At 38.1% G+C, this 260633-nt stretch overlaps 3 protein-coding genes, 1 long non-coding RNA gene and 1 other non-coding gene across 11 annotated transcripts; 2 read left to right on the top strand and 3 right to left on the bottom strand.

Moving 5' to 3' along the window:
- The first annotated feature begins 3084 nt into the window (after nt 1-3084).
- Nucleotides 3085-56340, top strand: MROH8 (maestro heat like repeat family member 8). The gene is made up of 24 exons (XM_043980787.1): nt 3085-3137; nt 4247-4390; nt 5881-5908; nt 10287-10370; nt 12857-12979; nt 18536-18615; nt 19188-19332; nt 19938-20033; nt 33342-33446; nt 34873-35008; nt 36665-36780; nt 38359-38511; nt 39033-39193; nt 41047-41179; nt 42325-42515; nt 43687-43824; nt 44123-44237; nt 44509-44652; nt 45261-45425; nt 47143-47298; nt 48054-48176; nt 50476-50575; nt 51186-51251; nt 55474-56340. The coding sequence occupies exons 1-24, from the start codon at nt 3085-3087 to the stop codon at nt 55620-55622; spliced, it is 2904 nt and encodes a 967-aa protein (XP_043836722.1). The 3' UTR covers nt 55623-56340.
- Nucleotides 56341-69655: 13315 nt separating this feature from the next.
- On the top strand, nt 69656-133848 carry RBL1 (RB transcriptional corepressor like 1). Its single transcript, XM_043984333.1, has 22 exons — nt 69656-69859; nt 74899-75032; nt 87672-87872; nt 89927-89991; nt 90084-90212; nt 90350-90510; nt 92956-93005; nt 93508-93694; nt 97285-97451; nt 102102-102214; nt 102355-102458; nt 103960-104097; nt 107126-107290; nt 110994-111117; nt 113477-113737; nt 120666-120883; nt 122385-122561; nt 126837-126908; nt 130815-130902; nt 131670-131815; nt 132559-132723; nt 133314-133848. The coding sequence occupies exons 1-22, from the start codon at nt 69704-69706 to the stop codon at nt 133482-133484; spliced, it is 3192 nt and encodes a 1063-aa protein (XP_043840268.1). The 5' UTR covers nt 69656-69703; the 3' UTR covers nt 133485-133848.
- Nucleotides 133833-139565, bottom strand: LOC122741174. The gene is made up of 3 exons (XR_006354829.1): nt 139369-139565; nt 138456-138522; nt 133833-136729 (listed from the first exon to the last, which is right to left on the bottom strand). It is a non-coding gene; the product is annotated as an uncharacterized LOC122741174 (long non-coding RNA).
- LOC122745044 lies at nt 138689-138823 on the bottom strand. Its single transcript, XR_006355339.1, has one exon. It is a non-coding gene; the product is annotated as a small nucleolar RNA SNORA71 (small nucleolar RNA).
- A 12889-nt stretch (nt 139566-152454) lies between the features above and the next one.
- RALGAPB (Ral GTPase activating protein non-catalytic subunit beta) lies at nt 152455-242112 on the bottom strand. 7 transcript variants are annotated; one of them, XM_043983319.1, is made up of 32 exons: nt 241832-242112; nt 225773-225988; nt 223133-223335; nt 220415-220578; nt 216737-216923; nt 215499-215630; nt 212778-212956; nt 206421-206569; nt 206076-206292; nt 203305-203340; nt 201867-202068; nt 198199-198366; nt 196906-197020; nt 196396-196543; nt 193503-193567; nt 192370-192496; nt 191431-191439; nt 190614-190747; nt 188294-188476; nt 187138-187289; nt 185682-185869; nt 184179-184285; nt 179784-179936; nt 179352-179561; nt 172928-173086; nt 164733-164898; nt 163900-164022; nt 158822-158958; nt 158128-158236; nt 155695-155773; nt 154211-154359; nt 152455-153581 (listed from the first exon to the last, which is right to left on the bottom strand). In XM_043983319.1, the coding sequence occupies exons 2-32, from the start codon at nt 225956-225958 to the stop codon at nt 153388-153390; spliced, it is 4530 nt and encodes a 1509-aa protein (XP_043839254.1). In that variant the 5' UTR covers nt 225959-225988; nt 241832-242112; the 3' UTR covers nt 152455-153387. The 7 variants fall into 7 exon arrangements, with proteins under 7 accessions (XP_043839254.1, XP_043839256.1, XP_043839255.1 ...); XM_043983321.1 differs by having other exon boundaries at nt 190614-190735; XM_043983320.1 differs by lacking the exon at nt 191431-191439.
- Between the last annotated feature and the right edge of the window lie 18521 nt (nt 242113-260633).

Genomic DNA, 260633 nt, shown 5'->3' with positions numbered 1-260633 from the left:
TCTAACTGACCCCAGCAAGCTGATCAACTGTATTATTTCTCATGGACAGAGTATCCCTAAGTGGACCTAGGCCTACTAGGCTGCCACTACAATTTTAATATGTTTACAGACCAGTCCCAATTTCGAGTAAAGAAAATGTGCTTTTTAAAGACTTTGCTCGTGGAAGACTCTTTTTCAGACAACATTTTCCAATTTGGGGTTGAGGAAATATTGTTTCTTTATCCAGGGATCAAGCTAACTCTTTGGAGGCTTAATGAATAAAACACTGGACTTAAGGAATATGTGTACAAATTCCTTCCTCTTACACTTAACCGGCTCTGTGATCCCAAGCAAATCATTTAATCTCTTTGAGCCTCAGTTTCCCCATTTTAGCTCCAAAATGGAGATAATTGATTTCTCAGGTTTATTTTGAAGTTCAAATAAGATCATGCATATATAGTGTTTTGTAAAACTTAAAGTGCTATGTAAATGTCAGTTTTATACATATTTCTCTATATTGTTGTTGTTCAGCTGATTCAGTTGTGCCTGATTCTTCATGGCCCCATGGACTGTTTTCTTGGGAAAGATACTGGAGTGTTCTGCCATTTCCTTCTCCTGTGGGTTAAGACAAACAGAGGTTAAGTGACTTGCCAGGGTCACAGGCGCTAGTAAATGTCTGAGGTTGAATTTGAATTGAGGTGTTTTTGACTCCAGGTCCAGCACTCTATCCACTGAGCCATCTAGCTGCCTCCTATTTATCTATCTATTTATATATATAATATTCATATTTTATTTTCACCGTATTTTAATGTCTCACTCCTGGGCATTTGCAGAACTTCTTGTTTCTGAATTGAATTGTTAAATTTAACCACCCTATGTCTTGGAAATTGCATTCTTTGGTTGTTTTTGGTTTTTTGTGGGACAGTGAGGGTTATGTGACTTGCCCAGGATCACACAGCCAGTAAGTGTCAAGTTTCTGAGGCAGGATTTGAACACAAGTCCTCCTGAATCCAGGGCCAGTATTTTATCCACTCTGACACCTAGCAGCCCTGTTTTTGTTTTTTTTAATTTCTGGAAGTGATTTGTGAATTTTTTGAATTGGTATTTCATTTTATGTGTTCAGAAGTTCTGGGCAGTTTTCTCATTTTATTTCTTGCATTATGTTTTTCAGATTTTTTGACTTACCGTGTTCTTTTGGGAGACCTATAAATCCCCAGGTTGTCTCTTGGGTTGTCTTGTCTTCAAGATCAGCATGTTTTGTTTGGATAGAGAGCATAATTTATTTTAATGTTTTTTTTCTTCTCTTCTTCTAGTTTGTCCTTCATTTCTATGTGTTTGCGTTCCCAATTGATTGTTCTCTCTTTATATTTGGTGAGTCTTACCATCTCAGATTCAAATTCTATTCTGCCAGTTATTTTTGTTTTTGTCTTTGTTTTTTTTTAGTGAGGCAGTTGGGGTTAAGTGACTTGCCAGGGTCACACAGCTAGTAAGTGTTAAGTGTCTGAGGTCGGATTTGAACTCAGGTACTCCTGATTCCAGGGCCGGTGCTCTATCCACTGCGCCACCTAGCTGCCCCCTCTGCCAGTTATTTTTGCTATGCATTCCATAAATTCTGCTCTCATAATTCTTATTTCTCTTTTAAACCACTCGGGAACAGCATTTTTTTGTGGTTCCACTTTCTCCTCAGATTCCACAGGGTCTTCTTTCTCGAGTGTTGGATCATTTGCATCATTTTGCAGTATTTATTCATAGATGCCTGGACTGGTTTATTAGATTTGAAGCAAAGTTCCCAATAAGCTGTGCGAGTACACAGCTGTCCAGTGACTGAGATGTGCTGGCACACATTGAATCGTTGCTGTGCAGATGAAACTTTCTTCTAAAAACATTGCTGATCCTGAGTCGCTATTTACATGGTTGTTTTAGATTTTCTTTTCTTTCCTGAAGCTCTATGTAGTCTAATTAGTTTATCAACAGCCACTGAATTGGTTTAGTTAGGTCATGTGATTTTGGTGACTGGCAGGAATGAAATAGGAGGCCTTCCTATTTTCAGACGGTGATGTGAAGATTGACTAGAGCAATTGCTTTACTAGTCAGATAGGATCAGAAACCTGAAGTTATGCAAGATAAACAGAAAACCCCCTGATATCACCATCAGGAAAGGAAAAACATTGTACCATTTAATTAATAAAATCAGAAGTACACAGATTTTTCCATTTTCAGTAGAAATGTTATGTACATTACAAAAAAACCCAAAACTTTTAAAGGACTGCACAGGGGCTGCTAGGTGGCACAGTGGATAAAGCACCAGCCCGGGATTCAGAAGAACCTGAGTTCAAATGTGGCCTTAGACACTTGACACTTACTAGCTGTGTGACCCTGGGCAAGTCACTTAACCTCATTGCCCGGCAAAAAAATATATATATATATAATAATAATAATAATAATTAAATAAAAAATTTTAAAAAAATTAAAAAAAATAAAGGGCTGCACAACCATCAGGTCATATACAGTTTTTCTGTCCAGAACAATAGCAGGTTCATGATGCATCTATAAAAAAATAAAATAAAATAGAAGGAACCATTCATCTGGAAGCTTCTGCTTGTTTCCTTCTTATTTTAATGTTTTCCCTGTTGATTTATCTTCTTTTGTTTAAAGTCTTAGTTTTCTTCCTTAGATCTTTGGTAATTTCAGACCTTCCCCTACTTATTTTCCCCTATTAATCAATTTCTGATTCCCTCCCCTTTAATGGTGGTTTATCTGGGGGTTGGCTCTCAAAGCTTCCTAGCCCCTTCCCAGATCTGGCAATTCCTTATTCAGCAGCCTAGATCTCTGTCCCCAAGTGACTTTTGGGAGAAGAGGACACAGGAAGAAAAAGAAAATAAAGGACTACAGAGAGGGGAAGATGCAAGAAGAGATAGAAAGAACTGCCTGTGCCATTATGCCATAAGATCTGTGGCAGAAAGAATAAAATAGAAAAGATAATTAAGTGCCTTCTGTGTGCCAGGTACCATGTTAAGCACTTTACAAATATTATCTCATCTGGTAATATTAGATTTTAATACTTAAACCATAGGCCTTTTTTTTATAGAGTGTTTTAATTCACGGATGTTCAATAATGCAGGCAACAAGGACCAAGGGGTCTATAGGGAAAAAGGCAGGTTCATTTGATTGTTTTCCTATCTCAAATCAGGAGATTTGATATTGTCCAGCAAGGTACCAACTGTACAGGCTTGGGGCTTGGAAATTTCTAGAAAAGAGTAGGAAAAAATTATGTGAGACTTGAGCAGAGTGAATCTAGAATAGAAGTATTTTATTACAAGCAAACCTTGTGGATATCAGAGACCCAAAAAACAGAGGATTTTTTGACCATCAAAATTATGTACCTCATTTTCCTAACTCAGACTAATTGATCACTTCTAACCACTAGTATTGAACCCTGAATTACCTCTTCTTTAGTACAGAAATTCCTTGTTGAGACTAACACTTGACTGGAACTCTGTTAGGGTTTAGTTCCTACTTCATTTTACTTCCTTTGCATTTGCCAAATAATTATGTAAGTCTGAAAGTGAGGGAGAGAAGAGTTAAGGGAGAGATTTTGCTTATTAAATCACTCTTGCATGTGACTTGGTTACAAAATTCTTTTAGAAGCATGGTAGGAAATTGGTGAAAGAATAAGAATCTGCTTGTGGGGTAGGTAAAAAGGGTAAATAATTAGAATCATAGCTCCAGACTTAGCTTAAAGAGACTGTAGGGATCATGTCCATCCCTTTTATTTTTCAGATGAGGAAACTGAAGCCCAGAGAAATTGTGACTTGCTCAAAGTCACACAATTAATGAGAGTATTTATATAGCCCTTTAGGGTTTGCTAACTACTTTCCGATTTTTCTCTCATTTGATCCTCGCAACAATTCTGAAGGTAGGTACTATTATTATTATCCCTATTTTACAGATAAGGAAATTGAGGCAGAGATTAAGTGTCTTGCCCAGAATCAGACAGCTAGTAAGATCCCAAGGGCAAATTTGAACTCAGGTCTTCCAGGGGGCTCCAGCTCCAGAACTCTCCTATGTCACTTAACATGACCAGGTCTGATACCTCATTTGTTACATTTTTTCGCCTCTTTTCTCTGAGCCAATATGAGTAGGATTTATTATTTGGTTAGAGGAATAACTCAGACTTGCAAATCATTGATTTTTCACAAGGTGCTCAACAATTCTATCATCCCAAGGGAAAGAAATTTCTGTCTTTTAATTCTACGTTTATTCCTAGGTTCAACATTCTTGAAGAAATGGTGTCTCCCTATGGTTCTGACAGTGATTCTGGAAGTGTAGACTTACAGCTAAGCAACTTGGAAGGGAGTAAGAAAGATCCAAATAACCCTGATTTCATAGGTAAAGCTGATAAGTCTGCCAAGTAACTAACTGGGTATAAGCACTATGCTAACCACTTTAGAGGCTACAAATCTGGTCCCTGTCCTTTGGGAACTTGTAATCAAGTTAGGAAGACAAGATTGACTTTCAAGATTATAAAATTTAGAGTTCCTTAAACCTATGGATTGTAAAATTTAGAGTCAGAAGGGAATTCAGAGATCATTTAGTCTAATCTCCTTTTCTATATGAGGAGACCAAGACCCAGAAAAGTTAAGTGACTTGCTCAATGTCACTTAGATAGTAAGTGGCAGAAACAGGATTAGAACTCAGGCCTTCTGACTTCAACCCTTTGCTTTTGTGGCCCTGTTCCTAGATATAAATAAGAGAAAGGAACAATATAATACAAAATATTTAGTATCCTTGATGATCACTCTACAAGCTGGAAAGGGACTGAATCTAGCAAATCAAAGCTGTTAGTGATGTTAGTGATAGTTTTCTGTACTTAGATTTAAAAAATAAGTTGCAGAAACACAGGCTGGATAGGACATAGCTTGGTAGCAATTTGTGTGAAGAAGATTTTAATTAAATTCCCAAAACACTGATTCAATGACTTACTACTTTCTAGGTTTCTTTCACTGGGGATAAAGGTGAAATAAAACATGGTACACTGTACCCCATCTAGTAGCTACAATTGACTGCAAACTCAAAATGATTCTGTAATGTGGTGTAGCAACAAAAGAAAAATCTAATACCATCGACAGGGTTTGGATGCATTTCTGCTCTCTTTGGATGTAGTTTCTTCCTGTACTGCTTCAGATTGTGACCCATCCATGGCTCCTTTTTTGCACATTTTTCTTGTCTGTCTTTGCTTTAACTCTTCCATTTAGTAATCTCATGCAAAGGAGGCCTTCCTCCAGGTGTTTTAATATTTTGTAGATACTTGGGGCAGCTAGGTGGTGCAGTGGATAAAGCACCAGCCCTGGATTCAGGAGGACCTGAGTTCAAATGTGGCCTCAGACACTTGACACTTACTAGCTGTGTGACCTTGGGCCAAGTTACTTAACCCTCATTGCCCCAAAAAAAAAGGGGGGCAGCTAGGTGGCACAGTGGATAGAACATCAGCCCTGGAGTCGAGAGGACCTGAGTTCAAATCCAGCTTCTGACACTTACTAGCTGTGTGATCCTGGGCAAATCACTTAACCCTGAGTGCCAAGAAAAAAAAGAAAGGAAGGAAGGAAGAAAGGAAAGAAGAAAGAGAAAAGAAAAGAAAGAAAAGTTCATTTGGGGGCAATTAGGTGGCACTGTGGATAAAGCACCGGCCCTGGATTCAGGAGTACCTGACTTCAAATCCGGCCTCAGACACTTGACACTTACTAGCTGTGTGACTCTAGGCAAGTCACTTTAACCCTCATTGCCCTGGAAAAAAAAAATTGTAGCTACCAATGCAGTACAAGGGCTCTTGTCTGTTGCTCTTACTATATGATCCACCTGCCTCCCTTGCTGGTCGTATATCTCTTGGATATTATCTTTTAGCCAACTTCATGTGTACAAGTCAACATCGGTAATATGCATTAGTCTATTTACACCTGCCAGGTTTCTATTATCCCAGGTTAGTAACCAACAGTTTTAATTCTTACAGAATTATGATTTACTCTAACTCTTGGTCCTAGAGCATTCCTGAGACAAAATGGTATTTAAAAAGTGGACTTAGATGGTACGTTAGTTGGCATCAGTAGAAGTTTATTTAGTGTCTAGGGGAAAAAAGAGATTACTTTTGTATACAAGGTATCACTAATAACACAAACTAGTCAGAACTCATTTGGAATATTTTGTTGAGTTCTAGGCATCATGTCTTAGGAGTGACATTGTCATGCTGAAGCAAATCCCGAAGAGGGGGAGCCACGTGGTAAGGGGACTCAAAACCATGCCTTATGAGGATTTGTTAAAGGAATTAGAAATGTTTAGTCTGTATTAAAAAAAAAAAAGATTTACAGGGAGCATAATAGCTGTCTTGAGATATATGAAAGGCAGTTGGAAAATAAATATTAATGGGTAGAAATAAATAGGAAAGCAGATTTCAGTTCAACATAGAGCAGAATTTCCTAGGAGGGCTATAGTCCCTCCCATATTTTTAGCCACCGTCTACATGTCCTACCATCATCTCAAAGCCAACATGTTTAGAACTGAGCTCATTTTCTTATCAGCAAATCTCTATTTCCATTGATGGTACCACCCTTCTTCTAGTCAAATTCAAAACTTTGAAGTCATCCTTTTTGTTTCATTTCTTCCTCATACTCTACATCCAATTAATAGCCGATGCTTATTGATTCTACCTTCACAGTATGTTTTTAGTCTGTTCCCTCATTTCCATTTTTCTTGTTACTCCTAAAGTTCAAGCCCCCATAAGCTCTGGTAGACTCCTTACTACCGTTTCTGCCTCTAGTCTCTTCCTTCTTCAACCACAACAATCTTAATTCATTACTCTGATTAAGTCAGAAACTGTTAGGGGCCACTGAAGTCTACTGTCCTACTGTTCACAGAATCCAGCACTTTTTGCTCTACTTCTCTTCCTATTCTGTCCCTTATGTTCCAGCTAACTCTAGTTGTAGCCAGCTTAGTTTTCTGTTATCAGCATTCTCCTTCTAAGCTCTTTACCATTACTTACTCTGTACTTCCTTCTTAGGATGGCTTCCTCTATCCCATCCCTCCCCCATATCAGTGAAAATCCTTGCCTTGCCTCATCACTTCCCCCAGGGGCCATTTTATCCACAAAGCCTCTTTTTGAATGTCCAAGCTAGAAGTGACCTCTTTCCTCAGATGTATTTTGTACTTTGGATCTCTCTTTGCATTTACCGAATTTGTCTTTGTATTAGAATTATTTGTGTATGAGAGGCAGCTGGCATAATGGACGAAAGTCAGCCTCAAGGCCAGGAAGACCTAGGTTCAGGTCCTGCCTTTGACCTATAGTGTCCAACCAGAGGACACTGTACAAGTCACTTAACTGCTCAGTCATCGAGGCACCAAGACTCCGAATTTCAGAGAAGATACTGACCTGCATTGGCAGAAGGAGATTCTTTTTTTTTTTTTTTTTTTTTTTGCGGGGCAATGAGGGTTAAGTGACTTGCCCAGGGTCACACAGCTACTGTTAAGTGTCTGAGGCCAGACTTGAACTCAGGTCCTCCTGAATCCAGGGCCAGTGCTTTATCCACTATGCCACCTAGCTGCCCCCCAGAAGGAGATTCTTTAGCTGAGAGTTCCTTAAATCTATGAAATCAAAGGTCTAGTCCCTATCTCTATCCCTTCATATGGACCATGCCTTATTTCATCATCATGTAACATTCCCTTTCAAAATGGAGATCAAGGCATTTTGTCAGTTTACACTGCTAAAATAGAAGCATCCAGGTAGCATAGTGGATAGGGCGATGGACCTGGAGTCAGGAAACCTGAGTTCAAATCCCACCTCAGATACTTACTAGCTGTGACCCAGGACAAGTCACTTAACCTCTATTTACTCCAGTTTCCTCAACTATAAATTGAAGATAACAGCACCTTTCTCTCAGGGTTATTGTGAAGATCAAATGAGTTAATATTTGTAAAACACTTAGCACAGTATCTGGCACATAGTAGGCACTTAATAAATGCATATTCCCTTCCCAGTTCCCCTTACCCCCTAAAATCATAGCTTATTAGCCCCTATCAAAGTACACTTATTTTCAGTAGCCAAGCAATTGACACAGCTCAAAACAAAATCATTTATTGACATGGCCCAGCATGAACCATAACAACAAAACATTCCCCCATTAACCTAGGGTACACTTTTCCACAAATACATAGTGTTAGTAGGAAGAGTGGGCACACAAAGAGAATACCAGTAGAGAGTCAACCATGTAGAGAAGACACATGACACGGGCAAATCTTATCCCTTTTGTGCTGCAGGGCCTGTTGTCTTTTTTCTTCTCATAGTACCATGCTATTCCTGTTAGGCATGGAATCTTTGTTGGCAGTGTCAGTCTGCTGGACTCCCTGCTCCTCTCCATAGTTCTGCTTGGCTCCATCTGCACTCTCTGGGCCTGTTGTCCACTGGTTTAGTATAGGGTGAATTGTTCTGCTTCCAGGAACCATTGGGTTAAAAAGGACAGTGAAATATCTTTTTTCCCCCTCAGGACCCTAGGTGAGACTCAAGGGAAAAGGCAAAGAGCACTTTCTTCTCAAGAGTTGGCTTCTTCTTCCATAGCTGGCTCTCTTCTTGAGTATCAGAAGTGACTCCCTCCCAATTGAGAGAGCTCTTCTTATCTCTTAGAAAATATTACTTTTCTAAAGGATACCAGGGTTGTGGCTGATCCTTTAGCGAGCCAATGGCTAACTGCCCCAAAACACTATCAATTTTGATTGGAGAGCATCTTCCTAACTTTGGGGGGGGGGCAGGGCAATGAGTGTTAAGTGACTTGCCATGGGTCACACAACTAGTAAGTGTTAAGTGTCTGAGGCGGATTTGAACTCAGGTCCTCCTGAATCCAGGGCTGGTGCTTTATTCACTGTGCCACCTAGCTGCCCAAGGGAAGATTTTATGAAAGAAGTATAACTTCAGCTGAACCGTAAAAGGAAGTGCCGGATTTTACAAGATGGAAAATTCAGGATCCTATATTAGTGAATAGTAGAGGAATTCCAGGGGAAATGATAAACAAATACATGAAGGTAGGAACAAATTTGCAAACATGTCTGGTATCTGGGAGAAAATAGTAAGAAAGCTGACCTGACTAAAGCAGAGAGTTTATATGAGGAGGAAGTAGAAAATAAAGTTGAATAGATATGAAAAAAGAAATAGTAATGGGCCTATGATCACTATCACTTATCTAAGGAAAAGATAATGAAGAGGTAATTCAGCTCTTACTATAGTTCAATAATATTGAACTATATTGACCATGGAGAGACAAGGTAGAATAATGGTTAGAAGGCCAGCCTTTGAGTCAGAAGACCCTGGGATCTTAGGCAAGTCACTTGAACCCCTCATTACTCTAGGCAACTCTGTAAGATAAAAAAGTATAGACAGCTGATGGTCAGCATTAGTGGAGGGAATTTCTACATCAAGAGTTTCCTGTATGCATTGAATTCATAGGAAACCGTCCCCTTTCTTTCCCCAATGCTACCATTATGATTTTTCTGACTACTGAATATTTGGCCAAATCTATGATTTCATTGGGATAGGAAATTCTAATGAGAAAGTTTCCCCTACCAACACAGATCCACAACTATTTTGTTACTTATACTCCAAAAGAGTAAGCTGTGGATACCAAGGTTCAGTGATCTGATCAGAGTCACAAAGTTAGCGTGAATCCAAGATGGGAAATGAACCCAGGTCTTCTGCCTCTCACCATATATTTAGCCCATGTCATTACAGAAATAAAGAATTATTATAGATAAAAAGAACCTTTAACAGCATCCAATTCCATCCCTTCATTATGCAAATATGGAAACAGGTTAAATTATTTGCCGAAAGTCATTCAATATTCTACAAACATTTATTAAGCATATATAATTCATTGCACTGAAGTGCTGGGAGAGATACTGAGATAAATAAGACATGATCCTGGCACTCATTGAATTTATAACTTAGTAGTTATGATAATACATATACAGAAACAAATATAGCAGAGATCAAAATATAAGTGTATAAGAGAAGTATCTATAAAATATGAAATCAGATGGAGATTCCCCTAACTATGGAATATTGTGCACATGAGCCTTAAATAAAGACCATGCTAATCTACTCTGTTTGATTCTAATTTTAGTCTATACATATATTAATGGACTAGGACATGAGTGCCACCACTTCACAGAGGGAACTTAATACATATTTGTTGCAAGTATTCTTTTTACTATGCTATACTATTTCACCATAATACAGGAAGTTTTAACTTTCACCTTTTTTTTTTAATTAGACTCAGACATTTCTGATACCCCTGGAACTTCTCGAAAAATTGTTGCGGAAAATGTCATACATTCAGAACCTGAGGGGGGCCCAGGTACAAATATATAGAAGGCTGATAAATTCCATTCAGGACTACCTTAATGGTGATCGGAAGGCTATGAGCCAACTTCACATCATCTCTGATTGGTACTTCTACACATTCATACCCCTTTCATAGATACTTAATTTTCTAGGACCTGGTTCATGCTCATAAGCACTCACTGCCTAATTCTCTTTTAATTATATTTGTTCTTTGCTTGTTACTTTGAAGGTGATTAGCAGAGAATACAAACAAAAGTGGAATAATTCTGCTTTCCCTGTTTTTGTCCTCCTTAACATTCTCCATAAGCCTGCTCTCATTCTGAATGCACCCTTTCTGATACTTATTCTACAACCTGGCTGGAAGGGCTCCTTTATGTTTACTGTTCTTGGTGTGTGCATCCTCATAGTTTTTGTATAAGGCACTTGGGGCTTCTTGTGAGCCACTTTTCCCTTCTATGTTTCTTCCTAATTAGGATCATTTATAATTATATTATCAGAATTTGGTTTTAGAAACTCCTCATCCTTCTTGATCCATTTTCATTTTAAGAGTGTCTACTTAGACCTTCCTTTTCTCTGAATTTTTAAAAATTTGCTTTCCTGACATCTACATGCCACATCAAACCAGTCCCCCATTCTTGACTGTTACAGATTCCAAAATATTAGAGTTAATAATGGTGATTTTATCCCAGAGTTCTCATTGTTTCCAGTTTAACATTCAAATCCTTCTTGCTGGGCAAATTGAATTTAGTCAGTAGCATTTCCCCTCATTACATTATCTTCTGAGAGAACTGAAGATGATATATTTGTTTATTCTTGGGCTTATAAAATGATAAATTTCAGCACAAAAGTCTTGGGACAAAACAAAATACATATACAATACTAATTAATATAACAATATTGGATCAAATGAAATAGCAGATATTAAAACATTTGGAAAAGTTTCTTCACAGTTCTATTCGAAGATAAGGGAAGAATCTGACTAAATAAAAGATAGAGAGAGGATCACAGGAGATAAAGTTGATCATTTTGGTTGCATGAAATTAAAAATTTTTTGTACAAATGAAAACAGTGCAGCCAAAATTAAAAGGAAACTGGGTGTGTATGTGGGAAACTAAGGGAATTATAACAAATTTCTTTGATAAAGCTTAATTTCTCAAATATAGGGAACTGAGCCAAGGTTATAAAAATAAGAGTCATTCCCCAATTGATAAATGGTCAGAGGATATGGACAGGCAAGTTCCAGAAGAAATCAGAGCTATCAATAGTCAAAATGCTCTAAATCACTACTATTAGAGAAATGCAAATTAAAAGAACTCTGAGGTACCACCTCACACCTATGAGATTGACTAATATTACAGAAAAGGAAAATGACAAATATTAGAAGGCATGTAGAAAAATAGGAACACCAATACACTGTTGGTGGAGTTGTGAAATGGCCTAATCATTCTGGAGAATAATTTAGGAACTAAGCCCCAAAGGACTATAAAGCTGAGTATACCCTTTGAGCCAGCCAAACCACTCCTAAGAGATCAAAGAAAAAAGAAAGAATCTGTGTACAAAGATATTTATAGCAGCTCTTTTCATGGTGGCAAGAATTGGACATTGAGAGTTTGCCCATCCATTACAGAATGGGTGAACAAGTTGTCGTATATGACTGTGATGCAATAGTCTTGTGCTATAAGAAATAATGAGAGGGATGGGTTCAGAAAAACCTTGGAAGACATATATGTGATGCAAAGTGAGGTTAATAGAACCAGGAGAACATTTCAAACAGTTAAAATAATATTATAAAGATGATCAACTGTGAAAAACTAAGCTACTCTGATCAATGCAATAATCCAAGACAGTTCCAAGGAACTTATGATGAAAAATGCTGTCTACCTCCAGAAAACAAACTGTTGAACTCTGAGTGTAGATTGAAGCATACTTATTTATTTTACTTTTTATTTATTTTTTGCAACTTGGCTAATATGGAAATGTTTTACATGACTACATATGTATGCTGGACATCATGTTGCTTGATTTCTCAATGGGTGGGAGAGTGGCTGGAGGGAGGGAATTTGGAACTCAATATTTTTTAAAAAAGATTAAAAAGAAAGCAACCAAGAAAAAAGTGGTGTATATATATATATATATACATATACATATACACACACACACACACACACACATATATATATATATATATATGCATGTAAGGTATTAAACATGGTATAGTGAAAAGGACAGTGTGTAATGTTCCAGGTTTCTGGTCCTAGCTTTGTAAACTTCAAGCAAATCACTTATGTATGTGCATTCTTGGCATTTTGGCCCCACAAAACATAGACTACACTATGTTATCTGGGCCTTGGTTTCTACATCTGTAAAAAACAAATTAGACTTTGTTATCTCTGGATCCCTTCCAGATCTAATATTCCATGCTTTTTAAAAAAATCCTTAAATACAATGAACATTTATTAAGCACCTATCTCATATTCTTTTTTCCCCCGATGAATTCAGGGTGATCTTGAAAAGCTGACATTCTTGCGATCTTTGTCCACTCTCAGCCAAACTTTACCCTATAATGAAACCACTGAATCATTCATTCATGAGCACATCTCACAAATCTTGGATGCTATAGCTGTGAGTACTTCAGCCTTATTAAATTTTCATAAATTATCCTGGATTTATTTTTTCATTGGCAAAATGGTTATTAATGCTTTATCCTTCCTTCCCCCACCTACAAATGGAGTTTTCATGGCATAATAACTGTATATGGGCATCAGGATCTGCCTCAGGCAAAACCACGTACAAGAATTATAAAAGTATTTGATGATAAATCTATAGGTCAGATGAATTCTTAAAAAATTTTTGTTATTCTGGACTTAACAAATGTCAATTGACACAAATATTTCTGTATACATGGAACAGAAAAAAAAGAATTACGTATGAAACCTCAAATCTCTACTATGAACTTTGCTTTAAATTTGTATGTATTTATATATATATAAAACTCTAGGCAGTATAAAATTATATATTTAAACTCTAGGCAGTATAATATATATAACTCTAGGCAATATAAAAGTATAGGAACTTTATGAACAAAATTATTTTTAAAAACCTTTTTATACAAATAAAATCAGATTTAAATAATTGAAGAAATAATAATTGTTCATGGGTAGGCTGGGCCAATGTAATAAAAATGACAGTTTAACCTAAACTAATTTATATACTTAATGCCATCCCAATTAAATTAGCAAAAAAGAATTATTTTATTGAGTTAGAAAAAAAATGAAAAAAAATCATTTGGAAGAACAAAAGGTCAAGAATATCAAAGGAACCATTTTAAAAAATGTAAAGGAAGGAGGTTTAGCAAGACCAAATCTTAAACTATAAGGTAGTAATTATCAAAACTATTTGGTACTGGCTAAGAAACAGAAGGGTAGGTCAGTGGAACAGAGTAGACAAATAATTATAGCAGCAAATGACTATAGTAACCTTGTGTTTGACAAATGTAAAGACTTAAGTTTGGGGGATAAGAAGTCATTATTTGGTTCAAAAAAAAAGCTGAAAAGCATTTTGACAGAAATTGGGGATAGACCAATATCTTATACCCTTTACCAAGATAAGGTGTAGATAGATGGATACATTATCAAGATGTAAAGGGAAATATTGCAAGAAATTTTGAAGAATATGGAACATATTACTTATGACTTATCGATAGACAAATAATTTATGAATAAACAAGAGATAGAGAGCATTCAGAGGTGTAAAATGTATAATTTTTATTACTTTAAAAAGGTTTTGTACAAATAAAACTAATATAGCCAAGATCTGAAGGAAAGCAGAAAATTGAAAGAAAAAATTTTATAGACAGTTTCTCAGATAAAGGTCTCATCTCATAAAGAACTCTGTCAATCTATAAGAATACAAGTCATTCCGAGGCAGCTAGGTGTCGCAGTGGATAGAGCACTGGCCCTGGAGTCAGGAGGACCTGAGTTCAAATCCGGCCTCAGACACTTGACACTTACTAGCTGTGTGATCCTAGGCAAGTCACTTAACCCCCATTGTCCCTCACACACACAAAAAACAAACAAACAAACAAACCAAGAATACAAGTCATTCCCCAATTGATAAATGGTCAAAGGATATGAACAGGCAGTTTTTTGATGAAAAAATAAAAATAATGTGTAGTCATATGAAAAAATGCTCTAAATCATTGTTGATTAGAAAAATGCAAATTAAAACAACTTCAAGATATCATTTTACACCTATAAGGTTGGCTAAAATTATTGAAGGGGAGAGTGATAAATGTTGGTGGGGATATGGAAAAATTGAAACTTTAAAATTATTTACTGTTGGTAGAACTGTGAACTAATCCAAGTATTTTGGAGAACAATTTGGGGCTATGCCCAAAGAGTTCTAAAATTGCCTATACCCTTTGATCCAGCAATGCTACTATTATGTCAGTTTCACAAGATGATTAGGGAAAAAGAATAAGAACCTATATATTCTAAAATACAACAGCTGTATTTGTGATGGCAAATAACTGGAAATTGCTGAACAAGTTGTGTTATATAATCAAGATGTAATACTATTGTGCTACAAGAAATGATGAGCTTGATGATTTTAGAAAAACATGGAAAGATGTGTATGAAATAATTTAGGGCAAAATGAGCAGAACCAAAAGAATCTTGTATATAGTAACAGCAATATTGTTTTAAAAATAACTTCAAGCAACCAAGTCATTTTACTATTATTAAAAAGCCAAATTAACTACAAAGGACCTATGAAGGAAGATGCTGTCTGCATCCAGAGAAAGAACTGATAAATGGAAATATGTATAGTATGGCTTTACATATACACATTATCCATCTATTTATCTATCAATCTATCTAATCTAATCTATATGTCTATCTTTGTGTCTAATGGTAGCCATCTCTAGGGTGGAGAGGGAAAGAAGGAAAAAAGTTACATGATAACTTTATTATGTATTTTGTAGAAATATTTTAAATTGCTTACCTAATTTGGGGGGCCTAATCTGACTGGGGTACTTAATCTGGGACTGTTGACTGTTTGGTTATCTGACTGCTATTAACTCAATATGGGTCGTTTAAAAATTTTTCCACACTGCTCCCAAATTGATAAGCAAAAGATTAAGAAGCCTCTTATCTAAATAATCAAAGCAGAGTTTATTTATGAAATACAATTTAAACATAAAAGTACAGGAAATAAAATGTACAACCTGACTACATTCTGGCGCGTCTCTTTCCACCTGCTGCTCCTGGAACTTTTTTAGCCTCCTCCTGCGTACCAGTGGACCTTCTTCTAGCATTCCTCTTAATCTTCACTTTCTCCAACCTGTACCCTGTGCTGACCGCTTCTGTGCTCTCCACTCCCTGTTCGCCTCTGGTGTCCCTTTCTGTCTGTTCCTCTCAGGGTCTCTAGTCTCTGGAGTCCTCCTTAATCTTGTCTGCCCCTTGTTGCTGTCTAACTCCCAGGTCTATTTTAACTTCCTTCTCTCCACTCAAATCTGGGGGCTCCCTGCGCCCCCCCCCCCCACACCAAGCTAATCTGCCAGCCAGGGCAGCAGCTGGGGGGACGCTGGAGCATCCCCTGCGTGCCACACCCAGGGCTCCAGGGGCCCGTGCCCCCTGCTGTGCACCCAGGGGCCTCTGCACGGGCTATGCCAGAGGCCAGCCTGGACGAGCCCAGGATCTCTCGGATAGATCCTCTCAGGGTGGAGGGAGCTGCAGCTTTTCCCCACAGCTGTCTGACCTGGCATCTTGTATAGCCCATGGGGCTTTTTTTGCTCAGCTGAAGTAGAGGGGGAGGGGCACCAGCCCCTCACACAGGAAAAACCTTGAGGGCCTAAGGCTTTCTAATCTCAGCCCAAAGGTAGGTTCCCCAAATCAAAATAAATTTCCACAGTTTAAAAGGAAAAATAAGTTGTACATAATAGATTTTCAGTTTCATGTGTCATCCTTTTCCCCCTGTTCTTTGTTATGGAAATGCTTGTTTTATTTCTTAAGTTCAGAATTTTAAAAAAAGACTCAGTGATTAATTGGGCATGAGAAGTAAAGGAGAAAGGAGAAAAATGATTTCAAGGTTATGGTTTAGAGTGGGAGTTCTTTTTTTAAAAAATTAATTTCCCCCCCAGTTACATGTGAAAACAATTTTTTACATTCTTTAAAAAAAAAATTTTGATTTACAAAATTCTCTCCTTCCCTCTCTTATCCCCCCACCCCCTTGAGATGGCAAGCAATCTAATTATACGTATAGGTTATACGTGTGCAATCATGTAAAACATATTTCCATATTAATCAATTTGTGGAAGAAAACTCAAACCAAAAACAACTGCAACAACAAAAACCATGAACAAAATAAAGTGGAAAATAGTATGCTTCAATCAACATTCAGATTCCTTCAGTTCTTTCTCTGAAGGAGGTTAGCATTTTTCATTGTGAGTCCTTTGGGAGTGTTTTGGATCATTGTATTGCTGAAAATAGCTAAGTCACAGTTGGTCATCATACAATATTGCCGTTACTGTATACAATGTTTTCCTGGATCTGTTCACTTTGCATCAGTTCATGTAAGTCTTTGTAGGTTTTTCTAAAAGCTTCCTGCTCATCATTTCTTATAGCACCATAGCAGCAAATGACTATGGTAACCTTGTGTTTGACAGATTAAAGACTTAAGTTTGGGGGAATAAGAAGTCATTATTTGCTTAAAAAAAAGTTGGGAAAGCTAGAAACTATTTTGGCAGAAATTGGGTATAGACCAATATCTTATACCAAGAAAAGGTAAAAATGGATATATCATCTTACAGTACAGTCATATACCACAAACTATCAATAACCACCTGAAAATGTTCAAAATTATGATAGTCAAAAGAGAATTGCAAATTATAATAAACATGAATTATCACTTTATTTCTGTCAATATAGTAAAAATTAGGGGCAGCTAGGTAGCGCAGTGGATAGAGCACTGGCCCTGGAGTCAGGAGGACCTGAGTTCAAATCTGGCCTCAGACACTTGAAACTTAACTAGCTGTGTGACCCTGGGCAAATCACTTAACCCCAATTGCCTCACCACCCCCCAAATATATATATATATATATATATATATATATATATATATATAAAAGATTAGAAAAGTTGAGAAAACACATTGAGATGGAGAGATCATAGTAAAACAGGCACACTAATTAACTGTTGGTGGAGCTGTGAATTTTCGAAAACAATTTGGAATTATGCAAGCAAGATAAGTTACTGAATATCTTCTGACCTAGAGATTCCTTTATTATGACTACATACCATTTTTGACAGTAAGAAAAGGCCCACATGTAGAAAAAAATTGTAATACTAAAGCATGCAATTATTTGTGATAGAGAAAGCAAGAAACAGTATTATGTGACCCAGAATTGGGAAATGGCTTAGTAAATTATAGTACATGAATATAGTGAAATATTACTACTGCATTGTAAAGAATTGTAAATATTAAGAATTCAAGAGCTCAGAACAATTTACACAGTAGTTACAGTAAAAATAATGTCAACATGGAAAGAATCAAACTCTGATCAAATGCAAAGTCATTGTTAAAAAACAATCAAAGTTGGGGGCAGCTAGGTGGCGCAGTGGATAAAGCACTGGCCCTAGATTCAAGAGGACCTGAGTTAAAATCTGACTTCAGACACTTGACACTTATTAGCTGTGTGACCCTGGGCAAGTCACTTAACCCTCATTGCCCCACAAAAAAGAAAAAAAGAAAAAGAAAACAATCAAAGTTAAAGGACATATCCTTCTTTTCTGTTAAAAATGTATAAACTGAGGCAGCTAGGTGGTGCAGTGGATAGAGCACCGGCCCTGGAGTCAGGAGGACCTGAGTTCAAATCCGACCTCAGACACTTGACACTTACTAGCTGTGTGACCCTAGGCAAGTCACTTAACCCCAATTGCCTCACCAAAAAAAAAAAATTATAAACTAACTTTTTTATAACTTGTACTTGGGTACAAGGAGAGAGCAAAGTATGGCTTAAGTGTTTCTTGTGTCAAAACAAAATGTATCACTAAATTTGAAGATTTTGTTTAAATATCTACTCTCTATCTCTCCCTCTTTTAGCTGCTGATTTGACACTTAGTATGTCATCTAACAGGTTTGAAGATGTGATTCTCTTGGGTTGTTTCACTCTCATTTCAGATGCTCATTCAACAGGAACCACTTCACTCTCTCTTCAGTCCTGTGCGCCAGGAAGTCTTCATAGCTATCACTGACCTGAGGTGACTCAACAAAACATCTCCTTCATAGTGTGTTTTCATTTGAGATCAAAGCCATAGGCAATTGACTTGAATGGGTAATTTTAATGCCCAAGTGCTACTTATGGAAGAAAGAATAAGAAACATTCATTCATTTTATAACAGATCTTCAGTCTCATTTAAGTATCCAAATTCAAAGGAATTTGGAATTTTTAAGGACATTTAGATATTGTGGAGCTCCAACTCCACTTGGGAATATAGATCCTTTTATTATATCCCCAGCCAGTGTGCTGACTTGTTTACTACCAGTGTTGGTCATATCCAACAAACATGCCTAACAGTTAGGCACTGAGAAAATGGATGAAATGAAGCCAGGTACCATTCCAATCTATTTTCAGAAAGGCAGAGTTGAAAACCTTTAAGCCTTTTAACAGATATTTAGACTAGGATAAACCATCGCACTACTATATTTCTCCCATCAGAATAATGAACAAATTATCCCATTTTTCCACTCTGATAACTACTTATTACATTTAAATTTTACATTCTTCTACTTTTCCTACAGCTGTATCTTATTGGTATTTCTCTCTTCCTAGTTACCAGGATGTCAATTTACTGCTTGGGTCTGAAGATAGATCTGACTTGTTCAATGTTCTCATTAAAAGCATAATAGCTCTGCCCTCCATAAAGACTTTAAATATACTTCAAACAGTTATGCCAAGTGGACAATACAACACAGAGGTAATTATCTGTTTTGCCTTAATAACCTATAAAATTCTTCTGAATCTCAATGGTGACATCTTTTATATTTGATCTTTTAGAAACAACCAAATGTCATGTAGAGGCAAATTTATTAAATAAAGTTAGTGATTAAGCTAAAGAATATGTATCTTGGGGTTAAAAGTGAGGTATGGGGGGCAGCTAGGTGGCGCAGTAGATAAAGCACCAACCCTGGATTCAGGAGGACCTGAGTTCAAATCCAGCTTCAGACACTTGACACATACTAGCTGTGTGACCCTGGGCAAGTCACTTAACGCTTATTGCTCCACCCCACTCCCCCCAAAAAAGTAAGGTATGATTATAAATTAATGATGATATAACACTTTGTTTTGTTTTGTTTTGTTTTCTTGTGGGGCAATGAGGGTTAAGTGACTTGCCCAGGGTCATACAGCTTGTAAGTGTCAAGTGTCTGAGGTCATATTTGAACTCAGGTTCTCCTGAATCCAGGGCCGGTGCTCTATCCACAGTGCCACCTAGCTGCCCCCGAAATAACACTTGTATACTGGATATTCTGAAAACTAGAAACCTCTTGGGTCTGGTGTAATGCTTACCTTGTGGCTTTTCAGTCTCTCTACAGGCAGACATTTCAGGCATTCTGTGAAATGCTTCAGTGTTTGGTGATACAAGACCCACATTTAGAAAATCTTGATCGAATTTTGGAGGTAAAAAGGATTTGGGGGGAGTGGTAGAAAATTGTTCTTATTTAGTGGAAGATGAAAAGATGAAGGATAAAGGATCTTATTACTTCTCACTAGGATGGTTGGGATTTTACCAGGAGTAAAATAGTAAAGTTACTTTTATGAGTAAAGAGAAAAGATAGCTCCAGAAATGTGATTTAGAGTACTAAAAGCTTGCTCTCTCCAAAACATTTCTTATACCTATTTAATGCAGGTGTGAAATTCCATTTTTAGGGATTTTGTTTAATTAGTTTAAGGTTTTTGTCTCCAGTGCCCTCTTTTAAAATGGAAATACTCCTCAGTGGGTTATTTCACATACAAACTATCTGCATCTAATTGTCTTCTAGTTGAGAGCAGGACACTGGTAATCCAGGGCCTCTAGAAATGACCCAAACTACCTTATTCCTATCTTCTCCTACACACATACTCTACTATACCATACATACAGTAACCAAATTAGATGACTTACTCTTCCCCTTCCTGCCACTTGGAATCTGCTATCTCAACCCTCCTCCCCCACTCCCATATTTCTTGAAAGTCTAACCCACCCTTTAATACCAATATCAAATGCCACCTTTTCTAGAAATAACCCTTAGGACCCCAGACAGAAATAAACACTCTGTACCATCTATATCAAAAAATCTTTATTATAGATATTTATGCCAGTATCTTCTCTCCACTATAAACTTCTGGAGATCAGAAACCAAATTTTATTCAAATTTGTATCCCCTGCAACATTTAACAAACAGTAATATTGATCAATTGCTTGAATGAATGAAAGATGTTTTGGGAGCATGAGGGAACTCCTCAAGGAGATCACATCTGATTGGATGTCCCTGGACAGCCAGTGTGCAGCACAAGAAAGATGGTTAACTAGGAGGTAGGGACACAGAAAAAGGAGGTTAGAGTAGCCACCAAAGACAAAACGCACTTTTCATCATCAAATGAGTTCCCTTTTCATAACCCTGGCAACCAGATGTATGTAGGAAAAAAATCCCCTGCTCAAAGAGAATTTTTAGTCTTATTAAAGATAGAGGGAGAAAGGCCCATGTTTTTGCTTCTCCCTTGTGACAGCAGGGCTGTGGAGTCAGACTGGTGGCATGATATGTGTGGTGGGAGCTGGGCTTCTCCCTTGCCCCTTGAGAAACAACCAAGAGAAACACCAAGAAGAAGGTGAATGTTTTTCAAAAATCCATCCATAAAAATCTATCCAGATAGAAAATGAATGAAGAAGAGTATGATAATAGGAAATATATCACAGTAGCTTATGAGCTCAAGTCCAGATATAATGCAGAGAGAAAAAGAAACAAGGCAAATTACCCAATAGACCAGGGCTTCTTAAACTTTTTCCACTTGCTATCCCTTTTTGCAAGAGAAATTTTTATGCAACCTCAGTTATATAGGTATATAAAATAGGTATACTGTTGCCAAATTTTTCACGACCCCCAAATTCAGTTATGTGATTGTGACCTACGGTTTAAGAAGCCAGGCAATAGATGGCCTCAGACAGATAAATATTCAAATTGAGCCTGAATCTACCCTGCTTTTTTAAAAATCCATAAGACCAAACAGAAGAACATGAGAGGAATACTTTGATTTTGGTGCTGTCTCCCTTTCATAGAATCACAGCATCACAATTTAGAATTGAAAGGGATGTCAGTAGCCATCTGACCTATCCCACACCCCAAAAGGAATCCCCACGATATCTGACAAGTGTTTATTTAGCTACTGCTTGAAGACCATTAATGAATGGGAACCCCCTTCCCATTCTACTTTTGGATAGCTCTAATTGGTAGGCAGTTTTTTTCCTTATCTCAATGCTGAATTTGCTTCTTATTAACTTCTACCCATTGCTTCTACTTTTGCCCTGAGACCAGATAAAGCAAGCTGAATCCCTCTTCCACATGACCACTCTTCAAATACTTGAAAACATGTAACATATTTCCCCCTACCAATAACTTCAGGTTTCTCTTCTCTAGACTGTGGCCTATTTACAATTCTCAATTTCTTCAGCTGCTCCTGAAATGACATGGAATCAAGGCTCTTCACCATCCTGGTTGCCCTTCTTTGGGGCAACTTAACCGTGTACTTCTTACACTCTGGTGTCCACATACTCTGGATGTAGTCTAACCAAGGCTGAGGCCAGAGGGACTGTCCCATTCTTATTACTAGAAACTGTGCCTCTCATAATGGAGTCCAAGATGACTTTAGATTTTTGGCTGCCACATCACACTGCTGAGTTATCTTGAGCTTGCAGTCTACCGAAACCCCTACATCTTCCCCTTTTTTTCCAGTCAAACTGCTATTAAACTATGCCTTTTCGCTCTATTATTGTGAAGATTAATTTTGAACCCCCAATGTAAAACTTTATATTTATCTTAGTTTAATTTTATCTTACTAGATTCAGCCCAATGTTCTATTTAGCCTAAGACCTTTTTTGAATTCTGATTGCCATCCAGCGTGTTAGCTATCCTTCCCAGCTTTGTGTCATTTGCAGTTGACAAATATGCCATCTATGACTTTATCTAAGTCACTAATAAATATCTTAAGCACAAGGCTAGGCACAGATGCCTGGCGTATTCTACCATAGACCTCCAGCCAAGCTGACATTGAACAATATATGACTATTCTTTGATTTTACTTATTCAGCTCATTCTGAATCTAATTGTATTATCATGTAGTCTACATCTCCACATCTTTTCCACAAGAATAAAATTCTTTATCAGATGCATTGCTGAAATCCGAGTAAACCTTATCTACTTCATTCCCTTGAGTAACTCTTTAAAAAAGAAAATGAAGCTAGTCTCTCATCTCCCATCTCCATACTTTTGCACTAGTACCTGGAATTCATTTCCTCATCACCTCATGAAATATGTAATTTCCTTTAAGACACAGCTCAAGCACCACTTTCCTGATCCCCTCAACACACAGACATAACTTCTAATGCTCTCTCCTTCCCTAAATTCTATTTAACTACCCTGCATTTGCTTTTATTCTGTTTAATTAGTAGAGTTTTATATATATATATATATATATATATATATATATATATATATATATATATATACATTATTTTCTCCAATAGGAGAGAAGTTCTTTGAGAATGGGGGTTGTTGGGGGCAGCTAGGTGGCACAGTGGATAAAGCACCAGCCCTGGATTCAGGAGTACCTGAGTTCAAATCCGACCTCAGACACTTGACACTTACTGGCTGCGTGACCGTGGGCAAGTCACTTAATCCCCCATAGCCCCACAAAAAAAAAAATAGAACGGGGGTTGTTTCCATTTTTTGTCTTTGTATCCGCAGCACCTAACAGTGCCTAGTCTATAGTAGGTACATAATAAATGCTTGTTGATTGACTTGTTCTTGATGAAGCCACGTGGCTTCTTTGTAAGCCAACATTTCTTTAATGATCCATTCTAGAATTTTTCACAGAATTGAAAGAATTCCTTGGAAAAAAGTCAAGAAATCAAGTTCACTGGCTGATAGTTGGCAGATTCTGTACTCTTCCCTTTTTTGAAAATTTTGATATTTGCCCTACTCTATTCCTCTGATTCTTCTGTTCTCACAATTTTTCAAATATCATTGACAGTAACATAGCATTATTCCATCCACCAGTTCTTTCAGTACCTGAAGATGTAGTTCATCTGGACTCAGTGACTTAAACTCAGCAAGGACACTAGATGCACTTAAATTTAAAAAAAATTATTATGAATGTGGCAAGCATTAATAAACATGGATATTTCCCTATACAATGAAGAATGGAAAAAAGGACTGCATATAAAATTGTAAATCTCTACTACATATAGTTTGTTTTTTTTAGAGTATATTTCAAATTTAACATGTTAGTTCCAACACAGATCTTCTTGTCTGTGTCCCCTTCAGAATTTTCTTCTACTCTCATCTGTGTATTTTAAAAATAATTCTGAGGGGCAGCTAGGTGGCGCAGTGGATAGAGCACCGACCCTTGAGTCAGGAGTATCTGAGTTCAAATCCGACCTCAGACACTTGACACTTACTAGCTGTGTGACCCTGGGCAAGTCAATTAACCCCAATTGCCTCAATAATAATAAGAATAAGAATAATAATAATAAGAAGAAGAATTCTGATTCAATGACACTTTTCTTCCTTTTTTGGTTTCATTATCACTACCCTCTCTACCCTATGCCCATATCTCCTCTAACCCTCCAAATAAAAATGAGTATAATCTTTCTTTCTTTCTTTTTTTTTTAGTGAGGCAATTGGGGTTAAGTGACTTGCCCAGGGTCACACAGCTAGTAAGTGTCAAGTGTCTGAGGCCGGATCTGAACTCAGGTCCTCCTGACTCCAGGGCCGGTGCTTTATCCACTGTACCACCTAGCTGCCCCGCACCCCCCTTGAAGAGTTTTAATTCATGGATTCCTACCTACTCTTCTTCTGAATCATTGAAATTTGCTTTTGGTAATCTAGGTACATATCAGACTGTGTCTAGTTTTCCTGTCCTTCTCTATCACAAACTCTAGGAGGGAGTTGTCACTTCTCTACAATGTTCTAGCCATTCATATGATAGCAGGTAGTTCATCCATATTAGCAAGAATCAGATCCAGGATAGAGTTTTTCCTCAATTTTTTTTTCCTAGTTTTTCCTCAATTTTTTGAAGGATGAAATTATCATTAAGAGAAAATAGGAAATTATAAACTACTTTGCTAGAGAATACTAATAGATATCTTGCATGATTAAAGCTTCTTATCACTACTATATTGTACCTCTATTGTGAACTGCTCATCTTTTCTTCTTTCTACACATGTGGCCTTAGTATGCTAGCATAGTCTACTGACAAAATTACTTCTGTTCCTCTCTCCATTGATCTTTTTTTTGTTTTGTTTGGTCACACAGCTAGTAAATGTCGAGTGTCTGAGGCCGGATTGAACTCAGGTATTCCTGAATCCAAGGACGGTGCTTTATCCACTGTGCCACCTAGCTGCCCCCTTTCCATTGAGCTTTATCCAAATGCTCCCTGTGTCCAGGACCTGGATTTTTTTTTTAGTGAGGCAATTGGGGTTAAGTGACTTGCCCAGAGTCACACAGCTAGTAAGTGTTAAGTGTCTGAGGCCAGATTTGAACTCAGATACTCCTGACTCCAGGGTCAGTGCTCTATCCACTGCGCCACCTAGCTGCCCCTGAATATGCCTTCTTAATATGCAATGTCATCTCACTACTTCCCTTCTACCTCACCTACTTCTTTTGAATAAGATCTTTCCATACAGAATAATATTTCAATAACAGGTTTCATTCTGCCAAGTCTCATTGATATCTCTCCAATTAAGTTTGCCTTTTTGCATTAAGACTTCTAGTTCTTTTTACTTGTTGACTAAACTTTTTTTTTTTGTGAGGGGCAATGGGGGGTTAAGTGACTTGCCCAGGCTCACACAGCTAGTTAAGTGTCAAGTGTCTGAGACCCCATTTGAACTCAGGTCCTCCTGAATCCAGGGCTGGTGCTTTATCCACTGTGCCACCTTGCTGCTCGTTGACTAAACTTTTCACATTTTTGTATGAAGATTTGAGTCGATGGGTTTTACACTGGTCTCTGTCTTGAACTTTGTTTCCTATGGATTTCTGGGTATCTCTACTTCTGTTCTTTTCTACTTGTTATAACTATTCTTTGTGGTATTTAGTTTGGTGTATATACCTAAGGAGTTTTCATCCTTCCACATCTTTTTTTTAGTTTAGTCACTTTGATTAGATTTGCAAGATATAGAACTAATACATCCTTACCAACATCTGTTAGATGTACTGCATTTTTGGTTAAGAGTCTTATCATTCCTATTAGTTGTAGTCCAGGTATATACATTTGATTCTCAAATATCACCTTTGTCTCCAGTTCACATTCCAAATCAGTTTTTCTCTTCTGCATCACTTGCAAGTGGACACCATTGAAAAAAATATCCATCCATCTTCAGTTTCCTGTCCAAAGCTTCATATTCTTTGGCCTTACATTTTAAGGTCCTTCTGGTGTCTCATTTGTGTTGACATCAATCACCAGAAGTGTGTAGTGGTCATTTGGTTGAATCAAATTTGGGAGGCTATTTTTTATGTCTTGGATACATTCCCCAGCAAGAAAGCAGATCTCTATTGTTGTTAAAAGGTTGTCAAATGGCTGTCTTGGTATCTCTGAGCAGATAGTCACCTCCCACCACTGCTCTTCTCTTTTTCTTGTGACCTTTATCATTATTTGGAAGGTATGTCCTCCATAGAGTAGTCAGCTCCCTCCTTTTTTTCAGAAAGAACTTCGGATTTCTTTTTCCCTTTGGCATTCAGGGAGATAGTTGTCATGTGGTTTAAGATCCAGCCAAGGGGGTTTGAAGTGATCGAGTATAATCTCTCAGTCAGCTCCCAAGTGACACTTTGCTTGAACAGTTCCTTTCAGTGATGGCTAGTTCGTTTCCCCTTTTGTTTTGACTGCTGAAAGTGACTTTCTCCCCTATGTGTGTCTTAACTTACATACTTGAATACTTAAAATAACAAGATAGTAATTACTTCAATTATCTTGGCTCAGATTGCACTCCTTGGAATAATTACCTTTCTCTCATTTTTTTTTACCTCCCTGCATCCAACCAATTCAAGCTGATAGCATATATGTAAACAACAGTTTAATATGAGTAAAATGAAAAATGAAAGTATAGCAAACACACTCTGCTACTCCTTGCAAAGGGACCAGCCCCTCCAGCTTATTGTCCTTATTACCTAGGCTAAGAAGTGGTCTACTACCCTTTTCCCTACTCCCCCACCCCCATCCCATTCTTCTGTATTGGAGTACCTTAGTTTATGGAATATGGAGGAGGGGGAGGACATAGAGGAGAGTAGAGAAGCAAAACCTCTTAAAGATCACTTAGAGACTAGGCAAATACTAAGATGGACACAGCATAGCTATTTTCAGTTCTCAGCAAGTTCTGGACTATAGATGATTGTGATGGCATCTTCTCCTGCTCAGGCCACCTTGTTATCTTCTTAGATCCACCAAAAGGTCTCAAATAGGGTAAATTATAGCCATCCTCTTTTTTGGAGTATCTTCTGTAATAGGTGGTAGGCGTTTACTCCTAGATATACCACTACCATCTCCTCACTCAGGGAAGTTCCAGAATCTAAGGTGAAAACCTTACCCTCTCTGAATCACCTGGGCCTTTGGGAAATCCAGAGAGGGTGAGACAATGAAACAAAATTCATTTGGATTAAGTTTGAAATCTTGCAAAAAAACAAAAAACGAACCCTGGAATTAAAAGTTGCTAAAACAAATGCAGGAAGAAGTAATGAAGTAAATGATCAATATGGGGGAATATAATATAAATTCCAAATGAATCAAGAGAATGAATTCATAACCAACTACTTCAGTGGAAAAGAGATATTGCCACTTCAGGTTAATTGGAAAAAATAACAGGAGCAGAAATCACTGAATTATCCAAAGAATTGGAACACATGCCAAATAACTTATTTGGAAGATAGGTTAAAATTCATGAATTTTAGGGTAATATATAGTCTACTACCCAAATTGAACTTAGATTCAAGTTCAGCTTTAAATCTTATTAATGATTAATACTATCTGTGAATTCTGCTTTCACCCAGATATTCCTCAGGGCCCCTCAGGGTCTGGCTTGTTTGGACTCATCTCTGAGGAGAATCCCTGAAAGCAAAATGTTTCCAATCCACATTTCAACATAGAATATTTAAAACAATAGAGCACAGAAGGAACTGGTTCCCAGTCCATAAAACAATTCTTACTGCCTTTATTTAAAAAGGGAGTAAGAAATAGTCACCTGGTGAGGGCTGTTTATTATTACCCTTCCCTTGGAATGACTTGTTTTTATTCTCTGCTAAAGCTTTATAGTAACAGTATGTGAAACATTAAGGGAAGTTCTAGTACAGTTGAATTGATGGGGATCTCAGTGAAAGGTTTATTCTGTGTTGAGTGTTTTCTTGCTTCCCCTGGAATCTGATCACTTCGCTCACTGCTGCTTGCGTCATGATATCATGACTTTGGTAGCTTCATCTTTCTCAGCTCCCAGATTCACAACTTTGTGGCCTCTACCCAGCCCTGACAGATCATGGCAACTTCTTCAGTGTCCTAACTTGTTCTTTAGTACTTGTCTGAAGATTACCTCCAATGTCTTCAAAAGGTCTCTGGACAAGAGCGACTTTTACTTTCGTCTTTGTATCCCCAGTCTATAAGATGGGGCCTGGTACAAAGTGAGTAATTAATAAATGCTTGTCAAGTTGAATTGAGTTGCCACAAAAGGTCTTTCTTTCCCATAAACAGCTCAGCATCACTTGCTCTCTTGAAACGATTAGCAAATCTTGGAATGATTGGCAACAGCTACTCTTCTCCGCCCCCTTCTCTATAACTACTATTGCACTGCCTGGATCAAGTGTTGGAGTTCTTTGAAAAATGTTCTTTGGTGGGGCAGCTAGGTGGCGCAATGGATAGAGCACTGGCCCTGGATTCAGGAGGACCTGAGTTCTAATCCGGCCTCAGACACTTGACATTTACTAGCTGTGTGACCCTGGGCAAGTCACTTAATCCCCATTGCCTTGAAAAAAAAAAAAAAAAAAAAAAGAACTGAAAAATGTTCTGTGGGTGCTTTTTGGTTTTTACACTGCCATCACTTCCCAATATCAGAATCCCACTTCCCCCAATAGAATCCTCTCTTATGCCAAAGAAGAATTGTTAAACAAAATCAGCCAATTTTGCAAACATCTTCATAGCAGTCTATATCTATATAGTTTACACTACTTTATCAAAGGAGAGATGTGTATTCTATCATTAGTTTTCTTTTTTTTTTTTTTTTGAGATATTTTATTTTTTCCGTTACATGTAAAGATAGTTCTCAACTTTTGTTTATACATGCTTTACACTTTCAGATTTTTCTCCCTCCCTCCCTCCCCTCCCTCCCCCCCTCCCCTAGACAGCAGGTAATCTGATATAGGTTATATCTATATATATCTATACATATACATATAGATATATATACACACACACATATATATACACATAATAACATTAATCCTATTTCTGCATTAATCCTGTTACAAGAGAAAGAATCAGAGCAGTGATGCAAAACCTCAAAATAGAAAAAAAAAACACCAGCACCCAAAACAAAAGAAATAATATGGTTCAATCAGCATCTATACTCCACAGTTCTTTCTTTCTTTTTTTTTCTTGGATTTGGAGATCCTCTTCTATCATGAGTTCCCTGGAACTCTTCTGTACCATTGCATTGGTGAGAAGAATAATAGTCCATCACAGTAGGTCAACACTCAATGTTGATGATACTGTGTACAATGTTCTTCTGGTTCTGCTCATCTCACTCATCATCAGCTCACGTAAGACCCTCCAGGTTTCTCTGAACTCTTCCTGCTCATCATTTCTTACAGCACAATAGTATTCCATTGTATTCATATACCACAACTTGTCCAGCCATTCCCCAATTGATGGGCACCCCCTCAACTTCCAATTCCTTGCTACCACGTAAAGAGCAGCTATAAATATTTTTGTACATGTGGGTCCTTTCCCCCTTCCATGATTTCTTTGGGCAAAAGACCTAAAAGTGGGATTGCTGGGTCAAAGGGTATGCACAGCTTTATCGCCCTTTGGGCATAATTCCAAATTGCTCTCCAGAATGGTTGGATCAGCTCACAGCTCCACCAACAATGCATTAGTGTTCCAATTTTTCCCACAGCCTCTCCAACATTTATTATCTCCTTTTTTGTCATTTTAGCCAATCTGATAGGTGTCAGGTGGTACCTCAGAGTTGTTTTAATTTACATCTCTCTAATCATTAGAGATTTAGAGCATTTTTCATATGGGAATAGATAGCTTTGGTTTCTTCATCAGAAAACTGCCTGTTCATATCCTTTGACCATTTCCTCAATTGGGGAATGACTTGGATTCTTATAAATTTTATTTAATTCCCTATATATTTTAGAGATGAGGCCTTTATCAGAAGCACTGGCCTCAAAAAATTGTTTCCCAGCTTTCTGCCTCCCTTCTAATTTTGGATGCATTGCTTCTGTTTGTACAAAAATTTTTTAATTTAATATAATCAAAATCATCCACTTTGCATTTTATAATATACTCTATCTCATGTTTGGTCAAAAACTGTTCTCCTTTCCAAAGATCTGATAGGTACACTATTCCTTTCTCTCCTAATTTACCTATGGTATCACCTCTTATGTCTAAATCATGTATCCATTTTGACCTTATTTTAGTATAAGGTGTAAGATGTTGGTCTAAGCCTAATTTTCTGCCATACTATCTTCCAGTTTTCCCAGCAGTTTTTGTCAAATACTGAGTTCCTATCCCAGAAGCTGGAGTCTTTGGGTTTATCAAACACTACATTACTAGTGTCATTTACTACTGCATTTCCTGAGCCTAGCCTATTCCATTGATCTACCACTCTATTTTTTAGCCAGTACCAGATAGTTTTGATGACTGCCGCTTTATAGTAAAGCTCCAGGTTTGGTACCGCTAACCCACCTTCCTGTGAATTTTTTTTCATTATTTCCCTGGATATTCTTGATTTTTTGTTTTTCCAGATGAATTTTGTTATTATTTTTCTAGCTGTATAAAATAATTTTTAGGTAGCCTGATTGGTATGGCACTGAATAAGTAAATTAATTTAGGCAGTATTGTCATTTTTACTATATTAGCTCTGCCTATCCATGAGCAATTGATATCCTTCCAATTATTTAGATCTGATTTGATTTGTGTGAAGAGTGTTTGGTAGTTGTGTTCATAGAGTTCCTGGGTTTGTCTTGGCAAGTAGACTCCCAAGTATTTTATATTACCTACCGTTACTTTAAATGGAATTTCTCTTTCTATCTCTTGCTGCTGGACTTTGTTGGTCATGTATAGAAATGCTGATGATTTATGTGTATCATTAGTTTTCTAAAACCAAGAATAAATGTTTTGATCTGTTATATTTCTTTTAGAATGAAATTATCTGGGTCAACATACTTCAGGGCTACATTTAAAGCTCTTTTCATATAGTAGCACTGCTTTATGGGCACATAAAAGATTAGCTAAAGTGAGCAAAACGCAACTTGCTCTTCTAAATCAAAGGCCCCTAGTTCTTCTTTTCTTTTCTTTCTTTTCTTTTTTTTTTTCTGGTGAGGCAATTGGGGGTAAGTGACTTGCCCAGGGTCACACAGCTAGTAGTGTTAAGTGTTTGAGGCCGAATTTGAACTCAGGTCCTCCTGACTCCAGGGCCGGTGCTCTATCCACTGCTCCACCTAGCAGCCCCAAAGGCCCCTAGTTCTTACTCCTATCTGTATTTAGAGAAATAAAATTAATCTTTTCTCTACCTCAGGGCATACATAGTGTTTTCCATACTCTTCCCCTTCACTTAGCATTGTCCACTGAGGATTTTTGAGGCTGGAAGAAAATGCTCATTGCCCTTTTCCATGTGCCTTATGAATCTTGCCATTCCCTCGGGTGATTAGACCTCATGAAAGTACTAGAAACATCAGAGGGCAAGGTAGGGGTGGGTCAAACTCAACTTTTCTCTTGATGGCATATGCTTAGTTTTGCAGAATCTATAATTTTGGAAGTCAGACTGACTGGTTCTCACTAGTCATCTTGTGAAATTCATAGTATTTTCTTTTTTCTTTTTTTTTGGTGGGGAAATGAGGGTTAAGTGACTTGCCCAGGGTCACACAGCTAGTAAGTGTCAAGTGTCTGAGGCTGGATTTGAACTCAGGTTCTCCTGAATCCAGGACTGATGCTTTATCCACTGCACCACCTAGCTGCCTCCTTCATAGTATTTTCTTACACTTGAATTGCTTCATCTTGGACACTTGTAATATTCTTTCATGTGGAAGCTCTAGAACTTCATGACTCCCATTTCTGGGTGATTTAAATTTCTCGTTCTTTTATGTTGGCATCCTAAAGAATATATTGATATGCATGCTTGTGATTTCAGTACTTCTAGGCAATTTTCTTGCATGTATTTCTAGAACATAGCATTCAGATTTCTTTGTATTTTTTTCTGGAATACCAGTCATTCTCAGAATGTCTTGCTGAGCTCTGGCCTTTAGTGCTTATTTAGCTTATAGAAATCTGAAGGTCTCTTCCAGTTTTGCCTTTTACAAAAATATTCTTCTGTTGTTTTCTTTTGACATTGAACTCTTTCTTCCTGTGCCATTCCACTCACTCTACTGCTTCATTGAAACTTTCTGTTGTCTTTCCTATGTTAATCGTTCTCATGTCAGTCTTCTTGAAGTCTTCCTTCAGCAATTTTATTGCCAATTTTACAGATATCATAGCTTCCTTTATGTATCTTTTTGCTATTCAACTACCACGGCTGTTGTTGGGGTTTGCCACTTTCTAGCATTTCTAGCATGCCCCAGAAAAAGCAGTAATGCTAACCTATGCTAATGTAGCATTTAATTCTTTAAAAGAGAAGTATCAGGCAGCAAGGTGGCACAGTGGATAGAGCACCGGCCCTGGAGTCAGAAGTACCTGAGTTCAAATCTGGCCTCAGACACTTAACACTTACTAGCTGTGTGACCCTGGGCAAGTCACTTAACCCCAATTGCCCCACTTAAAAAAAAAAAGAGAAGTATCTCTTATCTACTCCTCACGATGACCCTCTGAAGTAGGTGAGGAGATTAGTATTGTCCCCATTTTATAGTAATAAAATTGAGGCACTCACAGATTTAGTGATTTACCCAGAGTGATCCTGCTAGTTAGCTTCAGATAGTTAGCTTTAGAGTTCAGGTCTTCTGACTCCTGGTTTGTGTTGTTTTTCTTATACCTCCTGTTCCAACTCTGTTGCTTAACTTCTCTCTTCAAAAAATAATATGAGGGGGCAGCTAGGTGGTGCAGTGGATAAAGCACCCACGCTAGATTCAGGAGAACCTGAGTTCAAATCCGGCCTAAAACACTTGACACTAGCTGTGTGACCCTGGGCAAGACTTAACCCTCATTGCCCTGCAAAAAAAAAAAATAATAATAATAATATGAGGGGTGGCTAGGTGGCACAGTGGATAGAGCACCGGCCCTGGAGTCAGGAGTACCTGAGTTCAAATCCAGCCTCAGACACTTAACACTTACTAGCTGTGTGACCCTGGGCAAGTCACTTAACCCCAATTGCCTCACTAAAAAAACACAAAAAACAAAACAAAAAATAATAATAATATGAGAATTACAGAAGAGTATAAGGGGGCTTCTGCCTCCTGATTCTTGTGTGAATTGAGGTAATTTGGGGAATCCCTTATATATCCCACTTAATTTAATACACTTGCTTTCCCTGTTTTCCTTCAGCACATGGAACCATGGTTACAGTCAACAAAAGACCATGAACGAGAGAGAGCTACAGTCAGCATGTCTCAAATGCTGAGATGCTTATCCAGACATCTCAACTTGCAAGTAAGCAACCCTTGAATTGGGAAGTGAAGTGGGCCAAAAACCAACCTACCTTTGAGAAAATTCACTAAATAGGATTATACTACCTTCTTTATTTTTTTCACAGAAAAGATAAACAAGCTATCCTGCATCTTTGTCATGTATATATAAAAAATATATATATGTACATACACACACATATATATATACACACATACATATATATGGGCTCATATATATTTGGGAAGGGAGCTCAAATATATATATGTATGTATATATATATATGTATATGTATATATATATATATATGTATATATATACACAGCTGCCTTCTCTACCTTTCTTTTTTTTTTTTTTGTAAGGCAATTGGGGTTAAGTGACTTGCCCAGGGTCACACAGCTAGTAAGTGTGTAAAGTGTCTGAGGCCAGATTTGAACTCAGGTCCTCCTGAATCCAGGGCTGGTGCTCTATCCACTGCGCCACCTAGCTGCCCCCCTTCTCTACCTTTCATCTTGGCTGTAGTTTAAGCATGGCAAATCTTTCTTGGGATTCTCCCATCTGATTAATCCCCTCCATTCCATGAAATTTTCAGAATTTCTTATCAAGGGAGTATTTTGGAAACAGACTAGAAGCACAGTTCAGTACTTTAGCCTCAAAGGGACTAGAATAAAATGTAGATTAAATGTTTTCTTTGAAAGAAGCTTTAGATTCTTTTTTATTAGCCACCAAAGTACTAAGTTCTCCATTTTTCTACGGCCACTCCAAAAAAGGCCCTGGATGTAAGCCTCTGTAAGGTATTGCCTTTCTGGGGGGTGGAAAGCAGTGACATGGGGAATGGCCACTAGAGATCACTGCCCCTGAAGCACACCTGATAGATAGATAAAATGGAAAGCATACTGGCTTGGGAGTTTGAGGATCTGCATTCAGATCCCAGATCTGCTGCTTACTAGTTGTGCGACGCTATGTAACTACCTAACTACTCTGGATCTCAGTTTCCTCATCTGGAAAATGGGGAGATTGGATTCCATGATCTCTAAGGTCCTTTCTAACTCTAAATCCTATGGATATTCCTAGGACCTAAATCCTGACATTCTAGGAAAGCAGGAGGTCAAACCCAGAGAATTTAGCTAAGGAGCAAGTTAGTAATATAGACCTAGATCAGCAAGCAATACCCACTTTAGCAAGAGTGATATGAATAAAGGAATGAAATGCTTATGTTAGGTCAGGAGTTCCTTGTTGTCATACTGCCTTCTGGGTGCAGGTGGCTCTGGACCCACAGCTGTTAATTATAGTCAAGCAGAGGTCAGAAGGCTGCAGACAAGACCTGCTTGTTGTTAGGACGGAGTCATGTCAATTCTGATATGAAGCTTGATAGTACAATACCAGGAGAACAAGTCTAAAGAGAGCCTGTGGTGCTAACTCGTTCATTTCTCTTTTCCCTCCTTATTAGCCTCCTCTGCAATTTCAAAAACTAGGGAACCTGGTAGCTCTAATGGCCCTTCTCTGTGGGGATCCAGTGGAGGAGGTGGCTCAAGAGGCTGCAGAGGGCACCTACTACCTGCTGCAAATCACCCTGAAACTGAAGTGTAAGAAAACGCCAAAACCCAACAGGATCTAAATGGTCTCTTCTCTCTAGGCAGGAACAAGCTACTTCTCCTCACCCTCATGCTTTCCATTGCAGAAAACTTGTTTGTTTTTTTCAACAACTAGAACAGAGTACAGATAAGTCAAACAGCCACTGGGTGGAGAGTGAGCAATTCAGCCATAGGCTGAAAAAACCTAGGCCACCAGTGTCTGTTGTCCACCTACCAAGAAGCTGGATAGTTCGGTGGGGGCAAACCTATTTATATGATAATATGTTACAGTGGAAAGAGTGCTGGATTCAATGTCAGATTACCTGTATTTGAATCCCAGCTTTGACACTGGGCACATTGTGACCCTAGGCAAAAATCACCTCACCTCTCTGAGCCTTGGTTTCTTCATTTGTAAAATGGGGAAAATAATATTTTTCTTACCTGCCTCACAAGACTGTTGTAAGGAAAGTGTTTTATATAACATAGAGGGCTCTAGAAAGATGGGTTATTGCTATTCAATTCAATAGGTCTTTATTAAGCACCTATTATTTCTATAAGCTTTTTTTGAGTCAATTGTTTCATTCTTTCTATTTGTGTATCCTAGCATCCAGCACATTGCAAGGAACATAGTAGACACTTGATAAGCCAGTTGTCATTGTCAAATGATTGTCAGGGTCTCTGCTGGCCACTGGGGATAACAAAGCAAATATCAGTCCCTACCCTTAAGGAGTTTATTTGTTTTGGGAGAAGAAAACCCACATATACCCAGAAAAGTAAATATAGATGCTATACAAGAGAAAGACAAAGTCCCTGGGCAGGGAGAAGCACTGGGGTGGGGTGGGAGGTAGGGATCCAGAAGAGCTCAGGAGATAACATTTGAGTTGTGCCTTGAAGGAAGTGAGCCCACCCAAGAGGCACGAGGGGAGAGTCTGTACAAAAGAAGAGACACAGGAAGTAGAATTTTGGGGACCATGAGCAAGTGTATCCATTTGGTTGAGACAGAGTACTTGAGAGGAAGTAAAATGTGCAATCAGTGTAATCCTACAGGCTGGAACCAGATTGTACAGAGTTTTTAAATGCCAAATGGAGTAGTTTGTATTTCATCTGAGAGGCAATAAAAGAAACACTGGCATGTATATGGTCAACAGCAGTGCAACAGGAACCAGTGTATCCTGGGGCTCTCTGCTAATCAGTGAGGTACTGACCTGGATGATTGTGTTGGCCAAACTTGTGATAAAAACAAATAGTATTCACTCTTTTCTATTTAGAGAAGGTCTCCAATTTGGAATCCCTCCTCTTCCCATTGTCATCTTATGCTTCTGCTCCAAACCTCCAAACCAACCTCCTTCTGTCCCATGCATATATATCCCTTCATCTTTCATATGAATATCTTGTTCTTTAGGATTTCCTGCTGAGATTTCTTGTTTCCTAGTCCACCAGTAATGATCAATAGCCCAATTATCTGAGGACAGTTGCCAATTTTGGCTACCCTTTAAGGGAAGCTGGCAGACAGTTGCATCTGTTTTCAGGAGAAAATAAAATCATAGTTTTAAAAACACTGTAAATTGGGCATAGAAGCGGTGATTAGTGTCACTGGACACTAATGTACAAAATCTTGAGAAAAGAAGCAAAGAGACATAGATGCAACATTTTCCTTATATTTCTCAGGTTTCACTAATGATAAGAGTCGTCCGAATTTAAAAGAAGCAATGAAAACATGTAAGGAATTCCTAGAAACGTACAGCATCAAACAGTTCTATAGCAACCCCATCAGAATTGTCCAGGTAATTGACATGATTCTGGAAGGTAGGTGCTTGGTTTTTCTCAACACCCCTTATATATCTGGCCTAGTCTACTCAGTTGGTTAGGATATGATGCTAAGGAGGCCAAGATCCCAGATTGGATCCCTGCTCGTGGATAACTTCATAGAAATGAACAGCATAACTCTTCTCCCACAGACTGCCCTAACCTCAGGCAGTTGTGTTATTTGTATTGGCAAAAGCATGGCCTGGTCACTGGGAGAGTGGATGAAAGAATGTGGAAGGAAGACAGTACAACCACAGAATCACAAAATCACTGAGTCTCAGAGATGAGAGATACTTCACAGGCCATCTAGGCCAACTTGTACCTAAGTAAAAATTATTCCTAAGCAATTCTAAATATCCAGCCTCTGCTACTGGAAAAAATAATGTTTTCTAAAAATAGATCCTACTGAAATTAGATCAAAAGTAGAACATGTTTCCTTATGAAGGTAAGTAGTTTCCCTTTGTGTGGTGCTATGTTCTATTAGGGAATAAATGCTTTGTAATTATGATGTTGAGTCCAGCCAATAGATTACAGATATTACCCTAAATAGAGTCATGATCTATTAGTTCTGCTCCTAAAATAAAAATGTATGTATTGTTGAAGGTCTTGTAAATGTTTACCTAAAAGATAATAACAGAGTTAACAGATTCTTCTTAACCGATGATCCCTGGACCTTGAAAGAATTACATGGATAGATTTCAGGGGATCTGAGAACTTGGGTGGGGAAAAAAATTACATCCTTATTTTCACTAACCTCTAACTGAAAATTAGCATTTCCTATAGTTATTTAAAAACATTATTCTGAAAAGGGTCCATAGATTTCACCAAAAAAACAAAGGGGTCCATGACACAAAAAAATTAAGAATCCGTGGTCTGGAAAGGGGTGAATTCATCAACAATGAAGTGGAAATTAAAGCAATAATTAGGAGCTATTTCCCTTTAGGGTATCAGTAATTGCACCCTGTTAAGACAGCTAGGTGTAATGGAAAGATCACTGGTCTTACAGTCAGAAGATCTAAATTTGAGTTTCAGGTCAAACATGTGATCCTGAGCAAGTCACTTCATCTCTGATCCTTAGTTTTCTCATCTTTAAAATGGGGGTAATAGTGCTTATGTACCTATTCCAAGGTCCTTGTGAGGGAAGCTTATGTAGCACTGTGGAAATCAAGATATTTTACCCTTCATTTGTATCACACTTTATGCTTTTCAAGATACTTTCAACATGTATTATCTCATTTGAGCCTCAGGGCAGATATTATTCTAGCCATGCATACCTTCAAGGTCCATGGATCCTAGGTTAAGAATCTCTGTTTTAGACCCACCTGTTATTTCCTGTTGTCTATTAGTTAGAGCCTTCATTACTCAGACTTTTAACAGTTTCTTTAACAGATGAAGAATCTGAAGTTCAGAGAGAATAAGTGATTTGCCCAACTTTGCATAGCTAAACACATGGCAGAGACAGACAGAGCTAAAGGCCCAGGCTACTGGCTCTTGGTTTGGGACTCTTTTATATTGGACCCTACTTCTGAGAGTTCATTTCTCTTAATGTATTTCAGGTCTTTGAAATTCTTCTCAGTCCAAATGAACTTACTCAGTTTATACTGACTACCTTGAATGGACTGAAAAATCTGAAACATCCCCGTACCCAACAATCAGCAGGAGAATTGCTGGTGACCCTGGTTAAAAGTGCAGAAACACGATTTGAGAAGGTGAGAGATTCATGGGAAGTAAGCTCCTGTATCAGAAGCAAGTATGAGGAACCTATCACTTACAGTGGCCTAGGTTGATTTTAAATCTTATGGTCCCATTGGAAGCTAGGTTATTAAGCCTTATCTCAGAGGATAGGGTGTAGCTGCTAAAGGGACCCTGGCCCAGAACTTTCCTCAGGCTTTATCATTGCCTAAGCTTTCTTCACTTTATTCAGTAAGTAAGCATTTATTGATCTGAGTATGTATTTACTATGTATCTAGTGAGAGAAATACAAAAGAGATCTAAGACAGGGGCCTCACTCTTCAGTAATTTAATAGCTTCATTGGGAGAAAAAAAATTAACTCACATGTTTAAGTTATAATGTATCTGCATAAAGGATAGGAAAAAGGAATATCGCATTTTTCTTTCTTGTCTGTCACCTTAGAGAGTCATTCACTTAGTTCTAGAGCACTAAAGAACAGCACTAAAATCCAGTCATATACTTTAGCAAGGTTTTAGTTGCTTACTGTTTTCATCTCAGGTATCGGACATCGTGGGAGCTATTTGCATCCGGCTGCCCATAATCAGTCAGCCTAGTGCCCGCCAACAGGCCATGAGCATTGTAAGCCTGTTCATCTCCAAGCCCAAGTATACAGATGTGGTGCTCAACCACCTTTTGTTTCATCCGATTCCATTTGACAGGTAAAGGGGTTCTCTGAGGATTTTGAGTGATGGGAGGAGTAAGGAAACTCAGATATACCTATATTCTTGGTAAATTTTTTAATACATATATGTATATATAATTATATATTAAAATATATAGTATAAAATATACATATACTGTTAAATAGTTTGTATAATGACAGTTCTGGAATTCTGCTCCTCTATATTCTCAACCATTTTCAGTATTAATCATGTTTGTGTATTGAAATGCTATTGGAGGAAAAAATACTATATTCTTATGGGAGGCAGTGTTGTGTAGTAGTGGGATTCAGGAAGACCTTTGCTCAAACCCTGCCTCATACATACCAATACTGTGAGCCTAGCAGATCACTTAATCTTTTAATACTCTAGGCTACTCTCTAAGACTATAAATTCATTAGTAGAAGGAATTTTGTCATCCATAAGTTCACTGTATTTTTTATATGAAATCATAGTTCTAGTCCTCATCCCTAACTCTATACCCTTTGGGAATGTCAAGCACATTAGAAAGCCTAAGTGACCAATCTGGGCCTAGAAAAATGTGTAATGTTTCCATGTTCACTACACAAGATAGCAGATTATGATTTTCAGCCATTTGACAATAGCAGCTGGTAAGCTGAACAGTGGAACCATTCTTTCCTCTGCTAATGGGTAGTTTCTTCTTATAGTGCAATTGGTCCTAAGCTCTATCTCTGGCCCTTTTGGCAGCTACAGCTCATATCTATTCAGTGCCCTCCCATCCCCATGGTTTTGTTTTGTTTTGTTTGTTTGTTTTTAAAGGCAATATGCCTCCTTAAGTCCTTGGAAGCTTCCCTGCTTTAGTAGATTCCTCTGTTCTCTTCCTGAAGCATTCTCAGCAAATTGACAAGTAAGCCACAGGCTAAAAAAAAAATAAAGGTACTTCCTCATGGCTTGAATTAATCCATTTTCTAAGAGCACCTCATCTGTTCTCTGTATAAATAGTTTAAGGATTCAGAGAAGCTGTCTCTTTGTAGCTACTTAATGATGAGCAGAGAGATTTCATCATTTCGTTCTAGAAATAGGATTCTTTTCCTGCCATAGTTATTTCCCCCAACCATGTAAACTTTTGGATATCTGTTCCATATTTTCCCATTAGTAGTCAGGCTTAGCATTCTAGTTGAAATATCTTAGAATTTTTTTTTCAAGGCATACACTAATTTTTGCATTAATCAAGTTTGACAAGTGAATGATACAATTTGTGAACAGTGGCGACCCAGGAAACCAAGATGCCCAAATAGCATCAGAAAAGATTATGAGGGGCAGCTAGGTGGCACAGTGGATAGAGTACCGGCCCTGGAGTCAGGAGTGCCTGAGTTCAAATGCGGCCTCAGACACTTAACACTTACTAGCTATGTGACCCTGGGCAAGTCACTTAACCCCAATTGCCTCACTAAAAAAAAAAAAAAGAAAAGATTATGAGATGACTGAATAGGTATCTCTTCCACTTCCTCCTTGGCTCTTCCCATGTCTCCCTGGCTATGATTTCCTCCACTTCTCCCACCTCCCACAACTTTTGAGTACCAACAGTTGTGGTACTCAAAAAAGAAACAAAGAAACAAAAGATCAGTCCAGGTGAAGTGGGCAAGCTCGACCTATTTGACTTACTATTAAGAAAATCTGCCAGGATCCTTTTAAGGATGAAGAGAATAACTCCATCTTTACATCTATTGAGGTAGTTTATGGGTTCTTAACAAGGTGGGTTTTTTCATATCCTAGGGAACTGAACTGAGACCAAGGATCCAAATGATGAGGTTTCCCAGCAGGCAGTATGATGGTTTGTAGCCCTTGAATCATTGTATTCCCTCTGTCTCAGTGCTTTGGGATATTTTCAGGCATTTGGCTGAGTTGTGGAGGACTCTTGATGTTGACTTGGCCAGCACAACTTGGATTCTGTGGAGACTGCTGCGGAAGCTTCAGAAGTGTCACATTGTGGATCAGGACAAGATGGAATACATAGCTGTGGCGGTAACTCATGTTATATTCTCTCACATCTTCAGTAGGGTTCTCACTATTAGAGACATGGATGTCTGGCAGGCAGGGCACAGAGATTGAGGGAGTGCTCCTTTTTATAACTCTTACCTATCTTTATATCCCATGAATTGAGCCCATTGTGCTGTACAGCATGCTTGAAGTATGTGGGGGAAAGGGGCAAGGAGAAGAGGGAGGGAGGCTGAGGGAGGAAGGTGAATGGCTTGGGAAAAGACTCAAAAATTTGTTACAGCTAACTTCTTGACCTATTGTCATTCCTAGCCTAGCTTATGCCTTGAATCCTCATACCACATGTACTGGCTTCTAGACATGTTTCCACTGATCCGCAGGAGAGAATTAATCAGTTAGTCAACAAACATTTATTAAGTTCTTACTATTTGCCTTACTATACTGAGTGCCAGGGATACAAAGAAAGGCAAAAACAGAGTCCTTGATCTTAAGAAGCTCACATTCTAATGGGGGAAGACAACATGTAAACAGCCACATATATACAAGATATACCCAGTGTAAATGGGAGGGAAAAGAAAAGGAGAAGAGGAAAAGCTAAATTCAGATACCAACGGGGGATGCTTCAAAGTTACTAAAAAGTGTTGGGATAGGTTTCAACCTTCAAAAAAAGGTGGTTAGGCGGAATGTCATTTTATTCCCTTTTCCATCTTCTCCCTTCTCCCTCTTTCCCTCAATGCCTCCTAGCTCAGCAACACTAAACTTGGACACTGATTCTTGGAGGTTCTCTGTAGTAATGTAATGCAGTAGCGAGCACTTAACTGGGAATGAAGAGACCTGGAGGTTAGACCCAAGCTGTGTCACCTTGAGCACTTCACTTCTCTATGGGCTTCAGTCTTCTCTGCAGCGAAGGGCTGGATGAGGGCATATTTCAGAATCCTCTTGGCTCTGACATTTAACAATGTTGTTATCAGTAAAGCACATTATGGGCTCAAGGGTGCCTCCCCAAGGAGCAATTCTCTCATTTCATTTATTTCTATTAATGAGGTGCTCTTATACCAGTGAGACAAGAGACTAAGGTAACATATGCTGGTATGAAGAAAAATGAAATGGGAAATCAGCATTGGGGTGGGCAGGTGTTATGCTCAGCTGTATGTCTTTTCTGTTTCCTTCAGGCAACTGATGCTCTTTATGAAGTATTTGTGGGAAATAAGCTCCGAGCAGCAATGTATCGTCTCTTCCCTCAACTCCTCATGGCCCTCCTCATTCAGATCCATCACAGCATTGGCCTTACAATGTCAGATATCACTATCCCAAATGGTGTATACAGCAGGCAAGAAGTGAATACCACCTCTACCCCTTTGAGGTACTGCCAGTTACAATATTCATGCTTATAATTAATGAGATAAAGAGAAAATAATGAGGTCATTGGACACACTCATTGACTTCTTGTAGCATTTTGTTGGTAGCTGGACCTGACCTAGAGGTACCAAGTTCTCTGCAAAAGAGTGGGACATCAAGAGTAGCATCACAGTATGTACAGCAGGTTGTCTGTGACAACCTTAGTAGGTAAAAAGAATAGCCTAGGTCTAGCAAAGTATCCTACAAACTTCCTAAGGATAACACCGAGACGTAGACAATATCACTTCAACGATACTTATTTATTTTACTTTTAACTCATGGCTTTTTATAGGGTTTTTTTTGGGGGGGCTGGGCAATGAGGGTTAAGTAACTTGCCCAAGGTCACACAGCTAGTGTCAAGTGTCTGAGGCCAGATTTGAACTCAGGTCCTCCTGAATCCAGGGCCGGTGCTCTATCCACTGCACCACCTAGCTGCCCTGACTAATGGCTTTTAACCTTTTTTATATAGGACTGGTGGGAATACCTTTGTGTATCCAAATCATTTTACCTTCTTTCAAGAAAGGTGCTGTGAGAGGAAGCAGCATAGTAATGGAAAGTTCGTGCTTGACTAAGAAAGACTCAGAAGACTTGGCTTCTAGTCTTGACTCTCCTAATTATTGGCAACGTAACCTTACTCAAGCCAATTCCCCTCTCTGGGCCTTAGTTACCTCCTCTAAAAAATCAGTGGTTGGACTAGATGATTTGTCCTGTCCTTTCCAAATCTGATTATTATTTTAAGTCTTTATTAGAAGTATAACAAGTGGGACAGTTTAACTGTTTTAGAAAGCAGTAGGTGTTGTTAATCCTTCAGGGCACCCATATCATAGTCACCAATCCACTCTTCTCCCCATACCTCCCTGAGAGAAAATGAGTTTGATTTCCAAATAATAGGAAGTAGGAGTGTAAGGTCTTTCCCAGGCAATATTACTCACTTGGGTTGCTTGAGTGTGAAAGGAATGTTAAGGGAGCTGGAATGAAGAGAATTACAAATATATATTCTCTGGTTCACAATTGTTGTTAGGACTTGTTCTCATCCCTCAGTGGTGATACCAGGGCATGGAGCTTAAATAGTATAGATGTTATTTTTCTGCGAGGAAAATGTCATATCCATTCATCCTGGTGTTGCTTCCATTTAGCTTTGCCATACAAGCTACCAAGACCCTCCTTCTAAGAACGGCATGTTGGTATGAATTTGATACCATGGAAAAGAAAAAAGGATGGAGCTTTTTGGAAGGAGAAAATTTTCATCTTGAAGGAGTATCTCTTCTTGCCAAGTAAGATATGGGTGTTTTATTATTTATCATGGTCCTTTTATTAGCCCAGCCTCCTAAAGAAAATAATGGTATGTGGCCTGTAGGAAGACCTCCACCAAGAGGGCAGGGCAAATACTGATAATTCTGAGCCACCAGATAGATATTGTAGGGATTTGGGCCACTGTCACTCTCTCTTTAGCCCTTCATCCCATTCAGAAAGTTCAGATTACCTGATGGGCCCTTGTGCAAAGGCTACAATTACCTCCTGGGCAAGCCCTATTCTTATATAGGCTTATCATACTGATCCTCTTCTTTACAGTGTTTTATTGGAAAAACATGATATACTTGCTCATAAGGTCTTATATTTGTTAATCCCTTTACTTAATCGAGGGAATGAGAAACATAGACTTACATCTGCAGCCTTCTTTGTTGAGGTAAGAATCATTCTTTAGAAGTAGATAAAGGAAAGATGGTAGACAATAAGTTCCCTCCCAGTTTATGCCCCAGAAATAATGCTGGGTGAATTCTCCACCCTATATTGGATGTTCTGGGGTGGGATGAAAAAAAATTGTCATTTCCCAGTAGAAGCTTCATGAGCTTCATACAGACTTGAAGTCTCAAAGAGTATGATCAAGGAGGGGGGGGAAATCTCTCCAGTGAATAGCAAATTTTCCAATCAATTTTTTATAATTACTCAACATGTAGCTTTTCCAGAGTCCACTGGCCAAAAGGCTTCCTAGCAGATATACCATCACTCGGTTAAAAGAATGGCTGCACCACGAAAATCAACAATTCAGAGTTCTCAGTCTGAAAGGAATAGACCACCTTCTCTGTCATCATCAAGGAAAGGTGAGAGAGAAGTCCCAGAACTGAAAATCTTTATTTAAAAATTGTGTTTATATCACTGTCACTTCCCAGTTCCCCCCAGAGAACCCTCCCTTGTAACAAAGAAGTATAGAATTACTGCTCTTAAAGCCTATATAAAGATATCCCAAACCTCTTACTAGCAGGTACAGTAAACAACTCTTAAATACTCCTAAGTGCCTCATATACCTAAAATTGTGAAACTTGTGTTCATAGTATCCTCATCATAAACTTAATCATTATAAACTCACAAAACAAATAAAACTGACACTATTCCCGCCCTCCAGGATCTTATAATTTAAGACAGAAGTCAGTAAGATGAAGATACAGAAATATATCTCATCCTGATCAGACCTGGCCATAAACAATGAATTGGGTTAGGAATAGCCTTAGGGGTTTTGAAGGATGCCCTGGTAGCCTGGTCTCTATCTTTCTTTCTCCCTACCTGGGATTGTTTCCTTTTGGGAACCAAACTACCAGACACTAAACAAGGATTGGGTAAATAACTTTTGCCAAACCAATCTGAGGTGAAATATGTATTATATTGACCTTTGCAAGTAAGGTTCTAATTGAATTCTTTTTTGGGTATGCAGGAGGAAGCTATCAAGGACATGATACCAGTCATCTTAAGCAGTTTAAGTGAAACAAATGAAAGGATTGTTTTATTGTCCATCAGTATACTCCGAAGTCTCCTTGATACCATGGACTTTACTACACTCAAAACGACCATACAGGCCCTATTCCCCCTATTTGGTGATGTAAGAAAAAGAGGGAAGGGAAGCTTTTCAAAGTGCTGGGTGCTTACAGATACACACACACACACACACGCATACACACATATATACACATACACATATATGTATGTATAAATGTTTGTGTTATGTATTGTATACACATTCTATATATATGATGATTGGAGTTGTTACTAATGCTACTTTGCTACATTTGTAAGATGTTTTATCATTTTCAGAGCATTCTCACATCCTTGTCTTTTTTTTTTTTTTTTAGTGAGGCAGTTGGGGTTAAGTGACTTGCCCAGGGTCACACAGCTAGTAAGTGTTAAGTGTCTGAGGCCGGATTTGAACTCAGGTACTCCTGACTCCAGGGCCGGTGCTTTATCCACTGCGCCACCTAGCTGCCCCATCCCTGTCTATTTTGATGCTAAAGATATACATATGACATAGTTAGGATGAGCATTATTATCTTCATTTTCCATATGAGAAAACTGAGGCACCACAAGGTCAATTGACTTGCCCATGGTCACAGAGTAAGCCATTATGCAGACCCAGGACTAGAACCTAGTTCTTCTGGCCTCTTGTCTGGTGTTCTTGCTCTACAAAAGACTGCCTTATAGAGTGGAGAAGGAGGATATATTGAAAGAAAGATTGAGTTTACTTTCAAAAACTAATCAGTAGTAGATAAAGCACCGGCCCTGGATTCAAGAGTACCTGAGTTCTAATCTGGCCTCAGACACTTAACACTTACTAGCTGTGTGACCCTGGGCAAGTCACTTAACCCCAATTGCCTCACAAGAAAAAAACAAACCTAATCAGTGAACTTGAATGTGCTAAAGTTGGGTGCTTGGCCTACAGAAAGAGAAAATCAACAGGATATATGTGTAGTGTTGTTTTTTAAACTGATTAAGTACAGAAAGAAAGGATTCATTCCATTTATCATATGCAGATATATGGTCAAACATTTCCAACTCCTGTGTGTCTTACTGATCTTACACATCCTAGATTTCCTTCCTTCTGCCAAGTAGCTGCAAGGTGATGCTTATGCAGAATTATTGAATGATTTGTCCAGGTGAACAATTTATCTGAGTTTAGTTTAATCCAACCTAATTTAGTTCAATTCAAGAAATATTAAATAACGGTTTACTAGCATATGCAGAGGACTTCACACAAAGTTTAGATAAGATAGGATCCCTGCTCTCAAGGAGCCTACTGCCCAGTAGTGGAATAAAGCATACACATAAATAATGCAAATTAACACATGACAAGTGCATTAGAGAGGTGCAAAGCAAAGTGCTATGTGAAATTTGAAGAGAAAGGTTGTTACCAATGAATGTAGGGGGCAGCATTTAGGGAAGGCTTCATAAAGGAGGTTGCATTTCAGTTGACTTATAAAGAATGGAGTAGAAATTCAGTAGAGGAACAGGAGGAAGGACATTCTAGGGATAAGGAATTATGAGTAAAGACCTAAAGAAAGGATAATGGGACCCATTTAAGGGACAGAAGGCAGATTCGTTTAGCTGGACTATAGAGTGCACAATAAGCATCATAAAATAAGGGCAACAGTTTAAAGTGACAAGATTATGGAGATCCTTGAATATAAGAGAGAAATTTCCACTTTACCTGGTAGGCAATAGAGAGCCACTGAAGATTTATGAGCAGGAGAGTGGTAATGGATTATTGCCATAATTCAAGAGGGAATACATTTCAATGAGTCTCCTTTTGGATACCTCCTTTCTAGATTAGACCAAATATTCATCTTCTAGCTGTGAACCTCTTTGGAGACTCCATTAAGAAGGTGAAACGCAAGGATAAGAAGGACATAGAAGGCCAAATTCTAGAGAGCCTGATTCCATTACTTCTCCATTTGCAGGATGAAAATGACACTGTAACTGAGGTAAGACGCTGACATTTTCTCCCGTCCATGAAAATCGTAAGAGGTCAGGCTGTCACTTTGGAAACTTGTTTTAGTTTTAAACTCTGGAACTGGATCTGTTATTTCTACATTGGTTTCTGTCCTGTTACCTCCTGCCACTAAGTTGTCAGCATCTCAAGGATTAAGGGTGAGCCTTTTTGGATGAAGAGAACTATTTGCCAAAGTAGGAAGACGGGTACAGCAGAAATCTGGGCATCAGAACTGGGAAAAGAGATGAAATGGAGCTTATTAATCAGATGGATGATAAGATAAAATGAATGTCAGAAACTCCAGCTGACATAAGATGTTGGGGTGAAATCCTCAAGGGTATTATGCATGAGAAAGGCTTTTCTGGGTCCATTGGGCTAGTAGGGAAGAGGACCATTTTGCCCAATTTTGTTGCAGGAACTGTAATTTAAACATATGCCATTTAGGGCTGGCAGGAATGGAAAATGGTAAGCATACTGCCTACTCAAAGCATATGCTTGTGCACAGTAACAAGCACGTCATAGAAGTGTGCTGAGATCAACTAGGCATTTATTTTCTGTCCAAGGCATGCATCCTAACCTAGTGTATAGCTCTTGAGAACACCAACTTTTGGTACACCTTCTTTGGGAAAAGGATCTTCACACCCAGAACTCTGATCTAGGTACTAGTGATGGCTTAAGTAGGGTTGCCAAATCTAGTGCCTGTTTATTTTATAATAGATGTTTGTTCCCAATTTCAACCCTTCACAGGAGAGCAGTAGGGTTCTTACTATATGTTGCCAATTCTTAAAGTGGAAGCTGCCACGAGAAGTGTACAATAAAGATCCTTGGCACAGCAATTCTTCTGGAATAGGAGTGGTCTGCAAATTCTTTGTAAGTGAACAGTAGTGCTGTGGTGAATTCTTTGCTGTAATGAGTTTTTTTAATGCAGGAGAATGGGAAAACAGAACATTTCCTGCTTCTCCTGTTTCATTGGTTGTTATCATTGGATCTCTGGTCTGTAGTTTCAGTGTGACTAAATTCAATTCCACCTTCCCTTTACCCCTGTCCCTAGAAAACGACTGGAACAGATTTCTAACTCTACTAGTTTATCTCAGTGGCTACACTGTTAAGCACACAACAGGTGCTCAGTTTGTTGGTTTGAATTAAATGTGATATATTAGTTTTGAAACCATCTCTAAACTGTTCTCTGGATATAACAAAGTAGATTGTCACCAGCTGACAGAAGGTACTCTAACAGCGTGGGTCACTAAGGCAGTGTGAGACCTTTCAACCTATTCAGCCTGATATGAACATCACTGTTGCTGCCGAGACCCTTCCAGTCTTGTTTCTGGGACATGTGTCTTCCTTCTACAAACTTAAGAAAGTTTCTGAGGATAGCTGTCAGATATAGGTTTGGATCCAGGATAGCCTTAAGGAAACCCACATCAGAGCCGTCAGTAGGGTAGGATAATCTGAGCTGTCCCCTATCCCAAAGGTGTACCTTTTTCCCCTTTAACATGGTGGTGGAAATGGCCTTCTCTGGGCTGCTCCTTCCCTTTAAAGTAGCTTAGAACCTTCACATTTTATTCTTTCTCTTCCTGCCCCCTAATTCTTCTGCTCCAGATATAGAAATTGATGGTCATAGTTTTGCCTAGAATTATCCTGAGGGGTCTGATCCTGGAGCTAGTTTGACCTTGGTAGGGAGTTCCTTCAACTAAGCCAGCCTCCTCCAGGGGTCCTCTAGATTCTAGCTTCTCAAACTGTGGGTCGCAACCCTATGTGGGATTGGGTAACTAAACGTGGGGGTGACAAAAAATTTAGCAACAGTAAAAGGTTATATGTATGTACTTTATATACCTATATACCCAGGATCAGATAAAAATTTCTTGGGCAAACAAGAATCATGAGTGGAAAAAATTTAAGAAGCCCTGGGCTGGAATACTGCCTAAAGTTGGCCAAGTGTAGTCTACTTAGCATAGTTAAATGCTGGAGGGAATCCACAGGGTTTGTTCAGAAGAAACAAGGGTGAGTCTTTGGCCTACTGGCTTGGGTACTTTGGTTGGATGTTATACCTTTGACCTGTTACTAAGTCAGTATGACAATGTATTAAATATAGCACATAGCCAACTTTTATAGTAATAAGTGCAAGACAGTTGGTTTGAATGTCTTATCTGGGTTTATTTGTAAGCTTCATGAAGACACTTAACATGTCTTTTATGCATTATACACTTTATATTATCTATCTCCTACTCTTTAATGTAGGTGAGTTGGTACTTTTTTCTATTTAAGTAGAATGTAACTTTTCACACATTTTTTTTATTTATATTTTAAAACTATACTTTAACTTTGGAAATGAGCTAGAAAGTAAATTTTATATAAACTCTTATAAACTCTCAGATCTATGACATAAACCCAAAGTGGCTCTAAACAAAAGAGTTTTCAGGGATACCACCTTGGGCAGAGAGGTATCCTAGGAAGAAAAGGAATTGGAGCATGAACATTATTTTGTTTAGAAGAAAAAGCAATGATAGTAATGCTCCATAAATATCAATGAAAGAAAAGGAAATGAATAGATAATAACCCTCAGGTTTTCAAAGTACAGATAAGATTTGCCTGGTTTATACTTGCATTCAAGCTATAACTAAGAAATACCAGAGGCCCTGCCTATATCTCTTCCATGGGATTGCATATGTGTAGATTAAGATCTCTTCATTTATTTATCGTCAGTCATTTGTTCATTCAACTATGGTGGCACTGTACTGGCGACTGTGAGGAATATGGAGAAGTACAAGACACAAATTCTGCCTATATTCACGAAAAGTTAAATATGAATGTCAAGTTAAGTAAATGATTGAGTGCCAAATAACTGGAATAGATAAAAAGTACTACAGGGATTCAGAGAAAGGAGAGATTGCTGTAGCCATCAAGGAAAGGCTTTGTGGTACAGCATGAAGGACTTTAGCTAGACCTACGAAGATAGGTAGAGAAAATGGAGAGCATTCACGAACAAAGATGTGGATATCTGTTATGTTGTGTTTAGGGATTTGTTATAATTTATCAAATATTGTCAAACTAACCACATACGTTACATGGTCTGTGCCCTTGGGAAGCAGTAATGAGGTTTCTAAAGATCATATCTATATTGTTGCTATTTATTATGCCTTTTCTTCCCCTCCCCTTTGCCCACCAGGAACAAAAATGTAGGGGGAAATGTAACATCATGATGCAGACCATGAAGTATACCCAAAACCGTCGAGTCCATTTAAGAAGAGCAGCGGTACTCTTTATAGGTAACTAGGAAATCATTTTGTTTTATTTCTATAGTTTAATTCAGTGATTCATTCAACAAGCATTTATTAAGTGTCCATTGAAAGCTCCTGGAAAGCAGGGACTATCTCATTTGTCTTTGTATCTCAACCCCTGCTTTCCAGGAGCTTCCATTGGGCAGGGAAGAAACTGATAAGTCAATATAAAATATATACAAAGTAATATGAGGGAGGAGGATACTGCTGATGCTGAGATCAGGAGAGGCCTCATGTAGGAGGTGGCACTTGAGCTAAGTCTTGAAGGGAACTGGGCATCCTAAGAAACAGAGATGAGGATAGAGTGTACCATCCCACTTTCCCTGTGTTTTCCATTATTCCCATCCCTGAAAATCATTTCTATGGAAAAGACTTTTGGGAGAAAGGAAACCAGGTTTCCTGTGGGTAACTATCAGACCCTAAGATGCCAGTTCTAAGAACCTGCTTATTTATCTCAAACTGCTTAGTTTCATTATCTGTAAACCATTTAGTTTTCCAAAAGAGATAAATGTTTCACCATCTATTTCCAAGAACACGAAGCCAAATAAATGATTCTTTGGGTTTTTTTTTTCTCGTTTTGTTTTTCTCCTGTATTTAGGGCTCTTAGCAAAGTACATGGACCACAGTGAACTCCGTATGAAGGGGACTGAATGGATAGAAGATGGTAGGTGATAACCCTGGAGAGTTTGAAGTTCATATGTATTTTGAAGTTGACTGAGGTGATATCTGGGAGAGCTGAACTAGATAGTAATATATAGTTGGTTTAATTTATTGCAGATCTTCTGCAAGGTAAAGCTGGGAAACTTAGATCCCCAAAGCATTAGTCTCACCATGTTTGTAGCATTTTGATGGCCTCCAGCTCAATTCAATAAACAGTTATTAAGTACTTTCTATTGCAAGTCTCCATGCTAAGTGCTGGGATTATAAAAATAGATATGCTATAAGTCCTTCTCTCGAGGGTTTACAGTCTAATAAGGGAGAAAAAGCAAATATACAAATATCTGTTATATGAGATAATGTGATCATTACAAAGGAAAAGTCCAGGCAATGTTTCATGAGAAGTTTGAAGAGGGAGAGTTCACATGCAACTGGGAGCATGGGAAAGGCTTTATGGAGAAGATTGCACCTTTGTTGGTCTTTGAAGGGAGGAACTTTAACAGATAAAAGTGTGGTGAGAATGAGAAGGGAACACATTCGAGGAACAGGGAATGGGAAAAAGTAAAGGCATGGACACAGGAGAGGAGAGGACAAGAATGGAGAATAGAGAAGGGTCCATTTTGGCTAGAACATAGTATATGTGGAGGGGAGAAGGATGACAGAACACTTAAAAGGCAAGTTAGAAACTGGACAGTGGAGCACCTTAGATGCTAGGCTCAGGAGTTTATACTTTGAAAGGCAATATGGAGTCACTGAAAGTTTTTTAGTAGAGGGGTGATGTGATCAGAACTGAGTCAGGCATATTTGTGGGAACAGAGGGATAAGCTTATGATGGCAATTCAGGATTAGGTCATTGCCATCAGAAACTACAGAAAGATTATCCTTAAGGAGCCATGATTTATTAATCAATTTAGAGTATTCAAGAGAATGGTAAAAACTGCAATATCTCATTACAGGCCATAAAGATTTAGCACCTAGCAAGAAAGGACTTGATGGCTAGAATTATACATGAGAAGTTCACTATTGTTCATGGACAGATGACAAATCCCTATACCATAAATACAGACTTCAAAATATTCTGGAGAATTCAACCAATAAACTATACTAGAATGAGACCATAAAATAAATGCTTGTTAAAAAAAAACTTTAAAAAAATTTTTGTTGATTACCTGAACATAACACTGAGCCATAAAAATTTAGGAATATTCTTTTACATATATATTACCATACCAAATCTCCAAGCTTCATGGAACCAAAATCTTTCAAAATATAGTTACCTAACAGATATATCAAAATCACATGGAAACGAAATGGAGTACATATTATCTCTGTTGCCCTGTCTGCTACTCCAGTTGTATCAAGGATGTTGTCAGTGACCCCTCAGAGGATAAACTACCATCCTAATACTTATATTTAATTACAAAATGGAGTTATTTTATCCATATGTAGAACATTAAAGAATTAATATAACAAGATAATGACTATTCCCAGGACCATTTCTATGTGACCCCTATCAAAAAGATAAGAATAAAACGGAAATAATAACAACATCTGACATTTATGTAGCACTTTAAGGTCTAAAAAGCATTTTATAAATATCTCATGAAAATCCTTCAGACAGTGATATTAAGAGTAAATTGCATTGGGGCAACTAGGTGGCGCAGTGGATAGAGCACTGGCCCTGGATTCAGAAGGACGAGTTCAAATCTGGCCTCAGACACTTAATACTTACTAGCTGTGTGACCCTGGGCAAGTCACTTAACCCCAGTTGCCTCACCAAAATAAATAAACAAACAAATAAATAAATAAAAGAGTGAATTGGGGGGATATGATGGAGGAAGCAATACCAATTAAGAGGATATAGTTATCTAAAGGAGAAGAAATGAGGCCTGGGCAGTTAGAGTAAACCCAGACAGGAATGGGCTGATTTGATTGCAAAGGTAGAATTGATAGGCATTGGTAACCAATTGGATATGGGAGGTTGAATGAAGGGTAAGAGTCAAAGATGACATTGAGGTTGCCAGTCTGAGTGACTGAACAGCAGAAATAGATGTTAGAAGGAGGGAAAGATTTTGGGGGAGACAAATTCTGTTTTATATGTGTTGAATTTGAGATACTGTTGGGATACCTAGGTGAAAATATCTAGTGGGCAGTTAGAAATATGGTGCTAGAGCTCTAGAGATGAGAATAGGTATATAATTTGAGAGGGGGGGGTCATCATTAGCATAGGTTATCACCTATTGAGGCCAAGAGAGTAGATGAAATCTCCAAAGAATCATCCACTGCTATCCATTTCAGTGATTTAAGCTGTGTTAGTCTTGGTACCCCTCATTACTTAGTCATTATGGCATGGTCTGTGTATATCTGGAACTTATTCTGTTGTCTGATTCAGGGATTTTCCAGAATTTACCTGCTAGGACATGTGAGGCATTATTTAATAACCCTATTGAGAAAATGAGACTTTCCAAAGATTGGGTCATAATCTGAATGGCTGCTTTGTTATATCTAGTGAATCAAGGTAATTTTCCAGTAAGGAGATAGGGAAATTTGCACATATAAAGGGCAGTCATACATTTTCGTTTTTACTGTGGTTTTGCTGTCATTTTATAGCTTTACAATTTCAGCCATCAAGTGTCTGGGTATTTTGATGTTAGGTACCTTTCTTGCAATTAGGATATGCTGCCACTAGATAGCACGTTCTCAGGGTCCAGAGTATACATGGCTTTAGTTGTATCTGAGAACCACATTAGAACCATGAACATTCCATTCCTTTGGGGAGAATAAATAAAAAAATACAACTCTTTTGTTAAAACATCTTAATATAACAAATACCAAACATTAAAGTAAATAATATCTGTGCAGCAAACTTTTCAAAAGTAAATGTCTAGATTCACTAGACCCAATTCTCACTAATCCTTAATCACTTATTCCTTCCTTAGCCTTGAGACCTCAAAAAATTAGAGACCAAAAAGGGAGTTAAGATTTAAAAGAGGTCCTTAGATAATCTAAGGATACAAAGACAATAATTAAGGATGTAATCTTTTAAAAATTTTATTAAAATAAAAATTGAATATTAACACAACAAATTTCCTTAGAACCTATTTACATTTAGATTAATACATCTTAACTTTTCAGTCACTTCTTCTAAGTCTTTATCAGGATTCCTTGTCCATTCCTTCTTCACTTTTCCAGTTGTTTGGTTGAGATTATTATATATTTCATTCCCTGATTCATCTACTTTTTAAACTTTGCATTATTTCATAGAGTTATTTGGGGATTCCTTGTGCTCGTCAATATTAATTATATTATACTATTTAGTTATATTAATGTACCACCATTTATTTAACCATTCCTCTATTGTTGGACATTTAGATTATTTCTGGTTACTTTTTGTTTGGTTGGTTTTGTTTCTACAATTACATATAATGCTGCTATGAAAATTTGGAGAGATAGGGTTTTTTGTTTTTTTGTAAACTTTCAAAATATATTCCTAGGAGTTATTGGGGTAAAGGGTATGATTTTTTAAAAACTTTTACTGCATATTGACAGATTACTCTCCAAAAAATTCTATTAGTTAACAATTACACCAACAGTGAATGAATATGTTCTTTTCATCATAAAAGTATTTTGTTATTTTCTAGTTACATGTAGAGATAGTTTTCAAAATTTGTTTTTGTAATATTTTGAGTTCCAAATTTTTCTCCCTCCCTCCCTCCCTTCCCTCCCCCCTCCCCAAGAGAAAGCAATCTGACATAGGTTATATATGTACAATCACATTAAACATAATGAATATGTTCTTTTACAACCCTGCCTACACAGTGTTTCTAAACTTAAGGATATAATTGATAAAAGGATAGGCCATTCATATGAATAGATTATTTGGCAGTACATTACTTGAAAATGTCATTATTACTCATGAGTAAAGTGTTGGATGAATGTTTGACACATAAAGAGGGCACAAATGACTGCTTTGGGATTGTCTGAGACATAAATGTATTGATAGACATAAAACTGGCAGAAGGCAGAATCTTTTTTAGACTCCATGCATTTCATGGGTCAGAAAGATCTATAGGTACCAGGGAGGAGGTGAACCACGTGGAGTACTCCAGAATTTCGTGGGGCCCTCTGCTCTCTCCTACACTATGTGTATAGGGACCAGTGCTCCCATGTCTGAATCAAAGAATCTAAGTCCGACTGAGCCTTTAATCATCACTTTTCTCTTTCTTTAGTTCTGAGACCTCTGCTGCATGATCCTGAGCCTTCTGTGCGTATCATTGCATCCCAGGCTCTTTGTCGAGTCCAAAAAGCAGGTGTAGAACCAGAGCCCAGACCTGTAGTATGCAGGCTGAGAAAGCTTTTCAACTATATCCATAATTAGAAATGGTTCAAACCCACAAACATCAGGTGAGAGCCAGCTCCATGTAAAGACAGAGATAGAAGCTTTGAGGCCCCTATCTTTTTCATACTTAACAAAAGCAGTGAATGATCTGGGATATCCACTACTTTACTAGCAGCCTCTCTCTTTGAGGAATTAGAATAGTAGTATAGGACAGGGCAAACTAGATTGTGTTAAAAAAAAAATGATGAAAAAGGTGCTACATTTTGGATTGTGCTCAATTTGCTGGAAAATCCAGATAGACACACCATAGCAGGTAAACATTGGTTACAATATGGATGATCCCAATCTAGTTTATTCAGGATGCCCTGGTCTAGGGAGGAGGGGTTGGGAGAAGTACAGGAGAACCTCTCCCCTCATATTTATAGCGTGCTACTTTTGAAGCCTCAAGACTTACTATTGCCTTCCCCCCCTTCCCCCACATAGGCTATATCACCAACAGGGAGAAGGAACCCAGCGTATGATTTTTGTGTAGAGTTTACTTGAGAGAAACTTTCACTGGGTTACTTAAAACTACTCTTATTTCAGCCATTTAGAAGGGTTGAGGAGGTACTGAATAAAAATTACATTAGAGGTTTCAGAAGGATATATTCACTTCTGAATTTTTATTAGTTTTATAGATGAACTGTGTTTTTTCTCCCAGAATTGGGTTTATAACCCTTATGAAATCTTTGTGTCCTAAACAGAAATTTCTGGAATTTTCATTTTGATCAGCTTCAGCATGTTGAATAAAACATTTTATTGCATATTGCTATTACTGTAATACAATATTAAATATTTAAATATAAAATAATATCTATTATAAGCTTTTGTGTATTCATTTCCCCCTCCCTTTTGCATTGTATATAACTGACATCTCTATATAAGTAGTAATTGTTTTGTGGGATTGCAAGATAAAACCAGCAAGCAATAAGCATTTGTTAAATACCTATTGTGTACTAGGCCAAACATTATAGATACAAATCCAAAAATAAGACAGAGAAGTAGCCCAGGTTGGCAGGAGAATAAGGTGCATAAGGGTGATTTAGTGTGTGATTCTTCTGGATAGATAGGTTGGAACCAAACTGTGAAAGGTTTTCAGTGCCCAACAATAGACTTTGTATTTTATCCTAAAGGCCAATAGCTTTTGAGCAGGGTATTTGGCATGATTAGACCCATACAGTGGGAATATCATGTATGGAAGATGTATTGGAGGAGGGAGACTGGAGGAAGGGAGTCTATTGCAATAGTGAGAGTTAGGAGAAAAAAAGAAAAAAAAAGTGGGAATATCGTAGACAAAAACTGCACCCTTCTTCCCACCATTATTACTCTGACTGCCTCTCCCAGTCACTCTGGTTTTAGGCAAAGCCATCAAATAGATAAAGTTTGTCTTTGGCACTTCTAGCTTCAGTTTCTTTACATGTTCTCATTCCATACCCCAGGACCCTTATTTATTCTCTTTTCCCTACCAAAATCTATTCTCAGTAAACTCAGATCTTTGAATTATAAACTCATTTACCCTAAATTGAAAATGAATAGTAAAGTTAAATATATTTGTTTTGTTTTTGAGGTGGTTTTTTTTTTTGGGGGTGAGGCAGTTGGGGTTAAGTGACTTGCCCAGGGTCACACAGCTAGTAAGTGTCAAGTGTCTGAAGCTGGATTTGAACTCAGGTCCTCCTGAATCCAGGGCCAGTGTTCTATCCACTGCACCACCTAGCTGCCCCTAAAGTTCAATATATTAACTCTTTAAAGCATATTTGCATTTTAATAAGTGACAAGTCCTAAATAAAAGGAATTAATTTTTAGTTGAGGAATTTCATCATATTCTTGAGCAGAAGAGAGTTCTTTTTTGGGGTGAGATGTTGTTTTTTCTTTTTGGCATCAGGGCCTTCTGCTGTTTGTGCAACATTACATATACAACTACCTATGCTGACTATTCCTAAAGCCTCACTTTACCTGAAAGGAACCCTAATAATCACCAGAATTTGCCAACCTCTGTTCACCCTAAATCACTTACATACTGATAAGCAAAGGAGGGGAGGGAAGAAGAGATGAAAGGAGAGAAGAAGGGGGAAAACCCCAAGATGTCTTAAGAGTAATTAAAGGATTGACATTAGTTCCATCTTGGAATGCTTCAGACAACAAAAAAAGGGATGAATATAGGCCCTCCCAGAATGGTGGAATGATATTTCACCTCATTTTTCCTCTCTTCTGAGTGCTTTACTACTAAATGATTCATTGAATATCTTTATTTTTCTCTTCACTTCCCCTGGCCCTCATAGTTCATTTTCTGACTTCTGCAGTAGACAAACTTGATTTTAAATGGTCTCTATTGTGGAAATTTATTTTGATTTGGGGACCCTAGCTTTGGGCTGAGATTAGAAAGCCTTAGGCCCTCAGGGTCTCTTCTGTGTGGGAGGTGCTGGTTCCCCTCCCCCTCTGCTTCAGCTGAGCCAAAAAGCCCCGTGGGCTGTACAAGACACCAAGTCAGACAGCTGGGGGAAAAAAGCCCCCAGCTCCCTCCGACCTGAGTGGAGCTTTCTCAAAGATTCTGGGCTTGTCCAGGCTGGGCTCTGGCGTAGCCTGTGCTGAGGCACGTGATGCTCAAGCAACTTCCCCAGCCGCAGCCCTGGCTGGCGGATTAGCTTGGGGTCTGTGGGCACAAAAAAAAAGAAAAAAGCCCCGAGATTTGAGTGGAGAAAAGGAAAATATATATAGACCTTGGAGTTAGACAAGATAGGGGGCCAGCAGACAAGATTTTAGGGGACTGACAAGGCCGGAGGACTAGATTAAGAGAGGCTGACAAGATTAGAGGGGCGGCAAAGGTTGGAGAAGTCAGACAGGGAGGTTGCTACAAGGACGCTAGAGAAAGTGAGAAAGGGCTTTCTGGTTAGAAGAAGGTCCACAGGAAGAGGCCGAAGGACAAGACTGACAGAGCAGACAGACAGAACAGGAGGCAGCAGAGAGCACAGAAGCGGTCAGCACAGGGTACAGGTTGGAGAAAGCAAAGATTAAGAGAACAGTAAGGAGAGGAAAATTAGAAGCTGGGGGATAGACAAAGTGAAAGGGACTCAGAATTAGAATAAAGGACCTGAGTAGTGAAAGTGGAACATACCCTAAGGCAATTATTGTATCAAAAAAGTTCCAGGTGCAGCAGGTGAAAGAGACACCACAATGCAGTCAAGTTGTACATTTTATTTCCCTGTATTCTTTTTTGTTTTGTTTTTTTTTTTTTAGTGAGGCAATTGGGGTTAAGTGACTTGCCCAGGGTCACACAGCTAGTAAGTGTTAAGTGTCTGAGGCCGGATTTGAACTCAGGTACTCCTGACTCCAGGGCCGGTGCTCTATCCACTGCACCACCTAGCTGCCCCATTTCCCTGTATTCTTAATTTTAAATAGTATCTCATAAATAAACTCTGCTTTGATTATTTAGGTAAGAGGCTTCTTAATCTTTTGCTTATCAATTTGGGAGTGGAGCAGTGTGGTGGAACTTTATTAACGACCCATGTTAAATTAATAGCAATCAGATAGCCAGTTAGTCAAAAGTCCCCAGTCCAATCAGATTAGCCCCCAAATTAGCCCTAGTCATTCAAAATATTTTTACATTTGAATGGTGACCCAGATGGGACTTACGGCCCAATTATAATTTTTCTAAATTTATAATTTCTCATATAATCATAATTTTTCATATAAGTCCAATTATATGATTTTTCCAGATTAGATTAGTTAATAATGATAACTTTTTACACTATGGTAACTAAAGAATCCTTCAGAGAAAAAAATCATCTATTTTTTTTTTAACAGAAAGTAGGATGAAGATGGGGAGAGAGAAAAAAAACAGGGACAAAGGAAGAAGTTGGGAAAAAAGGGAAGAAAGGGAAAATTGTCATAGGAGATGAACAGAAAAGATGCTGATAAATATTTATGTTAAAGATATCTTTAAAAGGAGAGCAAGGACAAAATATATATTCTTGGACTTTTGTTTTATTTTGCTTTGGACTAAAGGGTACTGGTTTCCATTAGAATTTTCCCAAAGGTCACTTCCAGTTTATGATGATTAAGAAGGCCACAATTATTGTACAGTAGTTTTAAAGGGATTTACAATGGTTGTGTCTCAGTAATTATACATCTGGCATCTGAGAATGTATCTCTCAAGTCCTTTTGTATAACTAAACTAAAAGCCAGATCAACAAACATTTAAGTGCCTACCATGTACTAGGCACTATGCTAAACCTTGGAAATTCAAAGAAAGGTAAAAATTCCCTGCTCTCAAGAAGCTTACAATCTAATAAGTCACACATACATGGGAGCAATGCAACGAACCTAACTGAAGGTTAAGATATAAGATTGTTCAGATAAACATTTTGAAAGCTCCCACCATCTGAAAGGGGAGGCAACATTTCTGCTCTCAAAGTTGAATAATATCAAGAAAAGAAGGACTATGTGGCTGCTAACATGTTAAAATCATATAGACATATTCTGAGATGAGGCTAATGATCAGTGATTAAGTTATAGACACGTGCAGTCATTTACAATCTTTTGTCATTTCCCTTTGAGTTTTTCCTATTTTTTATGCTCTGTTCATGTACTCGTATACCTGTATTTGTCAATGGAATATAGAATACAATTTGTTAAAAAACAAATGAAAAGAAAAAACCTTCAGTATATCCATATCTGCCCCTGACTGAGCAAAATCTCTCAAGGAAGGAACTCTTTTATTTGTTGAAATACCTCGAAATGTTCACCATAATCAGTTGCCAAATATGGGAAAGCAGTCGCGTACCATATTAAAAGAAGAAAAGAATTATATAATACCATGACCCATCTAGCTGCTCTTCCTTTTGTGTGTGTCTAGCATGTAACACTTCTAGGTCTTAGTGATAAACAAATTTGCTTTTGAAGATGAACATTTATATTTGAAGATGTTATTTTTTACCACCTAAAAAAAGCTGAGAAAAGGACTGTTTTCATATCTTAACAACAATACTTGAAGCCCCATCATGTGCTGTTTTACACTGATTGTGCTTGCCAGTAAAATACTTGAAAACATAAATGCTTCATATACATCATGTAAGATGGCCCACTTTTAATTTTATGTCTAATTCTAATCATTCCAGTAAATTCAAGCAAATTTTAAAAATTGGTTGCTACACTGAAGACTTTTTTTTTTCACTTTCATCTAAAAAACGAAAGGGCTAGGCCAAAGAACTGTGGTGATGGAGTATGAACTATATTAGATTGTTTGGGTTCAAAAACAGCTTGGCTGGCTGGCTGTGAAACTAGTATGGGAGGAAGAGTGAAAGAAATAGGTTATATACAGGTAGCTTAAAAGTCTAAAAAACGATTGTCTGCAGCTCCTCTCAAATGAAGTACTTGAAAGTGGATGGAAATTTTTGGATATTTTGGCTAAGACCGGGCCTGACTTGTATCCCAAAGCTTGACATTCTCAGACACTGATTTCTTTGCTCTTTTAGAATAACTTGTACGTGAACTTAAAGACCGGAAAGATATCTAATTCTCTTTTAAATGACTCCTGTTGTTGCTGCAAAGTTAGGGTTTGGGGCTTTCATAAGGAAAGTTTACCTCCTTAATTTTGGAGTTAAGCACAGTAAATGCAAATGGAAAGTATTCTCTTTATGTCCTCTGTGGCTAGATAGTCTCTTTTTTTTTTTTTAGGCCTTAACTTGATTCTTTATTTCTTGATTTATTCTATTCATCCATTCATCCATTCATCCATTCATTCACCCATGTGCCTGATTGAAAATTCATTTATTTTATTGGGCTTACTTTCAGAGGTATAGATAGTCTCTTGAAGTAAAAGTTTATTAGAATCTGCTTCAAGATCTTAGCAGACAAAATGAACCTCTGGAGTTGGCCTTTGATTTGCTGGGCAATATTGTTTTTAAGTCTATGTGCTTTTCAATTTATCTTTTTTCCTGCTCAAAGACTGTGGAAGTAAAAGTTGATCCAGAACTCAAGAATTGTAATTGCCAAGAAGCTGGTGGTAGGAACCCATCACTGCTTCCTCCCCTCAAAAACCACCTAGCCAATTTCCCCTCCCAGCAAGAATGGTGAGCTCGGGGCGGCCCCTCCCCAGCTACTATCAACTGCCCTTTTTTGACCGTTGGAATGTCAGGTCTTTGGATTTTTCTGAGGGGCAATGCTGTGTTTGTTCTAAAGGATCACTGAAATATTAAATATGATAACAGTAACCATTTTATTCCGCTAGTACATGTTCCTTGAGGGTTTAAATAAATATAGCAATTTGCCTGATGAATAATGGTGTCAGTATTTAGGTCCGGGAGTCAATCCTGTAGCAGTAGCTGGAACACAGCAGGCCAGGGCCTGTCTGAGACAGGCAAGGTCACAGCCTACATGTGATTTTCTACATCAAATGCAGGGGCAGATTCCTTTCACTATTCTTTTTCTATTCAACAAGCCTAGGCTTCTCATATTAGATGAAATGAGCAAGCTGTAGGTAATAGGCAAGATGTGTTTATGGAGAAATACCTTTCATTTTATATGTGGTTGTTCAAGCATGTGTCATAGGCTTAGTCTTGTACTCCATGCTGGGAGGGAGAGGTCCAAAGAAGGATAATAATGTAGAAAATAGAATCCCTATTCTCAAGCAGCTTCGCCAAGTAGAGAACAGTAGCAACCAAAATCAATCCATAGTCATTTATGGGTTTACAAATACAACTGAAATAGACCTTGCCTTTAAAGAACTTAGGTTTTGTTAGGGCAGGACTTTTAGAACTCCATTAACTAGAGATTACAAAGATAATAGATTTTAAAATACCTGTATGTGTCAATAAACACAACAGAAGGTAAGGAATTATTTTGAAAGGTAAGTCAAAGAGGTGACAAAAGCAAAAAAGTAATATGGTAAAGATGCCATTCTAGGGATAGGGAAAAGTATGAGTAATATTTGGGCTTAGACAAGACTGTCTAGAGCCCAAAAGTACTCCACCCCCCACTACTGAGAGATGAAGTCTGACAGCCAAAATCCTGTGGGCAAGGCTGAGTTTAAGCTTGATCTAATAGGTTAAAAATGGAGCCACCTGGGGAGGGGGGCAGCTAGGTGGCTCAGTGGATAAAGCACTGGCCTTGGATTCAGGAGGACCTGAGTTTAAATCCAGCCTTAGACACTTGACACTAGCTGTGTGACCTTGGGCAAGTCACTTAACCCTCATTGCTCCACAAAAAACTTTTTAAAAAAATTTTTTTAAATGGAGGGGCAGCTAGGTGGCACAGTGGATAAAGCTCCGGCCCTGGATTCAGGAGTACCTCAGACACTTGATGCATACTAGCTGTGTGACCCTGGGCAAGTCTCTTGACCCCCATTCCCCCCCAAAAAAAAGATCTATTAAAAAAATGGAGCTACTTTATTCCTTGAAGGGAGTGTGCTGATGAAAGCAGTTTGAGAATGATTAACTTGAAATTAGGATATGGAATTGATTAGATGGGGAAAAGATTAAAGGCAAAAAGACAAATGAAGTGACTGCTGCAGTAATCTAGTAGGAGATGATGAGAATCCCAAGTGACATGGAGGTAGAAATGGAGAGAAAAGGCTGATATGATTATAAAGTACCTATCAACTGGGTCAGGCATTCTGCTAGGTATGGGGGGCTTAAGAGATAAAATTATGTCTTCCTGACCTTTGGAGAGAAACAAAATAGACACATATAAACACAAAATGTATTTAAAGCAGTTTTAGGTATTGGGGGTATCAGTCTAATATAAAGGACAATGTTATCAATAAAACAGGAGTTCTAAAGTATATAATGCCTACCATGTGCCAGCCCTCATGTGAAGTGTTCTTATAATTATCTCATTTGATCTTTACAACAACCCTGCAAGGTAGGTGCTGTTATTATTATCACCATTTTATAGTTGGCAAAACAAGTTGAATGACTTACCCAGAGCCACCTGGCTAGTAAGTGACTGAAGCTAGATTTGAACTCAGATCTGTCTGATTCCTGGCCCAGTGCTCTATCCACTACACCACCAGCTGTCTGGGTACAATTGAAGAGTAGAAAAGAATAGGATAATAACCCCAGAGAGTTTTGGTTAGGGCTAACATAGGGATATGAGGAAGTATGGAGTTATAATGAAAGAAGGAGCTTCAGCTTAGCCACCCAACAAAAGCACAGAAATATTGAGCCATAAGACAATAGTAGTAATATATCCAATTATCAGTCCTTGAGAAGAAGGTAAGGGGTAGGGACCTATATCCACTTAAGGCAGCAGAGCAGATGTCCAATCCTTGGTCCTCCTACCTGATAGTCAACACAAGGTTCAGTGTAGATCTATGTCCAGATCAGTTATAAAGCGATACAGCATATTTTAGGTACTCACCCTCAGCTAGTTCAGCTCAGCTCTGCACAGTATTCATTCCAAGGCTGAATAATGGCTTAGCTCTAGAGTAGTGGTGGGTGTTTTTTCTTAGACTAGTGACCATCATGGAGTAGAAGACCCCACAGAACATATATCTGGTCCTTGGTCTTGTGTGATAGTCAAAGCAGAAGTCAGTGGATTAGATGAACTTTAGAGACATAGCAAAGGAATCAAGATAATGATAATAAAAGGCAGGGGGTAAATGAGAGTCAAAGATAATATATGACAACAGATAAGAAAAAGGATCCATTTCATTGAGTAAGAATGCTGTTATTGACTCATTCCTAGTCACATTCCTGTTACAAAGACCTCATCAATATGGCACCACTATTTGACCTCTTCATTTTTATTTTATACTTCTCCATATACATAAATAGTCCATGCTGAGATCAAGATCTTGTGTTATTCTGATTGTGGCTCCACAGTACTTGAATTGTTTCTTTCTGGCTGCTTGTAATATTTTATCCTTGACCTGGGAGCTCTTAAATTTGGCTATAACATTCTTTAAAGTTTTCATTTTGAGATCAGTGAATTCTTTCGATTTCTATTTTACCTTCTGTTTGTAGAATATCAGAGCAGTTTTCCCTGACAGTTTCTTGGAAGATGATGTCTAAACTCTTTTTTTTGATCATGGCTTTCAGGTAATCCAATAATTTTCAAATTATCTCTCCTGTATCTATTTTCCAGGTCAGCTATTTTTCCAAGGAGACATTTCACATCGTCCTCTTTTTTTCCCCATTCATTTGGATTTGCTTTATTGTGTCTTGATTTCTCATAAAGTTATTAGCTTCCATTTGCTCAGTCCTAATTCTTAAGCAATTATTTTCTTCAGAGAGCTTTTGTATCTCTTTTTCCATTTAGTTTTTCAAGCTATTGACTTTTTTTCATGACTTTCCTGCATCATTCCTATTTCTCTTTCCACTTTTTCCTCTACCTCTATTACCTTACCTTCAAAGTCCTTTCAGAGTGCTTCTGTGGCCTGAGACCAATTCATATTTTTCTTGGAAGCTTTGGATGAAGGAGCTTTGACTTTGTTATCTTCTTCTGTGGGTATACTTTGATCTTCCTTGTCACCAAAGAAACTTTCTAGGGTCAGTATCTTTTTTTGTTGCTCATTTTGCAGCCTATTTCTTGACTTTTAACTCCCCAAAGTGGGGCACTGCTTCCAGGGCACACTGGAAGCTTCAGGGGGTCTAAGATGGTATGATTTAAGGAGGGGCAGGTTCTTCACTCGCCTGGCCTGTGCTCTGGTCTGTAAATAACCACACGTTTGCTTGCTCTTTAACCTGGGAACAGATTTCTGTTTCACTGTGGTTGCAAGCTTGGGCATGCCTGTGCTCCTCCCCAACCTGGGCCTGCCACTCAAGACTGATTCCTGTTTCCAAGCATGGGCAACACAACAGAGTTCTGCCTCAGCACCAACAGAGACCCCTGCAATCTTTCCTCTTGCCAACCACTTGACCCCCTCATTGGTCTGTGAGCTGAGTTCCAGAAGTAGTTGCTACTGCAACTGATTCAGAGGATTCAGGGGCTCCAGAGGCCTGTTTCTCTGGTGTGGCCTGCCTGGGGCTGGATCTGTGCTGGTGCAGCCCTGGTCTGGGCTCCACTCTCACTGTGGTACAACAAACCTTTCCTGCCAACCTTCTAAGGTGTCTTTTGCTGGAAAATGATCTCACCCTGTCCTTTTGTGAGTTTTGCTGCTCCAGGAATTGTCTTATGGCATTTTTTGAAGGTATTTGGAGGGATTGTGGGGAGAGGTCTAGAAAGTCACTGCCTTTCCTCTACCATCTTGGCTCTGCACCTCTCCCATGCTGAGATCAAACTCAAACAACCATTGTCTCCAGTACACATCTTGTATTTTCCTACCTGTGTTTTGTTCATATTGCCTCCATGATTAGAACTTCCTTGGGGGCAGCTAGGTGGCGCAGTGGATAAAGCACCAGCCCTGGATTCAGAAGGACCTGAGTTCAAATCCGGCCTCAGACACTTGACACTTACTAGCTGTGTGACCCTGGGCAAGTCACTTCACCCTCATTGCCCCCCCCACACACAAAAAAAACCCTGAACTTCCTCACCCTCATTTTCACCTGTTGAATTCCTACCTGTCCTTTAATGCCCAAATTAAATGCCACCTCATCTGAGAAATATTTCCTGCTTTTCCCCATTCACTAAGACCTTTCTTTCCTCTGACTTAACACAGGACTTTACTTTTACTTCTATGGCATGCTTATTGTGTATTATAATTATTTGTGCATGGTCATATTTTTGTACCAGACTATTAAAGTCCATTAGAATGGGGGAATGTCTTATTTAATGTTGCATCTTTTCCAGGACTAACACAATTCTCTGCACACAGGATGTGTTTAATAAATCTCCCAACCCTGAAGAGAACGAGCACAACAAATCTCTGATTTCCTGTGTTACGTTTGTGATCTTTGCTTAGAATGCTTCCTTTGGAATTGGTTCATTTTCAACAGTCACATTATCTTGTAGATGCAATCTAGATGAAATGAAAGCATGAGAGATACCTACATGGAAATTCCAAAGAAATTCCCTCTTTCCAGCTAGTCTATTCCCCAGTGGATATCATGATCCCTCTTATTTTCCAGTTCCTTTTTTATTCTATGCCATAGAGTGTTGAATCATTTCAGTTGTGTCTGACTCTCCATGACCTCATTTGGGGTTTTCTTGGCAAAGATGGCTGGAGTGGTTTGCCATTTCCTTCTCCAGCTCATTTTACAGATGAAGAAACTGAGGCAAACAGGGTTAAGTGACTTACCCAGGGTCACCCACCTATTAAGTGTCTGAGGCCAGAGTTGAACTCATAAGGATGAGTCTTCCTGATTCCAAGACCAGTGCCACCTAGCTGCATGCCATTGAGTAGGGGGATCAAATTGCTTTTCCATAAGGGACAATTGCTAAGAGCTAGCCAAATATTGCCTCTTCACCTTCCACTTGATTTTATCAGGTTCCACCTTCACTGTAGCCTTTGGGTAACAATAATCAGCTATTATAAAACTTTAAAGCAGATCTGACTCATTTCTTTCTTTCTCTCTCTCTTTTTTTTTTTTTGGGTGAGGCAATTGGGGTTAAGTGACTTGCCCAGGGTCACACAGCTAGTGTCAAGTGTCTAAGGCCAGATTTGAACTCAGGTCCTACTGATTCCTGGGCCAGTGCTTTATCCACTATGCCACATAGCTGCCCTGGATCTGACCTGGAATCAGAGGTCCTGTTTTCACATCCTAACTCTTTGGCTTATAAACTTTAAAAAATTTTTTTTTTTTTTTTGCAGGACAGTGAGGGTTGTGACTTGTCCAGGGTCACACAGCTGGCTTATAAACCTTTTGATGTCAGGTCCCTAGGCCTCAATTTTCTCATCTGTAAACTAAAGACATTGGACTAGCTGATCCCTTAATCCTATGACTATTGATTTGAAGGCAGTTAGGTGGTATAGTAGCTAAAGCCCTGCACTTGGAGGCAGGATTGACCTGAATTCAAAGTCTGCTTCAGATACTAGCTGAGTGACTCTGGGCAAGTCATTTAACCTTTCTTGGCCTCATTTTCTCCCCAAAGGCATCCATAACCTGATCTCTTCCTTCCTCTTCAATCTTCTTACACCTTATCCCCCCACACATACTGTGGGACTCCTGAGCATTTTAACTGGCTATCTCCCATTCCTGAAACCCTCTCCTGCCTCATTCATCTTTGTCTCCTGACTTCCCTAGTTTCTTTCTAGTATCAGCTAAAAATCCCATCTTTTTAAGTTTTCCCCAATTTTCCTTAATCTTAAGATCTTTTCTCTAAGATTGTCAATTTACCCTGTATATATTATATTCTTACATGGTTGTTTGCATGTTGTCTCCCCCCCACACACACACTTCCTTAGAGGGGAAACTTCTTGAGATCTGGGACTATTATTTGCTTTTCTTTGTATCATCAGCATTTAGCACAGTGACTGAAACAAAGGAGGCACTTACTAAATGCTACTTAACTGATTTTGTGCAACGGTGATGATAATAGCACCTACCTCAAATGAGTTAACATATGATATGTTACACATTACACATACGTATGGATGTACTATGTGTGTATGTGTATATACATACATACATATATCTGTATATATAATGAGATAAGGTTTTGCAGACGTTAAAGCACTATGTAAATGCTACCTATTATTTAGCAACCTGCCATTGGTTGCAGATCCTTTGGATTTTAAAATGTCAATAATAATTATATAGGATATAATGTAAAGTTTGAAAAAATAAAAATTAGGAGCTTGATCAGTGATTTTTCACAAGGAAAATGAAATCAGGAACAACCTAAAGAAGTTAGAGGAAAGTAGATTTTGGTTCAATTTAAGTAAGACTTTCCAATTAGAGTTGTCCAATAATAGAACAGTCTGCTTTGGGAGATGGTGAGTTCCCCATCTCTGAAGTCTCCAGTTGGAGGTTAGATGTAGAGGGATGAGTAGAGGGGATTCCTGCTCAGGTAAGTGTTGAACCAGATTCCTTCTGAGATACTTTACAGCTCAGGAGAATAGGGGTTCTGCGAATCCTTCGGAAAAACAAAAACAACCCCCCCAACACCAGTTTTACAACATTACCCAGTTTTCTCAGGACAGTTCCTTTCTCTCCCGTCCTTAAAGGGAGATAGGCAGGACTGCCGTTCTTAATCTGAAATTCGCATTTTTTTCCAATTATTTTAAAACACTGTTCTGAGAAGGGAGTCTGGTGCCTCCTGAGCCCATAGGCATCCTTGTCCCAGGGCGCACAGTTGAAGCTACCTGGATGGTGCTGGATAACTGACTGAAGTTACAGGGAGGGAGAGGGTGTACCGGCAGATGTTTAACAACCGGCTATCCCCCACACTTTTAAATTTAATCTGCATTATTTACATTTTCTCCATCACTTAAATCTAGACAATCAACCAAACAAATCAAATCCTGAATTTGTAGCTTATGCCATTCTCCACGTAAGCACGCACACTGAATTTTTAAAAAGGCTCTGGAGCTATCTAGCACAGGGCTTCTTAAACTTTGTCCACTCGGGACCCCTTTTCACCTGGGAGCCCCGGTATACAGGTATACAAAACACATAAAAATCAAACATTTACTGCCAATTTTTTCGCGACCCCCACATTCAGTTATGTGACCCACAATTTAAGAAGCTTTGCTCTAGCACACCCTTGGAGTACGGTCGTGGAGGGGGCTCAAGCGGGTGGGAAGAACTCAGTCTACAAAACCCTCCCGAGTTCGGCTCTGTGGGCTCTGGTAATCCAGATATTCCCTGTGCCCCGCCCCGCCCCGCCCCCACCCTGCCCACCACGACGAGCTGCGGACTACAATTCCCAGCAGGCCCCGGGGCAGAGGGCTCAGTTTAGAACAGACTTTTGAACTTTTCAAACAGACTAGTCGCTCCCTCCAAGGCCGAACCCCCCTTCCCTGCCGCGTTTGGAGGAGGCAGAAGGATCGGGGAGTCCAGGAGATGGACTGGCTTCTGAGAGAAGGGACCGGGAGGACTGGACCTCCCGGCTGCTCTGCAAGGCCCCGCCCCTTTCCGGGACAGAGTTTTTCGCGCGCTTTGGCGCGAGGGATTGTGGGGGAATCGTGGCTCCTCAGAGACCAAGGCAGACGAGGGCAGCGTAGGCGCGGAGCGCCTGCTGCCGAACCTCGGGTCGGGGGTGGGATGTTTCAGGACGAGCTACGAGGCCTGGGGGCGGCCGGGGCTGGGGCCGCCCGGGAGGCACTTCAGGCCCTTTGTCAGGAGCTGAACCTAGACGAGGGCAGCGCGGCAGAAGCCCTGGGCGACTTCACGGCCATACGCAGCACCTACAGCCTGGAGGTGAGAGCCTGGGCGCCTGGGCAGGGGCGGGGGGAGGAGGCGCCCGCGCCTCCCCCTCCCCCCCAGCTCTCCTGGGGCCCGCGAGCCCCCGCCGACAGCTTCTGGCCCTGCTGGAAAGACTCCGGCTGGAAAGTCGAAATCCGCCGCTGTCATCGCCGCCGGGGCTCCTGGTCCTGCTGGGGGGCTGGGCACCGTCTCCCCCTCCTCCTTCCGTTTGACAGCCCTTTAAATGCTGGAGTCTCGGCGGCAGGGCTCGGGCAACCCCGTCCCCTTTTCTCCCAAACCTTCCCAAGGCTGTCAGCTCCTCCTGACTGACCCTGCCCTCCTAGCGGTACCTCGACCAGGATCCCCCATCTCCCCACTAGGAGCTGTCCCTCTAATTAACTACCCCCCCCCCCGCCCCCCGCGCTTCCTTCTAGGCTCCGCTAAGTCCCACCTGCTGCAAAAAGTCTTTCCCAGGCTTCCCTCTTAGACACCCCCCCCAACTTAGTTTATCCTGTATCTGCCTTGTTCGTAATTGTTTACATATTGTCTCCCCCCCCCCCCCAATCCCCTCCAAGTTATACTGTGGACTCCTTGACAGCAGGAGCTGGGTTTGTTTTGTTTTGTCTTTATATCCTCAGCGCTTAGCACTGTGCTTGACACACAGTAGGTGCTTAATATTAGGCAGAGTAGGCACATGCTCGCGAATCCTATTGATCTCAAGTTTCATAGGAACATACATTTAGAGTTGGAAGGGTCCTTAAACACCATCTAGTCCATCTCTTCATTTTACATATAAGGAAAAAAATCTCAAAGAGGTTTTAGTGACTCGACCTGGGCCACATAGTGAGTGGCAGAGGTGAGATTTGAACCCAGGTCTTCCTGACTCTTTAGTCTAGCGATCTATCCACCATGCCAGGTAGCTCCTTTTTTCTTAGGATACACAGTATTCCAGAAGTAATAGGACCAGGCTGAAATACAGAGGATTCACTCTCACCTCCCTCACTCAGAGCGCTGTGTTATAACTTAAGATGGCATTAGTGTTCTTGGTTGCCACATCACACTGCAAAATGAGAGGGTTGACCAAATGACCTGAGGTTCCTTTCAGCTCTGAGTTTCCATGATTTGATGAAATACTTTTAGGGACAGACTGGTGAATACCTTCTTTGTAAAAAGTGAGAGTGTGTCATTGGAAACTGTTTCAGTTTGTTGAAGTCCTATGGTCTTCCCTGATTGAATGCCTCCTTGTATGTGATACTGTATATACTATTCCAGTTCAGTGACATATTTGCTGACTGACCAAAGACATTTAAACATTTTGAAACCCAGAGAAAGTATAGATGTGTGTGTGATATACACACACGTATATATAAAATATATATTTATGTGTTTATATGATATATGTTATGTGTATATATCATATATATATATAGTAGTTTCTGGAATGTATGTTTAATTCAGAAAGAACATGCAAAGTCAACTCCAATGAAAATATGCAAGGCATTATACAGAGAATGCCCTATTTCAGTGTTCTCTATTTAGCTTAGAGTGCTGACTAGATAGTTAGTGGATAATTTCCTGGTGTAGTCTCTATCCATTGTAGTTGTAGAGGGTGCTCTAAAGCACTAGCCAAGAATTCAAAGGAGGTGTGGGTTTTTCACTTTCCTCTTAATACTGAAGGAAAGGATGTTAGAAATAATTTCTCTGGCAAGCAAGTGCTCTGGGTTTAAATTGCTTAACGGTTTCCTGTAGAGGATTTGAGGGAGTGCTTGGGTTGGAAAGGAATTCAAGCCTTCATATCTTGGAAGAAGCACTGAGTATGTAGAGAATTACTTTATATATACCATGGCTGTTTCATTTTTATAGACCATTCCCCATTTTTTGTATCCTTAAACTTTCCCAGCGAGTTTCCCACCCTCTACCATATTTAGCTAGGGAACAAACATTTTATAAATGCCTATGTGCCAGGCACTATGTTAATTCATTTTACAAATTATCTCATTTGATCTTCACAACAACCTTGTGAGGCAGGTGCTTTTCTCGTCCCCATTTTACATATGAAGAAACTGAGGCAAAGCTACCCAGAGTCACACAGAAAGTGTCTTGGGTAGGATTTGAATGCAGGTCTTCCTGACTCCAGGTCCAGCACTGTATCCATTGTGTCACTTAGCTATTGACACACCCATTCTGTGTTCTACCCAGCAATCCACTTACCTTATATCTATATATTATGCACAGCTTGGAAAGGATGTACATGGCTGGTGGTGGCAGGAAGGCACTTATGAAAACCTCAGATTATGTTGTTGTTTGATATACATGGGGAGTAAAAATAATAATAATAATAATATCTTTAGATGAGTGTTTCTAAAAAAGTACATGCCTATGTATGTCTTGGAGAGATATATTCTTTATTTCATATTCTTTAATCCAAAGCTTCTTAAACTGTGGGTTGTGATCCCATATGGGGTAGAGTAACTGAATGTGGGGGTCGTGAAAAATTTTGCAATAGTAAAAGGTTATGTATACCTATTTTATATACCTATATACCCAGGGTTGCACAAAAATTTCTTGGGTGAAAAGGGGTTGTGAGTGGAAAAAGTTTAAGAAGTCCTGCTTTAGTCAGTCAACAAATATTTATTAAGTGCCTACTGTGAAGTCATCAGAAGCCAAGTGACTCAGGTGTCTTATTACTCAGTGATTGTGTGAGCAACATAAGTTCCTACCATCAGAACATAAGTTCTGAACCCATCAGAATAATGTCTTTGCCAAACAGAAGAGACTAAGAGATCTATTCCTTGTGGATCCTGGCTTTTCTAGTTCTCGTCTGTGTTTGCATTTATCTTATTTTTCCCAGAATATATGTTGGGGAAAGGAGGAAGGTGGGGGAAAAAAGATTACCCAGAGCCCACACTCAGCCTGCCATCACTAGATTTCTAGGTAAAGGTATCACTGAGAGGATATAGTTTTATTGTTGTTTTTTTCTTATTTTTCCAATTAAATTTTGTTTTCACAACTTAAGGGAGGCAAACAACTTGTAATTTGAAACTTATATTCTTTGAATAAATTTATTCATTAAAATTTTGGCTACATTGGTTTTGTTTGTGTAAAACCTTTTTAATTTCACATAACCTCAATATCCATTTTACTTCCTGTGATCCTCTTGTTTAGTTATAAATTCTTTCCTTACCCAAAGGTTTAACAGGTAAAATTTTCCATGTTCCCCTAATTCACTTTTTTGGGGGGGGGTTAAGTGACTTGCCCAGGGTCACATAGCTAGTAAGTGTTAAGTGTCTAAGGCCAGATTTGAACTCAGGTACTCCTGACTCTAGGGCTGGTGCTCTATCCACTGCGCCACCTAGCTGTCTCCTAATTCACTTTTTTTTTTTGCAAGTTGCAACCATTGTTCCAATTTTTTAAATTGCTATTTATTTATTTATTTTAAATTAATAAAATATTTTATTTTTTTCCCATTACATGTAAAGATAGTTCTCAACTTTTGTTTATACAAGCTTTCCAATTTCAGATTTTTCTCCCTTCTTCCCCACCCTCCCCCCTCCCCTAGATAGCAGGTAATCTGATATAGGTTATATATATATATATACACACATACACACACACACATATATATATATATATACACACATGATAACATTAATCCTATTTCTGCATTAGTCATGTTATAAGAGAAAAATCAGAGCAATGATGAAAAAAACCTCAAAATAGAAAAAACAACAGTACCAAAAACAAAAGAAATAATATGGTTCATTCAGCATCTCTACTCCACAGTTCTTTTTTTTTTTTTCCCCCTTGGATTTGGAGATCCTCTTCTATCATGAGTTCCCTGGAACTCTTCTGTAGCATTGCATTGGTGAGAAGAATATAGTCCATCACAGTAGATCAACACTCAATGTTGATGATACTGTGTACAATGTTCTTCTGGTTCTGCTCATCTCACTCATCATCAGGTCACGTAAGACCCTCCAGGTTTCTCTGAACTCCTCCTGCTCATCGTTTCTTACAGCACAATAGTATTCCATTGTACTCATATACCACAACTTGTCCAGCCATTCCCCAATTGATGGGCACCCCCTCAACTTCCAATTCCTTGCCACCACATAAAGAGCAGCTATAAATATTTTTGTACATGTGGGTTCCTTTCCCCTTTCCATGATTTCTTTGGGGAAAAGACCCAATAGTGGTATTGCTGGGTCAAAGGGTATGGACAGCTTTATCGCCCTTTGGGCATAATTCCAAATTGCTCTCCAGAATGGTTGGATCAGTTCACAGCTTCACCAACAATGCACCTAATTCACTTTTGATATCACCTTTTATGTATCCATTCTGAGCTTATCTTCTTTTACAGTAGGAGATATTTCTGCTAAACTGCTTTCCATTTTTCCCAGCAGTTTTTGTCAAAATAGAGAATTCTTGCCCTCAAAGCTTGGATCTTTGGTTTTATCAAACACTAGATTACTATGGTTGTAGAAATCTATTCCTTGATCAGTCTCTCTTTCTTATCCAGTACGAGATTGTTTTGACAGTTACTGCTTATATAGTTTGAAATCTGGTTTTGCTAGGCTGCCTTCCTTCACATTTTTTCATTGATTCCCCTGATATCCTTGACCTTTTGTTCTTCCATATTAATTTTGAATTATTTTTTCTAGATCCCAAAAATAATTCAAAGGTACTTTGACTGGTATGGCACTGAATAAATTAATTTAGGTAGAAGTTCATTTTTGTTATTTTGGCTCAGCCTACCCATGAGCAATGAATATATCTCTAGTTGTTTAGATCTGTTTTTATTTGTATGAAGTGTTTTGTAATTATGTTCATATAGTTATTGGGTTTGTCTTGGCATGTAGACTCCCAAGTATTTTATTTGCAGATGTTTTAAATGGAATTTCTCTTCTCTCACTTTCTATTGTGTTTTGTTGGTAATATATAGAAATGTTGATGATTTATGTGTGTTGAGATGTTTATAAATCAATGAAACGGTACTTTTGAAAATATCATAGGTATGCAAAAATATCTTTTACCATTTTCCTCTTGCTTGACAGGGAGAAGTTGTACATTGGTTGGCATGTGCGTTATATGTTGCATGTCGTAAAAGCATTATTCCTACAGTTGGAAAAGGCATCATGGAAGGAAATTGTGTATCGCTGACCAGAATACTACGGTCAGCCAAACTGAGGTAAAACATTTTCTTTAGATTTTTCATTTTGAAAAAAAAAATGTTAATCTTATAATTGAATTTTTATTTTCTTTAAACCACCCAGTTCCAATTAAGCCATGCTAACTTTGTTTCTGCTCCAAAATCTAGATTTCCTATACTTCTTTGCCAGTCTCCCACTGTCTTCAAATTCCTGACCCTACTTAGCCAGGTAGCCTAAGACTGCCCTAGCCTTAGGTTTAATGAACTTCAACCTTGATCCCATTTCTTTTTTTTTTTTTTTTTTGGTGAAGCAATTCTGGTTAAGTGACTTGCCCAAGGTTACACAGCTAGTAAGTGTCAAGTGTCTGAGGCTGTATTTGAACTCAGGTCCTCCTGACTCCAAGGCTGGTGCTCTATCCACTGCACCACCTAGCTGCCCTGATCCCATTTCTTTCTGCCTCTTCCAGGACCTTGCTTAATCAGTCCTTCCCTTCCTCTTCAACTTTTCCCTTCCCTGGCTCCTCATTTAACTATAAACATGTTAAGATCTCACCAGTCCCCCAATGAAACAACTTTTTACCCCTTCATCTCTATCATATCTCTTTCCCTGCTAACTGTTTGGAAAAAAAAAATAGTCTATAGTTGCTGGGTTTTCTCACCACCTACTCTCCAATCCTTGCAATTATTCATCCTCATCTTTCTAGTTGAAACAGCTATTATCAGTAACTAATGACCTTTTCTAGTCTTCATCTTTTTCTTCTGTGCAATGTTTGACACTATTGATTATTTGACTTTGATAGTCTTTCTTTCCTTGGCTCCCATGATATCACACTCCCTCTTTCTAGTGGTTCCTTGATTTTTTGATGGTTCATCTTCCTTACTGTTCCAAGTGAATATTATTCCCTAAGGTTCTGACCTCAGACCTCTTTTCTTATATCTCTAATGTCTTTGCCTCAGTAGTATCATCCACTCACATAGTATTAACTATCACATCTACTTAGGATCAGGGGAGCACAGATTTTAATTTGGAAGTTATCATATTCCTTTCATTTTACATATAAGGAAAATGAGACCAAAGAGGTTAAGTGATTTTCCCAGGGTCACACAGCTACTATGCATCAGAGTCAGGATTTGAACTCAGATCTTCCCAACTCAGAACTTTCTAATTCCAGCACTCTCTCCATTACTCCATACTGCCTCTTACATGGACAACTCACAAATCTATATGTCTGACCTTTATTTCTGTCATGAGTCCCAAACCCAAATTTCCATCTGCCAGCTAGACATTTCAACCATCTTGTTGGTAATGCAAACCAAACATGTCCAAAATTGCATTTACTACCATTTCCCAAAGCCTGACATATACCTTTGGACTCTGCTAATCATTCTTGTAGTCACATATTTGAAAATTTTGACTTTTCCTTCTATCTTTCCCTTACCCAAGCAGTTGTCGACGCTACCTCAGAAATATCTCTTGAATCTTTTCTTTCTCTTTTCCCTCTACTACCACCCAGTACAAGCCTTGATTTTCACCTGCCTGAGCTATTGCTGGAGTTTTCTAACTGGCCTTCCTACTTCCAGGCTCTCTTCCTTGCAATCCATCCTTTAATTTTCCTTATACATAAATTTAATATCACTCCTGCTCAAAACCCTTTGATTCAATTCAGCAAACATTTATTAAGCAGTTAACATGTGTTCGGTATTTAAGATAAAAAGACAAAAAAGAAACTAGCCCCTGCTCTCAAGTAGTTTATGTCCTACTGGAAGACACATGTCCACAAATACAAAGGTAATTTGAGGAGCAAGAGAATATTAATAGCTGCAGGGCTGGGTAGGGCATTCATGAGTTTGGGCTTGACTGGGCAAAGTGAATGTGGGCTGAGACTTGAAGGAAGCAAAGGATTCTGGATGTGAGATTATACATTCTGGGAGGAGGAGGAGGAGGAGGAGGAGGAGGAGGAGGAGGAGGAGGAGGAGGAGGAGGAGAGGCCTTTGTGAATGCACAGAGATGTGACTTGAGGGGTTTGAGTTAGGGAACTGACTAACTGTTAAGGCTGGGTGATTTTGCTTATGTGATGAAGCAGTATTGGATAAGGCTGAAAAGATAGGTTATGGGTGGCTACACAGGCCAGGCTGAGGAGTTTTGTATTTTATTGTAGAGATGATGGGGGGTCACTAAAGGTTTTTGAATAAGGAGGAAATGTAGTCAGACTTTTGCTTTAGATGATTCCGGCTGCTGTACGGAGGATGGATTGGAGAGAGGACAGACTTCTTATTGCCTCCTGAATAAAATCCAAACTCTTGAGCCTAGCATTTAAGACCTTCCACAATCTTCTGTTATTCCACCTTTTGGTTTTTTTTGATTCAGTGGTTTAGGGAGCTCCTGGTGTGCAGCTCCCACTGCCACTGCAGGCTGGCACTTGCTTTCCAATTTATAATCTTAGAGAATTGCTTGGGTCCAGAGAGGGAGGTTAATTGGCCTTCCCAGGGCCACACAACCAGTATCTAGTGTTTGAATCCAGGCCCTGAACCACTCTATCTTTCAAACTTTATCACTACCATGTGTCATCCTCTGTATACATCTTTCCAGTTTTGTACCTTTGATCATACCCTTTTCTAGGACTGAAAACTCCCATCTCTGTCTATTGAGGTCCTACTTATTCAACACTCAATTCAAATATCACCTTTCCATGAAGCCTTTACTGATTCCATTGCCCCAGAATTATACATGATTGTTTCTTCTTTCATCAACATTGTGTTGTAGTTTTGTATCTCCTATCCCACTTCTTGTAAGCCTTCATCAGAACAAGGATCCTGTCTTACATAGGTCTTTGTATCTCTTCTACTGCACTGTTTTGTATGTCATTGGCAATTTATAACTGCTTTTGAATAAATGAATCAATAAATGGAATAATATAAGAATAAGACATAAAAGAGAGAGAGAACAGTCAAGATTTGCAAAAGTGCTGTATAGTTCCATTTATCCATTAAGAGGGTACCCAGAGGATTATTATTATCCAGTTATTAAGGATTAACAAAGCCATTATAACTTATTTTTGATTCCATGACTTTCCATATGACCTAGTTAAGCTTAGATACACTATTAGATTCATGCATACTTATTATCTCTGACTCTGGTGTAGGAGAAAAAACAAACCTTATTAAGTCTTCTATGTTACTTCTGTTACCAGTCAAATTGAATCTTGTAGAGGAGAGGGAGCTAGACCGAAGTATGAAATTTTGTGGTAGAAAGAAGGAAACAGGTTTTTTTCCCAAAACTGAAGACCAGAGCCCTTCCCTAACCCTAGGTGTTTTCTTATTACAATGTTTTAACTGTTGGAGAAATTTCATACTTTTTTTTGTATGTACTTAAAAGTATGTGTTCAATTTTTTTTTTTTTGGTGAGGCAATTGGGGTTAAGTGACTTGCCCAGGGTCACACAGCTAGTAAGTGGTAAGTGTCTGAGGCCAGATTTGAACTCAGGTACTCCTGAATCCAGGGCCAGTGCTCTATCCACTGTGCCATCTAGCTGCCCCTGTTCAAATTTTTAAAATGATCTATGTTAATACTTCCTTCCATTACTACAGATGATAAGGATATGATATAAATTTCCCTATGGAGGGAAAAAGTTGAAGGAGACTACATATGACTAAAGTTTATATATATATATATATATATATATATATATATATATATATATAAAATGAGCTAGTCCCAAAATCTGTCTTTACATATATTGACATGGATTTCCCTATTCAAGTTAAGTTAATTTGTCAAATCCAGAACCAGTAAAAACTTCTATAGATAATTTTCACTTTTAACAATATACCTGTCCACAGTGAACATCAATTGGTTACTTTAAATGTACAAATTAATGTAATTAAAAACAATTATTTCTTCATTTGTATTCTGGTTTTTTTTTCCCCGTTTAGTTGGCAGGAGCTACTGGAGAGAATAGATATGACTGACTGCATTTTATTTTATTTTATTTATTTATTTTTAGTGAGGCAATTGGGGTTAAATGACTTGCCCAGGGTCACACAGCTAGTAAGTGTTAAGTGTCTGAGGCCGGATTTGAACTCAGGTACTCCTGACTCTAGGGCCGGTGCTCTATCCACTGCGCCACCTAGCTGCCCCAACTGACTGTATTTTAAATTTGATTATCAAACAATTTGCTTCTTTTACCATGGGATAGATATTTTTTCTTGTACACATGAAATCCTGTTGCAGCATTAAGAAGAAAGGTTTATGTAAAATTTAATATTGCTGATTGGAGATGGTTGCAAAAATTTTCTATAATAGTCACGCGTAACTAATTCTCTCTTTGGTCTTTATGTAATAATCACTTTCTAGGGGAAAATACCCATTTTATAGTGGCTATACAATAGAGTAGAAGAGAAGAGAAAAGCTAAGCGTTAGCTCAACTTTTCAGAGTTTTTTTGTTCTGCTAACACTGAAATAATCTTTCTTTGAAAATCAGGAAGAAAATAAGTTTTTATTAAGCACCTACTATGTGCCAGGCACTGTGCTAAGGATTCTAAATAACATCTCATTTTATCCTCAAAGCACTGTGAAGTAGGTAGGTTTTTTTTTTGTTTGTTTTTTTCTTCCGTTTAACAGGTAAGAAAACTGAGGCAAACAGGTTAAGTGACTTGTTCAAGGCTTACACAGCTGGTAAATGCCTGAGACTAGATTTGAACTCAGGTCTTCCTGATTCTGGTCCTAGCACACAATCTACCACACCTACCTGCCTCAAAATCAGCTATCCCTCCTGACGTCCCTGTTTCTCTTTGAGGCTTGAAACTTCAAGGAGACAACCCTGAACATTTGTTCATCTACATCTAGGCAATCACCGGCCCTTGTTGATTCTTTCCATGTAATGTTTATTGAATTCATCCATTTCTTATCCCCACTACTGTCAGCCACCCACTTAGTCCAGGTTCTGAATACCTCACACCTTGATAGTCTACTAATTGTTTTCTACTTCAACTCACTCCATCTCCAATTCATGCTACATATTGTCATATCAATCTTTCTAGCGCACCTTAAAACTCCCTTTTGTTGGAAATCCTGCTGTGGCTCCCTACTATTCACAGGGAAAGACACAAACTCCATAACCTAACATTTAAATCCTTCGGCAAGCAACTGCTACCTACTTAATCAATCTAATCTCCTTTCTTTCTGCTATAGAAAATCTTTATTCCAGATAAACTAGTCTCTCTGCTCATTGTTCTGTGAATATGCTTTATGTATTCCTGTTTTTTGCTCATGCCATTCTCCTCCTGGGGATGTCTTCCTTCCTCTCAGTTTATCTCAGTCTTTCTTTGTAATTTAGATTAGTTTCAAGTCAAACCTTAAGTCTGAAAGTTTCCTCAGTCTCAGCCCTTAATGATCATTCCCTCTTTTGAACTACTAGATATGAAGTCCATTTCTACTATTTATTTCCTATGTGACTTTGGTCAAGATTTTCCACCTTTCTAAGCCTCAGCTTTCTCTTCTCTAAAATAAGGGGTCTGGGCAAAAGATCTCTGAAGTCTTTTCCAACTCTCAGTCTCAATTCTATGAGCTTATGAATTCCTCTCATTGTTTCCTACTGCAAATATTCTAAGTAGCTCAGATAAAAATACACAGCTAGACTATACCCAGCAAATAAATAAACCATGCCAAAAAATGCAGACACTAAGAAATAGGAGGTGGAAATTATATGTGCATGACACACCTTCCCTTAGTAGTAGATTCAGAACAATTCTTTTCACTTTTACTGTTGGAGGGGAATGGTACCAAATGTCTTTTAGCCCATCCACATTTTTTAAAAATGCCAAATTTAGTAGGCTTCAACCAAATAAATATTCAAATAAAGCAAAATGAAACAAATAACTCTAAACTACAAATTATAATTTATTTTTAAAATTTTATATTCACTTTAACAAAATAATGATACTGTTTGCTTCTGTTTCTCTTTCTGATCTTTTCCTTCTATGTTTTTTTTTCCCCAGATTTTGTTGTGGTTGTTTTTTAATTTATTTGCAAAATTTCCTCTTTAGGCTCCATACCTAGAAATTAAATTTATTATAGTGTGTTCATTTTAACACAGTTATGTAATTTGTAAGTGAAAATGAGGCCATCAGGGGCAGAGCGAGGATGGCAGAGTATAGGCAGCAACCCAGCTGAATTCTCTCAACATTACACCCAAACAACTTTAAAAATAATCCCTCAAATCAAATTTTGGAGCAGTAGAACCAACAAAATGTCAGAGTGAGACATTTTTTCCACCCTCAGACAACTTAAGAGATTGGCAGGAGAAGTCTGTGACGCCTGGGTGGGAGTTGGACTGGAACATGGCAGTGGCACCAACTTTGGCTTTGGAGGCAGCAGCAGCAGCAGTAGCTTTGGGGCCTGTCAGCCAAGAGACATTAAGGGGGTCAGACAACTGATCAGAAAAAGATTATCAGTGACCCTTGACTGGGACTGGGTACAGCTGGCAGTGATTGGCAATTCTATTGGCAGTTTGGGGTCATAGTTCCAAGGTGGAGAAGAACATTAGCACTTGTGACTACAGGGGAGCAGGGGCCTTTCCTGGGTAAAGACCATATCACAGACCAGAAGAGCAGTGATTGCACCTTTCCCTGGATCACATTCCCTTGGAAGATGCAAGAACTAGCTCTGAAAACAGCATGAAAAAGCCTGAAGCTTGGGACATTGCTTCCCCAACCCCTGGTGAGCAGAGCCCAACTTTAACAAAAAGTTCAAAATCAAGAAATAGGCAGGAAAAATAAGTAAACAGCAAAAAAAGAAATTGATTGGGGGCAGCTAGGTGGCACAGTAGATAAAGCACCAGCCCTGGATTCAGGAGGACCTGAGTTCAAATTTGGCCTCAGACACTTGACACTAGCTTTGTGACCCTGGGTAAGTCACTTAACCCTCATTGCTCCGCAGAAAGAAAGAAAGAAAAAAAGAAAGGAAGGAAGAAAGGAAGGAAGGGAGGAAGGAAGGAAGAGAGAGAAAGAAAGGAAGGAAGGAAGGAAGAAAGGAAGGAAAAGAAAGAAAGGAAGGAAGGAAGGAAGGAAGGAAGGAAGGAAGGAAGGAAGGAAGGAAGGAAGGAAGGAAGGAAGGAAGGAAGGAAGGAAGGAAGGAAGGAAGGAAGGAAGAAGAAAGAAAAAGAGAGTAACCACAAAAAATTCCTACTACTTGTACTATAAGAAATGACAAGGTGGGGATGGTTTCAGAAAAACATGATGGCAAGATCTGCATGAACTGATTCAAAATGAAGTGAGAAGAACAAATCATTGTGCATAGTGACACAACAATGTTGTAAACATGATCAACTGCAAAAGACTTAGATACTCTAATCAATACAATGATCCAAGACAAGTCCAAAGGATTCCTGATGAAAAATGCTGTCTATCTCCAGAGAGAGAGAGAACTAATGAGCTCTGAGTGCAAATGGAAATGTAATTTTCTCACCTCATTTTTTATGGTGATTAACATGGAAATGTGTTTTACGTGATTTCACATGTAAAATTAATATCATATTGCAATTTGCCTTCTTTGTGGGTGGGGAGGTGGATGGGAGAGAGGGAAAGAATTTGGAGCTCAATTTAAAAAGAAAAAAATGCTAAAAATAATTTAATGAATGAATGAATGAATGCCAAAAAGAAAATGATGCCATTAGTCAGGAAATTCTTTTTAGATAGTGATGTAACTGTAAAATATACTAAATTAAGAGGACTAGGTATGGGTAGGAGCTGTGCAAATTTTTTGAGCCATTAAAAAAATTGAGTGGACTCAAAGATATTTGATGTCATCCATAAAGATATTTTAAAGCTCTTGTTTCTAGCTCTTGTTTCAAATAACAGGTAAAATTCAATTTGTCATTAGTATGGTGAACATTCTTTTTTTAAAAAGCAATACATTATGTGCTGGAGTAAGTACAAAGAAACAGTGTCTACTCTACAGGAATTTATGGTCTCTTAGGGAGAGGTATGATATATACAGAAATATAATAGGAAATTGAATAAGAAGAATGCATAAATCCACATGCATTGTGAGCTGCATTTCATTGTAGGGAAATTGAGCATTGCCTCTTTCCTCTTCAGGTTCTAACATCTTATTGAAATGTATCGATGTATAAAAAGATGTGTATTATGTAGAATAATATGTCACAATGGCTAATTTATATCTCAATCTGTTTATGGTTTTGTGTTGTATATTCTACAGTCTGAGGAAAATAACATGGATGTACACACAAAAAGAAACACAGAACAAACTAATAAAGCAAGTTAGGCTATTCTTGTATTCTGCTCATACTGTTAAATCCATTCCTCTATCTTTTAGCAGAATTCTAACCTCAATCCCTATCTCTGATCTTCAATCTGTCTCTGTCTGCTGGAGCATTCCCTGCTCTGACAAACATGCTTAAGTCTACCCCATCTTAAAAGATGTTCGCATCGCTGATAGCATCCTGCTTATCATTTCTTATAGTACAATAGTGTTTCATTATAATCTCATCCCACAGTTTGTTCAACCATTCCCCAATTGATGGGCATCTCCCCAATTTCGAATTTATCTCTTTTTGGATATCAACCTAGTAGTGGTATTATTAGGTCAAAGAGTGTACATGGTTTTATAGCCCTTTGACCATAGCTCCAAACTGCTCTACAGAATGTTTGGGGGCAGCTAGGTGGCGCAGTGGATGGAGCACCAGCCCTGGATTCAGGAGTACCTGAGTTCAGATCCGGCCTCAGACACTTAAACACTTACTAGCTGTGTGACCCTGGGCAAGTCACTTAGCCCCAATTGCCTCACTAAAAAAAAAAAAAAAAAAAAAAAAAAACAGAATGTTTGAATCAGTTTACAACGTTACCAAGAGTATATTAATGCCTCCTTTTCCCTATATCCCCTAAAACATTTGTCATTTTCCTCTGCTATCCTATTATTCAATCCACTAGGTATGAGGTAGTACCCAGAATTGTTTTGACCTGAATCTCTCTGATTGATAGTGAGTCAGAGCATTTTTTTTTTCAAATGGCTATAGGTTGCTTTGATTATTTCACCTGAAAACTTCATGTCTTTTGATCACCTATAGATTGGGGAATGATAGCCAGACTCTTAAAAAAACTGTCTACACAGGTTGTCTTCACTTCCTCCTTTCCTTTTCAACCTTTTGCAGTCTGGCTTCCAAACTCATCACTCCATCAAAACTGCTCTCTTTAAAGTCATAAGTGGGCTCTTAATTTACAAACCCAATGGCTTTTTCTTGTGTTTCATCCCTCCTAACTTATTAGCAGAATTTGACATCGTTGATTACCTTCTCCTCTTGGATAGTCTCTCTGAGTTTTCACAACACTGCTCTCAGTAGTTCTCTTCCTTCTTCTCTAGCTGCTCCTTCCCAGTCTGCTTTACTCTATCATTATCCAGGTCTCACCTTCTAACTGGGTCTTATGATCTCATCAGCTCTCTTGGAGTCAATTATCATCTCTGTTGTCATTTCCCCTACTTGGAACATACTCCCTTCTCACTTTATTATTGAATTTTTCACTTCAAGATGCAGCTCAAACTACCTCCTAGACAATCTTTCCTGATCCCCAACACTTAACTGCCGGTTCTCTTTCTCCTCCGAATACAATGTATTTATTTTGCATTATTATATACATATCAGTCAACCAATAAACATTTATATTTATTTAAAAATTTATATTTAGTCTTTAATATACTTTTATTTGTACATGATATCTTTCCTGAGAGAATATAAGCTCCTTTAGAACTGGGATTGTTTCATTTTTTTGTCTTTGTATTCCAGTGCCTGGCATATAGTTGGCAATTACTATATGCTTGTTGATTAATATTTTTTTAAATGCCCAATCTATATTCTCTTTCCTGACTTTAGTCCCATATCACCAAATGCTTATCAAACATTTCCAGATTGACATCCCATAAGAGTCTTGAACTCAATATTTCCAAAATAAAATTCATCTTTTCCTTCAATACCTCCCTTAAAAAAATTAACATTATCTGTTTCTTATCCCTCCCAATTAGAAAAAGAAAAACAAAAGTCTTATAACAAATATGCATGGTAAAGTAAAACAAATTTCTGAATTAGCCATGCCTCAAAATATATATCTCATTCTGCATATTGAATTCATCAGGAAGTGGGTAGTATGTTTCATCATTTATCCTCTGGAGTTACGGTTGATCATCACAATGATCAGAGTTCCTTTAACTTGCATTTCACTAATTATCAGTGATTTGGAACTTTTATCCATATGAAAAAATGGCTATTGATAGCTTGGACTTCTTCCTTTGAAAACTGCCTATTCATATCCTTTGACTATTTATCAGGGGGATTGCTATTCTTCTTTTTTTTTTTTTTTTTTTGGCCAATAAGGATTAAGTGACTTGCCCAGGGTCACACAGCTAGTAAGTGCCAACTGTCTGAGCCCAGATTTGAACTCAGGTCCTCCTGAATCCAGGGCCAGTGCTTTATCCGCTGTGCCACCTAGCTGCCCCCAGAATTGCTATTATTCTTATAAATTTGAATCAGTCCTTTATATATCTTGTAAATGAAACCTTTATCAGAGTAACTTGCTGCCAAAATTTTTTTCCCAATGAGCTTTTTCCCATCTAATTTTAGCTTCATTGGTATTGTTTATTCCCCCTCTTTTAAATATCATACTATACAATTGAACTTATCTATTTTATTTTCTATGATCCTCTCTATACCCTGTTTTGTCATGAACTCTCTTATCTGAAGGAAAAATCTTTCCTTATTCTCATTTATTTAAGATGTGACATTTTATATCTAAGTCAAATATACATTTGGAGCAAATCTTGGCATGTAGTATGAGGTTTTGGTCTAAACCTAATTTCTGTCGTACTTATTTCCAGCTCTCTCAGAAGTTTTTCTCAAATAATGAATCATTTCCCCAGAAACAGAGGTCTCTTAAAACCCACCCTTCTCCCTAACTTTCCTCTCTGTTGAGGTCACCAGAATTCTTTCAGTCACCCAGGTTTGCAACCTTGGAGTCATTCTTGGCTCTTCACTCTTCCTCTTCCCAGCCTCCCCACCCTCCACCCTCATATCAGTTGCCAGATCTTGACAATTCTACTTCCACAATTTTTCTCAAATTCAGTCCTCTTCTCTCCACTTATGTCATCACCAATAGTTCAGGTCCTTATCACCTGTTACCTGGACTATGGTAATGACTTCCTAATTGGCCATCTCCCTGCCTGAAATCTCTCCATTTTCCAGTTTGTTCTCTATACAATAAATAGAGTGATATTCCTAAAGCACAGATCTGACCATGTCATCCCCTGTTCAAAAAGCTGCAGTGGCTCCCTATTGTATCCAAGTTAAAATATAAACATCTCTCTTAAGCATTTAAAGGGTTTCACAATTTGTTTTTAACTTTCCCTTCCAGGCTCATCCTCTTGTATACTGTAGTTTATCCAAATTGGCCTACTTCCTGCTCCTTTACATTCCATTCCCTCTCCTGTCACCATGTGGAGTGCTTTTCCTCCTCACTTCTGTCTCTTAGAAACTCTGCCTTCCTTCAGAAGCTCAGCTCAAGGGTTGTCTTCTTCATGAGGCCTTTCCTGATTCTCCTCAGCTGTTAGTAGCATCCCATCACTAAAATTATTTTGCATACATTTTGTATTTATTTTAATGTGTGTGTATCATTTCCTCTCCACAGAACATAAGCTTCTTGAGGGCAGAGACTTTAATTTTTGTCTTTATTCAGTTACTGGCACATAGGGTACTTAATGTTTGTTTATTGATTGATAGGCTAAAAAAAAGTCCTTCATTCCATTCATCATATCTCTGGTTAGTATCTTTTAAGTGATTGAAACTAAGCTTTGGGACTTGAATGCTTGAGTTTAATCTTAACTTCTAACTTACTGTTTTTGTGCCCTCATTCCAAATCTATTTTGCAATGAGACATCATGCATTGTTTTTTTTTTAAAAGATGCCATTTGTTTTTTTTTGTTTGTTTTTTTGTTTTGTTTTTTTACAGGGCAATGGGGGTTAAGTGACTTGCCCAGGGTCACACAGCTAGTAAGTGTCAAGTGTCTGAGGCCGGATTTGAACTCAGGTACTCCTGAATCCAGGGCCGGTGCTTAATCTACTGCGCCACCTAGCCGCCCCCATTTGTTTTTATATCATAGAAACATCTGACCATATCCTTGTCTACCAAGTCAGCCTTCTCTTATAATAAAGAAATAACAGTTAAGCAAAAGCTAGTAAACGCTAACTGAATCTGAAAGTGCCTCATGCCTTTTCTAGCCCATTCAGTGAATCCATCTCTTAGTTGACAAATATTTAATGAGTTCTTTCCATGTTCAAAGCACTGTCTAGGGGCTGTGGGGAATAAACAAAAGTAAAAAAATATATAATCCCTTCCATATGAGGCCTTATACTAGAGTTGATGATATCATATACACATACAAAATTAATTATACAAGGAACTACATACAGAGAATGTGCTTTAGGATATAAGAGAGACTATAAGAATAAAAAATTCACATATAATGCTTAGTGGTGGTAGCTATATAACTTTTCATAAGGAATAGTAGTCGTGACTTAAAATAATTTTCAGAGAAGAAATCTTTTTTATCTTATTTTAAAAATTCATCATGTGGACCAATTAAAACTGATTTGTTGCCTTTCTGGTTTTTTCTAAGTTTAATTCAGTTTTTTAGTAAAATGAAGAAGTGGATAGACATGTCAAACCTGCCACAGGAATTTCGTGAGCGCATAGAAAGGCTGGAGAGAAACTTTGAGGTGTCGACTGTGATTTTCAAGAAATTTGAGCCAATTTTTTTGGACATATTTAGAAATCCATATGAGGAGCCACCAAAATTTCCACGTAGTAGAAAACAGAGGTAAGACTCTTATTAAATGAAATAATATATGTACAGCACTTTACAAACATTAAAATATATTTTATTAGCTATTATTATTACTATAACTTTTTTTTTTGTTTTTTTTTTTTTTGTTTTTTTGTTTTTAGTGAGGCAGTTGGGGTTAAGTGACTTGCCCAGGGTCACACATCTAGTAAGTGTTAAGTGTCTGAGGCCGGATTTGAACTCAGGTACTCCTGACTCCAGGGCCGGTGCTCTATCCACTGCGCCATCTAGCTGCCCCTATTACTATAACTTTTTTAAAAAGTTTTATTTTTGCCTTTAATTTTTATACCATCTAGTTTTTCTGTTAGTCTGCAGACAATGTTCTGTATTTTTATATTTTGTTTACTTGCATTATATTAGATCAAGATGATACACCATAGGTGTTACTCCTTATCTGTCTGTTTATCCCCATTGAACCCTTCCTTGTGACATGGGAAAACATTTAAGCAAGGCCTATGGATTCAGTAGTCATAGCTAATATATTTAATATCTATAATTATAATAAATTTCATATCCATAATTCCCTCCTCTTTACTGAGGAGATAATTATCTTTCTTCATCAGTTCTCCCTAGACTGAGATTGTTCATTTCAACTCATTAGAGTTTGACTACTTTTTAGTTTTTATTATTTACATTTCTGTAACAATTGTGTATTTTTTCTTTTAGTTCTATTTTCTTCAATATCATTTCACATGTCTTCTCATGTTTCTCTGAATTGTTCATTTTTATCATTTCCCAAAGCTCAGTAATATGTTATATTCATGTACCTTGATTTGTTTAGCTATTCTTCAACCAGTAGGCACCCATTTTGTTCCTGTTTTTTTTCTACCACAAAGAATGCTGTTATGAATTTAGTATTACATATAAGGACCTTTATTTTTTGTCATTGACCACTTCATTGAGGTATGTGCCCAACGGTCAAAGCACATAAGCACTTTAGTGATTTTTCACTTACAATTTCAAAATCATTTCCAAAATGACAATTGATTCAGAGTCCAACCAACAATTAGTGGGTCTAATGTGTCAGGAATTATCTGCAAGTTATCTGCACAGAAGTTAAATATAATCATTAATATATTATTACTTGTTACTGAAACGTCTCTATATTTTGTCTATATTTTTCTTTCCTTTCTCTTTCTTTTTTTTTTTTTTAAAGTTAATCAGGCATCACATGACTTTCCCAGGGTCACACAGCTAGTAAGTGCCTCAGGTCAGATTTGAGATCAGGTCCTCATGACTTCAGAAACAGTGCACTATCCTCTATGCCATCTAGCTGCCTACTTTCTGTATTTTTTAAAAATCCTAAAAGTATTTTATTTTTTTCCAGTTACATGTAAAGATAGTTTTCAACATTTGTTTTTATAAGATTTTGAGTTCCAAATTTTTCTCCCTCCCTCCCTTTCTTCCCCTCTCCCCAGAAAAGAATCTGATGTAGGTAATGTATACGCAATCTCATTAAACATATGTTAGTTATGTTGTGAAAGAAGAATCAGAACAAAAGGGAAAAACCTCAAAAAATAAATCCACAAAAAAAAGTAGAAACAGTATGGTTCAATCTGCATTCAGATTCTACAATTCTTTTTTTCTGGATGTGGAGAGTATTTTCTATCACGAGTTCTTTGGAATTGTCTTGGATCATTGCACTGCTAAGAAGAGCTAAGTCTATCACAGTTGATCATTGCACAATGTTGCTGTTACCATGTACAATGTTCTGGTTCTATTCACTTCACTCAGCCTCTCCTTTCTGTATTTTTCAAAGGGAGTGGGAGAGTTTATCTCTTAGTTTAAGAAATCTTATGGTACTTGCTAATTGGAAATGTTATTAAATTTGAATCAGTACATGGACCACAAATAATTAACTCCATGTTTTGGAGAAATGGGAAGTAAGGTGAATGGAATTTGTGTCTCATTGGATTTTAATATTTTCTCATTTTATTTACGGATAAACTTTAAAAACTTTGGTTTGGTTTTTATTCTGGAAAGCTAGTGAGAGTAGTGAAATTTAATATAACTTTTTTTTCCCTTTCTAGACGAGTTCCTTGCACTGTTAAAGATCTCTTTAACTTCTGTTGGACACTCTTTGTCTATACCAAAGGTAAACTGGTGTTTTAGTCATTGATATATTTATTTCGTGAACTTGGTCATATTTGACATGATAGGTTTGTGGTCTTTGTGTTTTTTGTAAAGGTAACTTTCGTATGATTGGAGATGATTTAGTAAACTCTTATCATTTACTTCTGTGCTGCTTGGATCTAACTTTCACAAATGCCATTATGTGCCCAAATAGAAGAGATTTGCTGAATCTGTCATTCAAAGGTAAGACCTTATTTATTTGTAAAAGTAAATTATTTCTAACCACTTAAAAATGCATTTTTAAAATGTAACCATGTTCTCTCTCTCTCTCTCCCTCTCTCTTTTCCTCCTCCTGTTCCTTTTCCCCTACGCTACATTAGGTTTACCACCTGATTTCCATACTTCTGACTTTAGAGGCTCTGAAGAACCGCCATGTATCATTGCCACACTCTGTGAGCTGCATGATGGACTTCTAGTAGAAGCAAAAGGGATAAAGGAGCATTATTTTAAGCCATACATTTCAAAACTATTTGATAGAAAGGTACGGTGCCTGCTATCAGATAAATCATATCTGAAGTGGTTATCAAACACATAGAAAAGTAATTTTCAGTAAATTCTATTTCCACCACTAAACCTTTTTATCTCAGTTATGGTCACAGTTCTCTCACTAACTGGAGAACCCTTGGCAAATTACTTCAAATTCTTTACCTAAGATTTTCATCTGTAAAATGAGAAGGTTAGGTTAGATGATTTCTAAGCTCCCTTCCAGCTTTAGTATTCTATGGTAAAGACTTGCCTCTTGCTTAAACTTCTGTATATAGTAGTTTTATTTTCTCAGATATCCACATTATGGACTAAAAACATGCCCCTCAAAATTCCTGCTGACTTTTCCATATATATTTAATTATAATTTTTTAACAAGAAACAGCATAGTGCAATGAATATAGGGTCTGCCTTGGAATCAGGAAGGACTGGGTTCATATTCTGGTTTTGACCCATATTAGCTGTGTGACCATAGGCAGATCTCTTAATTTCTCAGTGTCCCAGGAAATTCTCTGACATTATAAATTATAAATGAGTTGCTGAGCTTCAGTATTAGAAGATATTTCTACAACAGCAACTCCCCTACATGAATGAAATTAGAGTTCAGGACTCTACCACCATACCCCTACTGGAAAATATATTTTATCCAATTTTATAAAGAAACTACTTGGTATTTTGATTGCCCTTGAGTATATACCCAGTTGGTGTCCAAAGTAACATCCAAATCCAGGTATTCTGACTTTGAGGTGAGTTTTCTCCTATAGCCACACTACTCCAATTAATCATTGACACTTCTACATGTCTGACTCAGATTCGAGCTAAGCAAGCAAATCTGTAATTCCTGGGGCCAGTACTGATGCATCTCTGAGTTAGAGGTGGGACTCCAGTGTATCCTAAGTTACCCAGTACTTCAGTATTTCATTTACATTATAAATAATCTTCATTGGTCTGCAGAAAATGTTCTGTATTTCTCTATTTTGTTTCCTTGCATTATATTAGATCAAGGTCATGTACTATTTCTTTAGTCTATCTAAAAACTGTAATTTATTTCACACCCCCCCGAAATTGGTGTCTATTCAGTTTTACAACAAAAAACATATTTAAACATGCAGTTCATCTCCCTTTCTGATCCTTAGGATTCTCTACATTAATATATTGATACATACTTGCACATATACTATCCTCCTTCCATGGATGTGGTATTTTTTATTTGACTCACAAAACAAATTTAAAAAATATAGCCACTCAGTTCTGATTTTTTCACATTACATTACTCCATTTTGCACATCTCTTATTTCCACATAGTATTTGTTACATTGCATGGATAGTCACCTTCATGTTCTCCCTGACTCCAATCCCATTCATCCATTCCTTAACAGCCATTAAACATTTAGACTATTTCCAGTTTTTCCACTTCCAAATAATACAGCTTTAAACAAATAGTTTTTTTTCTTTCAGGGGGATATTCCCAATATTAGTATCACTGGGTCACAGATTGTGGCCAAATTTGCAATTCCTGCTGAGAACTACCAATTTGCTTTTCAGAAAGAATATCACCATTTTGGGGGTGGGGGGTGGGGGGGGCAGTGAGGGTTAAGTGACTTGCCCAGGGTCACACAGCTAGTAAGTGTCAAGTGTGTGAAGCTGGATTTGAACTCAGGTCCTTCTGAATCCAGGGCCAGTGCTTTTGTTCACTGAGCCACATGGCTGCCCCCCATTGGGTTTTTATAATTTGTATTGGTTTTCCCAAAATTAATGGACATGATGTAGTATAATATAATCAATCACAAGAAGCTTTGGAGAATATATAGCCCAGTCCTTACCTGGACAGAACACCTTCTCAGTAGCATCCCCAGTTGTGACTATCAAGCCTGAGGCTTTAAGACCTTCAACACTGGGAAACTCACTACCCCCCCCCCCCAGGATAGTCTATTCTACTACTGGAAAGCTATTTGTTGAGAAATTTTTCTTTATATCAAATTTAAATCTGCCTCTATACAACTTCAATCTATGTTTCCTGATCCCTTTGGGACTACAAAGAACAATCTTCCCAACCCACTGTCCTTCATACATTTGAATAGTAATCATATGTATCTTTAACTTGTAATTGTTGGTGATTTTATGTTCAAATATTCACTATATTGGATTTATGTCTTGTGAATTGTCAGTACATATCTTTTGGCTATTTGCTCATTAGGAACTTATAAATTCAATGACATGTCCAAGATGAAAATGTTTTTCAATGTTGCCCTGCTTAGTTTTATGCTATATGTGTTTCGTTTTTATATAGTCAAGCCTCTAACTTTATTTCATGTAATCTGTTCTATTACTAAGAATTTGTCTTCCACACTTAGAACAAGTATGCTTGTTTACTTCTCAACTTATTTCACATTTTTAAGTTTTTATAGCCAGGTTTAAGAATTTTCTAAATATCTTTCCACAGATTTTAAAAGGAGAATGCCTCTTGGATATTTCCAGTTTTGCAGATAACAGGTATGTACTATTTATATCAGAATAGCTCCAAAAAATTTGAATTTTCCTCTCATTTAGAGGCAAGAAATGAATGGTCATTAAACTTGGCCTTAAATATTGACCCAATGACTTCAGTTTGGATGCAGAAAGATATCTCATCATTCCTAAGTATGGAATAAAATAGTAACTTGGTTTGTAAAAAAAAGTACACAGAAGCAATCATTGTCTCTAACTGATACCTTTTAGTTCTCCATAACTAGGTTTATTTTCCTTGATATTTACAAGTTAGTGTATATTTTCTGTACTCTTGTATTTCAACGTAGTGAGGATTTCCTAGTAGATGGTGAGGATAATAAAGAAATATGGGAGCTCCAAATATTAGTAAATATAGATAGAGTCAATAAAATTTCAATCAGGACAGTAAAAGTTTTCTTGGACTTTTTTATTCTGTCTTTGAGGTTGGGTAAATCCATTTTTTAAAGTAAATGTTTATCTGTTAACTTAAAATACTGTCTCTTTTCAGCAAAGCAGTGAATAAGGAATATGAAGAATATGTTCTTACAGTTGGTGATTTTGATGAAAGAGTCTTCTTGGGAGCAGATGCAGAAGAGGAAATTGGAAGTCCTCAGAAGTTTACAGGTGACAACCCTGCAGGAAAATTTATTGCCAGAGTCCACGTGGAATGTAACCTTCAGCAGCATTTTGCAAAGGTACATAACCTATTCAGGTTTCAGTGTAACCCTATGTCATTCTACTACCAGAACACAAGCATCTTTTTGTAATTAAATCTTGAATTTCCAATATTAGCCTATATTCTCATAAAGCTGTTGGTCAAAGGGAATTAAAAGGAGAACTTTTTAGACTTTCTGCTTTCTTTCTTTTCTTTTTTTTTTTTTTTTGGTGAGGCAGTTGGGGTTAAGTGACTTGCCCAGGGTCACACAGCTAGTAAGTGTTAAGTGTCTGAGGCCAGATTTGAACTCAGGTCCTCCTGACTCCAGGGCCAGTGCTCTATCCACTGCGCCACCTAGCTGCCCCATTTCTGCCTTATTTCTTGATGTACACATCAACACTGGTTTAAAGATTCATTTTCGACAAGGTATGTCTCATTCATAATCTTGAAATTATTTAAGATTCCTTGAAAAATATAATTAACATATATTATTATATATTATATATAATCAACACATATATAATATAATTATATAATTAATGTTAAGCTCTCTGATAATAAGTATCAGGCATAAAACCAGGAGGTCTGTATTCAACAAAGGTGGAGATTTCCTAAGGATGGTGAAGTGCACTGGGTGCTTCTCTTTGCTGATAACATTTTTTTGGGGGGGTGAGGCAATTGGGGTTAAGTGACTTGACCAGGGTCACACAGCCAGTAAGTGTCAAGTGTCTGAGGCTGGATTTGAACTCAGGTCCTCCTGAATCCAGGGCCAGTACTCTATCCACTGTGCCACCTAGCTGCCCCACTGATGCCATTTTGCTGGATACATCTTGTCCTGGAATATTGCAGAGCCTCCTGGAAAACATCAATAACCACAAAAGACTTTGACCTAACAATCTACCTGTGCAAGACCAAGTGGATTAAACAATTGTTGTCCAGATTATGACATGGAGTTAGATGGGCTATCTCTTCCATCGGTGTCCATCTATCTTATAATGGCTCAAATAGGACAAATAGACAGGGAACTGGGCCCAGAATTCAATAGAAGAACGACCTCTATTGCCTTTGAGAAATTTTAAAATTCCTTTAATGTCCCCACCTTCTCCCAGGACAAAAGAGCACATTTTAAAAATGCCAGCATTTTTGTGTGCTGCAAGTCATGGAATGTGATAGCTTTGAGAATGCAGGGAAAGCTGCATGATGGGTGGGAGTAGATTGCAGCTCATAACACATAAAGAGCAATGGAAAAGAGCTAGTGTAAAGGACAGCATTAGAGAAATATACACTTAAAGAAGAAGATGGGCCAGTCATGAGGTGAGAGAAGGGATAACTAGGGGCAGCATGTGTTCCACAAGTATCTTTGGGATGCCAGGAGGATATCAGGAAGGACCTTCAGCACATTGGGTAGACCATTTATGGCAAATGTATGGAAGGAGATGGATGGGAGTCACCTAGGATAGGTAGGCATGGAGAGTTTGTGATCTGTGGCATTGGAGGGAAAATCCATGTTCATGCAATTACAGATCCTTTGGATTATATTTGCTGTTTACTATTTCTGGCTATATTTTCTTATTTTCTCTTAATGTTTAGTTGGGATAGAAATTCAACAAGCATTTGTTCAGTACTTATTTTTCTAGACCCTGGCTCAGAAAATTCACAGATAAAAGTGAAATAGAAAAACAAACAAACAAAAAAACAGTTGCATGACATTTAAAGGCCTCTACCATTTGGCCTGAACTTACCTTTCTAGGCTAATTATACACGATTCTCTTGCAATCATCATTTTCACTACCTGTGTAAATATCCCTAATTGATGTCCCTTAATATAACATTCTACAGGGGGCAGCAGGTAGCACAGTGGATAGAGTACTGGCCCTGGATTCAGGAGAACCTGAGTTCAAATCCAGCCTCAGACACTTCACACTAGCTGTGTGACCCTGGGCAAGTCACTTAACCCCCAATGCCCCCCCCCCAAAATTCTACTTCCCATGTGACTTTACCTATTCATTTATCTTTTCATTTATTTAAAAGACTAGGTCTCCCTAACTCACCAAGGCTAGAAAGGCAGTGGCTATTTACAGGCACAGTTCCAATGGGGATCTGGTCACCCACAAGAACTTTGACCTAATTCATTTCTATCCCTGGACAGTTTGCTCCTCCTTAGGCAAGGGTTGGGGTCTACCAGCTGCTCCAAACAACAAATTAATGCCAAATTTAGTTTGGATACCCAATCAGCTTAGCCCACTGTGGATCAGAATTCCCAGACTCAAATGATCCCCCAACCTCAGCTTTTTGGTATCTGGGATTACTGGTATGCCTACCACACTTGGTTCTGTGATTTTGCATAGGCCATTTTTTCCTTATACCCAGAATGCTTCCATCCTTACCTCCTTAGCTCAAATGGTACCTCCTACAATAGGCTTTCCTGATTCCAACGGTGTTAGTGCTAATCCTTGAAAATCCTGTGCTTTTGTTTGTTTGTTTTTCTGTGAGGCAATTGGGGTTAAGTGACTCGCCCAAGGTCACACAGCTAGTAAGTGTCAAGTGTCTGAGGCTGGATTTGAACTCAGGTACTCCTTACTCTAGGGATAGTGCTCTATCCACTGTGCCACCTAGCTGCCCCAGCCTTTAAATGTCAAACAGAAGAGTTTTATTTATCCTGAAAGTCCTTGAAGTTTGTTGAGCAGGAGTGTGACATAATCAGACCTGTACTTTAGGAATATCACTTTGGCACCAGAGTGGAGGATGGGTTGGAGTAGGGAAAAGGTAAGGAAACACTGAGGAGACTGTTATAGTGAACCAGGTGAGAGGTGAGGCCTAAACTGAGATGGTAGCCATGTAAATGGAGAGAAGGGTACAGAGACAATCTTATTAATTAGCTTCGCTTTGCCTGTGACATTTCTAGACTCTGACCTCCTGCCTCTGAAACAGACTCCTTCAGCTTTATCTCAGCCTGTGTAACTTTACTCTTAGTTTTTATCACAGCCATGGGTAAAATTCTTTCATCCCTTCACTTGCTTCATAGAGGTATTTGTTCAATGCACAGGACCTAGTTTGGTAGCTGGGAAATCTGGGAATCTTCTAGGTTTTAACATCATATAACCTTGAGGGATTCAATCTCATTTTGCTTCATTTTCCTTATTTGTAAATTGAGGTAACTTGTTGTCTAGGAAAGAACACTGGATTTCCAGGCAGAAAGCCTGGGCTCCAAGTTCCCCTGTACTACTTCCCACCTCGGTGATTTCAGAGATAACTCCCATCCTCTCTCTGGGTCACTGCTTTTTCAACTGTAAAATGAGGAGGTTGATTTGATTATTTGTAGCATCTATCCAACTCTAAAATATACAGTACCATGAGAATCAATATAGGTCTTAACCATTTAGTGGGACTTTTGTAAGGATTAGATGAAATACATAAAATGCTTTGAAAACAAAAAGTAATATTCAGTTATAAGGTGAAGAAATGCTTAACATTTTGCAGGTAGATAGCAGGATAGGAAAAAAATGCCCTACTCTGCAAGGGAACATGATTTCAGTGAAGGTGTGCATATGAACTTCTTTTAAAATAACAAATACTTTGAGGAAGGAAGCATAATTTCTGAATCTTAGAGGTTTCTCTCCCTCCTGACAGAAAAGATCATTTGCCCCTTCTACTCCACTGACTGGACGTCGGTATCTACGAGAAAAGGAAGCTGCTACTACTCCTGTAGCTTCAGCAACCCAAAGTGTGAGCCGATTACAGAACATTGTAGCTGGACTGAAAAATGCACCAAGCGAGCAACTTGTGAATATTTTTGAGTAAGCATACAACTACTAACTCCTGGGTTTTTCTTTTAAGTAAGTTTCGTGTACTTCTCATAGCCCTTGAGGCAGAGCTTTTGTATTTGAAGTAGTTTTCTTCCTGTCTAGTAAGTCTAATTGTACCTGTTAAGCCTATGTTGTACAAGTTCATAAATTAGAAGAAATTATATACTACCTGTATTTTGGATTTGCACTATGAATCAGTCAACAAGCAGTTACTTCATACTATGTGCTGGGTATCGTGCTAAGCACTGAGAACACAAGAAAGGCAAGAAGAGTTACTACTCTCAAGGAACTCCCATGCTAATAAGGCAGACAACATGCCAATAATTAAGCACATACAAGGCACATACAAAGTAGATGGAGAGTCAACTCAGAGAGGAAGGCACTAGCAAGTGGAGTGTGAATGTGGTGAGGACTGGAAAAGACTCCTGTAGGAGGTATGATTGGAGCTGAGTCTTGACGGAAGCCAGGGTAACTATTCCAGGCGTGGCAGTTAGGCAATGCAAAGTCCCAAGATAGAGTGATCATTGAGAGATGAGCTGGTGAGCATGGTTGTCCTGTACTTCTTTGCAAGTGTCCATGCCCTTTAGGGTACCCGAAGAGTAATAAGGTGTAAGAAGACTGGAAATGTAGGAAAGAGCCAGATTGTGAAAAGCTTTAAATGCCCAACAGAGGACTTTATATTTGAACCTAGAGGTAATAGGGATCACTGGAGCTCATTGACCACAGGGAAACATGGTTATCCCTTTTGCATTAGGAAAAATCACTGTGGAGGATAGTTTAGAATGGGGAGAGACTTGAGGTAGGGAGATAGCCAGAAAGCTCTTGCAGTTGTCTAGGCAATTGGAGATCAGGGCCTGAGCTAAGTTAATGACATTGTAAATGATGTGAAGGTAGAAGCAACAAGATTTGGCAATGGATTGGATTTATGGGAATAACAGTAAATAATTGAAGGATGACACTGAAGTTAAAAGTCCTGGGGGCAGCTAGGTGGCGCAGTGGATAAAGCACTGGCCTTGGATTCAGGAGGACCTGAGTTCAAATCCAGCCTCGGACACTTGACACTTGCTAGCTGTGTGACCCTGGGCAAGTCACTTGACCCTCATTGCCCTACAAAAAAAAAACCCCAAAACAAATAAAAGTCCTGGTGACTGAGAGGATGGTGATACTCTTGACATTAGTAAGTAAGTTTAGAAACAGTTTTAGATGAAAGATGAGTTCCTTTTTGAGCATGCTGAATTTGAGATGCCCATGTCCAGAAGACAGTTGATATGATATGACTGGAGCTCCTGAAAGAAATTAGGCCTGACTGTATGGATATGGGAATCATATGTGTAGAGATGATATTGAACCTGAGTTGTTGCGATCACCAAGTGAGATAATATAAAATGAAAAAAACAAGTGGGTCCAAGGCAGAGCCTTGGGGAACACCTATGATTAGTAAGTATAATCTGGTTGAAGATCCCACAAAAGAGACTAACAAAAAGCATTATTAGTCAAACAGTTTGAAGGAATACCAAATGAGAGTAGTCACAAAAGGCAAGAGAGAAAACTATCCAATAGAAGAAGATGATCAGCAGTCTCAGACGCTTCAAAAAGGTCAAGGAGGTTGATGAGAAGAGGCCATTCATTGCATTTGGCAATTAAGAAATCATTGGAGAGTATTTTCAGCTGAATAAAGAAGTCAGATTGTTAATATAATTATATATTATATATGATATATATAATTAGATGAAAATACATAATTTGTAAGGATTATATAAAAATAACATAAAATATCAGTTCTTTTGACAATTACACTCTACTCACTATTACACATCGTTTTCTTTTTAAAGTAGGTCATAATTTAGGTTAATAGTGTAAAGATGCGGGGCAGCTAGGTGGCACAGTGGATAGAGCACCGGCCCTGGAGTCAGGAGTACCTGAGTTCAAATCCGGCCTCAGACACTTAACACTTACTAGCTGTGTGACTCTGGGCAAGTCACTTAACCCCAATTGCCTCACTAAAAAAAAAAAAGAGAAAAAAAAGAAAATAATGTAAAGATGCTAGAATTCTAGCTATACTGTCTAAAATATATATATATATATATATATATATATATATTTTTTTTTTTTTTTGCGGTGGCAATGAGGGTTAAGTGACTTGCCCAGGGTCACACAGCTAGTGTCAAGTGTCTGAGGCCAGATTTGAACTCAGGTCCTCCTGAATCCAGGGCCGGTGCTTTATCCAGTGTACCACCTAGCTACCCCTACTGTCTAAAATCTAATGAGTGGTCACCAATAAATTAGAAGCTTTAGCAAGAGTTTAGACTTTTTAAGCATTTATTAATTTGGTGAAGAGAGAGAGAAAGAGGCCTGGATTCAGCTATCTATCTCAAGGAGGCATCATCTTCAGCTCCTCTCCTCCCTGAGATCCTTGCAAAAGAGAGCGAGAGAACAAGCCTCACCCCTTCTTCGTCCCATAAACCTCCTGTGAAACTGGGAACATCCCATCCACATGCACACACAGCTCCAAGCTAATTGGCTGGTAGCTTTGATAGACAGTACCCACGAGTAAAGGTCACTTCCTGACACCAAGGAACTGACCTCCCAAGCCACATGGCTTGGCCTCAGATGCCTTCTCCTCCTTTCCTACAGTAACTCTTCAGCAGGTGATGTCACTCCAGTTACAATAGTTTTAAACCTCTGAAGAAAACTATTTTATAATTATACACCTTCTAAATCAGTAAAGAAAGGTGAAGTGGTAGTTTTGCCCCTTTCCCTCCAAATAGGAGATTGTTTTAAAAAATCACTTGAAAAGGAAATGTATTTCATAAAGATTTCTAAAGGATATACTTATCTCATAGGGGTTTTGATGGGGAAAAAACCCTTTACAAATTATAAAGTACTATACAAATGTGATTTGTTGTAATTATTATGTAAAATATTTCATAGTATATATCTTCATATTGATATAAGAAAACTAAAAATAAAAGCAATGATCATTGGAATAACTGGGGAAATAAGATTATACTTATCACCATTCATTAGTGCTCTCGTTCCTCTAATTAGCAGGTAAAAGTCATTGGTAAAAACAGAAGCAACTAAGTAGAAGCTATCTTAAGTTAGAAGGACCAAATCAAGCTGGATTTAGGTTTCAGAGAAGGATAGACCTAGGATTTACATTTATTGTCAGACCTTTCTGTGAATTGAAAAAATAAAAGTTGCCAAAGGAAGTGGATTTTATTCATAGAAATTCCCATCTTAGGTCTAGGCGGAATGTCATTGATTATTCAGGTACAGAATAATCACTGGTCTAGTGTCTTTTCTGTGTCTCCTGTTCTGCCCAGTGCAATAATCTGTTCTTTGGTCACAACTTCATGTGAAATTTTCTGTTGTGTTAAGACAGATTTTAGGATAATGACAAAATGCTCCAGAGGAAGACTATGACATTCCTTTATAGCTGCAAAAGTATTATGAAATCCTCCAGAGAAAGAGGAACTACAACTTTGTTGGTCAGACCAAATCTGGAGTATTGTGTGCTGGTTTGAGCACCTCATTTTAAGAACAAGCTGAAGAGCATCTAGAGAAGGCAACCAGGATGGTGAAGGACCTTAAGATTCAGCCAATCTGAAAATTAGTTAAAAGAATGGGATGTATAACCTAAAGTGTAGAAGACTTAGGATAGGATAGCCATCATCGAATATTTGAAGAGCTTTCCCATGGAGGAAGGATTAGACTTGTTTTAGGTGGCCCCAAAGGCCACAACCAGAAGCAGTGGACAGACATTATAGAGATAGATTGAGGCTTGGTCTATGAAAATATTCTTCCAAACAGAGTTATGTAAAAGTAGGATGGGCTACCTAAGAAGGCAGTGAATACCCGTCACTGGTGTTCTTCAAACAAAGGCATGGTAAACACTTACTGCGGATGTTGAAGAGGGAATGAGTTATACCCAATGACCTCTGAGGTTCTTTCCAATTCCATGAGTCTTTGTGTGATATCTGAGTATCCATATTAATACTGCCTAATAGGATCATAGATCATAGAAATATAGATTCAGAGCTGAAAGGCCTTAAATATCAAGTCTGATTCCCTTATTTTACAAATATTAAGCAAGTAGTGGGCAGCTAGGTAGCTCAGTGGATAGAGTACTGGCCCTGGAGTCAGGAGGACCTGAGTTCAAATCTGGCCTCAGATACTTGACGCTTACTAGCTGTATGACCTTGGGCAAGTCACTTAACCCTCATTGACCAAACAAAAAACAAACCAAAAAAATGCTACAAATATTAAGAAACTTAGGGTCACACAGCTAAAAAGTGTTTGAGGTGGGATTTGAATCCATGTCCTCCTTTTTCCAAAGCCAATGCTTTATCTACTATACCATACTGCCTCATTAGCCTTCTGTCATAACTCTCATATAATGTATGTGTGCCCGTAGTATGATTACATACTATATCAGCTCTGTTTGTGTGTTATGTCAGTTCCAAAACTGAATCCTAAGGACTACATAGTGACTTGATTTAAAGGCTTTATGCCTTTTTTTATTTTAATAATGTGTTTTATTTTATATAACTAACTTTACAACATAGTACAGAACTTAAACCACCAAATGATGTAAGGTCATTTCTTTCACTACTAGATTACTCATATTATGTTTTATAGGTCTTGTGTACGCAATCCTATGGAAAACATCGTGAACATAGTGAAAGGCATAGGAGAAACTTTTTGTCAACACTATACTCAATCAACAGATGAGCAACCAGGATCTCACATAGGTAAGGAATGCAAAGTCATGTAATGTAACACTGCAAATAACCTTGCCCTCACTAAAAGGGACATTATAAACAACTTCTTCTCCTGGGTATTTAGTAACTATTGACTTTTATTTGCATATTTCCTTTTGTTTCTATTGTAGATTTTGCTGTGAACCGACTAAAATTGGCAGAGATCTTATACTATAAAATACTAGAGACCATAATGGTTCAGGAAACACGACGACTTCATGGAATGGACATGTCTGTAAGTAGATTAATGTTTTATTCATTAAGAACACATCTGTTCTCACAGAGAAAGAACTGATAGTATCTGAAAACAGATGGAAACACATTAAAAAATTCTTTAAAAAATTTTCCTCTTTGACAATTCCTTAATCTGAAGTTTTAGGTTCTCTCTCACAACTAGCTACTATGGGCATGTTTTCCATGACTACTCATGTATAACTTATTTTGAATTGCTTGAGTTCTTGTGGGTGGGGGGTGGGAATGGAGGGAGGAAGAGAAGTTGAAACACAAAGTTTTAAAAAATTGATCTTAAAATTTATTTTTACATATATTTTGGAAAATAAAATTCTATTCATATGTCAGAAAAAAAAGAACACATCTGTTCTCTTTGGTTACTCTTGAATTCTTGAAATAGGTAGGTTCATCCCCTGTCCTCCCCACCCCCATCCTCAATTCTCTAGTATCAGTTCTTGAAATAGTTAGGTATTCTCTTTCATACACTAGAAAATTATATAAGTAAGAAGAGTAAGGTCAGACTGACAAGGAAGTAACCACAATTAGTATGTAGAAGAAAATGTTGAGGGCTTTGTGGGTAGAAAGAACCATTAGGGAGAAAATTTCTTTATCCTTTAATTCAAATATATTTTTTTAAGACGGTGACAATTTTATATTACCTAGGAGGGCCATTAGCTAAGTATATGTCACTCTACTTTTATGATAGCTCTATATGATCAAATTCATCCTGATCCCAATGATACTTTTTTTTTTTGGTGAGGCAATTGGGGTTAAGTGACTTGCCTAGGGTCACACAGCTAGTAAGTGTTAAGTGTCTGAGGCCAGATTTAAACTCAGGTCTTCCTGACTCCAGGGCCGGTGCTCTATCCACTGTGTCACTTAGCTGCCCTTCCCAATGACACTTTAAAGAAAGTGAGTTCTAGGATATCTCTTATGATTACTACCATTATCTCTTATGATCACTGTTATTTCCATGTGTCTCACACCAGCTGTAGCAAAAGTGTGGTAACTCGAATTCATCGTGGTGATGGTGATGATGATGGTATGCCTTATATTTTTATTGGGTTTTTCTTTTTCTTTTTTTTTTCCTTTAAAAATTTTTTTTTTTTTGCAGGGCAATGAGAGTTAAGTGACTTGCCTAGGGTCACACACAGCTAGTAAGTGTCAAGTGTCTGAGGCTGGTTTTGAACTCAGGTCCTCCTGAATCCAGGGCCAGTACTTTATCCACTGCGCCACCTAGCTGCCCTGGGGTTTTCTTTTTCTGAATTTTGATGTTTCATTGACATTTGAGATACCTTCATGGAATTAGATTTGATGTTAATCCGATAACTTTTGACCTATTCATGAACTTTCATATTCATTGTTTTAGCACTTCAATATAATTTAGATAGTCTTTATTTTTATTTCTATAAGCTTAAATAATTAATTTCTGTAATTTAAAAAATTTCTATAGGCTTAATTTAAAAAAATTAAAGCATTAATGTGAACTAAACTTTTTTTTTAAGGTTCTTTTGGAACAGGATATATTTCATCGTTCTTTGATGGCTTGCTGTTTGGAAATTGTACTGTTTGCATATAGCTCACCTCGTAGTTTTCCCTGGATCATTGAAGTTCTTGATCTAAGTCCATTTTACTTTTATAAGGTAAGATGAAAATAATTCTCAATCATGGGATTTCTGGTCATATTGATTTCCAGGAAATATTTCCATTAGTGGTCTAGAAACATAAAGCCCAAGGGGTTCTATGGCTGGCCAGGGCTCCAGAGGTAGTAAGTTTCTGAGCTAGGGTTGGGCCTCTACCTTCTAACTCTAAACCCAGTACTCCTGCCACTAGACTATGGTTGCTTTTCTCATAAATTGATAAGCTCATTGGGGATATACACATACACATATACATACATACATATAAAATTGATCTCTTACCAACATTTTATAGGATATTCAGGAAATTTACATGCATAAAGATCTGGGTTTTTAAAGTGACCTTTTCAACCTTAAAACAAATTGAATCTTATTGTTGTCTTAAGGTTCTTATATAAATGTAATTGCTTGAAATTACCTTAATATGATGCTTGGGATATATGAAGACTTTCTAGAATTATAATTTTGAATGAAAGGCTATAAACCTCACATCTCTCAAGTCCCGTTAGATTAGGAAATTTTATTTATGTATATATATATATATATATATATATGCCTGTCTGTCTATCTATCTATCTAACTATCTGGCTTGCTTTTGGAGGTGGTGAGGTAGGGATTGGGACAAGTAAGAAAAGGGCCAGGTATCAGTGAACTACTCAAAACTATGCTAAAAAAACTTAGTTTGATAATCTTATTTGTAGAATATGATAAAGCATGATATAGCACTATGTTATAGTACTATAAAATATACTTATCAGTATTCTAGAGAATTCTTTTTTTATCTAATGGCATTGGTTAATGAAACTATAATGCCTGAATATGATCTTGCTTGGGGTTTTAGTTACTTTAGACTTATTGGCTTATTGTCAGGAGCATTATTTTTTTAATACTAAAACAGATTTTATTAATTTTTTTGGTAAAATGTAGAAATTGAGGGGGCAGCTAGGTGGCTCAGTGGATAAAGCACTGGCCCTGGATTCAGGAGGACCTGAGTTCAAATCCAGCCTCAGACACTTGACACTTCCTAACTGTATGACCCTGGGCAAGTCATTTAACCCTCGTTGCCCCACCCCCACCCCCCCAAAATTTACAAATTATTACTATATACTCCTTCATTTTCACCATCCAAAAAAGTATTACTGACCAATATCCACACTTAGGTACTACTAGTACATTTTGGTGGGGGGGTGTTAATGACCATTAGTGCTTTTCTCAGCAATGCTATTTTCAAGCTAATAGAATGTGCTTTTAGTTTTCACTCTCCCAAATTAAGCCCATTAAAATAATATAAAATAGTTTTTTATTGATATTTTTTCTGTTTATGAATTGTTGAAAGAGTATAGATTGATTTTTTTCCAGTGAAAATCTAATTTGCTAAGCAGCAATTTTTTCCAGCCCTAGGGGGATAAGTTTAGGTATTGTCTAATTAGATAATTGGGGTGGGGGTTTGTAATATCACTGGCATAGATATTCCATTCATATATTATATGATGCATACCCGTCTGATGATATCCCCTCTGCTCTACCATTTTTTGAATCACTGTTACCAAAAGAAGAAATGTCCAGTCTGAGGAATGACAAATTATATGTCAGGTGACATATATGGGAACAAGTTTTGGTTTAAATACACTGCAGCAGTAATAACTAATTTCATCAAAGATGCAAAACTCCTTTTAAATACTCTATCATTATTTCTGTGAAATAGCTTAGAGGCAGAGTAGTTGGAAGAGCATTTCATTGGGCTAGGAATGATGATATCATGATCCAAAGGAAAAAACAGGGTCTATGGAATCATGGTCTGGGATCATCTCCTACTTCTAGATAACTTTGGACAGGTCACTTAACCTCTCTGGGCCTTAAGTTTACCCATTTGTAAAATGAAGGGGTGGAGAACAACGTATAAAAAGACTACATTTATGTAAATGAGAATAATACTACAAAGCATCTCAACTCTGGTTGGTTATAATACCAGTCTTGGTCTGGCAGAACAGAAGAAGAAATAAACTCTCTTCTCTCTCCTTAGAGAGATGGAAATAGAATATTAGATACACTTTCAGATGCAGTTCTGCTGTCTATTGGTTTTGCTTAACTGTTTTTCTTTGGTACAAGGGCAGCAGTGGAGTGGGGGCGGTGAGGATTTATTTACTGGAGAGGTTATGTCAGGAAATGACTGGTATAAAAAGAAAAAGTAATGTTAAAACTTTAAAAATAAAATGAGAGGGTCTCTTTCACCTCTGGATCCTTGATTATCTTACCTGTGTTTTACATTATTACATTGCCCAAATCCATTTAACTCTTTGTGCCTGTTTTCCGTGTATAAAATTAGAATGTTTTGAAAATTAATGAGAAAATATGTGGAAATAATTTGATTTCTTCAAAGGAAAGATTCTTTGTAAAAGTTTTCTTTTTTTAAAATAAGTAGCAAAAGTGTGGTTTGTAGTTAAATAGCTCACATTTATAAAGCACTCTTTAGTATATAAAATATTTTTCTTTCAACCAAGTGAGGTAGGTCATACAAGTATTATGTTCATTTTAGGAAACTAAGGCTTAGAGAGGTCAGTTGGCTTGTTGAAAATCTCACAATTAATGACAGCTGGGATTTAAACTTCAGTCTTCTAAGAATCTGTGTTATTTAACTTTTGACATATGATACAGGAAATCAGTGGTAAAGACTATAATACACATGCACTCAGTCCAGCACAATAAAATTATAATTAAAGCAATACTTATAATAATCGTAGCATTTATATAGAACTTTAAGGTTTGCTAAATGTTTAATAAATTTCTCTTTTTAACTTCACAACAACCCTGGAAAAGGGTGCTATTATAATTTCCATTTTACAGATGAGAAAACTGAGGTAAATTAAAACTGAAAGTAATTAAATTACTTGTTCAGGGTCACACAGCTAGGAAGAATATGAAGCTGGATTTGAACAGAGGTCTTCCTAACTTTGGGTTTAGTGCTTTTATCAGCTCTGCTATCCCTGGGACCATTTTTTCCTTCTCTAAACGTGTAATACCTTTTTTTTAGGTCATTGAAGTATTGATTCGATCAGAAGAAGGACTATCAAGAGATACAGTAAAACACCTTAACAGCATTGAAGAACAAATCCTGGAAAGTTTAGCATGGACCAATGATTCTGCATTGTGGGATGCTCTCCACATTTCTGAAAACAAAGTTCCTACTTGTGAAGAAGTGAGTTAGGGCAAGGCTGGGTAACATTGCATGTCTGTATTTTTGCTTATCCCATTCTCTATATCTGGAATTACCTTTCCTTACCATTTTTGCTATTTTACCTATTTTTTTTTTACTATTTTACCTATTCTGAAGTTGAAATTAGTGTTAGTAATAATAATCTCTAGCATTTATATAGCACTTTAAGGTTTGAATAGCACTCTACAAACATTATATCAGTTTATTTTTTGTTTCTTTAATTTATTATTTATTTTTGACATTTTCTTTTTTAACTTTTGAGTTCTAAATTCTCTCCCTCCCTTCCATCTCTCCCCCACCCAAAGAGAAGGCATACATGTGAAAGCATGCAAGATATATTTCCATGTCAGAAAATAAATAAATAAAGTGAGAAAATTATTCTGCAGTTTGTACACAGAGTTCATCAGTTCTCTCTCTCTGGAAGTAGATGATATTTTTTCAGCATGTTTCCTTTGGAATTGTCTTGGATCATTGCATCGATCAGAGTAGCTAAGTCTTTCACATTTGGTTATCATTACAATATTGCTGTTATTGTGCACAGTGATCTCCTGCTTCTCACTTCACTTTGCATCAGTTTATCTAGGTCTTGCCATGTTTTTTTTCTGAAACCCCTTTCTCTCCCCATCTTTTTTTTTCCCCCCATATTTTTTTACAGCATTATTGTAGTCCATCATAATCATGTGCCACAACTTGTTCAGTCATTCCCCAATTGATGGTGATCCCCTCAATTTCCAATTCTTTGCCTCCACAAAAAGAGCTGCCATAGATATTTTTGTACGTATAGGTCCTTTTCCTTTTTCTTTGATCGCTGTGGAGTATAGACCTAATAGTGGCAATATTGGATCAAAGGGTATGCACAGTTTTATAGTCCTTTGGGCATAATTCCAAATTGTTCCCCAGAGTGATTGGGTAATTCACAACTCCTCTAACAGTGCATTATAGTCCAGATTTTTCCATATCTCCTCCAGCATTTGTCATTTTTCTTGTCTGTCATGTTAGCCAATCTGATAGGTACCTCAGAGTCATTTTAATTTACATTTCTCTAATCAGTAGTAATTTTAGAGCATTTTTCATGTGACTATTGATATCTTTGATTTATTCTAATGAAAACTGACAGTAATTTGTCAACTGGTGAATAGTACTTATTTTTATGAATTTGGTTCAGTTCCCTATGTATTTGAGAAATGAGACCTTTATCAGAGAAACTTACTGCAAAATTTCCCCCAGTTTTCTGTTTTCCTTCTAATTTTGACTATATTTGTTGGTGCAAACCTTTTTAATTTAATGTGACCAGGTCTCTTGCAGCCATAAGCACTAGTGATTCTCTCTACCCTGGAACTGTGACCCAGAACTCTTAGATATGGGCAATAAAGTTGCCATTCAATACCTGACGTACCCAGTGCCAGCAAAGAGTCCCCTGTGAACTCTCTCTGACAAGTTGTTCAACCTCCTTACCATCTCTTGGTTGAGAGCTCCTGAAGCTGCTGCTTCATTTACTTTGGGCCAGCCTCCACCCTCATGTCACAGACTTCTGCTGACTACCTAAGCTTTCTTAGGCTGGAAAAATATCTAATTCTGACCTCTTTTTGGCTCTGCTGCTTCAAAATTTGATTTGAGGCATTATTTTAAAAGTTGTGTGGAAGGGAATTTTGGGAGAATTCAGCCGAGTTGCTGCCTTTACCATTTTCTAATCTCAGTTTATCCTCACAAGAATCCTGGGAGCTAGGTGCTATTATTATCACCAATTTACAGAGAAGGAAACTGACACAGTTGATGGTTTAGTGTTTTGTCCAGGGTCACACCACAGAAAAGTGTCTGAGCATGGATTTGAACTCATGTCTTCCTGACTACCCAGCTGCCTCAATGCTATCTCTGAAAAGAAGCAGCAAGGTGGTGCAATAGATAGAGTGCTGAGTCTAAAGTCAGAAAGACATAAATTTAAATCCTGCCTCAGATACTTCCTAGCTGTATGACTTTGGGCAAGTCACTTAATCCCTTGTCTGCCTCAGTTTCCTTAACTGTAAAATGAGGATAATAATGGCACTTACCCCACAGGGTGGTTGTGAGCATCAAGTGAGATAATACTTGTAAAGTTCTTAGCACAGTGCATACAGTTGGTGCCTAATAAATGCTTATTTCCTTCCATTCTTCTTTGAAGTCTTCCTTGATGTTAGCTTCTTCCCTTTCTTTCCTCCCACTGCCAGACCTCCTATAGCCTTTGTTTATACCTCTATGTGGTCATCCGTCTGATGATGTATTATGGATATTTGTGTGTTTGTTCTATGTCCCTCCTAGGTGCTGAGCTGTCTCATTTAGCTTTGTGCCTCTCCCTCTGTGCATCAGAGCAAGCACTTGATGTGTAATTTGTCATGTTAGACTTTGATGCTTTAATGGATCCAGGACGTCATTTTGTAAGATTCTGGTCTATATCTTTCTGTGATCCTGAACAGTGTGCTGGAGGCCTTCCTCCTGGCTTGAAATATAATGAATCCCAGAACAACATTGTCCATACAATCAGCCCATCTCCTTTTCTAGTCATACACTTCCTATCTTTTGTGTCACTTCCAGTGTGTGAGTCCTTAGTCATAATCTGCTGCATCTTCCTTACTACTTTCCTGCATTTTCCCATTGCCTTGTGGGCCACATTCTTTTCTGATTCTTTAAATATCATGGTTTCCCACATTGCACAGCCATGACCAAAAGGGTAAGATCAGTGTTGAAAACATGAGCTTCCATAAGAAGCTGCCGTGTAGGGCCTTTGAAAGCTCTATGCAGTTTTCCAAAAGTAACTGAGCTCCTGAGGAGGTGCTGTGGAGAGAGGCCTGGCTTAGAGTCAGGAGGAACTGAATTCACATATGGCTTCAGACACTTACCAGCTATGTGACCCTGGGCAAGTCATTCAACCTCTGCCTGACTCAGTTTCCATTTCTCTAAAATGGGGATCATAATAACACTTACCTCCCAGGGTGGTGAAGATCAAATGAGATAATATCTGTGTAAGTATTTAGCCCAGTGCCTGGCACATAGTTGACACTTAATAAATGCTCATTTCCTTCCCTCTCATTCAATTAATTCTGGTCTCAGCTAATTGTCCAAGGTTTGTACTGGTTAACTAATTCAGTGGGGTGTTCATCCAGCAATATGTCATAGACTGCACAACAGGAATTCTTCATTCATTTTGCTTATATATTATAAAAGAAGTAACAGTTTATTTGTAAGCTTCATTAACATGCTATTTTTATTTTACACACCATATGTCATATGCAAAGTACACATTTTGTAGTTATTTTATGACTCAAGACACTTAATAGCTCATTTCTTCCTTATGATATTCCCTTTTCTTTTCCCTCCTTTAACTTTTCTTTTTATTTTCACTGGATTCCATCTATTTATATTTTCCACTTTGGGAATTTCCCCTAACTGTTGCCTGACCACTAGATACTCATACTTCCACCACTCGCTCCAAGGTTGGAAGAAACTTGACATGTTCAAAATCTCCCATGCTTTGAAATCTTTGAGTCATGGATTCTGGCTAATCTTCAGAATTCCTCAGCATATCTACAGAGGAAGACCTAGAGGAAATGGAAAAGATTCAAGGGAAAAAAGAATCATTTGCGGGGGAGGGGGCAGGTAATGCTTCTCTTAGAGTTTATCCTAAGCAGATTTTTGCTTTGGGTTTTTACAGGTCATATTTCCTAACAACTTGGAGACAGGAAATGTTCAAGGTCATCTCCCAATGATGCCGTTGTCTCCCATAGTGCACCCTCGTGTCAAAGAAGTTCGGACTGACAGTGGGAGTCTTCGACGGGGTAGGCTTGAGGAACTAAGATATTTTTTTTCAACGTTAAAGTTGTAGATTCTACTAATAAATTTAAAATGTGCTTATTAGGGATTTAATAAAGAACTTGAGTACTTACTCCATAAGTTAATAATACTAAATGTCTCATTGTACTATTCTGACTTAGGCTCAGTAAGCGTAGCCACATGTAGGTGTGTGTAGGCATGTTGGTGTGTGTTGGCATGTGTACATTCCTAAAACACACATCTACAATATGCTTACAATATATGCCTAAAATACACCTACAATACATGCCTAAAGCACACACCTGCAACATACACCTTCAACACATGCCTACAACACGCACCTGAAACACATGCCTAAAGCACACTCAAGGCACATAGAAAATGCTCATGATGTCAAAATTTGTTATCCACATCTATGTCTATGTAGGTGTAGCCACGTGTGTTGGTGTGTTGGCATACCTACAACACATGCCTAAAACACATCTACAACATATGCCTAAAACACATCTAAAACATGCCTACAACACACACCTACAGAACATGCCTAAAGCACACACCTTAATATGTGGAAATAATTTTTATAGTTGAATTTGTACCTTTTCTTGCTCAATTTCATTTTAGCTCTAAATATTTCATAAAAACATAAATAGTCAAACATATCCCACAGGTGTAACTAAAGCCATAACCATAAATAGCTTTTAAATGGAAAGTTAACTAGAAAAATCTGTTTTTCCAAGTCTGTCAATATTAATTTTTCAATTTTTAATAATTATAAATTTATTTTGTTTGGAGGTTCCAAGTAAACAGTGAATCTTTTCATTTTGTATTCTCTTGTATTGTATCTCATGGGATTTTGAAAACTTTGTATTTTCATTTCAATTGCATGTCAAATGATTCAGCAACTAAGAAATTGCTTTGCCCTGATTATTTCATATCTCTTTGAGGCCATGCAGATGGCCACTTCACCAGCCCAAGACACTTACAGACTCAACTGGTCACCCTCCTTGCAGACACCTGGATTCTAGTTAGGTAGCTTTGCTACCGGGTGCCACAGCAACAGAGGTTCACAGAGTGCCTGTCCTTGCCTGTTTTGAAATTTCACAACTGAGCCCACAGTTCTGGGTGAGATATGAACAGCACGGTGTCATCGGTGTCATTCATACTTCTTAAGAGCTTCAGCTTGGACCTGATGGATCAAGTAGTTTCTTGGGAATGCAAGGAGCTTTAGTAGGGATTGCTCCTATCCACCAAATCCAATGGGTCCAAGTCAGAGTTTCCTTAGTCCACCTTGTGAGTTATAGCAAGGATTTTCTTGACTCACTGTAGTTATGAGCTTCCTTCAGAATTCAGTTCAAGCATGACCTCCTACATGAAGCCTTTTTAAATATCCTCAATTGTTAGTGCCTTCCCCACTGAAACTGCCTTATAACTTTGTTTATACTTAAATATGTATATCTTGTTTCCACTGATAGACTCTAAGGTACTTGAGGTAAGGGATTGTTTCATTTTTTACTTTCTATCACCAATGCTGGGTATGTAGTTGGTGCTTAATAATTTCTTGTTGATTGGTTGATTGACTTCAGGAGTGGATAGTGTTAAGGGGTCCCCTGAACTTGTCCTTCTGAGCTGCCTTATTTTCCAGAAACACTGGACCCAGAGTATTTAAGAGGTCTTGAATGTATCAAGGATGAAGTTGCCTCTCCATGCTAGCTTGAATTGACATAATTTGTTGTTTGCACCGCAAGGTGGATTCCCTGTGTGTCCTTGGGAGTTAAGACAGGTGCCAGTCAGTCTGCATTAGACTGAGAAACTATTTGTGCAGCTGGGACCCTTGTAGATAAGCCAACCATCATATCTTCAGAGTCTAGCAGTTTCCAAGGGAAAAGAATGCTGCTTTTTCTATCTTACTTAATTATGATTTCTCTTCTCCTGCCATTCCCATTTAGCTGGAGATTTCTGTTTCACAATTTTATAATTATGCCAGCTTCTGCTTAAAGTGTGAATACTTTGCACATGCTTAGGGTTCCACATGCATGGTAATTTTTCTTATAATACCTAGTTTTTCATGTAAGTTTCATGAAATTGTGATTGTCTGTTGACAATAGGAAGGACTTAAACTAAGTTGAGGCTGCTCTCTCTCCCTTTTCTTTCTTTGACTCTTTTCCTGTCAGGAAAGATGGAGAAAATAAAGATTGGAGTATCTCTTTGATCCAGTCCTCCTTGTACCCTACTGTCCTTGTGTTCCCTGGGCTTCATAAGCCTCTTCCCTATAGATGGATAATTACTCAAGGACACGGGGACACACTAGATGGATGTATTTGAATGTCTCAAACTGTTTAACATTTGTTTTTTCTGTATACTTAGACCTGCAGCCATTATCTCCAATATCTGTTCATGAGCGCTACAGTTCTCCTACTGCAGGAAGTGCTAAGAGAAGACTTTTTGGAGAGGATACTTCCTCAAAAATGTTTGTAGACAAGACTGCAACAGAAGGAAACAAGTTGAAAATTGCTTCATCTTCAAGCATTAGTGCTGAAAATGTATCTTTTTTGCCTGGACAAAGTCTTCTAACTGTGGCACCAACTGTAGGAGCAACAGGACAAAAAGTTACAATTCCATTGCATGGTAAAAGCTTTTTAAAATTTACCTTACTTTGAATTAATGTATGAGAAATGACATACCAAGTCAGAGATGGTCCATTCAGCCCAGTACAGTGTTCTGTCAATGGGACCAAAAATAGTTTATGAAAGCCAGTTATTGGCTGTGTAACCTTGAATAGGTTATTTCAGCTTTCTATACCTTGGTTTTCTTGACAAGGATGGGAGGGTTGTACTTAATGGCTTCTGAGCTTGTTTATGATACTATGGTAGCCTAAATTGGAACATGCTAATATTGTTAAAAATTATTCTCTTTGGGGGCAGCTAGATAGCACAGTGGTAAAGCACCGGCCCTGGATTCAGGAGTACCTGAGTTCAAATCCGGCCTCAGACACTTGACACTTACTAGCTGTGTGACCCTGGGCAAGTCACTTAACCCTCATTGCCTTACAAAAAACAAAAACAAAAACAAAAACAAATTATTCTCTTTAATGTGTGATGTTTAAAATTTAATGTGTGGTCGCCATATTCATGTCCCAAGTTTAAGGAAAACTAGCTAGGTTTATTTATAAATTAGACATTTTAGCACCAGTTTTGGACATTAAGGATATATTAGTGAAAAAAGAGAACACCTGGGTCAGAAAGTCAAGAAAAGGCCTATCTAGCCTACAGTTCCAGCCTGTCTTCGTTCTTCCTCAAGTCGTCCACCACCAGCCTGTTTAAGAGAGAAACTGAGTGAGGAAACTCCCTCTGCATCCCAAGGAGAGGTGGTCCTTCCACCCTGCTTCAAGCTAATTGGATAGCATCACCCAAATCCATTGGTTCACTGGACTTGAGGGTGGTCCTGTGTTGAGGTCAGAGTCCACAGCTTCTGAGAACAATACCCTCTTGAGGGCCAGGCAGATGTAGTTTCAATTGAATTAACTTTAAGTTAATCAGTGAAGTCAGTTAGTCTCAGTCAATCCAATCAATCCCCTCCAGTTGGGGCCTTTGGGAGTTTGCAAAGCCCATTATTTTCTCACAAATGTCTCTAAGGATTTTGGAGCTGGAAGAGACCTTGGAGATCCCTTATTTTATAAATGAGGAAGCAGAGGTCCAGTGAGATTATTGGTAGACTTCACCAGGGTCACATAGGTGGTGAGGAGCAGAGCTTGGCTAAATCCCAGATCCTCACTCCAGAGCCAATATTTCTTCCACAGTTAGGTGGCATGTATTAGCTGGCCTTCCACTAGGGAAAAAAAATAGATTGTGAAAAAATGTGTTTGTCTTCTATGATATTAACCCCAAAAGATTCTATTGCTTTGCTTCTTATTATCTAAAGCTGAATTCCTTATTTCTTTATTTGAGCTAAGTAGAGTTTGAGCAAAACATTGTCTTACATTTTAAAATGAGTAATAGTCATCAAGATTTTGACTTGATATTTTGTCTATATATTTAATAAATACATACAGTATGTGTGCACACACATATAGTTTACTCAACACTTTAACTTATTTTATCAAGAAATAAAAGATGGGGGGGCAGCTAGGTGGCGCAGTGGATAGAGCACCGGCCCTGGATTCAGGAGGACCTGAGTTCAAATCTGGCCTCAGACACTTAACACTTACTAGCTGTGTGACCCTGGGCAAGTCACTTAACCCCAATTGCCTCACCAAAAAAAAAAAGAAATAAAAGGAGGGGCAGAACCAAGATGGCAGAGGAAAGACTGTAATTTTCAGAGCTTCCCACATGTACAGTGAAATCATTTTCCATCCAAAGACGGCTTAAAAGGGCAGCAGGGGGCAGGGGGGCAGCTAGGTGGTACAGTGGATAAAAGCACTGACCCTGGATTCAGGAGGACCTGAGTTCAAATCTGGCCTCAGACACTTGACACTTACTAGTTGTATGATCCTGGGCAAGTCACTTAACCCTCATTGCCCCACCAAAAAAAAAAAAAGGGCAGCAGAGAAGATCTCCTGTACTGGAGTGAGAGAGGAGCACAGCTGCGCTGCCCAGATCCAGCCCCAGGCAGGCTGCACCTCCAGAGCTTTGGAATCATCAGCGTCAGCAGCTACTTCTAGAACTCAGCTCATGGACTGGTGAGGGGATCCAGCAGTTGGCTGGGAGGAGATAGCAGGGGTGTCTGCTGAAGCTGAGGCGGAGTGCCTGTGTTCTGAACCAGGAAGCAGACTCAAGTGGCAGCAGCCCAGTGGGGAAGGGGCACAGACACACCAAGCTTACAACCACAGCGAATCAGATTTCTGCTTCCAGGTTAAATAGTAAGCAGGGCCATGGTTACTTACAGGCCAGGTGAGCTGAGAAAGTGCCTCTCCTTAAATTGTACCACCTGGGACCTCCTGAAGCTTGGGACAGTGTGTCCTGGAAGCAGTACCCCACTTTAAGGAGTTAAAAGCCAAGAAATAGGCTAGGATAATAAGTGGGCAGAAAAAGATTCAGACCATCAAAGGTTTCTTTGGTGACAAGGTAAATCAAAATACACCCTCAGAATACACCTACATCCAAAGCTTCCAAGAAAAATATGAATTGGTCTCAGGCCATAGCAGTACTGAAAAAGGACTTTGAAGATAAAGTAAGAGAGGTAGAGGAAAAATGGAAAAAGAAGTGAGAGTGATGCAGGAGGGTCATGAAAAAACAGTCAACAGCTTGAAAAGCCAAACTGGCCAAATGGAAAAGGAGGTACAAAAGCTCTCTGAAGAAAATCATTGCTTAAAAATGAGGATTCAGCAAATAGAAGCTAATGACTTTATGAGAAATCAAGAAATAAAGCAAATCCAAATGAATAAAAAAATAGAGGACATTGTGAAATATCTCCTTGGAAAAACAACTGACCTGGAAAATAGATACAGGAGAGATAATTTGAAAATTATTGGACTACCTGAAAACCATGATCAAGGAAAGAACTTAGACATTATATTCCAGGAAATTGTCAGGGAAAATTGCCCTGATATTCCAGAAGCATAAGGTAAAATGGAAATTGAAAAAATCCACTGATCACCTCCTGAAAGAGATCCCAAAATGAAAACTTTCAGGAATATTATAGCCAAATTCCAGAGCTCCTGGGTCAAGGAAAACGGCAGCTAGAAAGAAACAATTCAAATACTGTGTAGCTACTGTCAGGATAACACAAGATCTAGCAGCTTCTACATTAAAGGACTGGAAGGCATGGAATATGATATTCCAGAGGGCAAAGGAACTGGGATTACAACCAAGAATCACATACTCAGCAAAACTGATCGTAATCTTTCAGGGGGAAAAAGTGGGACTTCAATGAAAAAGAGGACCTTATGCAATCGTGATGAAATGACCTGAATTGACAAGACTCTAGAGAAGCTAAAAGGGTAAACTAGAAAAAGAAATCATGAGGGATGTTAAAAGATTAAACTATTTACATTCCTACATGGGAAGATACTTCTAACTCATAAGAAATTTCTCAGTATTAGGGCAGCTAAAAGGAATATATTTAGAGGGCACTGATATGAATTGAATATGAAGGGATGATACCTGTAAAGTATTTATTTTTTTATCTTTTTTTTTTTTTTTGGTGGGATAGGCAGGGTGGGGTTGCTAGATTTGGGCTCGTGGCCTCCTGGGTACAGGGGTTGTGTTTTGTCCACTGTGTCACCTAGCTACCACATGATGTCATCTTTAAAATAAAATTAAGGGGTGAGAGGAATGCACTGGAAGAAAGGGAAAGGGAGAGGTGGAATGGGGTAAAGTAGCTCACATAAAAGAAACAAGAACAAGCTTATGGAGTAGAGGGGAAGATGGGGAAGGAGTGAGGGAGGGAATGAGCCTTACTCTCATCTGAATTGGCTCAAAGAGGGAAAAACATACACACTCAAATAGATATAGTAAAAATCTTGTTCTGTGGGAAAGTGGGAAGGGAAGGTAATAAGCGGGGAGAGGTGAAGGAAAGGAGGACAAATTGAGGAAGGGGGCAGTAAAAAGCAAAACACTTTTGAGGAGGGATAGGGTGAAAGAAGATAGAAAATAGAGTAAATATCAAGGGGAGGGAATAGGATGGAGGGTAATAGTAACTGTTAAAGAAATGATGAGCAGGATGCTATCAGGACTTAAGAATTTTGATCATTGGTACCCTCACGAGCATCCATGGACCTGATTCAGCCTGAAGATGGAAGTATCATTTTTGTTATCAAGCCTAAAAAAAAATTATGAAAAATTGTTAAGCAGTCTTCTGTTTCTCAAACCTAAAATTTAACATTGTTAAATATAGATTCCCTTTACTTATGGAATAAGAGACCAGATGCATCATAGATTGATAGTTATTTAGTTTTGGAATTATGAACTGTCAAGTTCATATGGTTTAGTAGAGGGTAAAATCCAGTTGGTTCTAGAGTTATTATAGAAACAAGCCTTGGCTACCAAGAGAAAGGGAGCAAAAAAACTGAATTCAAGGGTTCAGCTTTCTTGCTGGTGTCTCATGAGTTTGCTGGCGCAGCACACCAGCAGGCCAGAGGGCAGAATTTCTGCTAATTATGAATGAGTAAATGAATGCATGAAAAATGTTTGTAAAATGTATGAATAACATCTGAAAATAATGAATCCCCACAGTCTTTCCATTACATATGAAATCTTTTAGTTCTTTGATTTCATTGAAGATCCAAGATCTTAGCTGCCTTGTTTATTAAACCCATCACTAAGATAGACTAACTCTTTGACAAAGATTTATGGGCAGGTAGGCGGTGCAATAGAGCACTGAGCCTGGAGTCATCAAGACCGGAATGGCCTCAGATACTTACTAGTTGTGTGACCCTGGGCAAGTCACTTTACCCTGTTTGTCTCAGTTTCCTCATCTATAAAATGAGCTGGAAGATGAAATGGCAAACCACTTCAATATCTTTGCCAAGAAAACCCCAAATGGCATCACAAAGAGTCAGAAATGACTGAAACAACTGAATACCACCATCACAAACATTGGATATGTGAGAAGATCTATGTGTTCTCTGTCTTCAGGTGCAATAAACAAGAAAATCTTTGAGGTTGCAGCATTTGAGAATTGGGGAAGGGGGGCAGCAAGGTGGCGCAGTTGATAGAGCACCTGCCCTGGAGTCAGGAGTACCTGAGTTCAAATCCAGCCTCAAACACTTAACACTCACTAGCTGTGTGACCCTGGGCAAGTCACTTAACCCCAATTGCCTCACTTAAAAAAAAAAAAAAGAACAGAAAAAGAGAATTGGGGAAGGGCTTGGTAACCAGGCACGTAGAGCATGCAGGAGTAGAAGCCCTACGTTAGTGCAATGCTCTTTCAACTTTGTTTCAATCTAGCCAGTGCTGAATGTCTTAGAGTATTTTGTCTTGATTGAGCTGAAGCTCTTATCCCCTATTTTTTTTTCCCTCTGAAGTTCCTTTCTTTTTTTTTCTTTTTCTTTTTTTAACTTAAAAGTACAGACTTCTTTATAATTTTAGCTGAAGGTTTTTCTTTGGTCAGTTAACACTTGTTTATAGTTCCTCAGATTCATATTTTTTTCACAGCATTCCCTCTATACATCTTTCTGATGACATGGAAGTAGGGTTCTATAGAATTTAGTTATGCCTTAAAGATGCAGAGGCCTAAAAGAGAATAAAATAAATGTTCTGCAGTTTTGGGGGGTATTTTGGATTTTTTTTTTTAAGAATGTAATTAAGCAATTCCAAGTTGTTTCTAATACCTCAGGTGTTAGATCTTGTTAATCTTTTTCTAAATGTGTCAGAGTCCCTTTCTCCTCTGGCTCCTACATTTCTTATTCAAATGATGTCTAAGGTACTTTTCAATTCTCCATGTTTTCATGAAGCATCAGAATTATTCACTGATCATCATTTGGGCTGTACGTTTTCCCTTTTGCTTCTTTTTTTAAAAAAATTTTTTGTTTTTCTGGGCAGGGCAATGAGGGTTAAGTGACTTGCCCAGGGTAACACAGCTAGTAAGTGTCAAGTAGCTGAGGCCAGATTTGAACTCAGGTCCTCCTGAATCCAGGGCCAGTGCTTCATCCACTGTGCCACCTAGCTACCCCCCTTCCCTTTTACTTCTTGACATGGCATCCATGTGCACATTTATTTTGTGGTTTTGTGATAGTAGCATAATTCTCCAAGCAATTGCAGTAACACTGAACCACAGAAGCATCTTGAATTTACAGTAACTTTTTGAACCTTGTCATGAGATTGATTCAGAGGCTCTGTTTTCTCTTGGTTATTCCCCACTGCCCTATCACCATTTGGATATCATATGGCCTACCTAACATGTACTCTACAGCAGAGATGTCATACATATAGCCTGAGACACTCTCAAGTGTGACCCAAATCAGATTTAAATGTATTTGGGAAATATTTAACCAAAAAATATATATTTTAAAACTAAGTCAGTATGTGGCCTGCAGGGATGCTTATATATGGATTAGTAGCCCTTTGTTTGTATTTAAGTTCGACACTACTGCTTTCCAAAACTGTACTTGTTAGTAGACAATTTTAAGCCCACAACTTTAACTTGATCTGTTATTGTCACTAATCCGTGTGTGTGTGTGTGTGTGTGTGTGTGTGTGTGTGTGTGTGTTTGTCTTAGAATCTTCTTAAATAACTGACTGATTTAGGTAGATCAAAACCTCAGAATAATTTATGGCTGCCACCTTTTTTATAATTTTTTTAAAGGGAGATAATGCCATTGATATTCCTTGGAGTATATATTCAAATTTAGTATCCCATTGCATAAATGGAGACATTCTTTTTCATCTTCTAAATGAAAATAGGATGAGCTGTTTCAGGAGATATTCAGGTGGAAGTTCGATGGCCATTTACTGCGGATCTTGTGGAAATGTATAGTTCTTCAGGGGAGGGGATTAGATGATCTTTCAAGGACCATCTTGATAAGTCACTTAATTTTCTTGTATATTGTTTTCCAAGTGTGTATATTATTACATATACAGTTCATTTCCAAAATTGAGAAATTATTCTTTGTTTTTCAGGTGTTGCCACTGATACAGGAGGGATCACAGTAATACCTATGCAAATGAATGTAAACGAACAATCTAGAGTGGAGAACCCTGTACAAATACCAATTACTGCTCAGTCATTAAGTGGTACTTCTCCAAAACAGTCCCAAGCAACAAAAGCTCTAGAAATGCATCAGGCCGGAGTAAGCCGACCAAAAAGAACTGGATCCCTAGCACTGTTTTATAGGAAGGTAAATGTTTCCCTAGCACCTTCAAAGAACTAATTCAGTACATTTGGAGAGAATAAAGGTTCATAGAATATTTATAGCCATTCAAAAAAAAATAATAAGTATGGCATATCAAAAATCATGGTTCAACCTCTGAAATTGTCAAGTAATTATTCCCGTAATTGACTTCTTTTGGTTTATTATTTTTACTTAACAATAAAAGAATGCTTTGGGGGCAGCTAGATGGCACAGTGGATAGAGCACCGGCCCTGGAGTCAGGAGTACCTGAATTCAAATCCGGCCTCAGACACTTGACAGTTACTGGCTGGGTAACCCCGGGCAAGTCACTTAACCGCAATTGCCTCACAAAAAAAAAAAAATGCTTTTATCATCTACCAGGAGTGTATGGACATATTAATAGCTTATATAGGTTTTTAGCCAAACAGTATTTTTTGTATAGGATTCTAGAGCTGAAGTGGACCTCAAGAAGCCATTTAATCAACTCCACAACTAGATGTGTCTCTCATTCTTAAGATTCTTTAGGGACTTTTTCCATTTGTCACCCACTTTCAGCACTTGATAATTATAACTCTTAAAAATTCCCTTTATAGTTAATCTCTTGGTGTAAATTTCAATTTAATCCCTACAGTTTGCTACACTGTAAAGAGCAGCTAATCATTTAAAAAGTAGTGTCTTCAGCTTCTCCACATAAAATAAGCCTAACCTCCTTTAATCCTTCCATAGCTATAACACTTTCCTCATCCTTTTTTTCAAATTTGTTCTTTTGTGGGTTATTATTTTTGTTCTGTATTTCAAAAGTTTGGGCCATCCAGACAGACACAGTGCTTGGACTAGTTAGTCATTAGGGTAAGATGAACAAATTACTTTCTATATATTAAACTCATGTTATAATTATATAGACATCCTTTTTTAATGTAACACTTCACTACTTTAAGGATCTATTATTTCATAAGGTTCTGAATGTTGTCAAACATTTCAACACTTTTCATCTTATATGGTTATATACATTGCCTTGAAGATATTTTAAGTGTTTTTACAACCTATGCCTGCTTACAAGTGTATTATGAATTATGATTTATAAATATTAATAGTCCAAATAACTTGTGTTCTGGTATAAAATTTTCAGTGTTGCTTATTTGCCCACAGTCTGATTTTATTTAAGGTACTACCTAAGGATTTTCATATTCTTGACCCATGTCCCCGAAATTATTTATATAGCCTTTTTAACACATACATGTGTTCAAGAATCACTTATCTTGAATATTTATTGAATTATAGCCCTTCTTTTGGGTAAACAAGGGACTAGGGGAATAGAATGTTGTATATACTGTTAGACATGCTCAGTTTGTTGCTTGGTTTTACTTAACTGTTTTTGTTTTAAGGGAAAACTCATTGCAGAAATGACTGTTATAAAAACAAGGACACAAATAACATTTTTTTTTTTTTTAGAAAAAGTGATTCACTTGGCTTTGTGCTTAATATATTGTGCCTTAATCCATCTTAGGTCTATCATTTGGCAAGTGTACGCTTACGCGATTTATGCTTAAAACTGGATGTTTCCAATGACTTGAGAAGGAAGATATGGACATGTTTTGAGTTCACGTTAGTGCACTGCTTTGATCTAATGAAAGACAGACATTTGGATCAGCTCCTCCTTTGTGCTTTTTACATTATGGCAAAGGTAATATATTGGTTTGGGAAAGTGGTTTTTATCCATATTGCTTTCACTTTAGGTGTGAACTTGATCGTTTGAACTTTATCCTGCATTAGTTTTCCCCTTAATAGACCAAGTGTTTCTCACCTTTGTTAGGAAAGTAGAAAATTCCAGTTATTGTTATCTTTATTTCCCTTGTTTTATTCAAGGTTCCAGAAGTATCATTCTCTCCACATAGAAAAGCCACTCTAGAAATTAAAAATTCTCTTGCCCTTAGAAATAATCTAGTCCAATCTCAGCTTTTGCAGAGAAGAATACTACAGACAAAGAAGGAACAGTATTTTTCTCACCAGCAAAGATAGTAGAGTAGGAAGAAGTCATACAGTCCAGCTCTCCCTACAACTGTTCCAACAAAGATCTAAGAAGTGGGCCAGATGGAGTAATGATCAGGAAATCTAAAGAGACACCACAGTGAATCATTTTTCTAGCCCAGGATCATAAATTTTGCTCCTAGGCAAGTGACTAGGGCAAGAACCTAGAAAACAGGTTGTTGGCAGCTCTATTGCTTTGACTTTAGAGAACTCAGATTCAGTCCCTAGACACAAACTGGGTAGACTGGCATCTGTGTTGTTCTGACCCTGGAACTGTTTCTAGGACTTGGGCAAAAGATAAGTAGCCAGGACAGTGGCTATAGGACAAAGGGTTGGCCTATAGTTCTGTTACTTTGAATCTGAAGATTTCTAGCTAACTAATAGGAGGTGGGTACAGAAAATATATACTTGAGCACCACCCAGACAGAAATCTTCAATTTGTTGTCTAGACCTAAACCAGGGTTAGGAGCCTGGAAAATTTAGTGCAAAAGGACAACAAATAGACCATGCCCTAGATCAGACTGCTAAGGACTTGCTAGAACTTTGCAATATCCTGACCTCACCCATACCTGTGATCTTTGAAGAATATAACATTCAATACCCAGAGAATGCAGTGATAGCACACTAGATAATACAGGCTAGGACAATGTAAAGCCTTGGCATTCCTTTCAGAAGTGCACAGAGCCTAGCCCTAACACATGGTCTCTATTCAGCAAATATGGCTGGAAGAATTATTAAACAAAAAGACTCCATGATAAAGAGGTGTTTGAAATGCCTAAAACACAAACCCAGAAGAGATTAATCCCAAAACACAGCCTCAAAGAAAAATGCATCTTGGCCTCAAAATTTCTAAATCACATTTTAAATGAATTGAGAGTTCTAGAGGAAAGACTTGGAAAAGAAATGAGAGTTTTGGATAAATTATTTGGAAAAAGAATTAACAGCCTTCCTCATGTAATAGACACCTTGAAAATCTGAATGGACCAAACAGAAGTTAACAGAGCCATGAAACAACAAATATTAAAATAGTCAAAAGACTGAAAAAAAATAGAAGTATAAGTTATCATATATAAAAACAAATTACCAGCACCGTCCCTGGAGTCAGGAGTACCTGAGTTCAAATCCAGCCTCAGACATTTGACACTTACTAGCTGTGTGACCCTTGGCAAAGTCACTTAACCCCTTTTGCCTCACCAAAAAACAAAACAAAACAAAACAAAAAACCCCAATTACCAACCAGGATAACATTGTACACAGTGACAGCAACATTGTGTGATGATCAACTGTGATAGACACTCAGCAGTGCAATGATCCAAAACAATTTCAAAGAACTCATGATAGAAAATGTTTTCCACATCCAGAAAAAAACAAAACTGTGGATTCTGAATGCAGATTGAACCATACTATTTCTATTTTTTGGCTAGTTTTTTTCCTTCTTTGTTGAGGTTTTCCCCTTGAGCTCTGATTGTTCTTTAACAAAATGACTAATGTAGAAATATGTTTAATGTGAATGTATATATGTATGTGTATATATATATATATATATAACCTATATCAGATTGCTTTCCATCTTGGGGAGGGGGAAGGGAACAGAGGGTGGGAGAAAAATTTGGAACTAAAATTCCTATGAAAACAAATGTTGAAAACTATCCTTACATGGAACTGGAAAATAATAAAATACTTTTATTAAAAAAATAATTACTATGAAAAGAGAGAGAAAAAGAGAGTACCTTGATATCATATTTCAAGGAAATCATGAAGTAAAACTGGGTAGACCTAATAAAACCAGAAGGCAAAGTGAAAATACATGGTATTCATCAGTAACCTTCTCAAATGCCAAAATGAAAAGTCTCAGGAGCATCATAGCCAAAATCTAGAGCTTGCAGGTTAAAGATAAAATACTATAAGCAGAAAGAAAAAAACAGTTCATGTACCAAGAAGCCACAATCATGATTTAGTAGCAACTACCATAAAGAAATGGAGAGCATAGAATACAGTATTCCAAAACCTAGAATAACTCACTCAGAAAAACTAAGTATAATCTTTAATGTAGTGGGGAAAAGGATAGGCCTTTACTAAAAGAGAAGACTTTTAAGAATTCCTGTTATAAATATTAGATCTTAGGGGCAGCTACGTGGTGCACAGTGGATAAAGCACTGGCCCTGGATTCAGGAGGACATGAGTTCAAATCTAGCCTCAGACACTTGACACTTCCTAGCTGTGTGACCCTGGGCAAGTCACTTATCCCCCATTGCCCTGCAAAGACAAAAACAAAAAAATAAGACTAGAGCTAAGTCAAAACTTTGAATTATAAATATCATGCTGAAGAGAAACATAAAAAGGTAAATACTGGTGAGCTGTAGGAAGAAACTCATTTCAGAGTTGTTTTCATTTGCATTTCTCTAATCAGTAGTGATTTAAATCATGTTTTTATATGACTATTGATAGCTTTAGTTTCTTCTAAAAAAACTGCCTGTTCATATCCTTTGACCATTTATCAACTGGGGAATGGCTTTTATTTTTATAAATTTGTCACAATTCCCTATGTATTTGAGAAATGAGGCCTCTATCAGAGAAACTTGCTGCAAAATTTTCCCCCCAGTTTCCTGTTTTCTTTCTAACTTTGGATACATTTAATTTTGTTTGTGGAAAAGTTTTCAATTTCATGTAATCAAAAATATGTTTTGCTTCCCATAGACCCTTCTGTCTCTTATTTGGTCATAAACTCTTCCCTTATCCATAGATGTGACAGGTGCATTTTAATAGAGGGAAAGAACACAGGTATCCCTCAGAAACCTAATGTCATCATAGGTCATAGAGGGAGTTAAAAAAGAGAAGTGGGGAGTAGTTTTGTTTTACATATTAAAAGAAGAAAGTTGAGGAAATGGGGAAGAATACACTAGTGAAGAAAGAGGTGAAAAAGATGGGAAACATCTCATAATTGAGATGTAGAATACTACACAAATTGGGAGAAAGGAGTGTGGGAATATAAATCATTTGAACCTGAATTTCATATGAACATATTGTTATATATATTCAGTTCAACAGAGAAACAAGAGAAAGGGCATATTCAGGGAGGCATTTCTCCTAAGTAAAACAAACTAAGCTTGAAGGGTGTTTTGTGAAGATGAGTTTAAAAGGAAAGAAAAGGGGCAGCTAGGTGGCGCAGTGGATAGAGCACTGGCCCTGGATTCAGGAGGACCTGAGTTCAAATCCAGCCTCAGACACTTGACACTTACTAGCTGTGTGACCCAGGACAAGTCACTTAACCCCAACTGCCACCCCCACCCCCCACCACACACACACAAAGAAAAGAAATGTGTTAGAAGATTTGATTTGGAAAAGATAAACAAGAAACCACATTATGTTGAAAGGTTCCATAAATTATATCAATATTTGACACATACATACCAAATTGGCATAGCATCTAAAGACTTAAAGGAAAAGTAAAGATGTTAAAGGAAGAAATATACTGTAAAACTATAAAAGTGAGGGACCTCAGTGAACCCCTTTCAAACTTTAACCACAAATAAACAAACAAGACAGAAATTAAGGTCCTGAATAGAAAAGTTATATATGATAGACCTCTGCTTTATTGTTGTTGTTGGTCCATGTATATATGCTTTAAAATAAGAGAACCCTGGGGGAAGCTAGGTGGCGCAGTGGATAAAGCACCGGCCCTGGATTCAGGAGTACCTGAGTTCAAATCCGGCCTCAGACACTTGATACTTACTAGCTGTGTGACCCTGGGCAAGTCACTTAACCCCCATTGCCCCGCAAAAAAAAAAAAGAGAACCCTAATTAAATTGTTTATTGTTCTTAAAGTTAATGCCTTTATGGATGGTCACTTTAAATATAAACTATTTTAGGTTTTGGTCATACACTTTTTTTCAATTAGAGTTGAAAAATGCAGGAGTTTTTTTTTCCTTAGGTAACAAAAGAAGAAAGAACTTTTCAGGACATAATGAAAAGTTACAGGAATCAGCCCCAAGCAAATAGCCATGTGAGTAATAAGGTTTTTTTACTGACAAGAAATATAATAACTTTTTCTTAAATGGGTTTCTGCTAACACTTGAAACAAAGGACATAATTCCATTTATATATTATACATGTTAATGTACTTTAGGTTTTCAGGTTTATTGGATATTATTAAACTGAAGAGACAGCATGTTGTAATGAAAGGACAACTACAGTAGGAAACAAGAAACCAGGAAATCTGTTCCTATAGCTCTTCCCCATTTATAAAAGAGGTTTTAGATTTATAAGATTCTAGAGAGCTAGTAAAATGTCTTGAAATTAGAGTTTTTAGACATTAAAGTTAATCCTTCCAACTTGTTCTTTTTATGGAAGAAACTGAGAGGCCCAATGGAAGAAAGTGACTTGTCCAGCATCAAGAAGTAAGTTAGTGACAAAGTTGGCACTAGAATTCAAGTCTTTTGACCATCATTCTAGTGCTTCATAATGCTAAAATGTTGAAAACTTCCAAATTTGGTGGCGTTATTAACATAAGTTAAACTTTCTTACCCTTCACTTCAGAGTCCTGTTGCTTAACTATTCAAGGTGGAAGCTAAACATTTCCTGAAGTGTCATTATGGAATTTTATATATGCTTTATAAAACTTTTTTGTTCAAATACAAATTTTAAAAGTTGTAATTTTAAAAAATACCCAGTATGGAAATGGACTAAACCCCACCCCCCAAACTCACTTATCAGAGATTTATTTTGACAGTTTGAAATTCTATATCATTCTCAGTATGTCCTCATGTGGTTCAGAGACAGAAAAGCATATTCAAAGATATAAGTTCTCACCAAGAATTCCTCCCCAGCCAACCCAAATCAACAAAATCTTCAATAACCAAAAAATTTGGGGCAGCTAGGTGGCACAGTGGATAAAGCACCGGCCCTGGATTCAGGAGGGCCTGATGTTCAAACCTAGCCTCAGACACTTGACACTTACTAGCCATGTGAACTTGGGCAAGTCACTTGATCCTCATTGTCCTGCCAAAAAAAAGGAAAAAAGAAAAGAAAAATGAAGGGATTGGACAATGTGGCCTCTGAGGTCCCTTCTAGCTCTAGACCTACAATCCTAGATATGTACATACATGTACACATATACACCATTACATGAAATGGATATACACCTAAACACATGGACCTGGGCTCAAACACCACCTTGGACCCTACTTGTGTGACTTTGGGGAGTCACCTTTCTTAGCCTTAGTTACTTCATCTGTAAAATGGAGGAGGAGACAATTAGACTAGATGGACTCCAAAGGTCAATCCAATTCAAACTCCAAGATCCTACAACACTATTTAAATATATGAACATGTGAATTATCATTAAGAGAGGAAGCATGGGGGCAGCTAGGTGGCTCAGTGGATAAAGCGCCGACCCTGGATTCAGAACTTGAGTTAAAAACCAGCCTCAGACACTTGACACTTACTAGCTGTGTGACCCTGGGCAAGTCACTTAACCTTCACTGCCCTGCCCAAAAAACAAAAGAGAGGAAGCATGGAGTAGTGGAAAGAGCATTTTCTGAGAAAGACTTGGACTTTAGAGACCTAAGTCCAAATCCCACACTTACTAAACAATGGGGCCACAAGCAAGTCAGTTCTCAGCCTGTTTTCTCACCCCAAAATGGAGTTAATTAACATATATATATACTTACTATTCCTGATACCTACACTATATATAGGGAATTGAGTTTAATTTATAGAGTCATTCCCCAATTGATAAATTGTCGTTTTCAGAAGAAATCAAAGCTCTCTTACAGTCCTATGAAAACCACCTCATACCTATTAGATTGGCTAATATGACAGAAAAGGAAAATTACAAATGTTGGAGGGAATGTGGGGAAATTGGGACACTAATACATTGTTGGTGGAGTTGTGAACTGGTCCAACAATTCTGGGTAACAATTTAGAACTATGCTCAAAGGGCTCCAAAACTTCATACCCTTTGACCTAGCAATATTACTAGTAGGTCTATATCCCAAGGAGATCAAAGAAAAAGGAAAAGGACCCAGATGTACAAAAATATTTATAGCAGCTCTTTCTGTGGTGGTAAGCAATTGGAAATTGAGGGGATGCACATCAGTTGGGAAATGGCTGAACAAGTTGTTGTATGTAACTGTAATGGATGTGAGAGTTGGAATAACACTCCCTGCTGGGAGGAATATTTTGTGAGTTCTGGTCTGAGGACATAGCCATGTGGCCTTGGCATCAGGAAGTGATGTTTGCTCGTGGGTACTGTCAAGCAAAGCTATCAGCCAATCAGCTTGGAGGTGTGTGTGTGTGTGTGTGTGTGTGTGTGTGTGTGTGTGTGTGTGTGTGTGTGTGTGTGTGTGGACCTTTTTCCTATTTTCATGAGAGGTTTCTGGGAGGAGGAAACAGTGAGCTTTCGCCTGAGACCTTGTTCTGAGTGGAGCTGAGATGCTGGCTCCCTGAGATAGATAAAGGAATCTTGGCCTCTTTCTCTCTCCTCACCAAATTCTTATGCTTTTTTTTTTTTTTTAAGTGAGGCAATTGGGGTTAAGTGACTTGCCCAGGGTCACACAGCTAGTAAGTGTTAAGTGTCTGAGGCCGGATTTGAACTCAGGTACTCTTGACTCCAGGGCCGGTGCTCTATCCACTGGGCCATCTGGCTGCCCCAATTCTTATGCTTCTTAATACTTAGAAGTCTAAACTCCTGCTAAAGCTTATAATTTATGGTGACCACTCATTAGATTTTTAGGCAGTCTAGTTAGAATTTTAGCCCATTACAGATAGCAACTATTCATGGAATACTATTAAACTAAAAGAAATTAGGATGGTTTCAGAAAAACCTGGGAAGACATATGAACCGATGCAAAGTGAACAGAACCAGGAGAACATTGTACACCATAACAGCAATATAATACAATGATCAATTGTAAATGACAGCTATTCTGATGAAGACAATGATCCAAGTCAGTTCTAAAGAACTAATGATGAGAAATACTATCCACCTCCAGTGAGGGAATTGATGGAGTCTGAGTGCAGATTGAAGCATATTTTCAATTCATTTTTCTTGCTTTTTCTTTGCTACATGCCTAATATGCAAATGTTTTGCATGATTTTACATGTAGAATTGATATCACATTTCTTGCCTTCTCAGTGGGCCAGGGCGGGTGGGAGGGTCAGCGAATTTGGAACTCAAAATTTTTTGTTTGGTGTGTGTGTGTGTGTGTGTGTGTGTGTGTGTGTGTGTGTGTGTGTGTGTGTGTGTGTGTGAGGCAATTGGGGTTAAGTGACTTGCCCAGGGTCACACAGCTAGTAAGTTGTCAAGCGTCTGAGGTCTGAGGCCGGATTTGTACTCAGGTCCTCCTGACTCCAGGGCCGGTACTCTATCCACTGTGCCACCTAGCTGCCCCCAAATTTTTTAAAGGTTAAAAAACCCCATAAAAATACTGTTCTAAACCATATCTATACTTTGTCACTATCAGTATTCAGTGGACTTTGTGTCCTCTTTTGGTCTCTTTTCTGTATATGTAGTTTAAAAGTGGTTTTTTTCTTACACGTAAATCTATACTTTTCTAATTCTGCTATATTTTATATCAATATCTTTCCATATTCATTTTTCATTTGCTATTTGCAAAATGATGTTTGATTATATTGCTGTTCCCCTGGCTTGTTCATCTATTTCCTAGTTGTTGGATATACCTCACCTTGGGTTTTAAAGAATTAAAACATAACATTTTTCTAGAAGTATTGTTCATACATATCTTTGAAAATAAGTGAAATATTTCTGATAGATGCTGTATAGTTTGAAATATTCTGTGAACAGAAATGTCCATTCAGTAAATTCTTACTATTTTGCCTTCATTTTGGTGTTTAGTAAGCTGTGCTACTTTTTATGACTGCAGTAGCCTTTTTCTCCTTTCAACTATAGGTTTATAGAAGTGTTCTGTTGAAAAGAATTCCAAGAGAAGTTAGCACATACAGTAAAAATGTAAACGATACCGAAATGACAGACTATGGTAAGTAACCAAATTTAGTTGAATATTCTTTGTTCCTGCTTACAAGTTTTTGTTATGATGTATGCATTATAATGAACTCCTAGAGACTTATTACTTATGCCAGTCTGGTGAAGCCTGTGAACTCTTCAGAATGTTTTTAAATACATAAAATAAAACATGTAGGATTACAAGGGAAACTAATTTTATTGAAATACAGTTGTCAAAATATTAAAAAATCTACACACACAAAAAAGCAACTCTTAGATCCCAGGTTAGGCAGTTTTGCCCTTAATGGTTAATCTCCTTTAGAGAAAGTTTCCTAGTATACTTACATAAATGAACAAAATTCAAAGCAGATAACCTATTAATAAATGGGGGGGTCACTTTCTTAGCATAGGTTCAAGTTACTTTCCAGAATAGTTGGACCAATTCTTAGCTCTATCAGCAGCAAATTAGTGTGCCCATTTTCCCACAAAGCTATCAATTTTATGCGAGAAGAGGCAAGACCCTGTTATTTATCATTTTATATACACACACACACACACACACATATATAAAATTTTCACTTTATTTTTCTTGTTATATATATGTATGCTGATATGCTCTATGCCAGTCAGGTTTTATTTTTCATCACTGTTAATACACTCACATTCATTCCTCATTACCATGGATTATGGATAAATTTGGGATAACCAACTCCTCTAAGTTGACTTGAACCAAAATGGAAAAGTTCCCAACTCTTGTACAGAAGCAGACTATGTCTTTTTTAAACATGTCCTTTTCAACAGATTTAGATTGTGCAAAAATACCAGACTGTTCTACAGGATCAATGAAAGAGGAGAGAGGTGATCTTATCAAATTCTACAATGAAGTTTATGTAGGAAGAGTGAAGTTATTTGCACTAAAATATGATTTGTCAAATGAAGATCATGTGGTATGTATATGCAAAATTTCCTATTTCCCACCTATTGCTTTTCAGCTGCATTTGTGGGCCTATGGGGGTTAAGTGACTTGCCCAGGGTCACACAGCTAGTTTAGTGTCAAGTGTCTGAGGCCACATTTGAACTCAGGTCCTCCTGAATCCAGGGGTGGTGCTTTATCCACTGCTAGCTGCCCAACATTGACTATTAATGGGAGAAAGCAAATAAAATGTATGTATATATGTATATTGGGGCAGGTACATGGTGCAGTGGACAGTGCCTAGCCTGGAGTTAGGAAGGTTCATCTTCCCAAGTTCAAAGGTAGCCTTCCTTGACCACTGAGCTGTGTGACCCTGGACAAGTCACCTCACCCTCTTTGCTTCAGTTTTCTCATCTGTAAAATGAGCTGGAGATGAAAATGGAAAAATTGCCAAGAAAAACCCTAATGAGGTTACTAAGAATAAGACACGACTGAAATGGCCCTCCTTAACTATGTAAATGTAAAGTCCCCTTTAGTTGGAGCTACTCCAACGTACTCATTTTGAAACACCAGTATTGGCAACACCTGGGAGTCAAGGTAAAGTCCTAATGAACCTAGAAAGATGCAGGTTCATCTGTTAAGGGCTAAAATAACAAGTGGTGGGAGGAAACTGTTTTTTTCAGCTAAGCAGACATCCACAAGTATGACAAAAAAATTGTTAAGCTTAAAAAAATGCTTAAGCAACTACCCCCAAAATGACATGTTTTAAAATTTCAGATGGAAGCTCTGCCTCTGTCTCCCTTCCCAAACATTAAGCAGCAGCCAGTGTCACCTCGCCGGATTTCTCAACAACACTCCGTTTATGTGTCCCCACACAAGAATGGAACCTGCCTTACCCCAAGGACAGCTCTGCTCTACAAATTCAACGGCAGCCCTTCCAAGGTGAGTTTTAACGGTTTTAAAAATTAGTTTTTCTTTTAGCTATTTTTGCTTTGAACTTTTATTGCAAAGGTACTAAATTTGAGTAAAAATAGAATAGCTTTTCCTATCTGGTTTTCAGTTTCTTTTTGTACTCATCATTACTGTGATTTGAATATTCTCAAGAATTTCATTTAGAAGAAACAGCAATTTTCCAAAATGCCCCTATAGGTACAAGGAACCCTCAAATGATGTGGCAAGCAAGGTCTTTGCTGGTTAACCCACATTTGTTACATGTATTCAGAATGCCACATTAAGATACACCAGCTGGTTTTAGTTACAGAATGTACAGATGTGCCCTGGGAAAATGGGTTACAGGTACTTACCTGCCTTAGGTGAAAATTTGGTTGAGTGACATCAAGATTCCATAACAGGATAGGATCTAAGTCCACTACACTTAGCAGACTGTCCTAGATGCAGTGGGGTTTGGAGGGTTTTGCCTAAAACTATGTGTTATGTGTATGCATATTGCATAGGTGTGTTTGTGTGCATACAGATGCATATACATACACATATGCATGCAAGTTTTTGCCTGAAACTTTTGTTTTTGCCAGAGTTTGAAAGACATCAACAACATGATCAAACATGGTGAACAAAGAAGCAAGAAACGAGCATTAACCATTGATGGCGATACCCAATCACCTACCAAACGCCTCTGCCAGGAAAATGATGATGTGTTACTGAAACGACTACAAGATGTTGTCAGTGAAAGAGCCAATCATTGACATTCATGTGGTTTCAGGGAAAATTTCTTATTCAGGTCAGTTTCCCTTTTCTGAAAGATAGGCATTCCCTTGGAATTTCCAGCTCTGCACATGCAGAGTCTCTTGGGACACCCTAGGTTCAGTACACTACTGCAGAAACTGCAGAATGATTTCAATACTTCTTAAAGTTTTTATTTATCCAAAGTGTAGCATAAAAGAACTTGGCAGTGGGACCTTTAATCTATAATGATCTTGATACAAATACTGATTGGCATTGCCATTGAAATTTTCTTAAGTCATTAAGAAAGTATTGGATGCTCTTCAGGGGACAAATTACATTTATGTGGAATTTTATTCCCATGATCATCTTTGGGATTAGAATAAGGTGAGCAACGAAGTAAAGTTATTCCTTAAAACTGTAGGGATATATTTTTGGAGGGAAATGTCTTCTGTGCCTTTTTCATTTGGCAGACAGAATCTCTTGCTACTTTTAAGTTAAAATGAAGCAGAGAAAAAATTGTAAATGCTCTAGTTTTGAGCCAAATTTTTCTAAAATGTCTCTTATTTCTGTTGTAAATTTAAATAACCTATTTTTGATAACATTAATACCTTTAGCCAAAGCTTTTATAGCTTTCAATTGCTGTCATTCTAAGACAGGAGTTGGCAACCCCCTCTAGTACTTGTGCTAAAAAAGTGACAGGCCACAGAATTACAAGATCTTTAGAAATGGATTTGATTTCAGAGGCTATCTAGTCCAACCTATACCTCAACAGAAATCTCTGCAACATCTCCATCAAGTGGTCATCTAGACTTCACCAGATCTCCAATGGTGAACCTACTACCTCCCAGAGCAGCCCATTCTACTTTGGGGCTGCTCTTCTAGTTAGGAAGTTGAGCTGAAGTCTGCCTTTGTGCAGCTTTCACCTCTAGTACCTAGTTCTACTTTTTGGGCCAAAGTAGGACAGGTCTAATGCCCCCAAAATAGCCCTTTAACTAATGATCCTGTTTCTCCTAAGTTTTTTCTTCTTCCAGATAAAATCCCATATTCTTTGGAGACTAATCTTTTCCTCATTCTATTCATCTTCTTTGTACTTGCTCCAGCTTGTCAACATTCCAAAATGGCATGACCTATTCTCAATGAAGTTTTGATCACTATTTCCCTTTCTAAATGCTCACAATTTTAAGTTTTAGAATTTTTCTGGGAATTGAAGCAATGTTTTTACCAGTTATCATTAGGTGATCTGTGGACAAAGCCATTATTCATATACCTTAATCTTTACTCAGATTGAAAGTCTGTTCAGATAGTAGCCTCTTAACCAGATAATTCTCTTCCTGAATCTTGAATTTTTCTTTTAGTTTCTTGCCAAAGACTCCATAAATCTTTAGCAATGCTTCCTAGATTTTTTAATGGTATGACTTATCCCTTTACAAATCATCTGGAGTGAATAGTTTGCCATTTGTCAGAACACTTTATCACATCCTTGGTAACACTCCCAGAAAAATACCAAAGCTCAGCATTGTCTACACTACCAGCATTGTTTGCCCCACATTCAAACTTCCCATCTCTAAAATCCCAGTACGATAACAGCAATGGGTATGGCAAAACTACAGCGAAGCACTTTTCCTGTACTTATGTTGAGCAGCTTGGGAGATGGCTCTCTCACCTCTTCAGACATGTACATGCCCAGAGACGTTTAAATGACTTGCCCAAGGTCACACAGCTTCGAATCTAGGTCCTTATACTCCATCCTGTTACCTTGCTTCTAAGAATAAACCTTACTCTTAGTTTCAAGTCATCTTTTAAACTGAAATAGGGTTTGTTAACATTTATGAAAACATAATTTGTGTAGTATCTACACCTTTCTAAGTGAAGATACAGCGTACTTACATGTACATGTCTATGTAACTATGACAAAGTCTTTTCTACTTTCACTGATAGCATGCAAAAAGGCCTGTACTTCCACAGGAACATCTTTTTAGTTTAAAAAATGTTTAGATGAGGCTTTAAGTTGTTTATTCCTTTTGTCTTAATTGGTATCGCTTAATAAACCATTCAAAGTTTTCACATTTACTTCCAAGAAACTTGTGACTGGAAACATTTGTGCCAGCATTTAAAGCCTACTTTTTAAAATTTCAGTGTTCTAGGTCAACAGCTGCTAACAGGAGAATGACCTGTTTAGGAAACATTATCAAAAGTAAACCCAGTAAGTATCCAGGAGTAAGCTCCATATGTTCAAATATACACTATATTAAGATGATCATTGATGAACACCCCCCCCCCAGCATCATAGTAAAATACCTAATTAGTCGATCAGCTGACAATTGTGAAAGCACAAGTAATTTGGCTTGGCATTTCTGGTTACAATCAACTTAAAAGACTGCATCAGATGAACTCACCACCCGGAACTTTGGAGCCAATTCATACATACACATATATAATCCAACCTTTTAAAAACAAACAAAAACACACAAAAAAGCAATTTACAGTTATCACAGTGCTTTCTAAGCATTCTAGAATTTATTTAGAAACAGTGTCATCAATATAATTAATGTATCATGGGCAAAATGGTATACTATATTCTAAACTTCAAATTCTTAGAGAATAATTTATTCCAAATGGAAATGACAGAGGGTCATCAGAATGGCTTAACTCAGATGCAAGCCTACAAAGGCTTGTCTTAGCATAGGAATTCTGGTCAACAAAGCAATTATGAAGGGTACATGACATAGGGCCAGTAAATAGCCATTATAATATAGTACAGGGTGGCTTAACCTTTTTCCACTTGTGACCCCATGACAGCAAATGCAGTGCAGATTGCACATGCTGTGTGTTCAGAACAAAGGCTACACTGACCCCCAAAGGCTCAGTCCAGGGTGAGTGGCAGTCCGCTGGGAATGACAGGCACAGAAGAATGTTTTTAACTTCAGCTAAGGCAGGAGCTTTTCCTTCCCCCCTTTGGGCCAGAAGACAAAGGCCCTGAGGCTTTCCAGATGACTGGACAGGAGACTTCTAGATCCAGGTAATCTTCCCTCTTTCCCACCATGGTTGATTGAGCAGCAGTCAAACGCTTTGAATCTGGTCTATCCTGACTAGAATCCTGTTGAAGCCAGGCTTATTAACTTATGTCTCTAGTTCTCATCCCTCTTATGAAACAATGTAGAAAAGAGGCTGAGACAAGCAAGAGTCCAGGTCCTAGAAGCACAGCAAGCATGATTTTTTTTTTGTTTTATGGTACTCCACAAATGGAGGCCAACTGGCTAGAGTCCTGAAACAAGGGAAAAACAAGTGAATCTATGAATTGCAATCAATCACAAGTACACATCCTATCTACTAAGGGTCTAAGATAAGAGCCTACAGTTTGTTCAAGCAGTTATTTTACTTCACAGGGTCCCGTATGGGAACAGGGATACATGTCACTTATCACTATTATGTACCTTTGTACCATTTCTAAATCTACTTCTCAGCTTTGAGAATGAGCATTCTCAGGAATCAAATACATTCCAGTTCTATGAGAAGTCTCACTACACTGCCTCTCCAAGCCAGTTCATAATTTAGCAATCCCCCCAAAATGACCAAGAGTAACATCAATATTCAAGTTTTACTAAAAATAACTAGCACCCACATTTATATGTCACTTTAAAGCTGGCATTTTCTTATAACATGTGTGGGCTTGATTTGGCCTAAAGACTGTGATCTAAGAAATTCTTTAAGCCTTCAAGTTGCAGAGAAGATGCCAAACTGCAATTGGTAGATAGGGTTCCCAATAAAAATTCAAGACCAATCCCTATTACCACTAACAGTTTATACATGAGGAAACAGGCTTATTTTATTTCACTGTCAGAGACTGCAGGGCACTCATCTAATTTAAGAACCAGATTTAAACTCAAGCTTTTGGTTCGAGTTTGGTGCCCTCTCAAAACAGCTTCCAAACACAAGAAAAATATTTTTTACCTTGTACAATCAAACCTAGGTGGCATAGTTAGACCCACTAACGAAAGAATGAAGTGGTTCTAAAGAAACACAAAAATGAACAAGAACAAGGTAGTGAAATTTCACAGGGCTGCTGAGTACCAGAGCCAAGATTTGAAATTGGATCCCTTAATTCTAAACATAGCATTCTTTCTTTTCTTTTTTTTTTTTTGAGAGGCAATGGGGGTTAAGTGACTTGCCCAGGGTCACACAACTAGTAAATGTCAAGTGTCTGAGGCCAGATTTGAATTCAGGTACTCCTGAATCCAGGGCTGGTGCTTTATCCACTGCACTACCTAGCTGTCCCCCATAGCATTCTTTCCACCATGCTGTCAGGGGAATATGCACCAGCACATAACTAAGGCAAGAGCCTTAGAGGCAACTGGTGGCTTAATGCATAGCGCACTGGGCCCCAAGTCAGGAAGACTGGAGTTAAAATCTAGGCTCAGACATTAGCTGTGACCCTGAGCAAGTCATTTAACCAGTGTTTGCCTCAGTCTCCTATAATACTGGATCATAATAGCATCAACCATCCAGGGTTCTTGTGAAGATCAAATGAGGTTATCTGTAAAGCACTTAGCAAGGTACCTGGCACACATAACAAGTGCTCAATAAAATGCTCTATCCTTCTAAGTGATATAGAAACAATCTTAAGACCTCCAAAGATCAGTCTTTGAGGATCCTGTTATGGATAGTAAATGCCCCTTCCCTTCCACCTTTCCATGTGTAACAAACCTAAGATGTCTTAAGACAGTAAGACCTCTAAAGATCAACATTTGCATGTTACTCTACCATAACGGTAGTACCCATTTCAGCTGTATGGGGGGGAGGGCAATTGCGGTTAAGTGACTTGCCCAGGGTCACACAGCTAGTGTTAACTGACTGAGGCCGCCTGACTCCAAGACTGGTACTCTATCCACTGCGCCACCTAGAGGCCCCTCACCTGTATTCTTAACAGGCTAAGAGCTTATGAAATATTTGATTCATTCCCCTTGCATTTAGATGAGCAGAAGCTTCCTTACCTTTGAGACAGGCAGAAAGCTCCCGTCTGAGGCTGAGTCCCCTTGTAGATAGGATTATTGAAACGACCTGGTAGGATAAAAAGGCAACCTAAAATAAACTTTGACGTTTTCCTAAAATTAAGCTACCAGCTCAGCCCCTACGGTTCCCAAAATTGCCTCATCAGTTTATCCCTTTCCTCCGAGCTCCCACAAGGCTTTGTACCAGTCCAGCAGTTCACTATCGAAGGACGAAGTGTGTGAAAGGTACAGGGTTTGAGAGGGCTGGAAGCTGACCCTTCAAACACGGGAAAACCCTTTCAGGAGTTTCTTTCCCTGCACTATCAATGACCAGGTCACAGTTAAGACCGTGATCACTTTCGAATGCAGGGCCAGGAAGGGGTGGTCCAGGAGGCAGCCAGAACTCAGGCCACGCGAATGGAACCAACCACCCCAGCACACAACGGCGACGGAAGGTGCCCGGGTACCGGGGTACCCGGGTACCCCCCCCCCCGCCCCGAGGAGAATGCACGTGCACTCATTCATTCACAGGAAGGGAGAAAGCCTCCAGCCTAACCTTTGCCTGCACAGGAATCCTGATTCCTTTCCACGGAATTTCTATCGGCTTTTGCTGTACTCAGGAAGATTCCCGGCTTCCTGAGAAGCCGAATCCATTTCGACAACCCTAGTTCTTATTAAGTCCTCCCTTTGTCGCGCCATCTCTGCACCTCCTGACCAGCCGGGGTAGGGTCTAATCCCTCTTCCCCAAGACTCGGGCTGGCGGTTATATTGCCCGATACCCTCCCGAGCGCTACGGCGCCCAAAGCGCGCAGACCCTCCCCGCACCACGCCGAGCTCACGGGGAGTCGCAAGCAGCCCGTGCTCCACGTGCGCACCCTGCGTTACACGTCCACGTCCCGAAGTCCAGGGCCCTTACACTGCGGGAGGGGAGCAATGGGACCACAGCCCACGCAGAAAAGGCCCGACTCTGCTCTCACTGGTCCTCCGCAGTGAAAACTCAGGGAGGGTCAAGCCGCCGGGGACTCCAACGCCGAGGAGGGGCGGATGATGGCGGATGGCAAGAAGCCGAAAGCTGTCGGAACGACTCCATGGCAGCAGCTGTGAAAGGAAAGAGGGAAGTCTGGGAGAAAGTTTATAAGGCAATACCCATAGCGTCACTTCCGCCTAGTCTGGGCAGGCGCGGAGCACGTGGGTCGGCTACAGCGCCTGCTGCTGGACGGGACTGGAGGTGTAGGGTTCCTTCCTTCCGCTCCCCTAAACTTGTGGGACACAGTGGGTAGAATACAGTGCCTGGAGTCTGGAAGATTCATCTTCCTAAGGTCAAATCTGGCCTCAGACACGACTAGCTGGGTGACCCCGGAAAGGTCATGTCATCCTGTTTGTCTCAGTTTCCCCATCTGTATAATGAGCTGAAGGAAATGTCAAATCACTCCAATTCTAAACCCTGAATGGGGTTTTTCTCACAAAGAGTCAGACGTTACGGAACAACAACCTGCCCTTTGAGGGGGAGAGAAGGACCTTGTTCCAGTAATCCGCATATCGCTGCTTCTGTAAAGCAGAGGAGAAAGGGACACTCTGTGCGGACCAGCCACAAAGACACTCAGATGTTCCTGCAAACATGTATGTATGCATATTCAGACAAGGCTTTGCATCCAGACTACCCACAGAAATATGGATGCACACGCACCCTTAAAAAGCTTTCCCTTTACCCTGCTGTCTTCCTCTACCTTTCTTCTGTTTGCAGCCAAATTCCTGGTACCTAGCACTGATTTGTTCTCAGTGAGCACATATAAAATGCTTGTTGAATGGGAATCAGATCTGGTCCCAATCCTTCATTGAATGGATGACAAAACCAGCAGGAGGGAAAGGAAATCGCACGGCTAGGACCATCCTCAATTCAGCTCAAGCCACTGTAATTTCGTCTAGTCTGTCTCGCATTTCATTATACCACATTGTGAGTCTGCACATAGCTGGGTGCATTGACGTTGTGTCTCCTGCACACGCTCTGTTCATATGAATCTCTCTCTCCATCAAGCCCTTTCCAGGATTTTTGCCTCTTTACTGGAATAAACCCGGGCAGGAAGGAAGACCAACTTCCCTTTGGTCTGTCAGTACCTTTTGAATGTACACCAGTTTAACTTAGACAATCAGTCACTCTTTTCCACGTATGGTTAAACGACCAGAACCAGTTACAGAGTGTTAGCATATGCTCCGAAGCAGAAGGCAGGGCATTTCCATTACATATCATCATGCCTTTCCTGTAGCTGGCCCCCCAGCCTCTTCCACAAGGGAACTGCCTCAGTTGGGCAAGCAGGTGGTGCATGCACATCAGCCCTATTCCATATACACACATACATAGCTAAACATGATGTAGAATCAGCCTCATTACACCCATACATTTACAAGGTGTGCCTAGAGACATATGGATATGGATACAAATATATGTATTGTATAATGGGGCTGATCGTTCTATCAATGGAGATATGTGCATATTTACACATATCAGTTATATACATCTATATGCACATATATGCAAAATTCTTGAGTAGGAATTGTCTCACTTTTGTCTGTCTACTGACTGACACATAGACATTTAATAAATACTTGTTGATTAATTGATTCAGAGAGGAGAAAGAAGAGGGTTTGTTTTGCCATAGGGCAATAGATTGGCATACTTTTCTCAAACCAAATGTCAGGGCTGAGACCCTAGGCTATGTATGAGACTCTAGACTGTGTCCCGGTGGATGGAGACCCAACGGTTATGGAGGGCTGAGGTATCTTTGATTCACTCAGTCCTCCTTCCCCACAAGTTTGGATTTTGATAGCTGGATACATAGTGGATAGAGAGAGGGACTAAGAGTCAAGAAACCTGGAATTTGAATCCTACCTCAGACACCGACTAGCTATGCAACCCTAAGAAAATCACTTTCTTTTAGTCTCAATTTCCTCATCTATAAAACGAGGATAATAATAACACCTACTTTACATGGATGTTGTGAAGATTAAATGAAATAACATGAGATGTCCTCAAAGTTTTAAGCTTAAAACTGCAGAAAGACTTTGAGGACACCAAATATGTGTAAATCGCTTTTCAAACCTCAAGTGCTGTATCATTGTTAGCTATTATTATTATTATTAACATTACTATTACTAATTATGATTATTTGATTCCCTCCCCCACCATGGTTGGAATTGGGGAGATTCTGGACTTGGACAGGGTCTGTGTGGTCAAATGGCAAGAGGTCTAGTGTCTAGGCTCTCAATGGTTATAATCTCTATGGTATCTAAATCCTTTCTAATGCTAATGTTCTATATCAACTCATGTAAGACTTTAAGGTTTGCAAACCACTTTCCTTAGAACAAACCACCAAGGTAGTAGTATTATCCCCATTTTTCAGGTGAAATTACTGAGGCTCTGGTATGTTGTTATTTACCTATAATCCCAAATCTAGTAAGTGGACAAGCCTGGAACAGAACCAGAGTCTGCCCCTTCCAGTGTCCTGTCTACTATGCTCACAGTGAGGCAGTGTGGGGCACTTTTGTGACTGGAGTGGAGTAAGCTTCCTTCCAAACTCTTCTGGAGCTAAACCTTTTCACCTGCCTCCCCATATCTCCTTACAGCCCTGAGAAATGACCAGAGTTCAAGAGAAGGCAAGATAAAGAAGACAAAGACATACAGAGAAATGGAGGATTGGGGGAAAAGAGGACAGAGAGGAAGTTGGATGCCAGAGGCTCTGGGAGAAAGAAGGATGGATAAAAATCAACCCCAAACTAAGAATAAGCAGAAACTTAGTAATAGAAGCTGAGAGGTAAATAGAGAAAGAGAAGAACTGAAGCGAGAGAAGAAAGATCTATCAGTCATTCTGCATGTGCTTGTCATTGTAAGGATGTCACTCTTAGGCATCTTCTGCCCCAGCAGGGAAGGGACTAACTGGAGATGTTTGGAGAGAGAGATGGCAGAGCCTGCCCAGGGAACAAAGGAAGGGGTGTGTGTGTGTGTGTGTGTGTGTGTGTGTGTGTGTGTGTGTGTGTGTGTGTGTGTGTGTGTATTTCAATTTGTTCCTCTTGGGCCCCTTTCCTCTGGTAGAACTAGAAGAAGTGAATGGATATTATCAGGAGATAAGATTTCAGTTTGATATAACTTCCAGTGAGGTATAACTTCTAGTTCTCAGACCTGTCCATCCTATCCAGTCTTCAAGAGCCACCTTTCTAATCCCCCCAATTCCTCTTTCCCCTTTTCTTTTTTTTTTTTTAGTGAGGCAATTGGGGTTAAGTGACTTGCCCAGGGTCACACAGCTAGTAAGTGTTAAGTGTCTGAGGCTGGATTTGAACTCAGGTACTCCTGACTCCAGGGCCGGTGCTCTATCCACTGCACCATCTAGCTGCCCCACTTTCCCCTTTTCTTAATCCTTTATAGTCTGGCTTCTAACCTTATCATTCCATGGATACTGCTTTCTCCAAAGATCTTGCAGTTGCCAAATCCAATGTTCTTTCCTCCATCCTCATTCTTCTTGACCTCTCTGTATCCTTTGACACTGTTGATCACTCTCTCCTCCCTGTTACTCTCTTCTCTTTAGGATTTTGGGATAACACTCCTTCCTGGTTCTCCTCCTACCTGTCTGACTGCTCCTCTTCTATCTCCTTTGCTGGATCCTCCTCCAGATCACACCTAACTGTGGATGTCCCTCAGGGTTCAGTCCTGAGCCATCTTCTCTTCTCCTTTTGTAGTACTTAGTGATCTTATTAACTCCCATGAATTTAATTACTGTCTCTGCCACTGATGCTCAAATCTACCTATCCCGCTTCAGTCTCTCTGCTGACCTCTGGTCTCACATCTCCAACTGTTTTCTTAACATCTCAAACTGGATATCAATATGTTCAAAACTGAACTCATTATCTTTCCCCTTAAAGTCTCTCCCTCCTCCCACCCCATTCCCTATTACTGTAGATAGAGGTCAACAGCATCTCCTTAGTCCCTTAGGTTGCCTAGAAGCCTCCCTATCTTTCACCCTCCATATCCAAGCTGTTGCCAATGCCTGTCAATTTCACCTTTGCAGCATCTCTGGAATACATCCCTTCTCTCCTCTGACATTGTCACCACCCTGGTCTAGGCCCTCACACCTGGACTACTGCAATCATCTGCTGGTGGGTCTGCCTACCTCATGCTTCTCCCCTCTCTACTAAAGTTTTTTTTCCTAAAACACAACAGGTCAGACGATCTCTCTCTCTCTCTCTCTCTCTCTCTCTCTCTCTCTCTCTCTCTCTCTCTCTCTCTCTCTCTCTCTCACACACACACACACACACACACACACAAACACAGAGTAAACTCCAGTGGCTTCCTATTGCCTCCAGGATCAAGTACAAAATGCTCTGTTTCACATTCAGAGCCCTTCACAATCCAGCCTCCTCCTACCTTTCCAGTCTTCTTACACTTTACTCCCTAACATGTCCCCTTCAATCCAGTGACACTGGCCTTCTGACTGTTCCACAAACAAGACATTCCATATGTGGCCTTCCCCCATGCCTGGAAAGTTCTCCCTCCTCCCTTCCCGTTACTGCCTTCTCTGGCTTCCTTTAAATCCCAGCAAAAATCCCACCTTCCACAGGAAGCTTCCCCAGCCCCTCTTAATTCCAGTGACTTCCCTGTGTTAATTATCTCCTAGTTATCCTGTATATATCTTGCTAGGTATATATTTGCTTGGGTGTTGTCTCCTCTATTAGAATCGTAAGCTCCATTAAAGCAGGAACTGTCTTTTGTCTCTTTTTGTATCTCAGCACTTAGCACAGGAGGTGCTTAATAAATGTTTAGTGATTGATTTGATTGTCAAACATCTATTGTGTACCCCCTGCCCCCCTCCAACCAGCCATTCACCTTAACATGCATAGGGCTGCATCAATCAGCTTCTCCAATTATTTTCTGCTAATACTGAGGATTGACCATATAACTCCCACCCCCTAAAAAAAGCCCAACTGCTCTCCCCACAAAAAAAACAACCCAGCCTCCTCTAGTGGCTTTCTATTACCTCTAGAATGAAATATAAACTCTTCTTGATGACATTTAAAGCCCTACACAACCTGCCCCCAACCTACTTTTCCTAATCTGTTATTACACTCATTCCCCTACATTCACTCTACAATTCAGCCAGATTAGCCTTTTTACTGTTTTTCATACATGATTGTTGAGTTGTTTCAGTCACATCTGACTCTCCATGAACCCTTTTGGGGTTTTCTTGGCAAAAATACTGGAGTGGTTTGCCATTTCCTTCTCCAGCTAATTTATAGGTGAGGAAACTGGGGCAAACTGGGGGAAGTGACTTGCCCAGGGGCATACAGCTAGTATCTGAGGCCAGATTTGAACTCAGGAAGATGAGTCGTCCCCACTTGCAGGCCTAGCGCTCTGTGTACTATGGCGCCACCCAGCCATATATGATATCATATATGATATCTCAGAGCAAAGAGCTTTGAGGAAAGAGGAACTGGTTTCAAACCTCACTTCTGATGCTTAACACCTGTATGACCTTGGAAAATCATTTAACCTCCTAGGCCTCGGTTTCCTCATTTCTAAAATGAGAGGGGGGGAGCTTGATTGCCTCTGAGGCCCCTTCCAGTTCTAGCCTAACAATCCCCTTTCTTCCAATGCCTTTGCACTGGCTGTGCCCCATGCATGAAATTCACTCCTTCTTCATCTCCACTCTTTAGTATCTATCCCCAGTTTTCTTTGGGACTGAGCTTAAGAACTCCCTTCTCCATGAAGCCTTTCCTCACTCCCTAAAACTAACTTATAATAATAGAGGCAAGTCCTTTTGATCATGTGTTCTGGCCCTGTGAGGAACAAAAAAAAAAAAGGATTTCAACCCTTTACTAAAGGACAAGTGTAAGCCTGCGAGCCTCCTTCCCCACCTCATGATGGGGTGGCTACATCAGAGTGGATGGGCTACCACGCCCCCTCAGCAGGTCTCAAAAGGAATGACTTTGCCTCCTGCCATTTTTTCTTTCTACCTGCTGAGGGTGTGACAATGCTGAGAAACTTACTTCCTTTTTAGGACTTTCCATGATTGGGGAGAAGGGATTCTGCCCCTGCCCCTGCCCCTGCCTCAGTCCTAGCATCTACACCAGCTGCTTTCACATGTTAGCAGGCATATATATGTGTTGTCTATATGAGTCTGAGACTGCACCTCTTCACAGCTGTGGCATGACCTACTCTTTTTTTTTTTTTTTTGGTGAGGCAATTGGGGTTAAGTGACTTGCCCAGGGTCACACAGCTAGTAAGTGTTAAGTGTCTGAGGCCAGATTTGAACTCAGGTCCTCCTGAATCCAGGACTGGTGCTTTATCCACTGCACCACCTAGCTGCCCCTATGGCCTACTCTTGATGAAGCCATGCAGGACCTCTAGAATGAGTTTCCTTTTCTGGATATTCATTAGCCATCTCTTTAATGTTCTGTTGTAGTCTCTTCCCAAAATTGAAGTTAAAATTACTAGACTATAGTTTGCAGAGTGTTCTCTTCACTTTTTTGGGGGGAGGGCAGGGGGACAATCAGGACATTTGTCTTTCTTCAGTACTATGGCATTTCCCTAACTTCCCATGGTCTTTTAAAGCTCAAGGACAGAAGGCTTTGCAATCACATCTGTCAGCCCTTTCAGTATTCAATCTGGGCCAGGGGATTTGGATTCATCAGTAAGTGCTCCCTTACTAGCCCCTTATTTATCCTGATTTTCAACTTCCTATTAGCCACTTTTATTATGTCATTTTGCTGGGCAAAACATCTCCTGCTTCTGTTGTCAGATATTATTGCCCCATCTGTCCCAATTGTCAGGCCTATCCCTCCATGGATCTCCCTTTTTCTTCACTGTAGCTAAAATACACACACACAACCTAACAACTATTTGCTTTTACTCACATGTACAAAAATATTTATAAAAGCTCTTTTTGTAATAGCGAAGAACTAGAAACTAAAAAGGTGATACATCACTTGGGCAATAGCTGAAGAAATGATGGTATATGAATATAATGGAATACTATTGTGCCAGAAGAAACAAAGGGACAGTTTCAGAGAAACCTCGGAAGGCTTTTATGAAATGATGAAGAGGAAAAGTGAGTGAAACCAGGAGAACTAAAATTTATATAGGAAAAACAGCCTTGAAAGAGTAAAGAACTGATCAACACAGTGACTAATGAAGATTGCAGAGGCTGGCGACCCACCTGCCAGAGAGGTGATATACTCAAGGTGTAGATGGGACATACATTTTCAGACACCGTCAATGTGGTATTTGGTTTGCTTGACCATGCATATTAGTTATAAAGTTTTTGTTTTTCTGGGTTTTGGGGTTTGTTTTTTTGGTCCCTATTGTGATGGGGGGAAGTTGGAAAGAGAGAGAAATAGCAATAGGATTCCACTCCCCCATCTAAAAAAATGTTACTGGAACATTAAAAAAAAAGTACATGAAAATGGTCAGAAGGGAACATAAACAAGACAGCTTTGAAATTTTCATGTCAAATTTAATATATACTTTTTTTACTCAACCCTTTACCCTTTATATATATATATATATACACACATAAAATTTTCCCCCACTTACATGTGAAAACAATTTTGAAATAAAATTTTAAGAGTTTTTTTGTAAGTTTTGAAGTTTCTTTAAAATTTTTTTGGGGGGGAGGCAGGGCAATGAGAATTAAGTGACTTGTCCAGGGTCACACAGCTAGTAAGTGTTGAGGGTATGAGGCCAGATTTGAACTCAGGTCCTCCTGAAACCAAGACCAGTGCTTTATCCATTGTGTGACTTAGCTGTCCCTGAAACTAAGCATTTTGAACACAAAGACAAAGCTCTATAATTTTTTTTAGCAATGTTTCAAGGCACATCCTACTCAATCCAGTACCTTAAAAATTTTTGGTTAACTCAATGATAAATGTTTAGAATCCTCTTTTGTGGTTTCTTACTTAATTTGTTGTTCAGTCATGTCTGACTTTGTGACCATACTGTCCATGACGTTTTCATAAGATCCTTGAAGTGGTTTGCCTAGAGTCACACAGGTAGTAAGTATCTGAGGCCAGATTTGAAGTCAAGTCTTCCTGAATCTAGGCCCAGCACTCTATCCATCTTTTTACTTAATAGTGAAAGACAAAAGGCCACATAAAAATGGGGAAATTCTTCCTCCTGTCATGGCAAAAATGGTTGAAATAATACATGGAAAACAATATAAATAACAAACTCAAATGTATTTCTTTGTCAATAAATACTGTTGGAAGATACCTAAAAATACTGCTGAAGCTTGGAAGAAATATTATTAGTAAAAATTGTTCAGTAAAGAAAGTTTTCTATACAGTTTGCCACAAGTACAGATGTTTCTAATGTGTCTCAGCTTCTGGTATTTGCTAGAATTCATTAAAATAATGGAATCCATGTTTGTGTGTTTCTAAAAGACAGATGTACCAAAGAAGATATTTTCTTAACCATAAATGCTTTCTTTAAAACTTTGTTTTAGGGGCAGCTAGGTGGTGCAGTGGATAGAGCACCAGCCCTGGATTCAGGAGGACCTGAGTTCAAATCCGACCTCAGACACTTAACACTTACTAGCTGTGTGACCCTGGGTAAGTCACTTAACCCCAATTGCCCTGCAAAAAAAACAAAACAAAAAACAAACAAAAAAACAAACTTTGTTTTGGAGAAAATTATGTAAGTGTAGTGAGCAACTGCTTTGGTTGGACTAAAGAAAGGATTCAAGGGTAAGATTTCAGAAAATACACATGAAATGAATTCACTCCACGTCATTGCAGCCAAGAGACTGGAACCAGAGGGGTACAAAGTGTAAAGAATGCTATTGAAGTGGATAATTTAAGGGAAAGGGGCAGGTGGATGCAGTGGATAGGAATTCAGTAAATGCTTGAAACACTTCTGGGTCCTCAGTTGCCCCATAGACTTGAGAATTGAGCATATGGGTTTAAATTGAAGCTTCCCAATCAAAACATTTATTAAGTGCATACTCTATGTTAGTGCTGGGGCTACAAAGAGACCAAAAAATAGTCCATACCATCAAGGAGGCTACAATCTAATGGGGGAGACAACGAACAAATATATACAAACTATATACAGGATAAAGAGGAGTAACAGAGGGAAGGCACTAGAATTAAGAGGGTTTAGGGAAGGCTTCCACTTCCTGTAGAAGGTGGGAGTTTAGTTGGAACTGAAAGGAAGCCAGGGAGGTTCAGTAGGTGGAGTGGAGAAGGGAAAGCATTCCAGGCATGGGGGACAGCCAGAGAGAAAACCTGGAATCAAGAGATGCAATGTCTTGTTTGTGGAACAGCCAGGAGACCAGTGTCACTGGATTAAAGAGTATGTGGAAGGGAAGTATGGTATAAGAAGATGGGAAACGTAGGGGAGGGCTAGATTATGAAGGGCTTTGAATGCCAAACAGCATTTTGATCATGGAGCCAATAGGGAGCCACTGGAATTGACCAAGTGTGTGGTGGTTGCGTGTGACATGGTCAGCCCTGCACTTTAAGAATATCACTTCAGTGGCTCAAAACTGTCCTCCATTGTCTCTCCCTCCCCTCCACCCCCGAACTAAAACCAGTCTAATGGGCATTTTCCTCTTCTAGAATTCAAATGTAATCTGACCCAGTCCTGCTAAGCCAGTGGTTTTCACCTTTCTGGGACAGGACACTTATTGATAACTTATGTGACACGAGTCCTTAAAATGCTATAGACTTCATGGTTTTTTTAAAAAGATGAATTAAAAGTGAATTATTTTTAGAATTCCCTAACAGTCTTCTTCAGAGAGTATAAAATGGGAGTGTGGAATCCCAGCTCTATAGTGCATGGCCCACAAATCCTGCTGCTCCAAGTGAACAAAAGTTGATTTAAAAAAGCTCCTGTCCACAGTGGGACCAAGCAAGGATGGAAAGAGTTCAGTTGGAAGGAATGAGACTCTAACCAAAAGCACACAGGGCATTAGATAAGAATCTCCTTAAAATTTAATTGACTAAATGTGTTACATTCAGTATTCCATGTGTTTCTTCTGGACAAAGAATCAGCATAAATACAAACAAGCTTCTGTGCCTTCTCTAACAAAGAGATAAAATACTAGATAGGAGGGAACAGAGTTCACATCTTCATATTTACACATCTTTACTTTACAACTTAGTGCCAGAAATATTTACAGAAAATACAATAACAACAAAAAAATCATGTCTTGGCAACATACAGAAGTTCATACAAATTGTATTGTGATTTCAAGCAAATAATGGCTGCTGCTCACTGCCAGCCACAACTACAGAGCCTGAGAGATGCCCTCCATTCACTTCTAGATAAAGTCTTGAAATGTGAAATTTCAAACGACACCCTTTTTCTTACCATTTAATAAAGAAAATTAGTTCAGGGACACAAGTTGAGAAAGTGACTATTATATGTGAAGCAGATGTACCTATCTGCTGAGAAACTGATTCAATGTTCTACAAGTGGTATTTCCCAAGGTTTGTCTTTGCAGCAGCTCTCTAAATACAGAAAGCATCTGAGATGGTTTAAATGCACAAAACAATACTTTTAGGAAGATATAATCCAGTGCTTAAATGGGACTTGAAATTGTTTTTTAAGTAGAAAAATTTCATTGCCAAATAGGTAAGTAATGTCAAATTCTCTTGATATCACAAAATTATATAATCTGCCATCCAGGTCAGTTGTACTCACCATTCTGAGTAAAATTTAACCTTCCAATAATATTAAGTTATACTGATGCATTTGGGTACTTGAAAATCAGCAAGTACTTCTCAACAAGTACAGAAGAGGTAACATTGTGAAGGCCTCATATCCTGGCCAACCAGAGCCAATATATATTATTTACCATCATTAACTACTTTGCATTTCTTGAAAGGGGATTGATAGAGGAAAGGGATGGACACAACTTAAGAACAGAAAATACTAAAGGGGGAGGAGAAAGAGAAATGTTACATAATTATATTGTCTACATAGGAAAAGCTGTAGGAACGATAAAGGGAGGGAAGAACAAATAAAATGGACCAAGAAGATAAGTGGCCAAGAGAGGTGTTAAAGCATGGGAAAACTGACCAGTCATCCCCATTAATTTTCAGAGCTGCTGACAACAACGGAAAAAACTTGGTAGTTTATTCCAGAAGACAAGACATCTTAACAGTAATTTACCTTCATAAATGTGCGTATGTACATGAGCACATGTTACAGAGTTTGCCCTTAGAACTGAAATTCTGTAACTCTACCCTATGTTCATGTAACACACTCATCCTCCAGTGTAAGCCAAACAGTCTATTAGTTACCTGTAGCAAAGTCACTTATGGTGACTAAATCTATTTTTAAGACAAATATATTATAGATGAAGTAAACTAAAGTAGCTTGTGATGTCCAAAAGTGGTTATTGAGCATATGCAGAAAAATTCAATTATGTGGAGTAGTAAAGACTTCTTATGTGACAACTGAACGCATGCACTGGCCATGCCATTTAATCAGTGGACTAAATATACTTCTCATAGGCCATATTAACCAGAGTGATTTGTATATAGTAAAGACAGTGAGTGAGCATAGTGATCATGCACTCAAACCGACACTGTGCCGAAGTCCAGTGATTCTGATCCAAAAGTTCCCCTGTGGCTGCAGCAGTTCCTTTGATCTGACCTCTAGGTCATGCAGTGTGAGCCAACATAACTTACATCCCTCTAGGGACTAAGGCAGACGTCATTTCAGTTTTTGCTTATGATACAGATTTGGGGCTTTTAGCTTTTCGGTGAGGTCACTGAGACCCCACTGTTTTCTTTCCACTAAAAGCATACATATAATACCCCTGTTCCACAAACATGGCATTCTCCATGGCTTATTCTTTAGAGAGGGGGAAATTATGCAGAAATGCTAGCAAAAAAGAAGTGGAGTCAGGATCATTTTCTTTTTCATGAATATAGATTTTCCTGACGTCAACACTTTTTGCAAAACTTAAGTTTTATTTGAAGAATATTGGATAAGCATGACATTGGTCAATCACCTTAAAATTTGGGGATTTCAAAAGTTCTAAGTCAGTACTATAGTCTTCTTGACTGATTAAACTAAAAAACAAGACCAGTTTTTGCTTGCAATGTGTAAATCCTGATGTCCTATCAAGATTTCACACAGCCACTTAATTTTTGCGGTGAAACAAACATTATGTTTTCCCCATTACATTTAGCAATTTGGAAATGTCTAATTCTATCTTGGTTTGAAAGGAAATACACAATCAGTAGAATTATATTATACTAGTGGGTGTAAGGGGAAACTGGGTATGTAGAGAGAAATGACCTGGATGTAAAGGAAGAGTTTAAAAAAAAAAAAAGGATTATAGGGCAAACTTAGAAACAAAGCTGTCAAATTCACATCTCTGCCTACTGATGGAAAATTGTATACCTTACTGAATAAGATGATCTGGGCCTGAGCAGGGGAAGGTGGGAGGTAAAAACTAAACTAGACATAAAATCAAACAAAACACTGTATCCACCAACTATGCTTTGTGTAAAAGTGAACAAATTCAATGGAAAGAAGTGTTATCAATTTTCTCTTAATTTGAATTGGTCATTTAAATATCTGAAGATAAAAAAATCCTCAATAAATAATAAAGGGAAGAAAAGGAAAATACTATCTTACACTGCTCTAGGAGTCACCATAAGGATACTTTGGGATCTACCTAAAACCCTTCATCATGGGAAGAACAGTAGAAGTCAGGTGGAATTGAACGTCTAAAATCACAATAGGGTAAAATTTTAATGCATAGCATGTTTTCAGATGAGCAAAACCCAGAACACAGAATGAATGACAAATGGAAACAATTTCTGTAGGAACTCAATGATGCAGTTACTAATGCTGAGTATGTTCCTGGGTAATAATTACTTTTTGCAATACAACTGAATCAGTGAAGTTAAGTTTTTACTTTCAAAATTCCTAATTATATCTTCATAGTATACATTTTTCTATTGGGTCCTGATATAAAGACAGAGCATACATGAAGCCAAATCTTTTTCAACAGTAGTTGAGAGCTGAAATTTATTGAAACCAACAAGTCATTTTGGAACATTTCAACTCTCCTTTCCCACTGTTTTACAAACACCTTTCATTCTGCTATGTTGAACTAGACACAGGTTGACTGATGGCTTCATTGATTTTATGGAATTTTTTACTTGGTGTTTTTCTACACTGCCAGGAATGTAGAAAGTTCACTCTGGATTTGCTCTTGACAGGTTCCCTTCTGTGGTAACGAAAGGTTGTTTTTAGACAGATGATCTGTATAAATGAGTAGGATGATGGTGACGTTGACATACGTGTTCTCTTTCTGATACATGAAGATAAATATACGAAAGTCAGACCTTTAAAAATATCTGCACAAGAGATATTTGTGGGTGGTTCTTTTTGCAAAGCTGATGGTAGAATAAGAGGCTAGAATTCTTCTTGATTTTCTCCCCAGAACAAGCAACTCCAGATTTGGGGAACGAGTCCCTGGAGATTCTAAGAAAGGAACTGAACCTCCAGGAAAAGTGAGCTGTGTAAGACTATCTCCGACTGCTAGTATATAAACCACTTTATGCTAGTCTCCTTTTCTTGATGAACACGTTTATCAGAGCTGTTTACAGTTTCTCCTGAAATGTCCTATTTAAGTAAAACTGCTACTTTAAAAAAGAAAGTTGTATTGGATAAAATCTATACCACCCCGCTGAGGGGTTTATGATTGTGTTTGGGAGACCTCCTCTCACCAGAAAGCAGAAAATCTTCTTAAGTTGTACTTAGAATGGTGTCTCTTCTGTTTCGGTGATTGAAAGATAAGCTGCTTTTTTTTTTGGTGGTGGTGGTGGTATTTTTTTTACTCCAGTAAATAGTAGTAACATATTTCCATTTGTTCCCTCTGGTAGCCACCAATTTCTGATCTAACAATTGTCTTTGGAGGACCTTGGTTTAAGAATTGCAGTTCTTGAGCCCAACCTCCTGGAAAAGTGAAGTATAAAATTCTGGCTCCAGCTGCTTATTTCTGTATTTATTAACAATATCTGCAATTTTCTGTTTTCGTCGCACATGTGGAGGATTGTAGGAGTCACTTTCTAGCCTCTTTCTTCTACAAATGTTTATTACAGTCTGCCTCACCAAGAAACCTTAAAAACAAAGAATTTTTAAACAAATGTTAAAAGTCTATCATCTGTGTGTACTAACAGAATTAGCTAAAACATTTTTCTTCTTCTGTCTGTGAAATTTTCAGTCCTCCTGAGGACCAACATGGCCATTTCTGAGATAAAGCTCACTGAACAGAACTAAAAGGGATGAAATGAAATCAAAAGATCTAATTTTCCCTATCAAATCCAGGGGTACAGCTACTCTTAAGAGTTATATTTTACCTTTCTTTCACTCATAGGAAAAATCAAAGCTTAAACCCCTCTCTCACTTTACACTTTTCTATTCACAGTGGTAAAAAATAATTATAGCTGTCAGCTCAGCATGATCACAAGTTTCTCCTTTACAGTCTATAAAAAGGCAGTGAAAAGAACTGTGACTTGGTGGGGTCAGAAGGCAGAAGACCAAGTCCTGGCTTTGTCATTAACTAACTTGTGGAACAAGGCCCTTGCCCTCACTGGTCTTAGTTTTTTCTTTTAAGATATGGGTGAATTTTGGGGAGGATAGAAAGAATTTTGGTTGGTATTTTTAAGGTCCATCAGAGCTTTAAAATGCTATGGGCCTATGGTAAAATGGCTCATAATTTCTAATCCTTAGTATTTAAAAGCCTTACCGAGTGCTCTCCTGCTGACAATCATCCCATCCACCAGTGGGATGACCATGTTAAATTTTCCAGTAGCTCCTTGAATTTTTATTCTGAACAATCCAGTTTTTAGAGGGTGGATGAAAATGACAGGAACTTCTTTTTCAGCAGTAGTTGATCTTAAAGAGGGAAAAAGGGAAAACAGACTTCTTAAACTAGATAAAACATAGGTGTGTAACCAGAGAACTTAAAGGAAGGAGTTGATATCTTTCCATAATCACAATAACTGCCTACAGGGAGTGATTGGGAGGGTATTAGAAGGCCATGCCTATTGGAAACAACCTTCCATGACGTGCTGCCATGATAGTATGCTTTTGGCTCTTTTCCCATTTTTTCCAGCTGGACAAAAAGAACTGAGGTATTATCTTTAGAAAGACCTTGGTAAAAAGAAACTGGAGGTGGGAATTTACATGAAATAAAAGGTTTATTTAAAGGTTCTTTCATTAACACTGCAAGGCAAAAAAAAAAAAAATCTGGCCCATCAGGAAATGGAGCAAATGGATAATTATGTTTCAATGAGCAACTTCAGTTTTAACTTAAAGGAAAAGTATGGCACTCTATATTGGGGAAACACAAAGGAAAGAACCTGGCAGTGAAGGCACCCCTTACCCTGAAGTAATGAGGTATCTTGAGAAAGGAATGGAAAGTGCTAAAGACAAATTTCACAATATTTCTTGGACAGGGTCTCTAGATAGAGAAATCCCATGAAAGAGTTTTTATTGTCAAAGGGGCCAAATATGTCTCAAATTATCATGAGAAAAATGACATCTCAATGAAATGAACCTTACTTGAAGAAAACCTGGAAAAAAAAGTGAACTACAAAGATAAATGAGGGGAAGTTATTTGTGGGGCAGAAGGGCTCTTCATTTTTTTTTTTAAGGGCTCTTCATTTTTAAGGGTTCTTTAAAGTTCTCTAAGTTTCTTTCTTTCTTTCTTTTTTTTTTTTTGGTGAGGCAATTGGGGTTAAGTGACTTAGTGACTTGCCCAGGGTCACACAGCTAGTAAATGTTAAGTGTCTGAGGCCAGACCTGAACTCAGGTCCTCCTGACTCCAGGGCTGGTGCTCTATCAACTGCGTCACCTAGCTGCCCCTAAAGTTCTCTAAGTTTCAAGCAATCTGACTGACATTTAATTTACATGAACATTTTCAGGACCACACTTATTATATGTGGTAATGTTACCAATTTGGAGTTTCAAGACATTTCCTTTTCTCAAGAAGGTGAATCATAGTAGTAGGAGGTGAAGAGATTTGGACAAAGCATACTTTAAAAGTAAACCCCTAGCACCGCCCCCCACCCCCCCAATGCCCTTTTACCCATGTGAAATCCCGACTTTGCCTTTTTGGCACCAAAATTAACACTTTTCCCTGCAAAGCACTGCAGCACTTGAGCATTTGAGACCTAAAGGGAATCAGAGGCACAAGAAAGGAATGGCTCTTGTATGAGCATGACTTACCTCAGGGAAGTGCTACTGTTTACAGTCGTTTCTACACCAGTGCTGATCTCTGACATCAGGTCAGAAAGGGGAAAGTTTTCTAGAAGAAATCATTTGATCACAATTAAGATTTTGCTACATCTCTGCTTACTTGAAAGTGAATAAAAATCAGCATATTTTACTTAGTTCTCTTAACAACAGACAATAACAGAATGTGTACCAGCAAAAAACCCTCAAATCAAACCAAATAATAAAACCTCTTATGATGCTTCCAAGCAAGGTCAAGACAGGCTTAGAGTCAGAATTCATGAGTCCAAATGGGTTATGTGAGACAGGGATATTGATGGGATAAATCTAACCTTTGGGGACCTCAAAGAGCATATTCTGAACTCTTCCATAAACATCTCCTAGGTGCCACTGTTTGAAAAAGAGCACTGAGCTCAACAGAACCAATGGTCTGACCCGACATGCATTTGTTATATTCTTATGTAGTTTATATAACTGTAAAAATTATCTACAGCCACACATGAAAAAGGAAAAAGAAAAAAACACAAACCTTTAAATTCTACCATGACTACTTGTTAAAGCCAGTCAAGACTCACTTCCCAACCAATATAAGGAGATAGATTGATAAAGTCCCAGGGAAGGCTTATGTAAAACTGATACAAAGTGAAGTAGGTAGAAACAAGAAAACAATATACACACTGAGGACAATGCAAATGGAAAGAACACAATGAAACCAAACACTGTGCAATTATAATTACCAAGCTTGGCCCCAGAGAAGAGCTGAGAAAGTGAACCTGCCTCCCTTCCCTGAAGAAGCTGGAGGGCAGGGGAACAAAGTGTGTAGTCAGTCCTCCATATACTGCCAGATGTGGTGGATGTTGCTTGGTTTTGTTGAACTGTTTGGTTCTTTTTTAATCTTTATTTCAAGGGAAGGCTCGCTGGGTAGGGGAGGGAGCAGAAGGGATATATTTGGAAAGGAAGGTGATGTAAAAACAAAGGGCATCAGTTAGGTTGCAGGGGGTAAAGGTGGAAAAAAGCTTTCCTGTCTTTCTCATTATGGGGTTTTGAAGAACTGGGGAATGATTTGTAGAGCAGCAGTTTTAGCTGAAGCATCAATTGTGGAGATGAACCTTAAAACATTTTGTTCCTATATCACCTTAATTTCCAAATATAACCCTCTCCTATCCAGAGGGTCATCCCTTATAATGAAGAAAAAAAGAGAAAAAAAAAGTTCAGTCAAACTTACCAACACATTAACCGAACATGTCAGAATAAATAACATTAGATACCCTATAAACTTTCACCTCTACAAAGAAGGAAAAAAAGGGCATTTTCTCATCTCCTATTGAGGGGCAAGCTTGATCATTATTAATTATGGAGTATTCAGTTTTTATTTTTTCCCCTTTCATTTTACACTGTTGTAGTATATAGTACATATTGTTTTCCTGGTTCTGCTTACTTCACTTGGTATCAGTTCAAATAAAAAGTCTTCCCAAACTTCTTTGAATTCTTCATATTCATATTCTTCATATTCTTATAGCAGCATAATATCCTATTACAGTCATGTAATAATAGCTAACATTACATAAAGTACTCTAAGGTTAGTCAAGTGTTTGATATGAGTTCATCATTTGACCTTCACCACAACTCTGTGCAGCAGGTGCTACTATTATCCTCATTTTATAGATGAGGAAACTAAGGCACAGTCAAATGATGCTGTCAAGTGTCCGAGAGAGGAGTTGAACTCAGGTCTTCTGACTCTAAGACCAGTGCTTTGGCCTCTACACTACCTAGCTGGCACTAATTATAAAGCATAATTTGTTTAGTCACCCCCTGCTCAACTGGCAAATTTTACAGTTCTTTATAGCTACATGAGGTGTTTCTATAAATATTTTGATGACTATGAAATCTTTCTATCTTTGATTTCCCTGTAACACATGTCTTAAAAGTGCCATCACTAAGTGGAAAGGTGTATATGGACAATTTAAATCACTTTCTCAGCCTAATTCTAAATCACTTTCCAGAAATGTCAGACCATTTTACAAGATCCACTAACAATTTATTATTGTCCTTCCCTTTCCCACAACTGCTCTAAAACATGATTTCCCATCTTTTGACATTTTTATGGCATATGCCTTTAAAACTTCTTACTTCAAGGATCCATCTGTATCCTCCCTCCGCCACAGCCCCCTTTACAATTTTAGTAGACAGTTCTGTGTATTGCTTCAAGGCTCTCAACACTAGCTTTTGGAAGACTGGCCCATTTTGCTCTGAGCCTCTGTAGGTTGGCAGGGTCTGCCCCACCTTGTGCTCTGCAAGGATATGTCATCATGAGGTAGGGTTTTAACAGAAGCTTTTAAAAAAATGTTATAGAAAAATTTCCTAAGTCATTGTTACTGGTGTTATGTTGTTACATTTAAACTTAAAAAGAAAATCTGATACTCTTACCTATATCATCATAACGTTCAACCCAGACAACAGAGACCTTGGTCTCTGGTCCCATTGGTGGAACCGTTCGGCCCTGAGGCAACTTCTTTAGGCGGGAAGTAGGACTTAACTATAAGTGGGAAAGAAAAGAAAATGAATGACAAAGGAGTTTGATTGGTAAAGCATAATTACACAGTGACCCCTTTGTTAATAGGACAGATTCAAGTCAATATTTATTAATCCTTCTGTGTGCAGAAGAACACTGTGCCAGATGCTTAAGGGTAAATTCAAAGTTTAGGCAAGATACGGTCCCTACTGTCATGGAGTATAGTCTGATTGGGAAAGATGACATAAATAAAGATAACTCTAAAATGAAATAACACATAAATATTATTAGTGAGATTTAACATAAAGCACTGACCAAAGAAAGAAACATGGGAAAGTTTGAGAAGAATCTTGGCCAATCCCAGGTTCCCAATCAAGAAAGGAGGAAATGGCTGAATCTATTGATAAGCAAATATCTGATTATCTCATATGTGTCAGGCACTGTTTAATGTTATAAACCATGAAAACATATGTTGTCGACTAAAGAGAGGGAAGCAGGAGGAATTTATAAAAAGGACAGTGCCAAGACATTAGTTATAAATTCACCATTATTAGTTATAAATCTATAAACTCTAAAAGTGCTTGAAAACATATTAATACATTGCCTTACCTTCTGTGAGGAATTAAGATTGTCTGTATGATTAGGGAAAAGTTCAAGTGTAAGTGATGGCTGTTTTAGTATTCCAGGCAGAAGATCCATATTTGAATCACTTTCTTGGTCGGAGATGTTGCTTTCCACTGAATCAGCTGTGGAGTATAACAATAACAAAAAAAAAATGATAAATTTTCTAATTTCTTGAGCCAAAAGAGTTAAAGATTAATTATGTCAATGACTGTATTAACTCAACCTCCAAAGAGAATGTTTTAAAAATACCCGTCCATTCATTATTTTTGGAAAATATTTTAAATGGGTCTGGCTGGAGAAGAGACAAAGGAAGGTCAGAACTGCAACAAAATGCAAGCTTCTCAAAAGCCAGGATTATTTGGTTTTTAAGTCTTTTTATGCTCAGTGCCTAGTACAGTATCTTGCACATTATTAGTAGGTGCCTAATAAATGTCTGTTGAATTGAAAAAACAAAATCTTGTTTCAAAGACTTACTTTACTGTTTAAATGACGGTTATAAAATATTAGCTATATTTAGAAATACTAGGCAAAAATTATTCCATAATATATGAATATTAATTCAGTCCAATTCACATTTAATGAGTAGTTTCAGCACGCCAGATAACTGTGCTAGGAAAGGAATACAAAAGTGTGTGACCCAGAACTTTAACAGGTAGAAGGAATCTTATAGTCATTTAGTCTAACTCCTCTCATTTTTGCCCTCAATGAACAATCTAATGGGACAATGAGACTAACATATGAAATAATCAAGTAACCATAAGACAGAATCTTATAATTATGATGATGGCATAAAGGTTTAGGTTTTATAAAATCTTTTATACATCTTCTCGTTTGATTCCTATAATAACCCCTGTGAAGTAGGCCCAGGCAGATACCCCCATTTTAAGGTGAGAAAACTAAGGCACAGAGGTTAGATGACTTGCCCAAAGGTATCCTGTCTCGTTAAGTGGCAGAGGTAGATTTTGGGGGGGGGGGGGCGGGCAGAGGGATGAGGGTTAAGTGACTTGCTCAGGGTCCCACAGCTAGTAAGTGTCAAGTGTATGAGGCCAGATTTGAACTCAGGTCCTCCTGAATCCAAGGCCAGTGCTTTATGCACTCTACCACCTAGCTGCCCCGAGAGGCAGATCTTGAACCCAAGGCTTCTGACTCCAGATCCACTGTTCTTTTTTACCTCTTCTCTTTTCCCTCTATACTCTTTCACCTGATGATCTCATCAGCTGCCATGGAATCAATTACCTATGTTGATGATTCTCCAATCTACTGACCCAGCCCTAACTTCCCTCTTGATAGCCAGTTTCTCATCTCTAGGTCCCTACTGGAAATTGTGAATTGTGTGTCCTGTAGACATCTTAAGTTCAACATATCCAAAACTGAACTAATTATCCCTCCTGCCCAACTCCCCTGCCACTTTTCTCCCTAACTTTCTCCTATTCACCCAGGCTGGAAAATCTAGGAGTCATCCTCAAACCTTCATTCCCATCCCCGCAATCCCCACTCCTGCTCCCCGTATCTAATCTATTGCCAAGGTCTGTGTTGATCTGACCTTTGTAACACTTCTCAAATGTGTCCTCTCCTCTGACACTACCACCCCCTTGGTCCTCATCACCTCATGCTGGACCACTGCAATAGCCAGCTGGTTGGTCTGCCTGTCTTATGTTACTCCCCACTTGGGTCTATCCTACAAAATGATCTTCTAAAAGTGCAGTTCTGACCATGTCCAGTGGTTCCCTCTATCACCTCTGGGATCAAATATAAAGTCCTCTGGCATTCAAAGCCCTTCCTAAGCTGGACTCCACCTCTCTTATACCTCGAGTCCCCTCCCAATGCTGGGCATTTTTACTGGTTCTCCCATGCCTTGAATGCTTTCCTTTCTCATCTGTGCCTCCTGGCTTCCTTCCTCTAAGTCCCACCTGAAACCCCACCCTCTATAAGAGGCCTTTCCCAGTTACCCTTCTTTCACTTGCCTATTTCCAATCCATCTTGCACACAGCTTATTTATATGTAATTGTTTACATGTTGTCTTCCCCATTAGATTGTGAGCTCTCTGAGGGAAGGGCCTGTCTTTTGCTTTTCTTTATCTTCCCAGCACTTAGCACAGTGCTTGGTACATAGAAGCTTACTATCAATCCACAAGCATTTATTAACCACCTACCTAAGTTCCAGGAACTCTGTTATACATGAGGAAATGAAGTAAAAAAATTAAAGTATTTTTTTTGTTTTGTTTTGGTTTTTTGTTTTTTTAGTGAGGCAATTGGGGTTAAGTGACTTTGCCCAGGGTCACACAGCTAGTAAGTGTTAAGTGTCTGAGGCCAGATTTGAACTCAGGTACTCCTGACTCCAGGTCCGGTTGTCTATCCACTGCGCCACCTAGCTGCCCCCAATTAAAGTATTTATTATACTTAAGGAGGACCAGTACCTTACATAAATGTACAAAGATATATAGAAAATAAATACAAAACAGACCAGACACAGAGAAGTGGGGAAGGCACTTCTATAACCTAGAGGGATCAGAAAAGGCTTCATGTGAAAGGTGGTACTTGAGCCGAACTTTTGAAAGAAACTAGGGATCCTAAGATTAGAGATAAGGAGGGAATGTGCTCCAGGTATGGAGTTCAGTCAGTACCAAGGCAAAGATATGGTAAATGGAATGTCATGTATTAAGGAAGAGTAAGAAAGCCAGCTTGGCCAGGCTGTACTATGTGGGAAGAGTAGTAATGTGTAATAAGGTTGGAAAGATATATTAATGGTAGACAACAAAGGTCTTTAAATGCCAAAGAAGAGTTTATATTTGATTCTAGGGGTATTAGGGACCTACTGGAGTTTACCGAGTAGGGGAATGACATTATATGAGTCAATTTAGAAAAATGTCTGTAATAGCTGTGTGGAGAATAAATTGGGGTTGAAAGAGACTTGGAGCAAGGAAGACCAACTAGGAGGTTACTGTAACATCTTGTCGAGGACAGTGGTGAAGAGGACCTGAACTAGGGTGGTGACCATGTGAGCAGAAAGAAAGTATTATATCATAGTTCAATCAAGAGGCCTCAATTTGTAAAGTAGATGTTACATGGCTTAAGAGGTCAAGAAAAAGCAAAACCCTTTTGGGCGACTAGCTGTGTGACCCTGGGCAAGTCATTTAACTTTAACCCTCATTGCCCTGCAAAAAAAACAAAACAAAAACAAAACCCTTTTGGGCGAGAGATTTGAGGGAAGATTGACAGGGGAGATATGCTTGAGACAGATCTTGAAAGATGTGATGAGAAGTAGTTATAATATTCTCTGAAATTAACAAACCATCCCACAGTTACAATTACCATGCCACTTTAAGAAAACCGTGATTCTTTCTTCTCCCACACTCTTGCCAAGTAAATACCTACTTACCTACTTCTACAAACTTGGTTGACTAAAGCCTAGGATTGCTTCTTGTCCTAGCAAGATGGAGAAGAGGCTCTGATTACAGTTGTTTGCATGTTACCTCTCTCACTAGATTGGGACCCTCTTTTTTTTTTTTTTTTTAAGTGAGGCAATTGGGGTTAAGTGACTTGCCCAGGGTCATACAGCTAATAAGTGTTAAGTGTCTGAAGCCGGATTTGAACTCAGGTACTCCTGACTCCAGGGCTGGTGCTCTATCCACTGCACCACCTCGCTGCCCCTGATTGGGACCCTCTTGAGAGCAGGGGTCGTCTTTTGCTTTTCTTTGTACAACTCGTGCTATGTTTAGCATGATGTCTGGCACATAGTAAGTGCTAATAAATGCCTGACTGATGGATCAGGGATGGAATGTGCTTCAGAACCAATGATTCCTTAGAAAAATTGTCTTATATTTGCTCTACTATTGTCCTTGCAAGTTTGATTCTTATGAATATTCTAATTTCTGCTTTCTTATTAACAAGTAGCAGAATCAGGTTCTGAACTCAAGTCTTGGGGACTCGGGGTCTAAATCCAGTGATCTTTCTACTATATATTCTAGTAGCATGGCGGGGAAAAGCCAGAGGTACCGAAGATCAATATGTTAGCCTGGAAAAGAAAAAGTCTGAGGGTGATTCATAAGATTAGCTATTCAATAAGCATTTATTACATGCTTACTATGTGCTGGCTGCTATACTAAGCACTGAGGACACAAAGAAAGGCAAAAAACTGTCCTTTCCCTTAAGGAGCTCGCATTCTAATGCAGGGAGACAACATGTAAATATATATAGAACAGATGGAAGTTAATTTCAGAGGAGGAAGGCACTGGCAGCCAAAGGGCAAAGGGAAAGGCTTCTGGCATAAGGCAGGACTTGAGATGAGTCTTGAAGAAAGCCTGGAAAACAAAAGGGCTGAGGAGAGGTGGAGCACTGAGGAGATGGGAGAGGGGGTGTGGTCTGTGAAAAACAGCAAGTGGGCTGGCCCAGCAGGATGGCAGGGGCCAGACCAGGCAGTGCTCTAACAAAGACCGGGCTGAAGAATTCAGCCTCTCTCCCAGGAACCAGTCTGAGGAAGTGAGCATGGCTTTTATGAAGATGGGGATGTCAAGCTAACGCCACGAAAGAGGGAATGAAGTTTCCATTTCTGGAAATCATTAAGCTGATGCTGAAAACACCTTTCCTAAATGGCCTAAGTTTTTCTATGCCCAAAAGCAAAGGATTAGAACAAAAAACTTCCTGAGCTCTCAATTAACTCGAAGAATCCATGTGGAAAATATGTAATGGGCCCATCTTAGATCGAGGAATTGGGAAAGAAAGCTGATCATAAGCAGCCATAAAAAGATAAGGCTTATTTAGTCTGAGGTAAATAGATGAGGGGTAACATTCTAATGATGGTTAAAAATATAAAAGAGGGGGCAGATAGGTGGCACAGTGGACAGAGCACCAGCCCTGGATTCAGGAGGACCTGAGTTCGAATCCGGCCTCAGACACTTGACACTTACTAGCTGTGTGATCCTGGGCAAGTTACTTAACCCCCATTGCCCCCCCCCCAAAATAAAATAAAAGAGACTGTTATGAAATGAGAAGGAAAAACAACTGTTATGGATGCTATACATACAGCAATGCACAGAGGCAGGAGAATACAGAAAATGTTCTTACTTAAAGATTCCACAGGTGAAGGAACAACAAAAGCCATTTCTGTAAGGGCATCAGCATAATACAACACTTTTTTCTGTCCATTGAAAATACTTGCTCCAATATCTTCACACGGAACTATTTCCTCTAGGAACAAAAACACCCAAGTGTCATTGTTAAAAGGAGTTTACAAGCTCAGCAGAATGCCAGCCATCTAGCTTCATAACATTTTATATAGTCACTAAAATAGAATATGTCAGCATTGTATAGTAGTGAAAGGGAAATTTCTATCCATTACCTGCTTTTGAGTCAGAACATAGAAATATTATAGAAAAGGGTTTTCCACTGACTCTTTTGCTCTTTTAAATTAAAAACCTAATTTATTAGGTTCTGTAACAACTATGATTAATACAACAACGAATATGGTAACTAGTTAGTAGTGCCTTTACATCAACAGTAGGAGGAAGGTGAGGGGAAAGGAGTGTCAACTCCAAGACAGTCACAGTCTTAATGGGGAGGAAAGAAGGAGGGAAGGAAGGAAGGAAGGAAAGGAAAGGAAAGGAAATAAAGAGGGAGGAAGGAAGTGACCAGGCTGTGGCAGGGGTCACATATATACATGTTATATTCTAGTTATTATTGCTTTCAATAGATGAGCACTGACAGTCTGTTCTTGATTCCATTTTCATCCTAGATTTCTTGAAAATTTGGTAAACTAAATTAAAATGTTTATATAATTCTCCTAATAGAAGTTAGGTAGAATAAAGGATATATTAGATTTCATTGTTAATTTTTAATTAAAAGAAGCAATTTACCTCAAAATCTTACTATTTTTTTAGTTGAATAATATAAAGTTTTACCTTGTTCAGGTACATCAGTATCACCACAAGTGTTAATAGACCAACTTGTTGAAACATGTCCAGTCCAACCAGCGTGCTTGCCTACATCCACTGACCAGCCAAGAGACAATAAAAATTCTAAGAAATGTGGCTGAACATTTTTGGAAGACTCAGCATTCTTTAGAATCTGAAACACATGGCAGGAATAATAATGGAAGAAACAAATTAAATAAATCTGAATTCAAAAATATAAAATATTTTGATGATTTTTTAAAAGTTCTTGTTAATTTAAAGTTAGTACCAGTTCATAACCATGTTAGCAAATGGTACTTAAATACCCTTCCTTAGTTCAAAGAGAAAAACAATTATGAAGTAGCATTGTGTTCTCACTTTGGAAACCCTTTTCCATAATATTTCTGTATTATATACAATATAACCAGGAGCAACACCAAGGTGCTTTTCCCCCATTGCCTTTAACTGCCCAGCACACCAAGAGAGTGATCTACTAACAAGATGGAGTAATAAACTATTCTTTAGATTCACTTCAGGAGCTTTAATTGGTTTACAAGAATCAAGCAATTACTAACTCAGAACAAAAGGTGGGAAGAGTAACCTGCATGAGCTCTGTGTGAATATTTATTAAAACTTGGTCCTTTTATACCTTGAGTATTCATCCCTCAAAAATTTTATAAATCTAAAAAGCCTTGCAATAATCTTCATACAATTTAAATTCCAAAAGATGTGAATCATCAGGGTCTGCAATATTAATACAAATTATCTTTCATTTTTTTTCTTCTTACCAGTTTAATTTCTAGACATCCCATCCCTGTGCTATTTCTTCTCAGCCAAAAGGTTGTCTTTTATGCTATTTCCTCTATAATCTGTCAAGTATGCAATCTTTTCTTTCATGTGCTTCTTAATCTTAACACTTAAAAAGTGCCTTCATATTCTCCTTAAGTCCTTTTTCTAATCTACCACTTCTATCTCCTGAATATGGTCCTTCCAAAACTTTAATATTTCTTTATATTCTGGCTTGGCAACCTGGTCTGTTCTCCACCTTAAAAATAAATTACCAACTTAACCACCATCAACACTATTCCCCAAAACAAGTAAACATATAAAACAAGGGATACAATCTCATCCCAAGGCCAGAGTCTTTAAACAAGGCAGAATAAACAAATGTACACATTAAGTAGCACAAGCCCAACTAATCTTATTTCTTTTTTTGAAAATAGGGTTACATAGTATCTAGCAGCCAATGTATTTTTATGTGCTGGAGAAAGGAAAACAGTTTTATCTCTAGTTTCTAAAGCCTTATGTCAATGTAAACCAAATTAATTTGCTTAGAAATTCATCTTTCTACTTGAGAAACTTAGAGAAAATGAAATTCCTACAGACAAGAAATATATTCTAATCTTGCCACTAAATAGATCAACAAACAAAACCCAAGTTAGTTTGACTGGTTGTTCAGAGGAAGTCTGTAGATATTATTTACCTCGATTTTAGCCAACCATTTTGATTAAGACTTTCATCTGTTCTTTCAGACAAGTTGCAAGGATGAGTGCAAGCCAATGGTACAGTTAGAAAGATTCAGAATTGGTTCAGGGTCTGCTATTAAAGGGCACCAATATTTAACATTTTTATCAATAATAAGAATAAAAGCATAGACTGCAGACTTATTAGTAGAGATGACACAAAGCTGGGAGGGATAGGTAATGCATTTAATGAAAAGATCCCATAAGATCTTGACAGGCCAGACACATTGACTTGAATCTAAGAAAATAAAATTTGATCAGGATAAATATAAGGCAGCACTATATAGTAGAGAGAGTTCTGGCTTAGAAAATCCTACTGGGCAGCTAGATGGCACAGTAGATAGAGCACTGGCCCTGGAGTCAGGAGGACCTGAGTTCAAATCCGGCCTCAGACACTTAACACTTACTAGCTGTGTGACCCTGGGCAAGTCACTTAACCCCAATTGCCTCACCAAAAATGAAAAGAAAAGAAAATTCTACTTCTGCCACTTGCTGTGCCACCTTGGACTTAAACTCTACACAGCTTGGGCAGCACCCCATGACTTATTTATTAAATTGTAGACAGGTTAGGTTCCATATAAAGAGGAAGGTAGGGAAGGAGTTTCTCAAGCTAACCAAACCCTAATAAGTCCTTTGTAAAGTTTTATGCTTGAGTTTCAAAAAAACAACTTCACAAGTACAAAATGGAAGAGACAAGGTCCCATTTTTGCCATCTTAAAAACACCTGAAGGTTTTTTTGGACCACATAATGTTAATAGTGGGGTATAGCAGCTAAAAAGTCTAATGCCCTCTTGAGCTACACTGGGTGGCAAAGTGTTCAGAAGCAAAGGTGATGGAATTCCCCACTATATTCTGCTCTCATCAGACTGAATCTGTAGTACTTTGCTTTTGGCCATCACAATTTAAGGACACTGATAAGCTGGAGGGTACCCAGAGGAGGGTGAGACCAGGATGGTGAAGGGCCTCAAGATTATCTGCCATATGAGTACTGATTGAAGAAAATGAGCATATTTAGCCTGTAGAAGAGAAGACTTGAAAAAGGGAAGCTGGCTGTTTTCAAATACCTGAATAGTAGTAGTAGGCTTCCACCAGTCATGGAGGACCATGGATCAGCGCCTTGAAGAGCCACAGGCCACAGATAGTTGTCAATAAGAAAGGGATTAAAATTGTTTTGCCCAGAGGGCAAAATTAGGAATGGGCTGCTTTAGGAGATAGTATATTACATCTCACTTGAGAGCTTTAAGCAAAAGCTGTATGTCCACTAGTTGGGTATGTTGGAAAGGGAAATCTTGGTCAGATACAGGTTAAACTAGATTGTCTCTGAGGTGCTTTTCAATTCAGATCTGGTGATTCTGAAAGAAAAAGGTTTGCATTCCCTTTCAAAACAGCCCAAAGTTTTGCCATATTCTGGCTTTCCCCCCACTTCCTTTTGTTTTTTTAAGGGAAAAAAAAAAAGCTGATTAGAAAATAATTCTATGGGACCAAAGATGCCTACCAACTTTTTGACTGAAGATGTAAAATGAGACACATAGTTCTGGATGTGCCCAATTTGGGAATTTGTTTTGTTTAACTATGCATATAAAGGGATTTGTTTTTCTTTTCTAAAGGAGGGGGGAAGGGCAGCTAGGTGGTGCAGTAGATAAAGCACCCGTCCTGGATTCAGGAAGACCTGAGTTCAAATCCGGCCTCAGACACTTGACATTTACTAGCTGTGTGACCCTGGACAAGTCACTTAACCCTCATTGCCCCACCAAAAAATAATAAAATTAAAAATAAATTTAAAAAACCACCAACAACAAAAAAATAAAGGAGGGGGGAGAGGATGATGGAAGAAAAAAAATAAATGCTTGTAATTGAAAAAAAAATTTTTTTAAGAGCTACAAAAAATATAGTTGGTCACTGTGTATACCGTTCTAATTTTGCTGATTTCACTCCATTTCACCTCTTACTGATCTTTCCCTATTTCTTTGTATGCTACATATTGATTTTTTAAAAGAGCACAATATTATTCCATTACCCTGACATAAGAAAGATCCTTTATACTATATAGATGTTTTTTTTCCATTTCAAGATTTCTTGGGATAGTCATAGCAATGGAATCATGATGCAAAAGCTACAATCAGTTTTCTGAGTCATTATATAGTATTCTCCAAAAGTTTGCATTAGAATTCAAAATCCCAACAACAATGTAGTAGAGAACCTGTTTCCCTACAGTTTCATAAAAACTGGATTTTATTACCAAAAAATTATAATTGTTTTGGTGCCGTTTTTGTCATTCTAGTCAGTTTATGTTAAGATTTTCTGGATTTTCATTTCTCTGGTTAGGGAATCTGAGCATTTTGTCAACAGTTTCTATTTCTTCTATCATAAATTGTCTATTCATGGCCTTTGATCTCTAGTTCATACTTCTTGTGACTTCCTTTGTATGCATCTGAATTTCTTGACTCTCCAGATCCAAGAAGAAATGCTACAGACTTTAGTGCTGGAAAGGAGTATTTCAGATCACTTAGTGCAACCCCTTTAATTTTAGAGACTGAGAAGCTGAAACTCCAAGATGTTAAAGGACTTAAAAGTGAAGTCACACAGCAAGTGGTAGAAGCAGGACACTTACTCAGTCCTCCCCTCTCTCTGTCCCAAAGCACTCTTCTTATACAACATTCTTCTTACACAGTCTAGTGTTCATTCCTTCATACTATCTAGAAGCATGTTTGTCAATACTAAACATGTAAGGAAGACTATGCCTCAAGGCATCACAGTTTTGTATCCATTAGGTATGAGGATTAGTTCCACTTCAAATACTTTAAAGAACATTAACTAGGCAGGAAATGACAAAGGTATATCCAATTTTTACTCATACTTTTGTTGACAATTTATTATAGAAAACTAATGAATTATTATGAAGTCAATCATAGTAATTTTAAACCTCAAAATGGTGAATGAACTGATTTAACTGGTGCTCTTAACTAAAAATGTTTAAATCTGATTATAGATAAGCTATAATTTCAGATTTCTCTTCATGTATTATTGACTTTCAACTGGCACTGTACCTTAAGAATCATTATTTTAATGAACACTTATTAAGTGCTGTTAATATGAATATATGAATCACCTGGATTTGATGGAGGTGCCTTTTTTTGTGTGTGTGTGTGTGGGGAGTTGTTTTTGGCCGGGTAATGAGGGTTAAGTGACTTGCCCAAGGTCACACAGCTAGTAAGTGTCAAGTGTCTGTGGTCAGATTTGAACTCAGGTCCTCCTGGTTCCAGGGCTGATGCTTTATCCACTGTACCACTTACCTGCCCCTGGAGGTGCCTTCTTATCCAAAAGTATTTTTTTATGAAACCCTGGATTAATAGGAGCAAAATGTCCTTCGATTGAACTCCAAAACTGAACCCAGATAGCTAGCAGATAAAAGACCCTACCTAGTGACTTCTTTTCTCTCAGGATAGTAAGTCCCTATCTTATGGACATCTTGGTGTCCTTATCCTTGCCAAACCCTTTTTTTGAAATCCTGTAATCTTATCATGATGCTTCTGTTACATCCATTCTTGTTATAGTATTTGCTTTTGGGTTGATCTGTAACTGACAATGCCTTGTAACTCATGGGCAAAGAAACCTTAAAAACCCTTAGAAGGAGAGGGTCTCTGAGCTTCCTTCTTAGAAGGGGAGTTTCCACATGATCATGTGCCATATATTTCTTCTTGGGACAAAATATTAAATTGATATTATGTTTTTTCCGTCTGTCTCTGATCTATTTGGTAGGAGGACAGGTATGGATATCATGTTCTCTCCTCTGGTTAGTAGATTAATTTTTTGATCTGTTTTTGTAGGAGATATTATAAGACATAATTTCTCTGATCTGCTTATTAATTTTGTAGGAAAGATTAAAGATTAATTTCTCTGATCTGGGTTTTTGTAGGAAACAGGCAGATACCCAAAAAGCCCCTATATTTTAATATTCAACATGCTTACTGTGTACACACTACTGCGATATGAGCTAAGAAAGAAACAAAGTAGAAACAATGCCTCTGTCTTCATGGGTTTTAAAATATCTCTGACTTGTCTCTCTATGCCAGTTGTTCAGCTGTTTCAGTGTTATCTGACTCTTCATGATCCTACATTGGGGTTTTCTTGGCAAACAAAGATACTAGAATAGTTTGGCATTTCCTTCTCCAGCTCATTTTATAGATGAGGAAACAGAGTTAAGTAACTTGTCCAGGGTCACACAGCTAATAAGTATCTGAGGTCACATTTGAACTCAGGAGGATGGATCTTCTTGACTGTAGGCCCAGTGCCTAGTGCTCTATCCAATGTGCCACATAGATGGCCCTCTATGGCACTTAATAATATAGAAATAAGCACTTACATGTTCTAGAAGAGCTGCATTTGTAATATTTCATTTGTAACAGTATGTATGGAGTCAGAGTCAGGACAGAGAGGATCATGAACAATGTCTCCAAAACTTAGAATACATTTCTCTCCTCACCTTTTCCTCTTGGAATCCTTAGCTTCTACGCCTAGGTGCTTTGCTTGATTTCTCTGGTTGTGAATGTTTCATTTGCTTATCTATGTACATGTTGGAGTCCCCAGTGCTTTGCACATAATAAGAGCTTACTAAATGTTTGCGGAATTGAATGTCAACACTTTTGAATTCTTCCTATTGATGTCATGGCACTATGCCATAGAGCAATGACAAAATACCCAAGCAGGACATGCAATCAATTTGTTTTAAGTATCTTGGTGAAGACTATTTTAATTGCATATTTAATTTTAATTTAATTGAAGTGATAGAATAAGGGTAAAACCCCAGACCTAGCTTCGTTTAAAAAAAATTGGAACCATTTCATTAAAATGAGTGAACAGAGATGAAATGTACCTAACATTTATTAAGTACCTACCATGCGCAAAGCATTTCATTTTCTCATTTTAAAAACCAAAACACCTATTTTTTGAATATTTTAGAATGCTCCTTGATAGCAGGGACTATTTAATTTTTGTATTTGAATTCCTAGCACCTAGTACGGTGACTGGTACATAAAAGGTGCTTTAAAAAATGCCTGTTCAAAAAAGGAAAATATTGGATGTTGGAAAACTGGGATGCTAATCCACTGTTGGTGGAGTTGTGAAGGGATCCAACCATTTTAGAGAGCAACTTGGAACTATGCCCAAAGACCTATAAAACTGTGCATATCCTTGACCCAGCAATACCACTGCCAAGTTTATATCACAAAGATATTCCAAAAAAGACAAAAAGACTTATTTGTGCAAAAATATTTATAGCAGCTCTTTTTCTGGTGGCTAAGAATTGGAAATCAAAGGAATGCCCATCAACTGGGGAATGGCTAAATAAGTTGTGGTATATGATGGTGATGGAATATTACTGTGCTCCAAGAAATGACAAGCAGGATGGTTTTAGAAAGGCCTGGAAAGATTTATATGAACTCATGTATAGTGAAATAAGCAGAACCAGGAGAACACTGTACACAGTGACAACAATATTGCTTGATGAAGAATTGTAAATGAATTTAACTATTTTCCACAATGCAATGATCCAAGACAATCCCAAAGGACTAATGATGAAGCATGCTATCCACCTCCAAAGAAAGAACTTGATATTGATTGAAAACAGACTGAAACATGCTATTTTCACTTTCTTTCATTTTTTTCTTTTATTCAAGTTTTCTTGTACAAAATGACTAACAAGGTAATGTTTTACATCACTGCACATGTATAACCTATATCTAATTGCTTACTGCTTCAGAGAGGGGGGAGGGGAGAAAGGGAGGGAAGAAGGGATAGAATGTGGAAATCAAAACTTTAAATAAAACTGTTAGGGGCAGCTAGGTGGCACAGTGGATAAAACACCGGCCCTGGATTCAAGAGAACCTGAGTTCAAATCCGGCCTTAGACACTTGACACTTACTAGCTATGTGACCTTTGGCAAGTCACTTAACCCTCATTGCTCCACCAAAAAAAAAAGTTAATTTTTAAAAAATGCCTGTTGATGATGCTGAGTGATGTGAGCAGAACCAGGAGAACATCATACACAGTAACTACAACACTGTGTGATGATCAACTATTGACAGACTTAGCTCTTCTCAGCAATAAAATGATCCAAGACAATGCCAAAAGACTCATGATGGAAAATGCTCTCCATATCCAGAGAAAGAACTATGCAAAGTGAATGAAGATTGAGGCATAATATTTTCACTTTTGTTGTTGTTTTTTTCTTTCTTGTGACTTTCCCCTTTTGTTCTGATTTTTCTTTCACAACATGACTAATGTGGAAATATGTTTAACATAATTGTACTGTATAATCTATATCAGACTGCTGTCTTGGGGAGGGAGAGAAACTTGGAACTCAAAATCTTAAAAAAATGAATGCTGAAAACTATTTTTACATGTAATTGGGAAAAAATACTATTAAGTGAAAAAATCCTACTGATTTATGAATTTGAAAAGAGAAGCTTATTTATATTTATTGTAAATAACCCTCTTTTAACCATCATGCACACATTTCATATGACAAGAAAAAATGTGTACAGAAGACTTTGATACTAATAACTTTGGTCTGTATTCCCTTAAAAAAATAAGGCCAGTATTTGGCAGTAAGGTCTCATAAAAGTTTTTAAAGTGTTGATATGAATGACAGAAAAAATATTGTGATATATTCAGAATTCTTACCTCTTGACTTGTTTTCTGGCTTGCTTTCATGTAGAAAATAAAAACTGTATCAAAGGGGCGACATGGTAAGAGATCCAGATAGCCAATGTCATCAAAAAATCCAGATATTGTTGAGTCAAGTGCAATAAGGTGAGGAGGTAGACGACTATTTGCAGGTTCCTTTCCAAACCAAAACAAACAGAACAAAACAATATTAGCAGTTAAAGAATTAAAGTGTAAGTAAAGAAGCTTAACATGTATTTTAAAATAAATTTCCTTTTAAATATCAGTTTGAAGACAGCACAAACTAAAAAGGAGTTGCATTGAAAGACAATAATAATAATAATAGCCATATTTACATAACACTTTAACGTTTAAAAAGTACTTTAGAAAGATCTCATTTTATCCACCCAACTCTGGGAGGAAGGAGTTATTATGTTATTATTATATATTATGCTATTCCTCATCTTTACAGATGGAGAAACTTAGACAAGGTCACAAAGTATCTGAGGCAGAATTTGAATTTAAGTTTTTCTGACCCCAGGTCTAATGTCCTATCCACTGTAGCTAACACTTAATTGCCTTAAAAATTATATACCTAACTTTTTTTTGTGTGTGTGAGGCAATTGGGGTTAAGTGACTTTCCCAGGGTCACACAGCTAGTAAGTGTTAAGTGTCTGAGGCCGGATTTGAACTCAGGTACTCCTGATTCCAGGGCCGGTGCTCTATCCACTGCGCCACCTAGCTGCCCCCAAAATTATATACCTAACTTAAAATGACATACCTATTTATGCTACGGCTGTAGATTGAAGGTCAGTCGGTAGCGACAGAACAGTTGGTACACTCAAATACCCATCTGTTAAGCATTTTCTTCTTCTTTTTTTTTTTTGGTGAGGCAATTGGGGTTAAGGGATTTGCCCAGGGTCACACAGCTAGTATGTGTTAAGTGTCTGAGGTTGGATTTGAACTCAGATCCTCCTGAATTCAGGGTCGGTGCTCTATCCACTGTGCCACCTAGCTGCCCCCAAGCATTTTATTCTAAAGGGAATTTTGCTTTAAGGTTGTGGGTCTTAAATATTGCCTGATCCTGAAATGGTCTGTATTTTTACATCCTACACATCACAACAGGGATCAAATAAACAGTTTTGTACTAATGGTTCTAGCTTAAGTAAGTTAGCATTTGAAATAACAATTGTGCTAAGAATACACATTCATGAAGGACTTTAAAGTTTTCAAAGCACTTTTCCTTTCTTACAACCACTCTGAGATTAAATAGTTTATGATTCCTACTAAATAGATGAAGGCAATAAAGAGTGTAAGCAGATTTACCCATGGTCACAAAGGCTACAATCCAGTACTGCTTCCTTTGTACCACTTTTCTAGGCTGAGGAGAAACACTAAACAATGATCTCTTTGCTGAATACACTAGCTAGATTTCATCTTTGAAAAAAAACAACAAACAAAAAACAGAACACCAAACTTGTTCTGGTTATCTTTTGTTTTTTACATTACTTTCATTTTCAAATACATCAGTCCCCAATCTCCCACCTAGTGAGCTATCCCTTATGACAAAGAATTTGAAAGACAGAAAAAAAGAGTTCAGCAAAATCAACCAAAATATATCAACCCAATTTGACAGCATATGCCCCATATATTAAGTCTTTGGCAAAAGACACGTTCTGGTCTCCCTTGCTGTTTCAGAGTATCAATGAAGCTGTGAAACTGATCTATCAGAACAGCTTCTAAACAAGGAGGAAGAGAAAAGGGGACACAGTTCTACAACACTGACACTCCCTCTCTTTCTTACCCTCTTAGCCATTTCAGAATAGGTGGAAATAAAAGGAATGCTTCTCAATAAACCAATGTTTTGGACTAGTTCTATATCCTTTGAAGTTTAATCTTCACAAAGGGTATAAAATATGAAGTATTTCTGGATATTTCAACTCAGCAGTGATCTTCAAAGTGTAGTAAAGAATTCACATTTTGCTAATGATCAAATGAGACAAGGCTCATGAAGTTCTTAGCACAGTGCCTGGCACAGAGTAGGGACTTAATAAATGCTTATTCCCTTCTCTTCTCTTCCCCAAGTATCATGGAATATAAATGATAGAGTCCAGAAAATGGATTCCTGTGGAGCACTAGGTTCTTGCAATGCATCAATTCACAAATGACAACATATTAATTGTACTGATCCCTGTTGTTTAATCATTTCAGTCACATCTGACTCTTTGTGGCCCCATTTGAGGTTTTCTTGGCAAAGATACTGCAGAGGTTTGCCATTTTCTTCTCCAGCTCATTTTACATATGAGGGAACTGAGGCAAACAGGTGATTTGTCCAGGGTCACACAGCTACTAAGTATCGAAGGCCAGATTTGAACTCAGGAAGATGAGTCTTCTTGAATCCAGGTCTGGCACTCTATCCACTGTACCACCTAATTGCCTAACTGATCCTTGCAACATTAAAAATCCTCTTCTATGAAGTTCACAGAAACACAAGAGTGGTCACATAAGGTCACTGAACACTGCAGATGAAAAATGCAGACTGCCCAGACTATGACTTGCAATCAAGCTGAGCAGTCCATTAATGAACTGAGCCCAGGACTGAGTAGGTGGAGATGTAGATAGACTGAATTTGGAAACTGTGTACTGCTTTCAATGATCCTAATAAACTCCTCAGTACAGTAACAGTACATCTCTGTAACACCAATATTTCCACAGTGGCACTATATATGGCTAACAAATCATGGAATACCATACTTTTAGAAGAATCAAAATTATAAACACTGTTCAGGGTAATGGTATAATAAAGCATGGTGGACATAACAGACAGGTTATGGGATAACATTCAGGTTATTAGTGTGGACATGTATGAGCACAAAAAGAGGTGGGCTGGTCAAACAACAATGAAATATGAGACAGGCAGCCTGAGTGGTACACAGATATTTCCAAGATATTAAAAGAAGTGGAGGCAGGCCTCTCAATGTTGGGTGGATCCACTAAAGAATCTCAGGAAAGACATGAATAAGAATACTTCAGTATGAGAAAGAGTGAAAAAGATCTGATTTACATTGGTGGAAGGGGTATTAATGAAATCTAATGAAATCACAGATCCATTTAATTGTCAAATAAGTCTCCCTGGTGATCCATGGAATGGGCCAAAATAAAATTCTAAGTCAAAACAGGTCTAAGAGAGAAAAAGATAGGACAGTTATGACTCTGAGGATCCTATGCTTGGTAGTAGTAAACCATTTTCAAACTGCTGCTACTGACATCTCTTCCAGCTTGGTTTAGGGCTAAGATAAGAAGGTTGCAAGCAGGCCCAAATATGGCAAAGCAGAAGGACAGTGCCAAAGAGGATTATTTCCAAAAAAACTGATCTTGTTCTTTTCTCCTCCGTAGTCCCCTAACCTTTTAAGGAAAGATCTTGACTCCAGATGTCTAAAAATTCTAAAATCAATAGAACTGTTTTGCTTTTGTTCTTCCCTTGGATCACTGCCTTGTTGAGGTGGAGGGGCTTGCACAGCTCAATGTAACTATGAGCTATGCCATGAAAGGCTACCCAAGACAATCAGGTCATAGTGGAGAGTTCAGACAAAAGGTGATCCAGTGGAGAAGGAAATGGTAAACCACTCCAGTATCTTTGTCAAAAAAACCCAACCCACAATGATAAAATAATAATAGATATGACATTGGAAGATGAAATCCTTGGGTTGGAAGGTATCCAACACATTACTGGGGAAGAGTGGAGGGAAAAGTACAAGCAGCTCCAGAAAAAAATGAAGCCATTGAGCTAAGGCCAAAAGGAAGCTCAGCTTTGGATTTGTCTGGTGACAAAAGGAAAGTCCCGTGCTATGCACAGGAAACTGGAGACTAAGACCTATGAACCAAGGCAAGCTGGATGTGGTCAAATAGGAGAGGGAAAGTTTTTTAAAAATACCAACATTTTGGGTGTCAGTGAATTTAAATGGATGGGAATGGGTAAATTTAATTTATAACATAAACTACTGTGGGCCTCTAGAAGAAATAGAATAGCTCTCAGAGTTAACAAAAGGGTGAGAAAAGCAGTACTGAGGTATAATCTTTTTTTTTTTGGTGAGGCAACTGGGGTTAAGTGACTTGCCCAGGGTCACAAAGCTAGTGTCAAGTGTCTGAGGCTGGATTTGAACTCAGTCCTCCTGAATCCAGGGCCAGTGCTCTATCCACTATGCCACTTAGCTGCCCCTCTGAGGTATAATCTTAAAAATCAAAGAATGATATCTGTTCGAATCCTAGGCAAACTGTTCAACCTCACAGTAACACAAGTCCTCTCCAACTACTGATGCCAAAGAGGCCAAATTGGCCCAATTCTATGAAGACCCACAAGACAGAAATAACACCACCACCACCCCCCAAAAGGAAGAAAAAGAACAAAGAACTGAAATGCTAAAGTAGGAAATCAAAACATAATTGGAATAACAGACAAGTTTGACCTTGAAGTACAAAATGAAGCAGGGCAGAGACTAATAAGAGTTTTGTCAAGATAACTTGCTGGTCATAGCAAACACTTTTTTCCAACAACTCAAAAGATACACCAGATGGTCAATATCAAAACTGGATTAAGTATATACTTGGCAACCAAAGGTAGAGACGGTCTATATAGTAATTCAAAACAAGACCTGGAACAGACTGTGGCTCAGATTATGAGCTTCTTTTATTGTAAAATGTAAACTCAAGTTGAAGAAAGACCATATAGGTAAATACCACCCCTTATGAATATGAAGTGGAGGTGATAAATATATTTAGAGATTAGATCTGATAGAGTACCTGAAGAACTATGGACAGAGGTTCATAATATTGTACAGGAGGAAGCAACAAAAAACATCCCAAAGAAAAGCAAGAAAGCAAAATGGCTGTCTGATGAGGCTTTACAAATAGCTGGGGAAAGAAGGAAAACGAAAGGTAAAGGAGAAGAGGAAAAAGATCTGAATGCAGAACTCCTGAAAACAGCAAGAAAGTTTTCTTAAATAAGCAATTCAAATGAATGGAAGAAAACAGGACAAGAGAACTCTTCAAGAAAATTATTTATGCATTTAAGTGAAGAATGAGGATGAAAGCAAAGAATGTAGAAGCTGGTTTGAAGCTTAACATTAAAATAAACTAAGATCCTGGCAACTGGTCCCATCACTTTCTGGCATATAGAAATGGAAGCAGTGGTAGATTTTATATTCTTCGGCTCAAAGATTACCACAGATGGTGACTACAGCCATGAAATTAAGGGACATTTGCTCCTTGGAAGGAAAGCTATGACAAATCTGGACAGCAGACTAAAAAGCAGAGACATCACCTTGATAACAAAGGTCTATATAGTCAATGCTATGGTTTTTCCAGTAGTAATGTACAGCTGTGAGAGTTGGACTATAAAGAAAGCTGATCACCACAGAAGCAATGCTTTTGAATTGTGGTGTCAGAGAAGATTTTGAGGACAAATGCCAAAGCTGAAGCTTACACTTGTTTTTGTTCTATTGTGTCAAATGACAAATATAAGGGTAATATATCCAGATGAACTTTTTTTTTGCAGGCAATGGGGGTTAAGTGACTTGCCCAGGGTCACACAGCTAGTAAGTGTCAAGTGTCTGAGGCCGGACCTGAACTCAGGTACTCCTGAATCCAGGGCCGGTGCCCCCACCACTGCGCCATCTAGCTGCCCCCCAGATGAACTTTTGACACCAAGAGGTGTCAAACACGTGTCCCTTGGGCCCCAAGTGGCCCATGATACTCCGAAGTACGGTCTGTATCAGATTAAAATGTATTTGGAAAATATTTAACAAAATAAAAATATAAGAAAAAACAGATAATGTCACATTTTAACAATAAATTGATATATGGCCTGCAAGGATCCTTATATATGGATTAGTGGCTCCTGTTTTTATTTAAATTTGAAAGAACCAAACTATCCATCTTGTATGGGCTGCCTGTAATAAGCTGTTGACACTTATGTAAAGAGGTTTTGTAAGGACAGAATTACTCTGGTACTTTTTTTTTTTTAATCTGGATTTCAATTTTCCCAGCAGTCTTTATTGTTCATTACTAGGGATACTTGAGAACTAGAAGTATTGGAGAAGTCAAGGAAATATATTTGAATGTATATACAAAAAGAACCATCTTAGCACTGCAAATGAAAACTGCAATTCATGTATGAACATATGCATGAAGGTAATTATAGAATGAGTCATCTCAGGGCCTCCATACATGGAATGAATCACATATACAGACAATAAAAACTCTAACAGCATGCAAGTTTTCCCATTTCACACTAGACCTTTTGAATGAAATCCTTCTATGACCGTAAGAAAAATGGCATTTGGAAACAATGCACGGCATGTGTGTCATAACTACTTATATCCCTAGTGTTTAACACAAGTGTTTAATATAAGATTACTTGCACATAAAAATGTCCCAAAATTACCTTTAATGCTTCTAATGACAAAAACCCAAAGTGTGAAAGAAAAAGGCGTGCTGTCTGGAATTCCTGGGCAGGAGGTGGGGGTTTACAGTCCGTAATTGGGTCAGGGAAACTTTTCTTTCGCCACTCCTCTTCACTTTGCTGCTCAATGGATAGTTCGTAAGTGATCTGCTGGGCCATGCCATTCCTCAATTTTTCATGTCTCTCTTCTAACTGAAATGCATCAAAGACATTATATTTGTATGGCATGACTTTAAAAGTAATGTGAAGTCTATATTCAATATAAAATTAAAATACTTATTATTTCTGTAATTAAAATGAAATTTTAAAATTCAAGCAGTAAATGAAATTCAATGCATAACATACTATTGAACAGGTATTCTAGGATACTGACATGCAAAAGAAATAAACGATAGTTAGGAACTAGTGTCTTACTTCCTCATTTACGATTTCATGCAAATCAGGAATGCTCAGATCTGCTTTTACAAAAGGAATTTTGTCCACCTCTTCAGGAAATGGTCGATGCTTCACTGTGTATTTAATTCCAACATCATTTTTAGGAATTGGGCGAGATTCTGGCACAAAAAGCTGTTAAAATGAAGCAAAGCAGTTTATATGGTCTAAGTATCCATTTATAATATGTAATGCAATATATAAGCTAAAGTCCTACCTTCTGCAAGAAGCTTTTCCCAATCCCCCTTAATTCTTTTTTTTGTTTGTTTTTTTGTGGGGCCATGGGGGTTAAGTGACTTGCCCAGGGTTACACAGCTAGTAAGTGTAAAGTGACTGAGGCCAAATTTGAACTCAGATACTCCTGAATCCAGGGCTGGTGTTTTATCCACTGCACCACCTAGCTGCCCTGATCCCCCTTAATTCTAATACTTTCCCTCTGATGATTATTTACACTTTATCTGTATATAGCCTGTTTGTACATAAGCATTTGCATGATGACCTTTCCATTAGACTGTGACTTTCTTTTGAGCAGGGATTGCTTAGCCCTTTCAGTCTTGTCCCCTACAAAACTCTTGAAGAGAAGGCTACAGAATAATAATAAAACATTTGGGAAAGGAGTGAAGTAATGTAAGCCTTTTATCCCTTAATTCATATCTTCCTTTTCCCATTATTTACTAGAAGTCTGAAGACATGGTCTTATGCTAGACCAGACACTGGGGGTAGGAATGATATTTATGACACTAGCAAACGGGGTATAAAACTAGAGAACAGGGACAGGGAAAGTTTGGGAGGCCAGATATTTTTGTCTCTCTCACTATTTTTTTGCTTGGGGAGGTTTTTTAAAAATGGCATACTAGGGTTTACATTATCTTATTTAAGTCTTGTAGCAAAACTGTGAAATGGGTAGTCCAAGTATTACTATTCCAATTTTACATATGAGCAAACGAAGGCTCAGAACTCAAGTGCGTGTGATAAATATATGCTCTTTATTTTCTAGGAGAAACCTGGGTTGGATTTGTTGCGTTCAACTGTCTAAAACATATTATTGTCAAGATGAAAAAGACTTTGGTTTTATAAGCCTTTTGTTCTGCTGGAGAATCCTGAAAAGTAGGTTTAACACTAGGGACAACTTTAGTGCTGAGCTGTGGAAAGTTTTTAATAAATAAATTTTGACACTACAGAATCAATGACTGACAAGAGTATATAGTATCCTATCCTAGAGGTACACATGTTTTAATAGAGGCCAAAGCCTTAATCCCAAATATGAAAATCTTGGCAACATGTTGTTGCCAAGTACCCTTTAAGTCACACCACACAGGCTGTCTTCTGTGGGTAAATCTGGACCTTTGGGGAAGTTTTCAGAGTATTAGAGGTAGGGGCAGCTAGGTGGCGCAGTGGATAAGGCACCAGCCTTGGATTCAGGAGGACCTGAGTTCAAACCCAACCTCAGACACTTACTAGCTGTGTGACCCTGGGCAAGTCACTTAACCCCCATTGCCCTGAAAAAAAAAAAAAAAAAAGAAAACCCCAGAGTATTAGAGGTAACTGGAATGGTATTAAGCAACAACAGATGCCTGATTCTCTGATGACACAATCCACATCTGAAATGTCATGTGCATTTCTAGAAGCTGTATTAACTCTAAGAAAACAAAGATATCATTTAGTGACTTGCTTTTTCAGCATTACACAATGATTTAGAGACTCAAAAGTGTTGCTACAAAATAGGGAAAATTATGAGACTGTTCATTGAATGTAATGTCACCAAGGGAATAGTTGTAGTGTGTCCCATGTGATGGAAAACAAATGTCTTATTGAAAAGGAACACAAAGTTCAAGGTGTTAAACTACTTTTTATATAAGTACTACTTGTATAGGTTTCTTCCAATTTAAAAAAAATTTAAATTAATAAAGTATTTTATTTTTTTCCCGTTACATGTAAAGATAGTTCTCAACTTTTGTTTATATAAGCTTTCCAATTTCAGATTTTTCTCCCTTGCTCCCCTCCCTCCCCGCTCCCTGCAACAGCAGGCAATCTAATATAGGTTTTATATCTATATCTATATATCTCTCTCTATATATATGTACACACACACACACACAATAACAATCATATTTCTGCATTAGTCATGTTATAAGAGAAAAATCAGAGCAATGACGAAAAACTTCAAAATATAAAAACAACAGCACCAAAAACAAAAGAAATAGTATGGTTCATTCAGCATCTATACTCCACAGTTATTTTTTTTTTCCCCTGGATTTGGAGATCCTCTTCCATCACGAGTTCCCTGGAATTCTTCTGTACCATTGCATTGGTGAGAAGAATATAGTCCATCACAGTAGATCAACACAATGCTGATGATACTGTGTACAATGTTCTTCTGGTTCTGCTCATCTCACTCATCATCAGCCCACGCAAGACCCTCCAGGTTTCTCTGAACTCCTCCTGCTCATCGCTTCTTACAGCACAATAGTATTCCATTACATTCATATACCACAACTTGTCCAGCCATTCCCCAATTGATGGGTATCCCCTCAACTTCCAATTCCTTGCCACCACATAAAGAACAGCTATAAATATTTTTGTACATGTGGGTCCCTTTCCCCTTTCCATGATCTCTTTGGGAAAAAGACCCAAAAGTGGTATTGCTGGGTCAAAGGGTATGCACAGCTTTATCGCCCTTTGGGCATAATTCCAAATTGCTCTCCAGAATGGTTGGATCAGTTCACAGCTCCACCAACAATGCATTAGTGTTCCAATTTTTCCACAGCTTCTCCAACATTTATTATTTTCCTTTTTTTGTCATTTTAGCCAATCTGATAGGTGTCAGGTGGTACCTCAGAGTTGTTTTAATTTGCATCTCTCTAATCAATAGTGATTTAGAGCATTTTTTCATATGGGAATAGATAGCTTTGGTTTCTTCATCAGAAAACTGCCTGTTCATATCCTTTGACCATTTCTCAATTGGGGAATGACTTGGATTCTTATACATTTGATTTAGTTCCCTATATATTTTAGAGATGAGGCCTTTATCAGAAGTACTGGCCATAAAAATTGTTTCCCAGCTTTCTGCCTCCCTTCTAATTTTGGACGCATTGCTTCTGTTTGTACAAAACCTTTTTAATTTAATGTAATCAAAATCATCCACTTTGCATTTTATAATATACTCTATCTCTTGTTTGGTCATAAACTGTTTTCCTTTCCAAAGATCTGATAGGTAGACTATTCCTTTCTCTCCTAATTTACCTATGGTATCACCTCTTATGTCTAAATCATGTATCCATTTTTTTTTTTTTTTTGCGGGGCAATGGGGGTTAAGTGACTTGCCCAGGCTCACACAGCTAGTAAGTGTCAAGTGTCTGAGGCCGGATTTGAACTCAGGTACTCCTGAATCCAGGGCTGGTGCTTTATCCACTGCGCCACCTAGCTGCCCCCATGTATCCATTTTGACCTTATTTTAGTATAAAGTGTGAGATGTTGGTCTATGCCTAATTTCTGCCATACTATCTTCTAGTTTTCCCAGCAGTTTTTGTCAAATACTGAGTTCCTATCCCAGAAGCTGGAGTCTGGGTTTATCAAACACTACATTACTAGTGTCATTTATTACTACGTTTCCTGTGCCTAGCCTATTCCATTGATCTACCACTCTATGGTTTCTTCCAATTCTAATGAAGTCATAAAATCACAGGATCTTAGAAATTATCTAATGCAACTCCTTCATTTAGAGGCAGCTAGTGATGCAACAGATAAAAGTGCTAGGCTTGGAAGCAGGAAGATCTGAGTTCAAATTTGACCTCAGATACTTTATGGGCAAGTCACTTAACCTCTCTCTGCAACTGTAAAATGCAGATAATGACAGCACCTATTTTGCATGATTGTTGTAAGCATCAAATGAGATAATATTTGTAAAGCATTTAACATACCCTGGAACATAGTAGGAGCTTAATAAATGCTTATTTCCCTTTCCCTTAACTTTAAATACAAAGAAAAAAAAAAGAGAGGGAAAGTGATGTGCCCAAGATCAGACAGCTGGTAAACAGCACAGCCAGGATTTGAACCCAGGTCCACTGATTCCAAATTCAGTGTTCTTTCCACTGGCCCACACTATCTCCTCAACATTGCATACATAACATTTACATATACAGCCTGTTATCAAATACAAAAATGTAATAAAGTAACTTCATATAAACTGCAAAAAAAAATTTTTTGTATAGTTTATTCCATAAAACTTCAAAAAAACCCCAACCCAACCAAACCAGGGATCTAAACTCTTTTTTTAAATTTGGTGATTTTGCTTTTATAGTTATGTTACGTAATCTGTAAATAAAAATGTACCAATTCTCCTCTCCCTGTTATTTCCCTCTAAGTTTTGACAGATACCTTCTGATTTGCTTTTGCCCCTCTTGGTAAAAGGGAAAGCTGCTGGGCCCAAGCAAGTCTTCCAGACATTCCACGGACCAAAACAGTGACAGATGGGAAAAAATCATCTGTAAGAAGTTTAGAAAGGACAATGTTGAACTCAGAGATAATTTTGTTAAATTAAAATCTTTATAAGCTATAGAAATAAACCAAATATGAAGTGATAACTGTATCTTCCTGCAATTTATGATTCTTATAATCAGTCATGCCAAAGTAAGTATTTACCAACTACCGGTATCACCCAATTTTCCTGTCACTTCAAGGAAAAAATATTAATTCACCTCTGATCCACAGCTAAGTTGTGTTACCTCCATTCAGTACACACTGAATCCTTCTCTTGCATGGCTGTCCAGAGTCTTGTGACCCTCGTATACTTTGGATTTGTCCTTTTTTTTTTGTTTTTAAAGTGAGGCAGTTGGGGTTAAGTGACTTTCCCAGGGTCACACAGCTGGTAAGTGTTAAGTGTCTGAGGTCGGATTTGAACCCAGGTACTCCTGACTCCAGGGCCGGTGCTCTAACCACTGCGCCACCTAGCTGCCCCTCATGGATTTGTCCTTTTTACCATCTATCTCCCATCAAAACCTCTTCTTAGCAAAGGACCAGTTAAGTTTTTAATAAATGAACTGATACCAAAGCATTTATAATGTTTGAGTAATTTAATTCATAATGACTGATAATGGTTAAACATGCTCTCCTAGCCTGTAGATTCATCATAATTTACACTGTGCTCGATGGCATTACTTATCTAATCTTTCCTCACTGATCTCTTGATATCCCAATAGGCTCTTGTCATCAACAAAGAGAAGGAAGATAGAAGTTTTGAGATATTTTATGCCAAGAAGAGAGGGATTTGGAGTATTGTTCAAATCATGTGACTAAACAAATTTCTGAGGGAGCTGGCTCAGAAATTAATAAAATGGAGGAAGTGCATGATGGCTAGTTTATGAAATTTTAATTTATTAAAGATCAAGCTCTTATTCCTCAGGAGAAAATCAAGGGAAATCAGTTTTAAGGGAAAGAAAGGACATGATCTGGCAGATCAGTTACAGACTTGTACATTCTTTATGTCCTCTCAGTATTCCTCAGTATACAATTTCCGGAGAGATTGCCAGCAGGTCCTACCTTTGTAAATCTTTATTTAAAGGGATCCAGAATGAATCATCTGCTTACTAGTGGAATGATGCCTCTACCCTCTATCTTCTCTCCTTAGTAGCGTCACTTCAGTGTTTTCTGCTGTACCATAATACTTCAACCATTCTATTTGGTAAGTTGCTAGTAATATCTCTCAACAAACTTGCCCAAAGTCCACATTCTTCTGACCAGCACCTCTTTTTTCTACCAGGCCTCTTCCGTAATATCTTGAGGACCTATGTTCACATTTTCCCAAACAATTCTTCCAAAGGAAAAAGACCTTAAAAATCTCCATTAAAGAAGCCTTAACAATTCAGTATAAAAACCACTTACTCTGCTCATTCCCTAGGGGTTGCTCCAGCATTGCAAGGATGACACTATTATCTAGGACAAAGTATCGAAAACTGTGTCTGTTTACAGTAGGCAGCCTGGAGCATTTAATCAAAGTAGTTTCATTCACTAGGCTACAAGAGGAGGCAGGACCACTGGGTGAAGGGAATGCACCAAGTAACTGCATGATGCTGCAGGGAACAAAAGAAAGTTCAGTAAACAATTCAAAAAGGAATGTACCTTTAACCTACTTTAGTTATTACTGTTACCATCTCCATGTAGTCATTCTTAGATTCCACTTTAATTAGTACCTTAATACTGTTTACCCTGAACTTCTGCAGTACTTGTTAGCATGTTTCATGACTTCCATACTATACCCTGAATTAGTTATTTGTATATGCATCTTATTCTCTATTAGGCTGTAAATAACTTCAGGGAAGGGACAATGTTTTACTTTGTATTTCTTTTCTTTTTCTTTTTTTTTGTGGGGCAAAGAGGGTTAAGTGATTTGCCCAGGATCACACAGCTAGTGTTAAGTGTCTGAGGCAGTATTTGAACTCAGGTCCTCCTGAATCTGGGGTGGGTGCTTTATCCACTGAGCCACCTAGCTGCCCCTACTTTGTATTTCTTATAGCACCTAGCATAGTTACTTGTGCATATTATCATTTCAGTTACTGTTAAAATAGAATTGTCTATGCCACATAATTTGGCACTTGATTATATATTGTTTTTACATTATTCTGAGTTTACTTTGTGTAACTATTCTTACCCTAGAGACTAAATTCCTGGAGAGCAGAAACTAAATGAGTTTCCTTGTTACCCCACTCAGCAAACAGTACTAGTAGCACTGAGGCACAAAAATCAAAACAACAAAAACCTTGATGACTGATTTAAACTTGCAGGTTCAAATTTAAGAGAAGCAAAGAGTAGGAAGAACACTGGACTAGAGTGATATCAGGAGACCGGAGTTTCTGTCCCCATTCTACCACTAATTTAGCAAATTACCAAACTTTTCTTGGCCTCAGTTTCCTCATCTTGCCTACTACATCTAAATATTTAAGATTCTAATAAATTTTCCTTCATTATTAGATTCCCAATATTAATTCAATTACAACATTTATTCAGTTTGAAGACTTATTTTTGCTGAGCTTTCACCCAAATTTAACTAGCTCCTTTTATATACTATAAAAATCAGTTTTAAGGAGATTGATCTTATGTTACCCATCAAAGAAATGGAAAAGCAATGTAGCTGTCAGGCTCTGAATTTTTCATTTCTTAGTTCAATGGCAAATGATATATGCCTTGCAAGGTAGAATAAACTATATATCTTGCTCATTTTCAAGTTGGAAAATACCAAAGCATGCAACAGTAAACTAAGTCATGTTTCATAACCAGTGAGAGGATGAGAGAACAACCATCAAACTACTGGGTCATAATCCCCAACTAATAGCTTCCATACCATGTAAGGGTAGCTTCAGCTGCATCCTTTACCCTCATAGATGCAGGGTTTGGCTCCTTATCTCCTTTGTACTTGACCTCTTGTTCACTACTCCGGGACTTGCTTCCTGAGATACCCAATTCCACAATCTCTAGTACCTCTTTTAAGCAATCCTAAAGGTGAAGAAAAGATGACTTGTTAAATTCTTTATGAGAAACTAAATGTGAGTGTTCATTTTTCTTAGTCAGGGAATGGATGATTACTAAAAAGAAATTCAATTCAATTACGATGTTTTGTGACTATGTACAGTTTATGGTGAGGGTAGAAAATGAGTAAAGCCAGAAAATATTTTCCAGAGGTATATTTGTATAAAATTATCTTAAAATACTGTGATTGTTATACAGACCTGTTCTAACATTTCTTAACCATGAAGTTGTATGGGGCATACAAAAATTCTTCTAGTAATGGGAGTTAGAATCATGATAAGGTACTGAAAAAGAAGCTTAAATTATTACTTATATTTATAAGCCATTTCTTGCATCTTTGCTTTGGAGAGTGTATGGAAAATGCATGCAAGCCATTTTCTATTTATAAAATGTTTTTAAAATCTTAATCAGAAAGAATTCCAGAAGTTCTACTAGTAAGCCAACCTGTCTTTCTCTTTTGACACTGAATGCTAATAATAGGATGATTGCTCTCTACAGGGCACTAGATTAGTTCTTCTTCCCTTAAAAAAATGAGAAGGAACCACACCAACATACCAAAATGTTCAGATGCTAGCTTAATGTTTCTCCATCCATTTGTCACTGATTTCACAACCTCGTTGGCAATTCACCTACTGAATTAACTGATTTGTCACTGGCATAGAATATTGGTTAATATAACATGAGTTTTCTATCTTTCTGAAAATAAACTTTAGGTCTTTTCATAAACTGAGTGCAAAATTAACCAGGGTCTCATATGTCAACTTATTAATATAGCCTCATTAATTAATATATTTCTTTGTCCCAACTAATTTTACAGGCTACACTGTACTTGGCAAGATGTATCAAGCAGCATTAGGGTTACATTGATAGTCAATAAATATTTGAGTATAGCAATTTTTAAAATAGAGAAAGTCATGTTTTAATTAAGGAATTTATTCTGCTTAACATGCACCCAAACCTAGTATTCTCACCTTTTCATCAAGCATGTCAGGATGTTCTGTCAGCCAAATGCAAAGACACTGAAAAGCTGCAACAATCATGGAGTGAAGATCTCTGGAGTGAAGTGGGGCTGGCCGACTACACTGGTATACAATATAACTACACACTGAACTAATGGCTCTTTTTCGGTCTGCTGAGTCAACTGTCACCTTCACCTAAGGATATTTAGGTTAGAAAGGTAATAATTAGTTAGTATCAGTTTCCTATCTATGACAAGCAGCTTGTATTCAGTATCAATTAAATATGTAAGGCACCTTGTGCCTTACCTTACAAAAATATCTTGTTTTTCTCTATAAGATGGAGAAAAGTCTAATATATCACTATAAAATATACATAAAAAGTGGTGGAAATACACTTCATGAATGTGAGGCTATAAAAAACATCTTTGAGAATTGAATTTTTGAACTGAATTCAGAATCAGAATTTTTCAGGTCCCTAAAAATGTCATCTCCTTTTATCTAAATATGAGAAGGAGCAGCCACGTCTTTATTTTAAGACACTTCTTTGTGGACTCTTGAGATCTGTGGACACAGTTTAAAGCCCCCTATTAGGGATGTGTCCCTGTGTTAAGTCTCACTGCACAGCCACCCTATTGCCTAAAGCAGAGATGTCAAACTGGAGATATTAATTAGCCATATTAAAATATACAGTAATTGGGAAATGTTGAACAAAATAAAAAATACAACACAACATAGATAATGTTAATATAAAGTTTTCTAAGTCAATATGCAGCTGTAGGATGTTTCTATTTGAGTTTGACATCACCGTTGTAGAGAACAAAATTCCTTAGCCTGGGAAATTCCAAAGCTCTGGGAATTCTGGCTTGAGCCAACCTTTCCAGATTTCTCTCATTTCTCCTCTTCTCATGCTGTTTGCCCCAGCCAAACTAGTTTAGAATGTACTCTTCCATCTCTGCTTACTGAACTTTTTCTCTTCTTTCAAGGCCCAGCTCAAGTGCTATACCTTCTCCATGATGCCTTTCCTGATTGCCTTAGCTAGAAATAATTCTTCCCTCCTTGTGTCTCTCATTCTAATATGTCCTTTGCTATGTAAATCATATTCTAACTTGTAATACAAGTCTGATGTGTTGTGGTATGGTAGTGACACTATACTTTCAAATGCTATACCAGTAGAAAGTAAACTGGCAGGGCCACAATTTGGAAAAGTTTAGCATAAAGGACTATTGTCAGGGCTAATGTTTGCTGTCCGGGGCACACCTACCTAAATTTGGAGAAGAGTATCATCAAATCTGCTGAAAGCTGATAAATTTCATGGTCATAGAAGACTGGAAGACTATTTAGTAACTTATAGAGTGGCTACCATCCATTGGGCAGCTAGGTGGCATAGTCAATAGACTGCCTGGCCTAGAGTTAGGAAAACTCATTTTCCTGAGTTAAATCTGGCCTCAGACACTTATTAGCTGTGTGATCCTGGACAAGTAATTTAACACTGTTTGCTTCAGTTTCCTCATCTGTAAAATGAGCTGGAGAAGGAAATGGCAAACCACTCCAGTATCTTTGCCAAGTAAACTCCAAATGCAGTCATGAGGAGTCTGAAAAAGCCCAACAGAGCAGCTAGATAGCATGGTGGATACAACGCCAGCCGGGGAGTTAGAAGATGTGAGTTCAAATCTGGACACAGACACTTACTAGCTATGAGAGACCCTTGTCAACTAATTTAACCCTGTTTGCTTTAGTTCCTCATTTGTAAAATGAGCCAGAGAAGGAAATGGCAAACCATTCTTGTATCTTTGCTAAGAAAACCCCCAATAGGGTCATGAAGAGTCAGACAAAACTGAAATGACATAATAACAAATACCATCTGAAATGATGGAATATCTACACTGATCAAATTATGTATTCTTGAAGATTTTCAATGTCAGGTTTTTGAATATTTCATATTTCTTGGATTATTAGGTCATTAAAAACAAAGGTCATGTCATTTTTCATCTTGCTATTCTCAAATTCAACCAGAAGTACCTTACATATAACTAAGTATATAAAAGGCATTAGTTGAATTAAATTTGATGAGTGTTTTCTATACATGTATATATACAAATATAAAGATATACAAATATATGGACATCATCTTATTCTTTTCATCAATCCTAAGGTAAGAAATATATCCTAGGTTCCCTTTACAGAACTCTGTTTTAAGGCTCATTTTTATTCACTTTTAGTTATAGTCTATGTAAAAATACAGTCAGCTCTTGATTATCCATATTAATGTATAACAGATAAACAGCTAAAATGTAACTCTGCTAAGCTAAAACTACATATAGTCGTTCCTCACCTTTGCCAGTCCAGAAAGAAGCTCTAATGCAGCCAATGATATGCTCATGTCTTGACGCCACTGAGAATTGAGTCTTTGGGTTACAAGGTGAATGCTGCGAATCAGGAGTCCAGCGGCTGTATCTGTATTAAGAGCTAGGATATAACCCCAATGCCACATACCACAGGGAGGGAAAACAACTAAGCATTAGTAACAATAAGCAAAGCATTCCCTTAGGCACAAACCAAAGCAGCCACAATAAGCACCTGGACAATGAATTTAGCGATTTACACGTAGGCTGATTAATCAGCACACCACACTAATATGTTATTTATTTGAATCTGAGCAGCTTCTAACATCAAAGCAGAATTCTATCAAGTTGATCTAAGTGGAATTTTGATATTTAAATATTCTTTAGAAAACCTTTGAACTTTAAAATATTGTTAGCTAACAGGTCTTAGTTCCATTTTTAAAAAGCATAATGAAAATTGTTGTAGGCTTCCCAAGAAAATTTTTGTGTGATCCTTTGCGTATTGACCTATGGAGCCTAAGTTTTTAGTGTATCCACATATGGTGGAAATCACCCTTGGCAGCTATTATAACCCATCACCTTTAAGGTTTAACCCTTACAGAAAATATTACATGCAATACACTTAGCTAATTTAAAAAATTTTACTATCTAGAACTCTATTCTTGAATGTAAGAAAATTAACATTCCCAGCCCCCTGTGTTTTATTTGATTGCCAATTATAAAAGTAAAAGAAAGCACTATTTTAATAATGCAAAATTAGGAGAATATGAAACTGAATTCATAAATGAAACTTGTGGGACATTATACCTGTCAATCCTATTGGGAAGAGGGCAGTGACAACAGAAAAAGGAATGGTCATTAAAGAGAGACATATATGCAGCACACTAACACAAATCTGGATTTCTTAGCGAAACTTTTTGCAACATTACAAGCAGAACTTACTAACAGTTCATCAAAATGCTGAAACAGACTAGTCACTTCACACATGCCTATTGGGACACATACAGTAAAAAAAAAAAACTGCTTCAATATCAAAATCATGTTTATATTCTCTTAAACATTACCTTAATGATCGCTAGGGTACCCAGAACCCATATATATAATGAATAGTGTAAGAATTACTTTAAACAACACATATTAGTGAATTCAATGATTAATCAACTGTGTATTTGAATAACACATAAGAGATTTTAGATATAATATACCCAAGGTTAGTTGACTGGAAAATGAGTTTGGGTCAGAAACACATTTAGTTTAACTCAAAATAAATAGATGCTAAACTCACACATAAGTAAATAATTCAACCTTGGATTAATGTCTACTTTTGTAACTACAATGTCTCTCTACATAAAATACCTAAAGGCACATAAAATTACAAACCCCATCAAGAACAATACTCTATAGTCAACGTATTCAATAAAATGCTTTATTGAGCAGGTGACTGGCAAGTGTCATTTTATATTCATGAAGGAAATAATTTCCTAACCTTATATTGCAGTACACAAGTGGTTTTAAACATAAGGGTGTTGTCAGAATGGTAGAATAAAAAAAATGTATATGAATGTGAAATGAATATAAAACACAGGCTGAATTAAAAAGATTTAGTCTTTTTATCTCAGATTAACATCTAGAGAATCCCAGTTACATTCAAATATGTAAAAATTAGTCAAAAATTACTAAATACAATTTCCAAAACCAATGTTATTCTTAGAATGCTTTAAAATTTCAAAGGAACATATAACTTACCATAATCTCTTAGAAGAGCCTGGGCAGGTCTTTCACTGTCTGGGGTTGTAGGTTCTGTGCTTCCTCCACTTGCTGAACTAATGCCACTATTAGTACGACTATGACTTTTCAGGTTTTCTTCACCATTCTAGCAAAATTGAAGATGATTTAAATATAGAAATATCAAAACCATTGATATTTAGGGGTAATAAAATGCAAAATATAGACAAACAGTATCAGACAGATATAACCTAAATAATTAGACTATTTTTACTAAGTTGACAGGAACAAAAAGCTGCCTACTGATATAGTGGACTTCATTTGCCTTATTTATTGAGTCACATATTGGGTGAAAGGAATGGAGGGGGAAGAAAGCAGGGCAGGGTTGGCCCAATATCTAGTTCAAGCCCTTTCTTGTTTTTACTGAGGTGGTGCTATGGAAATTATACCAGATGTACAGCTAGAGATCCTGGGTTTCAAATGCTGGCTCTGCCACTGATTAGCTGGTATGATATAGGTGAGTCACAACTTCTCTGCACCTTAAACAGTACAATGATTCAGTCTGAGGCAAAGGCTTTATATTATCACTACCAGTCTCCCCAACAAAGTCCCTAACTAACAAATGAACAAAGATGTATCACTTATGATAAACAGCAGAACACCAGTGTCTTCATAATCAAGATCACCTCTCAGACTGGTGGTAGTGAAGGGATATATTAAGAATAATATTTATAGGGGCAGCTAGGTGGCAGTGGATAAAGCACCAGTCCTGGATTCAGGAGGACCTGAGTTCAAATCCGACTTCAGACACTTGCCACTTATTAGCTGTGTGACCCTGGGCAAGTCACTTAACCCTCATTGCCCTGCGCAAAAAAAAAAAAAAAGAATAATATTTATAAAGAATTTATAGTAATTAGTTCAGTAAAACAATGTCATGGTGAACCATTAATTAGGCCATAAAAACAGCCTCCTTGTGAGGCATCAGATTTTATAATGGCCTATTTGAAAACAAAACAAAGTAAAAAAGCAAGCCTCTACTTAACCAATGAAAAGGAAGTTCTCAAAGGTCTACATGTGTCTTAAAAATCATATTTTATGAAGTAAGTTAAATTCTTTGACAAAATACCAGGCACGAGGGTATTAATGCTTCTTACCATTTCCATCTGACAGCCAATGGCTTCTAAAAGTGCTGAATCTTGAACAATATTTAACATTGCACCTATAACAAAGTAAAAAAGTATTTTATAGAGGATAGATGGAAAGATTGTTTTAATATTAAAATGGATAAAGTGTTACTTAGGAAAAACGAGCAGGATCTGTTATAGACATGGATTTTGTTTTTGCTGGGGATTAAGAAGACCATTTCTTACAAACTGACTAAGAATTTGACTGACTTATCAGAAAGACAAGGAAAAGCATATAATCAAAGAGCAAGAATAGTTCATATATTTTCTACCTCACTGAAAATAAAGGGAATTTCATGGTTCAAATTTTATTTTATGTTAAGATTAAGAAAACAAATATCAGGCTCAGAAATATTAGGGCACTATATGATTTTTAAGGTCAAATGCAATGAAGTTATTTTTTAAAGAAAACTTAGCATCTCTTATACATTTCAAGAATGCAGCAAAAACTGGGGACAGAATACCACCACAAGCCCAATACTCAAAGAAGTAACTTACGTTACTCTATCTTATTTCTTCATATATATCTGAAGCTCAGGGTTTGGGACATAGGTCTTCCCCAATCTTAATATGGATTTCAAGTGCAGCATTCTCTCTATCATACCACACTGCCCCATATTACTTTAAGGGCTGTTAAATGGAAAAGGGATTAGACTTATTGTCTTTGGCTTTAAGCCAAGGAGAATGGGAAGAGGTGACAGAAAAGCTGATTTTAGCCTGCTTTAAACACCTTTAGCCTTCAATAATGAAATGCGGCCTCAAAAACTAGTGAATTCCCCATCACTGAAGGTATTCATGCTAAGGCTGAATAACTATAATAAGGATAATGTAAATAGAGCTTGTTGGGGGGAAATGTTTGGGCTAATTTCATCTCTAAGGTTCCAATTCTAACAGTCCTATGTTTTTATGAATTCTTCCAACAGCAAGACTGAAAGTAGCTTCTAAAGCTGGGTGGGTGGGTAAAGTGCAGGGGGTGGGGGAAGAAAAAGGGGCTCTAAACTTACTGCTAACAATTCTTAAAAACAAAACAAAAAAACCCCCCAACAACAACAAAAACAATTCTATAGGAGTGTGAGGCCAGAAAGAAAACATAACTAGCTTTAAAAGCTTCTAAAGACACATATGTAGGGGCAGCTAGGTGGCGCAATGGATAGAGCACTGGCCCTGGAGTCAGGAGGACCTGAGTTCAAATCCAGCCTCAGACACTTGTGTGACCCTGGGTAAGTCACTTAACCCCAACTGCCTCACCAAAAAAAAAAAAAAAAAAAAAGACGTGTGTATCCTTATAGAAGCAAGGGTCTGAATGGTACTTAACTCTGGGGGTGAAGTGAACTCATCTGAGGTGAGTTACCCTTCCCCCTTGGCCCCAGGGTTAACTACTAGACTGTGGCAAGAGCAACAAAGAAATGTTGGCAGCTAGAAAGGAACAGAAATAATGTTCTGAAGCAATCTTTCTATTACAAAGGTGAAAAAGCAGAGAGGGAGAAAAGACTTCAAAGCTGACCAAGAAAATATTCCCAAGCAAGCCAGAATGAATAGTAACATAGGGGTCATATGAAGAGAAGTTCCCCCTACCTCCTCTGCTTACTGTTCCCTTTTAAAGCTCCTTATTTATTTCTGTTCATGGCACCTGGACAGAAATATTTTCTATTCTAGATTCTAAATCTTGGTACTCTTTAACTCTTACATTTATTTCCATCATATCCCCAAAGTCTCATCAATTCTACCTCACTAATATTTAAATCCTGTCCCCTACTCTCTAGTTCTACTGTCATATTGTGCTAAAAGCCTTTATTATTACCCGCCTGGACTATTACCACAACTTCCTTACAGATCTTTCTATTCCCACTTACTCCTCAACTAATCCATCCCATACACCAGTGCCAGAATCATCTTTTTTTATGACTCCACCTGGACATGTTACACTTTGGTTTAAAACCTTATTACCTACCGAGTAAATTTCAAATTCCTCAGCCTTACACTTAAGACCCTCCACAATTCTGCTACCACTCAGTCTTTCCAATCCTGTTCTCCAACCATACTTTCCACCCCAACTATATTCTATGTTCTATGTTCTAGCAAATTACAAAACTTTTCCTTGAATTTTCCCAACTGTTCACACTATTCCCTACGCCAGAATATCTTCCCTTTCCTGTTTTGCCTACTTTTAGAGCACAGGTCAAATGTCATTTCCTCTATAAAGTCTTCTTAATGACCCCTTTCCTACCATCAATGGGCTCTCCTTTCTTGGATCCGAACACTGTTTGTACCTCTCTTACATAATAAACTCATAAAAATAACAGACAGTAAATGTATATGCCTATTTTCTCTACTAGACTGTAAGCTTTGGAGAGGGCAGACATCACGTCTGCCTTTCCTAAACTATCTTCTGGCACAGTACTATGAACATTTTGGGAGGGGGGTGCAGTACTGTGATTTAGTTGTTCCAGTGTGGAAATTTGTTCCACCAATGTAGATGAGTAATTTATCTTAAATTTATAGTGGTAAGAGAAGGTACCCAATAAAGTTAAGTAACTGGCCCATAGTTTCACAAGTGGTACTTGTCAGAGGTAGGACTTAAAGTCAGGTCTTTCTAATTACAAGGTCAACTCTCTAGCCATCATGCAACCCTGCCCTCACACTCTGAATATAGTTAATGTTTAATATATTGTAGGATTTAAATTCATATAAAAGTCAAATTCTTCTAGTTTAAGTCTTACCACCTAATCTAGGTACAGGATCAGTGTAACTACTGCTGTCATTCAGGTTATGCCACATCAGCCAGCCTTGCCTTGTCTTGATGACATGCCCATGGTCAGTACTGTCTAAGATTTTAACTTATACAAGAAGTATAAACACAAACCTAATATCATCTGAGTGTTGTTGGGGTCCGTTTCAGTTTGCAAGGCACCTATTAGTATATTCACAAGCCTCAATTTCAGTGACAGAAAAGTTATTGGTTTATCATATGAAGAGCTGTCGTCATTACTAAACTTTCCTTCCAGAACCACCTAGAGAAAAAATAAATAACATTGAACATTAACTATCTTGAGTATCGAACTCAAGTAACAGAGCTGTTCTAGAGGGAGAAGGGTCTGTCTGAAACCATGGCTTCCAATCTTATCACTTCCAACCTCTTTGCCCTCTGCTGGGCCATGAGAACATGAGTTCTCTATATCTTATCACAAGAACAAATGTTCAGTAAGCTATTATGGCAGTCTGAGAAAAGGGAATACCACCCTCAAATCATTAAGTCAATCACTGACACTTGAAATACAGAGGGGAAAAAAAAAATTCCATTCACATTTTAAAAAACTACTTAGACCTGAATTAGCACACAAGCAAGGGGACATAAGGAACTCTAAAATATTACCTCAGATTTGACATTGCCAAAATGATGAGGGAGTGGTAACAAGGAAAGGAGGATATTAATAGAGGCTCTTCTTAGCTCTGTTGGGTTTACATAGGTTTTGAATTTTGAGAGTTCCCTGCAAATGGATAAAACAGTAAACAGCTTAGAAGACAAGCAGAAGGAAGTTCAGAAGGTGACAAAAAGCAAGTAAGGCAGTGCTGAAACCACCACGTTAAAATCAAAATACAGTTTAAAAAACAAAACCAGTTATACACAGTAAAAATTCATGATTTCATATACAGACTTCTCTTTCTGTTCTTTGTACAGGATATATTCATATTAGTTGATATTTGTCAAAGAAAAAATTAATAAATGGCTTATAGTAATTTTGAAATGAATAGTACCTACCAGGGTTATTGTGAAGATTAAATGAGATAATATTTGTACAGCATTTAGCTATAAGTGCTTGGCACATGACAGATGCTTATCAAATGCTTGTTTCCTTGCTTCCTTTGCATCATAATTCTATTTTCTGCCTTACAAGTGACTATTTTTACTGAGGTTGGGATCGTTATGTTTCATGAATTGCTATGCTAAGTAATTCTTAAACTTTACTAGGCTGTTTCTGTTTAATTTGAAAAAAAATTTAGAGGTGAAGCCTTTTCCTAAGTATGATATATCAAAACCCTAAGACTGAGAGTAAGAGTTGAAAGACACCTTAGAGATCCTCTATTCTAACTCCCAACATTTGTACAGATGAGAAAAAAATGAGACTATAAGGCTCCAAGACATACCCAGTATAATAATATGTAGCAGTACTGGGACTTAAGGCCTTTAACACCAAATTCAGTGACCTCTCTACTACATCATGTTGTTCTGTTATTTGCAGACCTGACCTAACTTTCTCCCACATCTTCACGACAGGTCCAAACTGGGTCAACAGTTCACTGACAACAGAAAGAGAGAATATGGATATGGGATGTGTCATCACGTACTCGCAGACTCAACAGACATGTTGGTTTTCCTGAATTGCCTTTTTTCTTCTTTGTTATAAAAGGAGGAGGGGAATATCTGGCAATGAAAATTATGTAAAACCAAAAAAGATATTTAAAAAACTAGCAAAAAGGGACTGCAAGCATAGAATAGATCTAGGCACCTGACAGCCTTCAAATGGGATTGAAATCTTTTCAGTTACTGAATGCTTTGGTATGCAAGTCAGTTCACACGCTGAGGCAGTGAAAAAGGGCATGCACAGTGGCAAAATCTAACTGAAAGCAAACCTACTTGCTCAAACAATGTAAAAGTATGACTTACCTATCAGGCAGTATGGTTTCAAGAGCTGAAATAAAGTAAGGAACCACAACATCAATTCCTTTTAGGTCACAGCAGAATAAATGAGGTGAGTTTAGAATAACGTTGGCCAAGACAGGGTGGCATACATAATCAGTTATCTGCAAACCTTGAATTAAAAGCATGTAAAATCTAGGAAAGCAAGAGAAAGATTTTAAATATATGGAGCTACAACCTTCCATTAATCATCATCAGATAATGTTAATTTTAGCAGTCCATTGGAAGTATATTCCTACCTTTTATTATATCCATCTTTTAAAGATATTTGTACCACAGCAAAACTTCCATTTATTATAATCATCTTTAAAAGATATTTGTATCATAGCAAAAGCTTCCACAAAGTGGCAAGTAAAATGGTTATCTGTTTTTAATGAATACAAAATATTGGTTGACCCCCTCCCATTGGGCTTCTCCAAAGTTGAGTTTTACCTAAGTCCAAAGGATCAAAAAGCAGTTCCAATGATTATCGATAAACTTAATAGCTTTGTACAATACCCTATTTTCGATGAATATGTTGCGATATTTTAAGCATTTTGTAAGCATTCATCTTAGAATTATTTTAATAAAAATGTATTTGCTTTTTTTCATATTTAAAGGGCAAATGGGAAAACACTTCCATTCAACCATAGATTCTTGCTTCCAGAAGAAAATCAAAAGCTAAAAGATATTATAGATTAGGGTTTCTTAAACAGTAGGGTTTACCAACCCCAGAGGGGTCCATATATTCCAAAGGTCTATGAATTTGGATGGAGAAAAAAAAAATCACATCTTTATTTTCACTAAATTCTTACAGAATTTAGCATTTCCTTCAATTATTTTTAAACATTCTGAGAAGAGGGTCTAGAAGTTTCACCAAATTGTCAAAGGAGTGCATCACACAAAAATGATTCAGAACTCTTCTTAGGGAAAAAAAGAACTGAAGTAGGCTATTTAAACAGCTTCTTATTTGCATACAAACCCTGCTATCAGACATGTGAGACTATGCTAGTCCCTGAGAGATTCCTATTTCATCAGGGCTACAGTTTCTTAGATTGCACCTAAAAGGACCTTCTCCTTTTGCTCCTTTGTACCAATTCACCCAGTATTCTTTCAATCATTCAAATACTACTAATTAAAATTATACTTCCTTCATAAAGACACCTCTGAACAAAAAGAAGAATAATTTCTTCTTTCCCTCATCATGTTTAAGCAAAATTCATGTGACTGTGATTACCATTTCACTTATGTCAGTATTTCCAAATTTGTGATCCACCAGTGTTGATATTCCCTTTACTAACTTGTTTACAATCCTGTTAGCATTAGAAGATGGCTGTGGAATCATATAATCTCAGAATTAGGTGAGACTTCAGGACCCATTTAGTCTAAGTGGTACTTGAATCATAATCCCCTCTACAATAAACCTGGCAAGTTGTCCTCCAGCCTTTGCTACCTTCTAAGTTAGTCCCATGTCCCTTGTGGAAAGCCTTGATTCTATAGAAAGCCAAAATAATGTTTGTTGCAATGTTTATGCATTGCTCCCAATTCATACTATGGGGCTAAGAAGAATCATGTCATTACTCTTCCACGTGACAGGCCTTCAAACATTTAAAAGACAGCCATCATGCTCCCACATTTTACCAAATCTTTTTCAAGCAAAAAAAAAAAATCTCTACTTCTTTTGACCTGGTTAAAAATTTCTAGTTCTTTTCATATGATATAATCTCAAAGTCTTTCACTATTCTAACTTACTCTCCTCTGGAAGCTCTCCAGCTTACCAATATCCTCTTTTTCTTTTTCTTTTTTTTTTTTTTTAGTGAGGCAATTGGGGTTAAGTGACTTGCCCAGAGTCACACAGCTAGTAAGTGTTAAGTGTCTGAGGTCGGATTTGAACTCAGGTACTCCTGACTCCAGGGCCGGTGCTCTATCCACTGCGCCACCTAGCTGCCCCCCAATATCCTCTTAAAGTGTGTCACCCAAAATTGAAAATAATACTCTAGATGGGGTCAGAACAGGATAGAGTGATGGGACTATCATTTCCCTTGTTCTGGATAGTACATTCAGCCCAAGATCACATTAGTGTTTGTTTTGTTTTGTTTTTTCTTGCCACCATGACATGCTCTTCACTTATACTGAGCTATGAGAATTGCTAGGTGGGAAAATACATGACTTTCTAGTCTTTCCAATTAATCTAGGATATTTTTCAGATGACAGAGATACATCAATGCACCCATACATGAAGTTTTTCAAGCTTGTAGTTTTTTAGTACAGTCTTTAAAAAAAACCAACCCAGCATCAGGGGCAGCTAGGTGGCGCAGTGGCTAGAGCACCGGCCCTGGATTCAGGAGTACCTGAGTTCAAATCCGGCCTCAGACACTTAACACTTACTAGCTGTGTGACCCTGGGCAGGTCACTTAACCCCAATTGCCTCACTAAAAACCAACCAAACAAACAAACAAAAAAACCCCAGGATCACCTCCATGCTAAAATTAGGCACTGGTCGACTTTATTGGATGCATTTAGTTGTCTGCTGTTATGGAATGAAAACTTATCTGTGCAGCAGCTTTGAAAATTTTCTTTATCTGTCTTATTTCATCTTATAAAATTTCCCCAGACAATCCAGAATAGAAACTATTCCAATAATTCACTTTATGCCATGCCTAACCACATGTACAAAGGTACTCTAATGTACTTGATGATCAGTTTATCTGATTGCATGGCTATATTAGGATAACTTTCCTTTTAGAGGGTCCAAAGCAGATTAGGATGTAGGAATCTAAGCTCCCTGAGTGCAAGCACTATGTCTGATTTATCTTTATATGCCCTCTACAACTTAGCACAATAAAATGCACATAGGTTTTTAATAAATTTGAAATGTAATAAGTTATTTATAGAATAGATAAATATTTGTTATGTCATTTTTTATAATATATAATTTATATAATAAATTTGAAATTTAATAAATTTGAAAAAATGAAAAAGGGCTTTAGAAAATGTCATAAGCCCAGTTGGACAGCAGTGAGACTTGCTGTTAATAAGGGAAGGAAAATGAGTTAAGTGAAGGGCAAGTAAGAAAGGAGTTATATTGATCTAAGTCAAAAGCGGAGAAGGCTGAAGACAGAAGCTTTTTAAAGGCTTTTTTAAAAATTCCATAGCACGTACTTATATTCAATTATAGTGTAAAGAACAGCTATGAAGACGGGGCATATGCATACTAGCTTTTCTCAGAACTTAGTCCTTTCTCCACAAGAGATAAGGAATGTAGGGTAAGATGCTCTTTTGTAATATAGTATGAATACCTGGAATATCATATACTGAAAGGTTCTTTGTGAAGTACTTAATAGTTGTTGCCCAGGAAGGAAAACAGGTTTCCACTGACCATATCTAAAAAGGAGAATAATCATCTCAAAGGATCAGACACCCCAATCTGGAAGGAACCACATACTCTCTGTTAGATGAATGCTCCTAAGGGATTCTAATGGGAAGAATAATTGTTGCCACTAAGGCCCAAGAAAGGAAATAGCCCAATTATTTGGAGGCCTTTACAAGTATTGTAGATCACTGTTTCCTTGTTTGTTTAATCCACTGAATTATAATACATTTATTTTTTATAACTCAAACTGTAATAACAGAAAAACTAGAATAAAGTCTTAGACCTGGATAAATAAGCTGGCAGAATTTCTTCTCCAGTCTTCTTGCTACAAAAAATCCTACATAGTGTCCCACAAGCCTCAGCTCTTCCTGCTTCATAGTTATCAGGAAATTCACTTGCATCAAACATGAGATTGGAAGCCATGGTGTCTGTGGACATTTGTGACCCTTTCCGACGAAACTCCACACTAGCTTGTGTCGTTATAGCTGAGGAGAGAAAAGGGAGGACTTTATTGCATTAGTCAATATGCCAAATAGGCTCATGGGATCCTGGACACAAAGATCCAATTTAGTAATTATTTTTAAAACTACTTAGATAGGATCTAATAATGCTTCTGTTTAGCAACTATTTGTAAATTTAAGAATAAAGGGCTATTTGAATTCTTCTCTAAGAATGGACAGCAGTTTAATCGGAGTGGCACTACAGATTTTAATAAACACTACAAGAAGCATTTTTCAATTGGAACATATTTAGTCCACTTAAAATTATGCATATATCTATACATATGTATAGATATATGTTGAAAAAAAGGGCATTTTTATTTCTTAGTTTCCATTTCTTTTCCTATACAAGTTTTTTTTAAGCGACGGAAAAAATTAGCCAGTAAAACATTTTTCTACTAGCAGTCTTCTATGTAAGAATTCATACAGGCTATAGTAGGCCAGTATTGGTGGTAGGAGAGGAATAAACTTCTCACCTGACTATAAAGCACAAACCAAATATTCTCCCAACCAAGTAAAATGAATACGAAATTCAACCATCACAGGTGAAAACTAAATCTAAGTTGAGGCTGGGGTGTTAAAAAGGAAGTCAGATATATAAATAGACAAAGAGAAGAGAGATATCATGCTCAATGTTGGGGGTAGGGAGAAGAAGGTCACTGAAACAGAAGCCCTTTGAAAGTTGCTTTTATTTTTAACAAAAAATCTGATTTAATATTATGTTAAAATCATTACAAAACATCTTTTTAGATCTTTACAAAATAATATAAATTATTTGGCATATATGAGATATTTAATGGAATATGTAAGCAAAGCATAAATCTTTATGCAACTTCCCATGAGCCATTTTGGTCCTGAATAAGCTATTTAGCATAATATACTTAGAAAACACTACATGCAGAATGCATACAAATCAAAACACTAGGTCTGTAAAATAAGCTTAAAGCTTAAAAAAACAAAAAAGCCAAAACACAGTTAGTGCAAAGTCCTGGAATTCATGACATGACCAGACTAGTGTACAGAAATAATGGGATTGATTCAGGCAGATTAATTTTTGCTTTTGCCAACAATCTTCCCCATTCAAAACAGAAAAAATTATTTTCCTTCCCAAATGCAAAAGCTACAAGAGACAATGACAATGACAATCAAATTAAAAATGGAATTATGAACAAAATAAAAAACATGATTGCAATTAAGGAAAAGCTACTGGTTCCTACTTACAAGATTTATAAGAAAGAAGAATTTGGATAAAAGATGCTGCAAGATAATAGAAATAAATGGAAACAAATCAAAGGACAGCAGTAGTTATAAAATACTTTAAAGATGGTGAAATTTTATTATAGTTAAGAAGCTTTTAGCTTTTTAAAAAATTAGATTAAAAGCTTTATGATATAGCAAGCTAGTTCAAACACATAGGAAACTGGCATTCAGGTCCAAAATTATGATTTTGTATCATGCAAAACAATGAACGAAGAAAATTATACAATTACAAATAGTCGAGGCTTTGATCTGCTTCATATCAACGTGCATTAAAATTGAATTCATTAACCCTTCCCAGCTCAATGTCACTTTCATGAAGTATAGTATGCTATAATTTTAGTCTACAACTAACAGGTCAAAGGAACAGGCATTTTAAAGTTGAGATGAGCTGTATAGTAGAATTCTTTTGTGATCAGCCAGTACTTTCAAAATGGATGAAAATGGTAGTCCCTGGAGACCAATTTCCTATTCTATCTCCACAAACTCTGAGTAGCTTTTGATTTCTTTACCTATTTACAACCTCAATTATTTTACAGCCTTCACTATATTCTGGCAATTCTGTCTAAAGCATGTAAAAGAGAAAGCTGTCCTGAGGGTCTTGAGTGAAGAACAAAGGCTATTCTGACTCTGTCACGGAAAAGCCACTACTAAGACAGAAAAAGTTGTACTGAATAAACATCTAATTCTGGTTTCAGTACAAATGTCTTCTGATAAAACATTATCATTAGTATGGGTACACAGGAACAAGCTATTTAGAGACTAAAAAGACTCACAAGACCCTGACACCACAGAGAAATGAAGTTAAGATCCTCTGGGATTGGGGAGTCCAGTGCCAACAATAAAATGCCTGAAATTAACTTTTGAGAAAAAGAAAAACAAAACTATGCTTTGATAAAAATTCTAAAAATAGTCTCTAAAGATATGTCTGACTACAAAACAAATAATTGTTTTAAATGTCAATGTGGCTTGGAACAACTATGAATAAAAAGTAAATGCTCATTCTAGAAAATGTCACTCCCAGATGCTGTTTTCTTTTCAAAGTTGTTTCTGAACAATAGCTGCATACTTTTTATTAAATACTACTATTTGCATTCCTTAACATTCAAATTTGTTCTTATAAAACAAAATATTATGAACTTAGAAATGTCTCTTGAAATAAGAGATTGTAGAAAATATTAATTTGAAGCCAAATAGCAGAAACCAGAAATGTTAATTGTAAGATTTTTGTGCATGACTAAGAATTACTATTTTAAGTGCTCTTAGTTTCATCTATCTATATTTTTAAGGACAGTTTTCTACATTTATACTTTCTGAACTTTTGATTGTCTACATTATTGGTCCTCATTTTAAAATAACTTATGGTAATACTTTGTTATATTATGCTGGCATGTGATGAAAGCATGACCTCATGATATAGTTAATAAAATGGCAAAATTTTTCTCTAAAATAAACATTCTCCATACTAATATAAATATTAACTAACTTTTTATTCATTTTACTATCCTTACCTGACTTCCATCCCCTAATCCCAGAAAAAAGTGCCTTCTTCTAAAGTAGTAAATTCTGGCTGATCCATGATTTAGACATTACAAATATTCAACATATTTTAAAAAGGAAAACAACCATCTCTGGGCGAGGTTACAAAGAGACCAGGTCTTTGTCTCTAACTGCTTTAGTTTTGTAATGGCAAACCTAGACGTTGATATCATGGCTGAACATGTAATATCACTCTTAACAAAGAGTATGCTGCTATGAAAGAGGTGCACTTACATTTTTACATTTCACCAAGATCAGTCATGCTTTCATAGACTAAAGTCAAATTGGTATAGTTTCACAAAAATAGAAATCGCTATGCTATTTTCCAGTTTTCGGGTGTACAATTTTGCTGACATTTTACCACAGGCATACCCCAGCTTGTGTCATTAATTGATCTATTATGCAGAAACACAATGTTAAGCAAAATACCATTATAGGAGACAGTCCACAGGGACAGACTGAGCAGAACTCAAACAGCAAGGATGGGGAACGCTGATCTGGCAGCGTGGAAGCAGGCAGGAAAGCATAAGTCAGAGCCACCTGTTTGGGCAGCATCCATATGGATGTAACAACACAAGGTGTTTAGGGAGGTATGGCAAGGCATAAAATTCTTAATGATGTTACGATGAAATGGTATTGGTTTAGCCAACGTTTTGTGGGGTATGCCTGTAGCTAATTAAAACACTTTACCTAAGTCAAGTTCTTAAGTTAAAAAGTCATGATTGTTTGCATTGGTGTTACTTTCCTGGCCAACACGAAGGGGATTGCCAGGAAATAAAATGACGTTAATTTTGAGTCAATCAAAAATTGACTAATATAATTTAAGGCTCATTTAAAAAAAGAGAAAGAGAGAGAGAGAGAGTGAAGCCCAAACCCAATAAAACATACCTACAATGGGCTGGTGGCAAAAACTCCAATTTCAGTTGGTTGAATTCATAGGGTTTAAAGCTGGATGGGACCTTAGAGATCCTCTGGTCCAACCCCCTCATTTTACAAAGGAGGAAACTGAAGCCCAGAGAGGGGAAGGGACTTGCCCAAGGTCACACAGGTAGTAAGTGGCAGTTCAGCTGGAAGGGGTTAACCATAACACACTGCTTTGTTAGAAAGAATTTTTTTAGGTATGTGTTAATCTTGCAGGTAGGAAATGTTAGAAAACAAGAAAAGAAAAGTATACATATTTGTTGAGCAATATTTACCAGTCATGCTGCTGTCTCTGTTTAGCCCATTGTGAAGTTTACAATGAACAAATGCTGCATCAAATAACCAGGATCCAAAGAGATTTAAGATGCTGTTTACTTTTGGCCTCCTCGGGGCAGGCAGCGGTCTAGGCTCTGAGCTAGTCTGGTTAGGACTAGACAGTGGAGAAGTGGAAGACGTCTGGTGCGGGACTTTAGAGGCATGACCAATATTAGCCTAATGGAAGGACAAGAGGACCCCCCACCCACAGGAAAAGTTTAAAACAAAAAAGAGACCCAATTCAAAACCAGATATTTTAAAAATAAGGTGGAAAAGGGAACTCTGAGGACAATCAGAGATCTTACTGTGCTAGTCTTCACGGTTGCCTTATTCACAGTAACCGTTCGATGCCTTCGATTATGAGGGGGAGTTGTGCTGCTGGCAGTGCTCTGAGGCATGTTTAACCTGTTCACTGGTGTTGGTGGAGCACTGTCACATCTAGGTCGAGAAATACCTAAAGCAAAAAACACAGTAATGAGAAGAAATGGTATTAGTTCAGAAAGTGGCATTATTCTTGATGCTGTAATGTTTTACAGGACTATCATTATAAACATCTTCCCCACCCAAAACCGATGGTTTTCATGCTGACAAAATACTCACTTCCCTCTGTTACCTCACCTTGCCATTGGGACCAGAAACTTAATCCTTTTTATTTATTTATTTTTTGGGGGGTGAGGCAATTGGGGTTAAGTGACTTGCCCAAGGTCACACAGCTAGTAAGTGTCAAGTGTCTGAGGTCAAATTTGAACTCAGGTCCTCCTAACTCCAGGGCTGGTGCTCTATCCACTGTGCCACCTAGCTGCCCCTAGAAACTTAATCCTTTTACCCAAAAATTCCCTGGGGTACATCTACCTTGACTGGTTGCTGGGTCTCTTTGGATGTTTCACTTCTCCCCTTTGGTTCTGGATCAAATCAACTCTAATGGTCCTCCTAGAGAGAATGTGTCATTCTATGCCCCTATGGCTCCATTCTCCATCCCTGAAACTTGCTGAACCACAATTCATCTCCTAGTTACCATTCCCCTCTACTCATTGTGTCCCCTGCTAGAATGTAAACTCTTTTGAGAGCAGGGAGTAGCTTAGCCCATAGTGTTGGACCCATAATCAGTTTTGAATAAATGCTTTTTCATTCACTTATGGTGAATAGTTTAAACTCAGGATCCTAAAATACGTTTAGGGATTTTTCTATGAAAAAATGAAATATAGAAGAAAAATGTAACTGAGACTCAAACTTCTTGCTTATTTGCTATGCCGGGATCTACAGGAATTTTTAACAAATTTTGAAAATTCAGCTGAACTGACTGTATAAAAGAATGTCTCTTACAGTATCAAAAAGTACTATTTAAATTTGAAATAAGTCTTAAATATAACTGGTGCAAAAAGATAAAGATCACCAACTATACTTGTATTCTTGACCTCCACCAGGCTACTATAGATTATCACCTTGATCATCCTTTCAACTTTTTTTCTAAAATTTTAATTTTTTTTTAAAAGCAATATTGATGATTTTTGTTTTTATTGCAGTTGCCTCCTCTCTTGGCTTCTATGATGTGACACTATTGTATCTTAATTATCTTTCTTCTCTGATTTTCTTTTAGTTTCCTTTGCTGGTTCATCATTCTCTTCCCATTGCTAAGTGTGGGCATCCACCAAGGTTCTATTCTAGGCTCCCTTCTCTTCTCTCTCCCATATTTCTCCTGCTGATCTCATGAAGTCCAGTTCAATGACCAGATTCTCTATGAGGATGACTCCCAGACCTTTATATTTTGTCTCTGTATATATTCAATTCCAGAGTCTCCCCTGAACTCTAGTTCCACATTAGCTATTGCCTGTCATGCATCTACATCTGGCTGTGCAATAGGAATCTCAAACTCAAATCTCAAATTTTCCCCAAAGACAAATTCTTGTATTTCTCTTGACTGCACCATCATCTTCCTAATCTAGTCCCCCACATTTGCAACCATGGAAATATCTCCATCCAATCAGTTAACAGTTATTTAGAGCCTCCCTTCACAACATCTCTCATATCTGTCTTTCCTCTACTAACACAACTACCATCACTCCTCCCAGGACTACTGCACTAGTCTCCCAATTGATCTCCCTGCTTTCAGTCTTTTCTCTCCAATACATATCTGTCACAATTGACCACCCCTTAAATCTTCAGTGGCCCCCTATTGCCTCTAACACAAAATACAAACAAGTCTGGCATGATATGACTCTCGCTGACCTTTGCACTCTTATTTCATATTAGTCCCCTCCCTTCACTCTCCATTTCTGTCCAATTGGTCTGCCTGGCTATTCTCCACACTGAACATTCTATATCCTGCCTCCATGCTTTTGCACAAATGGTTCCCCATGTCTGGAATGCACTTAACCCCTGGCTTTTAGAATCCCTTGTTGCCTTCAAAGCACAACTCTGGCATGACTTCCTACGCAAGTTTCCTACCACTGCCCCTTCCCCCTTGGTTTGTTCCTCTTGAAATTATTTTGTATTTACTTATATACTTGTCATATCCTTCAGTGGAATATGAACTCCTTACTGGAAGAGATTGTTTTGGTTTTGTCTTTGTATCCTTGGTCCCTAGTACAAGTGCCTTGCACGTATTAATAAAATTTTTGAGTTGAATTCGATTTCAAGGTTAAGTTAGTTATATCAATATAGAGAAAAGGCAACAATCTAAAAACTAGACTAGAAATTGGAATAGATGATATCCTTAAGGGAAAAGAGTCCAATCTAAGAGAAGACTTGTGAAGCCATATCTCAAAAAATCCATTTTTCCTATGGATTTGATGAGCTGGAGAATATGTGAAGGACACTGAAAATATGGACAGGCTATAGAAACTTGTCACAAAATCACTCTCTTAAAAAGAAACAAAAATAAAGCTAAAGACATTGAAAAATTAGAAAGACAAAGTGGTTCAACAAAAGTCTAAGTGTAATAAGTCTACAGAAAGGCAATATGGTATAGCAGAGAAGTTCTGAATTTGGAGTCAAAGGACCTAGGGTTAAATCCTGGTTCTTCCCACCATTTACTAACCTTTGGGACTCTGAGCCAGTCACTTCAGTTCCTCATCTATAAAATGATGGGGCTGAACCAGGTGACCATTAAGGTCCCTCCCAGCTCTTAATCTACAATCCCTGAAAGGACAGGGAAAATGGAATTAAACTATAGTTTTAGGGTGACAGGTGAAATACAAGAAAGAACTTCATGACAAAGGTTTGTAAAGTACTAGAATGGGTTAGTAAGATCTTGGAGAATTTTCTAGAACTTCATTTCTCTCAGTGAGACTTTATGTGCTAAGGACTGTTTATATCCAAGGCTGGTTTTGATAAACTGATAGTGAGAATGTTGTTGTTGGAGTTGTTTCAGTCATGTCTAGTTCTTTGTGACCCCATTTTCTTGGAAAAGATACTGGAGGGGCTTCCAGCTTATTTCAGAGATGAGGAATTGAGGCAAACAGGGTTAAGTGACTTGCCCAGGTTCACAAGACTAGGAAGTGTCTGAGGCCAGATTGGAACTTGTGAAGATGAGTGTCCTCAATTCTAAGCCCAGTGCTCAATCCAGTGCATCACATAGCTGCCCTGATACCTAGAATAGTAGCTTTTAATTAATTTTCCTTAAGAAAACATCTTCTACATGTCTGCATTTCTGCCCATATACAGTGATAGCTTGGCTTCATCTATTTCCCTTCCTCCCATGCAGTTATTGATTATGTGTGCCCTATCACTTGACTCTCTGCCAGATTTTTTTTTTCCTTAAAGAGAACTCAGGTTGTAGATTATAGGTCACAGCTGGAAAGGGCCTTATAGTATATCTAGTCCAATGCCAATATGTTAAAAATAAGGAAACTAAAGCTCAGAGAGTTTCGTAACTATCCCCAGGTCATAGAGGTAATAAAACAGCTGAGAATTAAATCTAGGCCTTCTGATTTCACATCCAGTATTCTTTCTTCTATGCTACACTACCTTTTCCAGGGTTTTAAATTGGAATATACTTCAGCACTTCAAGGATCAATGATTTCATCCTAGTGGATAAACCCTCCACTGCTAAAGATTGCAATCCCTTTATGACTTAAATGAGGGTTTCATGAGTTGCTATACATGGAAAAAAATCCCTTGGTGGTCAACCTTCTGCCAATGAACATCCCCAATCTGATGCTCAGATCACACATCATCCATCACTGAATCTCTACCTGAAGGCTTTTTTTTTTTTTTTTGCTTAGTACAATTTGCTAGATTTTGTGCTTTGCTGGTGCAAGCCTTTAATAATTATGACCCACCTTTATTAGAGGACTTGCAGGAAATAGGGTTTTCTTGCTGTTCTCTTTTCCTAAACAATATAGAAAGCCTATATATGTATATCCCCAACTTTTCTTTTCTTTCTTTCTTTTTTTGGGAGAAAACATGTAAGAAGCATGCAGATCATAATAGCCTTCCGAACAGCCATGAGAAAAGTCCTTGAGAAACATTTAAGGGTAAGATAGACTCGATTTCTTTTTGGGACAGTTCAATTTAGGCCATGTAAGCTCCTTGAGCCAGTGACTGTTTTGGTTTTTGTCTATGTGTATTTACTAGACATTATGAGATAGACTATAACTATTTTATAAGGAAGTTTAAACAATGTAGATCAATTCCCAATATAGATCAATTCCTACAGGACAATAAAAGCCTAAAAAAATCACTTAGGCTAGCAAATTCTTAATCTCTTTGCCAAGTGAAGAGATATAAGAACCGATGGCAACAATGGGTTAGAATATAAATTTATTAGTAAACTCTAATGGTGGAGGATGGTATATGATTTTGAGAAGTATCTCATAAAACAGCAGGAAGTGGGGGTGGGGTAGGGTGCATAGGGAAAGTGACTAAAAGAAATCTGGCAAAAGACTCAACTAAATCTAAATATCCTAAGGGCTTTTAAGGACAAATCTGTAAGGATGACTAGAAACATTAAAAATAAAGGGGAAAGATCTGTAGCCCTTTTCTCCACATCAATGATGGCGAAGCAACAACATTAATACTCTCATATTACAATCAGTGATGAACTACACGAAGAAATCTTTTAAAAAACAGTTAAGAAAATAAAGAAGATGAAAATATCTGTATTATATAAATATATAGAGGTGGAATGAGGATTAGAAAACGGAACCATATTCTAATCCTTTAGAATGTCAGCTCATTGCAAGTAGAGATGATTTTATTTTTTGTATTTGTATCTTGACTAGCTAGTCCAGTGCCTGGTACAAAATGGACATTTAATAAACAGGAGTTGAATGACTGGAAGTGAAACAATTTTGAGAGACTGACTCTTGAGACATCTGAAAGTGTAAAGGATATTAAAGTCTTGGGAAAAATCTCAGATCTTATTATTACACAAAAAAGGTGGGGGAAAATATCAGTAACTGTTGTTCCATGTTTTCACTTTCACACCTCTACAAAGGGTTGAAATTGTTCTTTATAAGGACAATCTATCTATTCCACTCGCCTTCTGAGGGCACTTTCAGGGAAGGTCTGAGAAGGAAACAGATAGGTTTTTGTAAAGGATACTCTATAGCAGACTACATCTTTATAATCATTCAGTTGACTAAATGGTATAGAAAATATAATATCCAACTATGCTTATTTTTTTGTGGGTTAAAAAAAGCATTTACTTGGTAAATGTGCCAGAAAGGCTCTCCTCCAACAAGATAGCTTCCATAAATATGTCAAAATCTTGCAACATTTCTTAAAAAATTTAAGAGACCCAAATCAAAGAGGAAGGGTAAAGTTTTTCTGATGTCCCTGTTTGCAGATGTTGTGTTGATTACAAGTTCTAGAATACTGCAAAGCCTCCTAAAGAAATCCATCATCACTTGGGAGTTTGGCCTAATGATCCCCACACAGGAAAAAAAAAAAAAGACTATGATATAAAATTGAAAGGAAAATCCATAGAGCTGGTCCCAAAACTAAATGGGAAGGGGAAAGTGGGCTGTACTGCCTTTAGGGAATTGCATAGCACTTTAAACGATTCCTTGCTTCTCTCTGAAACAAAGACCTATCTTTTTTAACATCAGAGTTCCTCTAATGATGCTGTATGGCTTGCAAGTCATGTAATACTAGTATCCAAAAAATTCAAGTTAAAAGTCACCAAAAAGGCATGAAAGAGGAAAAGGTGGCTATGAATGCAACAGATTTATCAATAAGGAGCAGAGCAGAAGGTAAAAGATATTATCAGAAAGCTGTATGACCAGAAAATAAGGGACGCTAGTGATGTATCAAGAGATAAACAATAGACTGCCTGCTCTACTGGTATCCACACAATATTAAGAGACCTAGAAAAAGGCAACCAATAAGACTTATGGGAGGTTGTAGGAAACTAAGCTGCACAGGATGAAAAGGTATGTCTGGGCTTTGATCTGTACCCTTGAGAGGAGCATTTACAAGGGTGAGATCACAGATCCAAAATATCTGAAGCACTCTGGAGTACAGAAACAAAACAAGATGAGAATAGCTCCTAACCTCAAAAAACTGACATTGTATTAAACTGGACTGCTTGAATCAAAAGAATGAACCAGATGATCTTAAGATACTTTCAAGCTCTGAAGATTCTATGACTGAAAAATACTTCTTAATTTTGGTAAATTTATTCTTAGATCAAATTACTTACCACTAAACATAAAACTCACCTAGAAATGCATCCACCAAGCAGCTGATTCCACGCATGGCACGAAAAAATATATGAGGCAGCTGTTTAAGGCAGGGATATTGATTCAATTCCTGTGTCATTCCACTCACATTCAGGAACTGTTCCTGAAATTTGGGAGTAGAGCTTATAATGGCTGGATTACTCAAATCCACGGGATTACTATCAAAAAAGAGAAAAGGTTTTACTTTACTAAATTAACTACAGTCCCTTAATAAACTTTGTCAATATAAAATGAGATGTAATTTAAGAATCTGGCTTTAGAAGGCCATATTGTGTGCATATCACACAACCAGTCCAATTTCTGTTACTCAAGTCAAGTGTCACCTGTCTTCTCTAGTCCTCAATTTCTTGTTCTCCAAGGTTGGTTTGGTCTTGATAGCTTTCAAGTTCCATTCAATTCAACTTAAACAATAAGGATCTACTTTGTACAAGGCACTGAGCAAGGATTAAGGTAAGGGTGCTTTGGTTATAGATACAAAATGAAGAAGTCTCAGCACTTAGGGAACTTAAATTCTACTGAGAGAGATAATATATGCACAAATGAATATAGTACAAAGAAATCTGAGGATGAAGAGAGTACCTGACAACAGGGGTGGAGGGAGGGCAGAAATCAGGGAATACTTAGAAGGTATAAAGAAATGAGGAAGGAGTTCAGACATAGGGAACAGACTGTATGAAGGCACAGAGATATGCCATAGATTGTTGTGGAATAGCATATAAGCCAGTATGCTTGAATGGACAATGCATGAAGAGGAGTAACATGAAATAAGAACAGGAGGGCAGGCTGCAGCCAGACTGTGAAAGTCTTTAAACAGCCCACTAAAGTGTTTCTACTTTATCCTATCAGCACTAGGAAGGTGAAGATGTCTGAGCAACTCTGCCATTCTTTGATCCTACAACCAAGTACCTTTACCTCTTTGGTGTTCAGTTTCCTCACCTACAAGATGGCAAAACTAAGGGAAAGGGAATGAAGTGATTTCCAGCATCTCTTCTAGCTCTAACAATTCTGTATAAGGTTATGCTTTCTTACACTTAAAATGGAGAGACAAATGTGGCCCAAGAATTTCTTGGCTCCAATCCCTGTTTATGCTGTCTAAAAGAAAATTAGTGCCAAAGAAGGTGCACAGGGTCTACTATTACGGAAAAATGTTCAGTAGCTAAAAAGATATCGCCAATCTTTGTAATAAAACCTGTTAAGTGTAGGAGACGTTGCACCTACAAGAGAAAAACCTGACTACAAGTTTATATAAGCTCTTTCTTTGTCTCCTTTGTCAAGAGTGTACTAAAGGTATCATCAGCATTGAATGTTGATCTACTGTGAATATTCTTCTCACCAATGCAATGGTACAGAAGAGTTCCAGGGAACTCATGATAGAAGAGGATCTCCAAATCCAAGGGAAAAAAAAAAAAAAGAACTGTGGAGTGTAGATGCTGAAAGAACCATACTATTTCTTTTGTTTTTGGTGCTGTTGTGTTTTTTTTCTATTTTGAGGTTTTTATCATTGCTCTGATTTTTTCTCTTATAACAGGACTAATGCAGAAATAGGATTAATGTTATTATGTGTATATATATATATATGTGTGTGTATAGATATAGATATATCTATATGTATATAGGTATATAGATATAACCTGTATCAGATTATCTGCTGTCTAGGGGAGGGGGGAGGGAGGCGAGGGAGGGAGAAAAATCTGAAATTGTAAAGCTTGTATAAACAAAAGTTGAGAACTATCTTTACATGTAACGGAAAAAATAAAATACCTTATATGTAAAAAAAAAAAAAAGAATGTACTAAAGGGATTTAAAAAAAATTTTTTATGTCCAATATCATGGGTTTTATTTTTCTCAATCAATTACACAGATAAAATAATAAAGAAATGGTAAGGTAAACCAGGCAATGATTGCAGGGAAAAATATTGAATATAAAACAGCAAAATTTATGAACAGATTTGTACATGAATATTTGGAGTCAGAATATATTTGAAATATATAGTTTATAATTGCATAGATGACTAGCTATATAATCCCATAAAACTACATTTATACATAATTTATTTGGAGTTCAATTCTCATTCATTGTCTTTAATATATAAAAATTAAAAATACTTCCATTGAAAAGAAAACTTCTTTTTAAAAAAAAATTTCTGGAAGGCAATCAGGCTTAAGTGACTTGCCCAGGGTAACAAAACTAGTAAGTGTCAAGTATCTGAGGCAAGATTTGAATTCAGGTCCTCCTGACTCCAGAGCCAGTGGTCTATGTACTGTACCACCTCGCTGCCCCAATTAATTAAAAATTCAAAATTAAAAAAAAATTTTTAAAAGAAAAACTCTTAAGGTATGTAGAAAAACATAATTTGTTTTCTTAAAAATTAATAAAGCCCTATTTTCATTATGTCAACAGTTTTTGTTGCTAACAACTCCTTGACACCCAGGAAAATGCTAAGAATGTAGTAGAAAATAATAGATACCAAAGAGAATTTTTAACCATTACTTTAAAGAGTCAAGTAAAATATAAACACTCTTTCCTGGGTGAAGAAAATTGTCTTATTTTTTGGTTTGTTTCAATTCAATAAATGGTAAACATCTATTACATATTCTGAACAGTATTAGGCACTATTAAGTATATAAGAGAAATATAAAAGAAGCTTTCAATCTCACTAAAGAGATAATGCATAAATAAGCAAAACACTTAAACAATACCTTAACATATGTAAAAAGCGAAACCATGTCTGTGCTATGCAATCATTATCCATTTCAGGAGGGATAAGACTGGCATCTTCATCAGGAACTTTAAATGGAGGAAATGAAGGACCATATGTAAAACGTAATAACCTAGGAAAAGAAATATTGATTTATGAAATTCACCTTTAAATAGCCACAGAAAAAAGAAAAAAGCATTGAATATATGAAGAGAAGACATCCAATTCAATTGAAAGCCAAAAAAGTGAATGTTATTGATCGATCATTTAACCAAAAAAAATTTTTTTTTTAATAAAAAGCATCTGGGGCAGCTAGGTGGCACAGTAGATAGAGCACTGGCCCTGGATTCAGGAAGACCTGAAATCTGGCCTCAGACACATGACACTAGCTGTGTGACCCTGGGCAAGTCACTTAACCCCAATTGCTACACACACACACACACACACACACACACACACACACACAAACACACGCGTGCGAGCACACACACGATTAAAAGCATCTACTGCACTTGCTAAGGTATGCCATCATTTACTCAACATTTATTGAGTACCTAGTGTAACAGACAAGGGCCTTGTGCTAGTTACTATGGGGAATTCTAAGCTAGTAGTAGGAGAATAACAAGTCAAAATACAGTAAGTGGCACAAGAAAAATCAAGTGGTTTAAGAACTCAGTGGAGAGAGAGAGCATACTTATTAGAAAGAAGCAGGAATAAAAATCAAGAAAATATTTATGAAAAAGGTGACATTTTGGCTGAGACTTGAAGGAGAGGTAGAACTCTCATAAGCAGAGATGGGGCTGAGATATAAAGCTTGAGTGCTATCTTCACACATCTAAAGGGTTGCCACAAGGAAGCAGGCTTAGACTTACCTTGATTAGTCCTGGAGAAGAAAAATAGTGTTAAGTAGTAGGAGCTTATAGAAAGGCATAGTTCATCTCAATATATAGAACTATTCAGTGAATGGAATTGTCTTCCTCAGGACATACTGAATTTGTCACTAAAGGTCTTCAAGCAGAGGTTGGGAATTAGGGATTTGTAGAAAAGAGTCACGCTTTAAGCAAGTGAAGAGCTGAACTAAAGGGTTTCTGAGGTTCTTTCTAACTCACAGGATTCTATCTCTAAATTCTGTTTCACAAATAAGAAAAAAATTGGGGAGAATCTGTTTTGTTCAAATAAGTAACCAATGATTTTATCAATATAGTTAGTGTGACCAATTTAAGGAAAAAAACCACTTACCTAGAAGTGAGTGCACAAATAGCTTTGCTCCACTGTTCCACCACGGCTGGATGATGCCTCCAGTTGGCCACCATCTCCTTGGCAGTTTTCCAGTAAGGTGGGGTTGGGAAACAACGGGTACAAGCTAGTAACCAGACCTCAAAGAGAACACCGATCAACTTCTCTGCTAGGTTCTCAGCAATGCCACCTTACCAAGAGTGAAGAAAATATATTTGGCACACTTACTGTAAAAACATTATAGTTCAAACATTAATGTGGGGAGAAGTCATCAAATGATTAAACAAATTCCACTGCAGGTATGTAGTCACGATAGTAACTAGCATACTAGTTTGAAATTTTATTTTCAGATAATTATAAATGAAACTTTAAAAGACACATTAGAAACAGAACTTAAATTTTCAGGTCAAATTGCCATTTATCAAAAAATAGCAACCAATAAGATCTGAAGTTAAGCTCTGAAACTACTTTAATGCTCACCCCCACCCCCTTTGTGCAACAGTGCAATATTATCACTCAGAGCACAAGGGGAATTGATAAGGAAGGAGGAGTAACAGGCACACAGATACCAATTTTTTATAGATGGAGATGCATCCCCTTGTTGCTGCTTTTAAATTACTGTGAAAAAAAGGGAGTTAGATGATAAACATCTCTTATTACATGAGGCTTCAGAGGGCAGAGCTAAGACCAATGAACAGAAATTATAGATTTAAACTCAAAACCAAAATAGGACTTTGTAATCTTAGATTAAAAATTTTTTAAAGTGTTAAAAATATTTTTAAAAGTGCTAAAAATATATAGAAAGGACCCCCTTGAGAAACAGTGAATTCTCCATTATTGAAAATGTACAAGCTAAAGCTGAGGATGACTATAAAGGTGATTCCTATCTTAGATGAGAGATGGAACTAAATGACCTCTAGGGTTCCTTGCAGCTGTGAGATTCTGATTCCTTTTTAAAAAAGGATCCTCTGACAATACTGATGCAACTAAGATCAGAAGGAAAGCAGAAAACTGAAAAACAATTTTTACGGCAAGTGTCTCTGATAAAAGTCTTATTTCTCAAATATATAGAGAACTGAGTCAAATTTATAAGAATACAAGTCATTCCTCAACTGATAAATGGTTAAAGGATATGACCAGGCAGTTTTCAAATGAAGAAATCAAAGCTATTTACAATCATATGAAAAAATGCTCTAAATCACTATTGATTAGAGAAATGCAAATTAAAACAACTCTGAAGTACCACTCACACCCATTAGATTGGCTATTATGATAGAAGAGGAAAATGATAAATGTTGGAGGGGATATGGAAAAATTGGGACATTAATGCACTGTTGGTGGAGCTGTGAACTGATCTAACCATTCTGAAGGACAATTTAGAACTGTGCCCAAAGGGTATAAAACTGTGCATACCCTATGATTCAGCAATACCAATTTAGAGGACAGTATGAATTACTTTCTGGTAGACTAAAGAGTGTAATATGAGAGTATCTTTAAATGGGTTAGATGTAGGACATTATGCTGCCATATTTATAGATGATGCAGGGTTTTTAGACCACAATCATGTACATCTCATTACGACACAAACTAGCTTAGATTTTTAGCCTCTACTTGTAGGAAGTAGTGGTAAAAAGATGACAACAGGAGAAAGACTAGGATGGAAGGAGATCAGAAGACAAGGAGGCAGCAGAAACAGAGATGTAGACCAAATCTGGGAAATGAAGAGGGGTAAAGGGGTACTAAGGAAACTTAACAAGGGGAGAGGTTTAACGAGAAAAGCATGTATAAACATAGAAATAACAATGAGGACAGTGCAGAAGGAGGTATGTATGAGTCTATAATTTCACATCTTTCTTCCCCCATCTACCCCTCCAAAAAAAAAAAAAAAGAAAATCAGTCTTTTATTTAGGGAAGAGTTTCTTAAGATCTTTTTTGTATCATGGACCCCTCTCACAGTCCAGTGAGGCCTATGGATCCTATTCCTGAATAATATTTTTAATGCATAAAATATTAAAGATTATAAAGGAAACCAATTCCATTTAAAATACCATTACCAAGATGAAGTTCATGGACCCCAGGTTAAGAGCCCTTGATTTATAAGCCTTTCTATTAATACACAATCATAATTCAACCTTTTACAGTCTTTCAAAACCTTTTAATTAGATATATTGACAATTTCATATATAGGTAATAATTTATACCAGTTTTTTTTCCTTTAAACTAAACTAGAAATTTATTGTGTGCTTATATTAGAAAAATATAATGCCTGATGTAAATACTGCTGAAGCATTACCGAGTTTTTGAACAGTTCCAAATCTAGAGAAGGGCTGAGTTTGGTTTATGGATGGTTATTCCTAATTGAAATTATCAGTCTATCAATGTCTTTTGAGATTAATCGCATTCAATTCAAACAAACATTTATTAAGCACCTACTCTGAGCAAAGTTAAGTGCTATGTGATAGGAAAGAAACAAACATTAATAAGACAGCTACTCTCAATTGTTGCATGCCAGACTTTTCATTCACTTTTTTTTTTTTTTTTGGTGAGGCAATTGGGGTTAAGTGACTTGCCCAGGGTCACACAGCTGTTAAGTGTCTGAGGTCACATTTGAACTCGGGTCCTCCTGAATCCAAGGCTGCTGCTCTATCCACTGCACTACCTAGCTGCCCCTCTTCATTCACTCTTGCTATCCTCCTGATTTTTATAAAACTTATGGATTACTGGCTTCATTATTGGCCACCCCTTCTTTAGAAAGATAAATAAATATCCATTAGAGTTTAGAAGATGGCATGTTTGTGCTACCTGTACTAAGCAAAAAAGGGTATATGAAACTACCTTAGCAGATGCTGTTCAGAGGCTACATGGAGAAATTTCTACTGATACTGACCCATGGACTTTTTTCCCTACTTAGCTGAGAAAAATCCCTAACTTAAGGGGGCAGTTAGGTGGCGCAGTGGATAACGCACCGACCCTGGAATCAGGAGGACCTGAGTTCAAACCTGGCCTCAGACACTGACACTTACTAGCTAGCTGTGTGACCCTGGGCAAGTCACTTAACCCTCATTGCCCTGCAAAACAAACGAAAAAAGAAAAAAAGTAAAAAGAAAAAAAAAATCCCTAACTTATGAATCTACATCTCTGGTATCACGTTGAACCCAGAAGGCCACTGGGATGGTGTCAAAAACATTAGAAACTCCAGAGCATGTACACCTAGAAAGGACACCCTACCTGGGAAGGAAGAGATCTACAACTACATTCTCTCATAAGGCTTCTAGACTCAAAATGATGCAAGTCACACATTTTCAGAGGAGAAAGAAACAGCCTCGTATTTAATTCTGTCTTTCCAGGAAGTACCCATTGCCACTCTCTAATTCCTTCCACTTATTGCGAATCCCACCCCACTTCTCATTGGGAGAATCTTGACATCGAGTCTAGAGCTCTGGAAGGATCATTATAGAACACAGGTCAAAGTCACAGGCTGAGCTCCTATATCATGTCCAAACTCAGTTCCAACCGCCAATGAAATGTATCATCAAACAAAGCATTTTCTTTTCATTTTATATATCTGAGAATGTGCTAAAGCTAATGTGTTCAAAGGTTACAGATGTGATTGAGGAGCAGGGCCAGACAGAACAAAAAACCCTACAAAACAACAACAACAAAATGCCCAAACCCACATACCTTGAACAGTTGGCATTGCCAGAAGAATATCATTAATCTGCAGGAGAAATAATAATAAAACTTCCCATGTTTCTCGTGCCATGGTAGTTGACTCACGGGCTAATTTCTGGATGGCTCTCAAAACTTGTAAGCATAGTCTAATCTGATTGGACCCCTGTTCCTGCCTATAGAGAAAATAGACAATATAATTGAAATAGATTTGTTGCTAAAAATGTTCCCAGAATCAAATCACCATTCAGAGTACTGGAGCCAGACTAAGATTCTTTTTTTCATTTGGAAAATACTCCTTTATAATTGTGCTGAAAAAGAAGGACAAACTACTGCAACATAAACAAGTTCAGTTCTTAAGCTTCATCATCAGTTTGGTCTCCTTTTGTGTCAGATACTTGAAGCTTATGGCTTTCACTTTGATTATCAATATAGTCCAACAATATTATAGGTACTTGTTAAAGGGTATATGACCATGAATTGAATGAGATATAGCACCATCAAAAGTTTAAGACACCTGACATTTGAGAAGGATGGTTTAATGGACACATTAACTATAAATGCATCCAGATTCTTCAAGTTCTAACCTTTTATTCTGCTAGAAAGTCAGAAAACAAATACCACATTATCCCAGCTCCTCACAAAAGCTGATTTAATACTATATATTCTACCTTCATAGGATGATAAAATCACTTGGTTAAAGTGTTTCTTTATCTTTTGTGTAATTGCCTTTGAAAATATTGTCAGGGCAGCTAGGTGGCGCAGTGGATAAGCACCGGCCCTGGAATCAGGAGTACCTGAGTTCAAATCCGGTCTCAGACACCTAACACTTACTAGCTGTGTGACCCTGGGCAAGTCACTTAACCCCAATTGCCTCACTAAAAAAAAAAAATATATATTGTCCATTATGTGGCTCAATATATTTTATGTAAAGACCTGTACAAAATTGCTCCTGCCTGTGATCTTCAGAGAATACACATCATAAAAACATAATATTTATTGATTCTGTTGAGTAAGTTAAATCTTGATTTCTTAAAGGGGAAGCAGCATGGTATAGTGAAAAGAAAATTACACCTGGTTTCTAAGTCTATATTGTGCTACTAACCAAACTATGGAATTTTAAGCAAATCATTCTTAATCTCAATTCTTTCTTTTATAAAATGAGAGGGTAGGTCTAGATGATTTCAAAGGTATCTCCCTAGCTTCAACATTCTATGAATTTAAGGATTTATAAGTCCTTGGTTAGGTGGGAGAGTGGGAGATGGAGCAGCCATCACTTGGAGAAGTGGTATTCTAAAGAGAAATCCAAATAAATTTAAGAGCATCAACATAGTTTAAACTTCTATGGGAAAGAGGTTAAAAACCCTGTATCTTGTTGTTGTTTGGGGGTAGGTGAGGGACAACATTCATCAGAAAAGTTAGATAACACCATTTAGCCAACAATTTGTGAAACTATTTGTGTAATTTAATGCAATGTCAAATATGACAATGGGAAAGAGGTGATCCCAAACACAAGCTGTTTAGTACAGTAAGCAATATACTCATCCGATATAACTTTATAGGGCATAACTGCCCAGGCCTTTTCTAATATTTAGACATTACAATTTTTTCATTTTCTAAGATACTGTAGACAAGTTCTAAGCAATGGATATACAGTCCTTAGAAAAAAGCTTGACTGCTAAGTAGCAGCAAACATAGTAGAATACGAAGACTTATAAAACCGGAGTTAGAAAACCTGGGTTGGAGTTCTGGCTCTGCCACTTACTTTGTGGCTTTGAAAAGTTCACTTCGACTGCTCTAAATCTTGATTTCCTTAACAACAAAATGGACATATTGATCCTTGTAACACCTACTTCACATGGTTGTTATAGCAATCAAACAGAATGTGAAAGTGCTCTGAATTCGTAAAGTGTATATGTGTAAGTGTATACCTACATGTGAATTCCTTTAAATTAGGAGACTTAGTTTTTAGTCTACAGTGGAGAATATTATAAGTCACAATATCTTCTTCACTTATTCTTTTTTTTTTTTTTGGCAGGGCAATGAGGGTTAAGTGACTTGCCCAGGGTCACACAGCTAATAAGTGTCAGGTATCTGAGGCCGGATTTGAACTCAGGTCCTCCTGAATCCAGGGCCAGTGTTTTATCCACTGCGCCACCTAGCTGCCCCTTTCTTCACTTATTCTAACAAACCTGCTAGACATGAAACTGAACACGCAAAATGCATACCCATACATGGTTAAAGAAAAAGTCTAGTTGGGTAAATTTTATATAAATTCCTATTCAATTCTCCTCTTTAACTTGAAGTACAGCATTACTCTCCAACCAGAAAGCCATCATCTAAAGGGCTGACAATGATTTATCATCAACTACTCATCATTAAACTACATTTCTTGAGCACTCTAAAGTTTATAAAGTACTTTTACCTCATCTGATCCTGGAGGTAGGTAACACAGATATTAATGCTTTCCCAACATAGATACACACACAAACACACTCCACTTTACAGGTGATGAAACTGAGGCTAAGAGGTTAACTGACTTGCTCATTGTCATGCAGTAATCACAAATAGGATTCAAATCCAGGTCTTCAAAGACCAGCACCCCTTCCACTATACCAGTTATCTTTCAATTTCTATAATGTTTTAAAAAGAAAATTCTATGGTTAAAAATATTTGATGGTGTAATAAAAAGTCAGATGACTGACAGCTATTTCTTAAATTGTTTCTTACCTTGGTACAAAAAGATTTTGCAGGTGTTTTAAAATGTTTTGAACATATAGGTTGGGTTCTTTGATGATTGGCAATGGAATGGAGTCTTTTGGTAATACTAGGGCCATAATCCAATCTGTATACACATCCACACAGTATTTTACAGTATCTCCATCCAATGGAAGGGTCAGTCCATAGCAAATCACTTCCATGGTCCATTTTACCTAAGCAAAGTAAAATACCAACATTAGATTACTATTCTACTTTAAACACAATTTTAACTAAATAACTAGGATACATTAATCACTTTTTACTGCTACATCAGAAGGTACAATATAGATATCCTGACATATACATATTTAACCTGAGAAATACATTTTCTAAATACCATGTGTTACTACATGTATTCCAAACAGAAACTTGAAGCAAAAAAAACCCCAAAACCCAAATCACATTTTAAAATGCCAAATCTGCATAAATCAGAACTCTTCTGGAAAAAAAAAAGTAGATAGAACAGTCATACCTTCACTATTCCTTCAAAACATCACACAAATCCAAACACGAACTTCTGTACTGCCACATATACTTTTAAAAAAATATTTTTTGCGGGGCAATGAGGGTTAAGTGACTTGCCCAGGGTCACACAGCTAGTGTCAAGTGTCTGAGGCCGGACTTGGACTCAGGTCCTCCTGAATCCAGGGCTAGTGATTTATCCACTATTCCACCTACCTGCCCTTCACATATACTTTTTATTTAGCATCTAGTCCCCTATCCATCTTTAGGTTTAAATAATGAAGATAAAAGTGGGACACTGCACTCATATCAGATCACTAACCTCTAGTCAACAGTATCTTATAGCTTGACTTTCCATAATTGGGCCCAAGACCTCTCACACTTTCATATTAGAAGTATGGAAGCTGATTCTCTGAATGCCTCTGAAGCCCCACTGACCTTTCCCAGCCCCTTTAACTAACAAACAATAGGAAGCCCCTGAGATAAGTAGTTCAAAGGGACCTGACCTCCAATTCCAGGTCTGGCATCTTTTTCCCACCAGTCTCACTAGTCATCTCTCCATTGTTTTCCACTGGTATTATTCTTTCTCCACACCTCCAGAAAGGTAGGAATAGTCCTAGTTCCAAACTATCCTGGAACTTGGCTCCTCTGCAGAAATTCTAAACCTATGACTGTCTTCTGTCTTTGGAGAAGTCATCTGAGGATAGGGTGGTGTGGAAGATATTATGAAGACACAATGACTGTTGCTTTTTTAATAATGAGAATATATTCTTCTAGCTAGGGGTCTTCTAGAATTAAAGATGGGAACTACAGTAGTAAGAGTAGAGGCCATGCCTTACACATTTCCCAAATAAAACTAATGGAATTAGAAGCTGGAACTATTTATTTTAAAATGCAGCTAGTCTCTGAGTTGTGTGCCTATCTCAGTAGGAAATGAAAGGCCTTTCATCAACAAGAGAATCCTAGCCAGTAGGGAATATAGATAAAAAAAATGATTCAATTCACTCCTGATTATACTCACATACTTCAGAAGTGGGGCACAAAACTAGACAGAGCTAACAGAAAAATCCATATGTTGTTAGGCAGCCAGTAGGATACATTATACTTTGAAAAACTTGACAAGCCTGCAACACTTACTATCTTTTTTTTTTTAAAGAATATTTTCACTTTATTTTCTTGCTTTTTTTGCTTTACATCATCACTAATGTGAAAATGTTATGCATATCTTCATACGTAAAATAGCTATTGTATTTCTTTTTTTTTTAATGTATGAGGTATTTTATTTTTTCCGTTACATGTAAAGATAGTTCTCAACTTTTGTTTATACATGCTTTACAATTTCAGATTTTTCTCCCTCCCTCCCCTCCCTCCCCCCTCCCCTAGACAGCAGGTAATCTGATATAGGTTATATCTATATATCTCTATACATATACATATAGATATATATATATACACACACATATATATATACACATAATAACATTAATCCTATTTCTGCATTAATCCTGTTACAAGAGAAAGAATCAGAGCAGTGATGCAAAACCTCAAAATAGAAAAAAAAACAACAGCACCCAAAACATAAGAAATAATATGGTTCAATCAGCATCTATACTCCACAGTTCTTTCTTTCTTTTTTTTTTCTTGGATTTGGAGATCCTCTTCTATCATGAGTTCCCTGGAACTCTTCTGTACCATTGCATTGGTGAGAAGAATATAGTCCGTCACAGTAGGTCAACACTCAATGTTGATGATACTGTGTACAATGTTCTTCTGGTTCTGCTCATCTCACTCATCATCAGCTCACAACACTTACTATCTTTTAATAATAAATAAATAAATAAATAAATTTATATTTCCACCCCCCAGGGCAATGGGGGTTAAGTGACTTGCCCAGGGTCACACAGCTAGTAAGTGTTAGGTGTCTGAGACCGGATTTGAACTCAGGTCCTCCTGAATCCAGGGCCAGTGCTTTATCCACTGCACCACCTAGCCGCCCCCAATAATATGTTTATCTCAGGTAGAAGCTAGCAGTCTTTTTCTATTCTTTGTTTAGGGAAATGTTCACATTTACTAACGTCTAAGTTTATAATAATAAAAATAACAATACATCACATTTGTAGATACTCAACCACATAAAGACACACTTACTTCTTTGTCTGTTTTTAACAAACTTTCACTTCCAGCCCCTGAAGGGGCATTTAAGGCTTGCCCAAGAGGTCGTACTACTGCATTTGCAACATCTCGTCCAACGCTATCAGGGTAGCTGTGAAGCACACTAGTATTACCCTGATCATTCTGAATGACCAAATGAAGTGACCGCCACTCAGAGTACATTGTGCCACTAAAGTACTATCCAAATGGTACCTGAAAAAACAAAGAACAATTATGTGACATATATTTCTGTAAATAATAAAATTTAGTTCATGCTTCATAACAAGATAAAATAAATCAACTAAAATAAACCATACTATCTTCTTTAAAACTGAGAACTACAAAAAAAAATTTTTTTTAAACTGGAAACTACAAACTGCAAATAATCAATACAATGGATTCTATCTAAATGTTCCAGGCATATCCCTTGAATATTTCCTAGACTGAAGGTCAAATGAGGAATCAAAAACTTTGGCTCCATAGATAAGATCCAACTGTGAGGACTTAGCAAGTTTCTTAATCTCATGAGTCTCAGTTTTTCTATTGATAAAATAGGCATGATAGTATTTCATTCACCTAAAAGAACTATTGTAAAGATCAAATGCAATAACATATATTAAAAAATGCTATGAAAACAGGAAAGATGCCCTCTTCAACAAGAATCATTCAGAAAAGTGGAAAACAGTTTGGCAGCAATTAGGCTTAGACCAACTTCTTACATCACACACTTCAACTGGCTACATGATTTTAAAGAAGTCATTTCACCAACAAGGAGCTACCTACCATTCAGATTTATGATTCTGGGAATAATTCCTGGCCAGGAATTAATACAGCACCAAAAAACCAAAGAGGCATTTGATACTACAAAAAATTAAAAGCTTTTGCACAGAAAAATCAACATGACTAAGGAAAAACCACTTATTTTGGGGGGGATGGGTGGGACTTCAACTCAGATATTTCTAATATCTTAAGATACTGAAGGAATTTATATAAATATATAAAATAAGAACCATTCTGCAATGGATAAATTCCCAATGAGTCAAAGGATTTGAACTGATTACAAAGGAAGGAATGTAAACATTTTTTAAAATGCTCCAAATCACTAAGACAGAAATAGTTATGTTGGAGAAGTTATAGTAAAGATAGGGACACTAATATGCAGTTGGTGGAGCTGTGAATTAGGCCAATCATTCTGAAAAAACAATTTGAATCCTAGAAAAGTTAATAAACTTTTTAGCCCCTTCAACCTAGCAATCCCACTAAGAGGCATATACTCCTAGGGGGTCACAGGCCAAAGAGAAGATCTCATGTAAACCAAAATCTATATAGCAGCACTTTTGTTTTGTTTTGTTTTTTGTTTTTGTTTTGCTGGGCAATTGGGATTAAGTGACTTGCCCAGGGTCACACAGCTAGTAAGTTTCAAGTGTCTGAGCCCAGATTTGAACTCAGGTCCTCCTGATTCCAAGGCCGGTGCTTTATCCACTGTGCCACTTAGCTGCCCTATAGCAGCACTTTTGATGTCAGGGGGGAAAAACTAGAAACAAAAGGAGTATCCATCAACTAGCTACAAATTATGGTATATAAATGTAAAGGAATATTACTGTATATTAGGTAACTGCTTAATTCAGAGAATTCAGAAAATCTTAGAAAGCTTAGAAACTGATACACAGCAGTATAAATAAAACAATATGTAAATAGAACACAATAACATAAAGGAAGACACTAAAAAAAAAGAACTCAAGTCAATGCAATGACAAAGCTTCAGTCCAAGGGACTCATGGTGAAACAAATTTCCCACCTCTCAGTATAGAGGTGGCTGACTATAGGTTTAGAATGAGAGGTATATGTCATCAGACTTAGTTAACGTGCCAGTTTGTTTTGCTTAACTGTATATCTCTTTTTATTGGTAAATGAAAGCAATGTTAAAAGAGAATTATCATTACAGCAAAGAACTGGAACAGAGTAGATGGCCATTGACTCCAGGTAGAGGCTAAACAAGTTGTAGCAAATAAATGTATCAGAAATGATGAATTTTTAAAAAAATGGTATGGTAGGAACAATATCCTAACTTCTGCCATGCAGGTAAAGCTAGGTTTTCCTTAAAAGGTACTGAAATGTTTCTAGAAACTTGTTTGGCTCAGGAGGCAGCTAGTACAGATACAGGCCCCAACAGCAGCTGAAGGCAGACAGACCCCAGCAGCAATGGCAAGTCAGTGTCAGAATAAAAATAGCTAAGATTTATACAGCATTTTAAGGTTTGCAAAGCACCTTACAAATATTAACTCATTTTATCTGAACAACCCTGGGAAGTAGGCGATATTATTATCCCCATTTTATAGAAGAGGAAACTGAAGATGAGAGACATTAAGTGACCATGATACCCACAGTTACAAAGCTATTAAGGGGCTGAGGTGGGATCTGAACTCTAGTCTTCCCGTCTCCAAGTACAATGCATTTACCCACTATCTGCCCAAGAGTGAACATCAGTACATGAAGTACAAAAGGCAAGCCTACTGTAGCACACTCCTTACAGCAACATAACAAAAGACCGCTCTTTTCACATTGCTGCCAGTATACCACCCAGTGATCATGGTAGAAGTCCTCCCCAGGGAAGGCTTGGAATACCAAAGGGTAGCACTGCTGGGGAGGAAGCTTGCTTTAAGGTCACAAGAGGGAGGTGAAAATATCTAACCAGCCAGCACATAAGAAAAGGGGCAGAGGCCTCTCATAAGATAAAGATTTTGCATTCCACCCCACTCCCCATCATGAGGCTCCCAAGGAGGGTCTTGATTAGTAAGCCAGGAAACATTAAGTGGGTAAGTGGTATCAGATAGTTATCCCTAACCCAGCATAAGGTTTGATGACTATACAGGAAGCGTGATAATCTTTGTTATAGCCCTGATATTCCTGATATTACTCCTTCCCGTGGGCACCTTTTCATATCAAGAGACCTGTGTGAACTGTAAAGATCTGGTATCACTCCCCACATAGACCTAGGATCTGATCATTCCTGGGACTCTCCCAGATTTGGTCACTACTTTGGGAAATTTACTTGGTTTAATATTTTCTCTTCCTCTTGCAGTGCTGTCCGTATCAGACTTCTTAAATGCTGGAGGTCAAGGTTGACCAGTAACAGCCCTAATGTCATTTAACTGGCAGAAGGTCCACTAGAACAGTGATGTCAAATGCATTAAAAATGGGTCACTAAAATGGTACACAAGGATCTCTGTGGGCTACATAATGACTTAGAAACTTACATGTTTATTTTTTTTTATATTAATACATCAACATATTAAAACCAGATGGGGGCAGCTAGATGGCACAGTGGATAGAGCACCGGCCCTGGAGTCAGGAGTACGGCCTCAGACACTTAACACTTACTAGCTGTGTGACCCTGGGCAAGTCACTTAACCCCAATTGCCTCACTAAAAAAACAAAAAAACCCCAACCAGATGGAACTACAATTTAATCTCGTTTGAGCCACATTCAGGAATGTTGTGGGCCATGATGCCCTCAGATCATTTATTTGACATCTCTGCTCTAAAAGACCATAAGAACCTTACCACCAAGGAGTGGAATGGGGCAGGAGCAATATCCTAACCCCTTCTCCCACATAGGTTAGGTTAATTTTTTCTTAAAAGGTACTGAGACATTTCCCAAGACTTGGTTGGCTCAGTGGACTAAAGGTTTAGACTGTTGATGTCACTGCCTTATCATCTGGGTAGAAAGCGGCCATGAGGAAGGACCTGGAGGGGCTTTCAGATGCTTCACAGTTGGATTCCAATTGCAGCTTTGCTCAGGGGTTCTCAATGCTAATCCTAACTTTACAGCCTTCTTGCTGTTAATAATTTTTTTTGTTAAGTGTTGGATAACCTATGCATGTCTAATTTTGTTTCAATATCAAACCCAAACTACCAGAGGATTAGCCTGTGTCAGGCCCGGCCAGAACCCATGGGAAGCATATAATTTCAGACTTAAAAAGTATATTGGTTAGTTTGCTGAACTACTCCCCCCACCTCACCTTTTAATTCTCAATAAGAGATGGAGAGGGTGGAAGGAGGGATATATTAGGAAATGAAGGTGATATAAAAATAAAAGATCTAAATAAAATGAAAACTTTTTAAATGCATCAATAAAACCTTTAAAATACTGTTAAAACTGCCATGTACTAATAAGTGTAAGGGTCTGTTACTACTAATAGACCTAAGAAAGTAGCTTCCCCTTCCTTTTCCCCCTTCCAAGGAGTAGCTTCAGAATCCTTGGAATGGGAGGTTGGGAGGATTGCCATTCTGTGGGAGGTAGAATAATTATAAATCCAGGGCTAGGACAATGTATACTGGTATGCTGACATATCCCTAGAATAGTTTGAAGCTATCTTCCTAAAATGAGAATACCCCAATAACTCAGTAACTATGGGCAGACAGATCAAGTGAAATGTGGTTCAATTCTTCGATTGTAGAGGGGAGTCAGCTAAAAGAATAGTAGGGAAAATATCTAAGAAAAGGGAACTTAAGGATAGAATTCCCTTGACAGGGCCATAAGCAAGGGTTGCCTATTTTTGGTTAAAATGTCATCATCCTGGTCAAAGAACTTCACTAACTGAATTTTCCATTTCTAGACTCTGTGACCTCTTCTCACCCCTCTTACACCACACTCCACACTACCCCTCCCAGTTCTTAAGGAAGTTCCTCTTACAAATGTTAGATCTTATCTCAGCTGGACTAAGGAAGAAAGGCCCCAATCTACACGTGAAAGCCTCTAGAGTATAACTGTAGGGATAATCTCATTTCTTGGGATGTAGGGAATCCAAAACACAGGCCACAAAATGCCAAAGGCCATCTGAGTGTTGAAACCTTCTCACCTGGGTTTTTCCTAACATAGCCCTTAAAGTATGGGAAGACAGTTAACAAGATTCTCTTTCCCTAAGTCTCTTCCCAGTGGTTAAGAACACTGGCTCTGGACTCAGGAGGACCTTAGTTCAAATCTCACCTCAGACACTAGCTTTGTAACCCCAATTGCCTTAAACATCTGGGCCATCTCCAGTCATCCTGATCTATATCTTGCCACTGGACCCAGATGGCTCTGGAGGAGAGAGTGAGGTTGGGGACCTTGCACAGCCCTCCCTCACTTAAATCCAATTTAGTGCAGGTCATGACATCACCTCCTGGTGTCATGGTCCTCTTCAAGAACAAAGGACAAAGGACGAACGACAACAATCCAAGCTAAACTTCTCTAATTCTTTCAACTAATTTCCATTGTAATTTTCATATCCATCATGATCTTGGGGTCATCCTCTTGTAGACACAAAAATGAATCAGCATAATTTAGTTCTGATTTATCAATCTCTAGCACCTTTCTAACTAACATGTTATGTTAGTCTCTTGCTTTCTGCATTTCATACATTATCTGTTGCAAGTTTTAAAAAAGCAGTTAAAACAAAATCTATCCTTTTGTCACTCTCAAGAAAAAAGTACTTCAACTACAAATGAGTTATTACTATCACTTTATTAGTAAAATTCAAAAATATGCGGGTCGACCACACTTATCTAAGAATAAATGAACAGACTATCTTCTTTGGCCAACTTCCTTAGAGATCACAGGAATGACATCCTCTAAAGAGGAAGACAGAAGCAACTTGAGGTTCTACTATCTTCATCTTAGGTACTGTATGATCTCTAATAAGCTAGGCACCTAGCTCCCCCGTGACGAAACTGAGAATAGATCAATTGAATATAGAAAAATTTTGGCTAAAGCAGCATTACTTTTTCCTTCTTCAACATAAGGATCTTGTGGGCTAGAGTCCTATCATCAGTCACATTCTTCTCTTATCCTTGCCCTGGACCCAGAACCCTTTCCCAGAGATGTTTCCCAAGTTGGCAAAATAGTAGCTGGAGCTGTCAACATTACTATTAGTAGGAGGTAAATGGAGCCAATATCATGGTATTGGATTTTGAGGTGTTGTATGTGTTTGGGGGTGGGAATGGAAGATTGTTCATAGTGAAGATACTATTTGGTAAAGCTGGATACAATTTCAATATAAGATTACGAAGGGTTTCAGATCACTTCAAAGCAAAGTATCCTGATTTCTATCTACTTTTAAAGTATTTTGTGAAACCTCCACTAATTAACAATTACTCAGCTGAACCCAGCAGAGTCCATATATCATTTTACTGTTTAATGAAAACTGTTGAGAAATTAATTTATTACTTCAATCAACACTTCTTAAACACCTACTATACTATGCATAGAACTAAATGCTGTCGAAAAGCCCAAACCCAAATTCCTTAATTTTAACTACTCCTTAATTAACTACTTATGTGAAAGGGTTATGAAGATACTGTGAAGTTTATTAATTTTTAAGCTTTTCAAAAGGAAATACACATAATGTAATATATAACTGTCAGCACTGATTTATTTAATTAAATGTGCTATTTACTAAACTGAAAATACAACATAGCTCTTACTGTCTATAAACAAAAATCCTAAGGTAGCTTTCAATGTAGGAACACATTTGCTTTTTTCCAGGGAATTCTCCTTTCTACCCACCTACTGTGACTCCATTTCTAAATTAACAACAAATCATAATACTTTACTCATTAGCTAACTTTACACATTACATAGATATATATACATCTATATATATGAAGTAAAGTAACTTGTCCAAAATTACACAGCTAACAAAGACAATATAAACATAAAATGGGATTAGAACTCTGCTCTATGCTCCCTTTTACACTATATCATGAATTTTCACACATCTTTCATCTTATTGAGTCACTGTTTATCCAATTTATATGGCAATTTTCTTCTTAGTGGATCACAGGACTACACTTTTCCCCCTTGTAAAAATATTGGTTAAAATCTTAGATTTGAACTCAGGTCCTCCTGAATCCAGGGCCAGTGCTTTATCCACTGCGCCCCCCCTCCCCTCGATTTAAAAAAATCACCTAATGGCCCATCTTTTTTTACATCTCTAGTAATTAAAGTTGAATATTCATGGATTATGAGTAACATTGAAATTCTAGAACTACTGAATTGTAGCTAACTACTACTGCTTCCTCCTAGTTCTTTACTCTGATCAACAAGTAGCAAGAAAAGTGTATGTAGAAGGGTCGGACATGTGATTTGCCCCTCCTCCCAGCAACATTTAAAGATACCTTTCCAAAATCAAGTCTTAAATGGTGGTTTTATAATTCAGTCAAAAGCAATAGAAGTATAACCATAATTTATATTTTAGTCTTAAGACCCTTACTCCAAGTTATGAGTAGCTTGAAATGGCTAACAGTATGCTTCCTGTTTCTTAGAATTTCTTCTGTACCTGTAAAGAGAAATATGCTTATGTTCTCAAGAGCAGCTCTCTTTATCTGAGCTATGTCAAATGAATGTCAGACAAAGTGTATAGTTTGATTCAGACAGAGTGATTTCTGGAACTAATTTAATAGAAAATCTTTCTACTTCATTTATATAAATTATTGAGAGAAGGTTAGACAGTAATACATGAAAGTCTCTGAAATAAATACTTTATTATGACTAATGCAGAAATATTTTTAATGTGATTGTACATATGTAACCTATATCAGACTGCTTTTCATCTTGGGAAGCACAGAGGAAAGGGAGGGTGGGAGAAAAATTTGGAACTAAAAATCTTACGAAAACAAATGTTAAAAACTATCCTTATATGTAACTGGAAAATAATAAAGTACTTTTATTTATTTTTTTTTAAAGAAATAAAAATGTTATTATCCAAGTTTTTTTTCTAACTGGTTTGGCGAAAAGTGAAATGGAAGAGAAAAACCCTTCTCAAAATGTTTATTTTTCCCTTTTTTTTGTTTATATCTGTACCAGTTACAAGGGCACAATGTATTTAATTTTACACTTAAAGGACCATCTTTAATGTGCAGAAGTTAAATACTTCCTAGCTACTATTTCTAGGTTTTACATCCATTGAAAATTTCCTGGCCTTTCCTTTTCAACCAAGGTGCTATATTTAGATTTACATCCTTCTCTTTATAATTTAATAAATAAAACACGTACCTTCTAGGAATTTATTCTATAGCAGAGATCACCAATGTCTTTTGAGATCATACATTCTCGTTTAATTTTTTTTGTTGACAGACAATTAATATAATTGTCAGAGCTAGAAAAGACCTTACAGATCTCCAATATTCCATTTTGTAAAAAAAACTGTCATTCGAGGAGGTTAAATTAAGTATTCTCAGGGTCACAGACGTTTACAACATTTTCCCCCTCATTGAAAAGATTTTGTATGGACACACACCATAACAGCTTTCTGCAAAAGACATATGTCTTAAATGCAATGGTTGGGGGAACAGGAAAGGGGAGGACAATTATTAAAGAAGTACCCAAAAGACCTAATTTTAAGATTGTTTCATCTATAAAGCAGTCCCCTGGCATAAACTCTGAGGACCATGTAATAGTATACAAAGTTATTAATTTTATAGTGATAGACATTGATGCTCTGGATTTTTCCTACTATCTACTGTTTTAGTTAGCCAGTTTATAGCTTATAAAAAGCAGTCAGAAACAGTTAACACATTTAAGGGGAAGCAAATTATTATGCCTAATACTGTCATACAAACTGTGGCATTTGGAAAGATAACTGATATGAATGGTGAGTTGCAATACAACATATTGGAACAGACAGAACACTGAAATTTCAAATTGTACTACAAGGCAGTAATCGTTAAAATAATTTAGTGCTGGTTAAAAATTAGAAAGGTTAATCAGCAGAAGAGACTATGTACATACACAACTTACAGAAGTAATCAGGGTAGCATAATCTTTGAAAAACCCAAAGACTCCAGTCACTGGGGTAGGACTCACTACTCGACAAGAATTCCTGGGAAAACTGGACAAGTCTGACAGAAATTAGATTTAAACTAATACCTCACATAACATGCCAAGAGAAGCTCTAAATGGATACATGAACTGGGTATAAAAGTTTATACAACAAATTAGAGGAGCAAGAAACAAAGTACCTTTCAAATCCACGGACAGGGAAAGAGTTTATGACTAAACAAGTAATAGAAATGAACATACTAGATAAAATAGGCAACTTTAATTATGTAGAACTGTAATGGTTTTGTACAAACAAATTTAATGTAGTAAAAATCAGAAAGGAAACAATTGGGGAAAAAATCTTTGTAGAAAGTCAAATTTATAAAATAACCATATAAAAAAATATTCTAAATCACTAATAGAGAAATGCAAATTAAAGCAATCTTGAGGTTCTACCTCACACCCAAATTGGCAAAGATGACAAAAGAGGAAAAAAGATAAATATTGGAAAGACTGCAGGAAAACAGGCACATGAATGCACCATTGATACTCTTTAGTCTAGCAAATGGAAAGCAATTTGGAGGTATGACTGAAAAGTTACTAAACTGTGCATACCCCCTGACCCAGTGACACCATTAATAGGTCTATACCCCAAAGAGATCAAAGTAAGAGAAAAAGGACCTATATGTACCAAAATAGTTATACTACCTCTTTACATAGTATTCAAAAATTGAAAACTAAGGGACTATCCTCTGGGGAATAGCTAAACAAATTATAGTGTATGAATGTAATAGAAGAACAATTTATATAATGACAACATTATAGAGAAAAACAACTTTGAAAGACCTTAGAACTGTTCAATACAATGGCAAAACCATAAATCCAGAAGATTGAAGATGAAACATGCCATTCATCTCCTGGCCAAAGAGGTGATAAATTTTAAATGAAGAGACATAAATTTTCAAGCATGGGCAAGGAGAGCATTTGTTTTGCTGGACTATACATATTTATGTCGAGAGCTTGGGTATTTAATTTGGCTTTTTTTTGTTGTTGTTGTAGCTCAATAGGTGGGGGGAGTGGAAGGGAGAGATTATAAATGCTTTTAAGGGGGCAGCTAGGTGGCACAGTGGATAAAGCACTGGCCCTGGAGTCAGGAGGACCTGAGTTCAAATCTGACCTCAGACACTTAACATTTACTAGCTGTGTGACCCTGGGCAAGTCACTTATCCCTCATTGTCCCCGCCCCCCCCCCCCAAAAAAACACCAAAAAACCTGTAATTGGATATTTAACAAAATAAATAAAAATACATTAAAAGAGATAATTTAATCACATTTTAAAAATAAATGCATTTAAAATGTTTTAAAATATATTTAAAAAAAACACTGGAACTATGAGTCAGGAAACATTGTGCTATTGGTTCTAGTTCCAACTCTCATTAACAAGCTATGTAACAAGGGGTAATCACTAAACTCTCCATGTCTTTGGTTTCTTTATCTGGAAAATGGGAGCAAAATATGGATATCCTATGTAGCAGGGTTTCTGTGAAGATTAGATAACAGGTAAAAGTGTTTTAAGTACAAAACACCATGTAAAGACACACACCCCCCTTTGAGCCTAGACCCTCTGTGAATCAACCTATTAAGTAATTCAATTCAACTCAAATATTTCTTAAGCATTTACTAGGTGCAAAAAGGTCTTGTGCTAGGCAATAAGGAAATGGGACAGGTTGCAGAATAGTGTTGTCAATCTCAAATAGAAACAGGGCTACTAAATCATAAAGATCCCAGTGGGCAGCATATATTGACTTAGAAAACCATACATTAATGTTACCTATGTTCTACTGTATTTTTATTTATTTTGTCAAATTTTCCCAATTACATTTTAATCTGATTCAACCAATGGGGCAGGGTGTTTGATACCTCTGGTCACTGGACATGATGTGATTTGGATAAATAAATTCATACATGTCCCCTGCCCTGATCTAGTAGGGAAATTGAAACCTAAACAAAATATAACCTAACAAAATCTGACAAAATATAAACCTAACAAAATATAAAATAGCATAAGAAACTGCATTGATGCATATACATAGGGATCATGTTTAACTGAGGGAGGTGGAGGAGACAATCTGAACTGTCTTAAACAATGGGTAGAATGTGGAAGAGGAGGGTAGAGGAGGAGGAAGAGTAGTAGTAGAATGGTGAGGAGGATGGAAAAAATATTCCAGGCATGGGTCAGTTCAGTCTTGTACTTTTGTTCAACAAATTCGCAGGACATGCTTAAGGAACAGGTGAACAGACTGGTTTGGCTAGGATATACTGTAGGACACATGAAGGGGAGTAGTGTAAGGCAGGAAAAGGTTGACAGTCATAGAAGCAGAGATTTAGAGCGGGAATGGGCCTTACAGAGCAATGAAATCAACGCCCTGACTTTATAATTGAAGAAAATGAAGCCAAGAGAGGTGAAGCAATTTGCCCAAGGTCACAGGGGTAGTTAGTAGCAAGTTAGGTTTTGAACCCTTGTATTCTGTCTCCAAATCTAATATCCTTTTCCTTGTGCCACTTAGGTTTTAAACCAGATGATGGATCTCTCTCCTGAATACTTCTAAACATCTGTACCTCTTAACACAAGCTAAGGACACTGTACTTCATCAGGCAATGATAAACGATCAAAGGTTTTTGAGCAGAAGAATGTGCCTTAGAAAGATTAATCGTGCCAGCTATTGTTGTAATAGTCAAGGTAAGAGGAAATGAGGGTTTAAAGTAAAGTGATAGCAATAAATCTGGAGAGGGGGAGGAAACGGGTCAAAAAGATGCACACTGGTTGAATGTAGGACAGAGATGGGCGAGTAAAAACATTTCTGGACTTTAGGTACTTGGGAGCAAATAACTGGCATTTATATAAAGGCAACAATGTGCCTGTTATTACATGTTTACAATGTTACACTGCCTAACACATAGTAAGTTCATAATAAAGCTTTATGTGATTCCTATGTACCTTATTTGAGACTCAAAACAACTGTTTTAAGTAGGTAGCACGTTACCTTCCTCATTTTTTCAGTTGATTCTCAGTCATGTCTAATTCTTCATGACCCCACTAGGGTTTTACTGGCAAAGATACTGGAGGGGTTTACCATTTCCTTCTTCAGCTCATTTTACAGATTAGGAAACTGAGGCAAACAGGGTTAAGTGACTTGCCCAGGGTTACACAGTTAGTAAGTATCTGAGGCCAGATCTGAACTCAGGATGATGAGTCCTCCTTACTCTAGGCCTGGAACTCTATCCATTTTGCCACTTAGCTGCCCATTTTATGTATGAGGAAACTAAGGCTTATAGAGCTAAAACAACTTGTCCACTTTCCCCCCCAAGTCAATTATTAAATACCCACTATGTACCAAGCACTGTGCTAAGCACTAGACACTGTTGTCACAAGGTGGAAAACCTTCAAGAGAGAGAGGTTATTACTTTTTCTGTTATAGACTGTAACCTCTTGAAACAGGCACATTATAGAAGAAGAACAGACAAGTCAAATTAGGGTAAGAGTTTATTCACTGGCTTTATAATAGTTCGAAGTCCCTCTATTTATCAGCCTCTCACATTACAAAAAACATTAGGGCACATATCCTCCTTGACCCTCACCATGGCCATTCTCCCCCACCAACACATGAAGGCTCTTTGCTTTTCTTTCTTAAAAACCACAGAAAATTTCACCTCAGGTCCCACTAATTCATCTTTTTTTTTTTTTTTTTTGCAGGGCAATGGGGGTTAAGTGACTTGCCCAGGGTCACACAGCTAGTAAGTGTCAAGTGTCTGAGGCCGGATTCGAACTCAGGTACTCCTGAATCCAGGGCCGGTGCTTTATCCACTGAGCCACCTAGCCGCCCCCAATTCATCTTTTATATCCAGCCTCTGCATGTCTTTCCCCATGTAAAGTAAAGAGCATTAGATCAAGAGTCAAAGGACCTGCATTTTCTACCAGTTTTGCTATTCGCTAGGTGTGACTTTGGCCAAATCATTTCCCTTCCCTGAGCCTGAGTTTCTTTTTTAATCTGAGGGTTCTGAACTAGACTAGTATTTCTGAAGTCCTTTCCCATTCTAAATTTTAAGATCAACTCTTTCCAGTTTTAACTTACTAATACATGATTCAAAGCCTCCCTTCCACTCATTCTGTTTCTCACCTTAAAAAATCCACCTTCAAGAGGCAGTGTGACAGTGAGAAAGAACACTGACGAGTCAGAAGTCCTGTGTTCTAGTCTTGATCCTGTCACTAACTAGCTGTGTGACCTTGATCAGTGTCCTCAACATGGAGTTGGAATAGATGAACTCTGTAAGGTATCTTCCAGGTGACATGGTGGCATGCATGTGTCTTGTTTGGAAGGGTTCTTTCTCAATTCCAATCAATCTTTGGGGAGGGTCTAACCTGAGGTATAGACATAAAGAACATCCCTTAATCAATTATTGTCCAACACTTTCCATCTCTGGGGGAGTAGAATGGACAATTCACTGCTAATTGATCAGGCTTACTTGGATCAGGTTTCTTCCACACACCCAGGCCAGCAGAGGATACTTAGTATAATGCTGTCTAAATCAGACAGGAAGAGACAAGTCTGCTAAGAATATGGATTTAATATAAGCAATCTTACTAGCTTTTAGTCTGTCTATAAAAACCAATTATGTAACATGAAGAACATATCCAAATAATCCTTAAGCTCAGTAGAACTTCACTATTAAATGTAACATTAAACCTTTGCATTTGGTCTACATATACCATGTGTATACTGCAGTAGACCTTTTTTATTTGTTTTGTTTTTTGTTTTTGCAGGGCAATGAAGGTTAAGTGACTTGCCCAGGGTCACACAGCTAGTTAAGTGTCAAGTGTCTAAGGCCAGATTTGAACTCAGGTACTCCTGAATCCAGGGTTGGTGCTTTATCCACTACACTACCTAGCTGCCCCTGCAGTAGACCTTTTAAGACAAGTCAAGAGAGACATTTTTTTCCTCCAAAGAAAAGTCACGCCAAATCTTTTCATTATGATTTTTAAAAGCAGATATTTGTTGTTGTTGGTTTTTTGTTTTTTTTTAGTGAGGCAATTGCGGTTAAGTGACTTGCCAAGGGCCACACAGCTAGTAAGTGTTAAGTGTCTGAGGCCGGATTTGAACTCAGGTACTCCTGACTCCAGGGCCTGTGTTTTATCCACTGCTGCCCCAAAAAGCAGATATTTGGAAACCCTGTTTTGTATATTTTGTATATTTCTGTTCTTCATTCTACTATCAAAATCATTATCCCAATATCCTTCATCTTTTAAATCTAGTAGCAACCTGGCAATTCTTTACTAAATAGAGGTCAGAGTGAATCAACTAATCTCAAATTCACACTTAAGAAATAATCTTTTTGACATTTCTAATATCTCTCTTGGTGACAACTATTAGTAGTCATACCAACAAATATGTTATATGTTAACACATATTAGGTGCTCACAAAGAGGTAACAATACATCACTCTCAAACTTTCTTTGAACAACAGTGAGTTGTAGAATGAGGAAAGAGAGGCTATGGAAGCATGAGAATTAAGAAGCATTCAGACTACATATTAAACAAATCCTCACAGAGCAAACTAACCAACAGTAATAGCATATAAGTGATTCACACCTAAAAGGATCCCACAAAGGTATGAGGAAAAGTGGGGGTAGGTGGGTGTTTCTCTGTGTTAAGCCAAAGACAAACATGGAAATGTTGGCAAACTCAGAATCACCACCAAATCTGTTAACTTCAAAAGGATCTTCACAAAAAGCTAAAGAATGAATATTGTGATGTTATAAAACACTACAGCCTCTCACATTTGTATAGTTCTGTACAGCTTACAAAGTACTTTCCTCAAAATAACCTTGTGGTATAGGTAATTATCCCCATTTTACAGAAGTGGAAACAGACTTACTGAAGTCAAATGACTTGCTTCCTAGCTTCAGAACAAGTATGAGTTGGAGAACTTGCTCATAGAATTTTCATGAGTGGAAGAAAAAATTGGAACCCAGGTTTTCTTATTCCAAATTCGGTGCTCTATTACACCACTCATCGTTTCATAATACTATGAAGCTGATAAGCACATCCTTACATACTTCTAAACAAAAAAGGGAGGGAAACTACCTATAATACAAGAACTGCCAGTTATCAAAAACTGGACAGGACCCAACAAGAAACAAAATATACCTAAAGTGAGAGTTTCTTTTAAAGTATTGAGGCAAAAGTAGAAATTAGGTGCAGTTTGGGGACTCCTAAAACAGAATATGTCTATGTAGTCTGATGTGGTATCAGTCTCTGTATCTCTTTGCTTAATTTTTTTTTCTTTATTTGAAGGGATGATGTGTGTGTGTGTGTGTGTATGTGTTAGGGTTGTAGGAAATGACTGCTGCGAAGATAAAAGGCACCAATAAAAGCTATTTTAAAAGCTTCCTGAGAAATTCGCCCTTCCTCAGATTCACTGAATTGGAAACTTACTAAATAAATGACAAAGCGTTAGGCACAGTGAAAGTGAAGCTGCATAAATCCAGCTCACAATTAAAAGAGAGATACTGAACCAAGTTCATTTTTACCTAGCTTGCTCTCCTGGAGAACAGGGACGGTTTTTCCCTTTCTTGGTATCCCCAGTGCTTAGCACTTGGCCTGGCGCTGGGATACAGTTCAGAGCACAACATAGCAAGCCCTTAATAAAAGGTTGTTGTTGACAAGACTTAGACGTCTCAGTTCACCTAACTTTCTTCAAGATTAACTCGTCCCTCGGGCCGCCTCACTCCACCACAGACCCGGCACGACCCTGGAGAAGTGGTCGTCCCATCAAAATCCAGAGTCCAAAAGAAAACAATGTCTTGGCGGGGCCCAAGAAGGTGACTTCCAGCCAGACACCGACCTGGCCCTGAGTCCCTGCTGCCTTCCCGATCCCCGGGGAGGGAGGAAAAAGGCTGGTCATCTCTTTAAGAAGTCCGGCGCCCCATCTCATGCCGCCCCCTTCTCTGTCCCCGGGGCACCGATGCCCCCCGCCCCCCCTTGTCCTCGCCGGGCCCTGCACCAAGGACCAGGATCCTCCCTCCGCCCAGCCCCCGACGACGTCCGCGGGCAGGCCGCGCTTCCCGGCCCGGAGGCCAGCTACAGCCACCAGGGGAAGAGCGGTCAAGGGGTGGCGGGCGGCTGCGCGTCCCCGGGCTGATCCCGTAGGCCAGACCCGGCTCGGCCCGGCCCGGTTAGGCGCCGCCCTCGGGGTTACCTGCGCCGAGGGGCCCGGTCCGCATCGCTGGGCTGGGGCGGGGAGTGCCACCGCCGCCAATCAGCCTTCCGCCTCAGGGGGCCGGCTCCATGGGGGCCCGTGGCCGCCCAGGGCCTCTGTCCGTCAGGCTGCTGGAGAGAGAGAGAAGGAAGGAAGGAAGCGGCCCGAAAGGGCGAAGGAGGCTGGAGGGTCGGTCCCGAGGGCCGGCCGGCGGGGCGGGCGAGCGGGCGACAGGTTTCAGCTCCTGCAACTTCCGACTGCGACTGCCGGGGGCGGCGGCGTCAAATAGCTCACCGCGGAAACCGCGCCACTGCGCATGTGTCGTGCATCCCAGACCTCTCCGCGAAAAAAGTCTCCCCTCCGCCCCTTCCTGGGGATAGGACCGAGTTACTGGAACGGGGCGGGGAGAGGGAGGGAGAAGGAGGAAGAGAAGGGGTGGAAGGTGGAGAAGGGAATGACTTAGGAAGGCAAGAGGGGTGGGGGGGGGGGTTTGGAAAAAGAATGAGAGTGAGGCGGGAAAGGACTGGAGAAGGGGGTGGTCCTCCTCATTCAGTGTACCCCACTGTGGTAGGCTGAGGGGATGGTAGGACCAAAATAAATTTTAAAATAATTCATTATTGTTATGCTTTATATTATATTAATTTTATGTATATGAACATAGAAATAGATTTAGATTACAAATAAACATAAATTTGAAACTAGGTGGCACACAGTGGATAGAGAAGTCAGGAAGACCTGAATTCAAATTTGCCCTCAGACACCAAGCTGTGTGACCCAGGGCAAGTCACTTCTCCCTGTTAGCCTCAATTTCCTCGTCTGTAAAATGAGCTGGAGAAGAAAATGGCAAACCACTCCAGTATCTTTGCTAAGAAAACCCCAAAGGGGAGAATGAAGAGTCAGCCACAACTGAAATGACTGAACAACAACATTTCCTTTATTTATGTATAATCAACCCCAAGCATATGAAGGCTTGCTTCCCCGGCGGAATACTTGGACGAGAACAGTTTGTTCCAATGGCCACAAAGGCAGCTGAAGCAGGCACTTTGGAGCACTTAGAGCTTGGTCAGACATCAAAAAATGTTAAGGTCATCCACTACATCCCAAGCCATCACCAGTTATCCTGACTTTCAGGTTGTCATTGGACTTGGATGATTCTGGAAGAGAATGAGGCTGACAACTTTGTGCAACTTTGCCTCATTTAAATCCAATTCACACAGGAGTCAAAACCAACCTGTATCGTCATTGGTCTTCCAATGAAGGGCAAACAACCATAATATGTAAATAATAATAATAATAAAGAGCAATTTCAGGGCCAGAGTTGAATGGGGATAATTTAACTTATGCATGTGAGATGTGAGCATGGACCTCTCCAGCCAAAAATGCTTCCCTTTAGACTCAAAGGGCCTGAAATTCAATCATAATAGGGTCCTTCCTTTGAAATGTAGATACCCCAGCAAGAAATAAAATAAGATTGCCCAAAGAGAAAGAATTTATAAGGTTATGAAAAGACATCTTGTGGACAGGAGGAGTCCAGTAAAGGAAAATGCCTATGAGGCACCCAGCACTGACAATTGTGAGAAGCAAGAATGCCTCTAAACAGAATTCTAGGCATGGGGAGGTAGCCAGTGAAAATACACTGGAGATGAAGTGACTTGATCATGTTTTATTGATAACTTTGCTTTTACATTGTATTTGTTTCTCAATATATTCCATTTCCCACCCAGTGAACTCTCATAACATTCTTTTTTTTTTTTTTTTGGTGAGGCAATTGGGGTTAAGTGACTTGCCCAGGGTCACACAGCTAGTAAGTGTCAAGCGTCTGAGGTCAAATTTGAACTCAGGTCCTCCTGAATCCAGGGCCGGTGCTCTATCCACTGTGCCACCTAGCTGCCCTATAACATTCTCTAAAAAAAAAAATCAGCAAAAACAATTCATCCACAGCAACATTCCATACCAGCTGTCCCCTATCTCTAATGAAAAGAGGGAGGTGCATTTTTTCATCTCCTCTCTTAGCTATTATAATTGTTTTAATGTTTTAATGTTCCTTTTGACTATTTGCATTCATGTTTTAATTGTGAATGTTATTTTTCCATGGTTTTGTTTACTTTACTTTGCATCAGTTAAGTCTTCTCATGTTTCCCTTGGTCAGTCAATAAACATCGATTAAATGCCTACAGTGTTCTAGCCTTTCTGCTAAATCCTGGGAATAAAAAAAAAGCCAAAAGATAACCCTTGTTCTTTAGACTCTCCCAGTCTACTGCAAGCAACTATGTATTTGTGTTTGCTCTTGTGGAGGGCACTGTAATATTATAATAGCATATCATTTTTTTTTTTTTTTTGCAGAGCAATGGGGGTTAAGCGACTTGCTCAGGGTCACACAGCTAGTAAGTGTCAAGCATCTGAGGCCAAATTTGAACTCAGGTACTCCTGAATCCAGGGCTGGTGCTTTATCCACTGCGCCACCTAGCTGCCCCCATCATATCATAATTTGTTTAGTCACCCTCCCTCCTTACCAATGAACACCTCCTTCATTTCCTGTCCTTTGTTACTACAAAAAGTACTGAAAGGCATTTCTTTTCTTAACTTATATTTGCCTTTGGTGGGAGAACTTCTTTAGTAGGATCATTTGCAGGCCAGGGGATGACTGAGCTAGCTCTGGAGAAGGTATTTGTATGGGAGATACACTTTGCTTACTTTTGGTTTTGCCTCAGCCAGGAATTATTAATCCTGGGGTTTTAGATTTTGACAATTGTATTTTAACATAATTAATTTCCTTTGTAATTCTATATATTTAAGAACATTATTTGGGAAGGGGTTCATTATAAGAACCCCTGTCCTAAAGCCAATGCAGCCTACTTAGCCTCTCTCTCTCTCAAAACTACTGAAGTTTTGAGAACATTAATCAACCAATCAAAAAGCAAGTCCAGGCACTGTGCTAATAACTGGGGATGCAAAGACCAAAAGGGGGAACTCCACTGTGTTTCTTGGTCTCTGTTTACTTGTGCCCACCACATTCTACTACTGCAGAACAGTATAACCCTAATTCCATGGTCACTAGCATATAACAGCATACCACCATTTGTTTAGTCACCCTCCTCCCTTATCAACGAACACCTCTTTCATTTCCTGTCCTTTGCTACCACAAAAAGTACTGAAAGGCATTTATTTTCTCTGCAAGCAGTTTCCACTTTGTGGGGGAAGAACTGCTCCAGTGGTAAGGACTCCAGAGGTTAAGCTCCCTTGTATTAATGCAGTCAGTCAAAAAACTTTTATTAAGTTCCTATTATGTGCCAGGCACTGTGTTAAGTCCTGGGGTAGAGTGACAATATGTTTGTTGTTTTGACATTACTCCATTTTTTTGAAGCCACCATTTTGTGACTGAGAAGTTGTTATATGGGGGGCAGCTAAGTGGTTCAATGGGTAGAACCTCTGACTGGTCAGGAAGACCTGAGTTCAAATATAACCTCAGACACTTATTAGATGTGTGATCTTGGGCAAGTTACTTAACCTCTGTTTGCCTTAATTCACCAGAGAAGGAAATGGCACACCACTCCAGTATCTTTGCCAAGAAAACCCCATGGACAGCATGGTCCACAGGGTCACAAAGAGTCAGACGTGACTAAACAACAGTTATTATGTAATTTGTTTTCCTGTAATAATGACTTGAGTGGTATAGTTTGAAAATGATATGTTCCCCTCACACTTGGTAAACAACTCCTAATGAGGTGTGTTCCCCAGATATGGTAAACAACCACTAATGACAAGTGTTATCCAAATCTGGTAAACAACTAATAAACACCTGCTAATGACATTAGTTTTTATTTATAGTTTCCTTTCATCATAAGCTCATAGTCAAATGGGGGAGATAATATGTAAACAATCATATAAAACAAGATTATGATAAATTGGAGATAATCAGCAAAAGTAAGGCACTAGCCTCAAGGGTTATTCTTGTAGAAGGTAGGATTTCAGCAGGACTTGTAGGAACCTCCAACAAAGTTAGGAGGTGAATGGGGCAGCTAGGTGGCACAGTGGATAAAGCACCAGCCCTGGATTCAGAAGGACCTGAGTTCAAATCCGGCCTCCCACACTTTACACACTTACTAGCTGTGTGACCCTGGGCAAGTCACTTAACCCCAATTGCCTCACCAAAAAAAAAAAAAAGTTAGGAGGTGAAGATGAGGAGAGAGAAAATGATAGGTGTAGGGAGACAGCTAGTGAAAATACATGTAGAGTTTGAGATAGAATGACTTGTCAGAGATACAGCAGGGAAGCCAGTTTCACTGAGTAGCAGAGTATGTCAGGGGGAGTAAAGTGTAAAACCAGAAAGGTAGGAAGCAGCCAGGTTATGAAAGGCATTGAATGCCAAGGACCTTTCTTTTATATTTGTTCCTGTAGGTGATAGGAAGCCACAAGGGTGTATTAAGTAGGGGACGATATGGTCAGACCTGAGCTTTCAAAGGATCACTCTTATAGCTAAGTGAAGGACAGAATGGAGTGGGAAAAGACTTGTGGCAGGCAGACCAACCCAGCAGACTATTGCAACACGTCCAGGTGTGAGATTATGAGGACCTAGATCAGGGTGATGGCAGTGTCAGAGAAGAGAAGGGAAGTACTGCTGCTGGAAGTAGAATTGACAGGACTTGGTGACAAATTGGTTTTGGGAATGTGGAAATTTATTTTGATTTGGGGACCCTACCTTTAGGCTGAGATTAGAAAGCCTTAGGCCCTCAGGGTCTCTTCTATGTGGGAGGTGCTGGTGCCCCTCCCCCTCCTCTTCAGCTGAGCCCAAAAGCCCCATGGGCTGTACAAGATGCCAGGTCAGACAGTTGGGGAAAAAAAAATCCCCCAGCTCCCTTCGCCCTGAGCGGAAGTATTTCAGAGATGCTGGGCTCTGGCATAGCCTGTGCTGAGGCATGGGAGGCTTGAGCACGCCCCCCCCCCCCCACATACACACGCACGCACCAGCCGCAGCCCTGGTTAGTGGATTAAGCTTGGTGTGTGGGTGCAAGAAGCCCCAAGATTTGAGTGGAGAGAAGAAAAGGTATATATAGACCTGGAGGTTAGACTCAGGGGGGGCGGACAAGGACTGAGCGGTCTGACAAGGTACGGGGCTGAGAAGATTAGAGAAGTTTGGCCGGATGGGGGTGGACAAGGATTGAGCAGTTCGGATGGACAAGAGGAGGCGGAGAAGAGGTCAAGCAGCGGCTGACGAGATTAGAAAGGTTGGAGCCCGTTGGACTAGAGACGGGGCTACAAGGACGCAGGAGAAGATGAGAAGGACTAGGAGCAAGGAGGAAAGGCCAGTGGACAAGATTAAGAGAGGTGGACAAGATTAGAGGGGCAGACAGACAGAAGGTCGGTGAGAGAAAAACAAGGGTTCAGCAGTGGCAGTAAGGAGAGGAAAGTTAGAAGCAGGGGGATTTACAAAGTGAAAGGGGCTCTGAGTTAGAATAAAGTGTAACGCGCCCTGAGGCCAAAGGCGGCTAAGGCCCTAATTGTATTAAAGAAGTTCCAAGTGCAGCAGGTGGGAGAGACACAGTGGAAAGAGACCGCAGGAAAGCAGTCAGGTTGTACATTTTATTTCCCTGTGTTCTTAATTTTTAAATAGTATCTCATAAATAAACTCTGCTTTGATTATTTAGTTAAGAGCCTTCTTAATCTTTAGTTTATCAATTTGGGAGCAGTGTGGTGGAACTTTATAAACAGCCCATATAGGGGCAACCAGGTGGTGCAGTGGATAGAGCACTGGCCCTGGAGTCAGGAGTACCTGAGTTCAAATCCGGCCTCAGACATTTAACACACACTTACTAGCTGTGTGACCCTGGGCAAGTCACTTAACCCCACTTGCCTCACTTAAAAAAAAAAAAGATTAAAAAAAAATAAACAGCCCATATTAAATTAAATGCAGTCAGATAGCCAGTTAGTCAACAGTCCCAGATTAAGTACCCCAGTCAGATTAGCCCCCCAAATTAGGCCTAGTCCTTTAAAATATTCTTACAGGAACATTAAAAAAAAAGTGAGATGAGGATATGTCAGGTTGACTGGGAGGATAGTGATACCCCTGACAATAGTGGAAAAGTTAGGAAGACGGAAGGGCTTGGAGAAAAGATAATAAGCAGTTTGGAAAATGTTGAGTTTAAGATGTCTATGGGGGAAAAAAGATGTCTATGGGACATACAGTTGAAGATGTCAAATAGACAGCTGAAGATTTGAGTCTGGGAGTTAGAGAGTTTGGGGCTAGATAAGTAGATCTGAGAATCATCAGTATTGAGATGATAATTGAATTTATGAGAACTTGGTGAGATACCAAGCAGAAGAGGATAGAGGGAAAAAAGAAGAGGGCTCAGGAGAGAGCCTTAAATTTGGAGACACCAACACTTAATGGGCATGACTTGGAAGAAAATCCAGTAAAGGAGCCTGAGAAGTGGCCAAATGGGTAGGAGAACTAGGAGAAGATAGTGTCATGGAAATCTAGAATGAAGGGAACATAAAGGAGAAGAGGATGATCAAGAGTATCAAAGGCTGCAAAAAGATCAAGAAAGATGAAAATTGAGAAAATTTTTTTGGCAATTTAGTGATCATTGGTAACTTTGGAGAAAACAATTTTAATTGAATAATGAGGTGAGAAAATGTAATGTAGAAAGTTAAGAGAATAAGAGGATAGGGAGTGGAAGCACCAGTTGTAGACTGCTTTTTTAGATTCCTTTCCAGCTTTAAACCCATAAGCCTAAGAAATGGCACCTGCCCTCTAGGTGCTTATGTGCTATTTGGAGGGATTTAGTCTCCTATATCAACTATAACTACCAGATATCTCACAATACAAGTCTCACATTTCAGTACTTTTCTTGCTTCAGATTTTTCCCAGCTTCATACTTAGTTGCATTGGTTTTGTTTTTGCAAAAACTTTTTAATTTTACATAATCAAAATTATCCATTTTACTTCCTATGAACCTCTATGAGAAAATGGTTATTAATAATGCATTTCTTGGGGGGACCCAAATTCAACCCTTTCGCCCCACCACTCCAGAAAGTCCCCTGGAATCTTGTTTGGGACCAGCCTAAGGATGGAGATTGATTCTTTTGTCTAGCTAAATTGAACAGATGGGATTATACCACACCTAGACTTTGCCCTTTGCCCTTTGTCTCTTGGTGCACGCTTTCCTTCTTAGGACAATGTAGGTTTTGTCTTCTGAACTCTCCTTGAGACCACATGCTGCTGTCTCTCAGAGACATCATGGGTCTTCTGGGGCTTTTCTCCTGCTTGTGCTAACTGCCATGTGGTCAATTCTTTACTGGCATATATCATATTGTTTAAGAATAAATGCTTATTGACAAAATGGGTACAATAGCCATTAATATATAAATAGTAATAATTTTAGAAAGTACAGTCTAGCAACAATAATTAAAAAAACAACATCTCTTTATCTCATGTTTGGTCATGAACTTTTCCCCTATCCTTAGATCTGATAAGTAATTTCTCCTATGCTCCATTAATTTGTTTATGATATCACCCTTTATGTCTAAATCTTGTACCCATTTTGAACTTATCTTAGTATACAGGATGAGATGTTGGTCCAAGCCTATTTTCTGCCAAATTTCTTTGCATTTTTTTCCCAATAGTTTTTGTCAAATAGTGAGTTCTTGCCCCAATAACTGAGATCTTTGTTTAGGTTTCTCAAATACTAGGCTACTAGGGGCAGCTAGGTGGCGCAGTGGATAGAGCACCAGCCCTGGAGTCAGGAGTACCTGAGTTCAAATCCGGTCTCAGACACTTAACACTTACTAGCTGTGTGACCCTGGGCAAGTCACTTAACCCCAATTGCCTCACTAAAAAAAAAAAATACTAGGTTACTGTGCTCATATGCTTCTGCATATTGTGTACCTAATCTCTTTTGCTGATCAACCTCTCTTTTTCCCCCCACTCTAGTTCTTTTCATTTCATTTATTTATTTTTAAAATAATAAACATTTTTAGTTATAGTTTTGGGTTCCATTTTAAAAATTTCTCCTTCTCTCCCTCCCTTCCCCCTTCCTGAGGCAGTAAGTAATCAGTTATGGGTTACACATGTATGATTATATAAAACATTACCATATTTGTCATTTTGTATAAAAAAAACTTGAATAAAAGAAAAAATGGAAGAAAGTGAAAACTACCATGCTTCAGTCTGTGTACCATCAATATCAGTTCTTTCTTTGGAGGTGGATAGTATGTTTCATCATTAGTCCTTTGGGATTATATTGGATCATTGTACTGTTGAGAATAGTCAAGTCATTCACAGTACTTCATCAACCAATATTGCTGTCTCTGTGCACAATGTTCTCCTGGTTCTGCTCACTTCACTATACATCAGTTCATACAAGTCTTTCCAGGCCTTTCTGAAATCATCCTGCTTGTCATTTCTTAATGCACAATAATATTCCATCACCATCATATACCATAGCTTATTTAGCCATTCTCCAGTTGATGGGCATTCCTTTGATTTCCAATTCTTATCCACCACAAAAAGAGCGGTTATAAATATCTTTGTTCAAATAGGTCTTTTTCTCTGTTGGGGGATGTCTTTGGGATATAAACCTAGCAGTGGTATTGCTGGATCAAAGGGTATGCACAGTTCAATAGCCCTTTGGGCATAGTTCCAAATTGCTCTCCAGAATGGTTGGATCTTTTCTTTTCTTTTTGGATCTTTTCACAACTCCACCACTAGTGGAATAGTATCCCAGCTTTCCCACATCCCTTCCAAAATTGTTTTATTTGCCACTCTGATAGGTGTGAGGTGATACCTCAGAGTTGTTTCAATTTGCATGTTTCTGATCAATAGTGATCATCTAGAGCATTTTTTTCCATATGATTGCAGATAGCTTTGATTTCTTTGTCTAAAAACTGCCTGTTCATATCCTTTGACCATTTATCAATTGGGGAATAACTTGTATTTTTATAAATTTGACTCAGTTCTTTATATATTTGAGAAATGAGGCCCTTATCAGAGATACTTGTTTCAAAAATTCTTTCCCAGTTTTCTGCTTCCCTTGTAATCTTAAACCTCTCTCTTTCTTACCCAATACCAAATTGCTTTGGTGATTATAGCTTTATAGTAAATTTTGAGATTTGGTACTGCTAGTTCCCTTTCCTGGTTTTTTCCCCATTGATTCCCTCGATATTCTTGACCTTTTGTCCCTCCAGATTAATTTTGTTATTATTTTTTATAATTCTATAAAATAATTTGGTAATTTGATTGGAATGACAATGAATAAGTAAATTACTTTAGGTATCATTGTCATTTTTATTATATTGGTTTAGCCTACCCATGAGCAATGAATATTTCTCCAATTATTTAGATCTAACTTTATTTGTGTAAAAGAATTGTGTCTATATAGTTCCTATGTGTGTCTTGACAAATAGACTCCCAAATGTTTTATAGTGTATGAAGTTACTTTGAATAGAATTTCTCTTGCTGTCTCTTCTGGGTTTTGTTGGTAATATTCATAAATATTGATGATTTCTGTGGGTTTATTTTATATCCTGCAACTTTGCTGAAATTATTAATTGTTTTGATTCGTTTTTAGGTCACTTTCTAGGAGTCTCTAAACCATCATATCATCTACAAAGAGTGCTTTATGTCCTCATTGCATAGGCTTTTCCTTCAATATCTTTTTCTTACCTTATTGCTATAGCTAGCATTTCTAGTACAATATTGAATAGTAATGGTGATCAAGGATATCCTTGCTTCAACCCATATGTTATTTGAAAGACTTTTAACCTAGCCCTATTATAGACAACACTTGTTCTTGGTTTTAGATAGATACTACTTATCATTTTAAGGAAAGTTACATTTATTCCTGTGCTTTCTAGGTTGTTTTTTTTTTTTTTAAGAGGAATGGGTCTTTTGTCAAAAGCATTTTCTGAATCTATTGAAATAATCATATGAAATTTTTCTTATTGTTGTTCATATTGTCAATTATGATTATAGTTTTCTGAATATTGAACCAGAACTATATTCCTCGTATAAATTCAACCTGGTCATAGTGAATGATCTTTGTGATATACTCCTGTAATCTCCTTACTTTTATTTCAATTTGTTTTTAGGGAAATTGGCATAGAAATTTATTTTTTTTCTGTTTTGACTTTCTCTGGTATAGGTAACAAGACCATATTTGTGTCATAGAAGGAAATTAGTAGGATTCTTTCTTTACCCATTTCCCCCCAAATAGTTTATATCATATTGGAATTAATTGTTTTTTAAATGTTTGGTAGCATTTACTTTTAAATTTATCTGGTCCTGTGGTTTTTTCCCCTAGGTAGTTCATTTATGGCTTACTCAATTGTTTTTCTAAGCCAGTGTTATTCTAAAATTTTGAGAGATTATCTTCTCATATAAAAATACATGTATCTCCATGTATAATAATGTGAGCAGTTTAACTTTTTTTAGTCTCTTATGATCTCTCACTCATAGTTACCTTTCCCACTATATCTCTCTTGTGTCCTGTGTTTGAATATAAAATTTTCTATTCAACTCTGGTCTTTTTTCATCAGGAATGATTTCCTTAAATATCTATATCTCCATTGTAGGATTATGCTTTGTTTTGCCAGGTAGGTTATTCTTGGGTTTAATCCTGGATGTTTTCCCTTCCACGATATCATATGCTAAGCCCTCTATTCCTTTGTAGTGGTAGCTGCTAAATCTTGTGTGATCTTGGCTATGGCTCCATGATACTTGAATTCTTTCTTTTTGACTGCAGTATTTTCTCCTGGACCTAGGAGTTCTAGATTTTGGTTATAATATTCCTGAAAGTTTTCATCTTTGGGTTTCTTTCAGGAGGTGACCAGTGGATTCTTTCAATATCGACTTTGCCTTCTGTTTCTAAGATATCTGGGAAGATTTGTTTTATGATTTGTTGAAATGTGATGTCTAAGCTCTTTTTCCCCCTTCATAGCTTGCAGGTAGACGGATGATTTAAAAAATTATCTCTCCATTTATTTTCCACTTTGAGCTGCACTTTTAGTAAAGCCAACATAACCCTATTTATGTTGTCTCTTCCATTAGAATGTAAAGTCCTAGAAGGTAGAGACTTTCTTTGTTTTTATGTTTTTATCTCTGGGACTTAACACAGTTCTTGGCACATAGTAAGCACTTACATTTTTTATTTAATCATTCATTCTTTCTTCATTCATTCACAGCAACAAACAAAACATTCATTCATTCATTCATTTTGCTATTTATTACCTTATGATATTAAACAAATCACTTAACTTCATAGGGTCACAGTCATAGAAGAAAGAGGTTTGGACTAAATGATCTTTATGGTCCTTGATAGCCCTAAATTCTGTGATTCTATGATTTACAATAATTTGAAGAGTCAAATTAATGTGTGAATGAGTGGTTATGGCTTACTAAAATAAAGAATAATCTTTGAAAAGGTTTACCACCCTTCCCTTCCCCCAAATAATCAAGCAACAGCTAAGTTAACCTTGAGCCTGGGGAGATCATTTCATCATGGAAAAGGAAATAGCTAAAAATAGATATAATATATAAATTGTTGTTTGTCCTTCATTTTTGAAGTGGACCAATGACATCACATGGTGATGTCTTGATTTGAATGTGAATTGGATTTAAGTGAGGCAGAGTTGCACAAAGTTGTCAAACTCATTATTTCAGTCATAAAAGCCTAGTAGCAAGACAAATCATCAAGATGAATTGTCAATGGTAAGGATATAGTGGATGACCTTGCCATGTCCGATGCCTGACCAAGCTCTAAGTGCTCCACAGTACCTGCTTCAGCTGCCTTCATGGCCATTGGAACAAATTGTTCTCATCTGCTCATTCTTCACACATTTAGAGTACACATCCTCCTAATTTACCAACTTGTTTAAGGACTGTCAATTACCCTCAACCTTGTTTAGCCCATCTGCCAAGATGGTTTTATGGGGTGTGGCCACTGTGCATACTACAGCTTCTTGGAGTCAAAGGTGAGAATTGAGTATCATGGGAACCCCCATGTTGGATGAACATCCCTGGGAAAGGCTTGGCAAGCCTTAACATCAGAGGTTCTAGTCCTCCCTGAACATCCCATATACACTAAAATATAGCCTAGAGCATGCTCAGATCACCTAATATGGCGGCACTTCAAGGGGCTTGTCATGAACATGCCTAAATTACCTAACATGAAGCCACTCTTCATCCATATAAGTGGCTATAGCTTCCTTTGATTGGCTACACAGCTGGAAGAGGATGCATCTTGAAAACAAGTCAGCCTTGTTCTTTCTGTGCAAGCTTTCTTACTGTGTCCAGAGGGTGAAGATGACAATTCACCCACAGTATAGATGCCATGAAGGGATAACTTCTCTCTCCTCACTCCACTTTTACACCCTTTTCCTGGGGTATTTGTCTTATTCCATTTTGTTTGTCTTCAGTTTCATGTGCTGTCTGTGATCCTCACTGGACCTGAGAATTTATGCCCTGGGGACCTTAGAGCCAGGATTGCATGTAGGATGTTGCATCCAGCCATCATGCAGAGAAGCCCTCAGAAGCCAGGGTGCCTGAGACTCCAGCTGGAGTCAGGCTTGAGTTTGGAAATAGGACTGTGTTTTATAGGAACTAAGCTAAACTGTGAACCTAAACCTTTACCCCTCACCTGGGTATGAGAGATATTAAGCCTCACATTTTGGGAAGTAAGTTTGTATATTTATAATTATACTTTTTGAAGTAAATATTCCTTTGTAAAAGTTAATTTGACTATTAGTCATTAAATGGAACTGGGGTGCTGCCCCCCCCAACATACTTGAAGAACCACTATTAGTGGTGATGGTAGTGAGCTTAGACACCTCAAACCCTCCTAAGGTAACAGCAAACCCTGGGGGAGGGATGAGATGTGATATAACTGGCCTTCAGGCAGTGAAGGTCCAGGGTACACAGTGTTACATAAGGAAACAGAAAATGATATTTTCCTTAGTAGCAAATTCTACTGTTATTATATAGAATTGGAGAGCAGTCTAAATGCTTAAAACTAATTCACCTTGGGGCAGCTAGGTGGTGCAGTGCATAAAGTGCAGGAGGACCTGAGTTCAAATCCAGACTCAATTACTTGACACTAGCTATGTGACCCCGGACAAGTCACTTAATCCTCATTGCCCCACAAAATGAAACAAAACAAAAAAGCAAAACAAAAACAAAAAACTAATTCACCTAGGTTAATTCTCTTAAGTCAAACCAACATGCGTTTATTAAATACTTACTACATGCTGAGTTCTAGGGAAACAAAGACAAAAATAATCCCTGTCCTCAAAAAGCTCACATTCTAATAAGTCAGTTTAATTCACTTAAAGGCAATTTGCTTGCCTGTGTTAAAACTAGAATTACACCAATTTCTCAGTTGTGTTGACATATCCAATTCAATTCAACAAATATTTATTAAGCTCCTACAATGTATGGTCAAAGGATATGAACAGGCAGTTTTCAGATGAAGAAATCAAAGCCATCTATTGACATATGAAAAAATGCTCAGTCGCTATTGATTAGAGAAAGGCAAATTAAGACAGCTCTGAGGTACCATTTCACACCTATCAGATTGAACAATATGAAAAAAAGGAAAAGAATAAATGTTGGAGAAGCTGTGGAAAAATTGGAACGCTAATGCATTGTTGGTGGAGTTATGAACTGATCGAACCATTCTGGAGAGCAATTTGGAACTGTGCCCAAAGGGCTATGGGGCTGTGTATACCCTTTGACCCAGTAATACCACTACTTGGTCTGTATCCTAAAGAGGTCACAAAAAAGGGAAAAGGACTCAGATGTATAAAAATATTTATAGCAACTCTCTTTGTGGTGACAAAGAATTGGAAATCAAAGGATGTCTATCAATTGGGGAATGGCTGAACAAGTTGTGGTAAATGAATGTAATGGAATACTATTGTGCTGTAAGAAATGATGAGCAGGGGGCAGTTAGGTGGCACAGTGGATAGAGCACTGGCCCTGGATTCAGGAGGACCTGAGTTCAAATCTGACCTCAGATACTTGACACTTACTAGCTGTGTGACCCTGGGCAAGTCACTTAACTCCAATTGCCTTACCAAAAAAAAAGAAAGAAAGAAAGAAAAAGAAATGATGAGCAGGCAGATTTTGGAAAAACCTGAAAAGATTCACATGAATATTTAATGGTGCATGAAGTGACCAGAACCAGGAGAACATTGTACACAGTAACAGTAACATTGTACAATGATCAACTGTGATAGACTTAGCTCTTCTCAGGAGTGCAATGATCCAAGACAATTTCAAAGAACTCATGATGGAAGATGTTCCCCACATCCAGAAAAAAAGAACTGTGGAATCTGAACACAGATTGAACCATACTGATTCTACGTTTTTTCTTTTTTCAGGTTTTTCCCTTTTGTTCTGATTCTTCTTTCACAACATGACTAATGCTGAAATACGTTTAACATGATTGTACAAATATAACCTATATCAGATTGGTTTTTGTCTTGGAAAGAGGAGAGGGAAGGGAGGGAGAAAAATTTGGAATTCAAAATCTTATAAAAAACAAATGTTGAAAACTATCTTTACATGCAGCTGGAAAAAATAAAATACTATCAAGATTGAAAAAAGAAAAGTTCCTACAATGTACAAGACACTGTGCTAACTCTGGAGATAAAGACAATTAATGATCTAATTCATGGCTTTAAGGCAGCTGGATAGCATAGTGCCAGATGTCAGGAAGCCATATGTGAAATATTTTGTAGAGGTAGAATTGATAAGATTTGAACCTTGGTTGGGTATGGGAGATGAGAGAGAGAGAGAGAGAGAAGAATATACCTGAGTGAGCCCCAGGGGTTATGTGGTGCCCTGAAGAGAAAGAAGTTGGGAGGAAAGATAATAGCATAGTAGAGTGGAAAGAGCACTGGCCCTAGAGTGAAGAGATCTGAGTTCACACCTACATCTTCAAGCTTCCATACTGCCTGTGTGACCTAGTTATTTAACCTCCTTGGGTATCGGTGTTCTCATTTATAAAATGAATGGGATTGTACCAGATGACCTTTGTCATTCTGTACAGTTCTAGATCTATAGTTTTAGACATGTGACCTCAAGGTAGAGATGTCCAGCAGTCAGTGGCAATATAGGACTAGAGTTCAGAAAATGATGGCTGGCTATATAGATTTAGGAATCATCTCCATTTAGGCGATAAATGGACCCATGGAGCAGATGAGGTCACCAAGGGAGAGAGTTTAGAGAATATGGTGGGGAATACAGGCTTCTGAGCTAACTTCCGAGTTTATCTTGTAAGATCAACCTTGCTCTTACTCCCTGGGTAGAGAATTCATGGAGACCTAAAAGAAGAAAATTAATAATTAATAGAAGGCGGGGCAGCTAGGTGGCGAAGTGGATAAAAGCACCGGCCCTGGATTCAGGAGTACCTGAGTTCAAATCTGGCCTCAGACACTTGACACTTACTAGCTGTGTGACCCTGGGCAAGTCACTTAACCCCCATTGTCTCACAAAAAAAAAAAAAAAAAGAATTAATAGAAGGGGCAGCTAGGTGGCGCAGTGGATAGAGCACCGGCCCTGGAGTCAGGAGTACCTGAGTTCAAATCCGGCCTCAGACACTTAACACTTACTAGCTGTGTGACCCTGGGCAAGTCACTTAACCCTAATTGCCTCACTAAAAAAAAAAAAAAAAGAATTAATAGAGCATTTGGGAATGATTTGAAAGGAGCAAAATGAAGTTAAAGCCCCCATAGGGAATTGACTCTTCAGGTTAGCTCTTAATGTAGCCCCTTCAAAGCCTGATTATTAGTGAATGCATATGTGGGCGGCCAACATGGGAACAAGGAGAATAAGTCCTTAAAATCTCAAATTTCTGATCCATTTCCTTAGTTCCTTACTACTCCCTTATGTCTAAATAGTTCCCTACACTCTGATGCCTGCCAGCCCCAGGTTTCTGTGACCCTTTGTTACATCATCACTTGAATCACAAGAGCCAGCTAGAGGGAGAAGACAAGTTTTAGTTTCACTGGCCCAGCCAGGACCATCCCTTGCTAGACACAAGAAATGAAGTACCCTCTCGTACCACTGGTGAATGATCTCACATTTTCCTTCCTATTTTTTTGGCTCTGTCTGCCATTTGGTCTGCTGTTGTTGCTAATGGTCATCTGGTTTGGTTTCCTCCTCAGGGAAGGTAAGGGTGATCTCATCTGTCCGGAATGGGTGAGGTTGGGGAGTTACAAAGCTTCAGGGCAAGAAAAGGAATGAGTTCAAACTGTTGCTGAGAATGTTAAGTTCATTCATGCCTGCATGCATGAATGTATGTGTGTATGTATGTGTATTTGTTTATGTGTGTATTACATGCATATGTATGTATGTATATATATATATTTTGCTGACAGTTGAAAAAGTTTCTTTCAGTAGAAGAGATGAAGTAATCAGATCTTGATTTCTATAAAACTCTTATTCATTTTTTTTTTTCCCTCAGGGAATGGGAGCTCTCAGGCTTAATAAGGAGACAATGCTAGCTTGTTATTTTCTTAGACCTTTAGAGATTACAAAGTGCTTTTCTCACAAAAACCCATGAGAGACAGGTAGTATATAGTAATCTCCATTGTTCAAAAGAGGAAACTAGCTTAGATGGGTAAGCTGGTTTTGCCCAAGGTCAATGCAGCTTAATAAGTAGCTGAGTTGGGATTTAATTTTATTTATTTCTTTTTATTTTATTTTGTTTTTGTTTTTTTTTCTGAGTTTGGATTTTAACCCTGGTCATATGGCTGTAAATCCTATACTTTTCCACTTGCTGCTTCTTCAATAGATCGTTGTCAGTGGCATATTGTTATTTTGAGGGAGAGAGGAAGAGAAATCTCTATAAGGAGCTCTGTTTTCTTAGTATGAAACTGCCTCAGGCGGTATCTAGAGGAGGCTCTAGGTCTAGGTTCTCAGAGTTTTAGGATGAGTTAGTATAGAATTCAGAGCTGGAAGGTTCCTGAGAGATCTTATAATCCAACTCTTTCATTTTACAGATAAGGAAATTGATGCTGAAAGGAATGAAGTGATTTACCCAAGTAGTGAGAACTAGGATTGGAGCCCAGCTTTTCTGACCTTAAATCTGCTCTTTCACCAATAGTTGGGGATGAGGTGGAGGGGGGTAGGACAGTGATATAAAAATACCAAGGGACCTCCAAGCCTGAGAGAGGGTGAAATTATAGCTGTGAGTCAAAGAGCCTGAACAGACAAAAGTTTGTCCAGTCATTTTCATTGCTCTGATACTGGGAAATAGCTTTCTTTCTGGACTGAAATTTGTCTTGGGATTCTCTCTCACATTCCTTTTTGCCTGGAACACTGTTTCTTCCCTCCTCCTCCTGCCCCTTGCTCTACTTACACTCTGGCTACTAAACTTACCCTCTGGCCTAATGGGCAGCAGTTTTCTCTGACCCTACCAGTCACACAGAGTAAGAGTCATTTGGGGTTCTTGGGCTAAAAGACGGCAATGTATCAACAAGAACAATAAAATTAAATAACAGTAATTTCCCATGGACCTAACACCCCATATTTTCCCTTCCCTTCACTGTTTGAATGGAAATGTCTCAACCTGTTTGGTCCTAAAGGATAGAACTAGGACATATTTCATATAGGAAAAAGGAAAGCCTTTCCAATGATTTGTATGTTGTTCAGTCATTTTAGTCAACTCTTCATGACCCCATTTGGGGTTTTCTTGGCAAAGATACTGGAGTAGTTTGCCATTTCTTTCTCCAGCTCATTTAAAGATGAGGAAACTGAAGCAAACAGGGGTAAGTGACTTATCCAAGGTCACAAAGCTAATAAGTATCTAAGGCCAGATTTGAACTTAGGGAGAATCATCTTCATGACTCTGGACCTGGTACTCTATTCATTGTGCCACCTGCTCTGCCTAACAATTAGAGCTGTCTAAAAGTAAAGTGAGCTGCTTCAGAATGGGGTGAATTGATGATCTCTCAATGGAGATCTTCAAGGAGAGGATGAAAAGTCATTTACTGAGGATATTATAGGTGAGATGCTTGGTCAGAGAGGAGGGAGGGAATAAGCATTTATATAGCATTTATATACTCTGTGCCAGATGTTGTGCTAATTGCTTTACACATATTATTCATTTGATCCTCACAAGTACCCTGCAAGTACTTGCAGTATCCTGCAAGACAGGTGCTGTTATTACTCCTATTTTACATATGAGAAAACAGAAGCAGATAGGGATTAAATGACTTACCCAGGATCTCACAGTTAGTAAGTGTATAAGGTCAGATTTGAACTCAGGTCTTACTGACTCTAGGCCCAGAGTTTTCTCCACTGTGCCACCCAGCTGCAGCTGCTTCATAGGATAGATAGGGATGAGACTAATAGTCTCTTCCAACTCTAAGATTCTTGTTTTTGTCACAATCATTCTGGTTTTCCTCAGCTCTGTCCCTTGTCCCATCTATGAGTACTCTGATATTACAGACACTAAACATGTCTTCCAGCAAGAGGCTGAGGCTCTTTTGTTTCAGGCCTCAGGTTTCTTTCTCCAGAAATCCTATACCAGTTTTCTAAAATGACCCTGGTTCACCCCTTGATTAGCAGTTAGTGCCAGGCTATTCAAGTCATGGCATATGCCATGATATAAGTAAAGTTCTTTTTTTTTTGTCAAGTCAGAAAGCAAACAGCATTTTTTCCCATACTGTGTCCCAGGCACTGTGCTAAGTGCTGATGATACAAAGAAAGGCAAAAACAGTATGTGCTTTCAACATGCAAATAATTATGTATATAATAAGATTATTTCAAGGGTAAATGGGAGGTAATCTCAGAGGGAAGGCA

The sequence above is a fragment of the Dromiciops gliroides genome, chromosome 2 (assembly GCF_019393635.1).
Source record: "Dromiciops gliroides isolate mDroGli1 chromosome 2, mDroGli1.pri, whole genome shotgun sequence".
NCBI lineage: Eukaryota > Metazoa > Chordata > Mammalia > Microbiotheria > Microbiotheriidae > Dromiciops > Dromiciops gliroides.
Note: the sequence above shows the minus strand (reverse complement) of the source record. Positions and strands in the feature narration are given on the sequence as shown.

Coding starts and splice junctions, on each gene's coding strand:
- MROH8 (XM_043980787.1), top strand. CDS start 3,085: ATGTTCAATAATGCAGGCAACAAGGACCAAGGGGTCTATAGGGAAAAA. Junction 33,447..34,872: donor CCAGACATCTCAACTTGCAA/GTAAGCAACCCT, acceptor CCTCCTTATTAG/CCTCCTCTGCAATTTCAAAA. Junction 44,653..45,260: donor TCTGTCATCATCAAGGAAAG/GTGAGAGAGAAG, acceptor TTGGGTATGCAG/GAGGAAGCTATCAAGGACAT.
- RBL1 (XM_043984333.1), top strand. CDS start 69,704: ATGTTTCAGGACGAGCTACGAGGCCTGGGGGCGGCCGGGGCTGGGGCC. Junction 75,033..87,671: donor CTACGGTCAGCCAAACTGAG/GTAAAACATTTT, acceptor GTTTTTTCTAAG/TTTAATTCAGTTTTTTAGTA. Junction 102,215..102,354: donor GCAACCAGGATCTCACATAG/GTAAGGAATGCA, acceptor TTTCTATTGTAG/ATTTTGCTGTGAACCGACTA.
- RALGAPB (XM_043983319.1), bottom strand. CDS start 225,958: ATGTACTCTGAGTGGCGGTCACTTCATTTGGTCATTCAGAATGATCAG. Junction 203,341..206,075: donor CAGAGACAGCAGCATGACTG/GTAAATATTGCT, acceptor ATTATCTTGCAG/CATCTTTTATCCAAATTCTT. Junction 198,367..201,866: donor CTGCCAGCTTATTTATCCAG/GTCTAAGACTTT, acceptor TTGCTTTCCTAG/ATTTTACATGCTTTTAATTC.